The sequence below is a fragment of the Schistocerca cancellata genome, chromosome 12 (genome assembly GCF_023864275.1).
Source record: "Schistocerca cancellata isolate TAMUIC-IGC-003103 chromosome 12, iqSchCanc2.1, whole genome shotgun sequence".
NCBI lineage: Eukaryota > Metazoa > Arthropoda > Insecta > Orthoptera > Acrididae > Schistocerca > Schistocerca cancellata.
Window position 1 is genome coordinate 50,411,412 of NC_064637.1, and position 288,358 is coordinate 50,699,769.

The 288,358-nt window shown below is 44.5% G+C and overlaps 1 protein-coding gene across 1 annotated transcript; it reads right to left on the reverse strand.

Annotated features, from left to right (window-relative positions):
* Window positions 1-22,499: 22,499 nt before the first annotated feature.
* On the reverse strand, window positions 22,500-186,667 carry LOC126109628 (aminomethyltransferase, mitochondrial). Its single transcript, XM_049914672.1, has 6 exons — window positions 186,527-186,667; window positions 80,173-80,498; window positions 65,542-65,760; window positions 47,312-47,640; window positions 29,040-29,122; window positions 22,500-22,855 (listed from the first exon to the last, which is right to left on the reverse strand). Exons 2-6 carry the CDS (start codon window positions 80,485-80,487, stop codon window positions 22,500-22,502), a joined length of 1,302 nt encoding a protein of 433 aa, XP_049770629.1. The 5' UTR covers window positions 80,488-80,498; window positions 186,527-186,667.
* Window positions 186,668-288,358: the final 101,691 nt, after the last annotated feature.

Consider the following 288,358-nt stretch of genomic DNA (forward strand, 5'->3'; position numbering starts at 1 on the left):
GAACAATATTTTCATTTCTCCACATTATTTCCATCCCTCTCAACCGCCTTACGCCACCTTGGAACCAGCGCCTGTATACCCGCACGGTAAAATTCTGGACCAACCTGTTGGAGCCACTGTTTGGCAGCGTGCACAAGGGAGTCATCATCTTCAACCTTGCTCCACGAAGAGAGTCTTTTAGTTTCCCAAAGAGATGATAGTCACGTGGAGCCAGGTCAGGACTGTAAGGCGGGTGTTTCAGTGTTGTCCATCCGAGTTTTGTGATCGCTTCCGTGGTTTTTTGAGTGACATGTGGCCGTGTAACAACAAAACAACCTGCTTTTGCCGATGTGGTCGAACACGACTCAGTCGAGCATAAAGTTTCTTCAGTGTTGTCGCATATGCATCAGAATTTATGGCGGTTCCACTTGGCCTGATGTCCACAACCAAGAGTCCTTCGGAACCGAAAAACAACGTAGCCATAACTTTTCCAGCAGAAGCTGTGGTTTTGAATTTTTTTCTTGGGTGAATTTGCACGATGCCACTCCATTGATTGCCTCTTCGTCTCTGGTGAAATATGATGGAGCCATGTTTCATCACCTGTCACAATTCTTCGAAGAAATTCGTCTCCACCATTCTCGTACTGTTCCAAAAGTTCGCTGCATACCGTTTTTCTTGGTTTTTTTTTTGTGAGCCACTGTCAACATCATGGGAACCCACCTGGCACAAACCTTTTTTAACGCCACCGCTTACAGTATTCTGCAAACACTTCCTTCCCCTATCCCAACGTAGCGTGACAATTCGTTCACTGTGATGCGTCTGTCAGCAGTCACCAATTCGTTAACTCTCTGCACATTGTCTGGAGTGTGTGCAGTACGAGGCCTGCCGCTGCGAGGACAATCCTCAATATTGCCGTGCCCACCGACTAACTGTACTGCGATCGACAGCAGCATCTCCGTACACCTTTTTCAACCTCTTGTGGATATTTCCCACAGTCTCGTTTTGACAGCGCAGGAATTCTATGACAGCACGTTGCTTCTGACGAACGTCAAGTGTAGCAACAATCATGAAAACATACTGTGACGGCGCCACTCACGGTAACAGGCTGAACTAAGTTTCAAAACAAGCGGGAAGGATGTATCTACACGCTGTAAAACTTTCATACATGGAAATTGAAAACTGTACTTTTTACAAAAGTTGTGTGCATTTCTTTTGGAGTGACCCTCGTAAATGTACGTGGCCAGTAGCGTTCGGAAATTGCGTTTTTCGCGATAAAAAAGTTTGTTCAGCTCGAAATCTTTCAGTGATCCAGCGGGGTGGTGATAGGGATGGGGGGGGGGGGGGGGGAGCGACTGACTGCACAACCCCTCACAGTCCGGTTTTATCTTGCCACATCTACTTGACACGCTAGCTGTCAATCGCTATGAGGCTGTTAACAACGGCGTCGCAAGAAAGGGCGGGAGAAGAAAAGACGGCGTATTCGCGACGAAGAGGGATGGGTGGTGGGGGGGGGAGGGTTGAGGGGAGGAACGGCGACACATTTTCCGCACCTTGGGAACCAAATTGCGGTTCTCTTTTAGCCCCTCCCCCTCCGACACACACAGACCTGGCGCAGCCATAAATATTAATGTTAGGCCCTCCACCCCCGCCGCCCCCCACCCCGGCGCGTGTAGCCGCCATGAATTCATAAGCACCCTCTGGCAGCCTGCGAGGCTCCAAATTGAAGGAAGCACATGCGGACACATCCAGAGCCATGGTGTGGGGGGGGGGGGGGGGGAACACAACATTTCGTTTTAGATGCAAATCCGCCACGGCTTCCTTTCTGCGCCTTTTCCTCCGCCTTTCATGTGCCGACAGGCGCGGCGGGGGCGCTATTCGATTGAGTCCGCCGCCCCCGCGCTGCACCTCCCGCCTGGAGGCGGCAGCTGTCATCGTGCGTGCGAAGACGAGCGCCGGGGGCGAGGTACGGACAGCGCGAGCTCCGTGCCCTATCTGCCCTGCTTCTGCTTTCCTTGTCCTCTGATCCGCACTTCGCCCAGTTTCTGCCAGTGACGGCCTAATCTCTACTGTAGCCCTGAAGCACTTAAAAAGGAAAACCCCAGTCTGGACAGAAGGAGACATTGCAAATTCGAAAAACGTTGATATTTCCCACAGTGTACAAACTAGAATGAGATTTTCACTCTGCAGCGCAGTGTGCGCTGATATGAAACTTCCTGGCAGATTAAAACTGTGTGCCAGACCGAGACTCGAACTCGGTTCAAATGGTTCAAATGGCTATAAAATAAAAAAATATATTAATTATTGTATATGTATGTTAGTGATTGGTTGTAATCAATATTTGCTTATCTGGAACGTGGACGTTTAATTATTTGGTATCGGACGCTTGACAATGGCTTTTTCGTAAATGCAATGTTATTCGTAGATGACCGTGAAATAAGACTCAAATAATCGGACTTCGTATATAAATCGTTTCCAAAGACTGCTGCAGTAGGTGCGGACTCAAAATCTAAATCTCAATATTAGAATAATTTGCCAGCCATGTCCATACGTCGTACAGAGGTGACTGTCTACTAAACATAAAAAAGTTTACACAGTTAGTTAAATCAGATATATTCAACGAATAAGCCTACAGATAAATAATTCAACTTACTTTTGTAAATATAGAATCTTTACAGGGTCGAGTGCCTAGTGAGATTGCAACTCGCAGTGTTCTTATATAACATCAAATACGGCGGTATGCCAGTTAATAAAATATACGTGCTTCCCGCACCAGCTATTCTACCAGACCTACTTATTCTTAAAGAAACATAAGAGTGTCGTAATTGTATTTTGTTTTGTCAGCGGCATAGCGTTGCAGTTCTGTGCCATAGGCTTTATTTATTTGTCAGAGATTAATTATTAAGATTTCGCGTTTCCGAGGAAACTCACGCACGGCATGCAAATGTGCCTTCATATGGCTCTGAGCACTATGGGACTTATCATCTGAGGTCATCAGTCCCCTAGAACTTAGAACTACTTAAACCTAACTAACCTAAGGACACCACACACAGCCATGCCCGAGGCAGGATTCGAACCTGCGACCGTAGCAGCAGCGCGGTTCTAGACTGAAGCGCCTAGAACCGCTCGGTCACCACGGCTGGCCTCAAACTCGGGACCTTTGCCTTTCGTGGGCAAGTGCTCCACCATGGTAGAGCCCCAGGGAAGTGTGGTAGATCCGCTGGGTTTTTCTATCTACATAAATGATCTTTTGAATAGGGTGGATAGCAATGTGCGGCTGTTTGCTGATGATGCTGTGGTGTACGGGAAGGTGTCGTCGTTGAGTGACTGTAGGAGGATACGAGATGACTTGGTCAGGATTTGTGATAGGTGTAAATAATGGCAGCTAACTCTAAATATAGATAAATGTAAATTAATGCAGATGAATAGGAAAAAGAATCCTGTAATGTTTGTGTTGTGTACATAGTTCCCCGTAGTCAGCGCGTACACAACTTTCCCACTAGAGCGAGCCCAGCTAAGCACAACAGCGCAGGCGCAGCACTCGTCGATCTCCGCACTACGAGATGGCGCTGTCTTAGAGACGGACCAAATTCTGCTTCTGCCGATCCACGTATTGATATGTAATGCAGCCAATGAGATTGCTGCTAACGTAGAACCTTTTCTTCTTGGGGATCACACTCGCGCAGTGATACCTGAATGTTCGAGGTGTTTTAACGAGTGTACAGACCTCCGATCAGTCAGTCTGCATTAGTCTGTATGAGTTTCAGTCTGCACCTAATAAGATTACCATATTCCTGTACATAGCCATCAACAGAAATGTATAGACACTTTGTCAAGCATCAGAGATATGTGAGAATAAGATTAACATACCAAGACCAAAGGAACTTCAGATTGTCAATTGTAAATAGCATCCAGAATTACGTTACGTAGTGTCTATGCGTTTTATTATTTTAATAAATGTGTGTGAAAATTAATCAAGTTCTGTTTAAAGTTGGTCACCGTAAAACTGCTACTCTAAGCGTGCAAGTGGCATTTCTATCGTCTGACCTAACGGCAGAAGATAAACACGCCACGATAAGACCACGAGACATATTGCTGACACTCGCCTACTTCGTTAGAGCGACAAGTCAAATAATCTGATGGTGTGTGTACCGAAGGTCTTACAGTACGCACACCACAGTTTGAATACTCCATTAGTAGTGTAGCGCTTGACAGAGTCAAGTCGATTAAATATTTGGGCGTAACATTGCAGAGCGATTTGAAGTGGGACAAGCATGTAATGGCAGTTGTGGGGAAGGCGGATAGTCGTCTTTGGTTCATTGGTAGAATTTTGGGAAGATGTGGTTCATCTGTAAAGGAGACCGCTTATAAAACACTACTACGACCTATTCTTGAGTACTGCTCGAGCGTTTGGGATCTCTATCAGGTCGGATTGAGGGAGGACATAGAAGCAATTCAGAAGCGGGCTGCTAGATTTGTTACTGCTAGGTTTGATCATCACGCGAGTGTTACGGAAGTGCTTCAGGAACTCGGGTGGGAGTCTCTAGAGGAAAGGAGGCGTTCTTTTCGTGAATCGCTACTTAGGAAATTTAGAGAACCAGTATTTGAGGCTAACTGCAGTACAATTTTACTGCAGCCAACTTCTATTTCGGGGAAAGACCACAAAGATAAGTAAGGGAGATTAGGGCTCGTACAGAGGCATATAGGCAGTCATTTTTCCCTCGTTCTGTTTGGGAGTGGAACAGGGAGAGAAGATGCTAATTGTAGTACGAGGTACCGTCCGCCACGCACCATATGGTGGATTGCGGAGTATGTACGTAGATGTAGATGTAGATGAGGCAAAGGTCCCGAGTTCGATTCTCGGTCCGGAACACAGTTTTAATCTGCCAGGAAGTTTCATATCAGCGCACACTCCGCTGCAGAGTGAAAAGCTCATTCTGGAAACAACCCCCAGGCTGTGGCTAAGCCATGTCTCCGCAATTTCCTTTCTTTCAGGAGTGCTAGTCCTGCAAGTTTCGCAGGAGAGCTTCTGTAAAGTTTGGAAGGTAGGAGACGAGGTACTGGCAGAAGCTCTGAAGACGGGGCGTGAGTCGTGCTTGGGTAGCTCAGATGGTAGAACACTTGCTCGCGAAAGGCAAAGGTCCCGAGTTCGAGTCTCGGTCCGGCACACAGTTTTAATCTGCCAGGAAGTTTCAGTGTACTCTCAAGTGACCGATTATGATAGGATATGGAACAAAAATGTCTAATGAAGCCGGCGGTATGGTGGCCGAGCGGTTCTAGGCGCTTCAGTCTGGAACCGCGCGACCGCTACGGTCGCAGGTTCGAATCCTGCCTCGGGCATGGATGTGTGTGATGTCCTTAGGTTAGTTAGGTTTAAGTAGTTCTAAGTTCTAGGGGACTGATGACCTGAGATGTTAAGTCCCATAGCGCTCAGAGCCATTTGTCTAATGAACTTATGTCCTGAAATGCACGATTTCCATGCTAGAGACCATTCATTCCATCATTACAGCGTTCTAATGCGCGCTGTATCATGCAGTCACCCTTACATTATCCATGCTTTCCTCCTAGAGGGTAGTACTGTTCCTCATAACCCATCCCCTAGAGCCCTGTCCTGCCGTAGTCATTGGTAATGTTGTGCCCGGTTCACTTCTCTTGATGACTCACCTTGTAGTGGATATGATACAGCGTTGTACACAATGGTTGTATATTCGAATCGAGAGCTTGCCGACATGGTGTTTACTTACGGAGAGGCAAATGGCAACGGGCCGCGGGCAGCGAGGTTGTATCAGGAGGCCTATCCCCGCCAACAACAACCACAGCATTCAATGTTTGCAACAGTGTTTCGCCGTTTGAGACAGTGTTGTTTCAGGGAGTAGAAAATTATGAAGGACGTACTCGAAATGTAAGGATATTAGACTTGGATTAAAATGGGATTATCACTGTGCGGTGAACCTAACAGTGTTCCGAAAAGACAGGCTAAACACGGTTGGCGGTGGCGTGTTTGTTGCTGTCAGAAGTAGTTTAATTGTCGCGAAATTGAAGTAGATACATCCTGTGTGAGCCGTGGTAAAAGCTGCAGATTTGAAAAGCGCGCCGCAGCGCGTAGTGTGAAGCAGTCGCCCTCCGTGGCGCCGCTGTGGCAATCGCAGCTTTGGTGCCTCCCTCTGGTGGAAAAGGGGAAACGTTGCCTGTTCACGTGCATTTAAGGGGCGCGATGAGCTCGCCAGTCGGTCAGTCTGGGTCAGTCTCTCGTCCCCAGCTTGGTAGTCTGTCTCTCGTCCTCATTTGTTAGGCAGTTAGTGTCTGTCTATCGTTCGGAGTCCTAGTATGTCTGTCGTTCTGCTCAACCTTAAGCCGGCAAAATGAGAGTCTTTCCACTCCGCCAGTATGAGAACTCAGAGACTGGTCGCTTAGTTCCTGCATCTGAGTCTGCGAGTTAGGCCGCCAGTCTGCTCGAGTTTGCTCAGGCAACGCTCATTGACGGTTGGATCGATCGGTTGGTCGGTCGCGCACTGAGACACAAGATGACTTGTCCGCCTTGAGCGTCGGCGCATGGGAGGCCGCCACGTGAGTCCAGTGGGCCGCGCCGTATAGCGAGGGGTAGTGGCTTCGCGGTCGACACGAGGGCAACAGGAGTCAACCCACGACATCGGGCTGGCTGGTGGCTGCTGCGACGCCGAGACACGGGAGATCGGCACGCCTCCCTGCGTCCGTTGAAGCGGCTGGCAGCGGACGGTTCCGGAGAGCGATTTCGGGGTGCTGCGCCAGGTCTTCTCGAGAAATAGCAGTTTATTAGAAGTTAAGTGATTAGTGATATGTTGTCTCATTTACTTCTTAAATTCTACTTGTTTTCTTGGTGAGGTCACCAGCCTCTTGGTTTTGGGGTCGCCCCACCATTCTTCTCCTTTTGCCCACCCGTGGGAAGGTGGTTATTTATAAATTGGGTGGTCCGTTTTTCCCTTGTGGATTAGGGGCGGGTTAGAGCAACTTGCGGTTCGGGTTGTTCGGTAATCTCCCTATCAATCTACCGTAAGTTAGTAGCTGCCTCTGTAATGTTTGTCGGATTCGGTGTGTTAATGTATTTATTGCTTCAAATGTAACAGCCTAATTCCTGAAATATGTTTTTATCTTGCCTATCATCCTGGGAGGCGGTATATGTGTACTGCAGAGCATGTTTGGCCAGCCTTGTATAATTTTAAGTAAGATTGCATTTAATGGGCTTTTATTTAAATGGTCATTTTAGTATATAAAGACTTTTCCTAGAGGTTCAAATCAAGTTGCACCTTCGGTGGCAAGTTAATATTTTAGTTTTAGTGTTTTGTACAATTTCCATCCCTCCAACGGGGTGCATAGTTTGTATGCTTGTCTGAATTGTTGAATCTTTTACTTTAAAGTAAATTGGTGTGATGCAGATTTGCACCACTGTAGTCTTTCAGAGGCTGTTGTGAGCGGTGGTGACTACGGGCGTGTCAAAAGGGAGCGGCAAGGCTCTCAGCCCGAAAGCTCATACTGCCAAAAATTTGTTTCTTTCTGCCTCTGAATAAATTGCAACTTGATATTTAGAGGGTGTTTCCTGATTATAATTTTAAATCTGTTTCTTTAAAAAAAAACGCTTTTCGGAATAAAATTTCCATTTGTTAAAAGCAGTTTTGTTATGATATCATCAGGTACTCCCTGACAACTATTTCCACGCTCACAATGTGTGATGAAATGTGTTAATGTTCTTGATGAATCGCTAGTAATTAAAATAAAATTTTAAGGATATTCTTTGAAGAGAAATCCACGGTTCACCGATCGATGACAGGTTATGGAACAAAAATGTCTAACGAACTTATATCCGGTACTGCACGGTTGCCATGCTGGAGACCATTCATTCAATCATTACAGGACTGCGCTCTGATACGCGCTGTGCTATGCAGTCACAGTTACATTATCGAAGCTTTCCTCCTAGAGGGTGGTACTGTTCCTCATACGCCGGCCGGAGTGGTCGAGAGGTTCTAGGTTCTTCAGTCCGGAACCGCGCGACCGCTACGCTCGCAGGTTCGAATCCTGCCTCGGGCATAGATCTGTGTGATGTCCTTAGGTTAGTTAGGGGACTGATGACCTCAGAAGTTAAGTCTCATAGTGCTCAGAGCCATTTGTGCCATTTTGTTCCTCATACGCCATCTCCTAGCGCCCTGTCCTGCCGTAGTCATTGGTAACGTTGGGCCCGGTTCACTTCTCTTGATGACTCACCTTGTAGTGGATATGATACAGCGTTGTACAGAATGGTTGTATATTCGAATCAATATGGTGTTTACTTACGGAGAGGCAAATGGCAACGGGCGGCGGGCAGCGAGGTTGTATCAGGAGGCCTATCCCTGCCGACAACAACCACAGCATTCAATGTTTGCAACAGTGTTTCGCCGTTTGAGACAGTGTCGTTTCAGGAAGCAGAAAATTATGAAGAACGTACCCGAAACGTTCGGATACGAGACTTGGAGGAAAATGTGATTAACACTGTGGAAGGCGACCGCCGTGTCAGTACCATGCAGTTAGACCGTCAGTACAGGGCAAGCCAGACGACTATGTGGAACATTGGCTCAAATGGTTCAAATGGCTCTGAGCACTATGGGACTCGACTGCTGAGGTCATTAGTCCCCTAGAACTTAGAACTAGTTAAACCTAACTAACCTAAGGACATCACAAACATCCACGCCCGAGGCAGGATTCGAACCTGCGACCGTAGCGGTCTTGCGGTTCCAGGCTGCAGCGCCTTTAACCGCACGGCCACTTCGGCCGGCTATGTGGAACATTCTCCATGAAATTTTTTACTACCTTTATCATTTAGGGCGTGTGCAGGGTTACTAGCGACAGACTTCTCACATCGGGAGCAGTTTTGTCACTGGTTTCTTCACCAAGCAACAACGATTCCGGGATTCGTGTCATCCATCCTATTCAGAGACGAGGCCACCTTTATGCACTTTCGTAACAGTCATCTGAGTGATAGTATGCAGAACCCCGATCGTAAGATGACAGCGAATCATGAGCTTCGATTCTGCCAGAGTGTGCGGACCGCGATAATTGGCGGCGGTATTCCTTCAATGTCACCTAACAGGCCAGAACTACCTGTGTTCCTTGCGAGTGACTTTGCCTCGCCTGCTGGGAGAAGTGCTATTGATGACTGGAATGGTTATGTGGCTGCTACGTGACGGTGCTCCAGCCCACTTCGCCGTTAACGTCCGGGCGCATCTCACTCGTGTCTTCCCTGGTCGATGGATCGGACGAGGGGGGTCCAGTTGCAGTACACCGGATCTCAAACCCGTGAGATTTCTGGTTATGGGGCCATCTCAAAAGTATGGTGTATGCAGAACCCATTCCATATGTGGAGTCACTGGAGCAGCGTATTCAAGCTGCCTTTCAACTGTTCGGATGCAGCCCGGCCGATGTTCAAAATGGTTCAAATGGCTGAAAGCACTATGGGACTCAACATCTGAGGTCATCAGTCCCCTAGACTTAGAACTACTTAAACCTAAATTAACCTAAGGATATCACACACATCCATGCCCGAGGCAGGATTCGAACCAGCGGCCGTAGCAGCAGCGCGGTTCTGGACTGAGGCGCCTAGAACCGCTCGGTCACAGCGGCCGGCCTTGCTGATGTGAACGTGCGAGACAGAACATGCTACGGCGCGTACACGCGTGCTTTAGGCACGTAGTAACCGTTTTCAACACATACTATAACTGCGGCTGCACGATACAGCTCGTATTAGATTGCAGTCTCTGTAACAATGTATAATTGAATAAATGGTGTCTAGCATAAAAACATACATTTCTGGACGTAAGTTCATCACACCTTTTTTGTTCCGTATCCTCTCATCGATCAATCGCTAGAGTTTGCACACGGTGAGAAATATCACGCTGTATGTTTTCAAATGATGATGGTGGTGAGTTCCCATACTCCTTGACAGAGCGTATGGGACGCTACGGGACACCCGCACCGCCGTACTAGGCAAGATCCTAGTGGAGGTGGTTTGCCGTTGCCTTCCTCGGACCGTAATGGGGATGAACGACGATGATGATGATGATGACGACACCCAGTCGTCTCGAGGCAGGTGAAAATCCCTGTCCCCGCCGGGAGTCGAACCCGGGACCTCATGTTCGGGAAGCGAGAACGCTACCGCGAGACCATGAGTTGCGGACATGTTTTCAAATACTGCAGGAAAATTCAGATGCCGTTTTTATCTAATACGGGACGGATTCCGCAGTTCGGCGTTATTAATGGTTCTGACTGCATTGCCAATACCATCTCGTAGAGTCCGGTGTACAGACGGTGGTCCGTGTCTTTCCATCTCGCCAGACCGAATCCTCTCAGCCGACGGTCTAATTCAGGCCTCTCTCCTCACACTTTAACTGAATTTGTATGTCAGACTCTTGCTTCTCTTACTTTCTCATTCAATTTGTCAACTTTGCACGAAAATGGTTCAAATGGCTCTCAGCACTATGGGACTTAACATCTGAGGTCATCTGTCCCCTAGAACTTAGAACTACTTAAACCTAACTAACCTAAGGACATCACACACATCCATGCCCGAGGCAGGATTCGAACCTTCGACCGTAGCGGTCGCGCGGTTCCGGACTGAAGCTCCTAGAACCGCTCGGACACAGGAGCCGGCTAACTTTTCATGAGCATTGCGCGCTGATTACGGTTAATGGTAGCTTGTAGGAACTTTGGTTACCCTCCTCTCTGTACCTAACACTTCATTCCTTTAGTAGTTTTTTCCCATTAAATGCATTTGCTGTTGACGAGCAGAACTGCCTTAGGTCAGGTGAAAACAGCTTGTTACTAATCCTTAGGTGGAGGCTTCAGCTGTCCACTTGCCGCATCCTGCTCTGTACATGGTCTCTAGACATGCTTTCTCAAGCAAAGTAAATAGACACTCGTGCGTCTGCAAATTTCCAATCCTTGGCGTGGAAAAGCTGAGCGAAGCCCAACAAAGTTATCAGAATCTCCGACAAACAGGTCTGTACATGGGAACGTGGTGAAACTCATCTACATGGATACTCTGCAAATCGCATTTAAGTGCCCGGCAGAGGGTTCATCGAACCACCTTCACAATTCTCTATTATTCCAATCTCGTATAGCACGTGAAAAGAATGAACACCTGCATCTTCCCGTACGAGCTCTGATTTCCCTTATTTTATCTAGGTGATCGTTCCTCCCTATGTAAGTCGGTGTCAACAAAATTTTTCACATTCGCAGGAGAAAGATGGTGATTGGAATTTCGTGAGAAGATTCCGTCGCAACGAAAAACGCCTTTCTTTTAATGATGTCCAGCCCAAAACCTGTATGATTTCTGTGACACTCTCTTCCATATTTCGCGAGAATACAAAACGTGCTCCCATTCTTCGAACTTTTGCGATGTACTCCGTCAGTCCTATCTGGGAAGGATCCCACACCGCGCAACAGTATTCTAAAAGAGGACGGACAAGCGTAGGGTAGGCCGCCTCCTTAGTAGGTCTGTTACATTTTCTAAGTGTCCTGCCAAATAAACGAAGTCTTTGGTTAGCCTTCCCCACAACATTTTCTATGTGTTCCTTCCAATTTAGTTGTTCGTAATTGTAATACCTAGATATTTCGTTGATTTTACGGCTTTTAGATTAGACTGACTTATTGCGTAACCGATGTTTAACGAGTTCCTTTTAGCACTCATGTGGATGACCTGACACTTTTCGTTATTTAGGGTCAGCTGCCACTTTTCCCACCATTCAGATATCTTTTCTAAATCGTTTTGCAGTTTGTTTTGATCTTGTGATGACTTCATTAGTCGATAAACGACAGCGTCATCTGCAAAAAACCGAAGACAGCTGCTCAGATTGTCTCCAATATCCTTAATTTAGGTAAGGAACAGCAAAGGGCATATAACACTACCTTGGGGAACGCCAGAAATCACTTTTGTTTTACTCGGTGACTTACCGTCAATTACTACGAACTGTGACCTCTCTGACAGGAAATCACAGATCACGTCACATAACTGAGACGATATTCCATAAGAACGCAATTTCACCAGGAGCCGCTTGTGTGGTACAGTGTCAAAAGCCTTCCGGAAATCCAAAAATAAGGAATCGATTTAAAATTCCTTGTCAGTAACACTCACCAGCTCATGTGAATAAAGAGCTAGTTGTATTTCACAAGATGTTTTTTAAACCGATGTTGACTGTGTCAATAGACCGTTTTCTTCGAGGTAAATCATTATGTTCGAACACAATATTTGTTCTAAAATCGTGCTGCATATCGACGTTAACGATATGGGCCTGTAATTTAGAGGATTAGTCCTACCTTTCTTGGTGTGACCTGTACAACTTTCCAGTCTTTGGGTACGGATCTTTCGTCGAGAGAACGGTTGTATATGACTGTTAAGTGTGGACCTAATGCATCAGCATACTCCGAAAGGAACCTAATTGGTATATAGTCTGGAGTAGAAATGGTTCAAATGGCTCTGAGCACTATGCGACTTAACTTCTAAGGTCATCAGTCGCCTAGAACTTAGAACTACTTAAACCTAACTAACCTAAGGACATCACACACATCCAGGCCCGAGGCAGGATCCGAACCTGCGACCGTAGCGGTCGCTCGGTTACAGACTGTAGCACCTAGAACCGCACGGCCACTCCAGCCGGCTATGGAGTAGAAGCCTTGCTTTTATTAAGTGATTTAAGTTGCTTCACTACTCCGAGGATATTTACCTCTACATTACTTATGTAGGCAACTATTCTCGATTCGAATTCTGGAATATTTGCTTCGCCTTCTTTTGTGAAGGCATTTCGGAAGGCTGTGCTTAGTAACTCGTTTCTCATTCTCATTGCCTTACACACGTATCTCAATGACAGACACATATTCAACTTTACGGTGGAAGCCAACGAACGGACTTCCAGTCCGCTAATTGGAATGGTACTTAGGCCCTTTCTGGGATTGGCTAGAGCTGCGCGGTGTGGCCGTGCTGTTTGAGACGCCATGTCACGGATTGCGCGGCCCCTCCTGCCAGAGGTTCGAGTCCTGGGTGTGTCTGTCATGTTCTTAGCATAAGTTAGTTTAAGTAGTGTGTAAGTCTAGAGCCGATGACCTCAGCAGTTTGGTCCCTTAGGAATTCACACACATTTGAACATTTTGGATTGGCTAGAAAGACTGTGCGGCGTGCCTTTCTGAGGTGTGAAGGAAGGCTACTAGAAATAGAGAGCCCGCATCTCGTGGTCGTGCGGTAGCGTTCTCGCTTCCCACGCCCGGGTTCCCGGGTTCGATTCCCGGCGGGGTCAGGGATTTTCTCTGCCTCGTGATGGCTGGGTGTGGTGTGCTGTCCTTAGGTTAGTTAGGTTTAAGTAGTTCTAAGTTCTAGGGGACTTATGACGACAGCAGTTGAGTCCCATAGTGCTCAGAGCCATTTGAACCATTTTTTTAGAAATAGAGAGAGGTATTCATAGTCGTGTTGGGATTCGCATGGCTATTCTGACTGGAACTTCTGCTTGGTGAGGCTACTCTAGATTCTGCGCTCGTACGTGTCTTTCTTGACTTCGGTCCTCTGCTGAGTCTGCGATGTCTCCCTTTGAACTCACACACGTTCGCAGCGAGTAATCAGGAGGATGATGAGATCCGCGATTCGCAGTCACAGAGTGGCGAAACAAGCGCTGTATCATTTGAGAGACACGGGGGCGAGCGAGTGTAGCGGGAATTACCTCAGATTACTGCTATTTGAAGATAACGCGCCGCCGCCAGCTGTAACCGAACGGTTCTAGGCCCTTCAGTCCGGAACCGCGCGACTGCTACGGTCGCAGGTTCGAATCCTGCCTCGGGCATGGATGTGTGTGATGTCTTTAGGTTAGTTAGGCTTAAGTAGTTCTAAGTCTAGGGAACTGATGACCTCAGATGTTATGTCCCATAGTGCAGCACTCCTGCCAAGTAAGCAGGGATACCCGAGTTGATGTTATGACCGTGGATCAAATTTCAATTCATCCCTTCCGCTTCCATCGTTACACTACAGACTGATCCCCCATGGTACACAAAACAGGTGCGAACGCTGTTGCAGAGGCAACGGAAAAAGCATGCGAAGTTCAGAAGAACGCGAAATCCCGAAGATTGGCTAAAATTTACAGACGCGCGAAATTTGACACGGACTTCAATGCGAGATGCCTTTAATAGGTTCCACAACGAAACATTGTCTCGAAATTTGGTAGAAAATCCGAAGAAATTCCGGTCGTATGTAAAGTACACAAGCGGCAAGACGCAGTCAATACCTTCGCTGCGCAGTGCCGATGGTACTGTCACCGACGACTGTGCCGCTGAAGCGGAGTTATTGAACGCAGTTTTCCGATATTCCTTTACCAGGGAAGACGAATGGAATATTCCAGAATTTGAAACACGAACAGCTGCTAGCATGAGTTTCTTAGAAGTAAATACCTTAGGGGTTGCGAAGCAACTCAAATCGCTTGATACAGGCGTCTTCAGGTCCAGATTGTATACCGATTAGGTTCCTTTCAGATTACGCTGATACAATAGCACCCTACTTAGCAATCATACGCAACCGCTCGCTCACCGATAGATCTGTACTTACAGATTGGAAAATTGCGCAGGTCGCACCAGTGTTTAAGAAGGGTAGTAGGAGTAATCCATCGAAATAGAGACCTATATCATTGACGTCGGTTTGCAGTAGGGTTTTGGAGCATATACAGTATTCAAACATTATGAATCACCTCGAAGGGAACGATCCATTGATACGTAATCAGCATGGTTTCAGAAAACATCTTTCTTGTGCAACGCAGCTAGCTCTTTATTCGCACGAAGTAATGGCCGCTATCGACAGAGGATATCAGGTTGATTCCGTATTTCTAGATTTCCGGAAAGCTTTTGACACCGTTCCTCACAAGCGACTGCTAATCAAGCTGCGGGCCTATGGGGTATCGTCTCAGTTGTGCGACTGCATTCGTGATTCCCTGTCAGGAAGATCGCAGTTCGTAGTAATAGACGGCAAATCATCGAGTAAAACTGAAGTGATATCAGGTGTTCCCCAGGGAAGCGTCCTGGGACCTCTGCTGTTCCTGATCTATATAAATGATCTGGGTGACAATCTGAGCAGTTCTCTTAGGTTGTTCGCAGATGATGCTGTAATTTAGCGTCTAGTAAGGTCATCCGAAGACCAGTATCAGTTGCAAAGCGATTTAGAAAAGATTGCTGTATGGTGTGGCAGGTGGCAGTTGACGCTAAATACGGAAAAGTGTGGGGTGATCCACATGAGTTCCAAAATAAATCCGTTGGAATTCGATTACTCGATAAACAGTACAATTCTCAAGGCTGGGTGTTAAAATTACGAACAACTTCAGTTGGAAAGACCACATAGATAATATTGTGTGGAAGGCGAGCCAAAGGTTGCGTTTAATTGGCAGGACACTTAGAAGATGCAACAAGTCCACTAAAGAGACAGCTTACACTACACTCGTTCGTCCTCTGTTAGAATATTGCTGCGCGGTGTGGGATCCTTACCAGGTGGGATTGACGGAGGACATCAAAAGGGTGCAAAAAAGGGCAACTCGTTTCGTATTATCATGTAATAGGGGAGAGAGTGTGGCAGATATGATAGGCGAGTTGGGATGGAAGTCATTAAAGCAAAGACGTTTTTCGTCGCGGCGAGATCTATTTACGAAATATCAGTCACCAACTTTCTCTTCCGAATGCGAAAACATTTTGTTGAGCCCAACCTACATAGGTAGGAATGATCATCAAAATAAAATAAGAGAAATCAGAGCTCGAACAGAAAGGTTTAGGTGTTCGTTTTTCCCACGCGCTGTTCGGGACTGGAATGGTAGGGAGGTAGTATGATTGTGGTTCGATGAACCCTCTGCCAAGCACTTAAATTTGAATTGCAGAGTAATCATGTAGATGTAGATGTAGATAACGAACGTCTACATCGTGACGACAGTGTCGGGGGCGCGCCCGATATGGAACGCCAAGAGACAACCACCACCATGGAACATAACAGCAGTGGGCTCGGGCAGAAGAGAGAATGCTCGCAGATGAATACGACCGCACGAAGCAGACACTGTGGGCGTGGACAGCATAGTCAAGACTACACGCTACACAGGCATAAGTATGGGATATGATCAGTAAAGTGACCAGTCTCAGGAAGTACCTTATGAAGACGCCAAGTTACGACATTGAAATATAGTCTGCGGGAGATGTGGACCACCAGCAGTTCTCCCGATTGTATGGGATGACAACGAACTGCTGGGGCAGTCTAAGAAATTAACTGGCGTTGTTTTTATTAAAGAACAACAGTTCAGAGTGACTGTACCTACTAATTTCTATGTAGCTTTATTTCCTTTCATTTAACATGGTGCCGGCTCCATTTGCTTTCCTGGATAATTTCTACACTCATGCTCATAAATTAAGGATAATGCTGATACATGGTGAAAGAACGCTCTGTTGGACGGTTTGAGGGTTTAAATCACCTCGAGGTTATGACCATGCGGTGCATTTGACCTGCGGTCGTCGCACGGTGGCGCTGGCAGCAGTCCACATACGCAGAGGTGTGTTGGTGCGTGTCAGAGTACGGTGCAGGGAATAAGTGTGCAGACGTTTTCAGACCTGCTAATGGTGACTGTGTGTTGCAAATGGCTCAAAGAACACACATTGATGACGTTATGAGGGATAGAATACTAAGGCGACTGGAGGCTGGTCAAACACAGCAGGTCGTAGCATGGGCCCTCCGTGTGCCACAAAGTGTGATCTCAAGATTATGGCAACGATTCCAGCAGACAAGAAACGCGTCCAGGCGCTACAGTACGGGACGTCCACAGTGTACAACACCACAAGAAGACCGATATCTCACCATCAGTGCCCGCAGACGGCCACGGAGTACTGCAGGTAGCCTCGCTCGGGACCTTACCGCAGCCACTGGAACAGTTGTCACCAGACACACAGTCTATGAACAGACATGGTTTATTCGACCGGAGACCTGCAAGGTGCATTCCACTGACCCCTGGTCCCAGGAGAGCCCTTAAAGCCTGGTTTCAAGTACACAGTACATGGTCTGTAGAACATTGGTGCCAGGTTATGTTCACAGACGAGTCCAGGAATAGTATGAACAGTGATTCTCGCCGGGTGTTCATCTGGCGTGAACCAAGAACCAGATACCAACCCCTTAATGTCCTTGAAAGGGACCTATATGGAGGTCGTGGTTTGATGGTGTGGGGTGGGATTATGATTGGTGCACGTACACCCCTGCATGTCTTTGACAGAGGAACTGTAACAGGTGAGGTGTATCGGGACGTCATTTTGCACTAGTAAGTCCGCCTTTTCAGGGGTTCAGTGGGTCCCACCTTCCTCCTGATGGATGCTAACGCACGGCCCCACCGAACTACCTTGAAACAGTGATAAGCAGAACTGTTATACGGCAGATGTCATTAATTTCCTACTGCCGCGCGGGATTAGCCGAGCGGTCTCAGGCGCTGCAGTCATGGACTGTGCGGCTGGTCCCGGCGGAGGTTCGAGTCCTCCCTAAGGCATGGTTGTGTGTATGTGTTTATCCTAAGGATAATTTACGTTGAGTAGTGTGTAGGCTTAGGGACTGATGACCTTAGCAGTTAAGTTCCATAAGACTTCACACACATTTGAATTTCGTACCCTCATATTTATATGAACTTAAAATGTTTTGAACATCCAGAATGAATACCCACGAGCCAGCAGTGTATTACCCGTCACTTTCTGTAAAGTGTGCTGTAGTACACCTTAAAATACACTTGATATACACTTTATTACGCGGGATTTTGAAGATGGCTTAGTAAAATATCGAATCTGGTAGTAAAAATTAAATAAAGTGACATCTGAAGTGCACCGCTGTTGGCTAATTTCATTATTAAAGATTGTTTCTACTGTCATCACAAAAACAATCACGATTGGATTGAACTGATGGTTTCGTGTGCGAGGATTTTTAAGAACCTGCATAACAAAATTATGTGTTTGTGAATTTTGACTGTTAATACCAGGACCGTTATCAGCAAGTGCGCCTGAATAAAGTTTCTCTCAGGAACTCAGTCTTACTCGCACAAAAGAAATCCCTCTCACTGTCAGCATTTTGTGTAGTGTATTATGCACCACTATTACTTTTCCTCCCAAAGCGGTAAGTTTCCCCCCTAGATTGACAGACTAAATTTTATTTTGTTATGTTACGAGTAAGTAGAACATGTGATCAGAAAACGTAACAGCGGTTTAGTTACAAGGCTAGTGCTGTATGTCCTGTAGTGATACCAAACCAGCATCATGTGTCGCGTTTAACTGAAATTACCTAGCGCTTTGGTTTGGTGCAGACGAAAATATGATGTATTCTTAAGATTCAGTACGTATAATTTCTTCACCCAAATTCAATAACAATAATGTTTCCTGCATGTTGAAAATTCAGTAACCTCGCCAGGAAATGCGTTTTCATAAACTTTTCTTGTATCATCTTACTGGTCAATACGCAGATAAAACTAAAATGAAAAGAAAAAGCAGCTCACCCAAAAGACAGTGTTGCCAGCTTAAACACAGTACATGGAACAGTTTGTGCATTTCAGCGAGCGAAATGAAGTGTGAGGACACGTGTGTGTTGTGTAAGGGGCATGGCGACATTGCTTTGCGCCTCCATGTGTTCCGACCAAAGTGTCAATCAAAGAGGAATTTAAAACACACTACATTGCAGTGCAGTCTGTTAAATATTTAACTGTTTTAAAAAAATTCGTTTTCCACTATTTACATAATAATTACATTTGGATGCTTACGTCATTTAATAAAATGACTTTAAATGATCAACGGCGTAGCAACTGAAAGGCGAGTGTTCATAATCCTCTGCATTGGTTGTAGAGGCTAAGAGCATAAAGGTGACCAGTTGAGGTGAAGGGCGACGTTGTCAAGGTGGAGACGAGCCGGAAATGAAGGAAGTGAAGAAGGAAAGGGAGAAAGTGGAACTGAATGTAACAATGGGCAGAAGTCGCTAAATACGGGTACAAAACTGCTGTTGTGTTTGACTTCTATTATGCTGCTACCTTTATTTCTTTTTGAGCAAAATTACAATGATATAAAAAATAGAATTCTGGCAAATAACACAGAGTAAATATCAGTCATCATACATTTTTCGTGACGTATCGTTTTCAAATTGTCCCATTAACATTGTCCTGTTTTGAGATACCGTCTGCAAATTCTTCCAGATGCACCTTTCCATGTGTGATATCTAATTGTGACAAGCACATGCAATATTGGGTCTCGCAACTCATTAGGATTCCCTTTATCTTCCAACATTCACAGAGTAGTACAGTCATACGACATCACAGAAAATATGGTGCTTTTGAAACTGTAAACGAGCAGTTGTGACTGCAGAGTTCTGTAATTTCAATGATTCAAAGTCACCAGCAGAAAACCCAGATGAACTTATGAAAAAAATTCAGTCACTGTGAGTAACAGCGAATAATGTAAAATAGCTCTATCTTTCCTTGAAGTATTTAATCACACACATTTCGAGATAAATAGCTATATTTATGTAAAGGTACAAAAGGTTTGTTGCTTGGTTTCGTTAAGGCGTGTCATGCTTGTAAATCTCTGACTGAAATAGGGAGCAGACGGAAAGACTAATAATATTTTATAAGACGGTGTATGTGATCTCAGTAAAAGGAATGATATTGCAGCGAAATTATGACAGTTGCGTTAGCAACGGAAGAGAGACTTAAAGAACTCAACCCTGTAAATAAAACATATGCAACTTCGAAAGCAACAGAGAGGAAACACTGCTAGAAAATGAAATGTGGTAATAATATGTGCACACAGACAAAAAGACAAAATAGTGCAAAGGACAGGTGCTTATATTACGCCTACCATTGAAGACCTGTTGTGGATTGGGTATGGAGATGGAGTTGTAACAGTAATGTAGAAGTATGAAGGTAGCAATTATGGTGATGACACCCTGGAAGAAAGGGAAGGAGATGTAGGAGAACTGGAACGCAGTAAGTGCAGCTTAAGGAAAATAGTCAGCCCAAAGCTTAGCTTAAAAGAAACTACAATGATGAGTAGATGAAGATCTGCACTGCAAAAGACAACAAGAGAAGTGAAATCATCTAGTTAGAACGTCTATATAGCTTGATATAAAGATGAAGGTGATTATAAAGAGAAATATTACAAATGATAAATATCTTGTTAAATATTTTCTTGGTTTCATATACTGAAAGTGTAACACCGTTAGCACAGATATATGGCCAGCAAATAACGAGGGAAAGAAGGAAATCAGTAGTCAGAGACATGGAGCCAGACAAAGATATTTTGAATTAGTTACAGAGTCGAAGTATGAAATAGTGCAGTTAAAGATGACACTGAAATAAAAAATAATGAAGAAACAAGAAAGGCTGGGGAGACACGCAGTTTTTGATTAAAGATTTGTACTGGTATCGAAATAGCTCAATTAGATTAGTACAGTACCCTAAGTGAGAACTCAGTTTGAATTCCATTTCAGTGATACTTGCACTGTGATATATATAAGCATTATTATGGGTGAATTGCTCCTCCACTTCATTGATGTTTCATGAGATGATGCTATAGTAACATCTTCGGATTGATGAACTGATAGATGTAGAGACATCGTCAGCTGCAGTGGTAGAATTCAGTACCAAGTTTCATCAAAAGATGCACCTGGTCAATAACTAGGGTTGGGAGAAGCTGGTGACTAAGGTAAAACTCGTTGAGAAACCATCAATACATTCGACTAATAGTAATGTTTGAAATGATGCTTCAGGAAACATCGTTAGCTGTAGCTACTGGTAATTGCTGAGGTTATGCTTGACAAAGCAGTGGGAGATTCGTTAACTGAAGATGTCTGAGCTGATGGATGTAGAGTCACAATCGGTTCAGGAGTCAGAAAACAGCTGTATCGTAGCTGTTTGAGATGCACTCGTCTAGAAGCTGGTCAAAATGTTGACCAATGCAGTTACTGGTGACTCCTAAGGTGATGTGTGTCAAAACAGTGAGCAATTCATTGGCTGATGATGACTTAGTAGGTGGATGTAGAAACATCTTCAGCCCTGGTACCAGAATAGAGATGTAGAGACATGGTCAGCCCCACTGGTAGAATTCAGCACCAAGTTTCATCAAACGACATACCTGGGCAATATGTGGGGTTGCGAGAAGCTGGTGTCTTAGATAAAACTCACTGAAAAAACATTGATACATTTAACGAATACTAATGGTTGAGGTGATGCTTCAGAAAAGATCGTTAGTTGTAGCTATTGGTGATTACTGAGTCAATGCTTGTCAAAGCAGTGGGAGGTTCATTAACTGATGGATGTAGGATCACCATCCGTCTAGGAGTCAGAAAGCAACTGATGTTCAAGCTGCTTGAGACACATTGGTCCACAAGCTGACCGATGTTGACCGATGCAGTTACTGGAGACTGCTAAGGTGATGTGTGTCAAAACAGTGAGCGATACATTGGCTGATGATGATTTAGTAGGTGGACGTAGAAACGTCTTCACCTGTGGTGCCAGAATATAGCAGCTTGGGATGCCAGGCAGCTAGAATAGAGTTCAACTGTTGAACAGTGGATTTACTGGTGACTGCTTAGATGATGTGTGTCAAAACAGTGAGCGATACATTGGCTGATGATGATTTAGCGGGTGGACGTAGAAACGTCTTCAGCTGTGGTGCCAGAATATAGCAGCTTGAGATGCCAGGCAGCTAGAATAGAGTTCGGCTGTTGAACAGTGGATTTACTGGTGAATGCTTAGATGATGTGTGTCAGAACAGTGAGCGATACATTGGCTGATGATGATTTAGCAGGTGGATGTAGAAACTTCAACCCTGGCGCCAGAATGTAGCTGATGGTGATGCCTGGCAGCCATAAGAGCGCTTAACTGTTGACCACGGCATTTACTGGTCATTGCTGAGGTGCTAATTGTCAAACGACTGGGAGGTTTACTGACTGATGATGGCTGAAAGATACATAAACGTCTTTGCACCAGGTATTGTAGTTGGTTGAGACACCAGGCAGCCAGAGCAGCGTCCTGGTGTTGAGCAATGAAGTTATTGGGTGATTACTGAGTTGCTGCTTGTTAAAAGACTAAGAGATTCATTGGGTGATCATGTCTTAGCAGGTGGATGTAGAAACTTCTTCAGCTGTGGTGCCAGAATATAGCAGCTTGAGATGCCAGGCAGCCAGAAGAGAGTTCAGCTGTTGAACAGTGGATTTACTGGTGACTGCTTAGGTGGTACTTGTCAAAACACTGGGATTGATTGATGTTGGCCGAGGTGATGGGTACAGTAATGTCTTCAGTCCCACTGCCAGAAGGACATTGTAGCTGGCTGGGACGTCTGGCAACCAGAGGGGGTGCCTGGTGTTGACCATAGCAGTTATTGGATGATTGCACATCCAAAGATTGAGAGATTCGTTGGCTGATGGTGACTGAGGCAATGGATCTAGAAATGTCTTGAGGGTTGGTGTCAAGAAAGCGTAGCTGTTTGTGACTCCAGGTTGTGGGTACACTCTACTGCTGGTCCTTCTTGTAGAAGCGGTGTGGCACGAATGGCAGCCGGCACACCTCTACGGGCACGTCGCGGCCGCGCACCTGGACAGCCAGTGAGGTGCCGGGCCTCGAGTACTGCGAGTCCACATAGGCGAGGGCGACGCTGCCGCCCAGCGAGGGCGACGGGCAGCCGCTGGTGACGCGGCCCACCTGCGCCGGGGCGGCGTCGCTGAGGGCGGCCACCACCGCCGCCCCCGCGCGCGCTGGCGGTCCAGCCTCCCAACGCAGCCCCACACGCCTCCTCGGGGGCCCAGAGCGCAGCTGCTCCAGGATCACGCCGGCGCCGGGGAAGTCCGCCGAAGCTCGCCGTCTCTTAGCTGTAAGGACAAAACGCACTCTCCCAGCTGCTGCACACATCTACAGAAAACTAGACGTTTCCATATATATATATCCTTGAAAAATCACAGTGTGCCCTATATGGGGCACAAACATGGATGCAGAGACGAGAGTATGAAAAAAGGTTAGAAGCATTTGAGATGTGGATGTGGAGGAGAATGGAGAGAATGAGCTGGATGGAAAGAGTGACTGATGAAAGAGTATTGGAAAGGGTTGGTGAGAGAAGATGTCTGCTGAAGTTTGTAAGACAAAGGCAAAAGAACTGGTTGAGACATTCATTGAGAAGGGAATGCTTGCTAGCAGATGCTTTGGAAGGATTGGTTTGTGGGAGAAGACTGGGAGGAAGAAGGAGATACAAGATGATAGACGACATAAAGGGAAGAGGAAATATGCAGACCTGAAGAGGATGGCCGAAGACCAGACAGCCTGGAGAACTACCATGTGAAAACCTGCCTTTTGGCAGAACACTGATGATGATGATAATGAACAAATCTCAGTCTGGGTTTCAGAAGGGTTGCTCTACTGAGAATGACATTTACATACTCACACACCAGCTATTACATGCATTACAAAACAAAATAGCACTGACAGGTATTTTCTGTGACCTACGCAAGGCATTTGATTGTGTTAATCATAGTATACTCCTAGATAAATTGCAGGTTTACAGGACTGGTAGTATAGCCAACCAATGGATGATGTGATACCTAACGAAAAGAATGCAGAAAGTTGTAGTTAGCAGTAATTCAACCAACAAAATCCAGGGACATATTTCTGACTGGGGAGAAATCACGTATGGGGTTCCCCAAGGCTCAATCTAAGGTCCACTACTGTTTCTCATATACGTAAATGATCTACCATGTAATGTACAACAAGAAGAATTATTTCTTTTTGGAGATGACACCAGTATTGCAATCACTCCCAGTATACACTCAGAAATGGAAGAAATGGTAAACAAAGTTCTCAAAAGTATCATTGATTGGTTTTCTGTGAATGGTCTCACCCTGAATTTCACAAAGACACATCATATTCAGCTCTGCACCTGTGGTGGTACTGCCCCAGTGATAAGTGTAACACATGGTGATGAAGTAATACATAGGGCGGAAGCTTCAAAATTGTTAGGTGTCCATATTGATGAGAATTTAAACTGGAAAAACACGTTTTGGAACTCCTAAAACAACTTAGTTCAGCCATATTACTAGATGTTCTGGAAAACAACTGCAGATACACAAAATAAATGGAAATCGTGCTTTACTTGTACCTCATGTAGTTTTGCGATGGGTTCATATAAGCGATAAGCGAAATTGCTAAATTTCAAGTAAAATCTTTTGTTAGCCGTATCTCCATAACTAAATATTTGTGGACCTATGTTTACATGAACTTTTTTTTTTAGTTTTACTTGTAGAGTGGCATATTAAAATATTTGCATATCCTCGTGAATCACCCTGTATATACATACGTTTACAGACGGTGGTGCCTGTAACTTCGACGCTCTGTAGCATCGTCAGATGACGTCTCTGGTCATGGGTTCCTATGTACAACTTGATCTGCTAAATCCCAACCACACCTCTAGAAGCGTGAAACATGAACTGTGAAACAGGCTGTGTAAGGAGATGTTAGTCAGAGTGGTTATTAATCAGAAATTGCATTCGAACGTAGTTGGCCAAAAGAAGCTCATGTGATGCATATAAGACATATAAACATATAGGGGACACCTGCCTTAAGTGTGCCAACTATTAAGTTTTTTATTGATTATAGTACAAGCAGTAAGTTAAACAACTATTTGAATGACTTCATCCTCAACAGCCGACTACTGCTCATGGTTTCTGATTTAAAGAATGGAAAGTCAGAGAAGAATAAGCTGACTACACTTAAATTTCTAAACATCTGCAAGTGGTACAAAGTCGGAATCTGGTTTCCTAATTTGTACCAGGGGCTTCATAAGTTGTACCACGCTTATACATTATGCCCCTGAGCTCGAAGATATATATTAGTCAAAGTTTAAGAAAATGTTCCATATTTTAGTTATTACGTAACGTTTTGACTTCTTCTATCCATCCCATACTTTGCTGGATCCACGTTTTGCACGTCATACAGCTGGTACTTTTTTGCATCCAGTCTTCCTCCTGCAACTCGCAATACCATTCCCCTGTTTTAGAAATGAGTACCTGGGGTTACTTCCTTGTAGAGTGTCTTAAACACCTCCTTTTGCCAAGTTTAGCTGTAGTTTTAGATCTCGCGTTCTTTAATTCGGTTAACTTATTTTTTATTTTAGCAGTTCGTCAGCTCAGAGTCCCCCTGGCCATACCTTGATGCCTTCCTTTAAGCTTTCATAATTTCCCTCGGATTCGGCGCTTTTTCTCGGACAGACACCTTCGGCCTTTTGCTCACCATGGCTTTCTCTGCTCTGAAATTATGGGGCAATCCGTTGGTTCTGAACTCTCAAAGCAACTTTTCTTACACCCGATATGCTTGAATCGAAAATCACCTCTCCAAATGTCAGAATGTGACGTTCCAATTAATTTTCACCTTCGCTGGAAAACACTTTAAAGCGGTCATAAAATATTATATCTGAATCTGAATTTTCCTTTTTATTTTCATCATGCCTGTTAATTGTTGGTTAAGGGATATTTTGTAGACATGCAGATTCATTCAATCCATGACAGCAAATTTCGGTATAGTGTTGGACCTAAATGCAATTCATTTCTGCTTCGCTTCCAATAATGCCTTTCTGTGCTATACGTGATACTGCAATGCAAAATAATTATTTAATAAATAATTTAGGGTAAACAATGTGTTAGAAACTTCACCATTCTGTTTGTAAACGTAACAGTGCACAAATAATGGCAAACGAATTTCTTATAGCTCAGTTTACAAGCAATTTCGGAAACTTATAGTGGTTTAAATGAATTTTATCCATAGTGGATGCTGTCGAACTCCGTGACTGTTCCTTTATTAGGTGTAGAAAAATATCTAATACCAGTCACAATAAAAGGTTATTTATTTGTCACACGACCCGTTCGGGCTTGCGCCCATCCTCAGGTGTTTATATATATATGTACATGTTTATACTGCTGGAGATCAATCGAGATGAAGCATCATTATTATAGTTACCCTGTGGTGACAGTTTTGCCACTTAGTTACACACTTATTATCATTTGCACTGAAAATTATCCTACAATGGTATTACAACCAATAAATATTCATGACTGTCTTAGATCTAGGTTTATCGTACGTACGGGTTACCAATTATTGAACTAAATGCAAAATAAACATAAATTAGTTACAAACTATTGCGTGCACACCGTTTATTCAACAGGTAAACAACACTACAGATATTCGGATTTAGGTCATGACATGTTCGATATGCCTGCCATCATTGGCGATGATGTGGCGCAGACGAATAGCGAAATTCTGCATGACCCGCTGATGACCTCCCGAATGGCTGTTTTCAGCTCAGCGTGGTTTTGGAGTTACTGCTGTACACCTTGTCTGTAATATAGACCCACAAAAAGGAGTCGCATGTGTTCAAATCCGCCGGCCGGGGGGCCGAGCGGTTCTAGGCGCTACAGTCTGGAACCGCGTGACCGCTACGGTCGCAGGTTCGAATCCTGCTTCGGGCATGGCTGTGTGTGATGTCCTTAGGTTAGATAGGTTTAAGTAGTTCTGAGTGCTAGGGGGCTGATGACCTCAGAAGTTGAGTCCCATAGTGCTCAGAGCCATTTGAACCATTTGTGTTCAAATCCGGAGGATGTGGCAGCAGTCGAGGCCCAGGCCAGTAGCCTCTGGGTACCCTATCGCCAGAATGCGGTCCCCAGTGCTGCTCCAGGACATCAAACACTCTCCTGCTTCGATAGGGTCGAGCTCCATATTGCATGAACCACATATTGTCAAAAATGGGGTCACTTTGGATAATGGGGATTAAATCATCACCCAAAACCTTCACATACCGTTCGCCAATCACCGTACCATCGAGGAATATCGCCCCGATTATTCCGTGCCTGGGCACTGCACACCACACAGTCACCCATTGAGCATCAAGGAGACATCTCGATCGCCAAATGCGGATTCTCAGTCCCCTAAACGCGTCAGTTTTGCTTTTGACGAACCCACTCAAATGAAATAGGCTTCGTCGCTAAACCGAACCGTACAGCGTGTCCAGAATGAGATTTTCACTCTGCAGCGGAGTGTGCGTTGATATGAAACTTGGGCAGATTAAAATTGTGTGCCGGATGTAGTGGGACGCGAAATTGAAGCGTCACCCATCCACCAGTGTCAGCCCAGTTTGCAGGTGAATATAAATTTAATTTAGTGGTTTGTTTATGTATTTTTGTAATCTTTGTAATTGTTGTGTATTATCTAAAGTTTTGTATTTATTTTTTATGTTTCATGTACGGAGAGGGCGGCGCAACGAACGGAGACAGCATCTTCACTGCCTGGACCAGAGAGAAAATTGCTGGCCACTATACGTCGCGGGTCGACAGCCAAGGGATCCTGAAATCGAGTTGTTGCGTCGTGCTTCTAAAAACTGGAAAAATAAGAATTTGTAATGTTTCTACAACAATGATGTCATAGAAAGTTTAATCATGTTGTAAATACTCAGTCCTATCTTGTCAAGGCTCAGGTTCACGTCTATATGTAGGATGATAATAAACTAGTGGATGCTACCAAAGTTTAAACACGTGTTCCGAGAATTTATTTATGAAGAATTATGTTAATGAATTACTAATTTATTTGACAAGATTATTAATTGTGCCAACGTTCATCGCGAGTTTGAATCTGGAAAGTTTATTCAATGTGGTTCTAATATTTATTAAAGCAGATAACTTGCTTTAATATAATTTCTGAGAAGAAACAAACGACAACCAAATTGAAAAAAGTTTGAGAAAACCAATTGGACTGAGTGACGTAATTCTGCGCATACGACTCAAATGATGATGTTTTAATTACAGTTTCGTTCAAGAACCATTCAGAGACAATTTAAAAAGAATTTAAATAATTTTGAAGTGTGTTGTAACTGATGTAGGTGACGAAGTCTGCACATGGTCATACGTCAAAAGAAACTCATTTATACAAAGCGTACGTCGTTACACTACACGGACCGAGACTCGAACTCGGGACCTTTGCATTTCGCGGGCAAGTGCTCTACCAACTGTGCTACCCAAGCACGACTCACGCCCTTCCCCACAGCTTTACTTCTGCCAGTATCACGTCTCCTACCTTCCAAACTTTACAGAAGCTCTCCTGCGAACCTCGCAGAACTAGCACTCCTGAAAGAAAGGCGGAACATGGCTTAGCCACAGCCCAGGGGATGTTTCCAGAATGAGATTTCCACTCTTCAGCGGAGCGTGCGCTGTATGAAACTTCCTGGCAGATCAAAACTGTGTGCCGGACCGAGACTCGGTCTGGCACACAGTTTTAATCTGCCAGGAAGTTTCATACAGCGCATACTAATTCCCATAATGCCCCGCGGCCCACCGTGCAGTTTGAAAGTCCTAACGCAAACCGTCCAGAAGGTATGGTGATTTTATTTCATATTGGTCAATAATTGTCACCCTGTACATACACTGTAACAGAAAAAAGAGCCGACGAATCTCGAAGCAACCACCTGAATGGGGCGGAAACAGGCAGATGTGATGTACATGAGCAGAAAACCAAATTGTTATAATTTCAGAGAAAAAGGATTATTTGTTCAAGAGGAAGAGCTTCACAGACTGAGGACGTAAATAACCCGTTGGTGCACCTCCTGGCACTTATAGAACCAGTTATTCGGCTTGGCATTGATTGATAAGAGTTGCTGGACGTCTTTCTGAGAGATATCGTGCTCGATTCTGTCCAACTGGCGCGATAGATCATGGAAGTCTGTAGCTCGTTGGAGGGCCTTGCCCATAAAGCTCGAAAAATTCTGAATTGGAGACAGATTTGGTGGCCTCGGTGGTCAAGGTAGAATTTGGCGAACACAAAGAAAAGCAGTAGACACTCTAGTAGAATTTGTGCATTACATCGTCGTCTATATGTCCGTGGCATTTCGAAATTTTCCGCTCCTGATACCAAAGTTTTATTTTACACGTTTTTTCCACAACTATAACGAGAACGTGAAGAGAATTTTCTCATTTGAACCGGCTGCAGCGGTTCCATTGGGTAATCCCATTCCCAGAATTCACTCACCAATCAGCCATGAGAGTCCAGCTTCCACAGGCGTAGTCGTCTCATCCAGGTCGGACCCGTACAGGCAGAGTCCAGCTTCCAGTCTGGAACACACAGTAAGCAGGCGTTAGCCCATTACATGACAGCAGTTACGTAGCAGATGTATACCCTACGTCCTTAGGTCATTCATCTAGCTGCAAGTACGTTTTTTTCTCAGGAATTTTCAGCACGCTGTCGACGTGTAGTGAGTACCTCCCCTTATGAACTACGAGGTGCATTCAAGTTCTAAGGCCTCCGATTTCTTTTCTCCGGACTGGAAAGAGATAGAAACATGCGCATTGTTTTAAAATGAGGCCGCGTTCATTGTCAATACGTCCCAGAGATGGCAGCACCGTATGGCAGATGGAATTTTACCGCCAGCGGCAAGAATGAGAACTGGTTTAAATACTTAAAATGGCGACGTGCAATCTTTCGTTTTCGGAATTTGCGTGGTGTGAAACCAAATGAAATTCATCGACAGTTGAAGGAGACATGTGGTGATGGAGTTATGGATGTGTCGAAAGTGCGTTCGTGGGTGCGACAGTTTAATGAAGGCAGAACATCATGTGACAACAAACCGAAACAACCTCGCGCTCGCACAAGCCGGTCTGACGGCATGATCGAGAAAGTGGAGAGAATTGTTTTGGGGGATCGCCGAATGACTGTTGAACAGATCGCCTCCAGAGTTGGCATTTCTATGGGTTCTATGCACACAATCCTACATGACGACCTGAAAATGCGAAAAGTGTCATCCAGGTGGGTGCCACGAATGCTGACGGACGACCACACGGCTGACCGTGTGGCATGTTGCCCAGCAATGTTGACGCGCAACGACAGCACGAATGGGACTTTCTTTTCGTCGGTTGTGACAATGGATGAGATGTGGATGCCATTTTTCAATCCAGAAACAAAGCGCCAGTCAGCTCAATGGAAGCACACAGATTCACCGCCACCAAAAAAATTTCGGGTAACTGCCAGTGCTGAAAAAATGATGGTGTCCATGTTCTGGGACAGCGAGGGCGTAATCCTTACCCATTGCGTTCCAAAGGGCACTACGGTAACAGGTGCATCCTACGAAAATGTTTTGAAGAACAAATTCCTTCCTGCACTGCAACAAAAACGTCCGGGAAGGGCTGCATGTGTGCTGTTTCACCAAGACAACGCACCCGCACATCGAGCTAACGTTACGCAACAGTTTCTTCGTGACAACAGCTTTGAAGTGATTCCTCATGCTCCCTACTCACCTGACCTGGCTCCTAGTGACTTTTGGCTTTTTCCAACAATGACAGACACTCTCCGTGGCCGCACATTCACCAGCCGTGCTGCTATTGCCTCAGCGATTTTCCAGTGGTCAAAACAGACTCCTAAAGAACCCTTCGCGGCTGCCATGGAATCATGGCGTCAGCGTTGTGAAAAATATGTACGTCTGCAGGGCGATTATGTCGAGAAGTAACGCCAGTTTCATCGATTTCGGGTGAGTAGGTAATTAGAAAAAAAAAATCGGAGGCCTTAGAACTTGAATGCACCTCGTATTGTCGACAACTCATGTGATACCAGGACATCGCAGAAAAGAGCTTACTCGTAACGTGTTTACTAATTACCAAAGAGCATTACTGTGGCAAGTGTTTCATTGTAAAGTTATCCAGTACTAAGGGATATAAATCAAGCATCTTTCTCTGTTTGTCGCATATTTCGGACATCACTAAGCGATTCGGTTGATAATCTTCAGGAGCAGGATTACATACTTGCATTTTTCATTCGTGCAACGCACAGACGTGTTTTGACAGCAGCAAAGCATGTGAGACAGTAGTTATCTTCCATCTTATTCTGGGTATGGTAATCTGTGTCTGTTTTCTTATTTTTTTCAGGAACGGCTGTATTATAATTAAAAACGAAAAATACTCAAGATTAGTGTGTAGTCTCAGTAAAGTTGAATCTAGTACACGCCACACACTGCTAGTTGTTGCATGTGCTCCCCACTGGGCATGAAATGATATACTGCATATTTTTCTATTTTATACACAGGCCGAAGTATCAGTTTAATAAGTCACAGCAAAATACTAACGCGAATTCTTTACAGACGAATGGAAAAACTGATAGAAGCCGACCTCGGGGAATATCACTTTGCATTCCGTAGAAATGTTGGAACACGTGAGGCAATACTGACCCTACGACTTATCTTAGAAGAAAAATTAAGGACAGGCAAATCTACGTTTCTAGCATTTGTAGACTTAGAGAAAGCTTTTGACAGTGTTGATTGGATTACTCTCTTTCAAATTCTGAAGGTGGCAGGGGTAAAATGCAGGGAGCGAAAGGCTATTTACAATTTGTACAGAAACCGGATGGTAGTTATAAGAGTCGAGGGGTATGAAAGGGAAGCAGTGGTTGGGAATGGAGTGAGACAGGGTTGTAGCCTCTCCCCGATGTTATTCAATCTGTATATTGAGCAAGCAATAAAGGAAACAAAAGAAAAGTTCGGATTATGTATTAAAATCCATGGAGAAGAAATAAAGACTTTGAGGTTCGCCGATGACATTGTAATACTGTCAGACACAGCAAAGGACTTGGAAGAGCAGCTGAACGGAATGGACAGTGTCTCGAATGGAGGGTATAAGATGAACATCAACAAAAGGAAAACGAGGATAATGGAATGTAGTCGAATTAAGTCGAGTGATGCTGAGGGAATTAGATTAGGAAATGAGACACTTAAAAAGTAGTAAAGGAGTTTGGCTATTTGGGGTTCAAATTAACTGATGGTCGAAGTAGAGAGGATATAAAATGTATAATGGCAATGTCAAGGAAAGCGTTTCTAAACAAGAAAAATTTGTTAACATCGAGTATAGATTTAAGTGTCAGGAAGTCGTTTCTGAAAGTATTTGTATGGAGTGTAGCCATGTATGGAAGTGAAACGTGGACGATAAATAGTTTAGACAAGAAGAGAATAGAAACTTTCGAAATGTGGTGCTACAGAAGAATGCTGAAGTTTAGATGGGTAGATCACATAACTGATGAGGAGGTATTGAATAGAATTGGGGAGAAGAGGAGCTTGTGGCACAACTTGACTAGAAGAAGGGATCGGTTGGTAGGACATGTTCTGAGACATCGAAGGATCACCAATTTATTATTGGAGGCAACGTGGAAGGTAAAAATCGTAGAGGGAGGCCAAGAGATGAATACACTACGCAGATTCAGAAGGATATGAGTTGCAGTAGGTACTGAGAGATGAAGAAGTTTGCACAGGATAGAGTAGCATGGAGAGCTGCATCAAACCAGTCTCAGGACTGAAGACCACAACGACAACAACAACAACAACACAGGCGGATAAACTACAGCACCCCAAGGACAAGGTCATTATACTGACAAGTGATGCAGGTCGTCAATGTAAGAGTATATGATAATGAATCGGACCAAACGAAACACACGTCACACTAAAGGGTGCCCGAACGGTCGCATCATTACACATTCGTACCCATATATGGCGGAAACGCAGGCGTGTTTTCTCGCACGGAATCGATCATAAAGGTGCTGAATGGCCTTCTGCGATTCGTTGTGCCGCGAATCTTGCGCCATTTGTTGCCATTCAGCAATGGTTCTTTCTGGCTCTACACAACCAGCCATTTCACGCTTCATCACGTTCCGCTCATGTTTAGTTGGCGAGAGATGCGGTTTTCCTACTGGCCGGGGCAGTTGTGGTAGACCATGAAGAGCACGTTGCTTTGCAGCCGTACGTGAACGTGCATTGTCGTGCTGGAAAAAGTACATTACCGTACTGTCAAAGTAATGGCAGTCGCACAGGGATAACATTGTGTGAAATGTAGTGGGCACTTTACCCTGCAGAGGCACAAGATGTGAGCGCCAGTAGAAACCGAGCGAGGTGGCGACGTGGATAGCACACTGGACTCACATTCGGGAGGACGGCAGTCCAAGTCCAAGTCCGGCCACCCTGAATTAGGTTTTCCGTGATTTCCCAAAAAATCGCTTCAGTCAGATGCCAGGATGGTTCCTTCGATAGGGCATGGCCAATTTCCTTCCCCATTCTTCCCTAATCCAATGGGTCCCCTCCCCCAACCAACCAACCAGTAGCTTATACCCTCTTTCCTCCCCAACCGTGAAGCCTAGGATGGGAACTGTGTGCATTGGGCGAATACAGCCTGGAATAGGCACCTCACCTAGTCCACGCCATATGAGTACACGTGCACGTCCATCACTTGCATATAGTCCGGTCCTGCTCTCACCACTGAAGACACCAGATGGCATTCTATCATGAATACCACATCAGTTATGATTGGTGGTACTGTGGTTTCACTGTTAGCCTGGCCAGATTCGGATGGGTTCTTAGTCCTGGACCAAGCAGACCTTCCCCAATGGTCCCAACTGACACAGCAGGGGCAACGTGAGCCTGGATTTCGTCTCTGGGTGATGCCTGGCCAGGAACCGCCGTTCACACAATGCGTCCATCTTGACCTGCGAACGTATTACGCAGGTACATGGAAACCCACAGACAACTGCAGATAGCAGACATACGACATCGATGTAGCGTGTCAAACACGTGTAGAAGTCCATTGATACGTACATCCAGTTTCCCCGCTGGCCTACAGTGCGGCCGGGTTCAGATGACTGAAACAGTTCAGTGGGAGTATCTACTCGTCGGTTCGGCATAGTTGTACTTTGCAAACACTGTTCAGCTCTAAACTCAGCACAGTTGCTGCCTGAGCGCCATCTGATCGTCGATGGTTCCATAAATGAATCATGAACACTACAACCAGTCAGTGTGCACACATACTCTGGTGCCATTCAACACAGTCCTTGAAGGTTTTGTTCCTGGCAGTGGTGGTATAGATATTACAAATGTGTGCATATTTACTTAGTTTAGAAGGTTAATGGATAGGTGAAACTGCTACAAATGGGCTGTTTTATGTACTTCACAACAGAATATCCATATTCTAAGCCCGTATACACATGGCCTGACAGAAACAGAAAAGTAAAGTGCCCAGAAGGAGAGGAGGAAACGAAATGAAACTTCATATCTTGAGATGGTATGTGATGCTATTGCTGTGAAATGAAACTTCACATCTTGAGATGGTATGTGATGTTATTGCTGTGATAACAAACTAGAACCACATTTACAAAGAACTTGGCAGTATGAGCCCAATTATCAGTTGCACACCCCCTCTGTCTTGGATGCAAGCAGTGGTTCAGTTGGGAAGGGAGTGATAAAGTTGTCATATCCTCTCTTGAGATAAGCTGGCCCAAAGGTATTGCAACTGGTCATCGATACCGTGGGTACGGCGAATGACACAGAGTCGACGTCTGAGCCAATCCTACCTGCGTTCCATTGGGAACAGATCTGGCAATCTTTCTGGCCACAGGAATACCTCAACATCACACCGATGGTTCATGGATCCACATGCCATGTATGGATGTATGGATGAGCATTGTCCTGTTGAAAAATGGAACAACGATACACATGACAATGCAGGATGTCCTGAGGCACTGTTGTGTCTTCACAGTTCCCTCAGTCCTGCTAACTCTGGACCCTAACCATAAACCATGGCTCTGCATAGCATGACATCAGGAGCAACATCGCTTGGCCGCTCCAAACCACTGGATGGACGGGACATCTTTCCTCGTACCAGATTTTATGTTTCCACGCAGGTAACGCGTATTTTCCGATATTAAGTTCAATTTATTTATGGTGGACTTATTTTAGTTTGTACTCTGTGTCGTGGTATGCACTAGAGCTATTTTCACGATACTCGATTCGGTTTCTACCTGACAAATGGTAAATGTGCTGCTTGTCAAACGCTTCTCAGCTTTCTAGTAGGAGCTAAATATTAAAGTTTTTAACATGGCTGTCAATCAGCGACTGTTGTATAATACAAAATTTTGAAAAACACAGCCCTCAGTCGCGAACACAATTAATTTGTTATATCTCGTCGAGCAGCGGCTTTATACCATTGAAATAACTTCTTCCGCGCAACTGCACCTGATCGTTGAGACAAAAGTCCGTCATTCGAAAGTAAGTGCTTGAAAATTTCCAGCTCCTCCAAAAAATGGCACTTGTGGGGTTCATTGGTAGAATTTTGGGAAGATGTGGTTCATCCGTGTAGAAGACCGCTTATAAAACACTAATACGACCTATTCTTGAGTACTGCTCGAGCGTTTGGGATCCCTATCAGGTCGGTTTGAGGGAGGACATAGAAGCAATTCAGATGTGGGCTGCTAGTATTGTTACTGGTAGGTTTGGTCATCACGCGAGTGTTACGGAAATGCTTCAGGAACTCGAGTGGGGGTCTGTAGAGGAAAGGAGGCGTTCTTTTCGTGAATCGCTACTGAGGAAATTTAGACAAGCAGCATTTGAGGCTGACTGCAGTACAATTTCACTGCTGCTAACTTATATTTCGCGGAAAGACCACAAAGATAAGGTAAGAGAGATTAGGGCTCGTACAGAGGCGTATAGGCAGTCATTTTTCCCTCGTTCTGTTTGGGGTGGAACAGGGAGAGAAGATGCTAGTTGTGGTACGAGGTACTCTCCGCCACGCACCGTATGGTGGATTGCGGAGTATATATGTAGATGTAGATGAATATCAAGTTTACGCCCTTTTTTTCCCACTAACACTTTGATGTACCAACTACTTCTTGTAGATTCTACTTTTTTACGGGTCATATACCTAAATAAAAAATTAAAAAATTAAAAAAACTTTTTGGTTTTTATAGCTATCTACTATATTAAGCAGTAATGTCATTTAGTGGATTAGTTCGTATATGTCTTCTTTATGCATTTATTCTGGAATTTTTGTACTACACCCAGTCATTCATTAGTTGTATTTTATATCATGCGGTATCCCGCTTTTGTAATTACTTCATGTACAACGTTCAGGTGTTTGATTATTTCCCTCTCTGCAGTTACGAGAGATGTTTACAAAATAGCTTGTTTTACCAATTAGCCACCTAGATGGCAGTATTGTCTTGAAGTTGCCGTGGCGCACAAGTCACATGGTGTTTCAGTTTTGTGTTGACTGTAGCAGAGGACACATGGCAGCCCCTTGTGGCTTGCACCTCTGTTGCATTTTATTTTAATTCTATCTGACGCTGTCAGGTACGACGGGAGCTTTCGTATTTTTTGGTACGTTAAGCTGTAACATTTAGTTTTAATTTTGTCCGAAGAAGGTATCCCTTGTGACACCGAAACATAGGTTACAAATTAGCTGTGTTTTTCAAAATTTTGGAGGCAAATATGTTGGTCACAGTGTCCTCTTAAGCCATATACTGGGTGACAATTATTGAATTATATGAAATAAAATCGTCATAACTTCTGAACTGTTTGCATTACGACGTTCAAACTCCACGGTTGACCAGGGGGCACGATCGGAATTAGCATGGTTTTATTTAGCGTTGAAGCCCGCTTTCATATGGATGGGCGCTTTGGGGGACAGAGAATCCGCCTTTCGCGAGCGATAAGTCTCTTCACCCTCAACAGGTGACTGTGTGGTCTGCCATGTCCAGTCACGGAATAATGGGTGCTACATTCCTTGACGGCACGATGACTACCGAATGGCACGTAAAGGTTTTGGAAGATGATTTCATCCCAATTATCAAAGTGACCTTGATTTCGACAAGATGTGGTTCATGCAAAATGGAACTCGACCCCATCTAAGTAGGAGAGGTTTAATGTCCTGGAGGAGCACTTTGGGACCACATCCTGGTTCTTGGGTAACCAGAGATGTTTACAAAATAGCTTGGCCTCGATTGGCCGCCATATTCTCCGGATCTGAAAATATGCGACTCCCTTTTGTGGGGCTATATTAAAGACAAGGTGTACAGCAATAATCCCAGCTGAACTGAAAACATCCTTTCAGGAGGTCGTCGACAGCATCTGTGTTCCAATATTTAAGCAGGTCATGCAGAATTTCGCTATTCGTCTGCGTCCAATGATGGCATGCATGTGGTGTCACCGCCAGACACGACACTTGCTAGGTGGTAGCCTTTAAATCGGCCGCGGTCCGTTAGTATACGTCGGACCCGCGTGTCGCCACTATCAGTGATTGCAGACCGAGCGCCGCCACACGGCAGGTCTAGTCTAGAGAGACTCCCTAGCACTCGCCCCATTCGTACAGCCGACTTTGCTAGCGATGGTTCACTGTCTACAGACGCTCTCACGTGCAGAGACGACAGTTTAGCACAGCCTTCAGCTACGTCATTTGCAACGACCTAGCAAGGCGCCATATTCAGTTACTATGCCTTCTGAACAGATAATATTGTGACTCACGTACCGTCAAGAGCGACGTTCATCATTAATGGATTAAAGTTATCAAACTAATTACGTCCGCTTTCTGAATTCTAATTCCTTGTCATGTTCCAGACCTCACGTCAGTATAGTTCTTCCCTCTTCACGCCAGCCTGCGTGAGCTAAAACGTGTGCATTTCGGCCTCCATTCATAACACGGTGTTGGCTCTTCTGCCAACACAACAATGCATATCGAACATGTCATAATCTAAATCCGAATATCTGTAAGATTTTTGAAGACATAGTCAGCGATCTTAAAAGTAAATAAATTAAAATTTAAAACAGTCTTGATCGCAATCTTGTTACAATATTTTTTTATTGGAGTGAGTGACCGGTTTCGACTCTATGAAAGAGTCATCTTCAGACTCCAGAGCGGTGGATGGACACTGCCAGATGAGTCTGAAGATGACACTTTCATAGAGTCGAAACCGGTCACTCACTCCAATAAACGAATATCTGTAGTGACGTTTACATGTTGAATAAAGTATGTGCACGCCGTTGTTTGCAACTAATTTACCTTTTTTTCGTGTAGTTCAATAACTGTCACCCTCTAGTGTAGTTCCCGACACTGCTACGATAATTTACAATAAATACCTTTTCATACTTCATACTGCACGTCGTGATCTCCATTACATTTGTAGCTATTTGTTTTTACTATAGTCGAATCATTTTATTTACAATAAATGTTTCCTAATTAATATGAGATTGATCATGATAGTTCTAATCGGAAGTACTTTTTACCATTGGGGTAAATTCTAGAAATCAAAAGATCACCACTGATGTGACGTTACAGTCGCCATGTTGTTTATGGGCCGCCCGGTGTGGCCGAGCGGTTCTAGGCGCTACAGTCTGGAACCGCGCTGCTGCTACGGTCGCAGGTTCGAATCCTGCCTCGGACATGGATGTGTGTGATGTTCTTAGGTTAGTTAGGTTTAAGTAGTTCTAAGTTCTAGGGGACTGATGACCTTAGCAGTTGAGTCCCATAGTGCTCAGAGCCATTTTTTGTTGTTGTTTATGACGGTTGGTGCATGCACAGTGTGTCACGCATTCCTCTTTCTCGAGGCCCACAAGTACCAATGTAGGGCCCACAACTGTTTGCACTACGCACATAGAAATTTTGAACAACGCAAAAATACTATGAACGGATCAAAAAATGTTCAAATGTGTGTGAAATCTTGTGGGACTTAACTGCTAAGGTCATCAGTCCCTAAGCTTACACACTACTTAACCTAAATTATCCTAAGGACAAACAAACACCCATGCCCGAGGGAGGACTCGAACCTCCACCGGGACCAGCCGCACAGTCCATGACCGCAGTGCCTAAGACCGCTCAGCTAATCCCGCGCGGCGATGAACGAATCATTAACACTACAGTGGAGTGATATGTTTTCTGTGAACGTGGAACAGCTCAGTATTAACCAGTGAACGCATTGTAACAGGTCAAAATGATTAGTTTCTTCTGTGTGCGTGTGTGTGTGTGAATGCGTATGAGGGAGTGAGGGAGGGAGAGAGAGAGAGAGAGAGAGACAGAGAGAGAGAGAGAGAGAGATAGAGATAGAAAGAGAGAGATAGAAAGAGAAAGAAAGACAGAGAGAAAGACAGCCAGACAGATAGAAACAGATTTTCGAATTCAGCACTGATGACAGCACAGAAAGTCCTGATTATTCGTAACACAAATTTTCTGGAACAGTTTTATCAGTCGTACTACTTGCTAATAGTATCATCCTTTATGGGTGGAATAATGATTAACCAGTGCGTTACAAGAGTTTGGCAGAGCGCCAGATTTACCATTTATATAACATGTGAGAGGTTCTGACGAAGCAAATTGAGTAAAGCTGTGGAAGATAATGAACGAAAGAGGTATACCTTTCAACATAACACAGTTGATAGAAATCTATTTCATCGATCAGAAATCTTCATTGAAAGAAATGGAAAATATAAGACCAGAACAAATTTGGCAGCAAGACAAGAATGCAGTTTGTCTCCGATTCCTTTTCTTTTTTAGCATTTGTGTTGACGACATGCTGAGGCAGTGCAGAAATAAATTAAGTTTTATTATTCTAACTTCAACGAAAGGAATTGTTCTATGGGATTAGTCTTTACTGATGATGAAATTGCGATTGCAGATAACGATAACAGACCTCAAACAATTTCTCATATTTTATCCACAAAAGTTAAGTTATGACATTTGTTAGCATCTTTGAGGAAGACAAACGTCATGGCTTTCAGGGACCAGGAGTTAATTTCCAGGAAAATAATAATGTTGGGTCAGTAAAGAGAAAGAGTAAACTTGTTAGGAGATAGTAACTCATTAATGACAGAAATATGAAAAAATGGTAAAATGTGTGTGAAATCTTATGGGACTTAACTGCTAAGGTCATCAGTACCTAAGCTTACACACTACTTAACGGAAATATACATACAAAAGAAAGTAGGGTGACTGAATTACAGTAACAGGACAATCTATGGAAACCTCAGGCTTAAGTAAGAAAGGAAACTAGACTTCAGTTATCCTAAACAATGTCAGTACCAGCCATAACATATGTGAGTCGTGGACAGAAACAAAAAGAAATGAGCAGAGAGTATATTCATCAGAAGTGATCTCTACAATGGCCGACTACCGAGTATATGACATGAGGAGCAATGTTGAATATAGAGACTAACTGGGAGTGGAACGTCTGAATGAGCAATGAAGGATTACAGGAACAGTTGGAAAGACTACGTGACAAGAACGGAAGACGAGAGAATAACAAAATTTATGATGAATTGTTACCCAGTAGGCAGAAGAGCTGTATGGAGACCGATCAAAACGCGGAAAGATGAATATTTTCACCCAAGAGGGCGTAATAGGCGAAGGCGTAATACGGGAGTTGGGCGAAAACATGGGAACACAAAACAAACAACACATTCCCAAGCTTAATGTGGCGTAGAAAAGCCGTTGGCGCTACAAAACAGCTTCCAATCATCTCGGAAAGGATAAATGCAGGTTCTGAATGGTTTTCAAGGAAATTTTATTTCTTCCTGCAAAATAGTGCAAATTTCAGGTAAAGATGATGGAGGTAGATAGCGATCGTGGATCCTTCTCTCCAAAGTAGACTGCAAAGGCTCAATAATATTGAGACTTGGTCACTGTGATGTCCAGGGGAGATGCAACAATTCATTCTCGTGCTCAGAAATCCAGTCCTGGACCATGCAAGTTGTGTGAAGAGGGGCCCTGTCGTATTGGAACACAACAACCCCAATGGGGAACAAACATTGTACCATGGGATGGACCTCAGCCAAAATTGTCAAGAATCCATGAGCCGTGCGGGGTAGGTGTGCGGTGTGGGCGCTTTGTCACGGTTTACGCGGCTCCCCGCGACAGAGGTTCGAGTCCTCCCTCGGGCACAGGGGTGTGTATTGTCCTTAGTGTAAGTTAGATTGAGTAGTATGAAAGCCTAGGGACCGATGAACTCAGCAGGTTGGTCCCATACGAACTTACCACAATTTTCCAATTTAGACCTATTGACGGTAATCTGAACTTGCACAGAAAACACAGTGCCCATGGAATACCAGGATTTGACTGCCCAAAGTCATTGCGAAACCCTTACATCTCGCCTTGGGACCCAAACTCAACCATACGTTGGAAACAATCTGAAAGAAGACTCATTTACATTTACATTTATATTTATACTCCGAAAGCCACCCAACGGTGTGTGGCGGAGGGCACTTTACTTGCCACTGTCACTACCTCCCTTTCGTGTTCCAGTCGCGTATGGTCCGCGGGAAGAACGACTGCCGGAAAGCCTCCGCGCGCTAGAATCTCTCTAATTTTACATTCGTGATCTCCTCGGGAGGTATAAGTAGGAGGAAGCAATATATTCGATACCTCATCCAGAAACGCACCCTCTCGAAACCTGGACAGCAAGCTACACCGCGATTCATAGCGCCTCTCTTGCAGGGTCTGCCACTTGAGTTTGCTAAACATCTCCGTAACGCTATCACGCGTACCAACTAACCCTGTGACGAAACGCGCCGCTCTTCTTTGGATCTTTTCTATCTCCTGTGTCAACCCGACCTGGTACGGACCCCACACTGATGAGCAATACTCAAGTATAGGTCGAACGAGTGTTTTGTAAGCCACCGCCTTTGTTGATGGACTACATTTTCGAAGGACTCTCCCAATGAATCTCAACCTGGCACCAACCTCACCTTACCAACAATTAATTTTATATGATCATTCCACTTCAAATCGTTTCGTACGCATACTCCCAGACATTTTACAGAAGTAACTGCTACCAGTGTTTGTTCCGCTATCATATAATCATACAATAAAGGATCCTTCTTTCTATGTATTCGCAAAACATTACATTTGTCTATGTTAAGGGTCAGTTGCCACTCCCTGCACCAAGTGCCTATCCGCAGCAGATCTTCCTGCATTTCGCTGCAATTTTCTAATGCTGCAACTTCTCTGCATACTACAGCATCATCCGCGAAAAGCCGCATGGAACTTCCGACACTATCTACTAGGTCATTTATATATATTGTTAAAAGCAATGGTCCCATAACACTCCCCTGTGGCATGCCAGAGGTTACTTTAACGTCTGTAGACGTCTCTCCATTGAGAACAACATGCTGTGTTCTGTTTGCTAAAAGCTCTTCAATCCAGCCACACAGCTGGTCTGATATTCCGTAGGCTCTTACTTTGTTTATCAGGCGACAGTGCGGAACTGTATCGAACGCCTTGCGGAAGTCAAGGAAAATGGCATCTACCTGGAAACCTGTATCTAATATTTTCTGGGACCAAATAACTTTCTTCCATTTCTCCACAGTTAAAGTTCTATGCCTATGGCACCGTTCATCACTGATGAGTGGTTTTGGAATTACAGCTCAGTTCCCTGTTTGTGGAGCTCCCTTCTTCTTGTTTTTGTGCTGACATGGTTCGCAAGGGCGGCACTGAGCGGTGCAGTGCCTTTAGCAGCTGTTGTCCTTTTCACCAGAATCGTCTTGAGTGATCGTCCATAATGATAATTCGCTCATTCCTCTTTTCCTTGTGCGGTGTAGTTGAAATGGTGAAACACCAAATGCTTCTCCTATCTTCTTGGAAAGTAGGAGACGAGATACATGCAGAAGTAAAACTGTGAGGATGTGGCGTGAGTCGTGTCCGGTTAGCTCAGATGGTAGAGCACCTGCCCGCGAAAGGCAAAGGTCCCGAGTTCGAGTCTCGGTCCGGTACACAGTTTTCATCTGCCAGGATGTTTCTCCTATCCTGGTTATGGATGGATCCTCCATATGACCGCCAACAACTTACCCAAGTTGTTATACATTTCGCTCCGACATGTTGTTGTTGTCTTCAGTCCTGAGACTGGTTTGATGCAGCTCTCCATGCTACTCTATCCTGTGCAAGTTTCTTCATCTACCAGTAACTACTGCAACCTACATCCTTCTGAATCTGCTTAGTGTATTCATCTCTTGGTCTCCCTCTACGATTTTTACCCACCACGCTGCCCTCCAGTGCTAAATTTGTGATCCCTCGATGCCTCAGAACATGTCCTACCAACCCGTACCTTCTTCTAGTCAAGTTGTGTCATAAACTCCTCTTCTTCCCAATTCCATTCAATACCTCCTCATTAGTTATGTGATCTACACATCCAACATTCAGCATTCTTCTGTAGCACCACATTTCGAAAGCTTCCATTCTCTTCTTGTCTAAACTATTTATCGTCCATGTTTCACTTACATACATGGCTACACTCCATACAAATACTTTCAGAAACGACTTCCTGACACTTAAATCTATACTCGATGTTAACAAATTTCTCTTCTTCAGAAACGCTTTCCTTGCCATTGCCAGCCTACATTTTATATCCTCTCTACTTCGACCATCATCAGTTATTTTGCTCCCCAACTACGAAAACTCCTTTACTACTTTAAGTGTCTCATTTCCTAATCTAATTCCCTCTGCATCACCTGATTTAATTCGACTACATTCCATTACCCGCGTTATGCTTTTGTTGATGTTCATCTTATATCCTCCTTTCAAGACACCGTCCATTCCGTTTAACTGCTGTTCCAAGTCCTTTGCTGTCTCTGACAGAATTACAATGTCATCGGCGAACCTCAACATTTTTATTTCGTCTCCATGGATTTTAATACCTACTCCGAATTTTTCTTTTGTTTCCTTTACTGCTTGCTCAATATACAGATTGAATAGCATCAGGGACACGCTACAACCTTGTCTCACTCCCTTCCCAACCACTGCTTCCCTTTCATGTCCCTCGACTGTTATAACTGCCATCTGGTTTCTGTACAAACTGTAAATAACCTTTCGCTCTCTGTATTTTTCCCCTGCCATCTTGAGAATTTGAAAGAGAGTATTCCAGTCAACATTGTCGAAAGCTTTCTCTAAGTCTACCAATACTAGAAACGTAGGTTTGCCTTTCCTTAATCTATTTTCTAAGATAAGTCGTAGGGTCAGTATTGCCTCACGTGTTCCAACATTTCTGCGGAATCCAAACTGATCTTCCCCGAGGTCTGCTTCTACCAGTTTTTCCATTCGACTGTAAAGAATTCGCGTTAGTATTTTGCAGCAGTGACTTATTAAACTGATAGTTCGGTAATTTTCACAGCTGTCAACACCTGCTTTCTTTGGGATTGGAATTATTATATTCTTCTTGATGTCTGAGGGTATTTCGCCTGTCTCGTAGATCTTGCTCACCAGACGGTAGAGCTTTGTCAGGACTGGCTCTCCCAAGGCTATCAGTAGTTCTAATGGAATGTTGTCTACTCCGACATAATGCACTCATAAATGAGCCGTGGCGCGGCTGGCGCCAGTGTTCTCGCACTTAGAATGGCATCGATGCGATCGATTACAGGGTCACCATCTTTGCCTTCCGTAATTCAGGCCGGTGGTCGGGTGGTTAAGGGAGAGAGAAGAGAGACAGCGGAGTAGATATTCGCAGGGTCGGAGGTGGCTTGTTGACGTTTACCGTGAGGCCTGTGGTACGACACCTGTACGCTATGGGCAGGGTCAGCGAGAGATCCCGGCAGTGGCTTGATGAGACCTCGGGTTTGGTATCGCAGTAATGCACTGTTGTGTTTTGGAGTGTTTCTGCTGCGAGGGTGTGTATAGGTTCTTGTTACTGGCCACTGAAATTGAAATGTGTCTGTGGCGTGAAGGAGGAAATGTATGACGCTCGCCGCTGTTGCATGTGAAAACGCTTCGTCTGCCTTGTGTCTGTGCAGGAAATTACGTAAATAGCTGATACCACGTCGACGTCTTGCTCTCGCGCGTTGTTGAATACATTTCCGAATTACTGAATGTTGACGATATCCTACGAGTAAAGCAAATGAAGCCATTTGCGCCATACTAAGGTAGTGTTTTATTCTGCTTAAATCTGTGTCAGTTATACGTGCATTTATATGCCCTTCTTTAGTTGCAGAACTTATGGAAATGTGTAGAGAGCTGTGTGGAAAGGGATGGAAAGTTGAAACCCTTCTAATAAGTGAATACACTCGAACTCTGTATTACTAAAGGTGCATTTCGATACCAGCACCAACCTTGGGTAATAAGTGTTATTCGGAGGTTGTCATGGTACTGTAAGTAATTATTATACACACAATTGTTTATTCTCATGATACTAAATTGGAAATGTAAGATCGGTTGTGTGCCGCTGTAAATTACAATTGTCTCCTCCGTGTGGCAGCCCTGCACTGTCAGTGGCATCAGTCATTATTCCTGTCATATTTCGAGTTTTGTATCCGCGGGTTTGCTTAAGCTGACACTGTTGAGTTGTAAGACCTATAAACAAGCAAGTCAAACTGAGTATTGTATGAGCTCAAGACGATATTCTATTACGTGGTACCTTAGTTTGTTATATGTTAGAAGTATTTTACGTGTTATTAATATTCTGCTGTTTGCTTTGTCTAAAGAGGAGCTAGTTGTGTGAAGTAGTCGTTTATATTTTATTAGTGTGTTACGCGTTGTGCCTTGTGATGTTAATTGTTTTAAGAAGCTACAAATGACTCTGCGTATGTTGCAGGTAGCTGAAACTGACGTGTTCACGGGGGTCGCGTCCTGACGGGGTTGATGCTGCCCCTTTTTACTACAGCACATCCGGCTATCCTCCTTCAGTACGTTTGTCTCGCTTCTATCGTAACTACGTTTGTCGAGTGGAATTAGGTCTCACTGTAATCACCTTATTTGTTGAAGTTAATAATCTCCCTTGCCAGGGCGGGAACCTTCGTGGATATAGTCGTATTCTCATCTGTAGAGATTGATAGTGTTGTTCATTTGTTCTCGTCATATGTACGATTATTTATCTTCTTATATTTAATGTCAGTAAAATTGGAACGTTGTATTCTCCTCTTGTGGAAATAAATTTAAGTGATTTTATTCCTTTTTTAAGTAGCTTTTAGATGTGTATATTTTACCTGCATGTTAGGTGTTTTTATGGCTTCCACGTTAATTAAAATTACAATAAAGGTAAATTGGGCAACGAAGGGTTTCGTATATTTATTAGCTGCTAAGTAAATCCTAAGTTAACACTGTTCTGACAAGGGAACCTCCCCATCGCACCCCCCTCAGAGTTAGTTATAAGTTGGCACAGTGGATAGGCCTTGAAAAACTGAACACAGATCAATCGAGAAAAAAATCGTTCGAGTGGATCTGAGCACTATGGGACTTAACTTCTGAGGTCATCAGTCCCCTAGAACTTAGAACTACTTAAATCTAACTAACCTAAGGACATCAGACACATCCATGCCCGAGGCAGGATTTGAACCTGCGATCGTAGCGGTCACGCGGTTCCAGACTGTAGCGCCTAGAACCGTTCGGCCATCAATCGAGAAAACAGAAGAAGTTCTGAGGAACAATGAAAAAAATAAGCAAAATATACAAACTGAGTAGTCCATGCGCACGATAGGCAACATCAAGGACATGTGTAAGCTCAGGAGCGCCGTGGTCCCGTGGTTAGCGGGAGCAACTGCTAATGAGAGGTCCTTGGTTCAAATCTTCCCTCGAGTGAAAAGTTTACTTTTTTTTATTTTAGCAGAGTTATGATCTGCCCGTTCGTTCATTGACGTCTCTGTTCACTGTAATAAGTTTAGTGTCTCTGTTTTGCGACCGCACCGCAAAACCGTGCGATCAGTAGACAAAAGGACGTGCCTCTCCAATGGGAACCGAAAACATTTGATCGCAAGGTCATAGGTCAACCGAATCCTTAAGAGAAAAACACGTCTGATATATTCTATACGACACTGGTGACGGCATCTGCGTCACATGACAGGAATATGTTGTCGACCCACCTAACTTGTACACTTGGCGAATGGGTAAAAAGATTCATCTACCTTGCCCGATTTAGGTTTTCGATGTTTGTTTAGGTGTAACGTCCCCATACTATGGCGCAGTTACCTCTCATCGGACGGACGGACGGACAGAAAATAATTGTCTGAAAATAAAACTTAAACTTTTCACTAGTGGGAAGACTTGAACCAAGGAGCTCTGCTTCCGCAGCTGCTCATGCTAACCACGGGACCAGGACAGATAATAATTGTATGAAAAAAAAATTAAACTTATCCCCCGAGGGAAGACTTGAACCAAGGACCTCTGGTCCCGCACGGACTACTCAGTTTGTATATTTTGCTTTTTTTTTTCATAGTTCCACACAACTTCTTCCTGTTTTCTCGATTGATCTGTGTTCAGTTTTTCAAGGCCTATCCACTGTGCCACCTTATAACTAAATCTGAGGGGGATGCGATGGGGAGGTTCTCTTGTGAGCACGACTGACACTTGCAATGCATTGAGGGCGTTGTACAGTATTATTCGTGGCCAAATGCAAACCTGCTGGTTTGGTTAACACTGCATTTATTTTCGATTACGCATTTCTGACGGTGTTTTCATATTTTTGTGCAACCCCGGCACGTTTAGAAAGAAGAAGAAGAAGATGATGATGATGAAGTAGTGAGTTGACAGTGCGCGAATAAGTACCTGAGCGAGTCCCTGGCGCCGAGCCCCGCCAGCCTGACGGGGACCTTCCTGGACGCGAGCAGCTTCTGGGCCACCTGGGTGGCAGAGGCGGAGGGCACGGAGAGCTCGAAGCCGTCCTCCCCGGTGTAGCCGCAGCGAGTCACCCTGACCCGGGGCACGCCACACACCGTGGCCAGCGTGGAGCGCATGAACCCCAGCGCCGACAGGTCCACGTCCACGCACGGCTGCAGCGCCGCCGCCGACTCCGGGCCCTGCAGCGCCAGCAGCGACATCTCCGAGGGTTCCAGGAAGCGCACTTCCACGTCGAGACCAGCCGCGCGCAGCTCCGCCTGCAACCCCGTACCTCCCTCACTCACACGTGTCACATGTCTGCAACTGCAGGAGGTAAAATGTACTACAGGGAGCCAAAACGGCAGGTGACCCACAAGGGTTAGTACTCGGACCAAAACTACTGGATGATGTGGAACATTGGGAGAACTAGTGGGACACAACCATTCAGATGATAAGGAACAATTGGGTCTCATATACGGGGTGGTCCATTGATCATGGCTGGGCCCAATACCTCACAAATAAGCGTCAAACAGAAAAACTACAAAGAAAGAAACTCGTCTAGCTTGTAGGGGGAAACCAGATGGCCCTGTGGTTGGCCCGCTAGATGGTGCTGCCATAGTTCAAACGGATATCAACTGCGTTTTTGTAAATAGGAACCCTCATTTTTATTACATATTCGTGTAGTACGTAAAGAAATGTGAATGTTTTAGTTGGACCACTCTTTTCGCTTTGTGATAGATGGCGCTGTAATACCCACAAACGTTTAAGTACATGGTATCAGGTAATGTTCCGCCAGTGCGGACGGTATTTGCTTTGTCATACATGAGCCGTGTTAAAATGGACCATTTACCAATTGCGGAAAAAGTCGATATTGTGTTGATGTATGACTATTGTGATCAAATTGACCAGCGGGCGTGTGGTATGTATGCTGCTCAGTATCCCGGACGACATCATCCAAGTGTCCGGACCGTTTGCCAGATAGTTACGTTATTTAAGCCAGCAGTGACATCTCCGAGGGTTCCAGCAAGCGCACTCCCATGTCGAGACCAGCCGCGCGCAGCTCCACCTGCAACCCCGTACCTCCCTCAGTCACACGTGTCGCATGTCTGCAACTGCAGGAGGTAAAATGTACTACAGGGAGCCAAAACGGAAGGTGACCCACAAGGGTTAGTACTCGGACCAAAACTACTGGGTGATGTGGAACATTGGGAGAACTAGTGGCATACAATCATTCAGATGATAAGGAACAATTGGGTCTTATATAGAGGGTGGTCCATTGATCGTGGCCAGGCCAAATATCTCACGTAATAAGCATCAAACTACAAAACTACAAAGAAAGAAACTCATCTAACTTGAAGGGGGAAACCAGATGGCCCTATGGTTGGCCCGCTAGATGGCGCTGCCATAGGTCAAACGGAAATCAACTGCGTTTTTGTAAATAAGACCCCCCCCACCCATTTTTTATTTCATACTCGTGTAGTACGTAAAGAAATATGAATGTTTCATTGATTGGCGACTCCATAGCGTGTTGTGTATACCACGACCAAATAGTGGATAGAATTGGAAGGAAAATCAGCATTGGCCATATTTTTTGTTGTTTTATTGTCAGCAAAATCGATTTTCGGTCACTTAGTGACCATCCTCAGTGCTAGAAGTTAAAAATTTTCACATAACGATCAGAGAGTATAAAACCGAAAATCACATCTACACCTGCGTATGAACATAACAGTTGGTAGGAACATACCTGTAATATACGATTAAAATTGTTAGGCACTGGTATCAAGCTATGACCACAAACTTAGAGCGATCACATAAACTGAGGCCGCTGTTTACATGCACCTGTACAGCAGACCACGGTGTGACAGGGCTTGGAACGCCCTCTATGTGACATGTGTCACGTGAAGACTTAATATTACTGGTTTTGCAAGATATTAACACAAAATACCTCTTGTGCATTTGTGACTCATGAGATAATACAAATTTAAAATGTACGTAAAAAACATAGCAGACAAATGGGGAAGGAAACATCTAAAATACACTGGAGTATTGCTTTTCAAAAAACTAACTTACAAAACATAAAACAGATCGATAATAGGTTGTCACAGTGCAGAACAATTAAAAGAGAAAAAGAAAAGGAAAAAGAATAATATGAGTAACATGAAATGAGGTATAACACAGTTTTTTTAAAAAAACATAGTACCCACCATCTGGTGTATGAAGTTAGAAGTATAACGTTCGTTATAAAACAACGAAACAATAATTTTCCTTCCAATTCTATGAATGTTTCAGTTGGACCACATTTTTCGCTTTGTGGTAGATGCCGCTGTAATAGTCACAAACCTATAAGTACATAGTATCACGTAACATTCCGCAAGTCCGGACGGTATTTGCTTCGAGATTCATTACCCGTGTTAAAATGGACCGTTTACCAATTGCGGAGAAGGTCGATATCGTGTTGATGTATGGCTGTTGTGATCAAAATGGCCAACGGGCGTGTGCTATGTATGCTGTTCGGTATCCTGGGCATCATCCAAGTGTCCGGACCGTTCGCCGGATAGCTACGTTATTTAAGGAAACAGGAAGTGTTCAGCCACATGTGAAACGTCAACCACGATCTGCAACAAATGATGACGCCTAATTAGGTGTTTTAGCTGCTGTCGCGGCTAATCCGCATAGTAGTAGCAGACAAATTGCGCTAGAATCGGGAACCTCAAAAACGTCGGTGTTGAGAATGCTACATCAACATCGATTGCACCCGTACCATATTTCTATGCACCAGGAATTGTATGGCGACGACTTTGAACGTTGTGTACAGTTCTGGCAATGGGAACAAGAGAAATGACAGATTTTTAGCACGTGTTGTATTTAGCGCTAACGTAAACCGGCATAATATGCACTATTGGGCAACGGAAAATCAACGATGGCTGAGACAAGTGGAACATCAGCGACCTTGGCGGGTTAGTGCATGGTGCGGCATCATAGGAGGAAGGATAATTGGCCCCATTTTATCGATGGTAATCTAAATGGTGAAATATATGCTGATTTCCTACGTAATGTTTTAGCGATGTTAATACAAGATGTTTCACTGCATGACAGAATGGGGGGGTACTTCCAACATGATGGATGTCTGGCACATAGCTCGCGTGCGGTTGAAGCGGTACTAAATAGCATGTTTCATGACAGGTGGATTGGTCGTCGAAGCACCATACCATGGCCCGCACGTTCACCGGATCTGACGTCCCCGGATTTCTTTCTGTGGGGAATGTTAAAGGATATTTGCTATCGTGATTCACCGACAACGCCTGACAACATGCGTCAACGCATTGTCAATGCATGTGCGAACATTATGGAAGGCGAACTACTCGCTGTTGAGAGGAATGTCGTTACACGTATTGCCAAATGCGTCGAGGTTGGCGGACACCACTTTGAGCATTTGTTGCATTAATATGTATCACATTGGAACAGCCGAAATAAAATGTTCAAACGTAGCTAAGTTCTGTATTTTAATTTGAAAAACCTACCTGTTACCAACTGTTCGTCTAAAATTGTGAGCTATATGTTTGTGACTATTACAGCGCCATCTACCATAAAGTGAAAAATGTGGTCCAACTAAAACATTCATATTTCACTACACGAATATGTAATAAAAATGGGGGTTCCTATTTTAAAAACCGCAGTTCATACCCGTTTGACCTACGGCTGGCATCTATCGGGCTAATCATAGCGCCATCTGGTTTTCCCCTTCAAGCTAGACGCTTTTCGTTCTCAGTAGGTTTTTCGTTTCGCGCTTATTTCGTGAGATATTTGGCCCAGTCGCGATCAATGGACCAACATATATATATGCACCCTGGAGTGCCAGCAGCGATGCCTCCTAGGAGCCCAGGAAGCAGACCTGCACATCCAGGCCCACCGTCGCATCTCTGTCTGCAACTGCAGGCCTCTCTCACTCACACATGTCACCTGTCTGCAACAGTAGGAGGTAAAATGAACCACAGGGCCACACAAAAGCTGCTGACCCACAGGGACTAGCTCTTGCACCAACTCTACTTTCACACTCACACGTGTCACATGTTTGCAACAGTAGGAGGTAAAATGAACCACAGAGCCACACAAAAGCAGCTGACAAACAGGGATTAGTTCTTGCATCAAATCTACTTTTACACTCACATGTGTCACATGTTTGCAACAGTAGGAGGTAAAATGAACCACAGGGCCACACAAAAGCTGCTGACCCACAGGGATTAGTTCTTGCACCAAATCTACTTTCACACTCACATGTGTCACGTGTTTGCAACAGTAGGAGGTAAAATGAACCACAGAGCCACAAAAAAGCAGCTGACCTACAGGGATTAGTTCTTGCACCAAATCTACTTTCACACTCACACGTGTCACATGTTTGCAAGAGTAGGAGGTAAAATGAACCATAGGGCCACACAAAAGCAGCCGACCAACAGGGATTAATTCTTGCACCAAATCTACTTTCACACTCATACATGTCACATGTTTGCAACAGTAGGAGGTAAAATGAACCACAGAGCCACAAAAAAGCAGCTGACCCACAGGGATTAGTTCTTGCACCAAATCTACTTTCACACTCATACATGTCACATGTTTGCAACAGTAGGAGGTAAAATGAACCACAGAGCCACAAAAAAGCAGCTGACCCACAGGGATTAGTTCTTGCACCAAATCTACTTTCACATTCACACGTGTCACATGTTTGCAACAGTAGGAGGTAAAATGAACCACAGGGCCACACCAAAGCAGCTGACCTACAGGGATTAGTTCTTGCACCAAATCTACTTTTGCACTCACACGTGTCACATGTTTGCAACAGTAGGAGGTAAAATGAACCACAGGGCCACACAAAAGCAGCTGACACACAGGGATTAGTTCATGCACCAAATCTACTTTCACACTCACATGTGTCACATGTTTGCAACAGTAGGAGGTAAAATGAACCACAGAGCCACACAAAAGCAGCTGACTCACAGGTATTAGTTCTTGCACCAAATCTACTTTCACACTCACATGTGTCACATGTTTGCAACAGTAGGAGGTAAAATGAACCACAGGGCCACACAAAAGCAGCTGACACACAGGGATTAGTTCTTGCACCAACTCTACTTTCACACTCACACGTGTCACATGTTTGCAACAGTAGGAGGTAAAATGAACCACAGAGCCACACAAAAGCAGCTGACAAACAGGGATTAGTTCTTGCACCAAATCTACTTTCACACTCACATGTGTCACATGTTTGCAACAGTAGGAGGTAAAATGAACCACAGGGCCACACAATAGCAGCTGACACACAGGGATTAATTCTTGCATCAAATCTACGTTCACATTCACATGTGTCACATGTTTGCAACAGTAGGAGGTAAAATGAACCACAGGGCCACACAAAAGCAGCTGACCCACAGGGATTAGTTCTTCCACCAAATCTACTTTCACACTCACATGTGTCACATGTTTGCAACAGTAGGAGGTAAAATGATCCACAGGGCCACACAAAAGCAGGTGACCTACAGGGGTTAGTTCTTGCACCTAATCTACTTTCGCACTCACACGTGTCACATGTTTGCAACAGTAGGAGGTAAAATGAACCACAGGGCCACACAAAAGCAGCTGACACACAGGGATTAATTCTTGCATCAAATCTACGTTCACATTCACACGTGTCACATGTTTGCAACAGTAGGAGGTAAAATGAACCACAGGGCCACACAAAATCAGCTGACCTACAGGGATTAGTTCTTGCACCAAATCTACTTTCACACTCACACGTGTCACATGTTTGCAAGAGTAGGAGGTAAAATGAACCACAGGGCCACACAAAAGCAGCTGACCTACAGGGATTAGTTCATGCACCAAATCTACTTTCACACTCACATGTGTCACATGTTTGCAACAGTAGGAGGTAAAATGAACCACAGAGCCACACAAAAGCAGCTGACTTACAGGTATTAGTTCTTGCACCAAATCTACTTTCACACTCACATGTGTCACATGTTTGCAACAGTAGGAGGTAAAATGAACCACAGGGCCACACAAAAGCAGCTGACACACAGGGATTAGTTCTTGCACCAAATCTACTTTCACACTCACACGTGTCACATGTTTGCAACAGTAGGAGGTAAAATGAACCACAGGGCCACACAAAAGCAGCTGACCCACAGGGATTAGTTCTTGCACCAACTCTACTTTCACACTCACACGTGTCACATGTTTGCAACAGTAGGAGGTAAAATGAACCACAGAGCCACACAAAAGCAGCTGACAAACAGGGATTAGTTCTTGCACCAAATCTACTTTCACACTCACATGTGTCACATGTTTGCAACAGTAGGAGGTAAAATGAACCACAGGGCCACACAAAAGCAGCTGACACACAGGGATTAATTCTTGCATCAAATCTACGTTCACATTCACACGTGTCACATGTTTGCAACAGTAGGAGGTAAAATGAACCACAGGGCCACACAAAAGCAGCTGACCCACAGGGATTAGTTCTTCCACCAAATCTACTTTCACACTCACATGTGTCACATGTTTGCAACAGTAGGAGGTAAAATGATCCACAGGGCCACACAAAAGCAGCTGACCTACAGGGGTTAGTTCTTGCACCAAATCTACTTTCGCACTCACACGTGTCACATGTTTGCAACAGTAGGAGGTAAAATGAACCACATGTCCACACAAAAGCAGCTGACCTACAGGGATTAGGTCTTGTACCAAATCTACTTTCACACTCACACGTGTCACATGTTTGCAACAGTAGGAGGTAAAATGAACCACAGGTCCACACAAAAGCAGCTGACCTACAGGGATTAGGTCTTGTACCAAATCTACTTTCACACTCACACGTGTCACATGTTTGCAACAGTAGGAGGTAAAATGAACCACAGGGGCACACCAAAGCAGCTGACCTACAGGGATTAGTTCTTGCACCAAATCTACTTTCGCACTCACACATGTCACATGTTTGCAACAGTAGGAGGTAAAATGAACCACAGGGCCACACAAAATCAGCTGACCTACAGGGATTAGTTCTTGCACCAAATCTACTTTCACACTCACATGTGTCACATGTTTGCAACAGTAGAAGGTAAAATGAACCACAGGGCCACACAAAAGCAGCTGACCCACAAGGATTAGTTCTTGCACCAAATCTACTTTCACATTCACATGTGTCACATGTTTGCAACAGTAGAAGGTAAAATGAACCACAGGGCCACACAAAAGCAGCTGACCCACAAGGATTAGTTCTTGCACCAAATCTACTTTCACACTCACATGTGTCACATGTTTGCAACAGTAGGAGGTAAAATGAACCACAGGACCACACAAAAGCAGCTGACCCACAGGGATTACTTCTTGCACCAAATCTACTTTCACAACATATTGGACAACATCAAATACTGGGGAGAAATGATATGCGACAATTATTTATATGATAAGAAATGAATTAGGTCTTATATACACTGTAGTGCCAGCAGGGACAACTGCGAGGGCTCCAGGAAGTGCATCTCTGTGTCCAGGATCGCTGCACACAGCTCTGCCTGCCACTGCACGCCTCTCTCACTCACACATGCTCACATATCTGCATTAATAGAGGGAAAAATGTACCACAGGAAGATGTAACAGCAGCTGACCCTCTGGGGTTAGCACTAGGACCAAAATTATTTCGCTAAGTACTGGGTGACGTTAAACATTGGGGAGATCTTTTAAAAGACAGACAATAAGGAAGGAATGGGTCATATATGCTGGGCCCTCATGCACCAGCAACGGCACCTCAGAGGGGTCCAGGAAATGCTCCTTAAGATCCACAATTGCTCTGTGGAACTCAACCATATGATTATGTCAGCCAGCCATTGCACATGTCTGCAGTTCTAGATGTCAAAATGTGCTACACAGAGACAATAACATCAAATCACCCACATGGATTAGTACAGTGACCAAAGCTACATTGACTGGGGAAAAAATTGTAATATCAACAAGGAGTTGTGCAACGTAAACAGAAGTTGGAAGGTGAGTTTCTACATCTGAAAGATTCAGGCACAAATTTCAATTCATTACTTCAGCTTCTGTACTTGTCGTAGATAAATGTTGAGACCCATATGTCTCCAGAAAAATATAGTTTCATAAGACCAATAAATCATCTCTTTGTTAGCTATCCAACAAGCGGGTGTGCTGAAAGTTTTGCACATCCAAGCAAGCAGTAAACTGCCCACCAGTTTGACGTATTTCGCTGTTAACTGCGTCACAGATTTAATGGTCAGCGGCGTACTTCCTTCGTTTGGACCCTCTGTAAAGCCCTCCCTTAATTAGGCAACGGCCCAACAGCAATTAATGTTTGCAGGCTCTGTAGCTACCCATATAAGCTGCCACTTTTTTTTTTCTTTTGGAGACAGTGACGTGGTGCGATTTCTCTATTCACGGCGCTCTCCATCGGGAAGGGCAGAACTAGGAGGTGGGTGGACGCGTTACGCAGGCCGCACGGTAATCTCGCGCGGAGAATTATGGGGCCTTTTGTGGCCGTCAGCTTCCACCGTTTGTCTGTCCGGGAGGAGAGAGAGGGGAGAGGAGAGGATACGGCAGCCAATGGAGAGCGCAGGTGTTAACCCAGGCGGGGGCCTAAATCTCCCGCGCAGATAAATTTGTCGGCGAGTCCGCCGCTTTAATGAAGGCGAAATTTATTCCCCGCAGTGCGATAGCCGAGCGCATCTGCCCCGAAAAAAAGAATAAAAAATGGCAAAAAAAAGCCACTCTGTAACGTTCATGAAGTGGGCGTTGACGTGGCAATATCATCGAGCGCATACTCACCTCCACACCCATATAGTACACACACACACACACACACACACACACACACACAAATTTCGTCCTAACAGGTGCTCGAATCATAAAGCCCTTATCAAAATTTAAATCGGAAAACATTTGTCATGATCGCAGAAATACGAGTATTTATATGTCCGTCCTTTTGACTCGAGGTCTTTGGGACCATGGCCATTCACTATTGCGAGAAAATGAAACGCCTACAGCCGTCTAGTCCACTCAAATAGCAGATATACCTAGCAAAAGGTGGGGTAGAAGAGTTTATTTTTTCAACTCGTTCATATGGTTGGAAGGATTAGAAAACCAAGTTTTGCCAACAAAATTTCTCTTGGGAAAACTTTCTGCAGTCAAAAAACTTCAAAAATTTCGGCCTTTTTCCAGTTTTTTCAAAATATCTCAGTTTTTTTGTTCCTATCGCTTTAACGTCTATTCTCTTTTTTAAAGAGCACAAAATTCTCTACAAATTGGATTCTTACCATTTTTTTCTACTCCCAATAACAAAGGCGCTACAGCGCGTCAAAAAATACAAATTTTTCAAATTTCGAGCATAGTGACAAGATACCTTATTTTTGAACACTATTTTTTCAGTCTCTCTTTGTGTAGTATAAATACATTATACATCATGTTATATGTTGGAATTTACCACCTCACTTTCAGATATTCAATTTCTCTGCTTGCAACATGACGATTGCTTGGCACGCAACTATTCCGATTCTTACATCACTACCTGAAGTTCACTATGGGGCACCTCTGCCCTGGTATTTGTAAAACTATAAATATAAAAATACACCATTAAGGGACATAGACAAACACACACACACACACACACACACATACACGCGCACACAAAATAAATTGTCTCAGGAAACTGAACTATTATTAGCTGCAATAGGCAACCTACTTAGGTAGGTAATTATTCTTGTGTACAAAAGCCACACAGTTGACATTAAAAATAAGTAGCTTTATTACGATTAATATGGATTGTCAGTTACTAAAAATGTTGACAGTTCTGGGTGTGTAATACTTGTGAATATCGCACATTAGCGCACTTGAGTCAGATATGAGCATCACTTCCAACGTTTTGATGGGCCAGGTTCCTCAGTGTCACCAGAAATACCTTGAGTTACGGATTCAGGGTCTGTACCTAGAGTTGACCCCAGACTGACCTCTTCTTTAAACAGCGAATCAGCCTCAGCAAGTTCGTTGATTTCGTCAGCGGGTTCCTCAACATCCTCCATAACATCTTCTTCACTGTCTTCATATAAAAATTTTGGCACGTTTTCACAGTTGATCCCAACAAATTTCTTGCAAATTGAAGAACATTTCAAACCCGCTTTTCTGCAGGAGCACGCTCCGCCACAGTTCAGCTTGCATGAGCACGAAACAATGTGAAGAAGTGCTTCAGGTGCTGGATCTTGGCTCATTTTAACGGGTATTGGACCGTGGTCACTGTGATTCCAGCCCCATTTCTCAGGAGGTTCCCAGTTTCCCATCCAACTTTGGACTTGTTGGTAAGTCCGCAACGAATGATGCTGTGCAGCATCTTGTGTAGGTGGCAACCGTGCAAGACTCAGTTTGCTTTTTGTGGTAGACTTGGCGAATAGCTGGTACCGCAAATGGTCTAGTGTGTGGGAACTGCTGACACCTCCACTATACAATGCGATAGTAACCTGTTCTCCTGCTGTTCTTATTTCTTCACGGGTAGCATGTGGTTTATTGAACGTGCAAAGCGCTGAGGTTATGTCTTCATTTTTCGCAACAATATTGCAGCACTTAATTTTTCCCTGACCAGAAAAAGCGGATGTTGTATCACATCCGCTAAAGGCGTGAGAGAACAGAATATGTTCACTGTCGAACTTGTAAGATGCAGTGGAAAACCACTTGTCTTCTGCATTTCCTCCTCCTGGCTTTAAGAAAAATAAGTTTTCTATGCCTTGCCCCAAAACGGTCATGAGCACAAGCAGGTCAACATCTTCTCCTACAATGACAACACTTCCAAAATCTTTGGTTCTTGAAATGGCAGATGTTACAATCATAACGTCAGCATCTTCTTGTGCCTGGTGCACTTCAATGCTACACTCCAGAAATTCCTTTTTAAGAAGTGTAATCAAACGCATCTTGTTTCGTTCGTTGTACAAGAACTTGTCCTAAGGGAATTGGTTCACCATCTCTGATTCAACCACAGCGTCAACCGAAGAATGTTTTTTGGACCTACGAATCCTCTCAGCACTCTTTGTGCTACATTTGTCTCCCTCACATCGATACCCATCATATACAATAGCAAATTGAGATCCAAAATTACGCTGCAAGTAAGAAACATAGCTTTGGGCTATTGACTTGAAGCAAACATTTCGAGTCCAAGTCACTTCGTGAACAAGGTACCCTCCATCAATGACAAAAAATTTACTCGGTCCACCTGACTTCATATCTTCCACTGGAACGAAGGCATTGTGGAATGAAGATTTTGTTCCTTTTCGCATGCCTTTTTCTGAGAATAGGGACTTTGGGTAAGGAGCAAGTTCATATTTCAGAAAGGCTTTTAACTCTTCTTCACTTTGTTTCATTAAACAAATCCTTTGGAAAAGAGTTAAAGGATCAACAGGAGTAATTTTAGTGCTCCCAGCTTTTACAGAGTTGAACGCAGAAAGGAGAGTCACAACTTTATCTTTTATACGGAACTTTACATCGTGGAAATTGTCACCAACTATTTTTTTCATGCCTTTTCCCGCTCTTCGTGACACATATGACAATTAACATCCACCACAGCTGATAGACATTATAAAATCACTTTCAGCGAAGGGAGGGTGCACTGAAAACCAATCATACAGCTTACGCAAGTCTATGCCATCTCATTCGATGCGACAACTTCTTGCATCTACACGCTGTTCTGATGTTACTAATTAGGTTGCCTATTGCAACTAATAATAGTTCAGTTGCCTGAGACAATTTATTTTGTGTGTGTGTGTGTGTGTGTGTGTGTGTGTGTGTGTGTCTATGTCTCTTAATGACGTATTTTTATATTTATAGTTTTACAAATACCAGGGCTGAGGTGGCCCATAGTGAACTTCAGGTAGTGGTGTAAGAATCACAATAGTTGGGTGCCCAGCAATCCTCATGTTGCATACAGAGAAATTCAGTACCTGAAAGTGAGGTGGTAAATTCCAACATATAACGTGATGTATAATGTATTTATACTACACAAACAGAAACTGAAAAAATAGTGTTCAAAAATAAGGTATCTTGCCACTATGCTCAAAATTTGAAAAACTGGTATATTTTGACGCGCTGTAGCGCCTTAGATACTGGGAGTAGAAAAAAAATGGTAAGAATCAAATTTGTAGAGAATTTTGTGCTCTTTAAAAAAGGAAATAGGAGTCAACGCGAAAGGAGAAAATTAAACTGAGATATTTTGAAAAAAAACTGAAAAAAGTCCGAAATTTTCGAAGTTTTTTGACTACAGAAAGTTTTCCCAAGAAAAATGTTGTTGGCAAAACTTGGTTTTCTAACCTTTCAAACAATATGAACGAGTTAAAAAAATTAAGTCTTCTACCCCACCTTTTGCAAGGTACAGCCTTTTTTTCTGACAGTTTCACTGGACTAGCCCTTATGATCTGCTTTATTGTGTAGCTACGAATTCCGGCACTGCAGTGCGACATCTTCAGGCCGTAGTTGATGCTGAAGGGGGTATCATGATCCATACATACATTGCATCAGTGGCCAACATAACTGCTTCACGCAGTATGTCTGTAAGTGTGCTGCCACGGCTCCAACCACCAACTTCCGCTGTTGATAGTTGTCGAGCTGACACCATAGTTACAGATAGTCTGTGTGAAACAGTTACGCAAACATGCATGCATTGTGTTGTTCAAGTACTGGACGTCAGTTTGTGGAATGGAGTTCCACGCCTGTTGCACTTCGTTGGGCGGTACAGATCTACATCTACATCTACATGATTACTCTGCAATTCACATTTAAGTGCTTGGCAGAGGGTTCATCGAACCACAATCATACTATCTCTCCACCATTCCACTCCCGAACAGCGCGCGGGAATAACGAACACCTAAACCTTTCTGTTCGAACTCTGATTTCTCTTATTTTATTTTTATGATTATCCCTACCTATGTAGGTTGGGCTCAACAAAATATTTTCGCATTCGGAAGAGAAAGTTGGTGACTGAAATTTCGTAAATAGATCTCGCCGCGACGAAAAACGTCTTTGCTTTAATGACTTCCATCCCAACTCGCGTATCATATCTGCCACACTCTCTCCCCTATTACGTGATAATAAAAAACGAGTTGCCCTTTTTTGCACCCTTTCGATGTCCTCCGTCAATCCCACCTGGTAAGGATCCCACACCGCGCAGCAATACTCTAACAGAGGACGAACGAGTTTAGTGTAAGCTGTCTCTTTAGTGGACTTGTTGCATCTTCTAAGTGTCCTGCCAATTAAACGCAACCTTTGGCTCGCCTTCCCCGCAATATTATCTATGTGGTCTTTCCAACTGAAATTGTTCGTAATTTTAACACCCAGGTACTTAGTTGAATTGACAGCCTTGAGAATTGTACTATTTATCGAGTAATCGAATTCCAACGGATTTCTTTTGGAACTCATGTGGATCACCTCACACTTATCGTTATTTAGCGTCAACTGCCACCTGCCACACCATATAGCAATCTTTTCTAAATCGCTTTGCAACTGATACTGGTCTTCGGATGACCTTACTAGACGGTAAATTACAGCATCATCTGCGAACAACCTAAGAGAACTGCTCAGATTATCACCCAGGTCATTTATATAGATCAGGAACAGCAGAGGTCCCAGGACGCTTCCCTGGGGAACAAATGATATCACTTCAGTTTTACTCGATGATTTGCCATCTATTACTACGAACTGCGACCTTCCTGACAGGAAATCACGAATCCAGTCGCACAACTGAGACGATACCCCATAGGCCCGCAGCTTGATTAGAAGTCACTTGTGAGGAACGGTGTCAAAAGCTTTCCGGAAATCTAGAAATACGGAATCAACTTGCGGTTAATGCTGTTTGTCGTCCATTAATGTCCCCAGTGTGCTCGATCGAGACAGATATGGTGATCAACGAGGTCAAGGCAACATGTCCCCACACTCTGTAGAGCATGTTGGGTAACAAGAGTGCTATGCGGGCAAGTGTTCGTCTGTTGGAAAACAGCCTTTGGATGCTATTTATAAATGGCAGCAAAACAGATTGAATCACCAGAGTGATATACAAATTAGCAGTCAGGGTTCATGGGATAACCACGACAGTTCTCCAGACATCATAAATGAAAAGAGGAAAGGCAGCTGGACCTGATGGGATACTAGTTATTTTTTTTACAGAGTACGCGTAGGTACTTGCCCCCCTTCTTGCAGCGGTGGACAGTAGGTCTCTAGAAGAGCGTAGCGTTCCAAAAGATTGAAAAAGGGCACAGGTCATCACCGTTTTCAAGAAGGGACGTCGAACAGATGTGCAGAACGATAGACCTGTATCTCTAACGTTGATCAGTCGTAGGATTTTGGAACACGTATTATGTTCGAGTATAATGACTTTTGTGGAGACTAGAAATCTACTCCGTAGGAATCAGCATGGGTTTCGGAAAAGACAAGCGTTTGAAACCCAGCTCGCGCTATTCATCCACGACACTCAGAGGGCCATAGACACGGGTTTCCAGGTAGATGCCGTGTTTCTTGACTTCCGCAAGGAGTTCGATACAGTTCCCTACAGTCGTATAATGAACAAAGTAAGAGCATATGGACTATCAGACCAATTGTGTGATTGGATTGAAGAGTGCCTAGATAACACAACGCAGCATGTCATTCTCAATGGAGAGAAGTCTTCCGAAGTAAGAGTGATTTCAGGTGTGCCGCAGGGGAGTGTCGTAGGACTGTTGCTATTCACAATATATATAAATGACCTTGTGGATAACATCGGAAGTTCACTGAGGCTTTTTGCGGATGATGCTGTAGTATATCGAGAGGTTGTAACAATGGAAAATTGTACTGAAATGCACAAGGATCTGCAACGAATTGACGCATGGCGCAGGGAATGGCAATTGAATCTCAATATAGACAGGTGTAATATGCTGAGAATGCATAGAAAGAAAGATCGTTTATCATTTAGCTAGAATATAGCAGGTCAGCAACTGGAAGCAGTTAATTCCATAAATTATCTGGGAGTAGGCATTAGGAGTGATTTAAAATGGAATGACGATAATCGTCGGTAAAGCAGATGACAGACTGAGATTCATTGGAAGAATCCTAAGGAAATGCAGTCCGAAAACAAAGGAAGTAGGTTACAGAACACTTGTTCGCCCATTGCTTGAATACTGCTCACCGGTGTGGGATCCGTACCAGATACGGTTGATAGAAGAGAGAGAGAAGATCCAATGGAGAGCAGCGCGCTTCGTTACCGGATCATTTAGTAATCGCGAAAGCGTTACGGAGATGATAGATGAACTCCAGTGGAAGACTCTGCAGGAGAGACGCTCAGTAGCTCGGTACGGGCTTTTGTTGAATTTTCGAGAACACCTTCACCGAGGCGTCAAGCAGTATATTGCTCCCTGCTACGTCTATGTCGCGAAGAGGCCATGAGGATAAAATCAGAGAGATTAGATCCCACACATAGGCATACCGACAATCTTTCTTTCCACGAACAATACGAGACTGCAATAGAAGGGAGAACCGATAGAGGTACTCAAGGTACACTTGGTGTTGTTCTTCCGCTTATGAATGCCAATTTTCGGTTTTTTTCCCACATTCCACAGCACTATGGGCTGAACGTTTGTTTCAATGCAATGTTTTTCACTTTTGCATTGAAACAAGCGTTCAGTTCATAGTGCTGTGGAATGTGGGAAACAAACCGCAAATTGGCATTCATAAGAAGAAGAACAACACCAAAAATGCAACAGGTGCGTAATATGTAAGAAATTGTCCATGCAACCTGCCACTGATGATGCCTTGCATTAAATAAAGGCAAAACGCGTATGGCACTAAAATTGTGTTTTATTCAGTTGCTGTCAGACGGTCCGTAAGTAAAAATTATCAATATACCGTAATATTGCAGGGCAGTGCTCAATCACGTAGAGTGCAGGCTGTTACTGATTTGTTTGACTGATGGGGCTGCTAAGTGCTATACCACCTACTGCACTCCCCTGACTTAAGCCCTCGTGAGTTGAACTCGATTTCTAAACTGAAGGAAACACTTCACGGCATTCGCTTCAGAACTACTACAACTTCCCCGGGCAATAGACCGCGCCGCTCGAACTGTCAACACAACTGGCACTGCTAAGAGTATCCTATGACTCCCATATCGCTGGCAACGGGTGATACACAGTGCTGGTGACTGCTTTGAAGGTCACTAAAACTTTGAGACACGTATCTTGAAAAGGTCCTGTAGCCACCTTTCATTAGTCCGGTAGCCCAATTTCACTATCATTTCTCTTTCTTTTCCTTGTTTCTCTTTTCTCATAACTCTCATGGTGGTGTGACTGAATGAATGTGGTTGTGTGTCACGTTGCTAGACGGTGGCGTAGTCTGCTTCGAAAGTCTGCGATAGTCATACAGATTCAGCAGCAGTTGTACAGAATAGCCAACTCGCGTAGTGGTCAAGTAGGCAAAGAGGTTTTCGCTACTTGTGAGAAATCGACCTGCGTTAGGTTGGTGGCGGAAATGGCATCTTCGGGTTTTCCGGGCCACGCGGAGCGTGGAAGAGGCTGGAGAAGCGGGAGGCAGTCTGCCGCCGGTACGGGAAGCGTCCACAGCTGTGCTCCAGTCGAAGACGGGTGAGTTAGACTGACCGCGTGGCGCGCTGTTACATGGCGAGGGGAGAGCTGTTAGCTTTTGGTCTCGCTTTTCAACTCTGGAAGATTGCTTTGCCTTGTCGCAGCAAGGAATGCAAAACTTTGGCAGATTTTTCTTTTAGTGAATTCCTATAGCAGACTTGGATCCACCGGAAGAGCGACACACAAAGGTGTCGATAAGAAGTCAGCACTCGCTTCTGTATGAATGTCTGTTTGCCTTCAGCTGTGCCTGTATAAGCTTTCATTTTTCTAAATATTAATAGCTTTGCCTTCTCGTAAATTTTCCTTGCTTTATATATCTTTCGTCCGTGGGGAGCCGATCACGTGGTTGAACATTTAAGTTTGTTGGGCTACCGTCATCACTAACTGTCCGGTCTCATGTTTGTTTTAAAGAAAGTTAACTGTTCATGATTGTGTGATGTGGTATTGTTGCGTCTCCACAAACCACATGGGCACGCAGGTGTACGAAACATGTACTGTTTCACGAGTTATTGCGATCAGTTATCAGGCAACAGCAGTTGTATGAATGATTCACACCCATGATTTAAGTGTAGATTATAACGGTGTATGTATCGATGCTTTTCTTTAATGTTGTAGGAATTAATGTTATCGGGAATTGTGTACATGCCTCACATCCATATTTTAGGAATAAATGGTTTTCTACACAATTTTCTCTTGCATTCTGAGGTTACGTTTTTGCACCTAAGCAACTCACCTCGTATCTTTTCTGTTAGCACATCCAACGCGTTTCCTTACGCACAGGTCCAGTGATTAGTTTCCCCTGTCATTTTAAAACGAGTGCTTTAGATTAAGTCTTATTTTCAGGTGTGTTGCTCGGAGCTGATCTTCTTCACAGTGTTCATGCAGGTGCTATTTTATTTTAAATCGTTGATTCTCGTGAACAGTGCACGGGAAATGCTATTAATTGCATCACATCCCCAATGAGCGATATCACGACGTACTTATTTTTATGAGTTTTTGGTCTGCGATCAAATTAATTTGTTTTCCGACTCGGCCAAACCACTGATTAGTTGTATGGTTAGAGTCGGTGGCGACCCTAATCTTCTCACGTTAATTTCACAATCAATGAGTATTTCCATTCCCACTCTTAACGTAACAACCCGTAGAAACAGGTTAGTTAAAATCTATTTTGTACGTGCTGTAAATAAATAGTTGCCACTATTACAGTTCCAACCCTCATATTAATGTGAATAACAAGTTGTTTCTCAAGTACAGCTCTTCACCAGGAATGCTTTGTGGGTGACAACAACAACACTTGGACAGTTGTGTTTTTTGTTATGGTGGCTGATTGGTTCAAATGGCTCTGAGCACTATGGGACTCAACATCTTAGGTCATAAGTCCCCTAGAACTTAGAACTACTTAAACCTAACTACCCTAAGGACATCACACACACCCATGCCCGAGGCAGGATCCGAACCTGCGACCGTAGCAGTCCCGCGGTTCCGGACTGCAGCGCCAGAACCGCACGGCCACCGCGGCCGGCTATGGTGGCTGATGTTTACCTCTGCATCCCTGAGCAGTTGCTGGTCATGGTGGCGGCGCGCGGCGTTGGAGACGAGGTGCAGGTAGCCCAGGGCCGTCTTGGTGACGACCAGGTCGTCCAGCACGCCCCCCGTGTGTGGGTGGGTGAAGACGGACAGCGCGGCTGCGTTGTCGGGCAGCGACTGCACGTCGGCCGGAGTCAGGCGCTCCACCAAAGCCACGCGGTCCCTACCGCGCACCTGCAGGCACACATGTAAACAAACCACATCACAAATCAGTGCCGTACGCTACACACAGCTGCCAGACATCACCTGTCAGTTCGATATCTGAAGATGAGAGACCAGCTTACTAACTGTCCGCTAAGAACAAATAGGAAGTGAGCAACTGTGTACGCAACAAGTGATTCGTATTGTCCATTCCAGACTGACTGCTGACACGGAGGGTTCAAACATGGTTCAAATAGCTCTGAGCACTATGGGACTTAACTGTGGACCTACTTGATTGAGAAGTAGCGGCTCATATCTCGTAAACTGACATACGGCCGGGAGAGCGGTGTGCTGACCACATGTCCCTCCATACTCGCATCCGGTGACGCATGTGGGTTGAGGATGGCACGGCGGTCGGTCGGTACTGTTGGGCCTTCCAAGACCTGTTCGGGTGCACTTTAATTTAGTTAATTACATCAGACTACACCGTCAGTACACCAAAATGTTTCTAATTCATGATTCATCCAGTAGCCAGCCTTTTATAGGAAGTGCCCAATTGTGTACCCATCAAGTGATTCGTGTAGTCCCTTCCAGCCTGACTGCTGACACGGAGGGTTCAAAAATGGTAAAAATGGCTCTGAGCACTATGGGACTAAAATGAGGAGCAACTTGATTGAGAAGTAGCGGCTCAGGTCTCGTAAACTGACACGGCCAGGAGAGCGGTGTGCTGACCACATGTCCCTCCATATTCGCATCCTGTGACGCATGTGGGTTGAGGATGAACCGGCGGTCGGTCGGTCCGTTGGGCCTTCCAAGACCTGTTCGGGCGGACTTTAATTTAGTTAATTTACATGCGACTACACTGTCAGTACACCAAAATGTTTCTAATTCCTGATTCATCCAGTAGCCAGCCTTTTATAGGAAGTGACCAATTGTGTACCCAACAAGTGATTCGTATAGTCCCTTCCAGCCTGACTGCTGACACGGAGGGTTCAAAAATGGTACAAATGGCTCTGAGCACTATGGGACTAAAATGAGGAGCAACTTGATTGAGAAGTAGCGGCTCAGGTCTCGTAAACTGACACGGCCAGGAGAGCGGTGTGCTGACCACATGTCCCTCCATATTCGCATCCTGTGACGCATGTGGGTTGAGGATGAACCGGCGGTCGGTCGGTCCGTTGGGCCTTCCTAGACCTGTTCGGGCGGACTTTAATTTAGTTAATTTACATGCGACTACACTGTCAGTACACCAAAATGTTTCTAATTCCTGATTCATCCAGTAGCCAGCCTTTTATAGGAAGTGACCAATTGTGTACCCAACAAGTGATTCGTATAGTCCCTTCCAGCCTGACTGCTGACACGGAGGGTTCAAAAATGGTACAAATGGCTCTGAGCACTATGGGACTAAAATGAGGAGCAACTTGATTGAGAAGTAGCGGCTCAGGTCTCGTAAACTGACACGGCCAGGAGAGCGGTGTGCTGACCACATGTCCCTCCATATTCGCATCCGGTGACGCATGTGGGTTGAGGATGACACGGCGGTCGGTCGGTCCGTTGGGCCTTCCAAGACCTGTTCGGGCGGACTTTAATTTGGTTAATTTACATGCGACTACATTGTCAGTACACCAAAATGTTTCTAATTCCTGATTCATCCAGTAGCCAGCCTTTTATAGGAAGTGACCAATTGTGTACCAAACAAGTAGTTCGTATTGTGCCTTCCAGCCCGACTGCTGACACGGAGGGTTCAAAAATGGTTCAAATGGCTCTGAGCAGTATGCGACTTAACTGAGGAGCTACTTGATTGAGAAGTAACGCCTCAGGTTCTAAAAACCCTACCACAACAAGGGTTAAAAATTAATAATGATTGTAGTGGTGCTCAAGCTGCTAAATATTGCACTTTCGGGCAACAACAAAGTTATATTATGTGGCAGGTGTCATTAGAGCACAGTTAATAAAGTCATTTCATGAAATAATGGATAAACTAGGCACTCATCTTTTGGTGTTTCCCACGCTGGTCTCGTTGTGAACTCATGGCTCAATCGTCGAAAATCTAGGTAGTGACGATTCCAAGCTCGGACGCAAAGAGGCCTAGGTGATATTCTGCGATATTCAAAAGTTTCTTAAATGTGTTTCATAAACCATTCTTGAAGATTAAACTTTTGCAAGTTAGAACAATGGTGATGTAAAAAGTAATCAGCACTCCAAATTTAAGTTACACTTCTTTTTTATTACTTTCGTTGCAACATCACTTCACAATATAAAATACTTGAAAATATCTACCTCACTGTTAATGTTCACATTTCATAAACTGACTACAATTTGCGGCTTTTCAACATGACGGCCAAGACTTGACTCTCCAATAAGCGCTTATGCGCCCAAAATTCAGAGTTACAAGTACATCAAAGATCATAGCGACAAAAGGAAGAATGCACGTAAGAATAATATCATTGCAATATAAACATATCGATGTATCAAAGTACCTCTACATTAATGAAATCAAATCTGAATGTTGTCACAGAAATATGTTAACTATTTTACAGAAACACAGTAGAATATTGCTGGTATCGAGAGGTTGAGGTGAGGTGCAGTAATGGTTACGTATTTTAAGTACCATTACAAGGTCTCATACACTGACATACGGCCGGGAGACCAGTGTGCCTACCTCATGTCTCTCCATATTCGCATCCGGTGACGCGTGTGGGTTAAGGATAACCTGGCGGTCGGTCGGCCACGTTGAGCCTTCCAAGGCCTGTTCGGGCGGACTTTAGTTTAGTTTACATGCGACTACATTGTCAGAACACCAAAATGTTTCTAATTCCTGATTCATCCAGTAGCCAGCCTTTTGTCCCCAATGCTACTCTCATATTTTCACTGGAGTGACAAAAGCCATTAGATAGTTCTCTAACATCGTGTCGGGCCTGCTGCCTGGACAGCGTGGAAACTCGACATGTCATGGACCGCACAAGTCGTTGGGAGTGCCCTGCAAAAATACGGAGCCATAGGTCCAAATCCGGCCGGGATGGCCGACCGGTTCTAGGCGCTACCGTCTGGAACTGCGCGACCGCTACGGTCGTAGGTTCGAATCCTGCCTCGGGAATGGATGTGTGTGATGTCCTTAGGTTAGTTAGGTTTAAGTAGTTCTAAGTTCTAGGGGACTGATGACCTCAGAAGTTAAGTCCCATAGTGCTCAGAGCCATTTGAACCATAGGTCCATAACTGCAGTGCATGATTTTGAGCACAAACAGGCTTCTCGATTTTGTCCCATAAATGTACGATGGGATCCCTGTCGGACGATATGGGTTGCCAGATTATTCCCCCGAATCGACCAGCAAGTTCTTCAGAAAAATCACGAACAGTTGTGGCCTGATGACATGGCGTCCCCTAGAACTTAGAACTACTTAAACCTAACTAACCTAAGGACATCACACGCATCCATGCCCGAGGCAGGAATCGAACCTGCAACCATAGCGGTTGTGCGGTTCCAGACTGTAGCGCCTAGAACCGCTCGGCCACCCCGGGCGGCGACATGGTGGGAAGCTAAGACATACGTGGGTGTTATACCATGCTCACAGTAAGATCCTGCGGAAGGCGATTCTGCAGCGAGAATGTGACTTTGCGCTACCACATCCAAAATGACTGCCACTGCCTGTGAGGGGTTAGGATGACACGGCGGTCGGTCGTTACCGTTGGGTCATCACAGCTTGTTCGTACAGTATTTCTTTTTTTTTTTCTTTTTTCTCTTTTGGAAGGTAGCAGTAATCACAAAACTGATAAATAAAATATTTAAGATTTTGAAAATAGTCAAAGAGATATATTCTGAAATTAGTACAGATCAAAGTACTCTTAACTGGGCAGTCTTCACTGGCATGAAAAAAAACCGTTCGCAGAACGACATATAGAGGAAGCATTGACCTATAGCTATATAAGTTTAAGTCGAGAACAGTTGAAGACAGAGTACTGAACCACGAGAACTGGCAATAAAGGGGAGGTGGAGGGTGCAGACTTTGGTGAAGCTTACAGCACGGCTGGCGCTGCTACTCTCCACGTGGTATTGCCAAATATTCGCTGTTATGTATACTGCGCGCAAAATGCCTTGGTCAGTAGATGTGCAGTCGGCTGGGGAATCATGGGGAGAGCAGCAGTGGTGGGGGTTCGCACAGAGCGCTGGAGGGGAAATGCGGAGTGCTGGAGGAGAAGTGCCTTTCTCAACTGAAGCCTACACTCACGTTTTCTGTAAATATTACAGGGGGCCCATCCAAGACCACACTTGGATGGTGACCATTCAAAAATATCTGTTGTCACCTCTGCTTTCGTTACTATCTAAACAGAATTAAGCTAAAAATGGAGTAATTTAAGCTGAGGGAATTACATTAGGAAATGAGACACTTAAAGTAGTAAAAGAGTTTGCTATTTGGAGAGCAACATAAATGATGACGCTCGAAGTAGAAAGGATATAAAATGTAGACTAGCAATGGCAAGGAAAGCGTTTCTGAAGAAGAGAAATTTGTTAACATCGAGTATAGATTTAAACGTCAGGAAGACGTTTCTGAAAGTATATGTATGGAGTGTAGCCATGTATGGAAGTGAAATATGGACGATTAATAGTTTGGACAAGAAGAGAATAGAAGCTTTCGAAATGTTGTGCTACAGAAGAATGCTGAAGATTAGATGGGTAGATCACATAACTAATGAGGAGGTATTGAACAGAATTGCGGAGTAGAGGAGTTTGTGGCACAACTTGACAAGAAGAAGCGACCGGTTGGTAGGACGCGTTCTAAGGCTCAAGGGATCACAAATATAGCATTGGAGGGCAGCGTGGAGGGTAAAAATCGTAGAGGGAGACCAAGAGATGAATACACTAAGCAAATTCAGAAGGATGTATGGTGCAGTAAGTACTGGTAGATGAAGAAGCTTGCAGAGGATAGAGTAGCATGGAGAGCTGCATCAAGCCAGTCTCAGAACTGAAGACCACAACAACAACAACAACAGCTTATTAACCATTTGCAACTTTCAGAGAAGCGTCATGAGTAGCGAATTTTCAGTAAAACCTACACTATTCTCTGGTTTACATGTCAAAATTTGCTTCTGTTGCCAAAATACAGAGGATTTTACACTGTATCACCTCATTAACGTGTTGTGCAGACACAATTGTGAGACAATTCTGAAACAGTGGTTTATTACTTTATTTAGTGAGGAGCTGAGGAAAAGCAAAGTGAGTAGCATATGAAAAAGCACATCCTCGGCACAGAAAAACTTGTCATCACGTATGTAGTTCCAAAACCCATAGAGTTTCTCGAAAAAGCTGTAATTATTGGAATAACATGGTAGGTAACGAAATTTTACATAAATACGATATGGTAAAACCTCACTTCAGTATCTGAAACCGTTCACTAAATACAAGGAGTGTTATGAATATTTCACTCTGGGTTTATTGCTGGCGCGGCGTGACCGCAAATGAGTGTGCTACATCAGATAAATTTTCTCAAGGTTGGTGACAGGTAGATACGGTAAGTAGGCTGTTTAGGTTTTTATGTTGGCAACGTCACGTAGCGCTCTGTGTGAAAATCACTGGCTGTGCTGTGTGCAGTCTGTGGCTGGTTGGCATTTTTGGAATATTCGCTGTTGTAGTGTTGGGCAGTTGGATGCGAACAGCGCGTAGCGTTGCGCATTTGGAGGTGAGCCGCCAGCAGTGGTGGATGTGGGGAGAGAGATGGCGGAGTTTTGAGAGCGGACGATCTGGACGTGTCTACTTCAGAGAGAGGAAATTTGTAAGACCGGATGTCATGAACTGATATATTTATGACGACTTTTGAACATTATTAAGGTAAATACATTGTTTGTTCTCTATCAAAATCTTTCATTTGCTAACTATGCCCATCAGTAGTCAGTGCCTTCAGTAGTTAGAATCTTTTATTTAGCTGTCAGTATTGGCTCTCGCTGAATTGCAGCACTTCGTGTAACGAAGATTTTTGTGAAGTAAGTGATTCATGAATGGTATAGTTTATTGTTGCGCTAAAAATATTGTGTGTCAGTTCAGTGATGATCAGAGTAAGTAAAGAGAGAAATGTCTGAGTACGTTCAGTTTTGCTCAGCTGTTTGAAAATCAAATAATGTAAGGGGTTTACCAGTACAGTAATTCATTAATTTTTCTAAGGAGACGTTTCATAATACATCCACCCATGTAATATGCGCCACAAACAAAATCATAGCGACCTCAGCTTTTCATTGCAGACTTTTTCGAATTTCAAAAAAAAAATGGCTCAGAGCACTATGCGACTTAACTTCTGAGGTCATTAGTCGCCTAAAATTTAGAACAAATTAAACCTAACTAACCTAAGGACATCACACACATCCATGCCCGAGGCAGGATTCGAACCTGCGACAGTAGCGGTCGCTCGGCTTCAGACTGTAGCGCCTAGAACCGCACGGCCATCCCCGGCCGGCTTTTCGAAATTCGTATAATGTCTTACTTTCACGTAAATATCAATACCTATGACCATTAAAGAAATGATAGGTGCATCATCATGAACCTGACATATAAAGCTGTAACTAAAGCAAAAATTAAATTTTTTTACCGAATAGTTTTTGTAAAATCGTTTTCGAAAGACTGCAGGTTGCGCGCCTCGATTCTATCATCGCTGACCGGCCGAAAGATGCTCAACACATGTCGGCCTCCCTTCCAAACAAACGAATGAACTCGCCCAGGGCTTTGGACGAAAACTGGTGAGTGCGCATCGGCCACCGCATCCTGCACGAGATATACACTACGTTCGCCTACAACTATTGGCAACCCTTCACACATTGCTGCATCACAGTGTTACATACGTACAAGGCGTTGCCTTCGAGGACTGCGTCGATCACGGTGACTGCAGACAGCAGGAGAAGCTCCTCCGTGTCAAGGACTTATTTCCTCCACCGTGCCTAGTGTGGGGTACTGGAACGGCTCGAATTCCTCCGCGCCCTCGCTATATAGGGCGTTGCAAGCTGTGGCGGTAATTTTTAAGTTGACTGAAAGACGCGCTCTCTGACCGCTAGATGGGGATACGATCTGTGACAACGATGAAAGATAGCTAGGCCAGGGATGATTATTACTGAGAAATCAGGCGCGCACTAATTAGTTAGTAGCTGTCTGTCTGTCTGTGTTCACATCTTAAAGAGACTAGACACATGTCTACGCCCACCAAGTTCAAAAAATGGCTCTGAGCACTATGGGACTAAACATCTGTGGTCATCAGTCCCCTAGAACTTAGAACTACTTAAAGCTAACTAACTTAAGGACATCACACACATCCATGCCCGAGGCAGGATTCGAACCTGCGACCATAGCAGTCGCGCGGTTCCGGACTGAGCGCCTAGAACCGCTAGACCACCGCGGCCGGCACGCCCACCAAGTATTATTAACTTGTGAATGTAGCACATAAACGTTGTGTGTGAAAATTTATTCAGGACAGCTTTAAACATTTGCTTGAATATTAATTTACTAGTCATTAAAAGTACATTGTTGTGTTTGGGATCTGCAAGGCCACCAGCAATAATGGTTGGAAACACCAAAGTCCCACTGGAGCGCTGGAGAGGTATAATTAAATTATTTCAAGAACAGACATAAAAACATTTTATATTTTTATATTGACATATTCTTATCGAAATCTTATTGTTCTATTTTTTCTTCATCATCTACAGTGACTGGATAGCCAAAACCCCTCCTTTGTCCGATAATATAGTCCGGAATAATCTTAAAAAAATAATTTACCCCGTTTAAACAATATTTCCCTGATCCTTTGCAAATCCTTTTCCCCACAATAAATTACCCTACAAATGGCGACCATGACAGAACCTGCAAGGACACCAGAAATATCGGAGGGAAACACCAAAGTATCACTGCAGTGCTGAAGAAGAATAAAAAAGAAAATTATTTCAAAAAGGGAGATAAGAACATTTTAATTTCTTATATCTGTGTATTCTCATCGAAATCTTATTGGTCAATTTTTTCTTCATTAGCTACAGTGACTGGATTGCCGAAACCCCTCCTTTGCCCAAAAATATATTCCAGAATTTTAAACAATAGTTTAACCCTTTGAAATAATATTTCCCCGATCATTTCCGAATCTTTTTCCCACAAATAATTACCCTACAAAGCCAACACGTCGGCATTTCGCTACACCAAAGCTCTGGGCCAGTTCGTGTGCCAGCTCTTAGCAGCTCAACAGTCAGAACTCGGTCGGAAGCCACCGCAGCGGTTTGGATCGCTACCTGGAATGTCTGCGCGCGCTTACAGCGACTTTGCTAATCTCTGGACTTTGCTTCTGGCTAGCCAGTATTCATCGAACAAAGGGACTGTCTGTTTGTTCTGTCAGTCTCAGCATCAATGTCAGCATGAGTGTTCGTAAACTGTGTTCTACCTACGCCGAGCAGGAGGAATATACAGAACACACAACAGTTTAGTGAGACCTTTGATGAACACAGGAAACGTACATTAAAAAAAGTATCATTACTCTCTTGTTGCCACCTTGTTATGTAAAACCGCCATAAATACTCTTGCTCTCTGAGACCCCAATAAACAAATAGATTAAACTAAACTAACCAACTAACCCTGCCCGAACAGGCCACGAAGGCCCAACGGACCGACCGACCGCCATGTCATCCTCAGCCTACAGGTATCACTGGATACGGATACGAAGGGTCATGTGGTCAGCACACCGCTCTCCTGACCGTACGTCAGTTTCCGAGGCTGGAGATGCTACTTCTCAGTCCGGTAGCTTCTCAGTTTGCCAACAGAGCTCGGCAGACCAGATGGTCACTCATCCCAGTGCTAGCACAGCCCGACAGCGCTTAACTTCCGTGATCTGACAGGAACCGGTGTTACCATTGCCGCAAGGCCGTTGGCGTAAACAAAATAAAGTTTTTTACATGTGAAATTTCATCATTTTCTAACTTACTATTGGTGTGGCATAACACTATTACCACTCCCCAACCATAGCTTGAATGCTGGTTTTTGAGGCAACTGATTCTTTGAGGAAAGTGTGCGAAGTGATTTTGCTATAAGTTGACAACCTGCAGTACACGTTCCCTCAGACGCTGTTGTTGTTGTTGTTGTTGTCTTCAGTCCTGAGACTAGTTTGATGCAGCTCTCCATGCCACTCTATCCTGTGCAAGCTTCTTCATCTACCAGTACTTACTGCAACCTACATCCTTCAGAATCTGCTTAGTGTATTCATCTCTTGGTCTCCCTCTACGATTTTTACCCTCCACGCTGCCCTCAAATGCTAAATTTGTGATCCCTTGATGCCTTAGAACGTGTCCTACCAACCGGTCGCTTCTTCTTGTCAAGTTGTGCCACAAACTCCTCTTCTCCGCAATTCTGTTCAATACCTCCTCATTAGTTATGTGATCTACCCACCTAGTCTTCAGCGTTCTTCTGTAGCACCACATTTCGAAAGCTTCTATTCTCTTCTTGTCCAAACTATTTACCGTCCATGTTTCACTTCCATACATGGCTACACTCCATACAAATACTTTCAGAAATGACTTCCTGACACTTAAATCTATACTCGATGTCAACAAATTCCTCTTCTTGAGAAACGCTTTCCTTGCCATTGCCAGTCTACATTTTATATCCTCTCTACTTCGACAATCATCAGTTATTTTGCTCCCCAAATAGCAAAACTCCTTTACTACTTTAAGTGTCTCATTTCCTAATCTATTTCCCTCAGCATCACCCGACTTAATTCGACTACATTCCATTATCCTCGTTTTGCTTTTGTTGATGTTCATCTTATACCCTCCTTTCAAGTCACTGTCCATTCCGTTCAACTGCTCTTCCAAGTCCTTTGCTGTCTCTGACAGAATTACAATGTCATCGGCGAACCTCAACGTTTTTATTTCTTCTCCATGGATTTTAATACCTACTCCCAATTTTTCTTTTGTTTCCTTTACTGCTTGCTCAATATACAGACTGAATAACATCGGGGAAAGGCTACACTCCCTTCCCAACCTCAGGAGTACAAAACCTAAGGACACAGGGCACATCAGACAAGTGAGAATGAGGCAGTTTTTTGCCTTAACGCTCAAGAGGGCAGTGAGTTGTAGCACCACCATGCAGCACACAGTCAAAGTCATGTCTTGCAGCAGGAGACACAGAGTCACGAGGAGGAAGTGCAGATGTACCTCGGCTGTAAGGCTTTTGGGAAGGATCACCAGTCCCACAAGGCAATTATCAATAATCCCCACCCACGCTGATGCTGACCTGGTGTTGACTGTTCGCTGCCACCACACTGCAGTGATTCTTCATAATCCATAGATGAGTGTTGTGTACCCTGGTGATACCGCTTCTCACAAAGGTAGCCTCATCTGTGGATACAACGGATAAGAGAAATCCCAGCACCGTGGTGGCCTGTGCGACGAACCAGCGACAAAACTGTTGCTGACAAGAAAAGTCCGTAGCTAATAAGGCCTGCATTCACTTTGAGCGACACGAATAGTAGCAGCTGTCAAGGGGAACGTTCCCCACACTCGTCTGGCTTACCCCGTGCTGATGCGCTACCTGCCTGGTGCTGATGGCAGGGTCACCATCGAAGACCTTTTACCTCCATCTTCAAGTGGGAGCATCTTCCTCGAAATGCATTTCCAGCCATATGTCCATATTCACCTTTTCTGCTTCTTATCCTCTCAGTTATAGTTTCCTGCAGTTTGTGTTAGGAAGTAGAGATGAATCGCTATTAATTCTAGCGACGACATGGACTAAAAATGGGAAAATTAGCTGACATAAGCTACTCTGACTGAGGGCACATTGCTGTGCCCTGAACGAGCACCTCGAAAATGGCGAAGCTGGTAGGCTGAAAATAAATGCCGTGTGGTGAGGACCTCCTGGCAGGGAGACCTGGTCGCCTTTTGAGGTGACGCCACTTCGGTGACTTGCGCGTCGATGAGGATAAAATGAGGATGATGACGAAACAAACACCCAGTCCCTGAGTGGTGAAAAACTCCAATCCAGCCCGGAATCGAATCCAGGCCCTCTGGCATGACAAGTCGGCCCGCTGCTCACTCAACCACTGTGGCAGGCGCTGGTAGACTGTTTGCATGCTACTGTCGTGAGAATATGTGGAAAGCAGTTGAAGGACGCTAAAATAACGAGTAGGGGAGAAGATTATACAAGGCTTCGTCACATAAGGTGAGGTCGTAGGCTTGCCCATTCTGTGAGTCATGAAACGATCTGTGGTACACACACTATATGATCAAAAGTATCCTGACACCTGGCTTTCACGACTCACCTCGGTCTGCGTGGGAGATGTCAGACAGTGTGCAGTGGCACCTCACGTGCAAGTGGCGGCAGGGTCTAGGTGGTCACGGTATGAGCATCAGTGTAAACAGACAAGACACAAAGTAGCATTCAGTGACTCACCTAGGTCAGCATCATGTGGCGGACGCCAAACAGCGAGCAAAGGTGCCCGGTGTGCAGGGTCTGAGCGAGTGTGGTACGAGCATCAGTGTAAACAGACAGTGCACACTGTGGTGTTCCGTGACTCACCTTGGTCTGAATCATGTGGGAGATCTCGAACAGTAAGCTGTGCCAGTGGGCGGGCATGTCCATGTGGTTGCGGTACGAGCATCATTGTAAACAGACAAGACACAAAGTAGCATTCAGTGACTCACCTCAGTCTGCATCATGTGGGAGACGCTGAACAGCGAGCAAAGGCGCCAGGTGTGCAGGGTCTGAGCGAGTGTGGTACGAGCATCAGTGTAAACAGACAAGACACACAGCAGCATAGTGTGATTCAGTCTGCATTATGTGGGAGTCATTGAACAGCGAGCAATGGCGACTGGTGTGCATGTCGACGGTGAGGTTCCGATGGTCACAGCAAGAAAATTAGCATAAACAGACAAGACAAACAGTGGCGTTTCACGATTCACCTCAGTCTGCATCATGTGGGAGATGTCAAACAGTGTGCCTTGGTGCCTCATGTGCAAGTGGAGGTGGGGTCAAGGTAGTCACAGTACGAGCATCAGTGTAAACAGACAAGACACGCAGCAGCGTTCTGTGACTCACCTCGGTCTGCATCATGTGGAAAACGTCAAGTGAGCAATGGTGCCTGGTGTGCAGGTGGATGGTGAAGTTCAGATTGTCACAGCAAGTACAACAGTATAAACAGACAAGACAAACAGTGGCGTTTCACGATTCACCTCAGTCTGCATCGTGTGGTAGATGTCAAACAGTGTGCAGTGGTGCCTCATGTGCAGGTGGCAGTGGGGTCCAGGTGGTCACAGTACGGTCATCAGTGTAAACAGACAAGTCACAAAGTAGCATTCTGCTATTCACCTCAGTCTGCATCATATGGAAGGCGGCAAACAGGGAGCAGCGGCCCCTGGTCTGCAGATTGGCAGGGGTATGTGTGGCTATGGTACGAGTATCAGTGCAATCAACTAGACACACAGTCGCATTCTGTGACTCACCTATGGATGCATCATGTGGGAGACGAACAGCGAGCAATGGCGCCCGGTGTGCAGAGTCTGGGTGATTGTGGTACGAGCATCCGTGTAAACAGACAATGCACACTGTGGTGTTCTGTGACTCACTTCTGTCTGCATCATGTGTGTGTTGAACCATGGAGGGGTGACGAGCTGACTCTCAGAACCACCGATGATGCCTCTACATGGCTCCTGGGACACCAGTGGCGAGAAGGGAATGTCGGAGGGCAGAAATACCAGTACATGGACAGGAATTGGCCGAGATCCTGGGAAACTGGTGATCGACAGCATATGGTGCCTAACCAGCCTGGGGGCTACAGGTTGTTAACCTGAGCACCTCCGTAATTACGATTATGCTGTATGTGGATGCTATACTGCTGATGAAAAGGGTCGCCATCAGCAGTGGCGGCGCTGCCTCCACGTGGTTCCCCGTGGGCACCCAAAAGGGTGGCAAAAGGCGCTCTTCAGATGGCAGGTTTATTCCCCCACAAAGGGGGTAGTTTTTCCGAGCTGGTTTCCTTCGTTGTGGCGGAGTTGGGTAGTGGATGCATGGGTTGGACTTGAAGGGAGTCTGAGCAGAGGCTCGGGGCTCCCTGATGATAATCCACCTCTGACCAGGGGAAACCCAAACCAGAGCAGCCATGTACAGTATTGTCTGCATCATGTGTGAGCTCGGACAGTAAGATGTGCCAGTGGGCAGGGTGGGGGGTGGGTCCGTGTGGTTGTGGTACGAGCATCAGTGTAAACAGACAATGCAGGCTGTGGTCTTCCATGACTCACTTTGGTCTCCATCATGTGGGAGATGTCGAACAGTAAGCCGTGCCAGTGGGCGGGCGGGCGTGAGGGAGGGGGTCCAGGTGGTCACGGTACGAGCATCAGTGTAAACAGACAAGACACAAAGTAGCATTCTGTAACTCACCTCGGTCTGCATCATATGGAAGACGGCAAACAGCGAGCAGCGGCCCCTGGTCTGCAGATTGGCAGGGGTATGTGTGGCTATGGTACGAGTATCAGTGCAATCAACTAGACACACAGTCGCAATCTGTGACTCACCTATGGATACATCATGTGGGAGACGAACAGCAAGCAATGGCGCCCGGTGTGCAGAGTCTTGGCGATTGTGGTACGAGCATCCGTGTAAACAGACAATGCACACTGTGGTGTTCTGTGACTCACTTCTGTCTGCATCATGTAGGAGATCTCGGACAGTAAGCTGTGCCAGTGGGCGGGGAGGGGGGGTGTCCGTGTGGTTGTGGTACGAGCATCAGTGTAAACAGACAATGCACGCTGTGGTCTTCCATGACTCACTTTGGTCTCTATCATGTGGGAGATGTCGAACAGTAAGCTGTGCCAGTGGGCGGCGGGCGCGGGGGGGGTTCAGGTGGTCGCGGTACGAGCACCAGTGTAAACAGACAAGGCACAAAGTAGCATTTCTGCAACTCACCTTGGTCTGCATCATGTGGGAGACGTCAAACAGCGAACAGCGGCCCCTGGTCTGCAGATTGGCAGGGGTATGTGTGGCTATGGTACGAGTATCAGTGCAATCAACTAGACACACAGTCGCATTCTGTGACTCACCTATGGATGCATCATGTGGGAGACGAACAGCGAGCAATGGCGCCCGGTGTGCAGAGTCTGGGTGATTGTGGTACGAGCATCCGTGTAAACAGACAATGCACACTGTGGTGTTCTGCGACTCACTTCTGTCTGCATCATGTGGGAGATCTCGGACAGTAAGCTGTGCCAGTGGGCGGGGAGGGGGGGGGGTCCGTGTGGTCGCGGTACGAGCACCAGTGTAAACAGACAAGACACAAAGTAGCATTTCTGCAACTCACCTCGGTCTGCATCATGTGGGAGATGTCGATCAGTAAGCTGTGCCAGTGGGGCGGGCAGGCGGGGGGGGGGGGGGGGGGTGTCCAGGTGGTGGCGGTACGAGCACCAGTGTAAACAGACAAGACACAAAGTAGCATTTCTGCAACTCACCTCGGTCTGCATCATGTGGGAGACGTCAAACAGCGAACAGTGGCGCCTGGTGTGCAGGTGGGCGGCGGGGTCCGGATGGTCGCGGTACGAGACGGGCAGCAGGAAGCCCGCGAAGTCGACGAGGCGCGCTCCCAGCGAGCGGTGCAGATCCAGGAGCGCCGTGGGCCGCGGGGGCGGCGGTGCTCGCGGCAGGGGCGGCGTCGGCGTGATGATGCAGAAGCGCCTCCTGGCGGGGGCGGCGCCGGAGGCGGCGGCGGGGGCGGACAGCGCCGACACCTGCCGGTGGAGCAGCGCCCAGCGCACGGCGCTAGGCATGGTCGGGCAGTCTGCAACACCGAGGAGGTCCGTCACTGTACTCTCCCGCACTCAACAGCCCAAGATAAACTGATCATGCAATGTTTTGACGACAGATGTCATTGCTCCAGGTACGTCTTCCACGATTTATGGTCGAGGTCCATGAACCTTTTTTTGTACCTGAAATTTTGTCCTGAGCTGCCCTCGATATTTTCAGAAATTAAACAACACTGGTGCGGTAGCGTTCTCGCTTCCCGCGCCCGGCTTCGATTCCCGGCGGGGTCCGAAATTTTCTCTGCCTCGTGATGACTGGGTGTTGTGTGATGTCCTTAGGTTAGTTAGGTTTAAGTAGTTCTAAGTTCTAGGGGACTGATGACCAAAGATGTTAAGTCCCATAGTGCTCAGAGCCATTTGAACCATTTTTTTGGAGCTTCGCTATTTGGGGAGCAAAATAATTTATAATGGTCGAAGTAGAGAGGATATAAAATACAGACTGGCAATGGTAAGGAAAGCGTTTCTGAAGAAGAGAAATTTAACATCGAGTATAGATTTAAGTGTCAGGAAGTTGTTTCTGAAAGCATTTGTATGGATTGTAGCCATGTATTGAAGTGAAACGTGGACGATAAATAGTTTAGACAAGAAGAGAATAGAAGCTTTTGAAATGTGGTGCTACAGAAGAATGCTGAAGATTAAATGGGTAGATCACATAAATAATGAGGAGGTATTGAATAGGATTGGGGAGAAGAGGAGTTTGTGGCACAACTTGACTAGAAGAAGGGATCAGTTGGTAGAACGTGTTCTGAGGCATCAAGGGATGACCAATTTAGTATTGGAGGGCAGCGTGGAGGGTAAAAATCGTAGAGGGAGACCAAGAGATGAATACACTAAGCAGATTCAGAAGGATGTAGGTGGCAGTAGGTACTGGGAGATGAAGAAGCTTCCACAGGATAGAGTAGCATGGACAACTGCATCAAACCAGTCCCAGGACTGAAGACCACAACAACAAAAACAACAACAACAAAAAGGAGTCTTGATTGCATAAACACATTTATTGAAAAATCGTGACCGGTTTCAATCTGTTTTAGACCATCATCAGACCATACTCCGCAGGTGGCAGATGCAGACAATGGCACGGAGCAGACACGAGATATCTTTGTCTTATATATGTGGCTCCTGCTTGTGTCAGACATCTATGTCTTTTACGTACAGTTACTTCTCCGTGTCACCTGCCATCTTTGAATTATAGGCTGATGGTGGTCTAAAACAGATTGAACTGGGATTTAAATGAATGTGTTTATGTGATCAAGGCTGCTTTGAAATTTTTATTACTTATTGCCTTTCCAATTATATTTACAATAATCTTCACAGACATTTCTGGTTCCCATGGGTCTCGCTGCTTGACAGGCGAAGGTATGCAGTAGACATTTACATGTGGTCAGGCGAGATAATACCAGTCAGAGCTAAACTACTGCACTGCCGTTTGTCAAAGGTAAACTTTGTCTATCGATTCTGTAGAGCAGCTGTCCATATATGTCTAAGTTTGTTGGCTTCTCCTTTTGTGTTATCAAAAAATGGGTCCAAATGGCTCTGAGCACTATGGGACTTAACACCTGAGGTCATGAGTCCCCTAGAACTTAGAACTACTTAAACCTAGCTAACCTAAGGACATCCCACACATCCACGCCCGAGGCAGGATTCGAACCTGCGACTGTAGCGGTCGCGCGGTTCCAGACTGTAGCGCCTAGAACCGTTAGGCTACACTGGCCGGCTTAAGCTTATCCCCATGCTTATAAAGCAGTGCGGCTGATACCCATTTGGGGGATATGGGGTCGGTCCCAGTCTAGACAGGGCAATTACCTCGGTGTGAGGGGTGGTAGGGGGTGCACTCAACCCTATTGGGGCCAACTGAGGAGCTCCTCAACTGATCGATGCTGCATCCGAGACCACCACTGGCAGAGGACGACACAGGAATTTTTCGAGCCCGGCAGGCCCATCTAGAGCCAGAACGCCGAACTTTACCAGCCTAGCAAGAGAAATGATCAGGTTTATTACAGGAACGCTCAGTCGAAGTAAAAAGTTCTGTCGAACATGGGTCGTAAAATGCTTACCTTACAAGGCATCTATAAGTGTACTGCTTCACCTTCAACACCGTGAGACAAGCTCTTTAATATTTTCGGAGGAATAGTACGGACCAAAACTTTAAAAAAAGCTATTCGTAAAAATGGGCTCCAAAATGGGATTTAACATTACTTTTTTCTGTAGAGGAAATATGCTACACAGCACTGAATATAAACAACTGCTTATAGCTTTAAAGGTTGCACTTCAGAATGCAAGATAACTAGACACTTTTTTCTTATTGTGGTCCTCTCAAAGTACAGAAAACAAATAGTTTCCAGCAAGATTTGTTTCACAGTACTGAAGTGAAGAAGAGCTCCTGGGTCTTGTTGTTGTTGTTGTTGTTGTTGTTGTGGTGGTGGTGGTCTTTAGTCCGAGACTGGTTTGATACTGCTCTCTACGCTACTTTACTCTGTGCGAGATTCTTCATCTCCAAGTAACTACTGCAGCCTACACCCTTCTGAATCTGTTTAGAGTATTCTTGCCTTTATCGCCCTCTACGACTTTTACCTACCGCCCTTCCCTCCAATACTAGATGATCCTTTGTTGCCTCAGAATGTGTCTTAGCAACCGATCCCTTCTACGAGTCAAGTTGTGCCTCAAATTCCTCTTCTCCTCACTTCTAATCAGTATCTTCTCATTACTTACGTGATGTACCCATCTAATCTTCAGCATTCTTCTGTAGCACCACATTTCGCAAGATTCTATTCTCTTCTTGTCTAAACTATTTATCGTCCGTGTTTCACTTACGTACATGGCTACACTCCATATAAATACTTTCAGAAAGGACATATAAATACTTTCAGAAAAGACTTCCTGACGCTTAAATCTATACTCGATGTTAACAAATTGCTCTTCTTTAGAAACGCTTTCCTTGCTATCGCCAGTCTGTATTTTATTTCCTCTCTACCTCGACCATCATCAGTTATTTTGCTGCCCAAACAGCCAAACTGATCTACTAGTTTAAGTGTCTCATTTCCTAATCTTATTCCCTCAGCATCACCTGATTTAATTCGAATACATTTCATTACCCTCGTTTTGCTTTTGTTGATGTTCATCTTATATCCTGTTTTCAAGACACTGTCTATTCCGTTCAACTGTTCTTCCACGTCCTTCGCTGTCTCTGATAGAATTACAATGTCGTCAGCAAACCTCAAAGTTGTTATTTCTCCTCCATGGATTTTAATTCCTACTACAAATTTTACTTTAGTTTCCTTTACTGCTTGCTCAGTATACAGATTGAATAACATCGGGGATAGGCTACAATCCTGTCTCACTCCCTTCTCAACCACTGCTTCCCTTTCGTGCCCATCCTAGGTCTTAAGGTATGCATTTCTGAATGATCGTTCCTACTACACCCCTCAATATTCACCTTTGCTCCTCGGACACACTTTAAACTTCAATGGCTTCTCTATGTAGCCGTGGATAACAGTTCGTCATAAATTATGGTGTCAGACAACTACACTTCACAATTTCCTAAATGAAGAACAAGTTCTCCATAGCTGACACTACTACTTTCCCTAGCCGCCAAAGACTTTTACATTCCTTCAGCGGTGAATTCGCGATTCTCTTTTTACGTACACGTTCTGAAAAATAGTGCCTCCAAACTTTTACGTGAAAACTTTTAAATGTCTTTAAACGTTATTAACAGTGTTCATATTGTGTATATTAATGACTTGTCATCTGTTACATTTCCAGATGCCAAGTTTGCAGATGATACAAACATTGCAATAAACAGTAAATTTAGAAAGGGCAGCTAATCAAATTTTTACTGACATTAATAAGTGATTCATGGCCAATTCACTGTCACTAAACTTTGAAAAGACCCACTATAAGCAGTTCAGAACTTCCAAGAGATTACCTTCTGGTATGTGTATAAAATATGATGACATTGAAATAGGAGAAGTTGAGACTGTAAATTTGTTGGGATTACAAATTGATAATAAATTCAGTTGGAAGCAACATACTAACGAAATGCTAAAGCGCCTAAACAAGGCTGTATATGCAATGTGAATGATGTCAGACATAGGAGATATAAATATAAAAAAACTGGCATACTTTGCTTATTTTCACTCCATTATGTCATATGGCATCATATTTTGTGGTAACTTTACAAACAGAGAAAATATTTTTAGAGTGCAGAAGCATATAATAAGAGTAATGAGTTGTGTAAATCCAAGAACATCCTGTCGAAACCTATTGAAAGAATTAGGCATATTAACCACAGCTTCTCAGTATATTTATTCCTTAATGAATTTTGTTGTAAATAATACATCTCTTTTTCCAACTAACTGCTTAGTACACAGTATCAATACTAGGAATAAGAACAATATAGATTAAGATTTAAAATTAGTTACTCTTGCCCAGGGAGTCCAGTATTCAGCAACGCATATTTTCAATAAGTTATCAGTAACCATTAAGAGTTTAGTTTCAGACAAGGCACAATTTAAACATAATTTAAAGGAATTTTTGGTGTTCAATCCCTTCTATTCCATCCATGAGCTTCTCAACAAGTGCAGTAGACCATTTTAATGAAAATTTATTATGCTTTAATTTTTGACAATACTTGGTTGTAACAGCCAAGTAACTACCTACTGTGTGAATGATGGATGTATGGAAAGCAGATATAAGTCTTAAGTCCGTAAACAGTGGAAGTTTAATTTTAAATCTTGTACATAGTCTGACTGTTCTTAACTGAGGACGACTGAAATGAATAATTTACTTCAATTTTTGAGAATACTTGGTTGTAATAGCCAAGAAACTAGCAAATGTCTGAATGATGGATTTACTGAAAGTAGATGTAAGCATTAAAGGGGGTAGGACGTCGAATGGGCCGAATTGGAGCAGGAGAGGCACCACAGGACATTTTAATTTCCACTGTCTATACTTTTACAAATAAATTCATAAACCTTTGTCAGCATGACCAGGACTATGACTGGAAACATGTTGCCTGGTGGGACGAGTCCCGTTTCAAATTGTATGGAGGAGAGGGATGGGTACGGGTATGGAGACATCACGAATCCGTGGACCCTGTAGGTCAGAGGCGGATTGTTCAAGCTGGTGGAGACTCTGTAATGGTGCGGAGCGTGTGCATTTGGAGTGATATGGGACCGCTGATACGTGTAGATATGACTCTGACAGCATTCTGTCTCATCGCCTGCAACCATTCATGTCCATTGTGCATTTTGACGGACTTGAGCAACTCCAGCAGGACAATGCAATACCCTACAATTCCAGAACTGGTACAGAGTGGTTCCAGGTATATTCGTCTGAGTTCAAAAACTTCCGCTGTCCACCAAACTCCCCAGCCATGAACATTATTGAGCATATCTGGGATGCCTTGCAATGTGCTGCTGAGAAGAGATCTCCAGCCCCTGGTACTCTTTCGGATTTATGGACAGTCTTGCAGTATTCATGCTGTCTCTTCCCTCCAGCACTACTTCAATTTTTTTTTCTTGGTGCAATAATTTACGAACAGCCGTATGTATCATAGAAATTTATTTTATTTCGCCGGCCGAAGTGGTCGTGCGGTTCTGGGCGCTGCAGTCTGGAACAGCGAGACCGCTATGGTCGCAGGTTAGAATCCTGCCTCGGGCATGGAAGTGGGTGATGTCCTTAGGTTAGTTAGGTTAACTAGTTCTAAGTTCTAGGGGACTAATGACCTCAGTAGTTGAGTCCCATAGTGCTCAGAGCCATTTGAATCAACCTGCCTCGGGCATGGATGTGTGTGATGTCCTTAGGTTCGTTAGGTTTATGTAGTTGTAAGTTCTAGGGGACTGATGACCAAAGTAGTTAAGTCCCATAGTGCTCAGAGCCATCTGAACCATTTTATTTTATTTCATGAACTTCTATGTGCTACCAGTTTCGGCATTACATTGATGCCATCTTCAGGCCCCAATCGTCACAGTTGTGAAATCGCTATACACGGAAGGAGCCATATAACCGGTAGCACATAGCAGTTCATAAAATAAAATAAATTTCAACAATGCATACGGCTGTTGTTAAATTATTGCACCAAGAATTTCATGCCAGCCGTCGTCCCACGATCCATAATGGATCAACGAAGACTTCAAATACAGGGTGGCGCAGGGGAACGGGAAATTTTGAACGTTACAGTTGGCAGCACTGTAGCGCCGGCAGATGTTCGAAACTTTGCACAACTGATGTGAACGCATTGCCATTTAGTAATCATGGAGAATTGGACTGATGCGGAACGTGCAGTAGCTGTGAGAGCGTTTTACAAAAATGGTGATAGTGCGACTGCCACGCAGAGAGCATTTCGACAGCATTACCAGCTTGGACGTCATGGACGTGTCCCATCTGCGCATGCGATTACAACGTGGGCGCGTAATTTTGAAGAAACAGCATCTGCCTTGAAAAAGAAACCTCCAGGTGGCATTCCAACGGTACGTACCCCAGAGAACATTGCAGCTGCTAGAGCTGCCATCGAGAGAAGTCCTCGCCGCTCCGTTCGACAGCGTGCATCTTCGCTAGGGATTAAGCGCCGAAACTTACAAAGAATAATGCACGAATTAGACTTCCATCCCTATAAGTTGCAGATTGTGCAAGACTTACATGAACGAGACCCAGCGTCACGTATGGAGTTTAGTAGCCAGATATCGGCTGAAATCAACGAGGACGCGAATTTCCTTGGTAACTTATGGATATCAAATGGTTCAAATGGCTCTGAGCACTATGGGACTTAACTTCTAAGGTCATCAGTCCCCTAGAACTTAGAACTACTTAAACCTAAGTAACCTAAGGACATCACACACATCCATGCCCGAGGCAGGATTCGAACCTGCGACCGTAGCGGCCGCGCGGTTCCAGACTCTAGCGCCTTTAACCGCTTGGCCACCACGGCCGGCTAACTTATGGATATCAGACGAAGCCCATTTGCACCTGAACGGATTCGTGAACAAACAGAATTTTCTTTATTGGGCACAAGACAATCCTTGTGAGTTTCACCAGCGACCACTACATAGCGCCAAGGTCACAATATGGTGTGCTGTATCATGTCACGGTGTTATCGGCCCTTATTTTTTTTTTTTTTTTTTTTTGAACGTTAGGGTGGTAGTACAGTGCCAGTAAGATTCGCTCGATATGTTGAAATGCTTCAAACATTCTTTACACCGAGACTGTACGAGCTTAATCTTAACGTCTAAAACATGTGGTTTCAGCAGGACGGAGCCACGTCACACACTGCTCGACAATCGATGGCAGCAGTTCGTCAAATTGTTTGGAAGACGCATTATTTCACGTAACGGTGGCAATGCATGGCCTGCGAGATCCCCCGATCTCAGTGCGTGCGACTTCTTCCTGTGGGGATATCTTAAAGGCAAGGTGTACCGTACACGTCCTGCAACAATCCATGAACTGTAGGAGAACATTGAAAACGAAATCACTGCCATTCCCCAAGATTTGCTACACCGCGCATTCCAGAGTTTTCATAACAGGCTGTTAGAGTGTGAACGCTGAATGGGAGTACATCTTTCCGGTGTCATCTTTAAAAAGTACAAGGCTATTATAAATGATTGAAGCGATTTCATAAATTCACTGTAGCTCCATTCATTGACATATGGTCACGACACACTACAGATACGTAGAAAAACTCATAAAGTTTTGTTCGGCTGAAGCCGCACTTCAGGTTTCTGCCGTCAGAGCGCTCGAGAGCGCAGTGAGACAAAATAGCGACAGTAGCCCAGAAAGCGTATGTCGTGCTTGAAATGCACTCACATCAGTCAGTCATAACAGTGCAACGACACTTCAGGACGAAGTTCAACAAAGATCCAACAACTGCTAAATCCATTCGGCGATGGTATGCGCAGTTTAAAGCTTCTGGATGCCTCTGTAAGGGGAAATCAACGGGTCGGCCTGCAGTGAGCGAAGAAACGGTTGAACGTGTGCGAGCAAGTTTCACGCGTAGCCCGCGGAAGTCGACGAATAAAGCAAGCAGGGAGCTAAACGTACCACAGCCGACGGTTTGGAAAATCTTACGGAAAAGGCTAAAGCAGAAGCCTTACCGTTTACAATTGCTACAAGCCCTGACACCCGATGACAAAGTCAAACGCTTTGAATTTTCGGCGGGGTTGCAACAGCTCATGGAAGAGGATGCGTTCAGTGCGAAACTTGTTTTCAGTGATGAAACAACATTTTTTCTTAATGGTGAAGTGAACAGACACAGTGTGCGAATCTGGGCGGTAGAGAATCCTCACGCATTCATGCAGCAAATTTGCAATTCACCAAAAGTTAACGTGTTTTTTGCAATCTCACGGTTTAAAGTTTACGGCCCCTTTTTCTTCTGCGAGAAAAACGTTACAGGACACGTGTATCTGGACATGCTGGAAAATTGGCTCATGCCACAACTGGAGACCGACAGCGCCGACTTCATCTTTCAACAGGATGGTGCTCCACCGCACTTCCATCATAATGTTCGGCATTTCTTAAACAGGAGATTGGAAAACCGATGGATCGGTCGTGGTGGAGATCACGATCAGCAATTCATGTCATGGCCTCCACGCTCTCCCGACTTAACCCCATGCGATTTCTTTCTGTGGGGTTATGTGAAAGATTCAGTGTTTAAACCTCCTCTACCAAGAAATGTGCCAGAAATGCGAGCTCGCATCAACGATGCTTTCGAACTCATTGATGGGGACGTGCTGCGCCGAGTGTGGGAGGAACTTGATTATCGGCTTGATGTCTGCCGAATCACTAAAGGGGCACATATCGAACATTTGTGAATGCCTAAAAAAAACTTTTTGAGTTTTTGTATGTGTGTGCAAAGCATTGTGAAAATATGTCAAATAATAAAGTTATTGTAGAGCTGTGAAATCGCTTCAATCATTTGTAATAACCCTGTAAAGAGTCACTTTTGCACATTTTGATTGTAAAGACATACTGAATAATGGCATACTGAATACATTCACTTTCGTTAATAAATTACTAGTTTTATTAATTTATTCATGGAAATTACGTCATTTCGAAATTTCCCGTTTCCCTGCGCCACCCTGTATTAGTCGAGTCCATGACACGTGGTGCTGCGGCAGTTCCGCGTGCTCGCGGGGGCCCTACACGATATTAGCCAGGTGTACCAGCTTCTCTGGCTCTTCAGTGGGTGCTGTTTTCATAATGCCGAAGAAAGAGTAAGTAACATTTAGCTATGAAAAGAAACGTTCCATTTACGTATTACTCTAGAAGGCCATATAGGGCCATAGACGCGGGTTCACAGGTAGATGCCGTGTTTCTTGACTTCCGCAAGGCGTTCGATACAGTTCCCCACAGTCGTTTAATGAACAAAGTAAGAGCATATGGACTATCAGACCAATTGTGTGATTGGATTGAGGAGTTCCTAGATAACAGGACGCAGCATGTCATTCTCAATGGAGAGAAGTCCTCCGAAGTAAGAGTGATTTCAGGTGTGCCGCAGGGGAGTGTCATGGGACCGTTGCTATTCACAATATACATAAATGACCTGGTGGATGACATCGGAAGTTCACTGAGGCTTTTTGCAGATGATGCTGTGGTGTATCGAGAGGTTGTAACAATGGAAAATTGTACTGAAATGCAGGAGGATCTGCAGCGAATTGACGCATGGTGCAGGGAATGGCAATTGAATCTCTATATAGACAAGTGTAATGTGCTGCGAATACATAGAAAGAAAGATCCTTTATCATTTAGCTACAAAATAGCAGGTCAGCAACTGGAGGCAGTTAATACCATAAATTATCTGGGAGTACGCATTAGGAGTGATTTAAAATGGAATGATCATATAATGTTGAGCGTCGGTAAAGCAGATGCCAGACTGAGATTCATTGGAAGAATCCTAAGGAAATGCAATCCGAAAACAAAGGAAGTAGGTTGCAGTACGCTTGTTCGCCCACTGCTTGAATACTGCTCAGCAGTGTGGGATCCGTACCAGATAGGGTTGATAGAAGATATAGAGAAGATCCAACGGAGAGCAGCGCGCTTCGTTACAGGATCATTCAGTAATCGCGAAAGCGTTACGGAGATGATAGATAAACTCCAGTGGAAGACTCTGCAGGAGAGACGCTCAGCAGCTCGGTACGGGCTTTTGTCAAAGTTTCGAGAACATACCTTCACCGAAGAGTCAAGCAGTATATTGCTCCCTCCTACGTATATCTCGCGAAGAGACCATGAGGATAAAATCAGAGAGATTAGAGCCCACACAGAGGCATACCGACAATCCTTCTTTCCACGAACAATACGAGACTGGAGTAGAAGGGAGAACCGATAGAGGTACTCAAGGTACCCTCCGCCACACACCGTCAGGTGGCTTGCGGAGTATGGATGTAGATGTAGATGTAGAAGCTGCAGGGAGGGAACTCAGCTTTTGTATGACAAAGCGAGCGTCGCCTGCAGTGGTTTCGGTCACGTCGCCACTGAGTGCAGAACTTTCCGCGTCTCTGAGCTTTCCGGCGCGGCAGCAGCGGACAGGAGAGCCCCTGCCACCCCCATCCCCCTCCCCCCAACAGCCCGCTACAGTGTGACGCAGACCCTTTCCAGCTGGAGGCCTGGCCTGGAGACACGCTCCCGGACTGTAAATTCCAGCGCGGCGCCACGGTGGTGGTGGAGGGGGGAGCCTTAATGGATCGTTAATGGGCTGGGAGGCGGCGGCCGGCTGGCAAACACACAGTGGGAAGCCGAACCTGTGTCTGGGCCCGCACCAGTAGCTGGCTGCCGGCTCCCAGCTGAGAGAGCGCTGTTTGCTGTTTCTGCCGCTGCCCGCAACAGCGGGACAGCGGAACGTCGTCCACTCTAGCTCGCTTCTGCAGAAATGTGCGCGCCAAGGTACACTGAAGAGCCACAGAATCTGGCACACCTGCCTAATATGGTGTAGGGTCTCAGTGAGCGCGCAAAAGGGCCGCAACACGACCTGTCTTGGACTCGACTAATGTCTGAAGTACTGCTGGAGGGAAACGACACTATGAATCCTGCAGGGCTGTTCATGAATCCGTAAGCGTATTATTGGGCGTTCTCTTCTGAACACCTCGTTGCAAGACATCCTAGGTATGCTCAATAACGTTATCTATGGCGAGTTTGATGGTCAGCGGAAGTGTTTAAACTAAGAAGGCGGTTCCTGGAGCCTCTCTGTGGCAATTATGGGAGTGTGTGGTGTCGCATTGTCATGCTGGAATTCCCAACTCAGAAGACTGTTTCTGGAGCCACTCTGTGGCAATTCTGGACGTGTGTGGGGTCCATTAGTCATGCTGGAATTGTCAACTCAGAAGACCGTTCCTGGACCCACTCTGTGGCAATTCTGGAGGTGTGTGGGGTCCTTTAGTCCTGCTGGAATTGCCAACTCAGAAGACTGTTCCTGGACCCACTCTGCCGCAATTGTGGACGTCTGGGGTGTCGCATTGTCCTGCTGGAATTGCCAACTCAGAAGACTGTTCCTGGAGCCACTCTGTGGCAATAATGGAAGTGTGTGGTGTCGCATTGTCATGCTGGAATTGCCAACTCAGAAGACTGTTCCTGGAGCCACTCTGTGGCAATTCTGGAGGTGTGTGGGGTCCATTAGTCCTGCTGGAATTGCCAACTCAGAAGACTTTTCCTGGACCCACTCTGTGGCAATTGTGGACGTCTGGGGTGTCGCATTGTCCTGCTGGAATTGCCAACCCAGAAGACTGTTCCTGGAGTCACTCTGTGGCAATTCTGGACGTGATGGATGTCGCATTGTCCTGCTGGAATTGCCAAGGTTCGTCGAAATGCACAATGGACATGACTGGATGCAGGTGACGAGATAGGATGCTTACGTACATGTCACCTGTCAGAGTCATATCTAGACGTATCAGGGGTGTCACATCACTCCAACAGCACACGTGCCACACCATCGCAGAGCCTTCACCAGCTTTAACAGTCCACTGCCGACATGCAAGGTCCATGGATTCACGACGTTGTCTCCATACCCGTACACTTCCATCCGCTCGATACAACGAGACTTGTACGACCAGGAAACATGTTTCCAGCCACCAACAATCCAGTGTCGGTGTTGACGGATCCAGACGAGGCATAAAGCTTTGTGTCGTGCAGTTGTCAAGGGCACACGAGTGGGCCTTCGGCTCCGAAAGTCCACCATGGTACTTCGTCGAATGGTTCGACGCCCAGAATTGAAATCTGCAGCAATTCGCGGAAGGGTTGCACTCCTCTCACGATGAACAATTCTCTTCAGTCGTCGTTGCTCCAGTTCTTGCACGACCTTTTTCGGCCGCAGCTAAGGCGGATATTTAATGTTTTACCGGATTCCAGATATTCACCGTACATTCGTGAAATAGTTGTACTGGAAAATCCCCAGTTCGTCGCTACCTCGGAGATCGTGGTCAAATCGCTCGTGCACCGACTATAACACACGCCTCAAACTCACGTATTATATGGTAGATACAATATGTTATTATGTTGATTCAAACCTAAAAAACAAGAGAAAAACACGACAAAATGTAACATAGCAACACGTTCTATTTCCCACATAATACGCTTACTGTATGTATCAAAAGAAACATGTCTTACAGTCCACTGAAGGCGCTTCCCAAATACAAGAAGAAAAACGAGTATGGCAATAAACAAACTGCCCTCAGTTAGTTGCATAGACGGTACATACCACCACGACATCAATACTTGTTCCATAGATCAATGAACACGACATTTCATGACGAAGTGGATTGCGTCAATTTAACGCAACTTTTCATTACATTATATGTTTCACAGTTACTGCTTCATATAGAAATTCTTCAAATTTGTTTTTAAATGTTGGTTGCCTATCTGTCAGACTTTTAATGCTATTTGGCAAAGATATTTGTGGCGGCGATTGTGTGCGAAAGTCAGATTTAACCCAGAATAGTGTAGATCATTCTTTCTTCTAGGATTATTTTTGTATTGGGATGGGTTATTAATGACAAATTTCGTAAGTGGATATACGTATTGCGATGGTACTGTGCATATGCCGAGTTACTTAAATAAATGTCTGCAAGGTGATCTTGGGTAGGCTCCAGCTACTATTCTGAGTACACCCATTTGCGCAATACTTTTGCTCTTAATGTTGGATTACCCCAAAATCTTACGTCATATGAAAGCAGTGAATGAAAAAATGCGTAGTAGGCTAATTTGCTGATCTGTGTATCACCACAATTTGCAGTAGCCCTAATAGCATGAATATCTCAAACTAACCGTTTAAGGACATCATCAATGCATTTCTTCCAATTCTATTTCACATCAATGCACACATTTGTTGTGTCGCATGATCTGCGAATAAAACACAGTCCTTCCTTCGCCTTCCCCCACAACATTTTCCGTGTGACGGTTCCAGTTTCACTCCTTCGTAATCGTCTTGCCTAGGAATTTAGATTAACTGAAATCTTTTAAATTTTGTGTAAGTTACCTACTTTGTAATCGAAATTTAAGGCAATTTTTAAGTACTCTTGTGGAGTACATCACATGTTCTATTGTTCAGGGTAAACTGCAGCATGGAGATGTCTTGAGTAAATCTTTTATAATCGGAATCGACCTTTTGAAGGGTTTATTCGTCGGTAAATCTATCTAAGAAGGCTACTCGAACTGTTCCTAAATCGTTTTTACAGATCAGTAACAGCACAGGGTCTTTAACACATCCTTGGAGAATCGCAGATATTCTCCTGTTTCAGTCTATCTGTAGCCTGTAGCGAATTGTAATTTATTATCCTCTCTATTATGAGTTTCAGGGGAGTGTATGTCACTCATGAGGAGAATTTATGTATTGTACGTATGATTTGTGGGTAACGGTGTGATTCTACATTTATTTTGTTACGGAAGTAAGTTACAGGTTAAAATGCAATACACTTTTTTTTAGGGGTGACGTAGTGCGACTGCATTAGAGATTTCGTTTTAGAAACATCACAGTTCGTAGCAACTGATGGAAAGTGATCGAATAAAACAGAAGTAATATCTGGCGTTCCCCGAGGAAGTGTTATAGGCTTTCTGGTCTTCCTGATCTACACAGACGATTTAGTAGACAATGTGGGTAGCACTCTTAGATTGTTTGCAGATGATTCTGTCATTTATCGTCTTATAAAGTCGTTAGATGATCGAAACCAAATGAAAAATATTTAGACAAAGGTATCTGTATGGTGGGGAAAATTGCCTCTGAATCAGGACACGTGTGAAATCATCAATATGAGTTCAAAAAGAGATCCGTCAAATTTCGATTACGCGATAACTCACACAAATTTAAAGGCTGTCAATTCGACTGAATACCTAGGTATTACAATTACGAACAAGTTAAGCTGTAACGATGGCATAGGTATATGATGTGCGAATTTAGGGTGGCACTCAATAATACAAAGACGTTTTACGTTGAGGCAGAATCTTCTCATGAAACTTCCATCACCAACTTCCTCCTCAAAGTGTGAAAACATTTTGTTGGTAACAGCCTACGTGGGGTGAAATGATCATTATAATAAAAGAGGAGAAATGACTCATACACAGAAGGCTTTATACGTTTGTTTCTACCACGCGCTGTTCCACAACGGAACGTTAGAGAAATAGCTTGTAAATGGTTCGATAAACTGTCTCCCAGGCACTTAATTGCGAATGGCAGAGTAATCACGTAGATATAGATGGAGATGTGGTGTCAGTTGCCTAATTACTACACATATTTACATCACCAGTTGAAGCAACTTATTGCCATCTTCAGACATGATAAGTATCCACAAACAGTTACGCCATGATATATAAACTCTACTTATATATATTGAATATCATGAAAATCGTGTAGAACATGCGGGAGCATACAGTAGGCAAGGAATTTAATAATTTTTCAAAATGGTTGATGTTCACTGACGTAAAAGAAGATATTCAGTTCCCTAGTGCACCCTCCCAGGCACCGTCATTTTTTTTCAACAATGTAGAATAACCCTTGTCTTTTCTCAGGGTTCGAGCTTTCTCGATACAGAAATTCATCGAAATCAATTCAGCGGTTTAATTGTGGAAACATAACAGACTTACTTTTGCATTTATAGTATTATCGTGGAAGTATGGGTGGAATACGACGATGACTGTATAAGCATTTTATTCATTAAGTGGCATCGTATCACGTAGAACATATCAAACAATAAAGACATTTTCACAAATACGGTAAAATTCAAAATGCAAATAATATTTAGTCGAGAATGTGCTGTGGTTGAAAGTATGATCTATGTTTGTGCCAGTGGGACACCATGACGGACGATCTAACAGCATCTTTGGTTTTGTTCAACGACTTTGTTTGAGTTATCCATCTGGTTTTTTTCCTGAGTTTTTCGTTCCCTGATATTTACATCTGTTATAGTAATAAAGTGTACAATACTTACGCCGCATTGATTGAACTGTGGAACGTAGTGCCTTTTAAAAGAGTAAATACGTATTTTTCCGTAAATCGCGTTAGAGTATTGAAATCAATAAACATCCTGCGTTAAACAGTTTCTAAAATAGTCTATTTGTTTCTCAGCTGTCTCCACATCCAAATGTCATCGAAATTAGTTCACAGGTACAGCAGTTTGGCTTTAGATGGAATACGGGCACCAGAGATGCAATAGGGCTCCTACGAATCTTGGGAGAAAGGTTTATTGAAAAAGGAAGAGACCTATATTTGTGCTTCATCGATTTAGAAAAGGCATTTGACAATGTGGTTTGGGACAAGCTGGCGACTATTATGAGGGAGAAGAGAGTGGACTGGAAAACCAGAAGACTTATAAACTCATTATACCTTAATGAAAAAGTTTCAGTAAAAGTGAGAGGAGAAAGTACAAACTGGATCAGACTAGGGAAAGGAGTAAGACAAGGATGCTGTTTATCACCTACTCTTTTCAACCTCTACTTGGAAAATATGATTGACCAATGCTCATTAGATGACAAAGGAGTAGAAATTGGAGGAAGAAGAGTAGGGTGCTTGAGATTTGCTGATGACATGGTCCTTCTAGCCACAGGGAAAAAAAAATTACAGGATTTGGTGGACACCATTGCAACTAACGGAAAAAATATGGAATGAAAATTAACACAAATAAAACAAAAGTATTGGCAGTAGGAGGAAATAAGGAAATAAAAATTGTGCTGAATGGAGAAACACTTGAACAGGTGCAAAATTTTAAGTATCTTGGAAGCAGGATAGACACCGACTGGAAGTGCACCACAGAAATTAAAACAAGGATAGCAACGGCAAAAGAGGCGTTTTATAAGAAAAGGAGAATCTTCTGCAGCGGTCTGGACAGAGAACTCAGAAAGAGACTCATAAAATGTCTTGTATGGAGTGTTCTTCTATATGGCGCTGAAACATGGACTATGAGGAAAAAAGACAGAGAAAGGCTGGAGGCTTTTGAGATCTGGACATGGCGGAAGATGGAAAGAATAAGTTGGATGGACAGAGTAAAAAACGAAGAGGTACTGAGAAGAGTGGGAGAGAAAAGACAGTTACTAGATGTAATAAAGAGAAGAAAAAGAAATTGGATTGGGCATATATTAAGAAAGAATGACGGACTGATAAAAACAGTTTTAGAAGGTTGTGTAGAAGGGAAAAGGAAGCGAGGAAGGAAGAGATTCCAGATACTGGATGACATGATGGACGGTACAACATACAGCAGCCTTAAGAAGGAAGCAATGGATCGCAGAAAATGGAGAGGCAAAGGACCTGCTAATATAGCAGATAACTGATGATGATGACAGCAGTGAAGACGTATCAGAGTTACTTCGGCAACCGTATTATTACGTATGGAAGTATGAATTATCGTCTGTGTATGAATTTTCATTTGTTACAGAACGGGACAGCAACACTCTTAATAATCAATGTTAGTTGACGGTTTGGAGTAGGCTGTTAGTTGCTAGATGATGTAGAGACACAATTTGCCTTTGGGGCTTAATATTACGTAGGCAGTTAGTATTTTTATACGATAAAAAGAGACCTGTCTAGTGTGTAAGCTTCAAATATTGATAGCTCTGGAATCTTCTTTTCTTGGCTTACTGCATTCGCCTGTCATCCTGAACGTTACCTGTTCTCGTCCTAGACAGTATCTGTTTCGACGTACATCATTATGTAACTTATCTTGGATAACGGGAAACAGTTTGAATCAGACGTATTGTATCGTATTTCCATATTTTCTAACACCAATGTTACAATTCTGACAATCCATATTTTGAAATTGTCGGTTAGTTTTGTTTCATGATCAGAATTAGCCGACTAGGACGTGATCTATTTAGCCGCCATTACGGCTATCTTACCGATAGTAAGTAATTATACAGAAACTGCTTGTTTTTATAATCTCTAAGTCCAACGCACCAGAGAGAACAAGATTGTCGCAGTTGAGATATTTAAAATTCACGGTCGCGGGACAAGTAACCATGCTAACCACTTCTGAAACACAATATTTCGTTCTTCATCCGTGTGGTCGTATTGTCCGTAGGTGCTTTACAATTCCTGAGCGTATTGTCGTTTTGTCGTTTCAACTACGAGGAAATGCGTGCATTTTTTTCGCCGGATAAGTTTGGCTTTATTGAAGTAATGCATCTTCAGTGGTCTGTAATTAAAGGTATTTATAATCTGATTTATTATTAAGATCGCCAAACAGTTCGTTAACCATCTGTTGCTTTTTACTTACGGCGCTTTCCGCTTGGTTCCTCCTCTACATCGGAAAATGACGTCTATCATATTTTTGGAATTTTTGTATAAAATATTCTCGGTATTCTTGCCGCGTCAGTTCTAGATAAAATCTCGAGCTTTCGACGATTACCTCCATCGTCATCGTCAGGAGCTGACTGTCTCTACTGCTGCTATGGTAGCCTCTATATAGCCCGAAGACGGCTTCTGATTGGTCGGCGATTACGTGCTGCTGTCTCAGACGGTGTCACTGTGTGCGCCGGTGGTGCCACCGCTTCCGTTTGAACGTAAACCTTGGAAGGAACGTCTCTGCTGCTTCTCTGCATCAAGCGCTCGTTTCCACGCACAGCTCAGATGGTATCCGCTATCGCGGTTAAAGTTCTTTTGGCTCATTCTGATTTCAACAGCCTCCTTAATAACAGAATCCCAGTACGTGGAGGCATGGGACAGAATTTTAGTTTCATCGAACAATATTTTGTGTTTGTTCGTGAGGCTGTGCTCCGCAATTGCCGATTTCTCAAGCTCTCTATTTTTAATGTGGCGTTGGTGTTCTGCACAGCGGTCGGAAACGGTACGAATAGTCTGACCTATATAATTGCTTCCACACTCACAGGGTATATTATAAACACCGGGGACCCTGAGGTCGAGATTGTCCTTAACAGGGCGCATCATCTCCTTAATTTTCTTAGGAGGACGAAAAATCGGTCTAATACCACGTCTACGCAGGACTCTTCCTATTTTGCTGGAAATTGCGCCACAAAAAGGAAGAACCGCAATCGGTGTTTCATCCTGTGAGGTTGCAGCATTATCACGTTTCCTTCTTTTGGAGAACGCTGCCTTTATATCGCGTGCACTATAGCCGTTCTTTCGGAACACGTTCTTTAGGTGATTAATCTCGAACCTTAAGTGGTCCTCGTCAGAAACAGTTTTGGCTCTATATACCAACGTGTTCAAAACGGCTCTCTTCTGAGCAGGGTGATGGAAACTCTGTGCGTTCAGGTATAAATCGGTATGCGTCGGCTTACGGTATAGAGTGGCCAAGACGCCCGTCCGTCTGTCGTTGTACTAAAACGTCTAAGAAAGGCAGTCTCCCTTCCTTCTCCATCTCGACAGTGAACTGGATGTTCGAATGGATGCTGTTCATGTGTTCAGACGGACGGGCGTCTTGGCCACTCTGTATACCGCAAGCCGACGCATACCGATTTATACTGAACGCACAGAGTTTCCATCACCCTGCTCAGAAGACAGCCGTTTTGAACACGTTGGTATATAGAGCCAAAACTGTTTCTGACGAGGACCACTTAAGGTTCGAGATTAATCACCTAAAGAACGTGTTCCGAAAGAACGGCTATAGTGCACGCGATATAAAGGCAGCGTTCTCCAAAAGAAGGAAACGTGATAATGCTGCAACCTCACAGGATGAAACACCGATTGCGGTTCTTCCTTTTTGTGGCGCAATTTCCAGCAAAATAGGAAGAGTCCTGCGTAGACGTGGTATTAGACCGATTTTTCGTCCTCCTAAGAAAATTAAGGAGATGATGCGCCCTGTTAAGGACAATCTCGACCTCAGGGTCCCCGGTGTTTATAATATACCCTGTGAGTGTGGAAGCAATTATATAGGTCAGACTATTCGTACCGTTTCCGACCGCTGTGCAGAACACCAACGCCACATTAAAAATAGAGAGCTTGAGAAATCGGCAATTGCGGAGCACAGCCTCACGAACAAACACAAAATATTGTTCGATGAAACTAAAATTCTGTCCCATGCCTCCACGTACTGGGATTCTGTTATTAAGGAGGCTGTTGAAATCAGAATGAGCCAAAAGAACTTTAACCGCGATAGCGGATACCATCTGAGCTGTGCGTGGAAACGAGCGCTTGATGCAGAGAAGCAGCAGAGACGTTCCTTCCAAGGTTTACGTTTAAACGGAAGCGGTGGCGCCACCGGCGCACACAGTGACACCGTCTGAGACAGCATTACGTAATCGCCGACCAATCAGAAGCCGTCTTCGGGCTATATAGAGGCTACCATAGCAGCAGTAGAGACAGTCAGCTCCTGACGATGACGATGGAGGTAATCGTCGAAAGCTCGAGATTTTATCTAGAACTGACGCGGCAAGAATACCGAGAATATTTTATACATAAGTGCCGCCGCGAAAAACTTCGTTCTTTTGGAATTTTTCTTGGTTAAACACTCATACTTGTAATTTATGCGGCAGAATTATGCATTTCTCACGTTCCACATAGCACTTTTTCTCGCACACCACTGTTTTCTGTTTATTTTTATACTTCTACGTATGTACTGTGGTTTTTGATATGCAGTGCTGCCAACATAACATTGCCACTTGTTTGCTATTACTATACTCCCCGTTTTTAATTTTAGTTAATTGTGTGTGTGTAATTCTATTTAAATATGTTGCTGTGTATTTATATACAGTATAAGAGTAGTAATGGAGTAGCTATTTTCGTTTTTGAGGGAGTGAGAAGCCATGATGAGTGGACATAAGTGTATAGTAGTGTGATGGAGTGTGAGTTGCAGGACAAGGTGAGAAGCAAGAAAATGAAGGAGAGAAACCATACGGAAATCACCGTACGTAAAAAGCAACATACTGTTAAAGAACTCCTTTTCGATCTTAAACACAGATAAAAATATAAATATCCGTAATTACAGACCACTGGTGATATTTTACCTCAATAAAGGGAAACGCATGAGATGGAAAAAGAAAGACGATTCTCTTGTAGCTGCAAACACATCACGACAATATTTCATGATTTTCTTGTAATACTTGATCTGAGCCGTCCATTTTGTGACCTTCAGTCCAGAGACTGATTTGATGCAACTCTCCAAGCTACTATAGCCTGTGCCAGCCTCTTCATCTACGACTACCTACTGCAACCTACATCCTTCTGAATCTACTTACTTTCAATACTAAATTCCTGATCCGTTTACGCCTCAGAACGTGTCCTACCAATTGATCTCTTCTTCTACTCAAGTTGTGTCACAAATTACTTTTCTTTCCAGGTCTGTTCAGGACCTTCTCATTAGTTCGTGATCTACACATCCAGTCTTCATCATCCGTCTGTAGCACCAAATTTCTAAAGCTCTATTATCCCCTTGTCTAAACTATTTATCGACCATGCTTCACTTACATACATGTTTACATTGCATACAAATACATACAGAAAAGACTTTCTGACACTTAAATCTGTACTCGATGTTAACAAATTTCTCTTCTTCAGAATTTTTTTTTCGCCATTTAACATCTTCTCTACTTCGACAATCATCAGTTATTTTGCTCTCCAAATAGCAAAACTCATCTACTACTTTAATTGTTTCATATCCTAATTCCCTCAGCGTCACCTGATTAAATTCGACTACATTCCATTAACCTCGTTTTGCGTTTGTTGATGGTCATCTTATATTCGCCTTTCAACACACTCTCCATTCACTTCAGCTCCTCTACCAGGTCCTTTGCTGTCTCTTACAGAATTACAATGCCATCGGCTAGCTTCGAAGTTTTTATTTCTTCTCCCTAGATTGTAATTCCTACTCGAAATATTTCTTTAGTTTCCTTTACTGCTTGCTCAATATACAAATTGAATGAAATCGGCCATAGGCTACAACGCTGTCTCACTCACTTCTCAACCACTACTTCCCTTTAGTGCCCCTCAATTCTTACAACTGCCACCTGGATTCTGTACAAATTATAAACAGCGTTTCGCTCTCTGTATTTTACTTCTACCACCTTCAGGATTTGAAAGAGGGTATTCCAGTCAACACTGTCAAAAGCTTTCTCTAAGTCTACAAATGCTATAAACGTAGGTTTGCCTTTCCTTAAACTGGCTTTTAAGATAAGTCGTAGGGTCGGTATTGCCTTGCGTGTTCTTGCACTTCTACTGAATCCAAACTGATCTTCCCGAGGTCGGTTTCTACCAATTTTTCCATTCTTCTGTAAGGAATTCGCGTTAGTACACTACTGGCCATTAAAATTGTTACACCACGAAAATGACGTGCTACAGACGCTAAATTTAACCGACACGAAGAAGATGCTGTGATATGCAAATGATTAGCTTTTCAGAGCATTCACACAAGGTTGGCACCACAACGTGCGAACATGAGGAAAGTTTCAAACCGATATCTCATACACAAACAGCAGTTGACCGGCGTTGCCTGGTGAAACGTTGTTGTGATGCCTCGTGTAAGGAGGAGAAATGCGTACTGGTTACACGTCTCGGTCACCTCTTGTTCGCATTGACGGTACTTTGAACAGTGGACATTACATTTCAGATGTGTTACGACCCGTGGCTCTATCCTTCATTCGATCTCTGCGAAACCCTACATTTCAGCAGGATAATGCACGACCGCATGTTGCAGGTCCTGTACGGGCCTTTGTGGATAGAGAAAATGTTCGACCGCTGCCCTGGCCAGCACATCCTCCCGATCTCTCACCAATGGAAAACGTCTGGTCAATGGTGTCCGAGCAACTGGCTCGTCACAATACGCCGGTCACTACTCTTGATGAACTGTGGTATCGTGTTGAAGCTGCGTGGGTAGCTGTACCTGTACACGCCATCCAATCTCTGTTTGACTCAATGCCAAGGCGTATCAAGGCCGTTATTACGACCAGAGGTGGTTGTTCTGGGTACTGATATCTCAGAATCTACGCACCCAAATTGCGTGAAAATGTAATCACATGTCAGTTCTGGTATAATATATTTGTCCAATGAATACCCGTTTATCATCTGCATTTCTTCTAGGTGTAGCAATTTTAATGGCTAGTAGTGTATTAAACTGATGATTTGGTAATTTTCACACCTGTCAACACGTGCTTTCTTTGAGATTAGAATTATTAAAATCGTATTCGCATGACGTTATAATGTATGTTACCGCGGTCCGTAGTAATACGCGACTGGGGTCGCATGCGTCCCACGGGGCTCAGTTTGACGACCGCTGATCCGTGGTGTGAGAGTCGAGTGAAGAAGACGGTCTGAAAGCGCCGAGGTACAAGTGTGTGTGTGTGTGTGTGTGTGCCAGAGGTTCCACCCAAGATGTCGAGACGAGCTCTGCCCGCGCCTGCGCAGTTTCTTTTTAATATGGCGCCCCAGGTGGTGGGGGGGGGGGCGGGAGGTGACAGGCACACCTCTCAGCCATTCCTCTCAGGTTCGGCAAGTGATGAAAAAAGTTTTCCCGCCGCCCACGCAGCCGGGACCTGCGTCGCGGCTGCTCCGCAATGCGGTGGGTTTTGGCCCGCGCGACCAGACGAGAACCGCAGCAGAGCGCGCGCCTCATGAATTATTCGAGGACCCACCTCTGCCCCGACGACACTTTGCGTCCTCGTTACCCGCAAAACGTCTTTAGCGGCGAGAGCGCTGGAGCAGCCAAAGCTGACTAGGGGATCACGGGGGGGGCGAACCGACGCCGGGTTGACGGAGCGCGGAAGGAGAAAAATAGTTCCCGAAAAAATATAAAAGGGCGGCTGTGGGGCGTCTCAGAGCGAGAGAGGCGCTGACGGAGCATTAATTTCTTACTCCACGACGGAGCGATGGCTGCGCGAATGGAATGTAGGTGCTGGGACTCCGCCATTACGCTGTTATGCTGCGACGCCTCTCACCAGGCGTTCCCCAAGGAGTTACTCTACTGTACCTCAGCTGCACTACTGGCCATTAAAACTGCTACACCAGAAGAAGTGCAGCGATAAACGGGTATTCATTGCACAAATATATTACACTAGATCTGACATGTGATTACATTTGCACGCAATTTGGGTGCATAGATCCTGAGAAATCAGTACCCAGAACAACCACCTCTGGCCGTAATAACGGCCTTGATACGCCTGGGCATTGAGTCAAACAGAGCATGGATGGCGTGTACAGGTAACAGCTGCCCAGGAAGCTTCAACACGATACCACAGTTCATCAAGAGTAGTGACTGGCATATTGTGACCAGCCAGTTCCTCGGCCACCATTGACCAGCCGTTTTCAATTGGTGAGAGATCGGGAGGATGTGCTGGCCAGGGCAGCGGTCGAACATTTTCTGTATCCACAAAGGCCCGTACAGGACCTGCAACATGCGGTCGTGCATTATCCTGCTGAAATGTAGGGTTTCGCAGAGATCGAATGAAGGATAGAGCCACGGGTCGTAACAAATCTGAAATGTAACGTCCACTGTCCAAAGTGCTGTCAGTGCGAACAAGAGGAGACCGAGACGTGTAACCAATGGCACCCCATACCATCACGCCGGATCATACGCCAGTATGGCGAAGACGAATACACGCTTCCAATGTGCGTTCACCGCGATGTCGCCAAACACAGATGCGACCATCATGATGCTGTAAACAGAACCTGGATTCATTCGAGAAAATAACGTTTTGCCACTCGTGCACCCACATTCGTCGTTGAGAACACCATTGCAGGCGCTCTTGTCTGTGATGCAGCGTCAAGGGTAACCGCAGCCACGGCCTTCGAGCTGATAGTCCGTGCTGCTGCAAACGTCATCGAACTATTCGTGCAGATGGTTGTTGTCTTGCAAACGTCCCCATCTGTTGACTCAGGGATCGAGACGTGGCTGCACGATCCGTTACAGCCATGCGGATAAGATGCCTGCCATCTCGACTCCTAGTGATACGAGGCCGTTGAGATCCAGCACGGCGTCCGTATTACCCTCCTGAACCCACCGATTCCATATTCTGCTAACAGTCAGTGGATCTCGACCAACGCGAGCAGCAATGTCACGATACGATAAACCGCAATCGCGATAGGCTACGATCCCACCTTTATCAAAGCCGGAAACCTGATGGTACACATTTCTCCTTCTTACACGAGGCATCACAACGTTTCACCAGGCAACGCCGGTCAACTGCTGTTTGTGTATGAGAAATCGGTTGGGAACTTTCCTCATGTCAGCACGTTGTAGGTGTCGCCACCGGCGCCAACCTTGTGCGAATGCTCTGAAAAGCTAATTATTTGCATATCACAGTATCTTCGTCCTGTCGGTTAAATTTCGCGTCTGTAGCACGTCATCTTCGTGGTGTAGCAATTGTAATTTTCAGTGGTGTATATTAACGACATAGGCGACACTCTGAGTAGCCGTCTTAGATTGTTCGCAGACGATTCTATCATTTACCGTCTTGTAAAGTCATCAGATGACCAAAACGAATTACAAAATGCTTTAGACTAGATATCTCCATGGCGCGAAAGGGGTAATTGCCCCTGAATGAAGAAAAGTGTGAAGTTATTCACACGAGTACTAAACGAATTCCACTAAATGTCGTAAAGGCAAGGCCTCTGGTCCAGATTGTATACCAGTCAGGTTCCTTTCAGAGTATGCAGATGCAATAGCTCCATATTTAGCAATTACATACAACCGCACGCTCATACTAAGATCAGTACTTAAAGACTGTAAAATTGCTCATATCACACCAGTACTCAAATAGGGAAATAGGAGTAATCCGCTGAATTACAGGCCCGTATCACCAACGTAGATTTGCAGTAGGTTTTTCGAACATACGAATATAATGTGTTCGAACATTGTGAATTACCTCGAAGAGAACAAGTTATTGAAACATAGTCAACATGGATTCAGAAAATACCGTTCTTGTGAAAAATGTTCAAATGTGTGTGAAATCTTATGGGACTTAACTGCTAAGGTCATCAGTACCTAAGCTTACACACTACTTAACCTAAATTATGCTACGGACGAACACACACACCCATGCCCGAGGGAGGACTCGAACTTCCGCCGGGACCAGCCGCACAGTCAATGACTGCAGCGCCCCAGACCGCTCGGCTAATCCCGCGCGGCGTTCTTGTGAAACACAAGTAGCCCTTTATACTCATGAAGTAATGAGTGGTATCGAACGGGTGATGTCAATTCCATATTTTTAGATTTCCAGAAGGCTTTCGACTCCGCTCCTCATAAGCGTCCTCTAACCGAACTGCGTACCTATGGAATATCGCCTCAGTTGTGCGACTGGATTCGCAATTTCCTGTCAGAAAGGTCACACTTCGTAGTAAAAGACTTAAGTCATCGAGTGAAACAGAAGTAATATCCGGCGTTCCCCAAGGAAATGTACAGGCCCTCTATTGTTCCTGATCTACATTAACGACATAGGAGACAATCTACATCTACATCTACATTTATACTCCGCAAGCCACCCAACGGTGTGTGGCGGAGGGCACTTTACGTGCCACTGTTATTACCTCCCTTTCCTGTTCGAGTCACGTATAGTTCGCGGTAAGAACGACTGTCTGAAAGCCTCCGTGCGCGCTCTAATCTCTCTAATTTTACATTCGTGATCTCCTCGGGAGGTATAAGTAGGGGGAAGCAATATATTCGATACCTCATCCAGAAACGCACCCTCTCGAAACCTGGCGAGCAAGCTACACCGCGATGCAGAGCGCCTCTCTTGCAGAGTCTGCCACTTGAGTTTGTTAAACATCTCCGTAACGCTATCACGCGTACCAAATAACCCTGTGACGAAACGCGCCGCTCTTCTTTGGATCTTCTCTATCTCCTCTGTCAACCCGGATTGGTACGGATCCCACACTGATGAGCAATACTCAAGTATAGGTCGAACGAGTGTTTTATAAGCCAGCTCCTTTGTTGATGGACTACATTTTTTAAGGACTCTCCCAATGAATCTCAACCTGATACCTGCCTTACCAACAATTAATTTTATATGATCGTTCCACTTCAAATCGTTCCGTATGCATACTCCCAGATATTTTACAGAAGTAACTGCTACCAGTGTTTGTTCCGCTATTGTATAATCATACAATAAAGGATCCTTCTTTCTATGTATTCGCAATACATTACATTTGTCTATGTTAAGGGTCAGTTGCCACTCCCTGCACCAAGTGCCTATCTGCTGCAGATCTTCCTGCATTTCGCTACAATTTTCTAATGCTACAACTTCTCTGTATACTACAGCATCATCCGCGAAAAGCCGCATGGAACTTCCGACACTATCTACTAGGTCATTTATATATATTGTGAAAAGCAATGGTCCCATAACACTCCCCTGTGGGACGCCAGAGGTTACTTTAACGTCTGTAGACGTCTCTCGGTAGCCGTCTTAGATTGTTTGCAGATGACGCTGTCATTTACCGTCTTGTAAAGTCATCAGATGACCAAAACGAATTGCAAAATGATTTAGATAAGATATCAGTGTGGACCGAAAAGTGGCAGTTGACTGAATTACAAAAAGTGTGAAGTTATTCACATGAGTACTAAAAAAATCCACTAAATGTCGATTAGGCGATAAGACACAAATCTGAAGGCTGTAAATTCAACTAAATACTTGGGGATTACAATTACAAATACCGTAAATTGGAACGATCACGTAGATACTGTTGTGGGTAGAGTAAAACAAAACCTGCGATTGACTGGCAGAAGGTGCAACAGGTCTACTAAAGAGACTGCTTACACCACGCTTCGCCGCCCGATTCTGGAGTATTGCTGTGCGGCGTTACATCCGCATAAGGTGGGACTGACGGATAACATTGAAAAAGTTCAAAGAAGGGTAGCACGTTTTGTATTATCGCGAAATAAGGGAGATAGCGCCACAGACGTGATACGTGAATGGGAGTGGCAATCATTAAAACAGAGGCGTTTCTCGTTGCGACGGGATCTTCTCATGAAATTTCAGCCACCATTCTCCTCCGATTGCGAAAACATTCTGTTGCCATCCTCCTACATAGGGAGAAATGACGATCACGGTAAACTATATAAAACAGGACTCGCACAGAAAAATTTAAGTGCCCGTTTTTCTCGCGCGCCATTCGAGAGTGGGACGGAAGAGAGACAACTTGGAGGCGGTTCACTGAATCCTCTGACAAGCACTTTATTGTGAATAGTAGAGTAATCATGCAGATGTAGATGTAGATCGATGGCGTTGTCGGAAGGAGTCAGCGTATTCTGTGGAACTGTGCTCGTCTGCATTCTGCATCTACAGGATGAGGCAGAAGTCACCACCGAAAAGAGTTCAATTAACATACACAAAGAAGTAAGAAAAGTCATGCCATACCCCGTAACATCGTGTCAGAACTCTTTTTACACGAAGTAGTGAAGCATCACGACGTGGTATGGACTAGAGTGCTGCAACGCTCCTTGTTTGACCGGTCACTAGTGATGGGGAGCTCGTGAATGAGTCGTTCAAATGAACGCTTCACTCCAGTGACGTGTGAACTAACCACTCAGTTTCAATGAACTGGCACTTCAAACTCTTCACAGATAGCACACTCCACATTTTTTTTCTAGTTCACTCACTCTCTTCTCCTCTCCCTCTACCACTACATCGGCGCTACGTCACTCATTCTCCCTTCACTTCAGTCCTCCCTCTGCTGCCTGTTGACGAATCTCGCGGGGTTTGTGGGGAAATATAGGTTTACGAGGGGTTGGTGAGGTGAGGGGTGAGGGGAAGGCAGCGTCAGCTGCTACGTGCAGTGCTGACATTACTCGTGACTATTTGTGTATTTATACTTCGCGTCTACGGGTAGCCTACCGTTGGCAGCGCTTGCAGACAAATGAATATTAAAGATACGAGTATAAACGAAGGGGCTGGCTGTGTGAGCACGCACAGCCAACATGAAAATAAAAGGTTTGTTAATAACACTGAAAGAGGGAAATCGTACCAATGACTACAGGTGACAGTTTACGTTTTGAATCTGGAGGGTTATTATTCTCAACAAAAATAAAATCTACAGGAAAACTTGTGAATAATTACTTAACGTAGTTATATAGACTGTGACAGTGGTAAACATACTCATTCTATTTTGGATTAAATTTTACAAGGAACATAAAATTGGACTGCATTTCGTTGGTAGCCCTATTTTTCAGTTCATGAATACAACAAATAATATTTCATTTGGCAGATAAAGCCTTTTTTGGACGCTTCATGAGAAAATTTCGAGCAAGATTAAATTGTAATACCTTCTTTATATGTGACAGGCTTCTCTGTTTATCTTTCCTTTGTCCCCTTCGACCACGCTCTATTTAAGTTAACTCAGACGCTGTAAGAGCGTAAAACGTTACTACACAGTTCGGCCATCTGCTGGTAATATTATGAAGTATTACGAAGCTTCATTGTACGAGCGAGGCGAAGCGAGCGTAGCCGCGGCTGAGCGGCGAACTGGGCAACTTCGCCAGGCTTCCGTACTTCACGAATGAACTACTTCATTTGAACGCTTCACGGCAAAGAGTGAAATGAATGAAGTAGTTCACGGGAATGAACGAGTTCGACCCATCTCTACCGGTCACGGCTCGCCTGTTGACGGGGGGACCGAGCAGCTCGTGTCCGGCCCCATACGACTCGGCTCGGTCACGTACTCGCCCCACGTCTGTTGTCCGGATTCCGGACACGCGGATAACCAAGCATGACCGGTCACCGCTGACGTCTTACCTCACCTCGCTGCACTGTACTTTACTGTACAAATCCAACGCCTCTCTCTCTCTCTCTCTCTCTCTTTTAATACAAAAGTAACATTTCCAAGAACGGGTACGTGACACAGCTAAACTCATAAAGCATCAGGAAAGTAAAATGATATTTCAATACAATCGCGGACAGAAGACGAGTCTCATTTCCAAACAAAAGATATATTTTTCCTTTCATTTATAGGAAACATTCAATAAGTGCTTTCCCTGTAATCTAGAAGACAACCATCTTCATAAAGAAAGCATACAAAGAACATTAAACACTTACAGACGTAAGTAACTTGTCATACTTTTCAAATGTTTGCAACATAAACAAAATTATAGTTATTGTTGATCAGCAGGAAATCACTAACGCGTTCCGGATTTAATTGGCTGCAGCAATTTGTCAGTAACATGCCGGCTTTACTAAAGTATCTTTCACTAGGTGCGCTTGTTGCTGGGATACATAAATACGTCTTGCATCTGCAGCCAAACCTGGCAGATCTGTTTCGTGTCTGCTCCACCACTTTAAGATGTCATCATCATCTCCGGAGTGCATTAAAATGTACAGATCTACTTCATCTGCTGCGGATGATCTGCTGTTCCTCCGTTCCTTGAAACGAGCTCTCTTTCTGGGTGGTGATGACACAGTACCTGAAGGATCTGTGATAATAAACAAAAGAGACAAGTAATACAGAACTGATATGGAAATCGTCGAAACGTTCCCGTAAAAGACCGAAGACCTCGCTTTTTGGTCTCTCCCCTAAACAACCCGACCCCCGTTCCCATAAAAACGAGATGTTTTACGTTAATGAAATATTATACGAGTCACAACATTCCCGTTTTTCTATAATACACTTTCCACTAACTATGCAAAAACGATTATGTTAATGATTGCATGTTGTACCTGCGTACGTAGCACACATTTGTCGCACATTGCTAAGAATTTCTTGCTTTTCACTTATTTCAAGCATATTAAGATCACGGAAGGGCGGCCAAAGAAACGATCTTTGTGAGGTTTCTTGCAACTGCGTTTCTTTAAATGAGTGGTTCCCGACTGGAAAAACAATAAAGTGGAGCAGTTTATGCACGACACGTACCCGGTAGACGCAATGTTTTCGTCTACAACCAACAGAAATGTACTCCATGAAGTGTCGGCAGAATTGCCAACACTGTTTTTAGAGGAGGCCGAAATGCACGCTATAAGCTCACGCAGGCTGGCGTGAGGTCTGAAACAGGATACGTAATGAATGCTACAAAGAAAAGTACGTAGCTTCTGGAATACTTAACTTTAATTAACATTTGTAGAACATCGCTCTTGATGATACATAAATATTATAGCAATTGAATACGGCGCCTCGCTAGGTCGTAGCAACTGTAGCTGAAGGCTATGCTAACTATCGTCTCGGCAAATGAGAGCGTAATTCTCAGTGAACGTCGGCTGTACAACTGGGGCGAGTGCTAGTATCTGTCTCTATACCTGCCGTGTGGCGGCGCTCGGTCTGCAATTACTGACAGTGGCGACACGCGAGTCCGACGTATACTAGCGGACCGCGGCCGATTTAAAAGCTACCACCTAGCAAGTGTGGTGTCTGGCGGTGACACCACACTCCATACTTGGCTTTTTAGACCTTCCCGTTTCTTTAATGTGTAAACATTGGTTTTAATCTTACGTCTTACTACACTGGCTTCCTCGCGCTGCTTGATTACAGAGAGAGAGACACCACCAGTGAGAAACCCGTACTGGCTGCAGTGTCTCACGGATAATAACACGTGTAATGTGTTTGAAGTTATGTGCTACGTATTCGGTCACGGCTTCTACACTCCTGGAAATGGAAAAAAGAACACATTGACACCGGTGTGTCAGACCCACCATACTTGCTCCGGACACTGCGAGAGGGCTGTACAAGCAATGATCACACGCACGGCACAGCGGACACACCAGGAACCGCAGTGTTGGCCGTCGAATGGCTCTAGCTGCGCAGCATTTGTGCACCGCCGCCGTCAGTGTCAGCCAGTTTGCCGTGGCATACGGAGCTCCATCGCAGTCTTTAACACTGGTAGCATGCCGCGACAGCGTGGACGTGAACCGTATGTGCAGTTGACGGACTTTGGGCGAGGGCGTATAGTGGGCATGCGGGAGGCCGGGTGGACGTACCGCCGAATTGCTCAACACGTGGGGCGTGAGGTCTCCACAGTACATCGATGTTGTCGCCAGTGGTCGGCGGAAGGTGTACGTGCCCGTCGACCTGGGACCGGACCGCAGCGACGCACCGATGCACGCCAAGACCGTAGGATCCTACGCAGTGCCGTAGGGGACCGCACCGCCACTTCCCAGCAAATTAGGGACACTGTTGCTCCTGGGGTATCGGCGAGGACCATTCGCAACCGTCTCCATGAAGCTGGGCTACGGTCCCGCACACCGTTAGGCCGTCTTCCGCTCACGCCCCAACATCGTGCAGCCCGCCTCCAGTGGTGTCGCGACAGGCGTGAATGGAGGGACGAATGGAGACGTGTCGTCGTCAGCGATGAGAGTCGCTTCTGCCTTGGTGCCAATGATGGTCGTATGCGTGTTTGGCGCCGTGCAGGTGAGCGCCACAATCAGGACTGCATACGACCGAGGCACACAGGGCCAACACCCGGCATCATGGTGTGGGGAGCGATCTCCTACACTGGCCGTACACCACTGGTGATCGTCGAGGGGACACTGAAGAGTGCACGGTACATCCAAACCGTCATCGAACCCATCGTTCTACCATTCCTAGACCGGCAAGGGAACTTGCTGTTCCAACAGGACAATGCACGTCCGCATGTATCCCGTGCCACCCAACGTGCTCTAGAAGGTGTAAGTCAACTACCCTGGCCAGCAAGATCTCCGGATCTGTCCCCCATTGAGCATGTTTGGGACTGGATGAAGCGTCGTCTCACGCGGTCTGCACGTCCAGCACGAACGCTGGTCCAACTGAGGCGCCAGGTGGAAATGGCATGGCAAGCCGTTCCACAGGACTACATCCAGCATCTCTACGATCGTCTCCATGGGAGAATAGCAGCCTGCATTGCTGCGAAAGGTGGATATACACTGTACTAGTGCCGACATTGTGCATGCTCTGTTGCCTGTGTCTATGTGCCTGTGGTTCTGTCAGTGTGATCATGTGATGTATCTGACCCCAGGAATGTGTCAATAAAGTTTCCCCTTCCTGGGACAATGAATTCACGGTGTTCTTATTTCAATTTCCAGGAGTGTATGATCCGTCACCAGAACTAGTGCGGGCAGCCTATCTAGTTAGGGTGTGCTCGCCTCACCTCGTATTTTGTGCTCGCTTACTCGGTCATGCAGCACTCTCGTATGGACTCAACAAGTCGTTGGAATTCCCCTGCAGAAATGTTGAGCCAAGCAGTCTCTATAGCCGTCCATCCTTGCGACAGCGTTGGTGGTGCAGGATTTTGTTGCACGAACTGACCCTCTCAATTATGTCCCACAAATGTTCGATGTGATTCATGTCGAGCCATCTGGGTGGCCAAATCATTCGCTCGAGTTGTACAGAATGTTCTCCGAAACAATAGTGAAAAACTGTGGCCCAGTGACATAGCACCTCGTCAGCCATAAAAATTTCGTAGTTGTTTGGGAACATAAAGCCCATGTATGGCTGCAAATGGTCTACAAGTAGCCCAACGTAACCGTTTCCAGACAACGATCGGTTCAGTTGGACCAGAGGACCCAGATCGTTCCTGTAACCGCAGGCCGCACCATTTTGGAGCCACCAGTTTGCAATGCCCTTTGGTCCATGGCATCGACCCCACCAACACCTCATACCAACAGAAATCGGGACTCATCTGACCAGGCCACAGATTTCGACTCGTCTAGAGCCAAATCGTATGGTCAAGAGCCCAGCAGAGGCGCTGCAAGCGATTTTGTGCTCTCACCAAAGGCACTTGCGACGGTCGTATGCTGCCACAGCCCATTACCGACCAATTTCGCCGCACTGTCCTAACGATACATTCGTCGCACGCCCCACTTTGATTTCTGCAGTTATTTCACAAAGTGTTACTTGTCTGTTACCATCGACAACCGCAAACGGCGCTGCTCTCGGCTGTTAAGTGAAGGCTGTCGACCTTGTCTGTGGTGACAATATACAGGGTGTTTCAAAAATGACCGGTATATTTGAAACGGCAATAAAAACTAAACGAGCAGCGATAGAAATACACCGTTTGTTGCAATATGCTTGGGACAACAGTACATTTTCAGGCGGACAAACCTTCGAAATTACAGTAGTTACAATTTTCAACAACAGATGGCGCTGCAAGTGATGTGAACGATATAGAAGACAACGCAGTCTGTGGGTGCTCCATTCTGTACGTCGTCTTTCTGCTGTAAGCGTGTGCTGTTCACAACGTGCAAGTGTGCTGTAGACAACATGGTTTATTCCTTAGAACAGAGGATTTTTCTGGTGTTGGAATTCCACCGCCTAGAACACAGTGTTGTTGCAACAAGACGAAGTTTTCAACGGAGGTTTAATGTAACCAAAGGACCGAAAAGCGATACAATAAAGGATCTGTTTGAAAAGTTTCAACGGACTGGGAACGTGACGGATGAACGTGCTGGAAAGGTAGGGCGACCGCGTACGGCAACCACAGAGGGCAACGCGCAGCTAGTGCAGCAGGTGATCCGACAGCGGCCTCGGGTTTCCGTTCGCCGTGTTGCAGCTGCGGTCCAAATGACGCCAACGTCCACGTATCGTCTCATGCGCCAGAGTTTACACTTCTATCCATACAAAATTCAAACGCGGCAACCCCTCAGCGCCGCTACCATTGCTGCACGAGAGGCATTCGCTAACGATATAGTGCACAGGATTGATGACGGCGATATGCATGTGGGCAGCATTTGGTTTACTGACGAAGCTTATTTTTACCTGGACGGCTTCGTCAATAAACAGAACTGGCGCATATGGGGAACCGTAAAGCCCCATGTTGCAGTCCCATCGTCCCTGCATCCTCAAAAAGTACTGGTCTGGGCCGCCATTTCTTCCAAAGGAATCATTGGCCCGTTGTTCAGATCCGAAACGATTACTGCATCACGCTATCTGGACATTCTTCGTGAATTTGTGGCGGTACAAACTGCCTTAGTCGACACTGCGAACACCTCGTGGATTATGCAAGATGGTGCCCGGCCACATCGCACGGCCGACGTCTTTAATTTCCTGAATGAATATTTCGATGATCGTGTGATTGCTTTGGGCTATCCGAAACATACAGGAGGCGGCGTGGATTGGCCTCCCTATTCGCCAGACATGAACCCCTGTGACTTCTTTCTGTGGGGACACTTGAAAGACCAGGTGTACCGCCAGAATCCAGAAACAATTGAACAGCTGAAGCAGTACATCTCATCTGCACGTGAAGCCATTCCGCCAGACACGTTGTCAAAGGTTTCGAGTAATTTTATTCAGAGACTACGCCATATTATTGCTACGCATGGTGGATATGTGGAAAATATCGTACTACAGAGTTTCCCAGACCGCAGCGCCATCTGTTGTTGAAAATTGTAACTACTGTAATTTCGAAAGTTTGTCTGCCTGAAAATGTACTGTTGTCCCAAGCATATTGCAACAAACGGTGTATTTCTATCGCTGCTCGTTTAGTTTTTATTGCCGTTTCAAATATACCGGTCATTTTTGAAACACCCTGTAACACCAGAGGAGGTCATCTGCAGAAACCGGCAGGGTTTTACGAAACAGCGGTCATGCGAGACACAGCTGGCCCTCTTTGTGCATGATATACAACAGGCTCTAGATACCGGCTCCCAGGTTGATGTCATATTTCTCGACTGTCGAAAGGCGTTCGACTCAGTTCCGCATTGTCGCTTGCTACAAAACGTGCGCACTTACGGTCTATCCAATGACATATGCGGTTGGATAGACAGTTTTCTAACAGACAGCGAGCAGTATGTCGCCCTGGATGGGGTGACTTCACAGAAACAAGCGCAACTTCAGGTGTGCCCCAGGGCAGCGTAGTAGGTCCGCTGCTTTTTACGATTTACATAAACGATCTGGTTGAAGGTATTGACAGCCGCCTTAGACTGTTTGCCGATGATGCTGTAGTCTACAGGAAAGTAGTATCACACGAAAGTTGTAAACAAATCAATGAGCATTTGCAGAAAATAAATGCGTGGTGTAATGACTGACGCAGGCCGGACTGGCGGAGCGGTTCTAGGCGCTACAGTCTGGAGCCGCGCGACCGCTACGGTCGCAGGTTCGAATCCTGCCTCGGACATGGATGTGTCTTGTCCTTACGTTAGTTAGGTTTAAGTAGTTCTAAGTTCTAGGGGACTGATGACCTCAGCAGTTAAGTCCCACAGTGCTCAGAGTAATTTTGTAATGACTGGCATCTCTCAATATTAGTAAGTTTAACCTACTGCGTATAAGAAGGCGAAAATCCTCATTAATGTACGAGTACAAAATGTCTTTGGAAGCGGTAACATCAGTCAAGTATCTGGGTGTGACTATTCGAAATGATCTCAAATGGAATGATCAGATTGCACACGTAACGGGTAAGGCGAACTCTAGATTGCGGTTTGTTGGTAGAATCCTGAAGCGATGCAGTCCTCCTTCAAAGGAAATAGCTTCAATACGTTAGTTGGTCCAGTATTAAGAGTATTGTTCGTCTGTATGGGGCCCTTACCAGTTAGGTCTGGTTCAAGAGACTGAGAAGGTCCAAAGAAGAGCGGCAAGATTCGCGACTGGTACATTCAGACACCGCGAGAGAGTTACAATTCTAATAGAATGTTTGAAGTGGGGCACACTTGCAGATAGACGACGCGCTAAACAGAAGGGGCTGCTCACTAAATTCCGAAATCCAATATTCACCGAGGATGTAGAGCATATATTATTACCATCTTCAAATCGCGTAATGATCATCATTCAAAGATAAGGGAATAAGAGCTCGTACTGAGGCGTTCAGACGGTCGTTTTTCCCTCGCGCGATCCGCGAGTGGCACAGAGGGGGGGAAATATGACTTTGGCGCGAATTGTGCCCTCCGCCACCCACTGCTTGGTGGCTAGCGGAGTATATATACACTCCTGGAAATGGAAAAAAGAACACATTGACACCGGTGTGTCAGACGCGCCATACTTGCTCCGGACACTGCGAGAGGGCTGTACAAGCAATGATCACACGCACGGCACAGCGGACACACCAGGAACCGCGGTGTTGGCCGTCGAATGGCGCTAGCTGCGCAGCATTTGTGCACCGCCGCCGTCAGTGTCAGCCAGTTTGCCGTGGCATACGGAGCTCCATCGCAGTCTTTAACACTGGTAGCATGCCGCGACAGCGTGGACGTGAACCGTATGTGCAGTTGACGGACTTTGAGCGAGGGCGTATAGTGGGCATGCGGGAGGCCGGGTGGACGTACCGTCGAATTGCTCAACACGTGGGGCTTGAGGTCTCCACAGTACATCGATGTTGTCGCCAGTGGTCGGCGGAAGGTGCACGTGCCCGTCGACCTGGGACCGGACCGCAGCGACGCACGGATGCACGCCAAGACCCTAGGATCCCACGCAGTGCCGTAGGGGACCGCACCGCCACTTCCCAGCAAATTAGGGACACTGTTGCTCCTGGGGTATCGGCGAGGACCATTCGCAACCGTCTCCATGAAGCTGGGCTACGGTCCCGCACACCGTTAGGCCGTCTTCCGCTCACGCCCCAACATCGTGCAGCCCGCCTCCAGTGGTGTCGCGACAGGCGTGAATGGAGGGACGAATGGAGACGTGTCGTCTTCAGCGATGAGAGTCGCTTCTGCCTTGGTGCCAATGATGGTCGTATGCATGTTTGGCGCCGTGCAGGTGAGCGCCACAGTCAGGACTGCATACGACCGAGGCACACAGGGCCAACACCCGGCATCATGGTGTGGGGAGCGATCTCCTACACTGGCCGTACACCACTGGTGATCGTCGAGGGGACACTGAATAGTGCACGGTACATCCAAACCGTCATCGAACCCATCGTTCTACCATTCCTAGACCGGCAAGGGAACTTGCTGTTCCAACAGGACAATGCACGTCCGCATGTATCCCGTGCCACCCAACGTGCTCTAGAAGGTGTAAGTCAACTACCCTGGCCAGCAAGATCTCCGGATCTGTCCCCCATTGAGCATGTTTGGGACTGGATGAAGCGTCGTCTCACGCGGTCTGCACGTCCAGCACGAACGCTGGTCCAACTGAGGCGCCAAGTGGAAATGGCATGGCAAGCCGTTCCACAGGACTACATCCAGCATCTCTACGATCGTCTCCATGGGAGAATAGCAGCCTGCATTGCTGCGAAAGGTGGATATACACTGTACTAGTGCCGACATTGTGCACGCTCTGTTGGCTGTGTCTATGTGCCTGTGGTTCTGTCAGTGTGATCATGTGATGTATCTGACCCCAGGAATGTGTCAATAAAGTTTCCCCTTCCTGGGACAATGAATTCACGGTGTTCTTATTTCAATTTCCAGGAGTGTATGTAGATGTAGATGTAGAAATTTGGTATTCTCGGCACACTCATGACAACTTGCATCTCTAAATATTAAATTCCCTAACGATTTCCGAAATGGAAAGAATATCCCATGCGTCTATCTCCTACTACCATGTCCACAGCTCGTGGTCTAGTGGCTAGCGTTGCTGCCTCTGGATCACTGGGTCCCGGGTTCGATCCCCGGCCGGATTGGGGACTTTCTATGCCCAGTAACTGGGTGATTGTGTTGTTCTCATAATTTCATATCATCAGCATTCGTGACAGTGGCTATATGGGAATGTGTAAGAATTGGGAGTTCGTACGGGTGCTGATGACCGCGTACTTGATAGCCCCACAAACCAAACAACTACTATTCCGCGTTCAACTTCTGTTAATATACGTCGTGTGGCTATAATCACGTCGGAAACTTTTTCACAGGAATCACCTGAATCCAAATGACAGATCTTCCAATATATTGCCCTTTTATACCTTGTGTACACGATACTACGCGATCATATCACTACATATCGCTGTCCGCAGTGTTAAGTATTAACAGCTTGTTCTTACCGTACCAGCTGGACCTAAGCAACCTACACTACTGGCCATTAAAATTGCTACACCACGAAGATGATGTGCTACAGATGCGAAATTTTAACCGACAGGAAGAAGATACTGTGATGTGCAAATGATTAGCTTTTCAGAGCATTCACACAAGGTTGGCGCCGGTGGCGACACCTACAACGTGCTGACATGAGAAAAGTTTCCAACCGATTCCTCATACACAAACAGCAGATGACCGCCGTTACCTGGTGAAACGTTGTTGGGAAGCCTCGTGTGAGGAGGAGAAATGCGTACCATCACGTTTCCGACTTTGATAAAGGTCGGAGTGTAACCTATCGCGATTGCGGTGTATCGTATCGCGACATTGCTGCTCGCGTTGGTCGAGATCCAATGACTGTTAGCAGAATATGGAATCTGTGGCTTCAGGAAGGTAATACGGACCATCCGTGCTGGATCCCAACGACCTCGTATCACTAGAAGTCGAGACGACAGGCATCTTATCCGGCTGTAACGGATCGTGAAGCCTTGTTTGGATCCCTGTGTCAACAGATGCGGACGTTTGCAAGACGACAACCATCTGCACGAACAGTTCGACGACGTTTGCAGCAGCATGGACTATCAGCTCGGAGACCATGGCTGCGGTTACCCTTGACGCTGCATCACAGACAGGAGCGCCTGCGATGGTGTACTCGACGACGAACCTGGGTGCACGAATGGCAAAACGTTATTTTCTCGAATGAATCCAGGTTCTGTTTACAGCATCATGATGGTCGCATCTGTGTTTGGCGACATCGCGGTGAACGCACATTGAAAGCGTGTACTGGTCATCGCCATACAAGCGTATCACCCGACGTGATGGTATGGCGTGCCATTGGTTACACGTCTCGGTCACTTCTTGTTCGCATTGACGGCATTTTGAACAGTGGACGTTACATTTCAGAAGTGTTACGACCCGTGGCTCTACCCTTCATTCGATGCCTGCGAAACCCTACATTTCAACAGGACAATGCACGACCGCATGTTGCAGGTCCCGTACGGGCCTTTCTGAATACAGAAAATGTTCGACTGCTTCCCTGGCCAGCACATTCTCCAGATCTCTCACCAATTGAAAAGGTCTGTTCAATGGTGGCTGTGTAACTGGCTCGTCAGAATACGCCAGTCACTACTCTTGATGAACTGTGGTATCGTGTTCAAGCTGCATGGACAGCTGTACCTGTACACGCCATCCAAGCTCTGTTTGACTCATTGCCCAGGCGTATCAAGGACTCATTGCCCAGGCGTATCAAGGCCGTTATTACGGCCGGAGGTGGTTGTTCTGGGTACTGATTTCTCAGGATCTATGCACCCAAATTGCGTGAAAATGTAATCACATGTCAGTTCTAGTGTAATATATTTGTGCAATGAATACCCATTTATCACCTACATTTCTTCTTGGTGTAGCAATTTTAATGGCCAGTAGTGTAAAAACATACGACTTGGTATAATTACGAGTCTGCTAATGACATAAATACTCACGCTGTAGAGTACACCGTCCTCAAGTCAGCAACAGAAATACGTGGACTCACATTTGTTACACGCTGTGTATGTCCCAGGCGGCCCCACGTAGGCGATAGCTGCCCTTCCCATCAGGCATGCGCATTAATCCGGCCGCTGACAGGGCGCTCCATCAATATGCATGACGTAATGGCCTGTGTTTGCGCCTCCGCCTCCGCCTCTTCAATTAGCCCCGGCGACCCGACAGGGTTGGACTTCCGAAACCCGTCGCCCGCTTCCTGGCTCTCTACGCCTTCCATAGCGGAGGTCTACGCCTCGGACACAGAATGCGCGCACCGTGGAATGCTTTCACTTGAAACTTTGAACATAGCTGCTAAGGTTCAGTGACCGAGTCAGAATTATATTGTAACAAATAAGCCCTCGGTCACAAATATTAAGTCTAAATTGATCTGGTTTCGACGCTACCATGAGCGTCGTCTTCAAAATTAGACTAACTGTACTAAAACATTAGGTATACAGGGTGAGTCATCTGACGTTACCGCTGGATACATTTCGTAAACCACATCAAATACTGACGAATCGATTCCACAGACCGAACGTGACGAGAGGGGCTAGTGTAATTGGTTAATACAAACCATTAAAAAATGCACGGAAGTATTTTTTTTAACACAAACCTACGTTTTTGTAAATGGAACCCCGTTATTTTGTTAGCACATCTGAACATATAAACAATTACGTAATCAGCGCCATTTGTTTCATTGTAAAATGTTAATTACATCCGGGGATATTGTAACCTAACGTTGACGCTTGGGTACCACTTCTCCGCTGTTCGATCGTGTGTATCGCAGAGCACCGAATTACGTAGGGATCCAAAGGGAACGGTGATTGACCTTAGGTACAGAAGAGACTGGGACAGCACATTACGTCCACATGCTAACACCTTATTATTGGTCTTTTTCACTGACGCACATGTACATTACCATGAGGGGCGAGGTACACGTACACACGTGGTTTCCGTTTTCAATTACGGAGTGGAATAGAGTGTGTCCCGACATGTCAGCCCAATAGATGTTCAATGTGGTGGCCATCATTTGCTGCACACAATTGCAATCTCTGGCGTAATGAATGTCGTACACGCCGCAGTACATCTGGTGTAATGTCGCCGCAGGCTGCCACAATACGTTGTTTCATCTCCTCTGGGGTTGTAGGCACATCAACGTACACATTCTCCTTTAACGTACACCACAGAAAGAAGTCCAGAGGTGTAAGATCAGGAGAACGGGCTGGCCAATTTATGCGTCCTCCACGTCCTATGAAACGCCCGTCGAACATCCTGTCAAGGGTCAGCCTAGTGTTAATTGCGGAATGTGCAGGTGCACCATCATGCTGATACCACATACGTCGACGAGTTTCCAGTGGGACAATTTCGAGCAACGTTAGCAGATCATTCTGCAGAAACGCGATGTATGTTGCAGCTGTTTGTTACAACACGCAACTTAACGTCGGAGGTTTCAAGCGTCAACTTTAGGTTACAATATCTCCGGATGTAATTAACATTTTACAATGCAACAAACGGCACTGGTTACGTATTTGTTTATATGTTCAGATGTGCTAACAAAACTAACGTGGTTCCATTTAAAAAAACATAGGTTTGTGTTAAAAAACATACTTCCGTGCATTTTTTTATGGTTTGTATTAACCAATTACACTAGCCCCTCTCCTCACGTTCGGTCTGTGGAATCGATTCGTCAGTATTTGATGTGGTTTACGAAATATATCCAGCGGTAATGTTACGTGACTCACCCTGTATAGTACATTAACAAAATTTGTACTGACTCGAAAAGATGCAGTACTTACAAGTCACATATTAAAAAAGATCTCAGTCGGAAAGGCGACGTCATGAACACTTGTCAGATGGCGAGCCGCTAAGGGCTGCTCGTACTGTACCTAATGTTTTAGTACAGTTAGTCTAATTCTGAAGACGACGCTCATAGTAGCGTCGAAACCAGGTCAATTTTGACTTAATATTTGTGACCAAGGGCTTATTTGTTACAATATAGCTTTCACTTGAATCTGTTGGGAGTTGCCCAGAGTTCAGTGAATGCGTGGAGCAGGAAATGTCGAGACACGGGAGTTTCTTCGGGGGAAGGAAGATTGTACGCATCCCCACGCGATGCCGAGCATGTTATTGTAGAAGGAAACGAGGATGCCGGCCGGAGTGGCCGAGCGGTTCTAGGCGCTACAGTCTGGAACCACGCGACCGCTACTGTCGCAGGTTCGAATCCTGCCTCGGGCATGGATGTGTGTGACGTCCTTAAGTTAGTTAGGTTTAAGTAGTTCTAAGTTCTAGGGAACTGATGACCTCAGATGTTAAGTCCCATAGTGCTCAGAACCATTTGAAACGAGGATGATACTAACGACTAGAACGTGCCAAGTGCCATTCCCAACAAACTTCGCTCAGTGAAAGAGAAGTCAAAAGAACCGTACACGTGTCTCAACTGGAGACTTGACCGTTTCTAAAAGATCGACGGTCAAAGTTTTCGAGGTATTTTACGGGTACGTCGTCAGACAAAAACTTTGGTTAGGGTCGGGCTTCATAATTTTTCGCCTTGTTTTCGAAACCCGATTATTACTTACAGTTTTTCATTTATAGACTGAAGAGCCAAAGAAACTGGTACACCTGCCTAATATCGTGTATGGCCTCCGCGAGCACGGAGAAGTAAGTGCCGCAACACGACGCGGCATGGACTCGACAGATGTCTGAAGTACTGCTGGAAGGAACTGACACCACGAAACCTACAGCGCTGTCCATAAATCCGTAAGGTGATGGAGATTTCTTCTGAACAGCACGTTGCAAGGCAACCCAGATATGCTCAATAATGTTCATGTCTGGAGCGTTTGGTGGGCAGTGGAGGTGTTTAAACTCACGAGGAGTGTTCCTTGGGCCATTCTGTAGCAGTTCAGGAAGTGGGGGGGGGGGGGATGTCGCATTGTTCTGCTGATATTCCTCAAGTCCATTTTAATCAACAATGGACAGTCGGGAATCGCGCGACCGCTACGGTCGCAGGTTCGAATCCTGCCTCCGGCATGGATGTGTGTCATGTTCTTAGGTTGGTTAGGTTTAAGTAGTTCTAAGTTCTAGGGGACTGATGACCTCAGCTGTTAAGTCCCATAGTGCTCAGAGCCATTTATTGAACAATGGACATGAATGGATGCAGCTAATCAGACAGGATGCTTACGTTCGTGTTATCTATCACAGTCGTATCCAGACTTATCAGGCAGATCTGATTTCTTACCGGATTCCTGATATTCACGATACACTCGTGAAATGGTAGTCGAGAAAATCCCCATTTCATCGCTACGACGAATAAGCTGCGTCCCATCCCTCGTGCGCCGACTTAAATCTTGATAACCTGCCATTGTAGCAGCAGTAACCGACCTAACAACTGCACCATACACTTACTGTCCTACATAGGCGATGCCAAAAGCAGCGCCGCATTCTGCCTGTTTACATATCTCTGTATTTGAATACGCGTGCCAATATCAGTTTCTTTGGCGCTTCAGTGCATATCACGTCTGTCGAAGATTACGAGACGAATGTTTTCAAGTGTATGCTGAGATAACGTTGTCCTTATTTGTCTAATTGTATGGCAGATGAATGAATTTTTGTAAGTAATGAGAAAATTACTTGAAACTCTTTTCTTTGAATTTCATACAGTGTACTTCGATTCGCAGGGAGAAAAAGGTGATACGCAACTTGTGGGACTCCCACGCTGTAGATGGGGACCTAGAAGTCGCTGCTGCTTCGGTATCTCTCGTCGTGATGCTAAAAATATCGGGCGCCTGGCTGTTTCCCAGCTGACGCTTAATAGCAAATACTTCTGTTGATTGCATGCACGGGTCAAGGGCCGACAGATTACGCGCAGCGGACTTTGCCCGAACATCGGCCGTGCGTTGCGAAATGACAGCGGTCACTCCACTCCGCGGAGGTCGTATGGGGACTCGTAAGCAAGCTGCGCGTACGTGAATATTGACGTGGGTCGGTGCATAAGCTCGCGTCGTTCCTACAGTGCTAGTAACGCAACTTTAACAGGTGTTTCATTTTCAATAGCGACAGCGATTCGGTCGGCAGCTGTGGCCGAGCGGTTCTAGGCGCTTCAGTCCGGAACTGCGCAGCTGCTACGGTCGCAGGTTCGAATCCTGCCTCGGGCCTGGATGTGTGTGATGTCCTTAGGCTAGTTAGGTTTAAGTAGTTCTAAGTCTAGGGACTGATGACCTCAGATGTTAAAGTCCCATAGTTCTTACAGCCATTTGAATCATTTTTGAGTGCGATTCGCCTCTGTTCTGCATACGAAGCATCTTCCATCGTTCCAATTTTTGGTGGTAATTCGTGATGAAGCATGCCAATATGGTCCCACCAAACGCAGGTGTACAGATCGGTGTACAGCATGCGCTATTTCACATGTTACGAAACGCGCGCATAGAAACGGAATGTTTCCGATGACGATGATGTTTGGTTTGTGGGGTGCTCAACTGCGCGGTCATCAGCGCCCGTAAAAAGTCATTTTGTCACACTCCACTCGCGAATGATGATGATGATGATGATGATGATGATGAAATGATGAGGACAACACAAACACCCAGTCCCTGGGCAGAGAAAAATCTCCAACATAGCCGGGAATCGAATCCGGCACCACGTGATCCAGAGGCAGGAATGCTAGCCACTAGGGGACGGGGTCCTTCCAAGTGCATAAGTCACATTCTGTTTGTGACAGAAAGGTAGGATCTATGTTCGGACTAGGGATCAATTGTACACCCAACAGGAAGATCAGCGTACTGTCACAGTACACGGTCAGGGTACGAATATTACACACGTCCTCGCGCTAAGGAAACTGGAGAAAATCGATTGGTTGCTTTGCATTCTATGCGGTCTACGGTGGCGTTAAGGGGCTGGTTCAAATTGCTCTGAGCACTATGGGACTTAACATCTGAGGTCATCAGTCCCCTAGAACTTAGAACTACTTAAACCTAACCAACCTAAGGACATCACACACACCCATGCCCAAGGCAGGACAAGAACCTGCGACCGCAGCGGTCGCACGCTTCCGGACTGTAGCGTCTAGAACCGCTCGGTCATAAACGGGCTGGTGGAGAGAGAATGATTTCATGGGTGGTTCCTTACAAAAACCCAAGAAAACTATTTTTCCGTTCCAAAACCGAGCAGCAGGTTCCAAGACGGCTATGCACAGCAAATGGCTTTTTACTATCTTCTCCCAAGATCTTGATCTCGAAAAATCTTAAAAAATGTATTGATAAATTTATCCGTTTCCCGTCAACGCTCTTGTCGCATTGATAACACCGGCTCCGTCAGAAGTTAAGCGCTGTCGGGCTGGGCTAGCACTTGGATGGGTGACCATCCGGTCTGTCGAACGCTGTTGGCAAGCGAGGTGCCCTCAGCCCTTGTGAGGCAAACTGAGGAGCTACTTGATTGAGATACAGAGGCTCCGGTCTCGGAAATACGGCCGGGAGAGCGGTGTGGTGACCACATCGCCCTCCATATCCATATCCAGTGACGCCTATGGGCTGAGGATGACACGGCGGCCGGTCGGTAGCATTGGGTCTTCATGGCCTGTTCGGGAGGAGTTTAGTTTTTAGTTTTATCCGCTTTCGAGGTAGGTTCAAGTTACCCTACTTCTGTACAAAAAGTACAAACCCTGCTGGGTTGGAGATTTTCTCTGCCCGGGGACTGGGTGTTTGTGTTGTCCTCATCGTTTCATCATTATCATCATCATTCGCGATAGTGGCTAGATTGGACTGTTTAAAAAATTGGAGTGTGACAAAATTGGGACTTTTTACGGGCGCTGATGACCGCCCCACAAACCAAACATCATCATCATCGGAAGGATCCCGTTTCTAGCAAAAACGTTGTTTATAAAATGAAAAATTTGTTCTGTCTCCTTTATCATCAGAAGGGCTCTGCGTACCCCGTGTTGTTGTACTTAAGCACAAGCGGAGATTTCGTGCTTGTAAAATACGATCTGAAAGGGTAAAATTCGTTTTCGTTTATTTCAATTGCACGTAAGTGAAGTACCTTAGTTTTACTGACCTGGACGTTCTTTTTATATGAGTGAGAGAAAAGGAAGGAACGACAGCAAAACTGATCCTACTGCAGCACAAATAATCTCCTGTTTAAAAGTCTCTTATTGAAAAGTGAGATACTGGCTGTCTCATTCCACTTTGGTTCAAATGGCTCTGAGCACTATGCGACTTAACTTCTGAGGTCATCAGTCGCCTAGAACTTAGAACTAATTAAACCTAACTAACCTAAGAACATCACACACATCCATGCCCGAGGCAGGATTCGAACCTGCAACCGTAGCGGTCGCTCGGATCCAGACTGTAGCGCCTAGAACCGCACGGTCACTCCGGCCGGCTTCAGAATCTTTAAAAATTTTCCCAAAAGTTTTGGTATGCTAATCTGTTCGCGCTTTTCTATGCTGAGAGAAATATGGACACAGCAGCAATGGGATGGGATGGAAAACTAATAAATATTGGAGGACAGCTGACAGTGGTTGTGGTGTGTAAAGAACAACAGACAACGACAGAGAGAGAAAGAAAGGGATACAGTGGCAGTGGAATACAATTGTCAATAGCACATCAGTGCTAAGAAAAGAGTGAAGGAGGCAGGATTCGAACCTGCGACTGTAGCAGCAGCGCGGTTCCGGACGAAGTTATCTGGCTGGTCGACACTTACGATGTTCCACGGCGATTGCTGCGGTGTAGTCTTAATGTCGTCACACTTAAGGTTGTGTAAAATTCTGGTCCGCAGACTGGAATCAAGACACAGACACTAAAGACTGGCTCCTCATTAGCTGGTTACACATTAAAGACAGAGTTTCGTGTTCACGGCTCGGATAGCATTTAGCAACACACGTCTGTTCCACGCAACGACCCGGCGACACGTGTACTCGACCTGACAAAGCAGTTACATCCGGCTGACGCGTGTTGTACTGCCGTCTGCGTCCGGAATAGCCCGTGTCGCAGCTGCCATTTACACACAAAGCGCCAGGCGTCTACTGTGTCCCAGGCTACGTCACACCTGTCTAAGCGACCTGCCGTTCACCCTACAGCCTGTAGGCGGCGGTGTGCAAGACACTTTGCGTTATGCGAGTCGTGAGCACAGCGGACAAAAAAACTGGCCGTGGCCTGCTGACATTACGCCAAAAAAAAATTGTTCAAATGGCTCTGAGCACTATGCGACTTAATTTCTGAGGTCATCAGTCGCCTAGAACTTACAAGGGAACCTCCCCATCGCACCCCCCATCAGATTTAGTTATAAGTTGGCACAGTGGATAGGCCTTGAAAAACTGAACACAGATCAATCGAGAAAACAGGATTGTGTGGAACTATGAAAAAAATAAGCAAAATATACACACTGAGTAGTCCATGTGTAAGATACGCAACATCAAGTGTTATATGAGCTCAGGAGCGTCGTGGTCCCATTGTTAGCTTGACCAGCTGCGGAACGAGAGGTCCGTGGTTCAAATGTTCCCTCGAGTGAAAAGTTTTTGAAGTGTCGGCAGAACTGCCAACACTGTTTTTTTTTAGGAGACCGAAATGCACGCTATAAGCTCACGCAGGCTGGCGTGAGGTCTGAAACAGGATACGTAATGAATGCTATAAAGAAAAGTACGTAGCTTCTGGAATACTTAACTTTAATCCACATTTGTAGAACATCTCTCGTTACTGTACAGGCTTTATAATCACAATATCTATACTGGTAACGGCGCCTTGCTAGGTCGTAGCAAAAGTAGCTGAAGGCTATGCTAACTATCGTCTCGGCAAATGAGAGCGTAATTCTCAGTGAACCATGGCTAGCAACGTCGGCTGTACAACTGGGGCGAGTGCTAGTACGTCTCTCTAGACCTGCCGTGTCGTGGCGCTCGGTCTGCAATTACTGACAGTGGCGACACGCGGGTCCGTCGTATACTAGCGGACCGCGGCCGATTTAAAAGCTACCACCTAGCAAGTTTGGTGTCTGGCGGTGACACCACAGTTTTATTTCTTTATTTTCGCAAAGTTATGATCCATCCGTTCGTTCATTGACGTCTCTGTTCACTATAATAAGTTTAGTGTCTGTGTTTTGCTACCGCACCGCAAAACCGTGCGATTAGTAGACGAAAGGACGTGCCTCTCCCAATGGGAACCGGAAGCATTTGATCGCAAGGTCATAGGTCAACCGATTCCTCCACAGGAAAATACGTCTGATATATTCTATACGACACTGGTGACGGCATGTGGGTCTCATGACAGGAATATGTTGTCGACCCACCAAACTTATACACTTGGCGAATGGGTAAAAAGATTCTTAAACTTGCCCGATTTAGGTTTTCTTGTGGATGTGATAATCACTCCCCAAAAAGTGTTTGTCACATAAACTGAAAATAAAAAATTAAACTTTTCAGTCGAGGGAAGACTTGAACTAAGTACCCCTCGCTGCGCAGCTGCTCACGCTAACCACGAGACCACGGCGCTCCGGAGCTAATGCTGTCCTTGCTGTTGCCTATCTTGCACATGGACTACTCAGTTTGTATATTTTGCTTATTTTTTTCATAGTTCCACACAACTTCTTCCTGTTTTCTCGATTGATCTGTGTTCAGTTTTTTAAGGCCTATCCACTGTGCCAACTTATAACTAAATCTGAGGGGGGTGCGATGGGGAGGTTCCCTTGTTAAACTAATTAAACCTAACTAACCTAAGTTCATCACACACATCCATGCGCGAGGCAGGATTTGAACCTGCGACTGTAGCGGTCGCTCGGTTCCAGACTGTAGCACCTAGAACCGCACGGCCACTCCGGCCGGCGGGTGACATCACGCCAATCTACCTATACATCTACATCTACGTGATTTTTCTACAATTAACAATTAAATGCCTTTGCAAAAACAGACATAATGTCTGATAGGCTAACCGCAATCAGTGATTTTACAATGTAACTTTTAATCCGTCTTGATTGCACAATGTTTATTCATATAACCGGTTTCGGTTCCTTTAGAACCATCTTCAGATCTGATATTTCGGTTACAGGAGTAACCCGTCCAAATACAGCAACTTTCACATGCTGCGTCACCTACTCCTGTAACCGAAATATCAGATCTGAAGATGGTTCTAAAGGAGCCGAAACTGGTCATATGAATAAACATTTTGCAATCAAGAAGGATTAAAAGTTAAATTAAGTGCCTGGCAGGGGGTTCATCGAACAATCTTCAAGCCACTTCTCTACCACTCTCGAACAACTCGCAGGAGAAACAGACAGTTCAATCTTCCTGTGCTTACTCTAATTTTTATTTTATTATGACGATAATTTCTCTCTATGTAGTTGGGACGCCAACAAAATACTTTGGAGAAAGTTTACGGCTGAAATTTATGGTGTACGCGTACGTGGCGAGAAACGCGTTTTCAAAAATGGTTCAAATGGCTCTGAGCACTATGGGACTTAACAGCTGTGGTCATCAGTCCCCTAGAACTTAGAACTACTTAAACCTAAGTAATCTAAGGACATGACACACATCCATGCCCGAGGCAGGATTCGAACCTGCGACCGTAGACCTTTGTTTTAATGACAGCCACATCGTGTATCATATCCGTGGTAATCTCTCCCTTATATACGCCGGCCGGAGTGGCCGAGCGGTTCTAGGCGCTACAGTCTGGAACCGCGCGACCGCTAAGGTCGCAGGTTCGAATCCTGCCTCGGGCATGGATGTGTGTGATGTCCTTAGGTTAGTTAGGTTTAAGTAGTTCTAAGTTCTAGGGGACTGATGACCTTAGAAGTTAAGTCCCATAGTGCTCAGAGCCATTTGAACCTTATTTCAGCATAATCCAAAACGAGCTACCGTTATTCGAACTTCCTCGATGTCCTCCGTCAATCCTATCTGGCATGGGTCCCACACTGCACAGCAATACTCCACAGGAGGGCGGACAAGTGTAGTGTAAAAAGTCTCTTTAATAGACCTGTCGCATTTTCTAAGAGTTCTGCCAATAAATCTCAGCCTTGTCATTGCTTTGCCCACAGAACTACTTACTCGACCAATCTAATTTATGTTACTGGTACGTGTTATACTTACGTATTCACTTGAGTTTACAGCTTTTAGACTTGTGTCGACAAGGGATCTCAGATCGATTCCATGTCCGTAGATTTCCAGAAGGCTTTTGATACCGTTCCTCACAAGCGATTATTACCCAATTGCGTGCATATGGAGTATCATCTCAGTTGTGTGACTGGGTTCCTGATTTGCTCTCAGAGAGGTCACAGTTCATAGTGATAGATGGTAAATCATCAAGCAGAACAGAAGTGATATATTGCGTTCCGCAAGGTAGTATCATAGGCCCTATGCTGTTCCTGATTTACGTAAATGATCTAGGTGATAATCTGAGCAGCCCCTTTAGGTTGTTTGCAGATGACGCTGTAATTTACCGTCTAGTAAAATCATCAGACGATCAATTCCAATTACAAAATGATCTAGAGAGAATTTCTGTGTGGTGCGAAAAGTGGCAATTGGCACTAAACAAAGAAAAGTGCGAGGTCATCCACATGGGTACTAAAATAAATCCGATAATTTTGGGTATACGATAAATCGCACAAATCTCAGGTCTGTCAATTCGACGAAATACCTAGTAATTACAATTACGAGCAGTTTAAATTGGAAAGACCACATAGTTAACATTGTGGGGAAGGCGAAAAAAAGACTTCGCTTTGTTGGCAGAACATTTAGAAGAAGCGACAAACCCATTAAAGAGACAGCCTACAGTACAGTTGTCCGTTCTCTGCTGGAATATTGCTCCGCGGTATGGGATCCTTACCAGGTAGGACTGACAGAGGACATCGAAAAAGTGGAAAGAAGGGAAGCTCGTTTCGTGTTATCGCACAATAGGGGTAATAGTGTCACGCGAATGGAAAATATTTTGTTGACACCCACCTATGTAGGGGGAAATGATCATCGTAATAAAATAAGAGAAATCAGAACTCGAACGGAAAGATTTAGGTGTTCCTTTTTTCCCACGCGCCATTCGAGACTTGAATATATGAGTAGTGTGAAAATGGTTCGATGAACTCTCTGCCAGGCACTGAGGTGTGAATTGCAGAGTAGCCATGTTGATATAGATGTAGATTTAAAGTGTAACCCAAATTTAGTGGATTTTTTTTTAGTACTCACGCTGATGACCCCATACTTAAGAGTTAATTGCCACTTTTTGCAGCATACAGATATCTTGTCCAAACCATTTTGCAATTCGTTTTCATCTTCTTATGATTTAACATGACGGTAAATGGTATCATCTTCAGTAAACAGTTTAAGAGGGCTGCTCACATCGTATCCTAAATCGTTTATATAGATCAGGAATAGCTTAGGGCCTATACCACTGCCTTGGAGAACGCCAGATATCACTTCTAATTTGTTGCCCTGGTCTTCAGTCCTGAGACTGGTTTGATGCAGCTCTCCATGCTACTCTATCCTGTGCAAGCTTCTTCAGCTCCCAGTACTTACTGGAACCTACATCCTTCTGAATCTGCTTAGTGTATTCATCTCTTGGTCTCCCTCTACCATTTTTACCCTCCACGCTGCCTTCCAATACTAAATTGGTGATCCCTTGATGCCTCAGAACATGTCCTACCATCGATTCCTTCTTCTAGTCAAGTTGTACCACAAACTCCTTTTCTCTCCAATTCTATTCAATATCTCCACATTAGTTATGTGATCTACCCATCTAATCTTCTGCATTCTTCTGTAGCACCACATTTCGAAAGCTTCTATTCTCTTCTTGTCCAAACTATTTATCGTGCATGTTTCACTTCCATACATGGCTACACTCCATACAAATACTTTCAGAAACGACCTCTGACAATCTATACTTGACATTAACAAATTTCTCTTCTTCAGAAACGCTTTCCTTGCCATCGCCAGTCCACATTTTATATCCTCTCTACTTCGACCATCATCAGTTATTTTGCTCCCCAAATAGCAAAACTCCTTTACTACTTTAAGTGTCTCATTTCCTAATCTAATCCCCTCAGCATCACCCGACTTAATTAGACTACATTCCATTATCCTCGTTTTGCTTTTGCTGATGTTCATCTTATACCCTCCTTTCAGGACACTGTCCATTCCGTTCAAGTGCTCTTCCAAGTCCTTTGCTGTCTCTGACAGAATTACAATGTCATCGGCGAACCTCAAAGTTTTTATTTCTTCTCCATGGATTTTAATACCTACTCCGAAGTTTTGTTTTCTTTCCTTTACTGCTTGCTCAATATACAGGTTGAATATCATCGGGGAGAGGCTACAACTCTGTCTCACTCCCTTCCCAACCACTGCTTCCCTTTCATGCGCCTCGACTCTTATAACTTGTAATTTACTCGATGATTTTCCGTCAATTATAATTGCGAATCCAGTCAAAGAATTGAGACGCTTCACCATTGGCGCGCAATATAACTTCTCTTCCCGATGACCTACATGGGTGCATTTTGGATGGCACGATGATGAAAAGCGTACTGTAGATAAATTCACTGAAGATTTTGACAGAATAACGATGTGTTTACACCTGCCCCCCCCCCCACCTCCCCCGTAGAATGTCACGTTTATTCACAGCGGTGGGAGTAGCCAAAGTGCTGCTCTTGGTGGAAAACAAGTGACGTGTGTGCAAACATATGAAGAGCGCAAACGATCGGGGATGCCCTGTTCTCAGATGGAGACGTCGCGTGTTGGTACCTCTAGCGTTTCCCATAAACAACGAACAACGCCAGAAAGTGGTGTGGGCGCAGCGCGTTAGCGTCCGTTAACAGATTATGCATACAAGCTCTCACCTCACAATCGACCAGGGCCTACCTACCTGCGATAAACCGTGCCTTCGCAGAATGCTAAGCGTCGACTCTCAAGCTCACTACCCACTTGTCTTACTCTGCCGTTTGTATTATATTCAGATCATATACAGGGAGTTACAAAAAGGTACGGCCAAACTTTCAGGAAACGTTCCTCACACACAAAGAAAGAAAATATGTTATGTGGACATGTGTCCGGAAACGCGTACTTTCCATGTTAGAGCTCCTTTTATTGCTTCTCTTCAAATCACATTAATCATGGAATGGAAACACACAGCAACAGAACGTACCAGCGTGACTTCAAACACTTTGTTACATGAAATGTTCAAAATGTCCTCCGTTAGCGAGGATACATGCATCCACCCTCCGTCGCACGGAATCCCTGATGCGCTGGTGCAGCCCTGGAGAATGGCGTATTGTATCACAGCCGTCCACAATACGAGCACGAAGAGTCTCTACATTTGGTACCGGGGTTGCGTAGACAAGAGCTTTCAAATGCGCCCATAAATGAAAGTCAAGAGGGTTGAGGTCAGGAGAGCGTGGAGGCCATGGAACTGGTCCGCCTCTATCAATCCATCGGTCACCGAATCTGTTGCTGAGAAGCATGAACCACATGTTGTGTCGTACTTGTAAAGGCACATGTTCTAGCAGCTCAGGTAGAGTATCCTGTATGAAATCATGATAACGTGCTCCATTGAGCGTAGGTGGAAGAACATGGGGCCCAATCGAGACATCACCAACAATGCCTGCCCAAACGTTCACAGAAAGTCTGTGATGATGGCGTGATTGCACAATTGCGTGCGGATTCTCGTCAGCCCACACATGTTGATTGTGAAACTTTACAATTTGATCACGTTGGAATGAAGCCTCATCCTTAAAGAGAACATTTGCACTAAAATGAGGATTGACACATTGTCGGATGAACCATTCGCAGAAGTGTACCCGTGGAGGCCAATCAGCTGCCGATACTGCCTGCACACGCTGTACACGGTACGGAAACAACTGGTTCTCCCGTAGCACTCTCCATACAGTGACGTGGTCAACGTTACCTTGTACAGCAGCAACTTCTCTGACGCTGACATTAGGGTTATCGTCAACTGCGCGAAGAATTGCCTCGCCCATTGCAGCTGTCCTCGTCGTTCTAGGTCTTCCTCAGTCGCGAGTCATAGGCTGGAATGAACACTAACCTGTTGATGCTACGTACTGATATGCTTGATGCTAGTACTGCACAGCAATGAGTCGCATGTCAACACAAGCACCGAAGTAAACATTACCTTCCTTCAATCGGGCCAACTGGCGGTGAATCGAGGAAGTACAGTACATACTGACGAAACTAAAAGGAGCTCTAACATGGAAATTAAGAGTTTCCGGACACATATCCACATAACATATTTTCTTTCTTTGTGTGTGAGGAATGATTCCTGAAAGTATGGCCGTACCTTTTTGTAACACCCTGTATTAGTAATAGCTGACGATCTAGTTAAATTGAAAAGAAACTGGAAGGGACAGAAGAGAGAGCACAGTAACCTTGAGAAACTGAAGGACAAAGGCAATTGTGAAAAATTAGAGAATGCATATTATGAAATCATGATGAAAGGACAGGAAACGGAATGCACAGAAGTAAGATGGGATTGTTTTAAAAATGGGATCAAAAAGACAGCTAAGGAAACGCTTGGAGTCATGGAGAGGAAAAAAGTGAGGAAATAATGGGTAACACCAGATAAGATAACCAAGATGGATGAAACAGGAAATGGAAAACTGTGAACACAGAAGAAGGGAAGCGCAACTACAGGATGTTAAACAATGAATTAAGAAGGGAAACAAAAAAAGCAAAGGAGAAATGGCTGACAGAAAAGTGAGACGATAGAGAAATTAGAGAAAGAAGGAAAATATGATTGGATGTACAAAGAAGCAATGGATTTGACATTCGGGGAAAAGAGGAACAACAATGGACTAAAGGAAGTAGAGGCAGCATGCGGTAAAATGGTGAGTGAACCCCAAGAAATAATGAGAAGTTGCGAAGAATATATAGAATGGCTATACGTATAGACATCCAACCAAGTGAAGAAGACCCAGGGATAGAAGAAGAAGATAAGGTTGCAGATGATGACAAAGGAATTGCAATACTAACTAGTGAGATTGAAGAATCTATGAAGGAGATGAAAAATGGAAAGGATGATGAGATTGCTGCGGAACTGTCGAAGTCATTGGAGAAAGAAGCGAAAAGGGAGTTAACTGAATTGTATAACCAAATATACATGACAGGAAAGGATGTTTCATAAATAATATTCTTACGGCTTATTGCAATTTTTTCATCAAAACTGCAGAGTTATGAGATCCCAAATAAATCGTTCTTGTAAAATCACGAGATCGCTGTTGAAACTGTCCTCCAAACAACGTTAAGCATCAGTACAGGGACGTAGACCTGAGCTCCCTTATCAAGAAATATGGCAACATCCCTTGGGTACAACACTTGAAGCACTTAGGCAAAATTATAGGGAACACTGGAACCGACAATCGTAATATTTCTGGCTTTACAGTTAGAAGCGCTAGCTAAAAGAATAAGGGGTCCAGTATCAGTGCGACTGATGACGCCCCACACCATTACAGAGCCTCTACCACCTTCAACAGTCCCCTGCTCACAAGCTGGGTTTGTGGATTCATGAGCTTGTCTCCATACCAGTACACGTCCATCCACTCGATGCATTTTATAACGAGACTCATCCGACCAGGCAACATGTTTCCAGTCATCAACAGTCCAGTGTCGGTGTTGACGGACTGAGACGAGGCGTAAAACTTTGTGTCGTGCAATTATCAAAGGTACACGAGTGTGCCTTCTGCTCCGAAAGCCCATATCGATGATGTTTCGCACGCTGACACTTGCTGGTGGCCCATCACTGAAATCTGCAGCAATTTGTGGAAGGGTTACACTTCTGTCACGTTAAATGATTCTCTTCAGTCGTCGTCGGTCCCATACTTGCAGGATCTTTTTCCGGCCGCAGCGATGTCGGTGATTTCATGTTTTACCTGATTCCTGATATTCACGGTACACTCTAGAAATGGTCGTACGGGAAAATCCCCATTTCATCGCTACCTCGTGGACTGCGTCCCATCGCTCGTGCGCCGACTGTAAGAACACGTCAAAACTCACTTCAATCTTGATAACCTACCGCTGTAGCAGCAGTAACCGATCTAACATCTGCGCCAGCTACTTGTTGCCTTATGTAGGCGTTGCCGACCGCAGCGGCTATTCTGCCTGTTTCAATCCGTTAGAACTACTTATAGTCTTGCGAGAGCCAGCCCCGACAAACCTCTGCCATCTGGTCAGCAAGATGTATGAGACAGGCGAAATACCCTCAGACTTCAAGAAGAATATAATAATTCCAATCCCAAAGAAAGCATCTGCTGACAGATGTGAAAAGTACCGAACTATCAGTTTTATACGGCACGGCTGCAAAATACTAACACGAATTCTCTACAGACGAATGGAAAAACTGGTAGAAGCCGACTTCGGGGAAGATCAGTTGGGATTCCGTAGAAATTTTGGAACACGTGAGGCAATACTGACCCTACGACTTATCTTGGAAGCTAGATTAAGGAAAGGCAAACCTACGTTTCTAGCATTTGTAGACTTAGAGGAAGCTTTTGACAATGCTGACTGGAATACTCTCTTTCAGATTCTGAAGGTGGCAGGGGTAAAATACAGGGAGCGAAAGGCTATTTGCAATTTGTGCAGAAACCAGATGGCAGTTATAAGAGTCGAGGGGCACGAAAGGGAAGCAGTGGTCGGGAAGGGAGTGAGACAGGGTTGTAGCCTCTCCCCGATGTTATTCAATCTGTATATTGAGCAAGCAGTAAAAAAGAAAAATTCAGAGTAGGAATTAAAATCCACGGAGAAGAAATAAAAACTTTGAGGTTGGCCGATGACATTGTAATTCTTTCAGAGACAGCAAAGGACCTGGAAGAGCAGTTGAACGGAATGGACAGTGTCTTGAAAGGAGGATATAAGATGAACATCAACAAAAGCAAAACGACGATAATAGAATGTAGTCGAATTAAGTCGGGTGATGCTGCGGGGATTAGATTAGGAAATGAGACGCTTAAAGCAGTAAACGAGTTTTGCTATTTGGGGAGCAAAATAACTGATGATGGTCGAAGTAGAGAGGATATAAAATGTAGACTGACAATGGCAAGGAAAGCGTTTCTGAAGAAGAGAAATTTGTTAACATCGGGTATAGATTTAAGTGTAAGGAACTCGTTTCTGAAGGTATTTGTACGGAGTGTAGCCATGTATGGAAGCGAAACGTGGACGATAAATAGTTTGGACAAAAAGAGAATAGAAGCTTTCGAAATGTGGTGCAACAGAAGAATGCTGAAGATCAGATGGGTAGATCACGTAACTAATGAGGAGGTATTGAATAGAATTGGGGAGAAGAGGATCTTGTGGCACAACTTGACTAGAAAAAGGGATCGGATGGTAGGACATGTTCTGAGGCTTCAAGGGGTCATCAATTTAGTATTGGAGGGCAGCGTGGAGGGTAAAAATCGTAGAGGGAGACCAAGAGATAAATACACTAAGCAGATTCAGAAGGATGTAGGTTGCAGTAAGTACTGGGAGATGAAGAAGCTCGCACAGGATAGAGTAGTATGGAGAGCTCCATCAAACCAGTCTCAGGACTGAAAACCACAACAAAACATATCTCAGTATTTGAGTACGCATGAATGCACCAGTTTTTCCGGTGCTTCCCACACTTGACTAAAACTCTCTTCAAGAAGCACATCTATTCGTTATGCTTAACAGAGCAGAACTGAAAACGCAATGAACACTGATCCATGGCGACAGACAGTAAAGTATATTTGCAGACTACATAATTACTAGACGCTTCCACAAACAGGACCTGGGCCATCGTTTCGCACTCTTGAAAACCTTGGCTTGCGTATGCGAATAATCCAGTTTATCGCCGTTAACGAGGGTGCTTCGCCTGAAAGCTAATCAATCTGATGACTGTTGCCGCGGACGGTTTCCGAAGTGAACGGGCCGCCGTTTTTGGTCGCCACGCGCCATCGCGTTTCACGATAACCAGAAGCGATTTTCGGCTAATGGGACAACGCGGTTCGCGCGCGATTAGATCACTCTGCAGCCAGCGGGGCGATGGGCGCTAAATGGCTTCCACAGCCGGGGAACAGTGATTCAGATGAGGGTACACGCTGTCTGTCCGATGCCGTTCACCTAATTGCTAAGCACCCTCTGCCACTCACCGAGCCGCGAATTGCGATGTACGAGGATTGCCCAGAAAGTAATGCACCGCATTTTTTTTTCTTCAACAATTCTTTATTGCTGTTGATAATTCTTCCGGGTTATATGGCCGGGGTCCATGTAATTCTTCTATTCATAACGTTTCGTCAAATACTACGTTGGACATCCTCAGAGGTATGGCTGGTCCTGCTGAAGTCCTGCCACAGGACTCAACAGGACCTGCCATACCTCTGAGGATGTCCAACGTAGTATCTACATCTACATCTACATCTACACCCATACTCCGCAAGCCACCTGACGGTGTGTGGCGGAGGGTACCTTGAGTACCTCTATCGGTTCTCCCTTCTATTCCAGTCTCGTATTGTTCGTGGAAAGAAGGATTGTCGGTATGCCTCTGTGTGGGCTCTAATCTCTCTGATTTTATCCTCATGGTCTCTTCGCGAGATATACGGAGGAGGGAGCAATATACTGCTTGACTCTTCGGTGAAGGTATGTTCTCGAAACTTCGACAAAAGCACGCACCGAGCTACTGAGCGTGTCTCCTGCAGAGTCTTCCACTGGAGTTTATCTATCATCTCCGTAACGCTTTCGCGATTACTGAATGATCCTGTAACGAAGCGCGCTGCTCTCCGTTGGTTCTTCTCTATATCTTCTATCAACCCTATCTGGTACGGATCCCACACTGCTGAGCAGTATTCAAGCAGTGGGCGAACAAGCGTACTGTAACCTACTTCCTTTGTTTTCGCATTGCATTTCCTTAGGATTCTTCCAATGAATCTCAGTCTGGCATCTGCTTTACCGACGATCAACATTATATGATCATTCCATTTTAAATCACTCCTAATGCGTACTCCCAGATAATTTATGGTATTAACTGCTTCCAGTTGCTGACCTGCTATTTTGTAGCTAAATGATAAAGGATCTATCTTTCTATGTATTCGCAGCACGTTACACTTGTCTACATTGAGATTCAATTGCCATTCCCTGCACCATGCGTCAATTCGTTGCAGATCCTCCTGCATTTCAGTACAATTTTCCATTGTTACAACCTCTCGATACACCACAGCATCGTCTGCAAAAAGCCTCAGTGAACTTCCGATGTCATCCACCAGGTCATTTATGTATATTGTGAATAGCAACGGTCCTATGACACTCCCCTGCGGCACACCTGAAATCACTCTTACTTCGGAGGACTTCTCTCCATTGAGAATGACATGCTGCGTCCTGTTATCTAGGAACTCCTCAATCCAATCATACAATTGGTCTGATAGTCCATATGCTCTTACTTTGTTCGTTAAACGACTGTGGGGAACTGTATCGAACGCCTTGCGGAAGTCAAGAAACACGGCATCTACCTGTGAACCCGTGTCTATGGCCCTCTGAGTCTCGTGGACGAATAGCGCGAGCTGGGTTTCACATGACCGTCTTTTTCGGAACCCATGCTGATTCCTACAGAGTAGATTTCTAGTCTCCAGAAAAGTCATTATATTCGAACACAATACGTATTGGACGAAACGTTAGGAACAGAAGAATTACATGGACCACGGCCATATAACCCGGAAGAATTATCAACAACAGTACCATCCGGTCGTGAAGGCTTTCATTGTATAATTCTTTATTGAACATAATGAGAATTACACACACGAAAGGGTGATGTTTTATCTATGAGTCGTGTTGCCCCTGGCTTATGCTTTGGTTTAAACCTTGACTGTTACTCTGCCTTTGGTTTCCCGCGGTTATTGCGGTTCTACCTCTTTCTACGTGTGGCAGCAGCGGCGTGTATTGATATTCGCACCTTGTACTGTCTTTGGTATGGTGCTTATAGTTTCCGGCCAGCCGGTGTGCGGCAGTCGGTCGGTTGGTGTGGATCAGCCGGGAAATCTCCACGCGGCGCAGTGGGCGGGGCCCGCTGGCGGACTCTACGCAGTGTCGGAGTGTGTGGGAGCTGTTCCGATTGCTACCAGGTTCGTGGCTCACCGACCCAGGGCATCAAAGTGGAGTGGCGATTTAATTACCGAAGCCAGATTGTTCACACTGTGCCGTTTGTTTTCATGGTTGCCTGTTGGGGGCTATTTCCGTGAGCAACAGCGATTGTTCGAGTTGGCGAAAGTTTGGCCACCATCCCGTGGAGTTTAACTGTATTTTGGTTATTTCAAGTCCAAGTGCACCAGCGGAATGTTCTGCCTTGTGACCGTTAGCTTTCCGGTTACCTGCCCTGGCCGCTGACGTAAAATTCAGGCAGTGTCCTTTCCTCACTGTGTTGTCGCGGTCCAACACGTGTGTGTAATTTTGACAGCTTATGCATGCTTGGTTGTGGGCGGTTACGCCTTTTATGTTTTAGCTTTGAAGTTCCTTAGGTACTGGTCGGGTGGAAAGGAAGTCGTCTCGTCGGTGGGTCCGTTGACTGTCTCTTGGTTGGGTTGCCGGCGGATCGCATATAGTTGGGCTGACTGCCTGTCTCTCCTAAGCGAACGCTAATATTTTATAAATTTATTGTAGTTCCGTTTTTCAGTCATGGGTCTTCAGCCGTTTAAAAAATTAAAGAGGTTGTGTCCTTAAGCCATAAGATTGTGTGACAAACCTCGGAAATTTGCGCTGTAATGTTCGGGAAACTAAATGTAAATGTAAATGTCGTGTGACTAGGGTCTCCCATCGGGTAGACCGTTCGCCGGGTGCAAGTCTTTCGATTTGACGCCACTTCGGCGACTTGCGCGTCGACGGGGATGAAACGATGATGATTAGGACAACAAAACACCCAGTCCCTGCGCGGAGAAAATCTCCGAACCAGCCGGGAATCGAACCCGGGCCCTCAGAGTTGACATTCTGTCGCACTGACAACTCAGCTACAGGGGGGCGGACGGGCAACTAAATAAAGTTATATGTGTTCGAATGTAACTGACTGCCGCTCATTTTTGGCCCCTTTCCACAATTCCACAATTCCAGCTACCTGTTCTGTCCTGCGGATTTAACCAGGCGTTTCAATCTATACACCATATTTTTCCACGTAATCACCATTCCGTTCTACGGCCTTCCTCCAGCGCGAAACAAGGGTGTGCATGCCCCGTCGGTACCAATCCTTGTCCTGGTGGTGGAGCCAGTGCTTCACTGTCTGTGTGGTGTCACCGCCAGACACCACACTTGCTAGGTGGTAGCCTTTAAATCGGCCGCGGTCCGGTAGTATACGTCGGACCCGCGTGTCGCCTATGTCAGTGATTGCAGACCGAGCGCCGCCACACGGCAGGTCTAGAGAGTCGTCCTAGCACTCGCCCCAGTTGTACAGCCGACTTTGCTAGCGAAGCTACACTGACAAATACGCTCTCGTTTGCCGAGACGATAGTTAGCATAGCCTTCAGCTACGTCATTTGCTACGACCTAGCAACGCACCATTACCACTTTATATTGAGATTGTAATTATGTATCATCAAGAGCGATGTTCTCCAATTATGGATTAAAGTTAAGTATTCCAGAAGCTATGTACTATTTTTGGCTACTATAATTCCTTGTCATTTTCCAGACCTCACGCCAGCCCGCGTGAGCTTAAACGCCTGCCTTTCAGCTTCCTCCAAACTCCGTGAATTGGCTCCTGCCAATTCACAACAGTCTGAATCATCTCCTCATCGTCCTCAAAATGTCTTCAACGAATGGCTTCTTTTAATGGCCTCACCAGATTTAAGTCGGGGGGGGGGGGGGGGGGGGGAGGACGACTACCAGGTCGGGGCTGTAAGGTGGATGGGGTAACACTGTCCATTACTGTTTTGCGATGGGTTCAGCAGTCCTCAGACTTGTGTAGGGTCGAGCGTTATCGTGTTGAAGGAAAACATCTCCTGCGTTGATGTGGCGCCGAAGTCGCCGGAAGCGCGTCTCGAGTTTTTTTAATGTGTTTACGTATGCTTCTGAATTAATGGTACCGCCTCTTGGCATCACATCAACGAGCATCACACATTCACAGTCCCACAACACGGTGATCACGACCTTACCAGCGGAAGCAGTTGCTTTGGATTTTTTCTTCTGTGGGGAGTGGGAATGGCGCCATTCCATCGACTGTAGTTTTGTTTCGGGCACAATCCGGGACAAGAAGGCCTCTCCCTTAGCTTCAAAACGTTGCGATAAATCGAGACTAATGTTTTTTCTGCGCGATTTGTGATCCACCGTTAGACACCGCGGGACCCATGTTGCACGCACTTTTGAATACCTGAGAGTGCAGACAATTGCATCCACACTTCCTTTGCTGATAGAGATGCGGCGCCAACTGCCGAGTCGTAATGCGTGTGTCTTTCCGAACCACATCAGCTCGCTGCAACATGTCAGAATGTGACAGCCTGGATGGTCTCCCCGACCGCTGCAAATCGTGGAGCTCCGCCGAACCGACTTCTCATGACCTCACCCTCCGTGCCCAGCGACTAACTGTACTTCTTTCGACCGCAGTTGCTCCATAGACTTTGCTCTAGCGTTTGTGAATATTCCCCACAGTTTCTTTCTCTGCAGTGAGAAATTCAGTAACGGAACGCAGCTTGTAACGTATGTAGCCTTCAAACTGAAACTTCCTAGCAGATTAAAACTGTGTGCCGGACCGAGACTCAACTCGGGACATTTGCTTTTCCCCATGTTTGGAAGGTGGGAGACGAGGTACTGGTGGAAGTAAAGCTGTGAGGACGGGGCGTGAGTCGTGCTTGGGTAGCTCAGATGGTAGAGCACTTGCCCGCGAAAGGCAAAGGTCCCGAGTCTCGGTCCGACACACAGTTTTAATCTGCCAGGAAGTTTCATATCAGCGCACACTCCGCTGCAGAGTTAAAATCTCATTCTAGAAACCTTCAAACTGTCCAGCAGCTACGCTATCTGTCGGAAGTGACGGAAACTTGGCGAGCTCACTCAAGCGACTTCAAATAATACTTACGTAGCGTTTCGCATTCTTAGCATTGTTTTCGGCTGAGAAAAAAAAAGATGGTGTATTACTTTCTGGGGAACCATCGTAACTGTTAACGAAGGTACAAGTGTATGGAAAAGATTCCCAGATACGTCAGAATCTCAAAGATCAGGCACGGATCTAGGTGGGTGGAGATGGGGGGTGGGAGGCGAACCAGCGTATCTGCCCCGAGCGGCAATTTCAGGTGGCGCCAAATTCATTATTGAAGGAAAAACCTTGTTTCACAAAACGCCTAGCATCCAGCGCACGTTTGTCTATCGATTACTCATATAATTTTGAAACGCATACCTGTTGGTTTTTGATCAGTTCTCAACCCATTATAAGTTGATACCTGGACGAAACATAAGTTGATGCGTGCATAGTGTACGTGATGTCTCTGCCAGGGGAATCCCCGTCGCTTCAGGAAATAAAAAACTTTCCCGCAGACAAAAGAACCAATTGCTGAAACTTCCTGGCAGATATATCTTCCTCAGTCAAATGCTAAGAAAAGACTTGAAAATAGTATTTATAAAGAAGAGACATTTAAAAACTGAATAATAAGTGGACACTAGCCGCTCAGGCGAACATGTATTTTTCTTATGTATCCATATTATAATAATTTCTCTGTGTAAGTTTCGAGGGCAAAGAAATATAAAAATGCACTCGAAACAAAATGGTCTGAAGAGACGAAGACGACAAGATGCGCTCTTTAGTCAATTTTTTAGTCTTCTTCACTTCTTCTCTTGTCTTGGTTGCGTGTAGACTGACATCTTGCGAGTGTTGGCAAATGTAAGCATATTTGCACTAATTAAGCAGATAATATATTGATTTAATATTATTGTTCACTTTTCATTTGTAAGAGGTGACCCCGATTTCATGTCCGTCTTCCTTGAATTATCCTGCATTCGAATAATTCACAGTGCAACAATCGCAGCGGCCGATGCAGCCAACGACGCCATTACGTGGCGATATTAACTTATAAAAATGAGCGGAAGCGAAAAACTCGCCCGCTGTTAACATAATATACATTTTTCTCCACAGCCTCCCGACGCTGCAGAAAATGTGTAGCTGTAAGATTCTTATTTTCAGTACCACAGACGAGCCAGAGCCAGGACTCCGACTACAATGCAATGGTTAACGGAGGTAAGAAGAATCGTGTGTGGGCCGCAATTCTAATTAACAACCAAAGATTTTTTGCTTTAAAGTGAACTAACTAGCAGATTTTTTTGCTTTAAAGTGAACTAACTAGCCGGGGAAATTAATATGAAAAGTTTATTCCATTGTTCAACTTCTATGCTCATGTTTTAAGATTCAGCGAGTCTTACGTCATTAACGTAATAAATAATTACCATTGAAGATTAATATTGTTAAAAAAGAGAGAACTTCACAAAAGCATTTAATTGCAAATCAAAATTGGATGAAATATTTTGATTAAGGCCTACCACGTAAGTCGGCAACAATCACCATTACTAATCAATTTCTGTAGTGAATAATAAATTAAATTACAACGGCCGAGGGACGCGTGAAAAATTAAAATGTGTGCCGGACCGAGATTTGTTGATTGGATCTGCAAATGATAAGTGTTGCTATAATTACTAGCGAAATCCATAAATTCAGACTACCAGAGTGGAAATAAACGACAAACAGCAATAACAGGTAAGAAAGATTACATACTATCTTGTCTGTGTAGCCAAGAAATTGAAATATTGACAGAAAATTTTTGCCAGATCGCTACACTACTAAGAGCCAGATGTACAGTTCCCTGTTAGCAGCGGCTTAAGTTCTATTCTCAGAATAGCGCGGAAAACGTAATAACGCCTAACCAGAGAATAAACGCGGGATAACCAAATTGGTGATTCTGGTAGGGCTAGTGAAGTCAACTGTAGAATACGTTTTGACAATGGCAGGTATAGTTACAGAATTAGTGATGATAATACTACTTCCTGGCAGATTAAAACTGTGTGCCGGACTGAGACTCGAACTCGGGACCTTTGCCTTTCGCGGGCAAGTGCTCTACCAACTGAGCTACCCAAGCACAACTCACGCCCCGTCCTCACAGCTTTACTTCTGCCAGTACCTCGTCTCCTACCTTCCAAACTTTACAGAAGCTCTCCTGCGAACCTTGCAGAACTAGCACTCCTGAAAGAAAGGATATTAGGGAGACAAAGCTTAGCCACAGCCTGGGGGATGTTACCAGAATGAGATTTTCACTCTCCAGCGGAGTGTGCGCTGATATGAAGCTTCCTATCAGATTAAAACTGTGTGCCGGACTGAGACTCGAACTCGGGACTTTTGCCATTCGCGGGAAAGTGCTCTAGCAGGAAGTTTCATATCAGCGCACACTCCACTGCAGAGTGAAAATCTCATTCTGGAAACATCCCCCCAGACTGTGTCTAAGCCATATCTCCGCAATATCCTTTCTTTCAGGAGTGATAGTCCTGCAAGGTTCGCAGGAGAGCTTCTGTAAAGTTTGGAAGGTAGGAGATGAGGTACTGGTGGAAGTAAAGCTGTGAGGACGGGGCGTGAGTCGTGCTTGGGTAGCTCAGATGGTAGAGCACTTGCCCGAGAAAGGTAAAGGTCCCGAGTCCGAGTCTCGGTCCGGCACACAGTTTTAATCTGCCAGGAAGTTTCATATCAGCGCACACTCCGCTGCAGAGTGAAAATCTCATTCTGGAAACCTTCAAACTGTCCAGCAGTTACGTTATCTGTCGGAAGTGACGGAAACTTGGCGAGCTCACTCAAGCGACTTCAAATAATACTTACGTAGCGTTTCGCATTCTTAGCATTGTTTTCGGCTGAGAAAAAAAAAAGATGGTGTATTACTTTCTGGGGAACCCTCGTAACTGTTAACGAAGGTACAAATGTATGGAAAAGATTCCCAGATACGTCAGAGTCTCAAAGATCAGGCCCGGATCTAGGTGGGGGGAGGGGGGGGGGGATGGTAGGCGAACCAGCGTATCTGCCCCGAACGGCAATTTCAGGTGGCGCCAAATTCATTATTGAAGGAAAAACCTTGTTTCACAAAACGCCTAGCATCCAGCGCACGTTGGTCTATCGATTATTCATATAATTTTGAAACGCATACCTGTTGGTTTTTGATCAGTTCTCAACACATTATAAGTTGATGCCTGGACGAAACATAAGTTGATGCGTGCATGTGTACGTGAATGTCTCTGCCAGGGGAATCCCCGTCGCTTCAGGAAATAAAAAACTTCCCCGCAGACAAAAGAGGACTGTGCTATACGAGCCGAGCCGAATAAAACCGAACCAATTGCTGAAACTTCCTGGCAGATATACCGTCCTCAGTGAAATGCTAGGAAAAGACTTAAAATAGTATTTATAAAGAAGAGACATTTAAAAACTGAATAATACGTGGACACTAGCCGCTCAGGCGAACACGTATTTTTCTTATGTATCCATATTATAATAATTTCTCTGTGTAAGTTTCGAGCGCAAAGAAATATAAAAATGCACTAGAAATAAAATGGTCTGAAGAGACGAAGACAACAAGATGCGCTCTTTAGTCAATTTTTTAGTCTTCTTCACTTCTTCTCTTGTCTTGGTTGCGTGTAGACTGACATCTTGCGAGTGTTGGCAAATGTAAGCATATTTGCACTAATTAAGCAGATAATATATTGATTTAACATTATTGTTCACTTTTCATTTGTAAGAGGTGACCCCGATTTCATGTCCGTCTTCCTTGAATTAACCTGCATTCGAATAATTCACAGTGCAACAATCGCAGCGGCCGATGCAGTCAACGACGCCATTACGTGGCGATATTAACTTATAAAAATTAGCGGAAGCGAAAAACTCGCCGGCTATTAACATAATATACATTTTTCTCCACAGCCGCCCGACGCTGCAGAAAATGTGTAGCTTTAAGATTCTTATTTTCAGTACCACAGACGAGCCAGAGCCAGGACTCAGACTACAATGCAATGGTTAACGGAGGTAAGAAGAAATACTCTCGCGCGTGTGTGGGCCGCAATTCTAATTAACAACTAAAGATTTTTTGCTTTAAAGTGAACTAATTAGCCGGGGAAATTAATATGAAAAGCGGCACGGCAGAGTTTTCGAGCCGCTCACACGTGGTCCTTATTTCTGGCCGGCGTAGCTTCGTCTACGTTCGCCTTAATGGTTTTAATTTTGACAACCATAATCTTATGATTATGCGTCTTTATTGTTTTAATTTTTAATCTGTGACATGGCCAGTGTTTGGCTCTCAAAATAATTTAATTTTTTGTTCTGAAGAAGATTCCCTTACTGGAATCGAAACCTAGGCAAACGAGTAAAAATTACCTTGCAACTGAAGACTGAAAAAATTGTTTATTTTCTATACATATACGGTTGCTGACGCGCTGCATTATGTTAAAGATTTGTAAATTACGACGGCCGACGGACGCGAGAGAGATTACAACTGTGTGCCGGACTGAGATTGGTTGATCGGGTCTGCGAATGATAAGCGTTGCTATAATTACTAGCGAAATCCACAAATTCAAACTACCAGAGCGGAAATAAGCGACAAACAGCAATAACAGGTAAGAAAGATTACATATTACCTTGTCGGTGTATCCAACTGAAATTTTGACAGAAAATTTTTGCCAGATCGCTACACTACTAAGGTCCAGTTGTACAGTTCCCTGTTAGCAGCGGCTTAAGTTCTATTCTCTGAATAGCGCGGAAAAGGCGTTGCACCAACACTTAATAGCGCCTAGCCAGAGAATAAACGCGGGATAACTAAACTAGTGATTCTGGTAGGGCTAGTCAAGTCAACTGGAGAATAAGTTTTGACAATGGCAGCTATAGTTACAGAATTAGTTATGACAATATTGTTTGTTAGAACGAGGAAGGAGAAGAAACTGGGACTGCACACAAATTATATGGAAGAATATGACCATTACAAATTTAGATAAAAATTTCGTGGTACTATTTTTCGATCTCATGCTGCAGAAACTGGAGCGTATGAATGAAATGTGAAACTATTTCCCAACACAAAACTTTTTGCTTGTAGTAGGCCTAACAGGCGTTTCATATTGGTACTCCGTGAATTATATTCTGTCATTTATGTAAATGAGGTAAATAAAAATGACCATATGTGCCAAAACAATCTCGCTTATTTGGGGAGTGTTACAATTGGTGCTTTATTAGAAAGGCCAATTTCGTTTTATCTAGCAGACAGTGACAAAATAGGCGTAATCAAATCGAGAAACGGCACCACACATTGGTATTAACAGCTTCTTGAGTGTCAGACAAGAAGCACTATCGAGTTTTCCTCAAACCCGCTGTACGCACAGTGGCTGGCGTTTGACCAGATGTGGTCATCGGTTTGCCAGATTGTCAGTCCTCATCTGGGTCTGGCGCTCGCCCAGCGGTCGTTACAGGCACGTGCACGCGCATGGCTGGGTGGATAGACCGCCAGTCGGCGATTTGTCCACCCGCTGGGCAGAACGCTGTTAAGCTATGTTCTCCTAGGTGCGCAAAATTTATCGCAACACGCTACGGAAACCGCTTGCGTCTTGTTGTGCTATGAGGTCCGCACCGAGCTACTGAAAACGTTTCCCTAGGCGTTAAGCGTGACAACGTAGAAAACAGAAATGGTAATTTTTATACTTCGGCAGTTGTACACGATTGAGTGACACAACAACAGTCTTCTGACGTCTGCTTTTCTTTTTAATTAAATAGAAATTTTATGCTACTGAAATAGAGAAATGTTTAAGCTTTTCAGAAAAGTTAATTTTTCAGGCTACTCAATATTTTGTGTTAGGTGAAGAGCCAACACCGTGTTACGAGTGGAGGCCAAAATGCACGCGTTTTAGCTCACGCAGGCTGGCGTGAGGAGAGAAGAACTATACTGACGTGAGGTCTGGAACATGACAAAGAATTAGAATTCAGAAAGCGGACGTAGCTAGTGTGATACTTAACTTTAATCTATTAATGATGAACGTCGCTCTTGACGGTACATGAGTCACAATATTATCTGTTCAGAAGACATAGTAATTAAATATGGCGCCTTGCTAGGTCGTAGCAAATGACGTAGCTGAAGGCTGTGCTAAACTGTCGTCTCTGCAAATGAGAGCGTATGTAGACAGCGAACCATCGCTAGCAAGGTCGGCTGTACAACTGGGACGAGAGCTAGGGAGTCTCTCTAGACTAGACCTGCCGTGTGGCGGCGCTCGGTCTGCAATCACTGATAGTGGCGACACGCGGGTCCGACGTATACTAACGGGCCGCGGCCGATTTAAAGGCTACCACCTAGCAAGTGTGGTGGCTGGCGGTGACACTACACAATATTTATCGCGCTGCATCTACTAAACTACACTGAGGAGCTAAAGAAACTGGTACACTTGCCTAATATCGCGTAGGGTCCCCGCGAGCACGCAGAAGTGCCGCAACAGGACGTGGCATGGACTCCACTACAGTCTGAAGTAGTGCTGAAGGGAACTGACACCATGAGTGCTGCAGCGCTGCCCATTAATCCGTAAGAGTACCAGGATGGAGGGTAGATGTCTTGTGAACAGCACGTTGGAAAGCATCCCAGATATGCTCAATAATGTACATGTTTGGTGCCCAGTGAAAGTTTTTAAACTTAGAAGAGTGTGCCTGGAGCCACTCTGTAGCAATTCTGAACGTGTTGGATGTCGCATTGTCCTGCTGGGACTGCCCAAGTCAGTCGGAATGCACAATGGGCATGTATGGACGTAGGTGACCAGACGGGATGCTTACGTACGTGTCACAGTCGAATCTAGTCGTATTAGGGGTTCGATATCACACCAGCTGCACACGCCCCGCATCTTTACAGAGACTCCATCAGCGTGAGCAGTCCGTTGATGACTTGCAGGGTCCACGGATTCATGAGGTTGGTTGTCTTCATACCCCTACATGTCTATCCTATTAATACGAGGTGCATTCAAGTTCTAAGGCCTCCGATTTTTTTTCTCCAGGACTGTAAAGAGATAGAAACATGCGCATTGTTTTAAAATCAGGCCGCGTTCATTGTCAATACGTCCAAGAGATGGCAGCACCGTACGGCAGGTGGAATTTTACCGCCAGCGGCGAGAATGAGAACTGTTTTAAATACTTAAAACGGCGACGTTTTCCTTACTTGAATAGCGTGCAATCATTCGTTTTCTGAATTTGCGTGGTGTGAAACCAATTGAAATTCATCGACAGTTGAAGGAGACATGTGGTGATGGAGTTATGGATGTGTCGAAAGTGCGTTCGTGGGTGCGACGGTTAAATGAAGGCAGAACATCGTGTGACAACAAACCGAAACAACCTCGGGCTCGCACAAACCGGTCTTACGACATGATCGAGAAAGTGAAGAGAATTGTTTTGGGGGATCGCCGAATGACTGTTGAACAGATCGCCTACAGAGTTGGCATTTCTGAGGGTTCTGTGCACACAATCTTGCATGACGACCTGAAAATGTGAAAAGTGTCATCCAGGTGGGTGCCACGAATGCTGACGGACGACCACACGGCTGCCCGTGTGGCATGTTGCCGAGCAATGTTGACGCAGCATGAATGGGACTTTCCTTTCGTCGGTTGTGACAATGGATGAGACGTGGATGCCATTTTTCAATCCGGAAACAAAGCGCCAGTCAGCTCAATGGAAGCACACAGATTCACCGCCACCAAAAAATTTCGGGTAACCGCCAGTGCTGAAAAAATGATGGTGTCCATGTTCTGGGACAGCGAGGGCGTAATCCTTACCCATTGCGTTCCAAAGGGCACTACGGTAACAGGTTGTTGTTGTGTTGTTGTGGTCTTCAGTCCTGAGACTGGTTTGATGCAGCTCTCCATGCTACTCTATCCTGTGCAAGCTTCTTCATCTCCCAGTATCTACTGCAACCTACATCCTTCTGAATCTGCTTAGTGTATTCATCTCTTGGTCTCCCTCTACGATTTTTACCCTCCACACTGCCCTCCAATGCTAAATTTGTGATCCCTTGATGCCTCAAAACATGTCCTACCAACCGATCCCTTCTTCTAGTCAAGTTGTGCCACAAACTTCTCTTCTCCCCAATCCTATTCAATACCTCCTCATTAGTTACGTGATCTACCCACCTTATCTTCAGCATTCTTCTGTAGCACCACATTTCGAAAGCTTCTATTCTCTTCTTGTCCAAACTAGTTATCGTCCACGTTTCACTTCCATACATGGCTACACTCCATACCAATACTTTCAGAAACGACTTCCTGACACTTAAATCTATACTCGATGTTAACAAATTCCTCTTCTTGAGAAACGCTTTCCTTGCCATAGCCAGTCTACATTTTATATCCTCTCTACTTCAACCATCATCGGTTATTTTACTCCCTAAATAGCAAAACTCCTTTACTACTTTAAGTGTCTCATTTTCTAATCTAATTCCCTCAGCATCACCCGACTTAATTTGACTACATTCCATTATCCTCGTTTTGCTTTTGTTGATGTTCATCTTATATCCTCCCTTCAAGACACCATCCATTCCATTCAACTGCTCTTCCAAGTCCTTTGCTGTCTCTGACAGACTTACAATGTCATCGGCGAACCTCAACGTTTTTATTTCTTCTCCATGGATTTTAATACCTTCACCGAATTTTTCTTTTGTTTCCTTTACTGCTTGCTCAATATACAGATTGAATAACATCGGGGAGAGGCTACAACCCTGTCTTACTCCTTTCCCAACCACTGCTTCCCTTTCATGCCCCTCGACTCTTATAACTGCCATCTGGTTTCTGTACAAACTGTAAATAGCCTTTCGCTCCCTGTATTTTACCCCTGCCACCTTCAGAATTTGAAAGAGAGTATTCCAGTTAACATTGTCAAAAGCTTTCTCTAAGTCTACAAATGCTAGAAACGTAGGTTTGCCTTTTCTTAATCTTTCTTCTAAGATAAGTCGTAAGGTCAGTATTGCCTCACGTGTTCCAACATTTCTACGGAATCCAAACTGATCTTCCCCGAGGTTGGCTTCTACCAGTTTTTCCATTCGTCTGTAAAGAATTCGCGTTAGTATTTTGCAGCTGTGACTTATTAAACTGATAGTTCGGTAATTTTCACATCTGTCAACACCTGCTTTCTTTGGGATTGGAATTATTATATTCTTCTTGAAGTCTGAGGGTATTTCGCCTGTCTCATACATCGTGCTCACCAGATGGCAGAGTTTTGTCAGAACTGGCTCTCCCGAGGTCATCAGTAGTTCAAATGGAATGTTGTCTACTCCCGGGGCCTTGTTTCGACTCAGGTCTTTCAGTGCTCTGTCAAACTCTTCACGCAGTATCTTATCTCCCATTTCGTCTTCATCTACATCCTCTTCCATTTCCATAATATTGTCCTCAATTACATCGCCCTTGTATAAACCCTCTATATACTCCTTCCACCTTTCTGCCTTCCCTTCGTTGCTTAGAACTGGGTTGCCATCTGAGCTCTTGATATTCATACAAGTGGTTCTCTTCTCTCCAAAGGTCTCTTTAATTTTCCTGTAGGCAGTATCTATCTTACCCCTAGTGAGACAAGCCTCTACATCCTTACATTTGTCCTCTAGCCATCCCTGCTTAGCCATTTTGCACTTCCTGTCGATATCATTTTTGAGACGTTTGTATTCCTTTTTGCCTGCTTCATTTACTGCATTTTTATATTTTCTCCTTTCATCAATTAAATTCAATATTTCTTCTGTTACCCAAGGATTTCTATTAGCCCTCGTCTTTTTACCTACTTGATCCTCTGCTGCCTTCACTACTTCATCCCTCAGAGCTACCCATTCTTCTTCTACTGTATTTCTTTCCCCCACTCCTGTCAATTGTTCCCTTATGCTCTCCCTGAAACTCTCTACAACCTCTGGTTCTTTCAGTTTATCCAGGTCCCATCTCCTTAAATTCCCACCTTTTTGTAGTTTCTTCAGTTTCAATCTGCAGTTCATAACCAATAGATTGTGGTCAGAATCCACATCTGCCCCAGGAAATGTCTTACAATTCAAAACCTGGTTCCTAAATCTCTGTCTTACCATTATATAATCTATCTGATACCTTTTAGTATCTCCAGGATTCTTCCAGGTATACAACCTTCTTTTATGATTCTTGAACCAAGTGTTGGCTATGATTAAGTTATGCTCTGTGCAAAATTCTACAAGGCGGCTTCCTCTTTCATTCCTTCCCCCCAATCCATATTCACCTACTATGTTTCCTTCTCTCCCTTTTCCTACTGACGAATTCCAGTCACCCATGACTATTAAATTTTCGTCTCCCTTCACTACCTGAATAATTTCTTTTATCTCGTCATACATTTCATCTATTTCTTCATCATCTGCAGAGGTAGTTGGCATATAAACTTGTACTACTGTAGTAGGCATGGGCTTTGTGTCTATCTTGGCCACAATAATGCGTTCACTATGCTGTTTGTAGTAGCTAACCCGCACTCCTATTTTTTTATTCATTATCAAACCTACTCCTACATTACCCCTATTTAATTTTGTATTTATAACCCTGTAATCACCTGACCAAAAGTCTTGTTCCTCCTGCCACCGAACTTCACTAATTCCCACTATATCTAACTTTAACCTATACATTTCCCTTTTTAAATTTTCTAACCTACCTGTCCGATTAAGGGATCTGACATTCCACGCTCCGATCCGTAGAACGCCAGTTTTCTTTCTCCTGATAACGACGTCCTCCTGAATAGTCCCCGCCCGGAGATCCGAATGGGGGACTATTTTACCTCCGGAATATTTTACCCAAGAGGACGCCATCACCATTTAATCATACAGTAGAGCTGCATGTCCTCGGGAAAAATTACGGCTGTAGTTTCCCCTTGCTTTCAGCCGTTCGCAGTACCAGCATAGCAAGGCCGTTTTGGTTAATGTTACAAGGCCAGATCAGTCAATCATCCAGACTGTTGCCCCTGCAACTACTGAAAAGGCTGCTGCCCCTCTTCAGGAACCACATGTTTGTCTGGCCTCTCAACAGATACCCCTCCGTTGTGGTTGCACCTACGGTACGGCCATCCTACGAAAATGTTTTGAACAACAAATTCCTTCCTGCGGGAAGGGCTGCGCGTGTGCTGTTTCACCAAGACAACGCACCCGCACATCGAGCTAACGTTACGCAACAGTTTCTTCGTGATGACAACTTTTAAGTGATTCCTCATGCTCCCTACTCACCTGACCTGGCTCCTGGTGACTTTTGGCTTTTTCCAACAATGAAAGACACTCTCCGTGGCCGCACATTAACCAGCCGTGCTGCTATTGCCTCAGCGATTTTCCAGTGGTCAAAACAGACTCCTAAAGAAGCCTTCGCCGCTGCCACGGAATCATGGCGTCAGCGTTGTGAAAAATGTGTACGTCTGCAGGGCGATTACGTCGAGAAGTAACGCCAGTTTCATCGATTTCGGGTGAGTAGTTAATTAGAAAAAAAAATCGGAGGCCTTAGATCTTGAATGCACCTCGTACAATTTGAAACGAGACTCGTCCGACCAGGCAACATGTGTCCTGTCATCAACAATCCAATGTCGGTGTTGATGGGCCTTGGCGAGGCATATTAAGCTTTCTGTAGTGCACTTATCGAGGGTACACGAGTGGGCCTTCTGCTCCGAGAACCCATATAGATGAAAGTGCAGCACTGAAATCTGCAGCAATTTAGGAAGGGTGTGATGATGTTTGGTTTGTGGGGCGTTCGACTGCGCGGTTATCAGCGCCCGTACAAATTCCCTACTTTTGCTCAGTCCAATCTTGCCACGTGCATGAACGATGATGGAATTATGAGGACAACACTAACAGCCAGTCATCTCGATCCAGGTGAAAATCTCAGACCCCGCCGGGAATCGAACCCGGGACCCCGTGCTCGGGAAGCGAGAACGCGGCCACGAGACCACGAGCTGCGGACTCGGAAGGATTGCACTTCTGTCACGGTGAATGATTCTGTTCGGTCATCGTTGGTCCCGTTCTTGCAGGATCTTTTTCCGGCAGCAGCGATGTCGGAGATTTGATGTTTTACTTGATTCCTGATATTCACAGCACTCTTTGGAAACGGTCTTACGGGAAAATCCCCACTCTGTAGCTACCTCGGAGATACTGTGTCCCATCGCTCGTGCGCCGACTATATCATCACGGTCATACACACTTCAATCTTGACAACCTGCCATTGTAGCAGCATCTAACAACTGCGACAGACACTTACTGTCTTGTATAGGCGCTGCCGACCGTAGCGCCGTATTCTGCCTGTTTACATATCTCTATTTGAATACACACGCCTATACCAGTTTCTTTGGCGCTTGAGTGCATTTTCAGCAGTTGTTTGGACTCTGCTACTCACTCCAATTGCCATCTAGTAGCAGCTTCAAACTGGGCAGGTCAGACTGTCCAGTATAGTCTGTTCCCTATCGAAAGAATTTGCAACCTATGTACAGAAGTGGATCTCCCAGGTCTTTTGTGCGCGCAGGTAGGATTAGCCGTTGTAACCGTGGAGGTAAGAATAGAGGGAGACGCCGTGACGTCACAGCTGTGAAGCTATGTGAAGCCGAGGGTAGCCATCTCAATCCGACCAAAACATTGCTGCTGTAAGCTTGTGTGCATAGGCTTGTCGCTCGCTTTTGGAAGGAATTTTGCGCTATTATGGTGACTTGTGTGGTGTTCGGATGTACGAATCGTTCTGATTGTGATGCGAAATCGAAGGGAATAACATTTCATGTGTAAGGTGTCTCGTTAAGTGTGATTTTACAACTTCATTGTGAATGAACGTGTGCAACATAGGTACTTGTACTATAGCGTGTTTTTCTTCTGTATGATTTTAGATTTCCTAAAAATGAAAGTCGGAAAGCTCTGTGGGAGAATGCCGTCAGGAGGAAGAATTGGCGTGCGTCTAAATGGAGCACTATATGTTCTCAGCATTTCTGAGAAGAGGACATAGACCGAACTTCCCTTTCACAGTAAGGCTCCGAGAAAATGCTATGCCATCAGTTTTCCCTACACACCCAAAACATTTGCAAAATGTATGTTAATTCAAAGAATTAAATTCTTAGTTTTCAAGTTCACGTTTCAGTATAATACGTACGTATCGTCGATAATCGAAGTGTTGAGTAACTCACTTTGTCTTCATCATGTACCAAATTAAAAGCTAACACTGGCGTAAAGTATAGGCCTAAACAGGACACTGTGTAGATTTGCCATTCTATGTACCGCATTTCAGTAAATATTGGTGGTAACGAACAGTGTTTCCCAGTAGTGTAACGTAACTGAAATGTCCCAGTACATATTACAAACAAGATATATTTATGGGGCTTTGGAGAGAGGGTATGGCTAACTTAGTTTTCAGTTTCTACTATTTAGTTTGTGATACACGTTTATTACTGAATTAACAAAATTGTACCGTTTACATTGAAGGCTAGCTATTCGTAATATTACATTAAAAACTATTTTTAATCAGAAGAAACGTGGAATTTCGCCTTTACGAGATTTTATTTTAAAGAAAAACTTTGAAACAACCAATCTGATGACGTTACATGCGTATATGGTGCAATTAGCGACTGTAATACACGCAGCGCTATAGCACACTGGCAATGTTTTGGTCAGAGTGTCATGGCAGCGAGCCACGCCCCCATGGCTTCAAAACGTAGTACGGCTGGGATACGTAGCGCCATCTCCCCTTATTCTTACCTCCATGGTTGTAACGGCCGAAAAGGTAGCTGCGAGACCCCGTAGCGGACGGGCGTGTATGTCTTCCAGCTAAGCCAGGAGCCGCAGTTGGCACGCTGCCTGTGCAAGTTGTAAAGTTTAATGTAATAAACACTTACACCAGACAACTTGTTCCGTCTAGTTAATGAGAGTGGAAACAGGGGGAGGGCAGTAAGTCCTCTCGCACTATACATTGACACTCCAATGTGCCACCACGGGAGGAAGAGCCCGCGTGCACAACAGTTCTACGCAATTTTTTTTAAATTTTGAATGGCTGCGGGCTGGCCCACACAATCGAGTACAAAGTTCACAAAGACGAGACAAAATTCCTTTGCACTTACGAGGGGCGCCTGAAAAGTTCGTGCAAAAATAAAAACTACTCACGTGTTTGGGGTAAACCTTTTTATTTTTCAACATAGTCTCCTTTTAGACCTGTACACTTCTTCCCAGGGCTTTTCTGCTTTGTTGATCCTGTCCAAATAATAGGAACTGTCCAAGTCTGCAAATTAGCTATTAGTTGAGCGAGCCAAGTCTGGAGAAAAGGGGGGATGTGAAACGAAGTGGGATCCTATTTCCAAATAGTTCTGCGACCACAACTGCTTAAGTGTATGCTGGTGCATTGTCGTGATGGAAAATGACTTTTTTCTGGTCCAATCGCCGGCGCTTTTCTTACAGCTCGGTTTTCAAACGGTCCAATAACGACGAATAACATGCACCTGTAATAGTTTTACCCTTTTCCAGATAGTCGATGAGCATTATCCCTTGCGAATCCATAAGACAGTCGCCACAACCTTTCCGGCAGAAGGACTGGTCTTCGCCTTTTTTGGTGCAGATTCTCCCTTGGTAACTCATTGTTTAGATTGTTCTTTGGTCTCAGGAGTGTAGTAATGTACCCATGTTTCATCCAGAGAGACGAAAAGATGCTTAAAGTCCTGCAGATTCTTCCTGAACAGCTGCAAGCCATCCTTGCAACACTTCACACGATTCCGATTTTGGTCAAGCGTGAGCAATCGCAGAACGCATCTTGCGGATAGCTTTCTCACGTCCAAATGTTTATGGAAAATATTATGTACCCGTTCATTCGACATGCACACAGCACTAGCAATCTCATGCACCTCAACTCCTCTGTCGTCCGTCACCATATCGTGGATTTTATCAATGATTTCTGGAGTCGTAACCTCCACAGGGCGTCCAGAAAGTTCAGCATCACTTGTGCCCATATAGCCACTCCGAAAACTTTGAAACCACTTATAAACTGTTCTAATCGAAGGTGCAGAGTCACCGTAATATTTATCAAGCTTCTATTTAGTATCCTGAGGCGTTTTGCCTTTCATAAAGTAATGTTTAACCACCACACGAAATTCTGTTTCGTCCATTTTTTGACAATCACTCGACTTCCTTCATTCACACAAATACCAAACACAAATAGACCAATATGGCTGAAACTTGGTATGCGTTGTTTCCAAAGATGCTACTAACGAAACATGACCTCGATACGCGCCGGTGGTGCCATCTCTCGGATTTTTCTAACGCTCCTCGTACTTTATACGCAGCATATGAACATCCTAAAATTTCTGCAGTTGTAAGAATCGAACGTCACTAGCCAGTCCCCCATATTTCTGATACTGTACCCTGAGTAAGCAGTAAGGGAAACCCAAGCAGGAATTAGGGACGGGAAATGAAGATCAGGGGCCGGCCGCGGTGATCTAGCGGTTCTAGGCGCTCAGTCAGGAACCGCGCGACTGCTACGGTCGCAGGTTCGAATCCTGCCTCGGGCATGGATGTGTGTGATGTCCTTAGGTTATTTAGGTTTAAGTAGTTCTAAGTTCTAGGGGACTTATGACCACAGATGTTGAGTCCCATAGTGCTCAGAGCCATTTTTGAAGATCAGGGAGAATAAATAATAACTTTGAGGTATGCCGATGAAACTGTAGTTCTGTCATAGACGGCAAACGACTTGGCAGCGCAGTACAGTAGGCGGCAAGTGACGCGTGCGTTGGGTCCCCTACCGCTGCCGACGTGTTTATGGACTGATACCACGGCGGCGATAACGGAGACCCTACCTACTGACCCGCGACCAGCTGCCGACTTCTCCGCAGGACGGCAGCGAATAAATTCGTCAACGTCCTTCTCTGCCTGCCCGTTACCTCACTACGCAGCTGGAGATTAAAACTCGACCACAATGAAAACGGCGTGCAACGGCTGTTAGATGTGCCCAGAGTCTTGCACGAGATCTGTTCAAAAAATTCCGGATCTTTTTCCACAAATTTTTTCTGCGCCTACTTTTTCCTTACTGTTATTCATTTACACTACTGGCCATTGAAATTGCTACACCAAGAAGAAATGCAGATGATAAACGGGTATTCATTGGACGAATATAATATACTAGAACTGACATGTGATTACACTTTCACGCAATTTGGGTGCATAGATCCTGAGAAATCAGTACCCAGAACGCCGGCCGGAGTGGCCGAGCGGTTAAAGGCGCTACAGTCTGGAACCGCACGACCTCTACGGTCGCAGGTTCGAATCCTGCCTCGGGCATGGATGTGTGTGATGTCCTTAGGTTAGTTAGGTTTAAGTAGTTCTAAGTTCTAGGGGACTTATGACCACAGCAGTTGAGTCCCATAGTGCTCAGAGCCTCAGTACCCAGAACAACAACCTCTGGCCGTAATAACGGCCTTGATACGCCTGGGCATTGAGTCAAACAGAGCTTGGATGGCGTGTACAGGTACAGCTGCCCATGCAGCTCCAACACGATACCACAGTTCATAAAGAGCAGTGACTGGCGTATTGTGACGAGCCAGTTGCGCGGCCACCATTGACCAGACGTTGTCAATTGGTGAGAGATCTGGAGAATGTGCTGGCCAGGGAAGCAGTCGAACATTTTTCTGTATCCAGAAAGGCCCGTACAGGACCTGCATCATGCTGTCGTGCATTATCCTGCTGAAATGTAGGGTTTCGCAGGGATCGAATGAAGTGTAGAGCCACGGGTCGTAACAAATCTGAAATGTAACGTCCACTGTCCAAAGTGCTGTCAATGCGAACAAGAGGTGACCGAGACGTGTAACCGATGGCACGCCATACCATCACGCCGGGTGATACGCCAGTATGGCGATGACGAATAAACGCTTCCAGTATGCGTTCATCGCAATGTCGCCAAACACGGGTGAGACCATCGTGATGCTGTAAACAGAACCTGGATTCATCCGAAAAAAAGACGTTTTGCCATTGGTGCACCCAGATTCGTCGTTGAGTACACCACCGCAGGCGCTACTGTCTGTGATGCAGCGTCAAGGGTAACCGCAGCCACGGCCTTCGAGCTGATAGTCCAAGCTGCTGCAAACGTCGTCGAACTGTTGGTGCAGATGGTTGTTGTCTTGCAAACGTCCCCGTCTCTTGACTCAGGGATCGAGACGTGGCTGCACGATCCGTTACAGCCATGCGGATAAGATGCCTGTCATCTCGACTGCTAGTGATACGAGGCCGTTGGGATCCAGCACGGCGTTCCGTATTACCCTCCTGAACCTACCGATTCCATATTCTGCTAACGGTCATTGGATCTCGACCAACGCGAGCAGCAATGTCGCGATACGATAAACCGCAATCGTGATAGGCTACAATCCGACGTTTATCGAAGTCGGAAACGTGATGGTTCGCATTTCTCCTCCTTACACGAGGCATCACAACAACGTTTCACGAGGCAACGCCGGTCAACTGCTGTTTCCGTATGAGAAATCGGTTGGAAACTTTCCTCATGTCAGCACGTTGTAGGTGTCTCCACCGGCGCCAACCTTGTGTGAATGCTCTGAAAAGCTAATCATTAGCATATCACAGCATCTTCTTCCTGTCGATTAAATTTGGCGTCTGTAGCTCGTCAACTTCGTGGTGTAGCAATTTTAATGGCCAGTAGTGTAGTTAAACCTAACTAATCTAAAGACATCACACACATCCATGCCCGAGGCAGGATTCGAACCGGCGACGGTAGCGGTCGCGCGGTTCCATACTGTAGCGCCTAGAACTGCTTGACCACTCCGGCCGGCTAGCAAACTGTGCAACACAGCGTTCTTCTCAACACAGCACTGAAAATAACTAACACACATACAACAATGAAAGTTCCGCAAGTTACACATTAAACACAGGCGTGTGCAGGGATGCCAACAGCGTTTCGCTCCAACATACGACTGGCGTGAAATTACGAATGATTCTTAAGTCTTTGAACAGGCCTCATACGTGCTGGGATATTTTTCTTCACGTAATTTAATTTGCCGTCATTTACATGTTACGTTTCCCCTATGTACTAACGACATGTCGTGTTTTCACAGAAGTAAATGGCGCATGTCCGTAAAATTAACTCTTTTAAATACAAACGGTATAGGTTAGGCTGTACCATGGCTGCTGTTGATATCGAATGAAACAAGTTTACTGTTACCGGCCACTGTTTATTTACATCCACAACGAGTTTCTAAGATTTAAACTTCCATCGACAGGTGGATTTATATGTGTTAGTATCAGATATGTGTGCACTGTGTTATGATTTTGGGTCAAAAAATGACAGATTTACACTTCCATCGTCATGTGGATTTGTATGTCTTAGTATGAGATATGTAATATTTTTGTTTCATAATTGGTGGGCAGGGGCACAGTCATAATATATTAACATATTTCTTTAAAGTCAGTACCGCCATTAGTTTGTTTTTTATTTGCAGTGTTGCATTTACACGATCATGATTTCGGCTTCAGAGTGCTATTATCAATTCTTGCAAGTGTTACACAGCGCCTAAGATGGCATACAGTCGTATATAAAACACACTATTGGACACATTGTCTAAGGGTCGATATTTCTGGTAAGGCCTACTGCTTTGTTTTATCACTGAGTGTAGCATCTTGACTGAATGACAGGCTTTACAAGAAATATCGACCATTAGACAATGTGTCTAATAGTGTATCTTAAATACGACATTATACCATCTTAGGCGCTGTATAACACTTACAACACTTGATAATATCGCTCTGAAGACGAAATCATGATCGTGTAAATTCAACACTGCAAATAAAAAACCGTCTAATGGTGGTACTGACTTTAGAGAAATATGAGATATGTGTGCACTGTGTTATGATTTTGGGTCAAAAAATGACAGTTTACTTGTGATATGTTACGACAGAGAAAGGAGGCTGCGACCGCTGGAAACAGTCAGAGCTGCAAAGTACCCCAGAATCGCAACACAACGCACACGTATCTCATACTAATACACGTAAATCCAACTGTTAATGAAGATCTAAATCTTCTAAACGCGTTGTGAACGGAAAAAATTAGTGGCTGGTAAGAGTAAATTTGTTGTTTCATTCCAAAATGAAGCCTATTTGGCTTCTTCGTGTTTTAACAAAGTCTCAGCTGTATATACCTGGGCCGTTCGAAAATGATTGGCGCTATAATTTGACTGTGATCACAGGAGACAATTACGGAACAAAAGAATGAAGATAGGCCCTTTGCTGTTCGTTATCTATATAAACGATTTGGGAGACAATCTGCGCCGCCGTCTTCGGTTTTTTGCGCATGACGCTGTCGTTTATCGACTAATAAAGGCATCAGAAGACCAAAAGAAACTGCAAAACGATTTCGAAGAAACATGGGAATGATGCGAAAAGTGGCAGTTGACTTTAAATAACGAAAAGTGTGAGGTCATCCACATGAGTGCTAAAAGGAACTCGTTAAACTTCGGTTACAAGATGAATTAGTCTAATCTAAAAACCGTAAATTCAACTAAATACCTAGATATTACAATTACGAACAACTGAAATTGGAAGTAAATGTTGTGGGGAAGGCTGGGCACTTAGAAAATGTAACAGACCTACTAAGGAGATTGGCTAGACTACGCTTGTCCGTCCTCTTTTAGAATACTGCTGCGCGGTGTGGGACCCTTACCAGATAGAACTGACTGAGTACATCGTAAAAGTTCAAAGAAAGAGAGCACATTTTGTATTTTCGCGAAATATGGGAGAGAGTGTCACAGAAATGATACAGGATTTGGGATGGACATCATTAAAAGAAAGGCGCTTTTCGTTGCGACGGTATCTTCTCACGAAATTCCAATCTCCAACTTTTCCCCCGAATGCGAATATATATTCTTGACAATATTTTAAATAGGGCTGAATGATCACCACGATAAAAAAAGGGAAATAAGAGCTTGTACGGAAAGATGTAGGTGTTCATTCTTTCCGCGTGCTATACGAGATTGGAATAATACAGAATTGTGAAGGTGGTTCGATGAACCCTCTGCCACGCACTAAAATGTGATTTGTAGAGTATCGATGTAGATGTAGATAATACAGCTATTCCCACGAATGTCTATGCGATTTCGCCATCGTTGTGTGAGCTCCTGTGATAACGTCGCTAACCATTCTTTGGGCGTCTTCCAATGCCGCTGTTGGATAACTGCATGAAGTTCGTCATCAGTGTTTAACTCACACCACACGACGTTTTTCATTGCAACGAACAGGTCATAGACGCTGGGAGCCAGATGTGGCAAATACGGACGCTGTGGCACCACAATAAACCATATATACGACTCTGAAAGGTGACACGTACATAAGCATCCTGTCTGATCACCTGCATCCAATCATGTCCATTGTGCATTCCGACGGAGTTGGACAATTCCAGCTGGACAATGCGATGCCCCACACGTCCAGAATTGCTACAGAGCGGCTCTAGGAATACTCATCTGAGTTTAGACAGAATGGTCTCAAAACTAAACCGGACATGAACATTATTGAGCACATCTGGGATGCCTTGCAACATGCTGTTCAGAAGAGATCTCCACCCTCTCAGACTCCTACGAATTTATGGAGAGCCCTGCAGGATACGTGGTGTCGGTTCCCTCCAGCACTACTTCAGACATTAGTCGAGTCCATGTCCACGTCGTGTTGCGCCTCTTCTGCGTGCTCGCAGGCGCCCTACAAGACATTAGGTAAGAGTACCAGATTCTTTGGCCCTTCAGTGTACGTTTGATAGACAGATTGGTCCTCATGCTATAAACCAGGCGAAATATTCTGACCCGGGCAACATCGGGTATTGTGGCTAGTAAATAAATGAAATTTTCGTATTTAATGCTACCGACACCTTTCTTCCGACGCACCATTGGCAAACTGGAAGGCGGGAAACGATAGCATCTCGCCGGTTACCCAAGCAATCTCCCCAGCGCGCCGTAATACGGCCTGTTGGAGAGAGCGGCTGTAGATGCGCACTTCCTTAACACACCCGGTAGCAGAAATATTTGTTTTGTGAATAAAAACAGCCCCGCCTTTCCTTGCTGCACTGTATTTTGTTTCTCCCAGGCGCGTTTCGTCTTTTCGCCCTAAGGCATCTTCAGTGTGACAGTTCTTTGCGCTTATCGCCTTTTTCACTTTGTAAAGTCCTTTAATTAATCTTCATTGTATTATGTTGAATGAAAGTGTAACGTTATTTTAAATTTTATACCGGAACAAAACATGGTTCAAATGGCTCTGAGCACTATGGGACTTAACATCTTAGGTCATCAGTCCCCTAGAACTTAGAACTACTTAAACCTAACTAACCTAAGGACATCACACAACACCCAGCCATCACGAGGCAGAGAAAATCCCTGACCCCGCCGGGAATCGAACCCGGGAACCCGGGCGTGGGAAGCGAGAACGCTACCGCACGACCACGAGATGCGGGCATACCGGAACAAATTGAATGAATGTATCACTGTGGAATGGATACATAATTGAAGTTATTGTGTTGCGTGTTGTAAATGCAACTTGTGTGCTTATTTTGTGTTATTGTTAGCAGAAACTTACACGAACTGATTGGACAATGTAACTCACAATACCAATACAGAAATTCATTCACTGTAAATTCATTCAGTCCCTTAGGCACTGAATCCTCTGGCCCTGTTCAAAACTGATCTTTGGTCCCTGTGCCAATAACAAAGGAATTGAATTGCCTTACCTCTAAAGTAGCAACGGTGGAACGCGATATATTCCGGTCTTCCATAAAAAATAAAAATATCCTAGCTGCAGGCTCAGCGGTGTGCAATGCTGGCCGTAATACTTTGGAATGTATATGAAATTCTTTTGGCTGATAAATGAAAACATTTCAGAAAAAAGTCGATGTCTTTGAAAAACATGTGACCTGGACAGGGATGTAGTACTGATTTGGGTGAACTACTAACACTGACCTTTTCAATAGCGAAATTGTCTTCGAAGATAAGTTCGACTTTCCAAAACATCTGACAATTGAAATTATATTACTCAGATTTTACTAATTGATTAACAAACAATGAGATTTATACAGCAAGTATTGTCTAACCTCACTAAAAAAGCATAAATACAAATCATCAACTTACATAGACATGAGTTAACAAATCTTACCAACGTTACAAAAGGGAAACACTTAACTAGCAGCCGGCCGGTGTGGCCGAGCGGTTCTAGGCGCTTCAGTCTGGAACCGCACGACCGCTACGGTCGCAGGTTCGAATCCTGCCTCGGGCATGGATGTGTGTGATGTCCTTAGGTTAGCTAGGTTTAAGTAGTTCTAAGTTCTAGGGGACTGATGACCTCCGATGTTAAGTCCCATAGTGCTCAGAGCCATTTGAACCATATGCGAGAAGACTTCTGCTTCCATGTTCTTGTAATTCCTACATTGATCTAACATTTGGGGCTTCACAGAGCATACCACAAAACCTGCCTACTCCATCGTCTTTCTCTCACAGACAACTACTTGCTACTGTGCTCCAAGCAATCTCTAACATTAGAATCTCACACCAGACGCAGTATCTTTGGCTCTGCGGTCGTGCATTGTCAGCTATTCGCATTATAAAGGCTATCGGAGACTTAATTCGTTTACAATACAGGAAAGTCCCTTTACAACTTCAAAATTTTATTACAACGGCAGTTATTGAAATGTTTTAACAAATTTCTTTTCTTGTAATCACTGCTTACTAAACGTTTAATTGTTGTTGTTGTTGTTGTGGTGGTCTTCAGTCCTGGGACTGGTTTGATGCAGCTCTCCATGCTACTCTATCCTGTGCAAGCTTCATCATTTCCCAGTACCTACTGCAATCTACACCCTTCGGAATCTCCTTAGTGTATTCATCTCTTGGTCTCCCTCTACGATTTTTACCCTCCACGGTGCCCTCCCATACCAAATTGATGATCCCTTGATGCCTCGGAACATGTCCTACCAAGCGATCCCTTCTTCTAGTCAAGTTTTGCCACAAACTCCTCTTCTCCCCGATTCCAATCAATATACCCTCATTAGTTATGTGATCCACCCATCTAATCTTCAGCATTCTTCTGTAGCACCACATTCCTTCTTGTCTAAAGTATTTATCGTCCATGTTTCATTTCCACACATGGCTACACTCCATACAAATACTTTCAGAAACGACTTCCTGACACTTAAATCGAAACTCGATGTTAACAAATTTCTCTTTTTCAGAAACGCTTTCTTTGTCGTTGCCAGTCTACATTTTACGTCCTCTCTACTTCGACCATCACCAGTTATTTTGCTCCCCAAATAGCAAAACTCCTTTACTACTTTAAGTGTCTCATTTCCTAATCTAAGCATCACCCGACTTAATTCGACTACATTCCATTATCCTCGTTTTGCTTTTGTTGATGTTCATCTTATATCCTCCTTTCAAGACACTGTCCATTCCGTTCAGCTGCTCTTCCAGTTCCTTTGCTGTCTCTGACAGAATTACAATGTCATCCGCGAACCTCAAAGTCTTTATTTCTTCTCCATGGATTTTAATACCTACCCTGAATTTTTATTTTGTCTCCTTTACTGCTTGCTCAATATACAGATTGAATAACATCGGGGAGAGGCTACAGCCCTCTCTCACTCCCTTCCCAACCACTGCCTCCCTTTCATTTCCCTCGACTCTTATAACTGCCACCTGGTTTCTGTACAAATGGTAAATAGCCGTTCGCTCCCTATATTTTACCCCTGCCATCTTCAGAATTTGAAAGAGCGTATTCCAGTCAACATTGTCAAAAGCTTTCTCTAAGTCTACAAATGCTAGAAACGTAGGTTTGCCTTTCCTTAATCTAAGATAAGTTGTAGGGGCAGTTTTAATATATACTAAATTTTTGTGTTCCAGATTATTGATTGAAGAAACTGAACCTCTATAAAATGGCAACACCTCAAGAGAAGCCACAATGTGTGTGCTGGTTTATTGAGGCGAAATCGGATGTTCAAACTCAACGAAACTTCAGAACGAAGTGTGGTAAGAGATCCACCATCGCGCCCTTGAATCCGTGCACGGCACAAAAAATTTATGTAGACAGGGACAGTGTCGGATAAAGGGACGAGCGGGCGACGAAGAACATCCGAGGAAAACATCGATCACGTTTTAAACGTCTCCACTCGTTCACCTACGAAGTCCATCCGAACTGCTGCGAGACAGTTTCAACTACCCCGTTCAACTGTGCATAAGGTCCTCCACAAGAACTCACGGTTGTACGCTTCAAAGTGCAACTGTTACGGACACTTGAGCCAAATGACAAGCCAAAACGGATAGAGTTTGCACTCAACATGCTGAAACGCCTTTTGGAGGATGAAACATTCCTCAAGTGAGTTTGTTTGTGGCGAGGCAACTTTTCATGTTTCTGGGACATTAAACAGACACAGTGCGAGAATCTGGCGATCTGAACACCCGTATGTGACTATGGAGCTTCACCGGGATAGTCCAAAAGTGGATGTGTGGTGTGGCATCATGTGCAACCGAATACTCCAACGAATCAACAATTACTGCAGATGTTTACTTCGGCCTCCTGCACGAATATGTAGTACCACAATTGATTGACTTAACAACCATCTATCATTTTCCAGCAAGATGGTGCACCACAACATTGGGGACTGCATGTTCGTCGGTTCCTCAATGAAACATTTCCAGGCAGATGGATTGGGAGAGATGGGCCTATTTCTTGACCTCCGCGTTCGCCAGGTATCACTCCCATGGACGTTTTTTTATGGGGGTATGTGAAAGATGTTGTGTATCAAACACACATATGACTTGAAACAAAGGATTCGTAATGCTATTGTCACCACTGATGACGCTCTGCTACAGCGGACATGGCAAGAAATCTACATCTACATGAGTAGTCTCCAATTCACACTTAAGTGCCTGGCAGAGGGTTCATCGAACCATTTTCATACTACTTCTCTACCATTCCACTCTCGAATGGCGCGTGGGAGGAAAGAACACCTAAATCTTTCCGTTCGAGCTCTGATTTCTATTATTTTATTATGATGATCATTTCTCCCTACGTAGGAGGGTGTCAACAAAATATTTTCGCATTCGGAAGAGAAAGTTGGTGATTGAAATTTCGTAAATAGATCTCGCCGCGAAGAGAATCGCCTTTGTTCCAGTGACTGCCACCCTAACTCGCGTATCATATCAGTGACACTCTCACACCTATTGCGCGATAATACGAAACGAGCTGCCCTTTTTTGCACTTTTTCGATGTCTTCCGTCAATCCTACCTGATAAGGATGCCATGCTGCGTAGCAATATTCCAGCAGAGAACGGACAAGTGTAATGTAGGCTGTCGCTTTAGTGGGTTTGTCGCATCTCCTAAGTGTTCTGCCAACAAAGTGCAGTCTTTGTTTTGTCTTCCCCGCAATATTATCTATGTGGTCCTTCCAATTGCTCGGCATTGTAATTCCTAGGTATTTAGTCGAATTGACAGCCCTTAAATTTGTCCGATTTATCGTATACCCAAAATTTATCGGAATTCTTTTAGTGCACCTTTCTTTGTTTAGTGCCAATTGCCACTTTTCGCACCATACGGAAATTCACTCTAGATCATTTTGTAATCGGAATTGATCGTCTGATGATTTTACTAGACGGTAAATTACAGCTTCATCTGCAAACCATCTAAGGGGGCTACTCAGAGTATCACCTAGATCATTATTGTAAATGAGGAACAGGAGAGGGCCTATGACACTACCTTGCGGAACGCAAGATATCACTTCTGTTCCACTCGATGATTTACCGCCTATCACTGCGAACTGTGACCTCTCTGAGAGAAAATCGCGAATCTTGTCACACAACTCAGACGATACTTCATATGCACGCAATTTGATTAATTGTGGGGAACGGTATCAAAAGCCTTCTGGAAATCTAGGAATATGGAATCGATCTGAGACCCCTTGCCGACAGCAGTCATTACTTCATAGGAATAAAGATCTAGCTGTGTTGCACAAGAACGATATTTTCTGCATCCGTGTTGGTTATATATCAATAAGTCATTTTATTCAAGGTGATTCATAATGTTAGAGTGCAGTACATGCTGCAAAATCCTACTGCAAATTGAGGTCAGTGATATGGGTCTGTAATTCAATGGCCTACTCCTATTTCCTTTCTTAAATACTGGTGTGACCTGTGCTACTTTCCAGTCTTTAGGAACAGACCTCTCGTCAAGTGAGCGGTTGTATGTGATTGCTAAGAAAGGAGTACCGGCTTGATGTGCTTTCTAGCAACTAAAGGCGCCAAAATAGAGGTCTATTAAACACTGTCAAAAAAACACTGATTACAATAAAAGAAATGTTGTTCAAATATTTCAGCAACTGCCGTTGTAATAAAATTTTTATGTTGTAAAGGGACTTCATGGACACCCTGTATAATAGTTTGATTTTAGTTTACATTAATATTATTATCACATTCAGGTGCCACGTACAAGTGTACCGAGCAGACTCCTTTCAACTTTAAGGCAGAAGATACCTTAAGGAAGATAAGGCAAAACGCGTCTGGGAGAAATAATGCACAGTGCAGCCAAAAAGACGGCTTTCCTTTACACAATAAATATTTCCGTGCTTGCTGCAGAGGATGGCCACGGGAACAAACTTGCTACATAGGGCAGCAGACTTAACGTCTGACAACGCTGCTCTGCCTTTATTGACTGTTAGTGGCCGCTGTTTAGGCAGCGCAGGACTTCGGTCTGATACGGCTTACGGCTGTGAGTCACTCGCAGCGGGAAACAATGAGATGCCTGCTCAGATAGACTGTTTACGCGGCCCGGTGAAAGCTGGTGTTTAGACTGGCGTGACGTCACGCGCCGAGATTCCAGCGGCGGGGATCCATGAGATGGAAGAGGGTTCTCATGCCTGGCTCTCCCAAGGCTATCAGTACTTCTAATCGTCTCCCTAATGTTCCTATAGGCGGTATCTATCTTATTTCTAGTGATGATTCTAAATCCTTTGATTTGTCCTCTAGCCATCCCTGCTTAGCGATTTTGCGCTTCCTGTCGATCTCATTTTGGAAACGTTTGTATTCCTTTTTGCCTTCTTCATTTTTCCTATCATCAGTTAAATTCAGTATCCCTTGTGTTACCCAAGGATACCTACTAGCCCTCGTCTTTTTACCTACTTCATCCTCTGCTGCCTTCACTATTTCATCTCTCAAAGCTACCCATTTTTCTTCCATATTCATTTCACCTGTTCTTGTCAATCGTTCCCTAATGCTCCTCCTGAAACCCTCTAGTTTTTTCAGTTTATCCAGATCCCATCTTAATTTCCTACCTTCTTGCAGTTTCGTGAGTTTTAATCTCTAGTCCATAACGAATAAACTGTGGTCAGAGTCCAGTCGGTCCCTGGAAATGTATTATAACTTAAAATCTAGTTTTGAAATCACTGTCTTCCACTATATAATCAATCTGAAACCTTCCGGTGTCTCCAGGTCTCTTGCAGGTATAAAATGTTCTTGCGTAATTCTTAAACCAACTATCATGAAATTATGCTCTGTGTAAAATTCTACCAGGCCGCTTCCTCCTTCACTCCTTTCCCCAATCCACATTCACCTACTTTTCCGTCTCTTTCTTTTCGTACTATCGAATTCCAGTCCCCCATGATTATTAAATTTTCGTCTCCCTAAACTACCTGAATAATTTCTTTTATCTCATCACATATTTCTTCAATGTATTTATCACATGTGTAGCTAGCTGGCATATAGACATTCTATTGTGGTGGGTGTGGGCTTTATGTCTAAGCACAGTGAGCGTATTATTGTAGCCAAGATAGACACGAAGACCACACCAATCATAGTAAGGAAAGACGGTATTATGGAAGTTCAAAAACATAACGAAATGATTTTTTTTACATGTGAAATTTTATCATTTTTTCAGTTTTGGTTGCGTTTCTCGCTGTAGGTACACTTTTCTTCATAAATAATAGAGATTCTTTGACGAACTTTTTCACAGCATCAAACCATACTTACAAGTGTATGAAACAAGAATTTTCCAATTATATTAAAGACTGTGGCAAAAATTGAAATAATTAACTATAAAGTTTGAGCATTTTGTAAATATGAAGTTTAAAATGTAACAGGCTCATTCATTTTTTCATAAATTAAATAAATACTACAGTTTCATACACCTGTAAGTATGGTTTGTACGCTGTGCAAAATTCATCGAAGAATCTCTCTTACTTTTGAAGAAAAGTGAACCTTTAGCAACAAATGCAGCCAATAGTAAGCGAAAAAATGAAATTTCACGTTTAAAAAAGGTTTATTTTGCTCTGTTTTTGAACTTTCACTGCTGTGAGTGTGAATCCTGAATCCCTTCTGGTCATGTTGACAGTTTTATGAATTTATTTGTAAAAGTATAGACAGTGGAATTTAAAATGTTCTGTAGTGCCTCTCGTGCTCCAACTTGGCCCGTTTGACGTCCTCCCCCCCTCAATATGCCTGTCTTCCTCCAAGTACCGGGCCTAAAAGCAGTAAATACAGACGCCCAGATATATGCCGTGCTCCTTGATTTGCGCAAGGCATTCGATGCAGTTCCGCGTTGCCGCCAAACGAACAAAACATGAGTGTACGGAATGTTCGACCGGGTGTGTGACTGTACCGAAGAGTTTCTAGCAAACAGGACATAGCCTGTCATCCCGAGTGGTGACGTAAAAGTAACTTCGCGCGGGCCCTAGGTGAGTGTTAGAGAAGCGTTACTTTTCACGATGCATATAAATGACCCAGACCCAGAAAATTGCAGCGAAATACAGGAAGACCTGCACTGATTAATCGATTGGTACACGTTGTGACTCAAATGGCTCTGAGAGCCATGGGACTCAACATCTGAGGTCATAAGTCCCCTAGAACTTAGAACTACTTAAACCTAACTAAGGACATCACACACATCCATTGCCCGAGGCAGGGTTCGAAACTGCGACCGTAGCGGTCGCGCGGTTCCAGACTGCAGCGCCTAGAACCGCTCGCCCACAGCGGCCGGCGGTACAGGTTGTGAAATTGACCCTCAACATATATAAAGTGAAGTGATGCGGTTACATAGACAGGAAGAACATTTACTATATGGTCACAAAATTGCAGAACAATCACTGGAAGCAGTTACTTCCATGAAATAGCTAGGAATATGGGTACAGCGCGACATAAAGAGGAACGATCTCGTAAATTTCTCAAGGCAGATTTTAAATTTCATGAACTTCTCAACATCCAAACAATACACTTTCCTATCTCTCAAATCCAACAACTTTCAGTTCAATAACCAAGTTAGTTCGATGACGCAGGAATAGTAAAAAAAAGTAATATCATTATTATCTTTACCTAATATTCCACTAGACTTCCACCTTCACAAAAAATACATTGATAAATTGAGATTTTAAATTTCCAATAGAATACTGCCATTGCTTCCTCACTCTAACATAGGTTAACATTGTCAACTTCCCCACTCTAACCCCGCTTAACCTTATCTGCTCAGAGATATTCGCTTAACTTCTGCGATACAGCTTCCAACATCGCTGCTCGCTCACAATCGATTCAGATACCAAAATTACTATCAAACTATTGTTAACAAATTTCTCTTTTTTAGAAACTCTTTACCACTATCACTAGTCTGACGTTCATATTCCCTCCACTTCGAACATCTTCAGTTACAGCAAAACTCGACCATTACTTTTAGTATTTAATTTCTAATTCAATTCCCTCATCATCGGCTGTATTTCATTCGACTACATTCGATTACCGTTTTACTTTGTTGTCAGGGATAATACAGAGCATGCGAAAACCATTTACAGACTGCAGAGAGTCGAACGACATGAAAGCTGATGAGCAGGAAGTGAGGCAGTGTTGTAGCCAATCCCCCATACTGTCCATACTGTACAGAGTGGGCAATAAAGGAAGCTCAGGAAAAATGTAATTTCAGAGAGACTTTTAAGGTTTGACAACGACGTAATTCCGGCAGAGTTGGCAAAAGACTTCGAAGATGGTTCATATGGCTCTAAGCACTATTGGACTTAACGTCTTAGGTCATCAGTCCCCTAGACTTAGAACTACTTAAACCTAACTAACCCAAATATATCACACACATCCATGACCGAGGTAGGGTTCGAACCTGCTACCGTAGCAGCAGCGCGGTTCCGGACTGAAGCGCCTAGAACCGACTTCGAAGTAATCGAGTGAAATGGATATTGTCGTGAAAGGAGGTTATAAGATGAAATCTCCAAAACTAAAACAAGGGTTTCACAAGCTGCGACATGATCGCGAATCGAACAGTGATAATGTAGAATAATTTCTTTGTTCCACGTCTATGATCAAAAATATTGCAGGTCCTCAGACTACAGGTTTCGGTTAGCAATGACCTCCTCAGAAATACGGCAAAAACACAAATAGAACTAGTGCATGTCTACAGTTTAAAACAGTAAAATAGGCGTTAAAGAAAAAGTATTACTGACATGCACGTGAAAATCATGTTTCAGCCTCATAATTTTCCCATGTATGTCAGCAATATTTTTCTCCGTAGCTTATTTTATTGTTTTAAGCTGTAGACACCCACTAGTTGTATTTATGTTTTTGTTGCTGATCTGAAGGTGGTCATTGCCGGCAGAAACGGTTAGTCTGAGGACCTACAGTATTTGTGATCATAAACGTGAAACAAAGAAATTTATAATAATATGGTGGTGGTAAGTTCCTATGGCACCAAACTGCTAAACTCACCAGTCCTTAGGCTTACCTCCGACAGGGGGAGCCAAGCGAACCGTGGCAAGGCACCTTGGACCACGCGGCTACCCCGCGCGCCAAAGTAAGTTATAAAACATGGGTAATGGAATGTAATCGAATTATAAGATGTCAGATCATACCGAGGGAATTAGATTAGGAAATGAGACAGTTAAAGTAGTAAATGTGTTTTGCTATTTGGGCACCAAAATAACTGACGAGAAAAAGTAAAAAACGACTGGCAACAGGAAGAAAAAGTTTTCTAAAAAGGAGAAACGTATTAAGAAACGGTGTTAGTACGTGTCAGAAAACTATTGCCTCCGGTACAGCGTTGTGTGGTAGAAAAAAAGTGAACAACAAGCAGCGGTGACAAGAGTACATATATTAGCCGCCTTACAAGTATGGTTTTTCAGAGTAGTACTAAATATCGAGTAACTGTAGACATTGAGTCGAATTGGGCAAAAAACAACTTTATGGCAGAATTTGACTTGAAGGGGATATAATTTAGGAGGACACATCGTCAGGCATTAGCATTACAGGAAAGTTTGGGATCTTAAAATTTGAGAGGAATACGAGGACACGCCTAAAATAAGCAGGTGCAATGGGATGTGGCCTGCAGAGGTACAGCAGAGATGAGATTAAGGTGCTTGCGAAGGATGGAGCAGCGTGGAGAGATGCTCTAAAACACAATATTTACTGGTAACACATTACTTGCTTAACCGAAAGTCTTTGTCCTTGCTTGAAGACACTTTGCGTGAATCAGATATTTGATTTGTCGTAAGAACTACGATTCGTTCATGTGGGCTAGACATCGACAGATAGTGTGCAATTCAGCTCTGTGCAAAACGCGTGTCTCCATAAAAATTTCCATGCCCCAGACAACGACAAGACATCTGTCGCTAGAGCATACTTAAGTCGGATCATCTTGTTTACATTCGTGTCGGCCACATTAGCCTTTTTACCTAAAGACATCTTTCGTCGACGCTAACAGCAGAAATAGCGGGTGATCAAAAAGTCAGTATAAATTTGAAAACTGAATAAATCACGAAATAATGTAGATGGAGAAGTACAAATTGACACACATGCTTGGAATGACTTGGGGTTTTATTAGAACCAAAAAAATACAAACGTTCAAAAAATGTCCGACAGATGGCGCTTCATCTGATCAGAATAGCAATAATTAGCATAACAAAGTAAGACTAAGCAGAGATGATGTTCATTACAGGAAATATTCAATATATCCACCATCATTCCTCAACAATAGCTGCAGTCGAGGAATAATGTTGTGAACAGCACTGTAAAGCATGTCCGGAGTTATGGTGAGGCATTTGCGTCGGATGTTGTCTTTCAGCATCCCTAGAGATGTCGGTCGATCACGATACACTTGCAACTTCACGTAACCCCAAAGCCAATAATCGCACGGACTGAGGTTGGGGACCTGGGAGGCCAAGCATGACGAAAGTGGCGACTGAGCACACGATCATCACCAAACGACGCGCGCAAGAGATCTTTCACGCGTCTAGCAATATGGGGTGGAGCGCCATACTGCATAAACATCGTACGTCCCAGCAGGTGTTTATGAGCCAGGCTGGGGATGATGCGATTCTGTAACATATCGGCGTACCTATCACCCGTCACGGCAGCGGTTTTGCTGTCCAGCGCCAACTGTCTGACATTTTGTGAACTTTATTTTTTTTTTGGTTCTAATAAAACCCCATGTCATTCCAAGCATGTGTGTCAATTTTTACCTCTCTATCTACATTGTTCCGTGGCTTATTAAGTTTTCAGATTTATACTGACTTTTTGATCACCCAGTATTTTCGCGCTGCTCAGTTACAGTCAGGTAGAAGAAAACAAGTCGATGCCGAGCGGGGACGGGCAGCGCATGCACAGAACAGACCAAGGTCGGCCGGTTCTCGATGCTGCTACGTTACGTGTGGGAGGGGGTCTGGTCAACAGCTTCGTTACGTGACGTGTGTTTACCAACACACTGCTCTGTGCCAAGAGCAGCTGACGCAGGAAGACAAAGTAGTATCCTCCACATTTTTACACCTCGCCCTCCCCCCTCCCACCTAAAACTTCATCACGGTGTGTAGCTGAGGGTGCTTTCTACACACCAGTCACCTTCCCCCCCCCCTCCCTTTTCGTATTCCAGTCATGAATACTTTGCATAAAGAACGTCACATAGAATGCCTCTTTCCTTCGTGGTATTCCTGCGAGATACTAGATGTGGCGGTTATAACATGTCACACTCTTAGAGAAACTCAGGTTTTGTACAATTGAAGGCTATAAATGCAGCTGGTTTGAATCATACTTAACGAACAGAAAGCAACAAAGTTGTGCTGAATAACACAAATAATGTTGGGAGGGTGGTAAATTCTAGTGAATGGGAAGTCCCACAGGGTTCAATTTTGGGTCCTCTGCTATTCCTTATTCATGATAATGACCTCTGACTTAACGTCCAGCAAGCAAAATGGTTCAAATGGCTCTGAGCACTATGGGACTTAACATATGGTCATCAGTCCCCTAGAACTTTACGGGAACCCGGGCGTGGGAAGCGAGAACGCTACCGCACGACCACGAGCTGCGGACTCCAGCAAGCAGAACTGTTTCTTTTTGCAGATGACGCGAATGTTATAATAAATGCATCTCCAGAAAAAGCAGCTGAAGTTATTGTTAAGGATGTCTTTCAAAGAATTATTAAGAAAATGGACTCTCCCTTCATTCTGAAAAAACTCACTATATCCACTTCTGTACACCGAATAGAGTCATATCGGCAATTTATGTAGCATTTGAACAGGGCTCAGTTAACAGCGTAGATTTCTCCAGATTTTTGGGTGTTCACATTGATTACGACCTGAACTGGAAGAAGCATATTGCTGAGCTTCTCAAACAATTAAGTTCAGCTTCTTACGCTCTTCATAAGGTCGGTAGTCTTGGTAATAAAGAGATCAGCCTCCTAATATACTTCGCATATTTCCACTCGTTAATGTCTTATGGAATAGTTTTCTGGGGTAACTCACCACTTAGATATAAAGTATTAATTGCATTAAAGAGCCGGCCGATATGACCGAGCGGTTCTAGGCGCTTCAGTCTGGAACCGCACGACCGCTACGGTCGCAGGTTCGAATCCTACCTCGGGCATGGATGGGTGTGATGTCCTTAGGTTAGTTAGGTTTAAGTAGTTCTAAGTTCTAGGGGGCTGATGACCTCAGATGTTAAGTCCCATAGTCCTCAGAGCCATTTTTCTATTGCATGGTCGAGTTTCTGTTTCAGAACTGGTAAAAAAATGTGCCTTTAAATGTAGTTTCAAGTGTAGAACTAAAAATTTCAGTAATATTAATACTAGCGCTATTCGTGTGTGTGTATATATGTCTTGTAATCTGACTTTTTCCACACCATATCGATAAAATAATCGTGAAAATAATCAATGGAACATGATATCACTAAACTAAACTAAACTAAGGGTTCTGATCCTGTCGCAGAGTAAGTACGCATGCACCATAGACGAATGACCAGTAGCTGTTGCCTGTAGATAATCCGTGCGGTTATGGCCTTCATTTCTGTACGAGCTGTTCCTCCGGAAAAATGATAAGTGTAATAATAGAGCAGTGAATTGTCGTGAAGTTTCACATGAAACTGCTACTGAACCCCGTTGTTGTTGTGGTCTTCAGTCCAGAGACTGGTTGATGCAGCTCTCCATGCTACTCTATCCTGTACAAGGTTCATCTCCGAGTAACTACTACAACCTACATTCTTCTGAATTTGCTTACTGAATTCATCTCTTGGTATCCCTCTACGACTTTTACCCTCAGCGCGTTCCTGCACTACTGAATTGGTGATCCCTTGATACCTCAGAACGTGTCCTGCCAACCGATCCCTTCTTTTAGTCAGGTTGTCATACAAATTTCAGTACCTCCTCATTAGTTACGTGATCTACCCATCTAATCTTCAGCATTCTTCCGTAGCAACAAATTCTTCTGATGTCAACAGATTTCTCTTCTTCAGAAACGCTTTCCTTGCCAGTCTACATTTTATATCGTCTCTACTTCGAACCATCATCAGTTATTTTGCTCCCGATAGCAAAACTCATCTACTACATTGTTTCATTTCCTAATCTAATTCCCTCAGTATCACCTGATTTAATTCGACTATATTCCACCATCCTCGTTTTGCTTTTGTTGATGTTCATCTTGTATCCTCCTTTCAAGACACTGTCCACTCCGTTCAATTGCTCTTCCAGGTCCTCTGCTATCTCTAACAGAATTACAATGCCATCGGCAAACCTCAAAGTTTGTATTTCTTCCGCCATGGATTTTAGTTCCTACTCCATATTTTTTGTTTGTTTGCTTTACTGCTTGCTCAAAATACAGATTGAATGACATCGGGGCTGTAGCCATACTCCTTGGTATTTCATCGACGTAACTGCTTTCATTTTCGTTCAACAATTTTGAGATCATGTAATAAGGAGTCTTTCTGTCTATGGATTCGCATCACGTTACATTAGTTTACGTTGAGGGTGATTTGTCGCACCCTACACAAAGCGTCGCTTCCTGTATTTCGCTGCAATTTTCTAGCGTCGGGACGCCTCTGTATGCAACAGAATCATCCGCTAGAAGCCTGCTGGAACTCGCGACATTATCTGCTGGGTAATTTATATGCTTCGTGAAAGGTAACGCTCCTCTAATACCAGGAGCACGCGCGAAACTACTATTACATCCCCATTCAGAACGACTTGCTGTATTCGGTTTGGTAGATACTCTTCAGTCCAGTCACACAGCTCATCTAACATTCCATACACTCGTATTTTCTCGTTTGGCGGCAACGCGGAACTGCATCGGATGCCTTCCGGAAATCAAGGAGGACGTGATATATCTGGGCGCCTGTATCTACTGCTTTTTGGCCCGGTAGGGGGGTAGGACGTCAAACGAGCCGACTTGGAGCGGGAGAAGCACCAAAGGACATTTTAAACTGCACTGTCCATATTTTTACAAATAAATTCGTAAAACTTTGTCAGCATGACCAGGAAAGATTCAGGATTCACACTCATAGCAGTGAAGTTCAAAAACATAGCAAAATAAATCTTTGTTACATGTGAAATTTCATCATTTTTTTCAGTTACTACTGGCTGCGTTTGTTGCTATAGGTACGCTTTTCTTCATAAGTAAGAGAGATTCTTAGATGAATTTTGCAGAACATACAAACCATACTCACAGGTGTATGAAATTCTAGAATTTATTTAATTTATGAAAAACTGAATGAGGTCTTACATTTTAAACCTCATGTTTAGAAAGAAACTCAAATTTTATGAAAGACATATTTACGCCAGTGACTGTAACACTTTCTTTATTTCACGATTGCACTTTCGTCCTTGGGCCATTATCAATTGAAGATGTGGCTACTAGGCCATGGCACCCTAAAATGAGCTGACACATTTATACAAAAAAGTCAAATTTTATGGTTAATTATCTCCGTTTTACCACAGTTTTTAACAGATTTGGAAAATTCTAAAGTATCATACACTTGTAAGTATGGTTTGTTATGCTGCGCAAAATTCATCGAAGAATCTGTCTTACTTCCGAAGAAAAGTGTACCTATAGCAATAAATGCAGCCAATAGCAAGTGAAAAAAATGATGAAATTTCACATGTAAAAAAAATTATTTTTTAATTTTTTTGAACTTGCATAGGCTATGAGAATGAATCCTGAATCCTTCCTTGTCATACTGACACAGTTTTATGAATTTATTTGTAAAAGTATAGACAGTGCAAATTAAAATGTCCTGTGATGCCTCTCCTGCTCCACGTCGGCCCGTTTGACGTCCTACCCTACCCTCAGAAACTCAAATACAAAGGTATTATGTGTTGTATGCCTTCGTTTCCTACAATGTTTGGTGTGGGCTTCCACCATGTATGAGACAGTCGAAATACAATGAGGCTTCAAGAAGAATACGATAATTCCCATTCCAAAGAAAGTAGGTGCTGACAAGTATAAGACTTACCGAACTATAAGTTTAATAAGTCACGGCTGGAAAATACTAACACGAATTCTTCACAGACGAGTGGAAAAACTGGTAGCAGCCGACCTCGCGGCAAGATCAGTTTGGATTCCATAGAAAAATATGAAAACGTGAACCAATACTGACCCCACGGCTTCTCAAAGAAGATAAATTACGGAATGGCAACCGTATTTTTATAGTATTTTTAGACTTAAAGAAAGCTTTGGCAACAATAATACACTCCCTACGCTGAGGCAAGAAGTCCACACTCACCACAGCAGTGCAAGTTTATGTGCTAGCTAGCTCTGCAGATGATGAACACACTGAACAAATATATGATAAAATAAAAGAAATTCATCAGATAGTTAAGGGGACAAAAATTTAATAGTGGTGGGGGAGTGGAATTCGATAGTAGGGAAAGGAAGAGAAGAAAAAGTAGTAGGTGAATATGGACTGGGTGAAAGGAATGAAAGAGGAATCCGCCTGGTCATAGAAGTTTGCACACAGCATAATTTCATGATAGCTAACACTTCGTTTATGAATCATAAGAGCAAGTTGTATACGTGCAAGATACCTGGAAACACCGGAAGGTTTCAGATTGATTATACGTATAGCGTTAAGACCGAGATTTCAGAACTATATTTAAACGTGTAAGGCATTTCCAGCGACAGGTTGGACTCTGACCACAACTTATTGGTTATGAACTGTGGGTTAAAACTGACTAAACCACAAAAAGACAGGAAATTAGCGAGGTGCGTCCAGGATAAACTGATAGTACTAGAGATTGTAGAGGGTATCAGGGGGGGGGGGTGCAGGGGGGGAGCATTAAGGAAAGATTGACAAAAACAGGGGAATGGAAAACAGTAGAAGAAGAATGGGTAGTTTTGAGAGATGAAATAGTGAAGGCAGCAGAGAATGAAGTAGGTAAAAAGACGAGGCCTAGTAGACATGCTTGGGTAACACAAGATATATAGAATTTAATTGATGAAAGGAGAAAATATAAAAATGCAGTAAATGGAGTAGGCAAAAAGGAATATAAACATCTCCAAAATGAGATTGACAGGAAGCGCAAAATGGCTAAGCAGAGATGAGTAGAGGACAAATGTAAGGATGTAGAGGTATATATATATCACTGCGGGTAAGATAGATACTGCCTACACGAAAATTAAAGAGACCTTTGGAGAAAAGAGAACCACCTGTGTGAATATCAAGAGCTCAGATGGAAGACCAGTCCTAAGCAAAGAAGGGGAAGCAGAAAGATGGAAGAAGTATATAGAGGGTCTGTAAAAGAGCGATGTACTCGAGAGTAATGTTATGAAAATGGAAGGCGACGTAGGTGAAGATCAAATGGGAAATATGATACTGCGTGAAGAATTTGACAGAGCACTGAAACACCTAAGTCGAAACAAGGCCCCGGGAGTAGACAACATTCGGCTAGAGCTACAGATAGCCTTCGGAGAGACAGTCATGGCAAAACTCTTCCATCTGATGAACAAGATGAATGAGACAGGCGAAATACAATCAGGCTTCAAGAAGAGAATGGTAATTCCCACTCCAAAGAAAGCAGGTGCTGACAAGTATAAAACTTACCGAACTATAAGTTTAACAAGTCACAGTTGCAAAATACTAACACCAACTCTTTACAGACGAGTGGAAAAACTGATAGCAGCCGATCTTGCGGAAGATCAGTTTGGATTCCATAGAAAAACACAACACGCGAAGCCGGCCGGTGTGGCCGAGCGGTTCTAGGTGCTTCAGTCTGGAACCTGCCTCGGGCATGGGTAGGTGTGGTGTCCTTAGGTTAGTTAGGTTTAAGTAGTTCCAATTCTACGGGACTGATGACCTCATGTTAAGTCCCATGCTGCTCAGAGCCATTTGAACCAGTTTTGAACATGCGGAGCAATACTGACCCTGCGACTTATCATAGAAGATAGGTTAAGGAAAGGCAACCCTACTTTTATAGTATTTTTAAACTTAGAGAAAGCTTTGGACAATGTTGACTGGAATACTCTATTTCAAATTGTAAATGTGGCAGGGGTCAAACACAGGGAGCGAAAGGCTATTTACAATTTGCACAAAAACCAGATGGCAGTTATAAGAGTCGATGGGCATGAAAGGGAAGCGGTGGTTGAGAAGGTAGTGAAACAGTGTTGTAACCTCTCCCCGACGTTATTCAGTCTGTATGTTGAGCAATCTGTAAAGGAAAAAAAGAATTGGAGCATGAATTTAGGTCCAGGCAGAGGAAATAAAAACTTTGAGGTTTGCCGATGACATCGTAATTCTGTCGGAGATAGGATAGGACATGGAAGAGCAGTTGAACGGAATGGACAGAGTCTCGGAAGGAGTGTATGAGATGAACATCAGCAAAAGCAAAACGAGGGTAACGGAATGTAGTCGAATTAAGTCGGTTGATGCTGAGGAAATTAGATTAGTAGTAAATGAATTTTGCTATTTGGGGAGCAAAACAACTACTGATCGTCGAAGTAGAGAGGATATAAGATGTGGGCTGGCTATGGCAAGGAAAGTGTTTCTGAAGAAGAGAAATTTGTTAACATCCAGTGTCGGGAGGTCTTTTCTGAAAGTATTCGCGTGGCGTGTAGCCATATAAGGAAGTGAGACATGGACTATAAATAGTTTAGACAAGAAGGGAATAGAAGCTTTCGAAATGTGGTGCTACAGAAGAATGCTGCAGATTAGATGGGCAGATAGCGTAAATCAGGAGGTACTGTATAGAATTGGGAAGGAAAGAAATTTGTGGCACAATCTGACTAGAAGAAGGGATCGGTTGGTAGGACACATTCTGAAACATCGAGGGATCAACAATTTAGTACTGGAGGGAAGCGTGGAGGAAGACCAAGAGATGAATACACTAAACAGATTCAGAAGGCTGTAGATTGCAGTGGTTATTCGGAGGTGAAGAGGCTCGAACGCGATAGAGTAGAATGGAGATCTGCATCAAACCAGTCTTCGGACTGAAGACCACAGCGACAACAACTCAGAAATTTAGTAGGGTTCATTCGAAACCTTCTTCGAAATGTAGTAATGGTGCAATAACGATATTATATAAATGATGGTAACCTAGTGCACGCTACATCTCCGCTTACGATATGTCATTGGAAACGTTGCCGACATCGTGAATACCAATTCAAATTGAATAGATTTCTTTTATTTACTTTGACTTTCTTTCCAAAACTCGTTAGGCAAACACGGAAAAACGGAAAACTTTTCAAGTAACAAGATTGAACAGATTGTACTAAACCTGATTATTCCGAAACAGAAACGTTATTAACGCTGTTTGGAGAAGATTAATGGATGTCGACAGTGATCACAGTATCTGGATAAAGACGAGAGTTTGGACTAAACAGACCTATGGCTTTAGGGTCATTAGGACCGAGTCAATTACTCCATCGCACAAGCGTAAGAAAGGAATAGCATTCCAGCCTTATCTTAGTTCAGACCCTTCAGATATCAGATAAGCAAGAGACAAAAGCGCAGTCCTCCCTCATACATCAGTAAGGGAAGTGAAATCCACGCGTGACTCAAGAGATCAAGTCGGCCTGAATTCTTTGCTACAGTTTCCGTCTAGATCGCAATTGCAACCACTTATATGTTTCGCGAAATCAGCACAGCCTCTCTTAGATACAGTAAACAAAATAAAGTACCATTTTCGACTTCGGAGGAGCGTCGTCCAGACATCCTGATACAGTTTTTTTAGAGATTTCTCTGAAGAAAAAGTGGATAGTGGCGCTATATTTCTTTAATAGATGCTACGGACACTTCCTCTTACATCAACATAAGCGAAGGTGGAGGGTATTCGTTACATGTGTTAAGGTTTCTTCCCCTTCCTTCCACTTATGAAGAGTTCGAAGCTCAGCCCGTGTGTCAGCATCTGCAGTGAGTCTGAGAAGTTTTCGTGATACCTGCTTATTTTTTCAAAGTAAGTCTTTACAAAACTACACGCATTGTACTAAACACAGATAGGAATCGATTAAAAGAAATAATTGTTAACCAGGGTGTTAGACACAGGCGTGGACTATCACCTAACATTTTTAATATTTACACTGACTTCGTTCTTCACAAATAGAAATGTAACGCAAAGAAAGAAACTAGGACAACGAATGCGATATTCCTGTATGTACTTCTGTCTGCAGATGATATCGTTGTTATTCTAAACAATGAAGATGACTTCCAAACATAAGTATACCAAATTAACGAAATATGCACAAATACTTGAGAATTTCTAGCAATAAAAAAAAAAATAATGTCATTCCGAGAAAAATATCCAATCAAAAATTATTTTCGATAACTGTGTTTTTGAGCAACTCTCCCAAATACTGTAAGTTTCGATTTTGTCTCTAACGGTGAATATGAACTACGCAAAATCCAAGCTCTCTGTGAAACCATTAGCGGAACACTGGGCTACAAAGTACAAAAAAATTCTATAAAGTGATAGTGGTTCCTGCTTTATCCTAGGAAGCGAAAGCTGGGTTAGGACAAAAAAAACTGGCCAGTTCTGTAAAAACTTAGTTATGTGCACAGATATTCATACATTCCGAGAATCGAGGATTTTTTCCTGGTATCGACACTGATACTGCCAACATATCGGTCACTGGGATCAGAGGACTTTGAAGAATTCTTTAATTTCAGGTTTCAAGTCTGATAACAAATGAGAAAATAAATATTTTCTCGTGTGATATCCTTAGAAATTAACAATTCCGGGTTTTCGATTTACTTGGACGCTGAAACCTCGGGTCTTGCAAAATTTCATGTCTGTATTCGACTATCAAAATGTCCAACATAACAGGCCCTATCTTTTGAATGCATTGACATAGAAGCTCAAAATTTGTACACCCATAATGGACCATCGACCTTAGTATGCGACATAAATTTGAACAGGATATGCGAAACTGTTCCACAGAAAAAGTGTCTCAGCTAACGGAAAAACAAAGAGAGAGACGGATAAATAATAACAAAAAATGTTTTGCGTGTTATATAATTACAGTTTGAGAATTTTCGAGATTTTTTCCTTTACTTGTAGAGTGACACCTTGCTTCTTGCCAAATTTTATGATTCTAGGCCCACTACGCAAGAGGTGTTTGGTGAGCGAGTTCTCGCGTATCAGAATGCGTGAAATAAATGACCACATCATTTGATTTCATTGACTTGGAGGCTTAAAAGTTTTTCACCACCATGGGACCGTATACCTCAATATGCGACATTAATTTGAACTTGATACTTTAATCGTTTCTGAGAAAAATGATTCTTACCAGTCGGACACACACGCAATAAAGCGATTCTATACAGTGATTCACAAAGATACGCAAACATTTTAATACATTATCCTGCAAGCAAAACTGAACAAAAAAGTTTGTATAAACATAGGTCCGCAAATGTTTAGTTACGGAGTTACGGCTAATTAAAGATTTTGCCTAAAATTTAGCAACTTCGCTAATATGAAGTCATCGCAAAACTGTACGAGGTTAAAGTAAAGCACGATTTCCATTTATTTTGTTGATATTGATCTGGTGAATCTACTAAAACATGTCCCAGACGTGTAACTGCAGTAGTTTTCCAGTACATCCAGAGACGCAAATATTATTACACAAGTAAATTTGTTTACTTTCCATTAACAATGTAGAAACGTTTATGTCATTGTTGGCAACCGTTAGTGAGCTGTTTCAGTCGTTTCCAAGCCTCGAAAGGAGTTAGTTTTCTGCATTGTTCAATGAAAGAACATAATAACAACAGTGTATTTAAGTGGAACCACATAGTAACTGTCGTAGTTTGTAGATTATTTATTAAATAGGGATGCCTTTTAAATTTACGACAGAGGAGTATGCAGATATGGTGTTTATTAGATCATTTTTTCCAAAATTAAATGCTCTACAACTTCTGTTGATAACTTTGTGCAGTCGCCTAGAACTTAAAAAAAAAGGGTCATGTAGTTAGTAAATAAAAAATTTTACGCAATTACTTCTTTGCTTCTGTGGACGTTCTGGAAAACTACTGCAGATCCAGGTCTGGGACATGTTTTAGTAGATTCACCAGATCAATAACAACAAAATAAATGGAAATCGCGCTTCACTTTCACCTCGTACAGTTTTGCGATGGCTTCATATTAGCGAAGTTGCTAAACTCCAGGCAAAATCTCTTACTAGCCGCAACTACGCAACTAAAGATTTGTGGACCTATGTTTATACGAACTTTTTTATTTGGTTTTATATGCAGAATAATATATTAAAATATTTGCGTATCTTCATGAATCACCCTGTATTGGGGTTCCTTTTTTCGACGTGGGGCACGGCATACAAAAATAAGAAATAACAAAATTCAAGTGGGAGAGATGTGGTTTCTAAGATAGACGAAATGCTGCATAGAAAGCGACGCGATTAGAAATCAAGGTATTATAACAGTATTAATTATTTTAAATATGAACGAAAAAGTTCGAAAATACTGTGAAGACTGGAGACAACGCCTCGTGAGAATGCCAGGTCACAGAATTCCCCATAAGATCCTGAAATAGAAGCCGAATGGGAAAAGAGTTCGTGAAAGACCTCGAAGAAGATGGGTGTTTTTGTGAGTTCAGAACAGGGACGGTCTCATCCGTGAAAAGATGATGATGTTATAGCTCCCTCTGCCTCGCACTGCGCAGCGATTGCGGAGTACACGGATGGATACTCTGTTGCTGAGCAGGGAGCTTAAGCCGTGTAGGTACAGCCAGTGCTTAGCTTGCTTACCTTTGGCGGCCTGGTCTTCACAAGACGAGCAGCAGGTGTTCCAGTGGATTCTTAGATGGCGCGGATCGCCGGTCTGTAGCGAGGGCCCTGCGCTACTGTGTGTGCATACGAGACACGCTCTTCCCAGACTGGTCCGCCCAGCTATCAGCTGAGGAGCAGCTATGCACGGCACTGATTGGACGGCGAGGTCAGGCGCCGATGCTTCCTTCTCGGGCCACCAGAAGTCGCCAGCGAGCTAACCGGTCTCCGTGTGTACGAGCGGCCACCACATGGCAACGCCGCGCGCTGCCCTAGGCTAGACGCGGTTACGTACAGTAGTACACACTCTGGCACTGCTGCCGGTAGTAGCTGCCTATCACCGTGAGTCATCACAGCCGCTTGGCGGTCAGGTACAAGGGGCGCGGACGTTCTTCCGACATCCGCATAGAGATGGTGGTCCTAAACTACACTGAAGGGCCAAGAAAACTGGTACAGTCAGGTTGTTGTTGTAGTCTTCAGTCCTGAGACTGGTTTGATGCAGCTCTCCATGCTACCCTATCCTCTGCAAGCTCCTTCATCTCCCAGTACCTACTGCAACCTACATCCTTCTGAATCTGCTTGGTGTATTCATCTCTTGGTCTCCCTCTACGATTTTTACCCTCCACGCTGCCCTCCAATACTAAATTGGTGATCTCTTGATGCCTCAGAACATGTCCTATCAACCGATCCCTTCTTCTAGTCAAGTTGTGCCACAAACTTCTCCTCTCCCCAATCCTATTCAACACCTCCTCATTAGTTATGTGATCTACCCATCTAATCTTCAGCATTCTTCTGTAGCACCACATTTCGAAAGATTCTATTCTCTTCTTATCTAAACTAATTATCGTCCATGTTTCACTTCCATACATGGCTACACTCCATACAAATACTTTCAGAAACGACTTCCTGACACTTAAATCTATACTCGATGTTAACAAATTTCTCTTCTTCAGAAACGCTTTCCTTCCTATTGCCAGTCTACATTTTATATCCTCTCTACTTAGACAATCATCATTTTGCTCCCCAAATACCAAAACTACCTCAAAACCACCCGACTTAATTCGCCTACATTCCATTATCCTCGTTTTGCTTTTGTTGATGTTCGTCTTATATCCTCCCTTCAAGACACTATCCATTCCGTTCAACTGCTCTTCCAAGTCCTATGCTGTCTCTAACAGATTTACAATGTCATCGGCGAAACTCAAAGTTTTTATTTCTTCTCCATGGATTTTAACACCTACTCCGAATTTTTCTTTTGTTTCCTTCACTGCTTCCTCAATATACAGATTGAATAACATCGGGGAGAGGCTACAATCCTGTGTCACTCCCTCCCCAACCACTGCTTCCCTTTCATGGCCCTCAACTCTTATAACTGTCATTTGGTTTCTATACAAATTGTAGATAGCCTTTCACTCCATATATTTTACCCCTGCCACCTTCAAAATTTGAAAGAGAGTATTCCAGTCAACATTGTCAAAAGCTTTCTCTAAGTCTACAAATGCTAGAAACGTAGGTTTGCCTTTCCTTAATCTAGCTTCTAAGATAAGCTGTAGGGTCAGTATTGCCTGACGTGGTACAGGCATAAGTATCCAAATACACAGATATGTAAACAGGCAGAATACGGCGCTGAGCTCGAAAACGCCTCTATAGGGTGGTCCATTGGTCGTGACCGGGCGAAATATGTCACGAAATAAGCATCAAACGAAAAAACTACGGAGAACGAAACTTGTCTAGCTTGAAGGGGGAAACCAGATGGAGCTATGGTTGGCCCGCTATATGGCGCTGCCATAGGACAAACGGATATCAACTGCGTTTTTTAAAATAGGAGCCCCCATTTTTTATTACATCTTCGAGTAGTACGTAAAGAAATATGAATGTTTTAGTTGGACCACTTTTGCCAAGCGGTCTAAGGCGCTGCAGTCATGCACTATGCCGCAGGCCCCGGCGGACGTTCGAGTCCTCCCTCGGGCATGTGTGTGTGTGTGTGTGTGTGTGTGTGTGTGTGTGTGTGTGTGTGTGTGTGTGTGTTTGTCCTTAGAATAATTTAGGTTAAGCAGTGTCTAAGCTTAGGGACTAATTACCTTAGTAGTTAAGTCCCATAAAATTTCACGCACATTTGAACATTTGGACCACTTTTTTCGCTTTGTGATAGATGGCGCTGTAATAGTCACAAACATATGGCTCACAATTTTAGACGAAAAGTTGGTAACAGGTAGGGTTTTTAAATTAAAATACGGAACGTAGGTACGTTTAAACATTTTATTTCGGTTGCTCCAATGTGATACATGTACCTTTGTGAACGTATCATTTCTGAGAACGCATGCTGTTACAGCGTGATTACCTGTAAATACCACATTAATGCAATAAATGCTCAAAATGATGTCCCTCAACCTCAGTGCATTTGGCAATACGTGTAACGACATTCCTCTCAACAGCGAGTAGTGCGCCTTCCGTAATGTTCGCACACGCATTGACAATGCGCTGACGCATGTTGTCAGGCGTTGTCGGTGGATCACGATAGGAAATATCCTTCAACTTTCCCCACAGAAAGAAATCCGGGGACGACAGATCCGGTGAACGTGCGGGCCATGGTAGGGTGCTTCGACGACCAATCCACCTGTCATGAAATATGCTATGCAGTACTGCTTCTACTGCACGCGAGCTATGTGCCGGACATCCATCATGTTGGAAGTACATCGCCATTCTGTCATGCAGTGAAACATCTTGTAGTAACATCGGTAGAACTTTATGTAGGAAATCAGCATACATTGCAGCATTTAGATTGCCATCGATAAAATGGGGGCCAATTATCCTTCCTCCCATAATGCCGCACCGCACATTAACCCGCCAAGGTCGCTGATGTTCCACTCGTCACAGCCATCGTGGATTTTCCGTTGCCCAATAGTGCATATTATGCCGGTTTACGTAACTGCTGTTGGTGAATGACGCTTCGTCGCTAAATAGAACGCGTGCAAAAAAATCTGTCATCGTCCCGTAATTTCTCTTGTGCCCAGTGGCAGAACTGTAAACGACGTTCAAAGTCGTCGCCATGCAATTCCCAATGCATAGAAATATGGTACGCGTGCAATCGATGTTGATGCAGCATTCTCAACACCGACGTTTTTGAGATTCCCGATTCGCGCGCAATTTGTCTCCTACTGATGTGATGATTAGCCGCGACAGCAGCTAAAACACCTACTTGGGCATCACCATTTGTTGCAGGTCGTTGTTGACGTTTCGCATGTGGCTGAACACTTCCTGTTTTCTTAAATAACGTATCTGTTCGTCGATCGGTCCGGACACTTGGATGATGTCGTCCAGGATGCCGAGCAGTATAGACAGCACACGCCCGTTGGGCATTTTGATCACAATAGCCACACGTCAACACGATATCGAACTTTTCCGCAATTGGTAAACGGTCCATTTGAACACGGGTAATGTATCACGAAGCAAATAGTGTCCTCTCTGGCGGAATGTTACGTGATACCACGTACGTATACGTTTGTGACAATTACAGCGCCATCTATCACAAAGTGAATAAAGTAGTCCAACTAAAACATTCATATTTCTTTACGTACTACACGAATATCTAATAAAAATGGGGGTGCCTATTTAAAAAACGCAGTTGACATCCGTTTGACCTAAGGCAGCGCCATCTAGCGGGCCAACCATAGCGCCATCTGGTTTCCCCGTTCAAGCTAGACGAGTTTCGTTCTTTGAAGTTTTTTCATTTGATGCTTATTTCGTGAGATATTTTGCCCGGTCACTATCAGTGGACCACACGTGTCTGGCGCAGTTGTTAGATCCGTTTCTGCTGATACAATAGCACGTTGTCAACACTTAAGTGAGTTTGAACGTGGTGTTATAGTTGGCGCACAAGCAATGCGAGACAGCATCTCCGAGGTAGCGATGAAGTGAGGATTTTCCTTTACGACCATTTCAGCAGTGTACCAGGCATATCATAAATCCGGTGAAGCATTATGTTTCCGACACCGCTGCGGCCGGAAGAAGATTCTGCAACAACAGGACCAACGACGACTGAAGATTATCTTTCCACGTGGCAGAAGTGCAATCCTGCCGCAGTTTGCTGCAGATTTCAATGCTCGACCATCAATAGGTGTCAGCGTGCGAACCATTCAAAAAAACGTCATCGATATGGGCTTTCAGACCGTTGATGACTGCACGACACAAAGCCTTACGCCTCGCCTGGGCCAGTCAACACCAACATTGCACTGTTGATCACTGGAAACATGTTGCCTGGTTGGCGACTCTTGTTTCAAATTGTATCGAGCGGATGGACATATATGGGTATGGAGACAACTTCGTGAACTGGTGGACCCTGCATGTCAGCAGCGGACTGTTGAAGCTGGTGGAGGCTCTGTAATGGTGTAAGGCGTGCGCAGTTTGAGTGATATGGGACCCCTGATACGTCTAGATACGACTCTTGACAGGTGACACGTACGTAAGCATCCTGCCTCATCGCCTGCATCCATTCATGTCCATTGTACACTCAGACGGGCAATTCCAGCATGACAATGCGACATCCCATACGTCCAGAACTGCTCCAGGAACACTCACTTCCGCTGGCCACCAAACTCCCCATTATTGAGCGTATCTGGGATGCCTTGCAACGTCCTGTTAAGGAGAGATCCCCACCCGCTCATACTCTCACGCATTTAAGGACAGCCCTGTAAGTTTGATGGTGTCAGTTCCCTCCAGTTCCATTCATACTTTAGTCGAGAGCATTCCGCGTCGTGTTGCGCCACTTCTGCAAGCTCGCGGGTACCCTACAGGATATTACGCAGGTGTCCCAGTTTCTTTGGCTCTTCAGTGTATCTGTCAAAAATGAAGCAGTAGATAGAGGGGATTGAAATAAGCATATGTCGTGTAGGAATGTGTATGTGGTAAGGTTGCCTTGAGCCGGTAGAGCGTGCTGATGACTGCGGTGTATAAAGGCTCTTCGCTGGCTGGATTCATTTCCGGCACGGATCTCTAGCAGCATCGTTTCACCAATGCGCAGCTGGCCAACATGCATTTGATGTATGGGGCTGCACAAACAAATGGATTAGTTGCTCAGAGAATGTACAGGGATTGAGTCCTGGTTATGAATCTGCCGGATCGCCGAACATTCGAGCGTCTTCATCGGGAGTCAAGCACGAGTGGCTCGTTTTGTGGTTCCAGGCGTGGAACTGGCATTGGAAAATATCGCAGAACTCCTGCATTAGAAGAAAGAAGTAAAGAAGTAAATACAGTAGAGAATAAGCGCTCGACAAGCCCGAGAACTGTAGGACACGCGTTGGGTGTGAGCCATCAAAGTGTTTTGAGGCTGGAGTGCATCCGTATCAGTCCAGAGAGTGCAAACAATGACCTCTTACGATGGTCCTCCACATCGCAACTTCGCTTTTTGGGACCTACAGAAGAATGGAGCCAATGAAACCTTCCCTGCAGATGTTTTATTTGCTGATGAGGCTACTTTACCGCAGTCAAGTATGTTGAACATCTATAATTCTTACGTGTGGGCTGATGATAGCCCACATGACATAATAGCACACTCCCACCAAGAAAGGTTTTCCTTTAATGTTTGGGCAGGAGTGGTGCACAATAACTTGGTATACTCCGTTCATCACAAGAATAAATCTAGCGTTGTTACGCTCTTGAAATTAGGTCCTACTTGTGGTTTGGTACCGGGTGATCAAAAAGTCAGTATAAATTTGAAAACTTAATAAACCACAGAATATTGTTGATAGAGAGGTAAAAATTGACACACATGCTTGGAATGACATGGGGTTTTATTAGAACCAGGCGCTCCATCCCATATTGCCAGACGCGTGAAAGATCTATTGTGCGCGTCGTTTGGTGATGATCGTGTGTTCAGCCGCCACTTTCGTCATGCTTGGCCTCCCAGGTCCCCAGACCTCAGTCCGTGCGATTATTGGCTTTGGGGTTACCTGAAGTCGCAAGTGTATCGCGATCGACCGACATCTCTTGGGATGCTGAAAGACAACATCCGACGCCAATGCCTCACCATAACTCCGGACATGCTTTACAGTGCTGTTCACAACATTATTCCTCGACTACAGCTATTGTTGAGGAATGATGGTGGACATATTGAGCATTTCCTTTGCTTTTTCTTACTTTGCTATGCCAATTATTGCTATTCTGATCAGATGAAGCGCCATCTGTCGGACATTTTTTGAACTTTTGTATTTTTTTATGGTTCTAATTAAACCCCATGTCCAGAATGAGATTTTCACTCTGCAGGGGAGTGTGCGCTGATATGAAACTTCCTGGCAGATTAAAACTGTGTGCCCGACCGAGACTCGAACTCGGGACCTTTGCCTTTCGCGGGCAAGTGCTCTACCATTTGAGCTACCGAAGCACGACTCACGCCCGGTACTCACAGCTTGCACTTGCACTTGCCCGGGAAAGACAAAGGTCCCGAGTTCGAGTCTCGGTCGGGCACACAGTTTCAATCTGCCAGGAAGTTTCAAAACCCCATGTCATTCCAAGCGTGTGTCACTTTGTAACTCTCTATCTACATTATTCCGTGATTTATTCAGTTTTCAAATTTATACTGACTTTTTGTGCACCCGGTGTATTATCACTAAGTTAAATGAAACTTTAAGATATTCAAATGGATTAATCACGCTTTAGCTACGTAGTTTTTATTTAAAAAAATCCTGTAGAGTCCCAGCGACTGTATTGTTGTGCTCCGATTGTCGCGCTGTTAATACTAGAGATGGGCAAACTGAAACACGTAACTGTTTCGCAACAAATGAAACAGTACAATGTAATGTTTCGATACGCTGTTTCGAAACAGTGAAACAGTTTGTGTTTTGTAATTTAATAAACCTACACATTTTATCATCTTGAATGTCTGCTGTATAAGTATGTCCATATAAACAAAATTGTGATGCGAGAGCGCTAATCATATCGAAGAAAGTGTGAAACTATCACTTAGGCGTCTTGGCAGTTTCGTATTTCATGCAGCAAATGCACTGCTTTCGTGTCGTGTCACTTTCATACTTTTCAATTGGCTGAGGACAGCCATAGCTGAAGACAGATGCATGACCACCACGAACGGAACTGGAGGTGGGAGCAAACTGCAGAAACTACGGATAGGCTACTGAGATTCCCACATTCCGTTAGTATGGGTAATATACCCATCCTGATAATTTCCATGCACACAAAGGGAATCATTGTGGATAATAGGCACAGTGACTATAGACTCACAAATAATGCCAAATAATTCGAATAAATAACAAAATATAACAGAAAAAATTTTGTCTTTCAAGGTGTTTTCAACCGTTACTATAAATTCACCATGCTTCCCAGCCCTTCCCGTTCACCATTACACTATCAGTGATACGTCAAAACAGATTGCTTGCAATTATACCTACATCAACTTTGTATATATGTCTAATAACTGTCACTCTACGCCTTTTCTTATTCAAAATGTTGTAGGCTTACTTGCGTTTCTTAATACGATTACTGTACATGAACAGAGAAGCATATGTTACAAAAAATTGTAATTTAACTGAATGATTTTCACATATTTATTATTTTGAATGTGAATAGTATGCGTTGTTTTATTGTTTGGTTAGTGTTTATAAAGCAGATGTTACGCCATTTCGGAATAGGACAGTCAGCTAGAAATGAAGCTTTATTTTCGGATATCTTAAGCTTCATGGTATTGCTTGTCAAAAAGATTTCGACACTCTTGAAAATGTTTCACGAAGTGGTATGTTGTGTTTGAGTACCTGTGCCGAGCCCGAATCACGTCCGACACAGAGCGGAATGAAACATCACTGTTTCGATACAATTAGTCCGTTCCAAGCACAGGTGGACTGAAACAGCCTTTATTTTGACACAACGATACAGTTTCTGTGTCTGGCTCGAGATCGAATCTGGTCCGGTTATCCGAGACAGGGGTGGAATGAAACACCACTGTTTCGAAACAGTGAACCACAGCCGTTCCGAAACACTGAAACAGTTCCACGTATCGATACACTGTATCGAAACATAGAAACAGTGGCGAAGTCTAGTTAATACGCTGTATGAAAATGGCTGAGGCTGCTTCCTGCTCCGTAGTGGAACGCGGTTAAAACGTGCCGAGAAGTAGGTTGTTCTTAAACTTTTTCATAAATTTACTGAGATAATCGGCCTTGAAGCTCTCCGAGGGAGCTATATTACATACAGTTGACTCATAGTATCACATCAGATTTGTAGCGGAATCAATAGCGTAACAGATTTATGGCGAAGTGCAGATCGCTGGTTCAAACGTCAACTATGCCTTTCGTTTCCTCGTTCAATGTGAAATATCTACATCTCAAATGGTTCAAATGGCTCTGAGCACTATGGGACTCAACTTCTGAGGTCATTAGTCCCCTAGAACTTAGAACTAGTTAAACCTAACTAACCTAAGGACATCACAAACCTCCATGCCCGAGGCAGGATTCGAACCTGCGACCGTAGCGGTCTTGCGGTTCCAGACTGCAGCGCCTTTAACCGCACGGCCACTTCGGCCGGCTATCTACATCTCATAATTGTAAAATTCATCATGCTTTTATGAACAATGCACATCTTCCTCTTTCTAATTACATGCTGCACGCGAAATTCCTGATTTCATTTCAAATACAAATGCTTAATTACCAATATTTTATGAAACTGTTGATAAAAATTGCTTAACTTAAGGAAAAATAACAATTTAATTTTGAAGGCAAAAATGAAAAACGAAATACTCTTTATTTGGACTATGTCCATCGTTTTATACCACAGATAAACGAATATCGCAGAGACATGAAAAACAATCATTTTCACAGTGTCGACCACACCACACAAATGCTGCATTTTCACATTTTCCACTGCACCATTGCAATATGAATCCAGAAGAAGTGATCTGTAGGCAGGTTACGGGATTTGGTCGGAGAAATAGCAAGTCTGTTAAGCTGCCAGATGTAATGGAACTAACGCCCGCAGCTTTTTTCACACGTAACTGCCTAAAGTTGGCGGGATATAGAACGGCTCGCATGAAAAGGAAAGTTGCCACAACTGAAGCCAACAAAAGTGCGACAGGCTGGAATTGTCTGACCGGACACGACCGTAAAAAGCTGAACATGTCCGGCTGAAGTCTGACACCTGGCAACCCTATCTATAATTAGCTCCAGACGCTCACTTTTTACTGCTGAATAATATTGTCTCAGTATATTACGCGGAAGTGCAAGGCCAAGGACGGCACAATATTTGTGACCGGGACGCGTCAGTATGAGTAGGTGGGCTCTCGACGTTGTAGAACTCGTATGTAACACGACTGAGTAGCTTGTCTTGCAGAACACGAGCAGAACTTATGCAGAACAGGCGAAGTAAGTGGAATGTTTCGAGTGAACATCCCAGTGGACCAGCGGCTCATTCACTATAGCATAGATCCGTCCACCACAACTACTAATTACAAATCGAACAAAGGATCACTATAATTTATCTAGTACACGTGCTGCTTTCTATGTATTTCTCTACTGTAAACAACCGTCGCAAAAGAAATAAAACAGTGATTTGCTGATTACTGATTGAAAGCTTTCACGATCTTATGTGAGTGGCGCCACAACTGTTGAAATAAAATAAAAACGTTTCAGGAATTGCTGCAACCGATCACCGTTTCTTCTTCAATTTCTATTTATTCATGACCGGTTTCGAATCGCCTGGCGATTCATCATCAGATGATACAATTTAGCTTCGAGTATTGTGGGGTTCGTGCATCTGTGACAAATATAGAGACGAAAAAGTGAGCTCTGAATGTGGGAAGAATATTAAGACTGTAACATTAATTTGATGGTATTACTCACTGTAATTATTCTTGTTGCAAGCACTGCTCTGGAACACGTAATGTACGCTTCCCAGAATCGTTAAATATCAAGTGAAACAGGTACTTTTCCACAGATGGCGACTCCCACACACTTTACGAAATATAAACAAACCAAAGAGTGTGGCTGTTGTTGTCTCCAAAGAGTTTTGTGGAGGCAGAGATTTTCTCTGCTCATTTTTCATTTTGTGTGGCACTCTTAATAAAATATATATTTATTACATTACTTTCTTTATAAAAAGTAGTATTACATTTTTACATTGCACACACACAGAATCTCTCTCTCTCTCTGCCTCATTCCCTCCCACCCTTCCCCAACCCAATCCTCCCCCTCCTTCCCCCTACCGCTCTCCGTAAGTATACTATCCTCTTTATTGAGCTGTGAGAAACATGCCAAACATAACTTCACTACCAGAAACATTGTCTTACACACTTTGTTGTAGATTTTGTAAACAGTATAAAAATTTGCAAAGTAAAAACATAATAACAGTTTTTATAAAGAAAGTAATGAAATAAATATGTGTTTTATTACGAATGCCATACAAAACGAATAATGAGCAAAGAAAATCTGTGCCTCCACAAAACTCTTTGGAGACAACAGCCACACACTTTGGTTTGTTTACATTTTGTAAAGTATGTGCTTATTTTTTACAAGGTCTTTGAGTATGTGGGAGTCGCCAACGGTGGAAAAGTGCCTGTTTCAATTGATATTTAAAGATACTGGTAAGCATACATTACGTGTTCCATAACAGTGCTTGCAACAAGAATAAAAACAGTGAGTAATACCATCAAATTAATCTTCCAGTCTTAATATTCTTTCCACATACTGTGCTCACTATTTCGTCTCTATATTTGCCACAGATGCATGACCCCCACGATACTCCAAGCCAAATTGTATCATCTATGATGAATCGCCAGGCGATTCGAAATCGGTCATGAATAAATAAAAATTGAAGAAATAACGGCGGTCGGTTCCAGTAATTACTGAAACCTTTACAAGACAGCCACAGTGTTCCAAATCCAGAATGGATAAAAGTTTTAAAGAAAAACGTTATGCTCACTGAGCGACACTGCCAGCCCTTACCTAAATAATCGCCGATAATGTTAACCTTATGTGAAAGATTTAGCCCGACTCTACCTAATGACAAGGAATCGGATTAAAATTTCGTAATCGCGAAGTAAATGAAACGGTAACAACGGCAATGGAAACGGGTTGTGAGCTGACGTGCTGCAAATACGAAAGTAAATTGTAATTATATACACATGCTATCGCCAAGCTAATTAGGCAATGTGGTATCATGTTTTATGGCAAAGCGGAAATAAACTTCACCTAAGAAAACTAACCTCACTTAATACACTAACTAATCTCTTCTAACCCAGTTATTCTGCGTATTATATCTTGCCCTAGCAAACAACACAACAGTTAACCGTTGTGCAGAAGGCAGACTGGCCAATAGATATTGCAATCAATACCCACTGTCTCACAATAACGGTTGCTATTGGTAAAAAGTACTACGTAGTTCAAAAATGGCTCTGAGCACTATGTAACTTAACTTCTGAGGTCATCAGTCCCCTAGAACTTAGAACTACTTAAACTTAACTAATGTAAGGACATCACACACATCCATGCCCGAGGTAGGATTCGAACCTGCGACCGCAGCAGTCACGAAGTTACAGACTGTAGCGCCTAGAACCGCACGGCCACCCCGGCAGGCTACTATGTAGTATAATGAACAAATGCAGAAGGGCGTAAGGAAGTACTAAAAATGGCAGTGAGCTGAACTACTATTATTTTAATTAACTAACATGAAGACAAGATTATGATATGAAACAGCAATGATTACTACGGGTTTCAAAAATTTACACGTAAAGTTACTGTACACAAATGGACAGACCAGTTGCTATACTTCCCCAGAAGGTGTCTTTACTTTCTTTTATGGCACAAGTTGTTTATGGGGTCACTTAAACTCGCATGATTCGGAGAACCACAATAAATTGTAAATAGTAACGCACAAAATTAAGAAAATGGCAAATACATTTAGTAAAAACTTTAAGTATAATGAATAACGCAAAATTAATTCAACAGTTACGAAGGAGACTTAGCAACTAACCTGTCACTGAACTAAAAGTCAAACTGGCCTTGTAAGTGGCTGCACAACTTGAAAAACTACTGTAAAACAGCATATACAAAGACAAAAACAGTTAAAAGTTTACAAACCTGTTCAAAGTGAAATAATACTGCTGCCTTTCTATAACTTTTACTTACAGACAGCTGTTGTTGTTGTTGCGATCTTCAGTTCAGGCACTGGTTTGATGCAGCTTTCAATGCTACTCTGCCTGTGCAAATCTCTTCATCTCCCAGTACCTACAGCAACCTACATCCTCCTGAATTTGCTTAGTTCATTCATCTCTTGGTCTCCCTCTACGATTTTTACCCTCCACTCTTCCCTCCAATACTAAATTGGTGATATCTTGATGCTTCAGAACATGTCCTACCAACTGATCCTTTCTCCTAGTCAAGTTGTGCCACAATTTTCTCTTCTCCCCAATTCTATTCAATACCTCCTCACTAGGTACGTGATCTACCCACTAATCTTCACCATTCTTCTGTAGCACACCATTTCGAAAGCTTTTATCCAAACTATTTATCGTCCATGTTTCACTTCCATACATGGCTAGGCTCCATATAAATACTTTCAGAAACGACTTCCTAACACTTAAAAATCTATACTCGAAGTTAACAAACTTCTCTTCTTCAGAAACGCATTCTTTGTCATTGCCAGTCTACATTTTATATCCTCTCTACTTCGACCATCATAAGTTATTTTGCTTTCAAAATAGCAAAATTTATTTATTACCTAATGTAATTTCCTCATCGTCACCCGACTTAATTTGACTACATTCCATTATCTTCGTTTTGCTTTTGTTGAAGTTCATCTTATATCCACCTTTCAAGACACTATCAATTCCGTTCAACTGCTCTGCCAGGCAGTTTGCTGTCTCTGACAGAATTACAATGTCATCGGCGAACCCCAAAGTTTTTATTTCCTCTCCCTGTACCTTAATTCCTGCTCGTAATTTTTCTTTTGTTTCCTTTACTGTTTGCCCAATATACAGATTGAATAACATTGGGGAGAGGCTACAACCCTGTGTCACTCCCTTCCCAACCACTGCTTCCCTTTCATGCCCCTTGGCTCTTATAACTGCCATCTGGTTTCTGTAGAAACTGTAAATAGCCTTTCGCTCCCTACATGTTACCCCTGCCACCTTCAGAATATGAAAGAGAGTATTCCAGTCAACACTGTCAAAAGCTTTCTCTAAGTCTACAAATGCTAGAAACGTAGGTTTGCCTTTCCTCAACCTACACTCCTGGAAATTGAAATAAGAACACCGTGAATTCATTGTCCCAGGAAGGGGAAACTTTATTGACACATTCCTGGGGTCAGATACATCACATGATCACACTGACAGAACCACAGGCACATAGACACAGGCAACAGAGCATGCACAATGTCGGCACTAGTACAGTATCCACCTTTCGCAGCAATGCAGGCTGCTATTCTCCCATGGAGACGATCGTAGAGATGCTGGGTGTAGTCCTGTGGAACGGCTTGCCATGCCATTTCCACCTGGCGCCTCAGTTGGACCAGCGTTCGTGCTGGACGTGCAGACCGCGTGAGACGACGCTTCATCCAGTCCCAAACATGCTCAATGGGGGACAGATCCGGAGATCTTGCTGGCCAGGGTAGTTGACGTACACCTTCTAGAGCACGTTGGGTGGCACGGGATACATGCGGACGTGCATTGTCCTGTTGGAACAGCAAGTTCCCTTGCCGGTCTAGGAATGGTAGAACGATGGGTTCGATGACGGTTTGGATGTACCGTGCACTATTCAGTGTCCCCTCGACGATCACCAGTGGTGTACGGCCAGTGTAGGAGATCGCTCCCCACACCATGATGCCGGGTGTTGGCCCTGTGTGCCTCGGTCGTATGCAGTCCTGATTGTGGCGCTCACCTGCACGGCGCCAAACACGCATACGACCATAATTGGCACCAAGGCAGAAGCGACTCTCATCGCTGAAGACGACACGTCTCCATTCGTCCCTCAATTCACGCCTGTCGCGACACCACTGGAGGCGGGCTGCACGATGTTGGGGCGTGAGCGGAAGACGGCCTAACGGTGTGCGGGACCGTAGCCCAGCTTCATGGAGACGGTTGCGAATGGTCCTCGCCGATACCCCAGGAGCAACAGTGTCCCTAATTTGCTGGGAAGTGGCGGTGCGGTCCTCTACGGCACTGCGTAGGATCCTACGGTCTTGGCGTGCATCCGTGCGTCGCTGCGGTCCGGTCCCAGGGCGACGGGCACGTGCACCTTCCGCCGACCACTGGCGGCAACATCGATGTACTGTGGAGACCTCACGCCCCACGTGTTGAGCAATTCGGCGGTACGTCCACCCGGCCTCCCGCATGCCCACTATACGCCCTCGCTCAAAGTCCGTCAACTGCACATACAGTTCACGTCCACGCTGTCGCGGCATGCTACCAGTGTTAAAGACTGCGATGGAGCTCCGCATGCCACGGCAAACTGGCTGACACTGACGGCGGCGGTGCACAAATGCTGCGCAGCTAGCGCCATTCGATGGCCAACACCGCGGTACCTGGTGTGTCCGCTGTGCCGTGCGTGTGATCATTGCTTGTACAGCCCTCTCGCAGTATCCGGAGCAAGTATGGTGGGTCTGACACACCGGTGTCAATGTGTTCTTTTTTGCATTTCCAGGAGTGTATCTTCTGTGATATGTCGTAGGATCAGTATTGCCTCAGGTGCTCCAGTATTTCTACGGAATCCTAATTGATCCTCCCCGAAGTCAGCTTCTACAAGTTTTTCCATTAGTCGGTAAAGAATTCGTTTTAATATTTTGCAACCGTGACTTATTAAACTGATAGTTCGGTAATTTTCGCATCTGTCAACACCTGCTTTTCTTATGATTGGAATTATTATATTACTCTTCAAGTCTGAGGGTATTTCGCCTGTCTCATACACCTTCCTCACCAGATGGTAGAGTTTTGTCAGGGCTGGCTCTCCGAAGGCTATCAGTAGTTCTAATGGAATGTTGTCTACTCCCGGGGCCTAGTTTCGACTTAGGTCTTTCAGTGTTCTGTGAAACTCTTCACGCAGTATTATATCTTCAATTTCATCTTCATCTACATCCTCTTCCATGTACAGGGTTATTACAAATGATTGAAGAGATTTCACAGCTCTACAATAACTTTATTATTTGAGATATGTTCACAATGCTTTGCACACACATAGAAAAACTCAAAAAGGTTTTTAGGCATTCACAAATGTTCGATATGTGCCCCTTTAGTGATTCGGCAGTCATCAAGCCGATAATCAAGTTCCTCCCACACTCGGCGCAGCATGTCCCCATCAATGAGTTCGAAAGCATCGTTGATGCGAGGTCGCAGTTCTGGCACGTTTCTTGGTAGAGGAGGTTTAAACACTGAATCTTTCACATAACCCCACAGAAAGAAATCGCATGGAGTTAAGTCGGGAGAGCGTGGAGGCCATGACATGATCTCCACCACGACCGATCCATCGGTTTTCCAATCTCCTGTTTAAGAAATGCCGAACATGATGATGGAAGTGTAGCAATTGTATATGGTAACGCTTCTGCTTTAGCCTTTTCCGTAAGATTTTCCAAACCGTCGGCTGTGGTACGTTTAGCTCCCTGCTTGCTTTATTCGTCGACTTTCGCGGGCTACGCGTGAAACTTGCCCGCTCGCGTTCAACCGTTTCTTCGCTCACTGCAGGCCGACCCGTTGATTTCCCCTTACAGAGGCATCCAGAAGCTTTAAACTGCGCAGACCATCGCCGAATGGAGTTAGCAGTTGGTGGATCTTTGTTGAACTTCGTCCCGAAGTGTCGTTGCACTGTTATGACTGACTGATGTGAGTGCATTTCAAGCACGACATACGCTTTCTCGGCGCCTGTCGCCATTTTGTCTCACTGCGCTCTCGAGCGCTCTGACGGCAGAAACCTGAAGTGCGGCTTCAGCCGAAAAAAACTTTATGAGTTTTTCAAAAATGGCTCTGAGCACTATGGGACTTAACAGCGGAGGTCATCAGTCCCCTAGAACTTAGAACTACTTAAACCTAACTAACCTAAGGACATCACACACACCCATGCCCGAGGCAGGATTCGAACCAGCGACCGCAGCAGTCGCGCGGTTCCGGACTGAAGCGCCTAGAACCGCTCGGCCACAGCGGCCGGCTTATGAGTTTTTCTACGTATCTGTAGTGTGTCGTGACCATATGTCAATGAATGGAGCTACAGTGACTTTATGAAATCGGTTCAATCATTTGTAATAGCCCTGTACTTAAGTACATCGCCCTTGTGTAGACCCTCTATATACTGCTTCCACCTTTCTGCTTTCCCTTCTTTGCTTAGAACTGAGTTTCCATCTGAGCTCTTGTTATTCATACAAGTGGTTCTCTTTTCTCCACAGGTCTTTTTAATTTTCCTGTGGGCAGTATCTATCTTACCCATTAGTGATATATGCCTGTACACCTTCACGTTTGTCCTCTTTAGCCATTTTGTACTTTCTGTCGATCTCATTTTTGAGACGTTTGTATTCCTTTTTGCCTGCTTCAGCTACAAGCAGTTAATATTTTTATGATTGATAACTTTAACGGCAGCTTCTTATTCAATGAAAAAATTTTGTTTATGAACACACTTTAGCAAACTTTAAGATGAAAAATTATGTGGTGTAAATCATTTACTACCTACAGAAAATTAAGCAAACTTTATATTTCACAAAGTTAATAAAAACTGCAAAATGTTTTACTGCCAAAATCGTCAGTTTAATATAAAAAGGATAGCCGGAAATAATTCACTTAGTAAGTACCCTGTCTCGAAATATGACTGTGGATAACCGCGGATGTGCACACAAATTTATTATTCAATACATAATACCTGGTTCATTGGATGTACGTATTTAGATGTTCTGCTGAAGGTGGTAGCACTTGTGAGAAATTACAGTGGCTATAAAATTGGCGGTAAAGCAACCATGGTTCTGGAAGGTTGCCACGACATGATGTGAGTCTTCTTGATGTCGTAAATGTAACCAAACAGGGCCAATAATGATACCATGATCGACAGAACACTTAACATTCCATCCCAGGCTAATTTACATACTAGCAAGCTCTTCTTGCCTCAATTTATATAGCCAAATAAACCACAGTAGCTGAGCAAGGTTTCCGCTGACCATTCATTATCACAGTCAGAACTCGACTATACCAGACGCAACAAAGGAAGCAAGCGCTTTGAGCACCAGGTCCACGTTTTGCAGTCCGGCCAGACTACTTCCTTAGCGGCGGGGCTGTACTACAAGTTTTACATTTAGCTTCCCTGCTTATGGACCAGTAAAATATACAGAGGTTTTTTTACAAATTATTACTTTCCCGGAGAACTACATATGAAACCAGAGGTACAGGTACAAAAGAATGTATTAAAACGCCAAAATAAATGACATAATTATTATATATTTACACAACAAAAGTAGTTGAGTACACAGATACACAGGCGTATATAACATCCACGAGATAAATTTTAGCTACAGTGCGACGAGAGGAAATTATGCCTCTAACAGTTATAAACATTATCTATCCGACATACGGAAAAACAGTGAAATAAAACGATGATAAATATTAATTATTTATATAATATATTTTAATGATGTAATTAGACATATCGATGTCTATCATACAAAGACAATGATGGCTTTTGTAGGTTGCGGATGCAAGACGCATATCAAACTGAGCTGTGTTAAGAAATTGTAGCCGCGCGGGATTAGCCGAGCGGTCTAGGGCGCGGGAGTCATGGTCGTTGCGGCTGGTCCCGGCGGAGGTTCGAGTCCTCCATCGGGCATTGGTGTGTGTGTTTGTCCTTAGGATAATTTAGGTTAAGTAGTGTGTGAGCTTAATGACTGATGACCTTAGCAGGTAAGTCCCATAATATTTTTGAAGAAACTGTAATTATTTGTTAATTAGTACTTGAGAATAGAGTTCATTATTAATATAAATATGAGTGCGTAATTATTTGTAACTTTAATTCCTCTCCCAATAAGCATTATCTGTGTTAATTATTCCTTCCCGCTGCAAGAAGTGCAGCCATTGATGTTAGCGATTTGTAGCGCATTTTTGTCTGTGTTTCTTACGAAAGTATGAAAGGTTTGCTTGATGCAAATTAGTCTAAATAGTGCACAATAAAAAAGTGCAAATTAATCGGCATTAATTCAAATACTTAACCTGTTAAAAAGAAATTTGCTCTAACACTAGAAAGTCTCTGTCAGTTGTCTGCCGCCATCGTAGCAATTATTTGTCTCAGCAGCAAATTCAAAGCACGCAGCTCTGCAGACATAAATGCCGAAGGCAATAAAAATGTGTAAACATAAATGTGCACCGGTGGTCCCGAACTCATTTTAATGAAATAATTCGAATCAGATTGGTTCTTTAAAAACAGTGCTCATAGCACAATCCACATAACAAACTTTTTCTTGCTGATGTATGGAGCCGAACTTAACTACGCACGAGTTGCGAAGAACATTGTTTCAGGCAACATACGTCAGTGTTGCGCGCGGCTGATATTCGGTGGTTTTAATGATCATTTTGCTATAAATAACTGTTTCCATCATAATCAATAGTTGTACAGAATCTGTTGTATGAACTGTGACTTATACAACTTACAGGTAACACTTTAACACAACGTTAAATTGGATTTTTTTAGCAACTTGACCAAATCTTTAGCCGGGAGTAAAAATTATTTTTTAATTACTCACTGTAATGAAATAACATTATCATTTTCATTAAAAAATTAGTTAAGTAGCAAACCACTGAATAACACAGCGAACGCCACACGTACAACGTCAGCAGACAACTTATACGGAACATGCATAAATCTATCGATTATGATCTATGATCTTATTTGCCAGTTTCGAAAACTGCTACGAGTAAAATAAACATTTCTGATGATAGTCATGATACTATGAAATTCAGTTTGCTATTGTGGATAACGAGGTATGGTTCAAAAATGGTTCAAATAGCTCTGAGCACTATGGGACTTAACATCTGAGGTCCTCAGTCCCCTAGAACTTAGAATTGCTTAAACCTAACTAACCTAAGGACATCACACACATCCATGCCCGAGGCAGGATTCGAACCTGCGACCGTAGCGGTCGCGCGGTTCCAGATTGAAGCGCCTAGAACCGCTTGGCAACACCGGCCGGTATAACGAGGTATCTTCCGTTTGCTAATCGCTGATGAATTCCATTTCTCAAAGTACTGTACGTTGCTTTCGCATACGTCCTCAATCACCCTCCCTGGTCTTTCGTGCTTTCCTTTTTTTTCAGCGGTCTGCGGAAATTCTTTGGGAGCGAAATGAATTTCCCTCGGTCTCGGCGGGAACTGCTGTTTATTGTCCGATACTACCTTAACACGGTACAATACACTTAGTTGACAAAATTCATAGGATACTTCCCATTATCGTGTCGGATCTTCATTTGCCTGGCGTAGTGTAGCAATAAGTCGTTGGAAGTTCCCTGAAGAAATACTGAGCCACGGTGCACTTTTTTTTTTTTTTTGCTTGTGCCTGGTTCCTGCAATGACGCAGTGGCGGCATGGTTAATCGGATTTTGGCAAGGTTAATTCAAGGGGTAGCCGGATGCCGTTCCTGCCGCCACTCCGTACCCCCCCCCCCCCCAGGACTGAATTAGTGTACCCCAACTGTCTGCATATAGTGTAATCAATGGAATAGTGCGAATGTGTTCATTCAGATGTCTCCGAGCCGTGTAACTGAGGCAGAACGTGGGGACCAGCCCGGTATTCACCTAGTGGGATGTGGAAAACCGCCTAAAAGCCGCATCCAGGCTGACTGGCACACAGGCCTCCGTCGTTAAACCGGCGGGTGGATTCGATCCGGGGCCGGCGCGCCTACCCGAGTAGCGCTCTCTGCTAACCTGCTGTATCTACTGCCGCCCATAACTGCAAAAGCGTTGAAAGTGCAGTATTTTGCGCACGAACTGACCTTTCGATTTTGTTCCATAAATGTTCGATGGGATTCATGTTGGGGACCTGGACTGACAAATCATTCGCTGGAACCGTTTACAAACATTTGGGGTCTGGTGACATGGCACATTGTCATCCACCGTCGTTTGGGAGCACGAAATCCATAAAAATGTCGTGTGACTATGGCCTCCCGACGGGTAGACAGTTCGCCAGGTGCAGGTCTTTCGGTTTGACGCCACATCGGCGACTTGCACGTCGATGTGGATGAAATGATTATGATTAGGCCAACACAACACCCAGTCCCTGAGCGGAGAAAATCTCCGACACAGCCGGGAATCGAGCCCGGGACCGTAGGATTGACATTCGGTCGCGTTGACCACTCATCTACCGGGGGCGGACACGAGGTCCATGAATGGCTGCAAATGGTCTTCAAGCAGGGTACATAACCACTTCCAGTCAATGACTGGTTAAGTTGGACCAGAGGACACAGTCCATTCCATGTAAACACAGCCCACACCATAATGGAACCACCACCAGATTGCACAGCGCCTCGTTGACAACTCGGGTGCATTGCTTTGTCGGGTCTACGCCACTCTCGTCAAATAGGGACTCATCCGAACAGGTTACGGATTTGCTGTTGTTCAAAGTAGCCTGTTTGTGTGTTGGCAGCGCTGTAGGTTGTGCTAATATCGCTGACAGCGCTCTGCGCCCTCGGCAAGAGATTCTGTGGTTGGACGGCTTAGCAGTTAGTGAGTGGATAGGGAAGTGTATGGACATGTTTTTTTTCTCAGCAGAGACTCTGTGTTGATAGGACACGCAACGTAAAGTGAGATGAAATTTCTTGTAGGAAAATATGCAAGGAAAGGTATGATAATGGATGTATCGTTGATAATCCACTACTGGCCATTAAAATTGCTACACCAAGAAGCAATGCAGATGATAAACTGGTATTCATTGGACAAATATATTATACTAGAACCGACATGTGATTACATTTTCACGCAATTTGCGTGCATAGATCCTGAGAAATCAGTACCCAGAACAACCACCTCGGGCTGTAATAACGGCCTTGATACGCCTGGGCATTGAGTCAAACAGAGCTTGGATGGCGTGTACAGGTACAACTGCCCATGCAGCTTCAACACGATACCACAGTTCATCAAGAGTAGTGACGTATTGTGACGAGCCAATTGTTCGGCCACCGTTGAGCAGATGTTTTTAATTGGTGAGAGATCTGGAGAATGTGCTGGCCAGGGCAGCAGTCGAACATTTTCTGTCGTTGAGTACACCATAGCATTCGCTCCTGTCTGTGATGCAGCGTCAAGGGCAACCGCAGCCATGGTCTCCGAGCTGATAGTCCATGCTGCTGCAAAGGTCGTCGAACTGTTCGTGCAGATGGTTGTTGTCTTGCAAACGTCCCCGTTTGTTGACTCAGGGATCGAGACGTGACTGCACGATCCGTTACAGCCATGCGGATAAGATGCCTGTCATCTCGACTGCTAGTGACACGAGGCCGTTGGGATCCAGCATGGCGTTCCGTATTACCCTCCTGAACCCACCGATTCCATATTCTGCTAACATTGGATCTCGACCAACGAGAGCAGCAATGTCGCGATACGATAAACCGCAGTCGCGATAGGCTACAATCCGACCTTTATCAAAGTCGGAAACGTGATGCTACGCATTTCTCCTCCTTACAGGAGGCATCACAACAGCGTTTCACCAGGCAACGCTGGTCAACTGCTGTTTGTGTATGAGAAATCGGTTGGAAACTTTCCTCATGTCAGCACGTTGTTTGTGTCGCGACCGACGCCAACCTTGTGTGAATGCTCTGAAAAGCAAATCATTTTTATATCACAGCATCTTCTTCCTGTCGGTTAAATTTCGCGTCTGTAGCACGTCATCTTCGTGGTGTAGCACTTTTAATGGCCAGTAGTGTATTTGGGCAGTGGAACTGGATGTACAATGGATAAAATAAAATTTTCTAAGTACATTGCTTGCTCTACAACAAAATCTTTCTTTGGCTAACCATATGCCTCCTGGTATAGTAGTTAAACTCTTTTTCTTTAGCTGGCCGTTGTTATTTGCAACAAATGGTCTACTTCGTGGTATGAAGATTTTCAGTGAGGTAAGCGAGTTATAAAAAAGAATGTGAGTTTCCACTATCGGGATTCGCGATTGAAATGAGTTTAGGCAATTAAGAAAGTGTCATATTTCTATAATTTCATATTTTTTTGATTTGTATTATTGCTAGGATTTCTTGCAATTCAGGGCCATTCTTTTGTATTAATTATTGGAAGTCATGTTGTCACTGTCACTTTGGGTTGGGATTGTATATTGTGCCTAATAAATGAATAGGTTGAGCTTGAGTTGTCTTTGTCAGGGAAAGTTCTGTAGGTCAGTGTTTAAATGATAAAAATAATTAAAGGGTTAGTTTCACTGTCTAGAGTCAACCAATATGGTCACGAGTCGAAGAGAAGCGCTGCAAGCGATGTTGTGCTGTTTACACTCTTGTCGGTCGTCTGCTGCCATAGCCCATAAACGCCAAATTTCGCCGCAGTGTCATAACGGATACGTTCGTCATCCTTCCCGTAGTGATATCTGCGTGTACTGCACGCAGTGTTGATTGTCTATTTGCACTGACAACTCTACGCAAACACCGCTGGTCTCGGACGTTAAGTGAAGGCCGTCGGCCATTTCGTTCTCTGTGGTGAGAAAAACTAAAACTTTGTGTTCTGCCTTACGGCAGGTCTTGTCATGGGGGAAGCCTCGTCAGAGAGGTCCACCGCATGAGCTTCTAGGGAAGTGATTCCAGTGGTGGTTTCCCGTTGCCTTCCACTGATGATGATGAAATGATCATTAGGACAACACAACACCCAGTCCCTGAGCGGAGAAAATCACCGAACCAGCCGGGAATCGTACCTGGGCGTGACTACTCAGCTATCGGGGCATCTACATCTACATCTACATCTACATCCATACTCCGCAAGCGACCTGACGGCGTGTGGCGCAGGGTACTCTGAGTACCTCTATCGGTTCTCTGTCGGTATGCCTCTGTGTGGGCTCTAATCTCTCTGATTTTATCCTCATGGTCTCTTCGCGAGGGAGCAATATACTGCTTGACTCCTCGGTGAAGGTATGTTGTCCAAACTTCAACAAAAGCCCGTAACAAGCTACTGAGCGTCTATCCTGCAGAGTCCTCCACTGGAGTAACTCTATCATCTCCGAAACGCTTTCGCGATTACTAAATGACCCTGTAACGAAGCGCGCTGCTCTCCGTTGGATCTTCTCGATCTCATCTATCAACCCTATCTCGTACGGATCCCACACTGCTGAGCAGTATTCAAGCAGCGGGCGAACAAGCGTACTGTAACCTACTTCCTTTGTTTTCGGATTGGATTTCCTTAGGAATCTTCCAATGAATCTCAGTCTGGCATCCGCTTTACCGAAGATCACCTTTATATGATGATTCCATTTTAAATCACTCTTAATGCCTACTCCCAGATAATTTATGAAATTAACTACTTCCAGTTGCTGACCTGCTATATTGTAGCTAAATGATAAGGGATCTATCTTTCTATGTATTCGCAGCACAATGCACTTGTCTACATTGAGATTCAATTGCCGTTCCCTGCACCATGCGTCAATTCGTTGCAGATCCTCCTGCATTACAGTACAATTTTCCATTGTTACAACCTCTCGATATACTACAGCATCATCCGCAAAAAGCCTCAGTGAACTTCCGATGTCATCCACAAAGTCATTTATGCATATTGTGAATAGCAACGCTCCTGCGACACTCCCCTGAGGCACACCTGATATCACTCTTACTTCGGAAGACTTCTCTCCATTGAGAATGACATGCTGCGTTCTGTTATCTAGGATCTCTTCAATACAATCACACAATTGGTCTGATAGCCCATATGCTCTTACTTTGTTCATTAAACGACTGTGGGGAGGCCGGCCGGTGTGGCCGTGTAGTTCTAGACGCTTCAGTCTGGAACCGCGTCACCGCTACGGTCGCAGGTTCGTTCGAATCCTGCATCGGGCATGGATGTGTGTGATGTCCTTAGGTTAGTTAGGTTTAAGTAGTTCTAAGTTCTAGGGCACTGATTACCAGAGAAGTTAAGTCCCATAGTGCTCAGAGTCATTTGAACAATTTTGAACTGTGGAGAACTGTATCGAACGCCTGTCGGGAGTCAAGAAACACGGGATGTACCTGGGAATCTGTGTCTATGGCCCTCTGAGTCTCGTGGACGAATAGCGCGAGCTGGGTTTCACACGATCGTCTTTTTCGAAACCCGTTCTGATACCTACAGAGTAGATTTCTAGTCTCCAGAAAAGACATTATACTCGAACATAATATGTGTTCCAAAATTCTACTACTGATCGACGTTAGAGATATAGGTCTATAGCTCTGCAGTCTCTTTCAGTACAGTGTGCAAACCGTCAATGCCCCTTTCAGACAGTCAATATTATTGCGCAATATTGTGCAATAAATTCTGAGCGTCTAAGGGAGACTTGATAGTGTCCTCATGGTCCCTACAGGTGCAGTTGGAAGCGGGTTGAACAATATATTCAGATTCCTCACTAAGTGTGGTGTGCGTACTGTAAGACCTTTGGTACCCACACCATCAGATTATTTGACTTGTCACTATACCGAAGTAGGCGAGTGTCAGCAATATATCTCGAGGTCTTATCGTGGCGAGTTTATCTTCTGCCGTTAGGTCAGACGACAGAAATGCCACTTGCACGCTTAGAGTAGCAGATTGACGGTGACCAACTTTAAACAGAACTTGATTAATTTTCACACACATTTATTAAAATAATAAAAAGTATAGACATTACGTAACTTGATTCTGGATGCTGTTTACAATTGTCAATCTGAAGTTCAGTTGGTCTTGGTACGTTAATCTTATTCTCATATATCTCTGATACTTGACAAAGTGTCTATACATTTATCTTCATGGCTATGTACAGGAATGTGGTAATCTTCTTAGGTGCAGACTGAAACTTGACAATAGACTGATACAGACTAATGCATACTGGTACAGACTGGCGCAGACAAATGCAGACTGACTAATAGGAGGTCTGTACACTCGTTATAATACGTCGCACGTTCAGATATCACTGCGTAAGTGTGATCCACGAGGAGAAAAGGTTCTACATTAGCAGCAATCTCATTGGCTGCGTTACATATTAATACGCGGATCGGCAGAAGCAGAATTTGGTCCGTCTCTAAGGCAGCGCCATCTTGTAGTGCGGAGACGGACGAGTGCTGCGCCTGCGCTGTTGTGCTTAGCGGGGCGCTCTAGTGGGAAAGTTGTGTACGCGCTGACTACGAGGAACTATGTACACAACGCTAAGTACTGTTTCTTGAAAGTGTGTAAGGTGGCTTACATGGAACTGGCGCCTTTCTTCGAATGCTCGGTGTTTAAGTTCCCCTCCCCCCTCTTTCCTCCATCATTCGTTCACTGTCTGTTGTACCTTCTTGATAAGCACTCCAAACACTGAACACTACAGCTTGTCGTTCTTATCTGTTAATCACTTAGAATACTGGAACGACACACTCCCACTGCAGATGCACCGCACTTATTCAGAAGCCTTCTAACGAATACCAACCTCCGATTTTATTCTATTTATTTCCCTTTATTGCTTTCAGGCAATGCCCAGTTCACCAGATACCAAGATGCCAGGTAATATTACCAATAGGTCATTTGTCTAGCTTCATTACAAAATGTGAAACACGTATATTTCACAACATTTGTGCGAGATATTTAGCACATGAAGGCAAGTCCTCCACTCACCTTCTCAGATTCTGAATGTACCGGCCCATCCCAATTCAAATAGCTTCTTAATGTTGAAGGGTCTCAATACGAGCTCCTTCGTAATGTTTCGATAAATTTGACCTCATGTTACATGTCCTTTAGCATCTTACACTGTGCTGCATTCAGTAAATATGGCCGAAAAAAGAACCAGCAGATGAGTATGTTCCAGTCGGCCTCAAGTATCTGCGCTGAATTCATGTTTAAGAAATATGCTCAAAAAATACGGTTAATGGATTTTTAGCGCCAACGACATTATGTAGTTTGTCCCACAGCCTGATCCTTTCAGACAGGAAGCGTGAAGCTGGAACTCGTTCTGACTAGCCAATCAGCGTCCAGAGACAGTAGAGTGAAGTTGTGTTTACCCTGTCCGTCACGCACCATGGATTCCCAGCAACGCGTGAACATTAAGTCCTCGGTGGTCTAGCGGTTCTGGCGCTGCAGTCCGGAACCGCGGGACTGCTACGGTCGCAGGTTCGAATCCTGCCTCGGGCATGGGTGTGTGTGATGTCCTTAGGTTAGTTAGGTTTAAGTAGTTCTAAGTTTTAGGGGACTTATGACCTAAGATGTTGAGTCCATAGTGCTCAGAGCCATTTGAGCCATTAAGTACTGCGTCAAGTTGCAAAAACTGCCAAAGAAACTCATGGGACGTTGAAATTTGTGCATGACGTTTAAGATGTAACTGTGAAGAGTGTTCGAAAGTGGTATGAGTGATTTAGAAGCGGGAATGAGTCGGTAGAAGAAGAGCAAGGCTTAGGACGTCCACTAGCGTCAAAACCAGAAGAAAGCGCGCAAAAAGTGGCAAAAACTGTTCGTTCAAACGGGCGAATAACTTTTAGAGAGCTTACCGAAGAACGTAGCATCCTGTACGGGACCATGCAAAGCATCTGAACCCACAATTTGCAAATGGAACGAGAGAGTGCAAAATTTGTTCTCAGACTTTTGAGTGACGAAAAGAAGGAAAATCGTGTGTCAGTTTGCACAGAGCTGAAGGATAGTCGTCATTCATACATCTACATCTACATCTGCATCTACATCTACATGATTACTCTGCAATTCACATTTAAGTGCTTGGCAGAGGGTTCATCGTACCACAATCATACTATCTTTCTACCATTCCACTCCCGAACAGCGCGCGGGAAAAACGAACACCTAAACCTTTCTGTTCGAGCTCTGATTTCTCTTATTTTATTTTGACGATCATTCCTACCTATGTAGGTTGGGGCTCAACAAAATATTTTCGCATTCGGAAGAGAAAGTTGGTGACTGACATTTCGTAAATAGATCTCGCCGCGACGAAAAACGTCTATGCTTTAATGACTTCCATCCCAACCTGCGTATCATATCTGTCACACTCTCTCCCCTATTACGTGATTATACAAAACGAGCTGCCCTTTTTTGCACCCTTTCAATGTCCCATCTGGTAAGGATCCCACACCGCGCAGCAATATTCTAACAGAGGACGAACGAGTGTAGTGTAAGCTGTCTCTTTAGTGGACTTGTTGCATCTTCTAAGTGTCCTGCCGATGAAACGCAGCCTTTGGCTCGCCTTCCCCACAATATTATCTATGTGGTCTTTCCAACTGAAGTTGTACGTAGTTTTAACACCCAGGTACTTAGTTGAAGTGACAGCCTTGAGAATTGTACTATTTATCGAGTAATCGAATTTCAACGGATTTCTTTTGGAACTCATGTGGATCACTTCACACTTTTCGTTATTTAGCGTCAACTGCCACCTGCCATACCATACAGCAATCTTTTCTAAATCGCTTTGCAACTGATACTGGTCTTCGGATGACCTTACTAGACGGTAAATTACAGCATCATCTGCGAACAGCCTAAGAGAACCTGGACTTCATGCCCAAAACTGTAACTGGAGATGAAACTTGGGCCTATAGGTGTGATCCTGAGACAAAAATTAATAGTTTCCAATGGAAATTTAGTGAATCTCCTCTCCCTAAAAAGACACATCAGACTTTTTTTTTTATATTTGGGGCATAGTGCAATCAGAGTTCGTTTCAAGAGGAACAATTGTAAAGGCCGAGTTTAACGAGGGCGTACTGCAATGTTTGCGGAATGATGTACGGAGAAACACACCAGAAAAATTTACCAATAGCTTCCTTCTTCATCATGACAAGGCGCCATGTGGCTTTTAATTAAGGAGTTTTCGGCCTGAAGAACTCTTCCTGCCTCTCCACGTCCGCATTACGAGATTTACGACTTATGGGTCTGGGTCTTCCTAGAAAGAAAAACGGTGCTTAAAGGAAAACGCTTCGGCACCATTCCTGACACTGAGACGGATCAAGACAAAGCAGCTGAACGTCTTTCGAAAAGAGGCCTTCCTCAAGTGCTTCCAGCTATGGATTCAACGTTGGGGCAAGTGAATTGCTAGAAAAGGACAGTAATTTGAAGACGGTTAAATCAAATTCCACCTAAGCTTATGATTTTGTTTCTAATAAAATTATTGACCGTATTTTGTTGATCAGACCACGTATTCTGTGACTATTTACTACCGATATATTGATTTACTGTATATGTGTACTTCTTATAACTTCCCCACACTTATTTATAGTACAAATACACTGAAAAGCCAAGGAAGGAGGTACACCTGCTGTGGGGTGCGTACTGTAAGACCTTCCGTACACACACCATCAGATTATTTGACTTGTCGCTCTAACGAAGTAGGCGAGTGTCAGCAATATGTCTCGTGGTCTTACCGTGGCGTGTTTATCTTCTGCCGTTAGACGATAGAAATGCCACTTGCACGCTTAGAGTAGCAGATTGATGCTGACCAACTTGAAACAGAACTTGATTAATTTTCACACACATTTATTAAAATAATAACAAGCATAAACATTACGTAACTTGATTCTGGATGCTATTTACAATTAACAATCTGAAGTTCCTTTGGTCTTGATACGTGAATCTTATTCTCACATATCTCTGATACTTGAGAAAGTGTCTATACATTTATCTTCATGGCTATGTACAGGAATATGATAATCTTATTAGGCGCAGACTGAAACTTGACTATAGACTGGTACAGACAGATGCAGACAAATGCAGACTAACTAATCGGAGGTCTGTACACTCGTTATAATACGACGCACATTCAGGTATCACTGCGCGAGTGTGATCCGGGAGGAGAAAAGGTTCTACGTTGGCAGCAGTCTCATTGGCTGCATTACATATTAATACGCGGATAGGCGGAAGCAGAATGTGTTTTATACTGTCAGAGTGATTTATTATGTGTAATTAATCAGTGTGATTTGCATGAAACAGTTTCAAATTCGTTGGGACAAGTATGATTTTTCCTAGTGCTACACGAAAGTCAGTAAATTCGTAATGTTACTAATGAATGATGAGAGAGCGTGGGAGAGAATGAAGAAGCGAAAGATTCCTTACCAATGCAGAAAGTGCACTGTAGCAATAGCCAGAAACATTATGAGACCATAGAATAGTAAAATGCTTATGTTATGTCATGTCCATTGGGTGGAGAATCTCTTGTTTAACTATTGTGTTTAAGCGTAAAGCAAGAAACTTTGCAACATTAGCGTGAAAGAATTCAATGTAATAAAAGAGGAGATATGTGAGACATATAGTGGTCTTGATTACTGAGTTGTGTGTAGCCATTTTGTTGAGGTATTTTTCCCTAACCTCCATTTTCTTGCTGGGATGTCTAAGCTTTGGATAAAATATATACGACAGGCACGAAATGTGACCTTGCCAGGGTGGAGTGAGTCCATCAGAAAAGTTAGTCAGATGCGTTATCCATTCCGTTGCATTAAAAAGTAAAGACGAGAATAAATTATAGCTTAACTGATAGGCACTAGTGCTCATATTTCAAGCATAGTTGCAGAGGGTACGATAATCATGAAAATATTTCTGATGTACGAATAATAAAAGCACTCGCTTCGCAAGCCACTCATCTAGTAGGCCTGACTACTAAATGCCACAGAATGTGGTAGGAACCTCCCAATGGTAGCTTAATTTTGTCTAAGTACCACTTCAGTTGAAGTCTTAACCTATTTCTCTCGCAGCCTTAGGCGTTATTAACCGTGCAGTGTTTTTCCGGTCTACGGAACGATAGTTTCTGTACTATATCAGTTTCATAAATAGTGGGTTTCTGCATTCAGAACTTAGAAGTTTGAGAGTACAGTGTGAGTACGTCCAATTACAATTAGGGTTCGTGTTTATCCGTGTGAATGTGTTCGCGTCTGTTAGCGTTTCTTGTATTGTTTTATTCTTCTGTTCGTTAACCCTCATATGCGTGCAGCACTTCCTATAGTGTAGTTTGTGTGTGTGTGTTTGTGTGTGTGTGTGTGTGTGTGTGTGTGTGTGTGTTTGTGTGTGTGTCTTTGTTTATGCGGTTCCATCGTGTTCAGTAATTGTTTTGAGAGCCGTTAGTTCTCTCTATCACGTACAGCTTGCAACAGTTTAGTAATAATTTACTTCAGAGTGTAGGTCTTTTCGTATACTAACAGAGTTTTCGGAATTTCGTTCTGTTCTGTTTTGATCAGTGTTAGCTACATCCGTAGTCCTGTAAGTAACTGAACCTCGACTGCCGACCCGAACTACATTTTACATCGTACCTTCCATTTATTTCCACACATGATTTTTATGGGTGACGTTAGGCCATTCCAACAACGTATGCCGCCTCCGTGCATGTTCTAGGGCATGCAGTATATAATTTATTTTCTTCCTTCTGCGTCGTGTTGGTGTAGATGTGGAGGACGTGTGTGTTTCCTTTAGTACGCTATTCCCCTTCCTTACTCATATTCAGTGGTTTTCAAGCCTTTCAGGCGAGAAACATAATTAACTTTTGTGATTACTTAACCCTCCAAACCAGGCACTAGCAGCCTTAACGTTTCATGTAAATGTGTTATATCTGCTTTTAATTTCATTACGTAAAATAAACGTTCGCTCCAGCTTAAATTAAATTTCATTGTTAATGTTTCATCCCACATACCCCAACCTCTGTTTCATAGCTTACATGCTACAGCGTTTGTCACTTGTGGAATTCATGCAGGCTTATTTATTTAATTCTTTGTTAAGTAAAAATTTCTATGATCAGATTGACTGTGTGATTGAGAACAGAATGCACACTCCCGTTTGTTTAGACAAACTTATCCTCTGTGTAATAAATCAAAATCGTCATTTTCTCTGTTTTCCGTATTTACCTTAGTTCCTCTAAAATCGTGGTGGTATGTACCGTCTACGGTAACGGCCTTGCCGCAATGGATACACTGGTTCCCGAGAGATCACCGAAGTTAAGCGCTGTCGGGCGTGGCCGGCGCTTGGATGGGTGACCGTCCAGTCACCCTGCGCTGTTGCCATTTTTCGGGGTGCACTCAGCCTCGTGATGCCTATTGAGGAGCTACTCGACCGAATAGTAGCGGCTTCGGTCAAGAATACCATCGCAACGACCGGGAGAGCGGTTTGCTGACCCCACGCCCCTCCTATCCGCATCCTCCTTGAGGATGACACGGCGGTCGGATGGTCCCCGTAGGCCACTCGTGGCCTGAAGACGGAGTGCTTATGTATGTACCGACTATGCAACTAACTGAAGGCAGTTTGTTTATTGCCATACGCGTTTCGCTTCTTTTATCGGGGAAGCATGGTCAGTGGCGATTTCCAGTGCTGTTGACTCATGTGCGTGGTCCTGGAGATGCATTCGTTAGTTTCCACACTCCAGCTGGCCGATATCTGGCGTTCTTTCACCCACACTTATCACACAGCATATACCACTTACACTTTTCATTTTGTGATCAACATATTTTGCTAGAAATCGGACGGCTGGCGTGTGGAAACTAACGAATACATCTCCAACTAACGAATGCAGGACCACGCACATGAGTTAACAGCACTGGAAATTTCCACTGATGATGCTTCCCAAATAAAAGAAGCGAAACGCGTATGACAATAAGCCGACTCCCTTCAATTATTTGCATAACGCTACATACCTCCACGATAAACTAGAATCATTTGTTCTTGAATTAGTTAACTTATTATTATTTTAAACGACTGATCAGTCGATTATGCAATTAACCTTATACATGACGACGACGATCAGCTTTTAATGGAGACCCAACTGCTTGCTAAGAGAGGCGAAATCTGATTGTACAAGTAACCAGAAGGAATCATTATAATTTGCGTCTCAATACTTATACGATGTTTATGAAATGATATCTACGGTTTCAGTCCGTTTTTACTAATAGTTATTGACACGAGGGTTTTTCGTTAAAATACTGAAAATTAGCCCTGTACAATGCGTTGCGGGCCGGTGTGGCCGAGCGGTTCTAGGGAGGATTCAATACAGCGTCACCGGTGGATTACGGTGTTACTGTCTTGGTGGATGGAAAAACTGTTCCATTCGATAATGACGTCATTCCAAAGACATCACTGGAGTCCACGCTGAAGGCGTGGCGTTGATACTTGAAGTCCCATACGATCCTCCGACGGTGGAAGTTTAGGTTGCAGGCAAGAGCTAACACAACTACTAAGTACAGCTATCGACATTGATGGTTTACGATGGTTGACACTCATTGAGTTGTCAAAACCAGTCTGGCGCGGCGCTTATATCCTCTTCGCATATAGGCCGCTGCTGTCGTGTTGTCATCCTGATGAGGGAACGGTCAGCGTGCAATTGGCTCACTTCTTCTTCACAGCCTCTCTGCCCTCTTCTTCCCGACTGGCGTCCCAGCGCATGAGTTTACGCCGGAACATTATTTGCACTCTTGCTGGGAAAAAGGAGTACGTTAAGTTTGTTGTGCGAGTTGGATGCTTACTTATTACATTTCGATTTATGAATAGCAATGCCTTGAAAATACAGAGTCCGCCAGAAAAATGTGTACACTCTTTGTCAGGCTCTATCGAGATATCGATATCGTCGTTCGATCTGTTACGACTGTATTGTAGTATGGTCTTTGGCTCAGCAGATGTTCGTACTTTCATCTCGGTATTGAGGAAACAAGATGGCTCGAGCACGCTTGACATTCGAGCACCGAAAATGTATTGTGAAGTGGTTTTTCAAGTTTGATATTGCCGTTGAAGTGCAACGTCAGTGGAGGCGAGGGGTTTAAAACAGAACCGCCAACCCGCCTAACAATTAAACGCACCATTGACCCATTTGAATTGCACAGATCTATTTGTGATATTCACGAAGGAAGATCACAAAGATAGCGTATAGCTACAAGTCCAGCTTCGTCGGCTCTCGTGTTGGAAACATTTGTTGATTCTCCACAGAAGTCTGCTACGCAATGCGCACGTGAAGTGGGGGTTAGCAGTGCAAGTGTACGAAAAATTCTGAAAGCTTCAAAGTGGAAAGTTTACATTCCACGATTACTGCACGCGATTGATGATGATGATCCTGATCTCCGAATGCAATTTTGCGAATGGTATCAGCAAATGGTAACCGATGACACTGTACCACACAAGCGGCTCGTAGCGAAACTGCGTGCTTATGGAATATCGTCTCAGTTATGTGACTGGATCTGTGATTTCCTGTCAGAGAGGTCACAGTTCGATGTAATTGACGGAAAGTCATCGAGTAAAACAGAAGTGATTTCTGGCGTTCCCCAAGGTAGTGTTATAGGCCCTTTGCTGTTCCTTATCTATATAAACTATTTTGGAGACAATCTGAGCAGCCGTCTTCGGTTGTTTGTAGATGACGCTGTCGTTTATCGACTAATAAAGTCATGGTGCTATAGACGAATGTTGAAAATTAGGTTGACTGATAAGGTAAGGAATGAGGAGGTACTACGAAGAATCGGAGAGGAAAGGAATATGTGGAAAACACTGGTAAGGAGAAGGGACAGGATGATAGGACATCTGATAAGACATGAGGGAATGACTTCCATGGTACCAGAGGGAGCTGTAGAGGGCAAAAACTTTAGAGGAAGACAGAGATTGGAATACGTCAAGCAAATAATTGAGGACGTAGGTTACAAGTGCTACTCTGAGATGAAGAGGTTAGCACAGGAAAGGAATTCGTGGCGGGCCGCATCAAACAAACCAGTCAGTAGACTGATGACCAAAAAAAAAAAAAAGAGAAAAGTCATCAGAAGATCAAAACTAACTGCAAAACTATTTAGAAGAAATATCGGAGTAGTGCGAAAAGTGGCAGTTGACATTAAATAACGAAAAGTGTGCGGTCATCCACATCTGAAAGAAACTCGTTAAACTTCGGTTACACGATAAATCAGTTTAATCTCATAGCCGTAAATTCAAGTAAATACCTAGGTATTACAATTACGAACAATTTAAATTAGAAGGAACACATACAAAATGTTGTGGGGAAGGGTAACCAAAGACTGCTTTTTATTGGCAGGACACTTAGAAAATGTAACAGACCTATTAAGGAGACTGCCTACACTACGCTTGTCCGTCCACTTTTAGAATACTGGTGTGCGGTGTGGGATCCTTACCAGATAGGACTGACTGAGTACATCGAAAAAGTTAAAAGAAATGCAGCACGGTTTGTATTATCTCGAAATATGGGAGAGAGTGTCACAGAAATGATACATGATTTGGGATGGACATCACTAAAAGAAAGCCGTTTTTCGTTGCGACAGAATCTTCTCACGAAATTACAATTTTAAGTAGGCTGTTTATGTTTTCTTTATGCAAGTAGGCTGTTTATGTTTTCTTATTGGCAACGTTACGTAGCGCTCTGTATGAAAATCACTGGCTGTGCTGTGTGCAGCCTGTGGCTAGTTTGCATTGTTGTCTGCCATTGTAGTGTTAGGCAGCGGCAGCTGGATGTGAACAGCGCGTAGCGTTGCGCAGTTAAGAGGTGAGCCGCCAGCAGTGGTGGATGTGTGGAAGGAAATGGCGGAGTTTTGAAATTACATATATTATGACTTTTGATGATATTAAGGTAAATACAGTGTTTGTTCTCTATTAAAATCTTTCATTTGCTAACTATCCCTATCAGTAGTTAGTGCCTTCAGTAGTGTGAATCTTTTATTTAGCTGGCAGTAGTGGCGCTCGCTGTATTGCAGTAGTTCCAGTAACGAAGATTTTTGTGAGGTAAGTGATTTGTGAAAGGTATAGGTTAATGTTAGTCAGGGCCATTCTTTTGTAGGGATTTTTGAAAGTCAGATTGCGTTGCGCTAAATAATATTGTGTGTCAGGTTAAGCACAGTCGTGTACAATTGTTCTAAGGGGACGTTTCACAATCACCAACTTTCTCCTCCGAATGCGAAAATATTTTGTTGACACCGACTTACATAGGGAGGAACGATCACCAAGATAAGGGAAATCAGAGCTCGTACGGAAAGATACGGGTGTTCATTCTCCCCGCGCCCTAATGAGATTGGAATAACAGAGAATTGTGAAGGTGGTTCGATGAACCCTCAGCCAGGCACTTAAATGTGATGATGTGACGTAGCATGTGAAAGTTGCTGGATTTGGACGGGTTACTCCTGTAACTGAAATATCAGATCTGAAGATGGTTCTGAATGAACCGAAACCGGTCATATGAATAATAAAAAAAAAATTGCAATCAAGACGGATTTTAAGTAACAATATGCTCAAACACACAAGGTGCAATACTCATCATGCTTACCTTGATCCAACAGTATTTTGCGAGCTCTTCTTATCGCAGTAAGTGTTTCTCGGGAGAGGTAGTGGAACGTTGTTGTGTTTAACTCTAAAAATTAGTAAAAATGGCGACTGGCAAACGTTGTTATTTAAACTACCCCCATAACTTTTGCTATGTGAGTGGGAAATTCACCCGACAATCTGAAAGAAAAAATCCCTGACTTTATTAAGGAGACGTGTAAATTGTATTTTGATTGTCCCGTCGGTGATCGAAATGAAAATTTTGCACCTCATATTGCCTGCATTTCCTATACTACCACTTTAACGGAATGGTTGAGGCGAAACCACCGAACAGTGCCTATCACTGTTTCCAATGCTGTGGTGTGAGCGTAAAGACCACTTGATCAGAGTGTTTCTTCTGCCTCACAAAAACTGCACGGCCATCAAGCCAAACTAGACATAAAATTCTAAAATGTAGCTTCATTTACAACCTTTGATACCAAACTCACAAATACCGAATTAGCTGGTTGATCTAACTTTTCCAGTTAATTGAGCATCCCAAAATTCGGTAAATACACCCATTTACGAACCAGATACAGAAAAAAAAATTGAACTTTTCCAGTTGTGCTATTTGCAGATCGACATTTGCGTTTTTGGTGGCTTCACTAAGTCGAATTTCTGTGGAAGCCACTTGGTGACTTAGTAAAGGCGATTTCGTTCCTTCTCCCTGCCTAGTCCGGGCTGGTGCTCCATTTCTAATGACCTCGATCGGCGACGTTCCATCCGAACCCGCTGCCTCTCTTCCTGGAACGAGTGACGCAATCGAAAATGGGGTGGCTCGTTAAGACGGGTTTGCGCAGCGCGAGTAGCGAATCATATCTGTGACGCAGTCTCTCTGCTCCTTCTCCTCTATCTGCCTGCCCGTCTGTCTCTGCCGCCAGTCCTGAACTTTGAGCCGTCTGCGGCGGGGCCCTCGCACCGGAAACTTCTCATTTCCGTCAGGCTGTCGCCTCTTGTGCGAAACTTGCCGGGCGGGGACGATATTCTGATTTCCGTCACCGCCGTCACCGCCCCCGCAAATTGGCTGTTCTACCTCTCTCTACCTCCCCAACCCCCTCTCCCTGTACTGTAGGCGGTAAGGAGAGGGAGATTTTGGGGGAGGGGGGCGAGAGGGGGTGAAGGTCTTTACGTGGACCTGAGGAACTCGAGAGCGGGTGCCCGCTGAAACCACCCTCCGCCAATAGCTCATTTATTACCCGGCTGGCGTGTCGTGAAGTGCATTCCGTTTAGCCGACTCTCCAGGACCAAGTTGCCAGCGGGCCAGACTTTTTAACCTCATTAAAAGTTCTCCTTACACCCCCACCCGCACCCCGTAGCCCTACCACGTTATAGCCAACCGGTGAGCGCTCGAACGGGCTGTGGCGCACCCACCCTCCGCCACCCACCACACTGTTACGGCAGAGCCGGCCTTCGCTGCAGCAGCAGACCAGTCCAGAGGAAAACTGCTGTGTAATTAGGATGGCGCCGCAGAGAACAGCTTCGAAAAAAAAGAAAAACGAGAGCGCACAGTGAACTGCCGAGCACAAGGGGGGGAGAGCGAATGGGGGAAGAGGAGGGGAGGGGAGGGGAAGGCGAGAAATAATAAACGTAACAATAACAGAGAAAACAGGCGACTGGAGCGAACAGGAGTAGGGCGTGCGCTTAGTTTTTCGCCGAAAGCGTGTTGGCGGCTTCTGCGCTCTAGTGGCCCAGTACAGGGATGCGGCTTCTGTCGGCGGTGTGCTGGAACGAGATGGGGAGGGTGAGTGTAGCGGAGCGGACGGGGTGTAGGGGGTAGAAAAACTGTTTTGACTGCGGCGCGGAGGAGGAGCAGGAAAAATGTCGGCACAGAAATAAGTTTACTTACCGCGGGCTCCTGGCTATTGTGTGAAGCGCCGCGAAGCGACTGTAGCTACTGCTCACAGGCGGAGTAATTCGCCGCATGGCGGGCGGTGACCCAGTTTCCGAAAGCGTTAGGGCACTTCCCGCCCCAGTCGACGCACGCGCGACTTCAGCACTCTTTCTCCATCCCTTAGCGATCCCCGTAGCTTGTCACGGCGGAGTAAAATACACTACTGGACATTAAAATTGCTACACCAAGAAGAAATGCAGACGATAAACGGGTATTCATTGGACAAATATATTATACTAGAACTGACATGTGATTACATTTTCACGCCGTTTGGGTGCAAAGGCCGTGAGAAACCAGTACCCAGAACAACCACCTCTGGCCGTAATAACGGCCTTGATACACCTGGGCATTGAGCCAAACAGAGCTTGGATGGAGTGTACAGGTACAGCGGCCCATGCAGCTTCAACACGATACCACGGCTCGTCAAGAGTAGTGACTGTCGTATTGTGACGAGCCAGTTGCTCGGCCACCATTGACCAGACGTTTTCAATTGGTGAGCGATCTGGAGAATGTGCTGGCCAGGGCAGCAGCCGAACATATTCTGTTTCCAGAAAGGCCCGTACAGGACCTGCAACATGCGGTCGTGCATTATCCTGCTGAAATGTAGGGTTTTGCAGGGATCGAATGAAGGGTAGAGCCACTGGCCGTAACACATCTGAAATGTAACGTCCACTGTTCAAAGTGCCGACAATGCGAACAAGAGGCGACCGAGGCGTGTAACCAATGGCAACCCATACCATCACGCCGGATGGTACGCCAGTATGGCGATGACGAATACACGCTTCCAATGTGCGTTCACCACGATGTCCCCAAACGCGGATGCGACCGTCATGATACTGTAAACAGAACCTCGATTCATCCGAAAAACTGACGTTTTGCCATTCGTGCACCCAAGTTCGTCCTACAGTACACCATCGCAGGCGCTCCTGTCTATGATGCAGCGTCAAGGATAACCGCAGCCATGGTCTCCGAGCTGATAGTTCATGCTGCTGCAAACGTCGTCCAACTGTTCGCGCAGGTTGTTGTCTTGCAAACATCCCCATCTGTTGACGTTTTGCCATTCGTGCACCCAGGTTCGTCGTCGAGTACACCATCGCAGGCGCTCCCGTCTGTGATGCAGCGTCAAGGGTAACCGCAGCCACGGCCTCCAAGCTGATAGTCCATGCTGCTGCAAACGTCTTCACACTGTTCGTGCAGATGGTTGTTGTATTGCAAACGTCCCCATCTGTTGACTCAGGGATCGAGACGTGGCTGCACGATCCGTTACAGCCATGTGGATAAGATGCCTGTCATCTCGACTGCTAGTGATACGTGGCCATTGGGATCCAGCACGGCGTTCGGTATTACCCTCTTGAACCCACCGATTCCATATTCTGCACGACCTTTATCAAAGTCGGAAACGTGATGGTACGCATTTCTCCTCCTTACACGAGGCATCACAACAACGTTTCACCAGGCAACGCCGATCAACTGCTGTTTGTGTATGAGAAATCGGTTGGAAACTTTTCTCATGTCAGCACGTTGTAGGTGTCGCCACCGGCGCCAACCTTGTGTGAATGCTCTGAAAAGCTAATCATTTGCATATCACAGCATCTTCTTCCTGTCGGTTAAATTTCTTGTCTGTAGCACGTAATTTTCGTAGTGTAGCAATTTTAATGGCCAGTAGTGTAATTGTCACGTCATCATCATCTGACATAAGAGGGCTGTTCAAAAATTGCCGGATTATTCGTAATTTCGCGCGAACTGTGCGAACGAAATGGCATTCCGGCACAAGCCTGTGTTTACTGTGTAACTGCCACAAGTTTCATTGTTGTATGTCTGAACTATTGTTCAGGTAGAAGATTGCAGTTTGCGAATTTCGATATGGCAGAGGTAGAAAAGCAACGCATCTGCATTACATTTTGCCATAAACTCAAGAAAACCGTTAGAGATACATACCAAATGATACAGGAAGCCTACGATGATGAGTTCATAAGCCGTACTCGGAGTTACGAATGGTTCACACGGTTCAAAAATGGCCGGACGGAAGTTAAAGATGACTTTCATTAAGGACGCATGTCGACGTCTTCCGATGACTGTCATGTCAGGAAAGTCAATGAATCTGTGCGTGCCAATCGAAAAGAGACTGTCCGAGGGATTGCTGAGGTTCTAAAAACAGATAGTCAGTCATAAAATAATGTTTGGCGAAATAAAATTACAAAAATTACAAAAAAGAAGATTACCACACCATAACACACACACACACACACACACACACACACACACACACACACAGACACACACACACATACACAGCACAAAAAAATATATATCACACCAAAACACACACACACACACACACACAAGCGCGCGCGCACACACACAAATGAATACACGAACAGATCACAGATATTTCAATAATTACACTCGAAAGTTTGGCAATAACATTCGATCTTTGGCAAAAAGATTTGACAGTCAGCAACAGAAACCAGAACATTGCATTGAAACAAGCGTTCAGTTCATAGTGCTGTGGAATGTGGGGATAAAACCGCAAATTGGCGTTCATCAGAAGAAGAACAACACCAAAAATGCAACAGGAGCGTAATATGTAAGAAATTGTCCACGCAACCTTTAAGTACAGTTCAAAACATTACCACTTAATAGGAAATACCAACCACCAGAACTGTTTATAACCTATAAGCGCAGTGACGAAAATATAAATTAAATAGCTAACATATGCACATATTCCAGGCCACTGATGATGCCTTGCAGAAAATAAAGGCGAAACGCGTATGGCACTAAAACTGTGTTTTATTCAGTTGCTGTCAGACGGTCCATAAGCAAAAATTATCAATATACTGCACAAAGTGAAGATACAATATTTCCTGAAGGTCTTAACAATTTTAAAAATGAAGGACAGACGAGTGAATATTCTAAAGCACATCGTCAAGAGGCTCAAAGAAATGTTTGTCTTTGAATTCAAGTTGCTCATTTAAAACAGGTAACGGTTTACTTTTGTGAAGTGAATAGACTTCAATTTCTTGTAAAGTATTTAGCAGTACTCCTTTTGGCACAGTATGTAATATTTTGAAATTGTTACAGTTCAGATGCACTTGATTTCTGGTAGTTTTCGGTATGATACGGCACTTTATAGTATTACATAGCCTGACTTACATTTTTGCAGTGATAGTCTTCCAAAACGACTTATCAGACCGCTAGTACTTTTGTAAGTGTCCGAAAAACACCGAATTTGCCACACATTAGCGATTACATCCCTGCAAATTCGTCCTTTTTTCTGCTATTCCTGCGTATTTACTTTCTCGTTTTTGCGACCTAGAGCACAATTTTTCTGGTGACACTTTGAAGTATTTATTTAACGCATTTTACATACTTGCTCCCAGTTTATTAAATAAATAGTAGACTGAGTGATCTATACATAATCGACAAGTCACTGATAAATGCATGAAGGATAGTATTTGCTGAAACAACTAACCATTCCCTTTACTTTTCCATTAGCAAAGTTACGAGTGGAAGCGATTGTTTGTAAGCTTTTGTACGAGCCGTAATATCTATTATATAGTCATAAAATCGTAGAAAAAGAGGTCTATAGAATCAAGCCTTAGTTATAATGCGTCTGGAAATTTTTAAACATATACAGTGTCTCTTACTAATATGATAACTGTAATTAGAGCTACATGGTATGTACGCATGAAAAGTTACTATCCCTCCTTTCACATATTTTTCTTTGCATCCGTAGCAACAATAGTAATTCACCATCGCTATTACACTATCAACAAACGGTGAAACACAACAAAAACTCTTGACATTATAAACTTCAAACGCTGCAGGAAGCACACACGCGCAAATGGTCCAAATGGCTCTGAGAACTATGGGACTCAACTGCTGTGGTCACAATTCCCCTAGAACTACTTAAACCTAACTAACCTAAGGACAGCACACAACACCCAGCCATCACGAGGCAGAGAAAATCGCTGACCCCGCCGGGAATCGAACCCGGGAACCCGGGCGTGGGAAGCGAGAACGCCACACACGCACAGCAAAGTAAAATATGGAGTTTCAGTCTTCGATCGCTATTCTGACTGACTGACTGAAACTCCATATTTTACTTAATGAACGATCGCGGAATTCCCAGTGAGACAACTATGTCTAGTTTTGATGCACAGCAAAGTCCCGAGAACACGTGACAATCCTGGTTTAATGTTGACAACATGCGCAGAACGCAATGCTCACTCGAGAGATATTTACTCTATGGCGGTGTCGGAGGACGACTGCAACCTGAGCCCCCGCACTGCCGTCTTTGTAGGACCATAGTGCTGTGGCACCAACAGCAGCGCTCGGAGATTGCAGGCTTTCCGCCTAGTGGCTGTCGTCTGCCTCCGTGCCTTCTGGAGGGCTGACAAAATTGTCGGACCGCGATACTAGATTCCCCCCTCCCTCCCCCCTGTCCGAAACGGGGGCGTAAGACCTGAAGTGCCCTGGACGATGTTTTGGGAGGAGAACGTGCAGTGGGTAGAAGGACTTGGGCGCTGCACTGGGAACGACCGCAGAGCAGACGGAGGCTGTGGTGACGTCTTCTCCATATGCCTGACACGCCAGCTGCCGACTGTGTCCTTGATCGCAAATGGTTCCCGTGAGGTTGGGGACTCCAACTGCTGGAGGTGTAGGCTGGAGGCGGGGACGTAACTACCGTATTTACTCGAATCTAAGCCGCACTCGAATCTAAGCCGCACCTGAAAAATGAGACTCGAAATCAAGGAAAAAAAAATTTCCCGAATCTAAGCCGCACCTGAAATTTGAGGCTCGAAGTTCAAGGGGAGAGAAAAGTTTTAGGGCGCACCTCCAAATCGAAACTAAGTTGGTCCATTGTAATGTTGTTGTTGTTGTTGTGGTCTTCAGTCCTGAGACTGGTTTGATGCAGCTCTCCATGCTACTCTATCCTGTGCAAGCTTCTTCATCTCCCAGTACCTACTGCAACCTACATCCATCTGAGTCTGCTTGGTGTATTCCTCTCTTGGTCTCCCTCTACGATTTTTACCCTCTACGCTGCCCTCCAATACTAAATTGGTGATCCCTTGATGCCTCAGAACATGTCCTACCAACCGATCCCTTCTTCTCTTCAAGTTGTGCCACAAACTTCTCTTCTCCCCAATCCTATTCAATACTTCCTCATTAGTTATGTGATCTACCCATCTAATCTTCAGCATTCTTCTGTAGCACCACACTTCGAAAGCTTCTATTCTCTTCTTGTCCAAACTATTTACCATCCATGTTTCACTTCCACACATGGCTACATTCTATACAAATACTTTCAGAAATGACTTCCTGACACTTACATCTATACTCGATGTTAACAAATTTCTCTTCTTCAGAAACGCTTTCCTTGCCATTGCGTCTACATTTTATATCCTCTCTACTTCGACCATCATCAGTTATTTTGCTACCCAAATAGCAAAACTCCTTTACTACTTTAAGTGTCTCATTTCCTAATCTAATACCCTCAACATCACCCGACTTAATTCGACTACATTCCATTATCCTCGTTTTGCTTTTGTTGATGTTCATCTTATATCCTCCCTTCAAGACAGCATCCATTCCGTTCAACTGCTCTTCCAAGTCCTTTGCTGTCTCTGCCAGAATTACAATGTCATCGGCGAACCTCAACGTTTTTATTTCTTCTCCATGGATTTTAATACCTACTCCGATTTTTTCTTTTGTTTCCTTTACTGCTAGCTCAATATACAGATTGAATAACATCGGGGAGATGCTACAACCCTGTCTTACTCCCTTCCCAACCACTGCTTCCCTTTCATGTCCCTCGACTCTTATAACTGCCATCTGGTTTCTGTACAAATTGTAAATAGCCTTTCGCTCCCTGTATTTTACCCCTGCCACGTTTAGAATTTGAAAGAGAGTATTCCAGTCAACATTGTCAAAAGCTTTCTCTAAGTCTACAAATGCTAGAAACGTAGGTATGCCTTTCCTTAATCTTTCTTCTAAGATAAGTCGTAAGGTCAGTATTGCCTCACGTGTTACAGTATTTCTACGGAATCCAAACCATTGTAATATGAGACACAATTTAGGTCGAATGAATGACGATACAGTTACAGTAGTTTGGTTCGAGTCGTAAGCTTAGCAGGTAAGCTTTACCAGGTAGCCATTGCTATGCGTCAGGTGCTCCGTCCGTGTTTATACGGGTGCCCTTCCTTTTTCACGTGCTTCGTCTGGTTTGAATCGATTGCTTATTTTTCTTTGATCTGATAAGTGCCGTGTAGGTGTTTACGTTACTCTAAGCTGAAAATGCATTATTGTACTGTGTCGTGCATTGTTTGTCACATTCTGATAGTGACTCTTTACGGCCTGTCGCCGCTCGCGGCATGGCTTGTTTTTGTGCGCGCTACCGCCGCTTACAATAAAAAAAGAGGAATTGTCTCATTAACGAATCAATGGCAAGAGACTATCTGTTGTTACTTAAACTGCTGCTTTCTTTGATAGTAGTCAACAGGAACCAAGTAATAGACTGCGAATGATAGAAGATGTTCTGAACGAAGTTTAGCTAAAATTTTTCTCCGTTTGAAAATCTTTGCATACGCCTCTTTTGTATATTTCATTCTGCACAGAAATTAGTCATCTTAGATTTAAAAACCTAGTCTACTGCCGTGCTTCATTTCTGACAGTATCACCATTAGGCATAAGAATAATACGAATATAAACATGACGTGATTTGTTTATTCTTCCGCGTTTGCTGTTGTCTCTTACAGTTTCGTAGTTTATTAGGCAGACAGGGTTTAAATGAGATAGCAGCAAACACGAAAGAATACATGGCAAAATGTTCATATTCGCATTATTCTTATGGTGAAGAGAATACAGCATGTGATTCACAATTCATAAAAGTTCCTGTTAGTAACCATCTCTTCTCACAGGTAGGAAAAAATTCAGAATTGGCCACATTGATAAACATCCCAAACAGTCTTACCAGTCGGATTTTCGTAGTACATTGAATTACTGCTATATTCGAAGATTAACGATACGGAATTTTTATTTACTTCGTTGGATAATGTATGAAAATTCAGTGGTCGAAACTCGGGGCAGAGAAAAAACTCGACTTCGACCTTTTATTTACTGACGCAGAGGTTTTGGCGCCAGTATTTATCTTTGTGCCTGCAAAGCATGCCTGTGTAGCGCTACATATGTTCGACGACAGAAGTTGGCTGTGGCGGCACCTACCAACATTTATTAGAACTTCCACTTACTTTGCCCTCGATTCTAAGCCGCAAGCACTTTTTTGGATTACAAAAACCAGAAAAAACTGCGGATTAGATTCGAGTAAATACGGTAAACCTTCAAAAACTAGTAGCTCTGACCTACCAGTCAGGAATAACTTCTGAGCAAGGAGGTTAACTTCTGTGTTGGCTGTTGAGGAGGTTAACTTCTGTGTTGGCTGTTGACAAGGAAGTTTCTCAATACCTCGCGCTTGATAAGTAGCACAATGAGTGTCGAACTGAGCGTAGCGCTCATTCCATTTCCCCTTGTTGTTCATCGAAAACTCATAATGGTGCGATGCATGGAGGTGTGCTGTGGATGCCACCGGCTGTTGTGGTGGATTTGATGCAGCAGTGACTTGTGCATTGACGAGCTGCTGGACTACCGTCATCAACTGCGACGTTTGATGGAAACTGCATCAGATCACAGCCAGCAGCAACCAGAGGCATAGGCGCATGTGGTACAGGAGGCAAGTTCGAGGCCACTTTAATGAGAGGAGAGCCGCAACGAAGTTACACAAACAGTTTACACTACTGGCCATTAAAACTGCTACACCAAGAAGAAATGCAGACGATAAACGGGTGTTCATTGGACAAATACATTATACTAGAGCTGACATGTGATTACATTTTCGGCCGCCCGGTGTGGCCGAGCGGTTCTAGGCGCTACAGTCTGGACCCGCGCGACCGCTACGGTCGCAGGTTCGAATCCTGCCTCGGGCATGGATGTATGTGATGTCCTTAGGTTTAAGTAGTTCCAAGTTCTAGGGTACTGATGACATCAGAAGTTAAGTCCCATAGTGCTCAGAGCCATTTGAACCATTATTGATTACATTTTCACGCAGTTTGGGTGCATAGATCCTGAGAAATCAGTATCCAGAACAACCACCTCTGGCCGTAATAACGGCCTTGATACGCCTTGGCATTGAGTGAAACAGAGCTTGGATGGCGTGAACAGGTACAGCTGCCCATGCAGCTTCAACACGATACCACAGTTTACGGCGTCGGCCGGCGCGCGCTGGTCTCGCTCGATTCCGGTAACTAGAGTTTCCGCCCTCACTATGACGAGGATCAGCCACAGGTTGCTGCAGCTCGTTACATGTTCTTTCGATTGCCGAAAAAGCCAGAACAGACATACTATCAGTGGGTCACTGAACTGAGGGGTTCTCGATGTAGCTGTGGACAGTACTGCAGTGATCCAAGTACGTGCAACGTGTCAGACAGTAGGATTCGTGATCAAATTTTCCAACATTCTCATCCTACTCTGAACAGGTATTACAAGTTACTAAAGATCAGGACTCGTGTGATAGTTGTAACATGCCCTTACAAACGACGAATAATAAACAATAACGTAAACCTTTTCTAACAAACATTCACAAAACGTTAACAACCATTGTCCCCCTATATTTATTATGTATATTATTTATCAAAAATTATTGTTTCTAATTAATGTAATCATCAATGAATAAATGCACGTTAAAAAAGACGTATCTTAGTGTGGTGTGCGTACTGTAAGACCTTCGGTACACACACCATCAGATTATTTGACTTGTCGCTCTAACGAAATAGGCGAGTGTCAGCAATATGTCTCGTGGTCTTATCGTGGCATGTTTATCTTCTGCCGTTAGGTCAGACGATAGAAATGCCACTTGCACGCTTAGAGTAGCAGATTGACGGTGACCAACTGTAAACAGAACTTGATTAATATTCACACATATTTATTAAAATAATAACAAGCATAAAATTACTTAACTTGATTCTGGATGCTATTTACAATTGACAATCTGAAGTTCCTTTGGTCTTGGTATGTTAATCTTATGCAGACTGAAACTTGACTATAGACTGGTACAGACTAATGCAGACTGGTACAGACTGGTGCAGACTAATGCAGACTGACTAATCGGAGGTCTGTACGCTCATTATAATACCTCGCGCATTCAGGTATCACTAAGAGAGTGTGATCTGCGAGGAGAAAAGGTTCTACGTTAGCAGCAATCTCATTGGCTGTGTGACATATTAATACGCGGTTCGCGGAAGCAGAATTTGGTCCGTCTCTAAGACAGCGCCATCTCATAGTGCGGAGATGGACGAGCGCTGCGCCTGCACTGTTGTGCTTAGTGGGGCGCGCTCTAGTGGGAAAGTTGTGTACACGCTGACTACGTGGAACTATGTACACAACACTTAGAATTACATTATAATACACATATCAAAAAAAGTTTTGCATTACCCCAGTTCCCAGAACTCGGGAAGATAGACGTTGACTGTGGATGTTGTATCACAATCACAGTCCCTTCCACTGTTCACAGATGTCACTAAACCCGCTCAAGTAGGTAAACAACCAAGGATAACAGCGCCTGTTAGACGCAGGGGCGGGGGGGGGGGGGGGGCGACAGCCGATCAGTTCCAGTCATTCCACCAGGAAGGAGGTACACGGCTCGTGTTGCCTGTAGTTCAAACATACCGCGGTTCGATCGGGTCCGCATTGTTACTTTGTGCCAGGAAGGGCTCTCAACAAGTGTCCAGGCGTCTCGGAGTGTACCAAAGCGATGTTGTTCGTACATGGAAGAGATACAGAGAGACAGGAACTGTCGATGACATGCTTCGCTCAGGCCGCCCAATGGCTACTACAAGCAGTGGATGACCGATACCTACGGATTATGACTCAGAGGAACCCTGACAGCAACGCCACCATGTTGAATAATGCTTTTCGTCCAGCCAAAGGACGTCGTGTTACGCCTCAAACAGTGCGCAATAGGCTCCATGATGCGCTACTTCACTCCTGACGTCCATGGTGAGGTTTATATTTCTAACCACGGCACCATACAGCGTGGTACAGATGGGCCCAGCGACATGCCGAATGGACCGCTAAGGACTGACATCACGTTCTCGTCACCGATGAGTGTCACATATGCCTTCATCCAGACAATCGTCTGAGACTTGTTTGCTGGCAACCCGGTCAGGCTGAACGCCTTAGACACACTGTCTAGCGAGTGCAGCAAGGTGTGGGTTCTCTGCTGTTTTTGGGTGGCATGATGTGGGGCCGACCTACGCCGCTGGTGTTCTTGGAAGACGCCCTAACGACTGTACGATACGTGAATGCCGTCCTCCGACCGATAGTGAAAACCATATCGGCCATATATTGGCAAGGCATTCGGCTTCATGGACGACAATTCACGCCCCCGTCGTGAACATCTTGTGAATGTCTTCCTTCAGGATAGCGACATCGCGCGAGTAGAGTGGTCAGCATGTTCTCCAGGCATGAACCCTATCCCTTTCAGACCCCCACCCAAACGTGAAATGAAAATTTTGAAATAAATGCATTTCTCTAACTAAAAAAAAATAGAATCGTGGACCAATTGCTTAGAAAATTTTATTTTTCAATTTTGATACAAACTTTGAACCCACACGATTGTGTGGGTTGGGATTATGTTACGTATTTATGTCATTTCTTGCAGTGATATTCACGAAAGCAATTACTGTCTTTTGACAAACACAAATAAATATCACACTTCGGACATCTTGTTCTCGTCCTCTTCTTGCAATTTTTTGCCCGCAGCAACGAGCTGAAGGCAAATCATCAACAGTTGGCCAGTGATGATATCCGCTAGCCGCTTCTCATCACATGGTGTGTTTGCTGGTTTGCCAACATCTGGCAGAGGAGTTGATTTACCTTGATAAAATTCAAAATCAAGTACTAGACCTTTCGTTGTTGCCAAAACAAAGTTTTTAATTCCGAAAGGGCGCGGTTTGTTTGGAACATACTGAGACAATGTGCAGCATCCAGTAAATGGTACCATTTGCTCATCAATGGAATAATCATTTTCAGAGGGGCGTGGAAGTCTCAAAGAAGCACTGCGTACAACATTAATTGCAGGTTGTACTTTCCACAATCTGTTAGTTTCTGATTCACGTGAAATGTTTTTAGTGTCCACAACATGCAATGCTGTTCTGAGAGTGAAGAACCTGTCTCTAGGCATAAAATACGCAATAGTTGGCATACGCAGTGACTTCTGCCAGTACATACATGTACGAGGATATCTAATGCATCCCGTAAGTACATACATGCCATACACTTTTTTATCTCTTGAGGATTTGTATGAAGCAACTTCCCTTTCTTCTAAAAGTAGTAACTGTTAGTGCAGTCAGATGCTAACTGAAAAAAATCTTCTGGGTAGTACTCGCTGAAATAGCTCATTGGAGTTTTAATTTCCTGTCCTACCTCACTCTCTGACTGCGCAAAAATTTTGTAGGTGTATGGTCTTTTTCTCCGAGTGGACAAACGATGATGTGTTTCCACTGTTTTTTTTTATTCTTTCTACTGTGTTGACTGGGAAAATTGTCCTGAACTTCTGGAGCAACTGGTAGTACTGTTGCAGAAGCATTGTTACAATTTTCCTCCTCGTCAGAAGATTCAGAGCTTTCTCCACCTCTAGGTTTGATTGTTGGAAGAGTCCAAGTTGTATCTAACAATTCGTCATCACTACTGAAGAATTCCACTTCAGAGTCATCTAATACGGCTAGAATTTCCTCGTCAGTAAGCCCTAAAACGAAACAAACAAACGAACTGTGAAATAAATGCGTAAATACAACAGTAAAATGACTTATCTATTCCGTAATCTGTTCCGAATCGTAACCACAAACATCGACCGAAAACGACCATATGCCGGTAAAATAGTCCCAACACGCACAATTGTGCGGATGTTACAGTCATTGTAGCTATGAAAGTATTCAAATAATTGTGGCGGACATATTTTTGTTTACTTCTGTACACCTTTCGGAATCTCAAACACATTTTTCCAAATGTCAAAACGCAATAAATAACGCACAATAAACATTTGCCTCGACAGACATACTTCCGACCCACCATCTTGAAAATTACCAAAGATTAAGACACAATATCTCGCGTCTGTAACGAAATATCGATGTAAATCGAGCTGTATACGAAACAGCGATTCCTGCACACTCGTGTGACTTGGGACTCAACTCCATAGCGGAATAATATGATGCTGGAACGCAAATAAATCGCACCCACACAATTGTGCGTATCGGGTCTGAAAGGGCTATCGAATATGCCTGAGATAGGGCTGTTTATGGACGACATGACCCACCAACCACTCTGAGGGAACTACACTTTGATGAACTTATGGATAGTATGCCACAACGAATACAGAGATGCATCAGTGCAAGAGGACGTGCTACTGGGTATTAGAGGTACCGGTGTGTACAGCAATCTGGACCACCATCACTGAGGATCTGACTGTATGCTGGTACAACAAGACACGTGTGGTTTTCACGAGCAATAAAAAGACCGGAAATGCTGTTTATGTTGATCTCTATTCCAATTTTCTGTACAGGATCCGGACTCTCGGAACCGAGGTGATACAAAACTTTCTTTGATGTGTGTGGTATCGGAAGCTATGTTAATTTTTCAATCTTAAAAGTGTGGCATTACAGATTTTTCTCTCTATTCTGTTTGCTATCCTTGTCAGTGTTCGAACTGTATCTGTCTGAGTATTCAGTTTTGTGTGTGTGTGTGTGTGTGTGTGTGTGTGTGTGTGTGTGTAAATCCGTTAAATATTTCAATATATGATTATAGAGCTGTAGCTGGAATTATTTAAGTACTGTAAATACCCTTCGGTGTCAAATACATTAAGATTTTTCCGCATTTAAAATTTTTACCTGTTCGAGCATCAGCTCTGGCGAGATGAAGCCGCTGCCATCATGAGCAAACATCAATTTCAACCAACCGGGTAAAAAGTGCACGATCTCTAGCGATTTAAATTAAGTTGATTCACTTTCTGAACATCAGAGAAGCTGAACTGTACAATTTCTCAACATAGTCTTATTGAATTTTGACTTAGAGAGCAACTTAAGACTTGGCCTGGACTAACGTAGGCACTTACACTATATGATCAAAAGTATCCGGACACCTGGCTGAAAATGACTTACAAGTTCGTGGCGCCCTCCATCGGTAATGCTGGAATTCAGTACGGTGTTGGCCCACCCTTAGCCTTGATGACTGCTTCCACTCTCACAAGCATACGTTCAGTCAAGTGCTGGAAGGTTTCTTGGGGAATGGCAGCCCATTCTTCACGGAGTGCTGCACTGACGAGAGGTACCGATGTCTGTCGGTGAGGCCTGGCACGAAGTCGGCGTTCCAAAACATCCCTAAGGTGTTCTATAGTATCCAGGTCACGACTCGGTGTAGACCAGTCAGTTACAGGGATGTTATTGTCGTGTAACCACAGACCGTGCATTATGAACAGGTGCTCGATCGGGTTGGAAGATGCAATCGTCATCCCTGAATTGCTCTTCAACAGTGGGAAGCAAGAAGGTGCTTAAGCCGGCCAGAGTGGCCGTGCGTTTCTAGGCGCTACAGTCTGGAGCCGAGCGACCACTACGGTCGCAGGTTCGAATCCTGCCTCGGGCATAGATGTGTGTGATGTCCTTAGGTTAGTTAGGTTTAATTAGTTCTAAGTTCTAGGCGACTGATGACCTCAGAAGTCGCATAGTGCTCAGAGCCATTTTTTTGAAGGTGCTTAAAACATCAGTGTAGCCCTGTGCTCTGATAGTGCCACGGAAAAGAACAAGGGTTGCAAGCCCCCTCCATGAAAAAGACCACCGCCTCCGAATTTTACTGTTGCCACTACACGCGCTGGCAGATGACCTTCGCTGGGCATTCGTCATATCCACACCCTGCTATCGGATCGCCACATTGTGTACCGTGATTCGTCCAGTGTTTAGGCTCCTTACACCAAGCGAGGTGTCGTTTGGCATTTACCGGCGTGATGTGTGGCTTATGAGCAGCCGCTCGACCATGAAATCCAAGTTTTCTCACCTCCCGCCTAACTGTCATAGTACTTGCAGTGGACCCTGATGCTGGAATTACAATGTGATCGTCTGGATACCTGTCTGCCTATTACCCATTACGACTCTCTTCAACTGTCGGCGGTTTCGGTAAGTCGACAGACGAGGTCGGTCTGTACGCTTTTGTGCTATAGGAGTCCCTTCACGATTCCACTTCACTGTCACATCGAAAACAATGGACCTGGGGATATACAGGGCTATTACAAATGATTGAAGCGATTTCATAAATTCACTGTAGCTCCATTCATTGACATATGGTCACGACACACTACAGATACGTAGAAAAACTCATAAAGTTTTGTTCGGCTGACGCCGCACTTCAGGTTTCTGCCGCCAGAGCGGTCGAGAGCGCAGTGAGACAAAATGGCGACAGGAGCCGAGAAAGCGTATGTCGTGCTTGAAATGCACTCACATCAGTCAGTCATAAGAGTGCAACGACACTTCAGGACGAAGTTCAACAAAGATCTACCAACTGCTAACTCCATTCGGCGATGGTAGGCACAGTTTAAAGCTTCTGGATGCCTCTGTAAGGGGAAATCAACGGGTCGGCCTGCAGTGAGCGAAGAAACGGTTGAACGCGTGCGGGCAAGATTCACGCGTAGCCCGCGGAAGTCGACGAATAAAGCAAGCAGGGAGCTAAACGTACCATAGGATGGTGCTCCACCGCACTCCCATCATGATGTTCGGCATTTCTTAAACAGGAGATTGGAAAACCGATGGATCGGTCTTGGTGGAGATCATGATCAGCAATTCATGTCATGGCCTCCACGCTCTCCCGACTTAACCCCATGCGATTTCTTTCTGTGGGATTATGTGAAAGATTCAGTGTTTAAACCTCCTCTACCAAGAAACGTGCCAGAACTGCGAGCTCGCATCAACGATGCTTTCGAACTCATTGATGGGGACATGCTGCGCCGAGGGTGGGAGGAACTTGATTATCGGCTTGATGTCTGCCGAATCACTAAAGGGGCACATATCGAACATTTGTGAATGCCTAAAAAAACTTTTTGAGTTTTTATATGTGTGTGCAAAGCATTGTGAAAATATCTCAAATAATAAAGTTATTGTAGAGCTGTGAAATCGCTTCAATCATTTGTAATAACCCTGTATAGGAGTGTGGAAATCTCGCGTACAGACGTATGACACAACTGACACCCAATCACCTGATCACGTTCGAAGACCGTGAGTTCCGCGTGGCGCCCCATTCTGCTCTCTCACGATGTCTAATGACTACTGAGGTCGCTGATGTTGAGTACCTGGCAGTAGGTGGCAGCACAATGCATCCAATACGAAAAACGTATGTTTTTGGGAGTGTACAGAGATTTTGTACAACATTTTTGTGAACAGTAGAGAGTTATAATATATAAAGTCAATGAAACCATTAACAAATATAACAGTAAAGTATCTCTCTCGTAGTCATTGTTACTACAGATGCTAAATAAATGTTCGCAACACCAAATATTCTAACCGCAATATAACTTAGCTTAGCCGGCAAATAATACTATTCCAGAATGAAATTTTCACGCTGCAGCGAAGTGTGCGCTGATATGAAACTTTCTGGCAGATTAAGACTGTGTGCCCCACCTTAAGACTGTGTGCCGGACCTTTTCCTTTCACTGGCAAGCGCGCTACCCACTTTTTCTCTTTCTTTTGCGCCTTGTTCGGTTTTGTTCCTTGTATTTGGTTCCAGCGGACTTCCAATGACACCCGTTGAAGTTCGTTGTTGATCCTTTCACAATTTTTTTTACTACAGAGACCAGCTAGCTCTCTGTCAGAGCACGCTACCGGTCTTGCGGCGACGTAGCTTTTGCCACATTCTTGGGGATGTTTCCAGAACGAAGTCTTCACTCTGCAGCGGAGTGTGCGCCGACATGTTCTGCAAGGAAGTTTCATATGAGCTCACTCTGCGCAGCAGGCTGAAACTTTCGTTCTGAAAGTAATGAGTGTATATCGACAGGGGATGTGAAACTGATTCCATATTTTTAGATTTCCATAAGTCTTTCGACACCGTTTCTCACAAACGTCTTCTAACCAAACTGCATGCCTAAGGAATATCGCCTCAATCGTGTGACTGGATTCGTAATTTCCTATCAGAAAGATCACAGTTCGTAGTAATAGACGGAAAGTAATCGAATGAAACAGAAGTAATATACGGCGTTCCACAAAGAAGCGTTACAGGCCTTCTATCGTTCCTGATCTATGTTAAAGACATAGAAGACAATCTGAGTAGCCGTTTGTAGATGATGCCGTCATTTACCGTCTTGTAAAGTCATCAGATGACCAAAACGAATTGCAAAATGATTTAGATAAGATATGTGTATGGCGCGAAAAGTGGCAATTGACCCTGAATAAAGAAAAGTGTGAGGTTATTCACATGAGTACAAAAAGAAATCAGCTAAATTTCGATTACGCGATAAGTCACACAAATCTGAACGCTATAAATTCAAGTAAATACATAGGGATTACAATTACAAATAACCTACAATGGGACGATCACATAGACAATGTTGTGGGTAGAGCAAACCAAAGACTGCGATTCATTGGCGGAACACTTAGAAGGTGCAACAGGTCTACCAAAGAGACTGCTTGCACCACGCTTGTCCGCCCTATTCTGGAGTATTGCTGTGCGGCGCAGCATCCGCATCAGGTGGGAGTGACGGGTGACGTCGAAAAAGTACAAAGAAGGGCAGCTCCTTTTGTATTATCGCGAAATAGGGGAGATAGTGCCACAGACACGATACGTGAATGGGAGTGGCAACTGTTAAAATAAACGCAATTTTCGTTGCGACGGGATCTTTTCATGAAATTTCAATAATCAGTTTTTTCTCCGATTGTGAAAACATTCTTTTGGCACCCACCCACATAGGGAGAAATGACCATCACGATAAAATAAGAGAAATCAGGACTCGCATAGAAAAATTTAAGTGCTCGTTTTTCCCGCGTGCCGTTCGAGAGTGGAACGGTACAGAGACAACTTGAATGTGGTTCATTGAACCCTCTGCCAGGCACTTTATTGTGAATAGCAGAGTAATCACGTAGACCCGCAGGCTGTGGTTAAGCCATGTCTCCGCCATATCCTTTCTTCAAGGAGTGCAAATTCTGCACGTTTCGCAGGAGAGCTTCTGTGAAGTTTGGAAGTTTGGAGAAAGTAAAGCTGTGAGGACGGGTCGTGAGTCGTGCTTGGGTAGCTCAGATGGCTGCCGACACGGCAGCACAGCGTGTTCGGTCAGAGGGTTAGCTGTCCTCTGTAATAAAAAAAATAAAAAAACGGGTCTCATCGGACGTCTGCCCAGAACAAATTCAACGAACAATATAGAACAAACTAAGATAAAAAAAAAAGTTGGCAGAATGTTTGCCAGGTACACAGTTTTAAAGTGCCAGAAAGTTCCAATTACGATTTAAAAGACAATCTGCAACAATGAACAGTTTTCAAATCTCACTTTACACAAAAAGTACACTACTAGCTATTAAAATTGCTACACCACGAAGATGACGTGCTACAGACGCGAAATTTAACTGGCAGGTAGAAGATGCTGTGATATGCGAATGATCATCTTTTCAGAGCATTCACACAAGGTTGGCTCCGGTGGTGACACCTACAACGTGCTGACGTGAGGAAAGTTTCCAACCGATTTCTCACGCACAAACAGCAGTTGACCGCCGTCGCCTTGTGAAACGTTGTTGTGATGCCTCGAGTAAGGAGGAGAAATGCGTACCATCACGTTTCCGACTTTGATAAAGGTCGGATTGTAGCCTATCGCGATTGCGGTTTATCGTATCGCGACATTGCTGCTCGCGTCGGTCGAGATCCAATGACTGTTAGCAGAATATGAAATCGGTGGGTTTAGGAGGGTAATACTGAACGCCGTGCTGTATCCGAACAGCCTCGTGTCACTAGCAGTCGAGATGACAGGCATCTTACCCGCATGACTGTAACGGATCGTGCAACCACGTCTCGATCCCTGAGTCAACAGATGGGGACGTTTGCAAGACAACAACCATCTGCACGAACAGTTCGACGACTTTGCAGCAGCATGGACTATCAGCTCGGAGACCGTGGCTGCGGTTACCCTTGACGGTAAATCACAGACTGTCTGCGATGGTGTACTCGACAATGAACCTGGGTGCACGAATGGCAAAACGTTTTTTTTCCCGGATGAATCCAGGTTCTGTTTACAGCGTCATGATGGTCGCATTCGTGTTTGGCGACATCGCGGTGAACACACATTGGAAGCGTCTATTCATCACCCGGCGCGATGGTATGGGCTGCCATTGGTTTCACGTCTCGGTCACCTCTTGTCCGCATTGGAGGCACTTTGAACAGTGGACGTTACATTTCAGATATGTTACGACCCATGACTCTACACTTCATTCGATCCCTGCGAAACCCTACATTTCAGCAGGATAATTCCCGACCTCATGTTGCAGGTCCTGTACGGGCCTTTCTGGATACAGAAAATGTTCGACTGGTGACCTGGCCAGCACATTTTCCAGATCGCTCACCAATTGAAAGCGTCTGGTCAATGGTAGCCGAGCAACTGGCTCGTCACAATACGCCAGTCACTACGCTCGATGAACTGTGGTATCGTGTTGAAGCTGCATGGGCAGCTGTACCTGTACACGCCATCCAAGCTCTGTTTGACTCGATGCCCAGGCGTATCAAGGCCGTCATTACGGCCAGAGGTGGTTGTTCTGGGTACTGATTTCTCAGGATCTAGGCACCCAAATTGCGTGAAAATGTAAACACATGTCAGTTCTAGTTTAATATATTTTTCCAATGAATACCCGTATATCATCTGCATTTCTTCTTGGTGTAGCAATTTTAATGGCCAGTAGAGAGAGACGACATATGATGCCGTGGAAAATTTTGAGGTAGTTCACGTCTGCCGTGTAACACAAAGTGACAAACAGGTACGGCCTTGCGACCGACCACCTTGCGCAAACCGTAGTCAGAGTAAACAAGTGTCAATGCGTGTGTCTGCTGTGAAATCATGTCCCTTCTAATTTTCCACGAATAACATTGCCCTTCTTCGAACGCCGCTTGCTTTCCTTGTGGAAATGCTGGTCGTGTACAGTCCGGGTGATGGCAACAGAAAAAGAACTCTACTCGCTTTCGCTCTTGTAAGCGTGGAGCACCTTCTCATTCAGTGAACGTAGTTTTTTCTAAACTGGCTACCAGAACTAGTAATGACCAGATTCAGGGTCTGCCTGCACCCAGTCCTGTGCAACGACAGTCAGACCAAGTGTTTGCGAACTTAGTCACTGCCGGACACGACTTACGAAACCAGATCTCAGTGGCGCTTCCGTTACATTGCTTCATCGTTCCACTTATGAACAGCTGGGCTCGCCGGAGTTGACAAAATCTTGCACGCAACCTACCGCGTATAACGGTCAGGACATTCAACTGCTTAGTACGTGTAGTTTTCCAGCCACATTCCAGTCTCACACCAGAACAGAGACATTTACCATTTTGCGATCGTGCGACTGTGAAAATATTGTTGGGTTAGAATCTTTTGATTTGTTTGGTCCTCGTATTTAACCCAAAAGAGAGTGCTACTCATTTCATTCAGGAGTTTGCTGATTTATTTTCTGAAGGACTTGGCACAACAAATAATGTTGTTCTACGCATTACAAAGAGGACAAAGCACAACCTAAGTGTTTTGGGGCCTCTACTTTCCCTCATGCACTTAAAAACAAAGTTGCAAGTGAATTTAAAAGAATGACAAGATAATGGTGTTATTGTTCCTATCTAGTTTAGTCAATAGCTTTTCCCTGTAATGCCGCTTCCTCGGACGAGAAATGAAAATCCAAAATTAGCTCCAAAATTACCAAAGATTTCCCCAAAACAAGTTCCAAATTGCATGAAAAATGAACAAGGAAACAAATTTCCAGTTAACAATATTATTTGGATATTAACCAGTAATTGAATGAGGAATCTAATACTTAATAATTTATTAACATACGAAAGACAGATAGGATTCCAGTAAAATCAAACTCAAAATTCAAAATCATAGTCAATTGCAAAATCATTATAATTAAATTTCACAAAGTAGAACAAACATTCCCAAAGAATACTCCGTGTGAGTACTCTTTGAGATTCGTGAGTAAGGGCTAAGGGTAATTCAATCCATTGTCACTACGTTACGAGAGTTAGCCAAAGCAGGTCATACTTTTGAATGCTCGTATATGTAGGCGCAATTACATTGTTTTTTTCAGAAATGATTATTCCGATCTACTATGACGCAGTGAAACGATAGTTTGACTTCAAATATTACGTTATTTAGAATTCAGATAGAGGACCTGCATATATTAGACAGAAGTGACTTTTTATTAGATAACCTGAAGTTGACACTATTTAGGAAGTGAACACGGGTACACAATTTCATTCGTAATTACTAATGAACTATGGAACTTGGCGATAGTTATGAAGCTTATAATTTATAATTCCCCCAACACCTGGGAAAGTTTCTTCCTCACAGCTCTGTTAGGAAGTGACTAATATTGTGTAATAAACCAGCATATCGTGTCAACTCACGCATTTATCATTCAAGTTTTACAATATTATTTATAGAGATAACGTGCTGCGATATTATTTGACTGAAGCACTCGGCGGTTATATAGAAACTCCTTGACGTTAGGAATTAATAACGCTGTTACGACTGATTATAGATTTGAGATTATAACCAGTCTATACGGAATATGGTGTCGCTGGGACTAATTTGAACTTATCATTAATATTTAAATATCAACTGATAAACCATCGATTATAAACGATTTAATTACGACATTTGGTGAAGTAAATGTATCGCACAAGTCGCGAGTTTAGTTCATCAATGTTCTGTTTGTAACGTCCATAGCGATACATAAGAAATAACAATCTCATTGCTCTACCGCTGAATGTTAGCCAAGACCGAAGATCCGAAGGACGTGCCCTTAGTCATCTTACCAAAGCCTTATGGAAGGGCCCCTCTCGCCAGAGGTTCGAGTCCTCCCTCGGGCATGGGTGTGTGTGTTGTTAGTTTAAGGTAGTTTAAGTAGTGTGTAAGTCTAGGGACCGATGACCTAAGCAGTTTGGTGCCTTAGGAATTCACACACATTTGAACATTTTTTGAACCGTATGGAAGACTTCCTGCCGGCCGCGGTGGTCTCGCGGTTCTAGGCGCGCAGTCCGGAACCGTGCGACTGCTACAGTCGCAGGTTCGAATCCTGTCTCGGGTATGGATGTGTGTGATGTCCTTAAGTTAGTTAGGTTTGAGTAGTTCTAAGTTCTAGGGGACTAATGACCACAGCAGTTGAGTCCCATAGTGCTCAGAGCCATTTGAGCCATTTGAAGACTTCCTGTTTGTGTTGACTTAAAATACACTGTGAATCCACAAACAATAATTGATTCTTAACCATAAGACTCGCCCTGAGGCGGTAATGGACTGGCTTGGTGCAGGCCGGTATCCTTCAAAAATTGACTTCCGCGTTGCGTATTTGCAAATTCCCCTAGATGAGAAGTCTCAGAAAGTGTGTTTTAGGGTTATTGAAATTTTTGTGCTTGCCCTTTTGCAGAACTTCCGTGCCTGCCATATTCAAAAGCTACATAGAACAGCTTAGAGCAGAAGTTCCATTCCGTTCAAATTACTTGTATGATACTGTGGTGTCAGGACGTACACTGGATGAACATATCAGTAACCTTCGCACCCCTTTTCAAGTACTTTCAGTAGCAGGTTTGAAATGTCTCCTGTAGAAATGTGCCTTTTAAAGGCCGAAATTCAGTACTTAGGCCATGTTATTAATAGCCAAGGTGTTCGTCCCCTTCAGTCATATTTGCTGGACATCCGGGATCTCCCTGCCCCGCGTAATGTAACGTAATTACATTATATTAGGTTTGAAAATTTTAAACATGGCTGAAGCAGCAACTGTTGAAAATCTTCACGGTAAATGATAACACCCGAACTGTTGCAGGATAAAGATTTATTGAAATCCTTGACCACGGCTTCGGTATATCTCAATACGCAGTTCAAAAATGGCTCTGAGCACTATGGGACTTCTGAGGTCATAAGTCCCCTACAACTCTGAACTACTTAAACCTAACTAACCTAAGGACGTCACAGACATCCATGCCCGAGGCAGGATTCGAACCTGCGACCGTAGCGGTGTCACGGTTCCAGACTGCAGCGCCTAGAACCGCTCGGCCACCCCGGCCGGCTAATACGCAGTTCATCGTGCTGTGAGAATACCTTTAGAACACGATTATTTAGAAAAAGAAATATCTTTAGTAAAATCGATAGCTACTAAAATGGATATGACCCTATGTTAATTGACCGAATTGTTAGAAAAAAAAACAGCTGTAAAATTTTGCACCTTAGCAGGTAACAGGGTGATAAAGAGTGAGGGTAATAACTTTATTTCTATTCCATTTTTGAGGAACGTAGCATAGAAGATAAGGAGACTTCTACAGAAACAATACGGTTACAGAGTTGCCTTTTCCGTAAACAATAGGTCGAAACAAAGAGTGATTCATACTGTTGGGGCACGGGAAGAACCTGGCATTAAATCCGGAGTTTACAAAATTACCTGTAATGACTGCCCCAACTATTACATTGGACAGAACATTAAAGTAAGATATAAAGAACACATGGAAGGTAAAAATATGGAAAATGTGTACAATTCCACGTTTGCTGAGCAATTGTTGCTCTTACAGCATACGCCACGAAAACTGGATGACGTGGAATTGCTACACGAAGTGAGTAAGGGTTACAGACTGGACTTGTTCGAGGAATTTTCAAACATCTATATCAAAAAGATGGATTTATTCTTAACAAACAGGTGCAACTTAGGAACAAAAATATTTTGATAGTTTCAAACCCCTTCTTGCTCCAACGTAATACAGTCTGGATGACTAGAAGTTAGTTTTCTTGTCTGTTGAAGGTGGTGAGATGCTCCTTTCCTGTCTGGTTGGGATTTTACGTATTTTTGATGATTGTTGTTCCCCGTTTTTTTATATTTATGTGACGTCTAAATGGTTGTGTTATGTTTTTTATCCATGACGGCAGATGGTTCAGATTTACTACAACATTTTGTTCGTTTTCACTAGTATGTAACCTAGACTTTAATTTGCTGCCACGGTCGCAGGTTCGAATCCTGCCCCTCGGGCATGGTCGTGCGTTTTGTCCTTAGGTTGGTTAGGTTTACGTAGTTCTAAGTCTGGGGGACTGATGGCCTCAGATGTTAAGTCCCGTTTTTTTGTTCGTTTTTTTTTCTTTATTGAATTTCAATTCCCCCCGATGGGGGCGGGCTGGCAGCAGCGTAGTACGCCGCTCTTCAGCCTACAGACTTTGTTTAAAAAAGATGAAGATAATAAATAATAAAAAGAGGCGATAAAATAGGAGACTTAAATGGTAAAATGGCGAAAAATTGTGGAACTTAAAACACAGAACAAAGGGTTGATGATGCTAATAAAATATGTATGAAGCAGACAGGTAAAATAATAGACTGACAATTACAAAACACGGCTACGGTGTGGTTTCTGTTCGCAAGAGATATAAAATTCACACCCAGCGACAGCATTATTTCTGTTCGCAACACTTTGGAAAGACAAATAACACTGAACATTCAGTTGAACACTGTACTAAAAAGTTGGCACAATGTTTTAATTTTATCTACTGATGACGCCTTTGGCACGATTGTTTTATGCCCATCCACTATAGGATGTGATTTTCGTAAGTGACTGAAAGTTTTTGAGCTTTTAATACTTTGATAATTTTCATGGTATTTAAAGCTAAAAGTGTTTGTATTTTTTTCATTTATCTCAGTTATGTTGCTAAGTTTTTTGGTAATAAAGGTGTCTTCCTGTTCAGGTGTATTTTTGCTTCTGTTGATGGTATATTTGGACATACCGAAACCGTGGTCAAGGATTTCAATAAATCTTTATGCTGCAACTGTTTGGCTGTTATCATTTAAAGCGAATATTATACACTCCTGGAAATGGACAAAAAACACAGACCCACCATACTTGCTCCGGACACTGCGAGAGGGCTGTACAAGCAATGATCACACGCACGGCACAGCGGACACACCAGGAACCGCGGTGTTGGCCGTCGAATGGCGCTAGCTGCGCAGCATTTGTGCACCGCCGCCGTCAGTGTCAGCCAGTTTGCCGTGGCATACGGAGCTCCATCGCAGTCTTTAACACTGGTAGCATGCCGCGACAGCGTGGACGTGAACCGTATGTGCAGTTGACGGACTTTGAGCGAGGGCGTATAGTGGGCATGCGGGAGGCCGGGTGGACGTACCGCCGAATTGCTCAACACGTGGGGCGTGAGATCTCCATAGTACATCGATGTTGTCGCCAGTGGTCGGCGGAAGGTGCACGTGCCCGTCGACCTGGGACCGGACCGCAGCGACGCACGGATGCACGCCAAGACCGTAGGATCCTACGCAGTGCCGTAGGGGACCGTACCGCCACTTCCCAGCAAATTAGGGACACTTGCTCCTGGGGTATCGGCGAGGACCATTGGCATGAATGGACCATTCTCCATGAAGCTGGGCTACGGTCCCGCACACCGTTAGGCCGTCTTCCGCTCACGCCCCAACATCGTGCAGCCCGCCTCCAGTGGTGTCGCGACAGGCGTGAATGGAGGGACGAATGGAGACGTGTCGTCTTCAGCGATGAGAATCGCTTCTGCCTTGGTGCCAATGATGTTCGTATGCGTGTTTGGCGCCGTGCAGGTGAGCGCCACAATCAGGACTGCATACGACCGAGGCACACAGGGCCAACACCCGGCATCATGGTGTGGGGAGCGATCTCTACACTGGCCGTACACCACTGGTGATCGTCGAGGGGACACTGAATAGTGCACGGTACATCCAAACCGTCATCGAACCCATCGTTCTACCATTCCTAGACCGGCAAGGGAACTTGCTGTTCCAACAGGACAATGCACGTCCGCATGTATCCCGTGCCACCCAACGTGCTCTAGAAGGTGTAAGTCAACTACCCTGGCCAGCAAGATCTCCGGATCTGTCCCCCATTGAGCATGTTTGGGACTGGATGAAGCGTCGTCTCACGCGGTCTGCACGTCCAGCACGATCGCTGGTCCAACTGAGGCGCCAGGTGGAAATGGCATGGCAAGCCGTTCCACAGGACTACATCCAGCATCTCTACGATTGTCTCCATGGGAGATTAGCAGCCTGCATTGCTGCGAAAGGTGGATATACACTGTACTAGTGCCGACATTGTGCATGCTCTGTTGCCTGTGTCTATGTGCCTGTGGTTCTGTCAGTGTGATCATGTGATGTATCTGACCCCAGGAATGTGTCAATAAAGTTTCCCCTTCCTGGGACAATGAATTCACGGTGTTCTTATTTCAGTTTCCAGGAGTGCATTTTGTTTACATCCAGCGCCGCCCAGAGCGCGGCTCCGTTGCATCCTTTGCGCTGGAAAAAATGTGCCTTTTGTTTGGACCAAATGTATTAAGTGGCTTAAAATGAGTGACAGATGCCCTGTTCATTTCTATCCCGCTAAGCCCGTGGTTTTGGCAGTGGAAGTTTCTTAGTACGGAATCATAGCTGTGCTCTCGGACAGATTCGGGTCACAGGACAGGCCAATTACTTTCGCTCCCAAGTCAGTGACCAAGACTCAGTGTAGGTATTCCCAAATCGAGAAGGAAACGCTCGCATTTACTTATGGCTTGACGAAGTTTCACCATTACCTGTTTGGTCGGAAGTTCTACCTAGTGATGGACCAGAAGCCACTTGAGTCTTAGTTTGAACCGTCCAAATCTATTCCTCCGCACACGGCTCATAAGCTGCAACGTTGGGCTTTGTTATTGTCGCAGTATCAGTACGTAATATTGTACCAGCCCATGTAGAAGCGTGCAAATGGTGACCCCTTTTCTCGCCTTCCTGTTGGCCCTCATTCCGAATTCGATGCTATTGCTGCATCTTGTTGTCAGGTCGCTGTGCAGGACACTGAACTTTTACAGATTTCTCCACTCCATTATAGGAAAATTGGACAGGCCACAGAAGTAGATCCTGACTTGAACCGTTGCTCTACATCCGTACTGTTTGGCCTCGTTCGGAGAAAAACATTCAGAATTATTTTGTGCGTCGATATTTTTCTCGTCGGCGTAGCTTCTCCTTCCAGCACGGCGTGATTTTATTGCAAAATACCTCTGGACAATCGCGTGTGCTTATTGCTGAAGTGTTGGAAAAAGATGTGTTGAGACTACTCCACCGAGGACATTGGGGAATTGTACGCACAAAACAGCTAGCACGTCGGCACTGTACTTGGACGGGCACGGACGCCCACATTGAACAGATGAAGTTACAGTGTCGTGCTTCTACTGAAAATCTATGCCCCCCCCCCCCCCGCAAACACTTTCAGCTTTACTAAAGCCATTCACCTTGCCAACAAGTGCATATTGATTTTGCTGGTTCCTTTTCGGAACACACCTTGATTAATTGTTGTGGAGTCTTTTAGCAAATATCCGTTTGCAGTGTCCACGAACTCGGCTACGTCTCGTTTTGTGCGTTATGTTTCAGTGTTCAGCATATCGAAATATGCAAATGCAGAAATCCAGAGGCGTTCATTTTCACATCCTCCGCTGTTTCACGTTCACAAATGATATGCTCGATACTAAAACTGTTTCATACAGTCATTAATTTTTCAGTTTATAACGACCTATGCCTTCAGAGGATCTTGCCGTTGCTTTTCTTAATACCATCCCATAACTAGCAAAGAGCACATCATAATGTTCAAGAGATTCATCGTTCATCAAGTACAGAATTTAGGAACTTCTACGCACCCATTCGCGCTCTAACTCAGTACTGTGGACTGGAACGAATTTCCAGTATGCTGGAAGACTTGTACGTCAGCAACTTCGGTCGGTAAGTACAACAAACAACCAGCCAAAATTGCAAATGTCATTCTTTTATCCACTCTACGACTAGTTTCGGGCCGGGACGCATTTTCAAATCAGAGAAACAGCTACAGTGCATACAGATAAGTACCTGTGCGCTGTAACTGTTTGTATGCACGTCTTTGACATGGATTTTGCATTTTCGGAAATACCTTTTTTACTATATTGCGATGATCTTTAAATGGGTCCCGGTCCAAAACAAGTTATCCAGTGAATAAAAAAAAACTGAAATTTGCAACTTGGCTGATTTCTCGTTGTAGTGACTGCTAAATGCCGTACAAAACTTTTTGTAGCTCAATAATATGTTTCGTCCAGCACAAATTTTCTCAGTAAGACACGAAAGAATTTGAAGGGTTTAACCATAATATAAAATTGTTCAGGATTTCGTGGCCAGTTGTTGAGAAACGGCCTATTTGCTTCTGTCTCGGGTTCTTCGGCACAAGGGACGGCGAAAACCTGGGACATAGCGTGTACCGAAAAGCGACACACACGGACCGATACCTGCAGAAACAATCAAACCACCACCCAAGCCAGAAAAGAGGCATGATTAGTACGCCCGTAACGAGAGCAGGACGAATATGTGAGCCGCAGCACCTCAAACGCGAAAGTGTTCTGAGGAGCAAAGGGTCTCCACAAATTATATTAGACGTGTAACAGAGCCAAACACTCGGCGAAGTAAGAAATCAGGAAAAGGAATGTCGGGTACGGCCTTTCTGCCAAACATTCCCAGAGTGACGGACAGAATCGGCCGTCTATTGCGCAAACATGGCATGAACAAGATTTTAAAACCGACAAGGGAGATCAGAGAATGTCTTAGATCGGCAAAGGATAAAAGGAACCCACTTGCAATGTCGGGAATATACCGCTTACCATGCACATGCGGAAAAGTTTGTGTCGGAATGACTGGACGATCAATCAACACCAGGATCAAAGAACATAAGCGACATTGCAGGTTGGGGCAGGTGGAGAAATCGGCCGTGGCAGGGCACGCACTGAATGAGACCGACCACGTAATAAAATTCGCCGACACGGAAGTTCTGGCTGTAGAGAAGCACTATCACACGCGCTTGTTCAGAGAAGCTGTAGAAATACAAAAACTCGCCAACAGTTCCAACAAGGAAAGCCTTAAGGTAAACGGATCCTGGCTTCCCGTACTGCAGCGAACGACCGTCGTAGGTTGCAAGAGGAGAACCGCACCGGAAATGACCGCGGAGAAGCCCTCGGACGTTGGCGCGCCAGGTACATATAGTCTGCGGCCGCGAGCTCGGCTCCAGTTCACCACCTGCAATGGAGGGTGAAGCTTTGACAATACCAGCCACTCGTGCTGGCGAAACGTCAGTAAAATCATCAGACGAACGTCGGCTGAAAAACCCGAGACAGGAGCCAATAGGCAGTTTGTACCGTATCCATTCATACATTTTCATGTGTCGCATTAATCGGAGAGGCATTCTATTTTTATTTTAGTGAAACGAATTCAATTACTTTCTCCGAAGGTGAGAATGGAAGTATATATGCAGAAAACCTCTTATTAATTACGTTCATCATGTAGATGAGAACAAACGGTATCTAACTTTCACAATTCAATGTTTCTTTTGTTTGTAACCAAGTATCTTTCACCTTTTTATACCAGGTACTGGTGTACAAAATAAATAAAACCTGAATTAGACTTTTTTTGCAATTTAAATAATTTTCTTTTTTGTAGACCACTGAGCATGCTTCGCACAAATAGGTGAGACACCTTTGATTAAGTGAAACAAATTTGATTAAAAATAAAATAAACGTGAGTTGTGAAAGATGGATAGCATTTGTTCTTAGCCAGCTGATGTGGCCGAGCGGTTCTAGGCGCTTCATTCCGGAACCGCGCGACCGACCACTACGGTCGCAGGTTCGAATTCTGCCTCGGGCATGGATGTGTGTGATGTCCTTAGGTTAGTTAGGTTTAAGTAGTTCTTAGTTCTAGGGAACTGATGGCCTCAGAAGTTAAGTCCCATAGTACTCAGAGCTATTTGAACCATTTTTTTGTTCTTATATACGTGACAAACATTAGACAGTAACAAGTCAGGAAGTTGTTGTTGTTGTTGTCGTCTTCAGTGCTGTGCCTGGTTTGATGCACCTCTTCAAGCCACCGTATTTTGTGCAAGCCTTTTCATTTCTGTGTAGCTATTGCAATTTATCTACGATAATGGTAGAACCTGAACAAAACAGATCGATATTATACCTTACATCCATTTGAAACTGCTTTCTGTATTCATGCTTAGGTGTCCCTCCCCCCCTTCCATCCACCCAACCCCCCCCCTTCCCGGTCCCCCACAAAGACACACTCCCCTCCATTACCAGACTGATCATTCTATGAGGCTTCAGGACTTGACCTACTAACTGATTCCTTCTTTTAGCGAAATTGCACCATTACATTCGTTTCTCCCCAGTTCCACTGAGGACCTTCACACTACTTGTTCGATGCATCAGTCTCGTGTTCAGCATTATTCTATTACGGAATATTTTGAAAGCTGCTATTCCCGTATTGTAATAACTGTTTGTCGTTCACTTTTCGCCTCTTTAAGAGGCAACGCTACACACAAACAACTTCAGAGAAGAACTTCTGACACTTAAATTTACATTATACGTTAACAAACCCCACTTTTTCAGAAGTGCTTTCCTTGCAATTGCCAGTCTCTATTTTAAAACTTCTCCATTTCCTCTGTCATCTGTTATTTTGCTGCCCAAATAGCTTAACTCGTCTTTTCATTGTCTCAAAAATGATCCAAATGGCTCTAAGCACTGTGGGACTTAACATCTGAGATCGCCAGTCTCCTAGACTTAGAACTAGTTAAACCTAACTAACCTAAGGACATCACACACATCCATGCCAGAGGCAGGATTCGAACCCGCGACCCTAACAGCAGCGCGCTTCCGGACTGAAGCGCCTAGAACTGCTCGGTCACAACGGCCGTCTTTATTGTCTCATTTACTAAATTAATCGCATTAATGAGGAAGAACGTCTGCAAATACGTACAATATTGTTTGTTTATTAATTGTTTGATAACTATAAGTTCATCTGTTGTTGTCTCTCTCTCTGATATGATTAACTGTCACATGTGTGTCGTAAAATACCAACACTGCTTAATGTACCAGGTGATCAGAAAGTCAGTATAAATTTGAAAACTTAATAAACCACGGAATGATGTAGATAGAGAGGTAAAAACTGACACACATGCTTGGAATGACATGGGTTTTTATTAGAACAAAAAAAAGACTTCATAAAATGTCCGACAGATGGCGCTGGACAGCAAAACGTCAGTGACGGCGCCTGACAATCGTGTATAAAAGGAGCTGTAATGAGAGAGAGAGAATCAGATGCACCAGCAGTCGCAGCATGTTGACGTTACCTGAAAAGGCGCCTTTAGTGAAGCTGTATTATCAGAATGGGGAATGTGCTACTTCAGAGTTACGATCCTATCGCCATAGGAAGAGTATTCGAACGGGTAAAGGTCCGTTGACAAATGCAGCTGTGGCAAGAATGATTTCGAAGTTGGAAGCCACGGGTTGTTTAGACGATAGACGCCGTAGTGGCCGACCGAGCACAAGGCGTAATGCTGCTGAGACAGGTCAGGAAGAAATGGAGGCTGTACCGGGTTGTCTATGCACGGGGAAGTCAGCGCTCGTGCAGTCACACGTCGCACCGGCATTCCATACACTACTGTTTGATAGGCGTACCCTACGATGCTATCCGTACAAAATCCATCGTCATCATGAACTGTTACCTGGCGATTTAGTGAGGGCATTTTCGGTGTGGGCGTTTCAAAAGATGGCGGAAGATGACGATTGGTTGAGTAACGTGTTGTGGACCGACGAAGCTCATTTCACGCTCCGAGGGTCTGTCAACGCCCACAACTGCAGAATGTGGGCTACCGAAAATCCTAGAACTGTCGTGGAAACTCCATTGCACGACGAGAAAGTCACGGTATGGGTTGGATTTACCACATCTACCGTTATCGGGCCTTTTTTCTTCGAGGAAATGCGTGATTCTGGTTTTGTAACAGCTACCGTGACGGGTGAGAGGTACGCCGATATGTTACAGAATCGCATCATCCCCAGCCTGGCTGATAAACACCAGCTGGAACGTACGATGTTTATGCAGGATGGCGCTCCACCCCATATTGCTACGCGTGAAAGATCTCTTGCGCGCGTCTTTTGCTGATGATCGTGTGCTCAGCCGCCACTTTCGTCATGCTTGGCCTCCCAGGTCCCCAGACCTCAGTCTGTGCGATTATTGGCTTTGGGGTGACCTGAAGTCGCAAGTGTGTCGTGATCGACCGACATCTCTAGGGATGCTGAAAGACAACATCCGACGCCAATGCCTCACCATAACTCCGGACATGCTTTACAGTGGTGTTCACAACATTATTCCTCGACTACAGCTATTGTCGAGGAATGATGGTGGACATATTGAATCCTGTAAAGAACCTCATCTTCGCTTTGTCTTACTTTGTTATGCTAATTATTCCTATTCTGATCAGACGAAGCGCCATCTGTCGGACATTTTGTGAACTTTTGTATTATTTTGGTTCTAATAAAACCCCATGTCATTCCAAGCATGTGTGTGAATTTGTACCTCTCTATCTACATTCTTCCGTGATTTATTCAGTTTTCAAATGTATACTGACTTTTGGATCACTCGGTATGTTAAGTGGAACGTGATTCGTAAGTGTAAAGAACAGTGGTGGACACAAAAGTGAAGCACTTGAGACGTTCTAAAACTCGGCGAGTTGTTCTAACTATCGGACACCAACGCTATTAAAATGTCTTCAAAATACAGAGCTTTTATAAGCCTTGCTGTTCGCGAAATTCCGTTCGCTCGAATGGCGGGAGGAAAGAAGTTTATAATGGCTTTGTAAAGGCCCGAAGTTCGTGGGCGACCTCTCGCGGTTAGCGGCATAAAAAAGAGAAAGAACTGGGGAACAACTTAGCCCGCATTACCATAGCTGACACGAGGCCCTGCGTAGAGAAAAAGTCAACTTGGAGTCTCCCAAAGCCCCGGCTCCCAAGTCAAACACACCGGACCGACGCCCAGCTGACGGGAAATTAATGAGGCTCCTTTACGTCGGCTCTACAAGAAAGCGATTTTGCTAACACGCTGTGGCCGGCAGTTTCTCACCGGGGCCGCAGAACCGCTACGTAACTATCTCTCTAAGTGTTCGTACAACTTTTTATTGGCCATCAGTACGTAAAGTGCGACACCACCAAAAGTGACATCTTATTATCACAAGCCAATCAAATAATCTGTCAAGGCGAGCATTTTAAGATTTTTAGATTTGAGCGTATTAGAGATGCTGTCCGAGAAAAATGAAATTCAGCATGTATGATGAATCGGATCCATTTACAATCCGGAATGTTGACAAACTTCTAGTTTATGATGTGTCGACCATGTCCTATTCCATTGTCACCACATTCAATTCTGACACATGAGAAAGTTTCACTGTACATCGCTAATTTCAGTATCTGAGAGTCGTCTCGTTTGGTGAGAAAAAGAAACTGGTACACCGGTGCAATATCCTGTAGGGCCCCCACGAACAGAAGTGCCACAACACGACATGGCATAGACTCTATGAAACGTCCCCTTAGAAAAATTTATGCAAGACTGTGCTTAAACTGCCACACAATATTTTTAGCGCCACGCAATCTGACTATCAAAGATATGGCTCTGAGCACTATGGGACTCAACTGCTGAGGTCATTAGTCCCCTAGAACTTAGAACTACTTAAACCTAACTAACCTAAGGACATCACAAACACCCATGCCCGAGGCAGGATTCGAACCTGCGATCGTAGTGGTCTTGTGGTTCCAGACTGCAGCGCCTTTAACCGCACGGCCACTTCGGCCGGCGACTATCAAAGATACCTGCAAAAGAATGGCCCTGAGTAACATTAAACTATACCTTTCAGAAATCACTTACCTCACAAAAATCTTCATTACTCGAACTACTGCAGTACAGCGAGCGCCACCACTGCCAGCTAAATAAAAGATTCAAACTACAGAAGGCACTAACTACTGATAGGGATAGTTAGAAAATGAAAGATATTAATAGAAAACAAACAATGTATTTACCTTAATAGTCATAATATACAGTATATATAGCAGTTCATGACAAATTACAAAACTCCGCCATCTCTCTCCCCACATCCACCACTGCTGGCGGCTCACCTCCAACTGCGCAACGCTACGCGCTGTTCACATCCAGCTGCCGCTGCCCAACACTACAATGGCAGACAACAATGCAAACTAGCCACAGACTGCACACAGCACAGCCAGTGATTTTCGTACAGAGCTCTACGTAACGTTGCCAATAAGAAAACATAAACAGCCTACTTACAACTCTACTGATGCCTGAAGTAATGATGGAGGGAACTGACACCATGAATCCTGCAGGGCTGACCATAAATCCGTATGAGTACGATAGGGGTGGAGATCTCTTGTGAACAGCACGTTGCAAGGTACCTCAGATATGCTCAATAATGTTCATGTCTCGGGAGGTTGGTAGCCAGGGGAAGTGTTTAAACTCAGAAGAGTGTCCCTCTGGCTCTGAGCACTATGCGACTTAACTTCTGAGGTCATCAGTCGCCTAGAACGTAGAACTAATTAAACCTAACTAACCCTGAGGACATCACACACATCCATGCCCGAGGCAGGATTCGAACCTGCGACGAAGAGTGTCCCTGAAGCTACGCTGTAACAATCATGGACGCGTGGGGTGTTGCGTTGCCTGGTGGAATTGTTCAAGTCTGTTGGAAGGGTAATCTGACAGGATACTTACGTACGTGACGTATCTAGAAGTATGAGGGTCACATATCACTCCAACTGCACACGCCCCACGCCATTACACAGCCTCCGCCAGCTTGACTAGTCCCCTGCTGATATGCAGGTTCCATGGATTCATGAGCTTGTCTCCATACCCATACTCGTTCATCCACTCGATACAATTTGAAACGACGACCAGGCAACATTTTTCCAGTCAACAGTCCAATGTCGGTGTTGAAGGGCACAGCCGAGGCGTAAAGCTTTGCGTCGTGCAGTCGTCAAGACTCCGAAAGCCCACATTGATGATGTTTCGTTGAATGATTCGCACGCTGACAGTTGTTGATGTCCCAGCATTGAAACCTGCGAAATGGTTGCCCTTCTGTCACGTGAATGATTCTCTTCAGTCGTCGTTAGTCCCGTTCTTGCAGGATTTTTTCCGACCTCAGTGATGTCCAGAGATTTGATCTTTTACCGGATTCCTGATATTCACGGTACACTCGTGAAATGGTCGCACGGAAAAATCCCCACTTCATCGCTACCTCGGAGACGATGTGCCCCATTGTTCGTGCGCCGACTATAACACCACGTTCAAACTCCCTTAAATCTTGATAACCTGCCATTGTAGCAGCAGTAACCAAGCTAACAATTGCGCCAGAGACTTCTTGTGTTATGCAGCCGTTACCGAGCACAGACCCGTATTCTGCTGTTTACACATCTTTGTGTTTGAGTACTCATCTCTTCGCCAGTTTCTGATATATTCTGTTTACACACACACACACACACACACACACACACACACACACACACATACATATATACATATACATATACATATACATATACATATATATATATATATATATATATATATATATATATATATATATATATAATTTCGGTTAGAAAGCTTTTTTTTAACCATCTTCTGACATTTTGAGCTAAAAATTAAAAATATTTATGGAAAATTTTAACAAAAAAGAGACTTTTAACTATCGTAGGCAAAAGGTCATCATGGATGCTCAGCTTCACACCTTAATTTTACGAATCTAAGTTATTAATCAAGAATAAGAAACTCCCTTTCATATTTTACTACTACATATACCACTTTATTTGTCTTAAAGTACTTGTTAACTGGATCATTTGTATACAGCATTGTCATAGATAATAACAGTGATCACTGCAGTAGCCTATGATTTGTGCCCGTCATACAGGTTGACTTCTTTAAACTAATAATTTTCCGAAACGACAAACGTCCTGTTGACGTCTTACGTTCATTAGATCCGTTTGCATTACCTGCGCACAAACTTGTATTATTGACAGTCACTATTGTCATATTGATAAGAAATCTAAATGATTAACAGGGCTCCATCACTGGAACACGCGTTGTTGTAACAAAATGAATTCACAATTATTGCTCAGCTGACTGACACCGGGTAAACCTAATAGTATGTGATCCAAGCATATATTTTCAACTGACAGGAAGGCAGTTTCCTATTAAACAAGTCGCAAAGACAAACGCTTCTATGAGCAGGACTGCGTTTACCAAGTCCCTTTTTTCTCATGTAGCCTTTTCAAGGGTCACAAGTCATCTAACTATTTTGTATTCTTTCAAGAAAGTGAAAAAAAAGTACAGAAGACTACATTCTTACGTTAGATATCGTTTACACCGAGTAACTGTCATGCTCTGTAAAGATTTCTGTTCAAAATTATGTAGATGGAGTTGTCTATACAAGGAAGTATGATATATTCATGATTATTATTTCACGTCGTTCGGTTCATGTTTCGTGTGTTTTCTGTTCATTCCCACTCATATCCTTATCCAATAATACTCTTATTCCAAATACTGTCATTATTTACAAACATAAAAGTTTCGCATGGATTTCCTGCTAAACTGATGAAAATTTCTTGCCGTGGTTACACTCAGAATTGGTCATAAAATTCAGTTATTGACTAACTCCATAACCCAGATAACCAGCGATGCTGTTTGAGCAGACGCTGAACAATGATCACTGTACTATCGAATTGGAGCTCTTTGAGCGTGCCGGCCAAAGATGCTCATATTTCGTGTGTTGCTTAATTACAACATGGCTGCCATGAAACGTCACGAGAACGCAACATGAAAATACTTTTCGATTCTGCGTATTACATTGCATACTGAAAGCCCAAAATAAGAAAACAATTATTTTATGACGTGCAGATCGATGGAGATTTTTTTTTTTTTTTTTTTTTTTTTTTTTTTTTTTTTTTTTTTTTTTTTACATGGCCAACTATACAGATGACAAGAATCTGCAGGCACGCCAAAGTTCTGTGATCAGAGTTCTACATCCAGGTAGTTCTCTGATCACTGACCCTGAACCACCAGACCACTGAATCGTCAGTTTCCGCGTCAGCAGCTACACTTGAAATATAATTTAACACGAATATACCACATAATTGTTTTTCACGTAAATAGACTGTGTACTTTTTCCTCATTTTACAATTTGTAGCTATTTTACAAGAGCCAAACATTAAACTATTGTTTTGTAGATTTAGGTAATCGAATTATTATAAAACCGAAGATGTGTACTTCTCAATCTTAGCACTTCTCAATAATTTCCAACTATTTATTGGAGATGTTTCGGAGCCTGCATTCCTGTACACTTTTTTCCCTCTACAGCTCTCCCTGGTGCTGTGGTAGTTAATCCCTGGTGACTTAACACACATCCTATGATCATCTCGCTTCTTCTTGTCAGCCACTTCTACATACCTACATACTTTTTTCTTCGTCGATTCCGTGGACAGCCCCCTCCTTTCTTATCATTCCTCCTAATTTTCAGCATCCTTTAGTATCATCACGTCTCAGACGCTTCGTTTCTCTTCTTTTCCAGGTTTCCCCGCAGACCACGATTTCCTTCTAAACAATATAGTGCTCCAGGCGTAGTTTCTAAGAAATGTCTCACTCAGACGAAGTTCTCTCAGCGAGAAATGTCCCCTTTGCTTGTAGAAGTTTGCCCCTTATAGCTTCTTTGCTACGATCGTTTTTCATTAATTTGTTTCCTATTCAGCAGAATTCCATCTCTTCATCTATCACACGGTCCTCTTTTTTGATACTACGTTTAACCAGAAAATTGTTTATCCAGTTCAATGGGCTTTGTATTTCATCCTCACTTTCTGCTCTCATCGAATCTTCTGATTAGTATCCATTGACGCTCAATTTTAATCACATTCCAAAACCTTTATGCTCCTTCCATCTTTCCTTCTTCGACATACAAGCTGAACAACAGCAGGGAAGAAGAGCAACCTTGCTTTACGCTATTTCTGTTCCGTTCTTAGTCTTCCATTCTTCCATTACATCTTGGTCCTCTCTACAGGTTATACCCCTTTCGCTGAGAATTTCGAGCCTTTTGCTCCATTTTACATTTCCAAGGCTTCTCCTAGGTCGACAAATCCTACGAATGTGGCTTGACATCAAAAGTACCTCTGTGGCGTCCCTGCGTTTTCTAAACGAAACTTATTTTCGTCTAACAGATGCTCATTTCTATTCTTGTAAGCATTAGTCTTGTCAAAACTTGGATGCTTGAGCTGTTAAGGAGATTTAGAACGAGAACATTTTTTTTCTCATTTCCAAATTTTTATTAAATTTTCAGTTTTCCAAATAAATCATTTTTTCGGAAAACTGAAAAAATTATACACACACACACACACACACACACACACACACACACACACACACACACATATATGTGTGTGTGTGTGTGTGTGTGTGTGTATATATATATATATATATATATATATATATATATATATATATATATATATAATTTTCAGTTTTCCGTATAAAATATATATATATATATAATATGAAAATTTTCTATACATATCAGTTTATTCGGAAAACTTGCAAAAAGATCAAGAGGATGATATACAGTATGGTGCAGGGTGCTTCTGTGTGACTACAAATAATAAAATTAACTGTCTTTTGAAACTTGAGAAGCCGTTACTGAAAATTTACATTTTTTTTTTTTTTGCATTTTTCCCTAAACCTCAGAAACCTCTTCTAGTGGAGTATTCAGATTTTCAGGGAGTAATAACATACATATCCTGAGTCTACTGAACTAAAAGAAGAACGTAAGGATTCGTATAATTAAAATTGTTTAGGACAACGTACAAAAAAGGTACACAAAATTTCAACTGTCTAATTAAAAAATTGTATTTCCGAAAGCAGTTAGATGAAATGCAATGTTGTAGTTCAATAGACTCAGAACATGCAGTTTAATGTCCTGTAAAACTTTCATGTCAATGGCTGCAGTCGTTCCTAAAATATCGGGAAGCCAAGTCACTAAATTTAACATGGTCGGGATAGGGCGTTTCAGCTCCCCTTAACCTGGTTGCGCGATATGCCAGGGTTGGGAAATGAAGTTCGGAGTGGGACGGCGTGTGTTTGCAGCACGACCCCATAGTGTTACAATGCCCCAGCCATACGGCCAGATGGCCAGCCATTCACGAGAAAAACGCTCAGAAACTTTCAGTCCTACAGTATATAATACCCATGTGTCCGCTCACTGAACCGAATGGCGCGATGGCCGATGCAATATTGGTAACAATTCGTGCTTCCTATTTTCAAAGAATCTGCACTACTGGCCATTAAAATTGCTACACCAAGTAGAAATGCAGATGATAAACGGGTATTCATTAGACAAATATATTATACTAGAACTGACATGTGATTACATTTTCACGCAATTTGGGTGCATAGATCCAGAGAAATCAGTACCCAGAACAACCACCTCTGACCGTAATAACGGCCTTGATACGCCTGAGCATTGAGTCAAACAGAGCTTGGATGGCGTTTACAGGTACAGCTGCCCATGCAGCTTCAACACGATACCACAGTTCATCAAGAGTAATGACTGGCATATTGTGATGAGCTAGTTCCTCGGCCACTATTGAGCAGACGTTTTCAATTGGTGAGAGATCTGGAGAATGTGCTGGCCGGGGTAGCAGTCAAACATTTTCTGTATCCTAAAAGGCCCGTACAGGGCTTGCAACATGCGGTCGTGCATTATCCTGCTGAAATGTAGGGTTTCGCAGGGATCGAATGAAGGGTTGAGCCACGGGTCGTAACACATCTGAAATGTAGCGTCCACTGTTCAAAGTGCCGTCAATGCGAATAGAGGTGACCGAGACGTGTAACCAATGGCACGCCGGGTGGTACACCAGTGTGGAGATGACGAATACACGCTTCCAATATGCGTTCACCGCGATGTCGCCAAACACGGATGCGACCATAGTGACGCTGTAAACAGAACCTGGATTCATCCGAAAAAATGAAGTTTTTCCATTCGTGCACCCAGGTTCGTCGTTGAGTACACCATCGCAGGAGCTCCTGTCTGTGATGCCGCGTCAAGGGTAACCGCAGCCACGGTCTTCGAGCTGATAGTCGATGCTCCTGCAAACGTCGTCGAGCTGTTCTTGCAGATTGATGTTGTCTCACAAACGTCCCCATCTGTTGACTCAGGGATCGAGACGTGGCTGCACGATCCGCTACAGCCATGCGGATAAGATGCCTGTCATCTCGACTGCTAGTGATACGAGGCCGTTGGGATCCAGCACGGCGTTCCGTATTACCCTCCTGAACCCACCGATTCCATATCCTGCTAACAGTCATTGGATTTCCACCAACGCGAGCAGCAATGTCGCGATACGATAAACCGCAATTGCGATAGGCTACAATCCGACCTTTATCAAAGTCGGAAACGTGATGGTACGCATTTCTCCTCCTTACACGTGGCGTCACAACAACGTTTCACCAGGCAACGCCGGTCAACTGCTGTTTGTGTTTCAGAAATCGGTTGGAAACTTTCCTCATATTAGCACATTGTACGTGTCGCCACCGGCGCTAGCCTTGTGTGAATGCTCTGAAAAGCTAATCATTTCCATATCACAGCATCTTCTTCCTGTCGGTTAAGTTCGCGTCTGTAGCTCGTCATCTTCGTGGTGTAGCAATTTTAATGGCCAGTGGTGTATTCGCTTTTTTCTTATTGAAAAAAAAAAAAGATACAGTGAGGTTCAAAGTGAGAACTTTTGTTCTTTCAACATTTTCAACTTTTCCAACCAAATTATTTCCTTCAAATATTCGTTCGTATTGTATACTGACAATATTTCATTTCTATCATGTATGTTATACAGTACATAACATCCGTCGAACGGGAGCGTACGTCTTGTATCCGACTAGTTCAGGTACACGATCGACTTCAATTTCATGAGACCGCTATAAACGAGGGTCCCCACAAAGGGGCATTTGACAAACTTGGAGAGCGAAGGGATAGCCGCACATCTGCGCTCCCTGCACTACAAACAGGAAAGAACATAGCAGTTGCTTTTGCGCGCTTGGAACGAGTACACCTGTGTGAAAGTTTTCCTGTTGGTAACGTTTTGTGGTTACAATGCTTGGAAGTGAACACTTCGCGAGTTCTGAGGGACTTGTAGAAGATATTACCTACGATTCTCAACACAGCGAGAAATCGAAGTTGCTGATTAAAGGTGCAATTACCCATTTCAATGCACTGCTGGTTGAAAACGATTTACTAGCTTCAGAAGGTTCGCCGTCAATTCCACAGGAAGCTATGCTGATGGCACAGAAGCTGTACAACACTGTGATAGATTTCTTGAGTGAAAATACTATCCTGGTTGATGAAGAGTTACTTCACGAGAATGAAGGTCGTGAAGATGTAGAATTCGAAGAGGTTATAATAGACGGTTCTTCGGACGAGGATGGACCCCCAGGGAAAAAATGCAAAGAGCCTACGTATATTCCGCTAGAATACAAAATACAATGCGTCAACATTGCGAAAGCACATCCTCGGTGGAGTCTGCAGGCGCTGAAAAGTAAAGGATGTCATCGTCTAAAAAGGGTGGATCTGTATTTGACAAATACACAGCGATAGATTCGTGGACTTAACGATCGTTTTGTCGAAGCTAGGAACAATTACCACTCGAAATCTGTAACAATGGGCCTTAGCAGCGGCCGCACAATATGGAAACTTTGAATTTAAAGCTTCTAGTCGATGGGTGGCGAAATTTCTACAACGGCACAGAATTCGTCAACGGAAAGTAACAAAATTCGTATCACGAAAGGAAACAGTGACATTGGAAGAAACCTTGGCTGTTGCAGAAACTTTCCGGCTACAATCTCGAAATTTAATACCCACTTTTGACAAGTACTATATTATCAAAACGGATCAAACTGCTACGTGACACAAAATGAAATCACATTCTATAAATGGTATTTCAAACAACGAATACCCATATGAGTAATTCTCTTATATAATCATGTAATTGTATAATCGTTTCAGTCATTAAATATCGTGCTGTTTCATTTGCTTCCAGGATGTCAGTAAGTCTACTTTCAACCGGACTCTCACCCACAAAGGAAGCGAGACCGTACTAGTGAAGAGAGTCGACCTGAAGAGAGTTACGCATTCATATACAGCACAATATGCTAGTACTTTTTCTGGACGTGTCCCGCCGAGTGTTTTCGTTTGCCCCTGCAGGAGACAACAGGTGCATTTGGACCCCGAGTCCAGAAGACGATCGATGAATTCGCCAAAACATACAAGAACGTCGTTATGACGTCATCAAAATCTGGAAAGCTGACTACAAACACGTACAACGAGTTTCTTCGATCATGTTTGAAGCTCTATGTTGGGAACAAAAGGTTCCTCTTCGTGTTCGACTCCTGGGGAGGGCAAGCACAACTGTATGACGAGGTTTTCCAGGACGACGCACAACGTCCCGCCTGTACCCTCAAAGTTATTCCACCGAAGTGTAAACCACTAGTGCAGCCCTGTGATGTTTATTTTTACAGACAGGAGCAAAATTTCATTAAATGCCAGCATAACTGCACCTCGTTAATTGAACAGGAACGAGAGATTGATTCACGAGAAGACTGTATTAAAATTCACTAGATCGTTCAGCATAAGTTATCATCTGCTGTCTTTCACAATATGATCCAATACGCATGGGTCGCGTCGAAACTAACCGCAGAAAGACACATCTTTAGAAATGTTAACGACGTCACATGTGACGTAGCAAGTGAAAGGTGCTGGATTTGGACGGGTTACTCCTGTAACTGAAATATCAGATCTTAAGATGGTTCTGAATGAACCGAAACCGGTCATATGAATAATAAAAAATTTTTTGCAATCAAGACGGATTTTAAGTAACATTATAAAATCACTGATTGCTGTTGTCCCATAAGACGTTATGTCTGTTTTTGCAACGCCTCCAGTGGTGTCGCGACAGGCGTGAATGGAGTGACGAATGGAGACGTGTCGTCTTCAGCGATGAGAGTCGCTTCTGCCTTGGTGCCAATGATGGTCGTATGCGTGTTTGGCGCCGTGCAGGTGAGCGCCACAATCAGGACTGCATACGACCGAGGCACACAGGGCCAACACCCGGCATCATGGTGTGGGGAGCGATCTCCTACACTGGCCGTACACCACTGGTGATCGTCGAGGGGACACTGAATAGTGCACGGTACATCCAAACCGTCATCGAACCCATCGTTCTACCATTCCTAGACCGGCAAGGGAACTTGCTGTTCCAACAGGACAATGCACGTCCGCATGTATCCCGTGCCACCCAACGTGCTCTAGAAGGTGTAAGTCAACTACCCCGGCCAGCAAGATCTCCGGATCTGTCCCCCATTGAGCATGTTTGGGACTGGATGAAGCGTCGTCTCACGCGGTCTGCACGTCCAGCACGAACGCTGGTCCAACTGAGGTGCCAGGTGGAAATGGCATGGCAAGCCGTTCCACAGGACTACATCCAGCATCTCTACGATCGTCTCCATGGGAGAATAGCAGCCTGCATTGCTGCGAAAGGTGGATATACACTGTACTAGTGCCGACATTGTGCATGCTCTGTTGCCTGTGTCTCTGTGCCTGTGGTTCTGTCAGTGTGATCATGTGATGTATCTGACCCCAGGAATGTGTCAATAAAGTTTCCCCTTCCTGGGACAATGAATGCACGGTGTTCTTATTTCAATTTCCAGGAGTGTACAATACGAAAGAATACTTGAAGGAAATAATTTGGTTGGAAAGGTTGAAAATGTTGAAAGAACAAAAGTTTTCAATTTGAACGTCACTAAATTTTTTTTTCATTAGGGAAAAGCAAATAGATACTTAGAAAATACGAAGCACGAATTGTTACCAATATTGCATCGGCCACTGTGCCATTCGGTTCAGTGAGCGGACACATGGGTATTATATACTGTAGGACTGAAAGTTTCGGAGCGTTTTTCTCTTGAATGGCTGGCCATCTGGCCGTATGGCTGGGGCATTGTAACTCTATGGGGTAGTGCTGCAAACACGAGCCGTCCCACTCCGAACTACATTTCCCAACCCTGCTGGCACTCCCCTTGTTAGTTTCTCATGCCATCCTCAGAACGCCATAGATGATATTCTTTCGAAAGTCCAGTGGTGTGTTTCTAGTCTCGTATATCTTACACATCAGCTTCAATAATCGTTTGGTAACCACTTTTCCCCACTAATATTTGACCGCTTAGTTCACTGCACTTAGTTTTCTGACGACCATGTTCGAAACCAATTAGGATATCGTAATCCGATATAGAAATACAGTGAAGGGGAACATAAATTTTAAAAAGCAACATGTGCTTTGCTACACAATTTTTATTTATTTTCGTTAATAATGTCAGTGGAGGAGAGCTGAGTTAGTTTAACAGGCTTAATGAGAGTACAGTGATCGTATGAAGTGATTTCTTAACAAATTTAATAAAATGAAACACCTACAGCCGTCCTTATGATGTCATTTATTGTATGTGTGCTGTGTCACTGCCAGACACCACACTTGCTAGGTGGTAGCTTTTAAATCGGCCGCGGTCCGCTAGTATACGACAGACCCGCATGTCGCCACTGTCAATGATTGCAGACCGAGTGCCGCCACACGACAGGTCTAGAGAGACTTCCTAGGACTCGCCCCAGTTGTACAACCGACTTTGCTAGCGATGGTTCACTGAGAGTTACGCTCTCATTTGCCGAGACGATAGTTAGCATAGCCTTCAGCTACGTCAATTGCTACGACCTAGCAAGGCGCCGTTTATCTTTTGCTGGTTATCTTGTAAAGCCTGTACCGTCAGACCTATGTTCTACAATTATGGATAAAGTTAGGTATTCTACCAGTTACCTCCTGTTTGCTAGTCTCATTTCTCTGACCTGTTGCAGACCTCACGACCATTTGCGTGAGCTTTAACAGCGTGCATTTCGGCCTCCTCAAGAAACACGGTGTTGGCACTTATGTCAACACCTCAGTATGGCTAACAGTTTCGGTGCTTAACTGCACCATCTTCAGGCCTTAGTAGATGCTGAGGGGGTTCATATCATCCATACACACGATGCATCTGTAACTGGTTTTTGCAGACTCAGCCACGATGTTTCTTCAACCACCAAGTATCACCATCCACATCCATTGATGCATCATGTATACGATTGGTGTTAACCTCGTGTAATATGACACCCTCCTCTAACATTACCTTCCTTTATAGACACAGATGATACAAGGAATATTTTCGAATCTTGTATAGGTTGAAATAATCTCAGCTGTTTCACTAAAAGAATTTACGATATATTATATTTCAGGCTAAAATCTAAAAAAAGAAATTAATTTGTTACAATCGATATGTACTAACTCTGTATGAACGGTTAAAATTACTCTTCTTTTAGAAATATTTGAAATTTCGAAATATCTGGCATTCTTAAAACTCCTACTATTTACGCACTCTGATGCTAACTATTAAATTTATTTCTGTATCCATTTACAAAATAACGGTATCACTTGGTGAAGATTGTTCTTTTGTTAAGAAATTTTGAAAACTCTTTGGAATGTTGTTACTACTACAGAATTAGTTAGGAGTAGTAAGTCTTTTTCTGATGGAGTCGAACGTGTTTTTAATTTTGGCAATAACAATGAAAATTTTTGGTTTTATGGAACGGGAGTTTGTAAAGACAGTACGACACAGAAGAATGGGATACAATAAAAAACCCATAGAAACAGAAATCCGTTATCATGTCAACTGGAACTCACAAAGTTAAAAATTTTCAGCCTCAAGAACTACCCCTAGACGTGACAAACTGCAGCCAACAACGAAAAAATGAAGATAAGTAAGAAAAATATTTGTTCATCTTGCTCCTCTCGGAGTGTTTGTACCAAAGCTATTAATCTTTTTTAAGAGACTGAAAAACTAATGGCGATGTGTGGGAGGGTATGGTTACACCCCTCAGCATCTGCTAAGGCCTAAGGATGGAGAACTGAAACACCGAAACTGGTAGGCACACAATAAATGACATCGTAAGTATGGCTCTAGGTGCTTTATTTTCTTATGTACACTATATGATCAAAAGTATCCGGACACCACCAAAACATACGTTTCTCATATTAGGTGCATTGTGCTGTCACTGCCAGGTACTCCATATCAGCGACCTCAGTAGTCATTAGACAGCCTGAGAAAGCAGAATGGGGTGCTACGCGGAACTCACGGACTTCGAACGTAGTCAGGTAATTGGGTGTCACTTGTGTCATACGTCTGTACGCGAGATTTCCACACTCCTTAACATCCCTAGGTTCACCGTTCCGATATGATAGTGAAGCGGAAACGTGAAAGGACACATACAGCACAAAAGCATACAGCCCGACCTCGTCTGTTGACTTACAGACATGGCCGACAGTTAAAGAGGGGTCTAAGGTGTAATAGGCAGACATCTATCCAGACTACCACACAATGACTTCCGAACTGCATCAGGATCCACTGCAAGTACTATGACACTTAGGCGGCACTTGAGAAAACTTGGATTTCATGGTCGAGCGGCTGCTCATAAGCCACACGTCACTTCGGTAAATGCCAAACGACGCCTCGTTGGCTCAAGGAGCGTAAACATTAGACGATTGAACAGTAGAAAAACGTTGTGTGGAGTGACGAATCACGGTACACAATGTGGCGATCCGATGGCAGTGTGTGGGTACGGCGAATGCCCGGTGAACGTTATCTGCCGGCGTGTGTAGTGCCAACAGTAAAATTCAGAGGCGGTGGTATTATGGTCTGGTAGTGTTTCTCATGGAGGGGTCTTGCACACCTTATTGTTTTTCGTGGCACTATCACAACACAGGCCTACATTGTTGTTTTAACCACCTTCTTGCTTCCCACAGTTGAAGAGCAATTCGGGGATGGCGATTGCATCTTTCTACACGATCGAGCACCTGTTCATAATGCACAGCCTGTGGCGGAGTGGTTACACGACAATAACATCCCTGTACTGGACTGGCCTGCACAGAGTCCTGACCTGAGTCATATAGAACATGACTGTGATGTTTTGGAACGCCGACTTCGTACCAGGTCTCACCAGCCGACATGCAAATCTCCCCTCAGTGCAGCACTCCGTGAAGAACGGGCTGACAGTCCCAAAGAAGCCTTCCAGCACCTGATTGAACGTATACCTGCGAGATTGGAAGCCGTGATCAAGGCTAAGGGTGTGCCGACACAATACTGAATTCCAGCATTACCGATGGAGGGCGCCACGAACTTGTAAGTCATTTTCCGCCAGGGGTCCGGATACCGCGGTGGTCTAGCGGTTCTTGCGCTGCAGTCCGGAACCGCGGGACTGCTACGGTCGCAGGTTCGAATCCTGCCTCGGGCATGGGTGTGTGTGATGTCCTTAGGTTAGTTAGGTTTAAGTAGTTCTAAGTTCTAGGGGACTTAGTTTTGTGGCGGCGTTCGTAGCGACAAACACTTCGCTGTAGAAACGGCTTACGAAGTCACCGCCACACTTTTAATAGCGGGCCGACCGGTCCGCTGGAACAGTGAACAGAAAGATGAAAACCCAAAACACTCTGATTAAATAAAAGTCGGTACTTATCTTTATTAACGAAGATACAGAAACACAGTAGTGAACTCTGTGTCTACAGAAATCTGTCCCGTTCGAGTCGGAGCGGCTAGGTCAGCGTCGGCTGACGACAAACAACAACTCTGCTGCGATGAACACACAACTGAGTAGCAAGTACACAAATCGGTGGCGAGTATACCACCGAGCGGCGAATACAGAACTGTCCTAGCGCTCGCGACTCCAGCGCTTAAGAAGCCAGAAGCCAGCGGTGGCGCGCGCAGACTTGCGGCGATTTCCTGTATCGCTGGCGCTGCTTATGCGGACGGCGTCCGGACTTTGATGCTGCCAACCACTTGGCAGCGGGCTCGGTTGGCATTACTGGCTAGGATATAACACTTATGACCTAAGATGTTGAGTCCCATAGTGCTCAGAGCCATTTGAATCATTTTTTTTTTTTTGGGTCCGGATGCTTCTGAAAAAATGGTTCAAATGGCTCTGAGCACTATGGGACTCAACTGCTGAGGTCATTAGTCCCCTAGAACTTAGAACTAATTAAACCTAACTAACCTAAGGACAACACAAACATCCATGCCCGAGGCAGGATTCGAACCTGCGACCGTAACGATCCTTCGGTTCCAGGCTGCAGCGCCTTTAACCGCGCGGCCACTTCGGCCGGCGATGCTTCTGATCCCAGACCTCCAATCACAACGATGGCTGTACAGAAACTACATTATTTTTTCTCTAATCTAGCATGGTAGTGGCTATATCAGTTAGCGTTTTTGGGAGAGCTTTGGAAGTGAAGAGCGCTGTGAATATGAGGTCTGTGACATGTTGTAAGGCAGAGCAAAGCGAACCCCCGGGAGCTCAGGGCGTGTGGGGCATCACATATCTTGTTTATGACTTCGTACACAACAGTACGGTGAGGTGGGCGACAGAGTAGTTGAACAAATTTTATTGAGGAAGGCTGGACAGGAACAGAAATGATCAGCGAACAAGTACTACAGCAAATAGAAGATTTACTGAACTTGCCTTTCTCAAATTTGTACACTATTGGCCATTGCAATTGCTACACCACGAAGATGATGTACTATAGATGCGAAATTTAACCGACAGGAGAAAGATTCTGTAATATGCAAATGATTAGCTTTTCAGAACATTCACTCAAGGTTGACGCCGGTGGCGACACCTACAACGTGCGTAGATGAGGGAAGTTTCCAACCGATTTGTCATAGACATACAGCAGTTGACCGGCATTGCCTGGTGAGACGTTGTTGTGATGCCTCGTGTAAGGAGGAGAAATGCGTACCATCACGTTTCCTTCGATAAACGTCGAATTCTAGCCTGTCGCGATTGCGGTTTATCGTTTGGCGACATTGCTGCTCGCGTTGGTCGAGATCCAATGACTGTTAGCAGAATATGGAATCGGTAGGTTCAGGAGGCTAATGCGGAACGCCCTGCTGGGTCCCAACGGCCTCGTATCGCTAGCAGTCGAGATGACAGGCATCTTATCCGCACGGCTGTAGCGGATCGTGCAGCCACGTCTCGATCCCTGAGTCAACAGATGGGTACGTTTGCAAGACAACAACCATCTGCACGAACAGTTTGACGACGTTTGCAGCAGCACCGACTATCAGCTCGGAGACCGTGGCTGCGGTTACCCTTGACGCTACATCAGAGACAGGAGCGTCTGCGATGGTGTACTGAAAGACGAAAGTGGGTGTATGAATGGCAAAACTTCATTTTTTTGGATGAATCGAGGTTCTGTTTACAGCATCATGATGGTCGCATCCGTGTTTGGCGACATCGCGGTGAACGCACCTTGGAAGCGTGTATTCGTCATCGCCATACTGATGTATCACCCGGCGTGATGGTATGGGGTGCTATTGGTTACACGTCTCGGTCACCTCTTGTTCGTATTGACGGCAGTTTGAACAGAAGACGTTACATTTCAGACGTGTTACGACCCGTGGTACTACCCTTCATTCGATCCCTGTGAAACCGTACATTTCAGCAGGATAATGCACGACCGCATGTTGCAGATCCTGTACGGGCCTTTCTGGATACACAAAATGTTCGACTGCTGCCCTGGCGAGCACATTCTCCAGATCTCTCACCAATTGAAAATGTCCGGTCAATGGTGGCCGAGCAACTGGCTCGTCACAATACGCGAGTCACTACTCTTGATGAACTGTGGTATCGTGTTGAAGCTGCATGGGCAGCTGTACCTGTAAACGCCATCCAAGCTCTGTTTGACTCAATGCCCACACATATCAAGGCCGCGTTATTACGGTCAGAGGTGGTTGTTCCGGGTACTGATTTCTCAGGATCTATGCACCCAATTTGCGTGAAAATGTAATCACATGTCAGTTCTAGTATGATATATTTGCCCAATGAATACCAGTTTATCATCTCCATTTCTTCTTGGTGTAGCAATTTTAATGGCCAGTAGTGTATGAAAACTCAATACGAAGAGAGCGATGAGAAACAGAGTCCAGCTATTTGAACAGCAACAAAGTCGGGGATGGAGCTATGGTGTCTGCATAGCTTCCTGTAGCGGTATGGACTGAGCAGGTTCCTCCGGCCCTCCTTTACTGCTGCGGCAGAGTGCGCTCCAAGTACAGATGTGCTGGAGAGGTGTGACTTGCTAGGCACACGCCACTGGATGCACCCGATCCCATATGACTGCTCTCGGTGTCGAACGGAAACTTGCAATCCCACTACCGACGCGTGTGGGATGGGACTGATAAGTGATGCCACAGATCAAATAGGAATATCTTCTGGTAAACCTTGCGGGATGTAAGGTCGTGCTCCAAGAAACTCTTCAGCTCCTAACGTTTCGTCCAGAGCTGCGCTGGACATCTTCAGAGGGGTGTTTCTCCTCCGGTGAGTCTTGCCGAGGAGGAGAAACACCCCTCTGAGGATGTCCAGCGCAGCTCTGGACGAAACGTTAGGAGCTGAAGAGTTTCATGGACCACGACCTTACATCCCGGAAGGCTTACCAGAAGCTAAAAGCGTTTGTTCCAAATGAGGATGTTTGGTTTGTGGATCACTCAAATGCGCGGTCATCAGCGCCCCAATTTTTTCAAAGTTATACATAGTCCAGTCTATCTACTGTCACGCTTGATGATGATGATGATGATGATGATGATGATGACAAAACAAACACCTAGTCCCCGGGCAGAGAAAATCCCCAACGCGGCTGGGAATCGAACCCTGGTCCCCGTCATGCAGAGGCGGCAATGCCAGTCTCTAGACCACGAGCTGCAGGCATTTCCAAATGGCAGAGCTCTGGCAGTATGGGCCATGCACTGATCATGTTGAAAGTGGCTAATTCCTTTTTCTTGTATGGTAATAGTTATATTTACTGCCATTTCTTCTGTGTGGCTATGTGAAGTTCAGCTCGTGATTAGAGAAACAGTTAACCTCGTATGAAATTCGTAAGTAATCTTGTAATTCTTGATCATGTTTAAAGTGGCTAATTCTTTTTGTTGTATGGTAATAGTTATATTGACTGCCATTTTTTCTGTGTGGCAATGTGAAGTTCAGCTCGTGATTAGAGAAACAGTTAAGCTCGTATGAAGTTCATAAGTAATCTTGTAATTCTTGATCATGTTGCAAGTGGCTAATTCCTTTTTGTTGTGTGGTAATAGTTATATTTACTGTCATTTTTTCTGTGTGGCAATGTGAAGTTCAGATCGTGATTAGAGCAAGAGTTAAGCTCGTATGACCTTCGTAAGTAAACTAGCAATTCTTGTTCATGTTGGAGATGGCTAAATCCTTCTTGTTGTATGATAATAGTTATATTTACTGCCAATTTTTTCTGTGTGGCTATGTGAAGTTCAGCTCGTGATTAGAGAAACAGTTAAGCTGGTATTAAGTAATTTTGTAATTCTTGAAAAGTGATCAGCGATGCAAAAGTTAATGAGAAATGCAACATTAAACTGGCATTTGGTTAGTTAAGCCGTCTTTATTCACGTCAAGTGAACATACATACAGAGATATATACCCACAAAGTGGGTTTACAAATGACATATACAATACAAACATTAGACGGACAGGAAGGGATGTGAAGAAAGATGGTGTTGTGCCTGTTGATAGACGCCAGGCAGCAGCGAAGAGACACACACATTTGGGCCATCACCCGACACAAGTCCGGGGCGTGGCAGCACCTTATGGCAGTCATAGGATTAAACCGCCGTGCCGCCATCACAGTTCCAATGAGTACCCACGTAGACACCGTCGCGAAGTGGTAGTTCTTGAACCCAAGCTGACGCAGGTCCTGTGCAGATGTGGGTGACCACACCCCACTCCATGAGATGATGGCTGAAGAGGTGGTGATGTTCTTGGCTGCTGGGGTCTGACTCCTATTGTAAACCGCGACCTTCTGCTGGTGACACTCATCGATATCAAGGTTGACACCAACCACCTGGGCATCGATTATATGGGCTGCATCGCCACGAACTGCCACGATGTCCGGCTTCTTCAATCCCTCGGATGTTCTGAGATGGGGCTCCAGATGGACGTCGAAGCCCCTGTGACGAAGTCCCTGCGCGATGTGCGTTGTGTCACTTCACTCGGGCGTCGTGACATCTGAAGCAGTGCTGGACAACGTGAGTTGCTGTTTCCTTAGCGATGCAGCCAGCCCGGCAGTTAGTGTCACCAGCGCGACCTCGCTGCAACCGTGCCCGGGTTGGAAGGCCACTGATCCTAGTACGGATGCAGGAGATGAAGTCGCGGCCTGTAATAGATAGTCGTGGATTGTCGACCCAGCTATGCTGCCCTGGTGTTCGGGCAGATTTCTTAAGGGTGGCGCCGTCCACCTACAGATGCAGCAGTTCAGCCCACATCCGGCCCATTTGGTTGGTCGTCCGCATAACCGTGTTGTTACCCCATAATTGCTGCTCAAGCCTCCCAATCTCACGCCCCGGAACGTCATCTGTTGTCCCGCCAGATAGGACACCCAATGCCCGCATCTTTGCGAGCCGGTTCCGCCGCAGAAGAGGCCCGAGCCAGCGAGCTGACGGCACTCCCATTCCCCCAGATGACACAGGGGCATGGAAGTAGCCAACAGGGACGTCCGCTGGCAGGTACAGCCAAGATCTAATTGCTGTGCGGATGGTGGTATCCATTGCTGACAGGGCTCCAAGGTGGGTCCTCGAAAGAGCCAAGCCATGGTGGATTCCTGGCAAGAGGACGGTTCTGAGGGCATGCAAACGCTGTTATGGCTTGAGTGGTGCCTTGGACAGGACGCTCAGCTGTCGCTCGACCTCCCGCCTCGGATGAAAGAGGCTCCGTCCACTCGTGGAGAACTCCAGGCCAAGATACCGGAAAGTGCTCTCGATCGCCAGGGCTTGGAGGATGCTATACCCAGCCCTGAAGGTCGCGGTGTCATTGACCTTTATCTTCTTCTCGCGGCCAGACGCCGTTAGGGCGAGAGTGAAGCACTTTCTGGGGTTGACTTGGAGACCGAGGTGCCAAAGGGCAGATGTTGCTGCATCTATGTCCTGGAGCCCTCCTGGAGTTTCGGCGAACAGCAGGAGGTCGTCAGCGAAAGCAGCAACGTTGAGACGTCGTCCCATCACATTGGCACCAATGCAGTCTGGGAGGCGAGCAAGCATCCAGGGAAAGGTTGAAAAGGATAGGAGAGAGTGGATCACCCTGCCTGACACCCCTTGAAGGCAGCACTGGACCCAGCGACTTCCCAGGACCAGAGATCATCGTCACCCCATCCTCATAGAATCCCAGGATGTATCCAATGAACTCGTCAGGCAGACCATGTGCCGTCAGGGCGGGCCTCTGGGCGCCATGGTCTAGAGAGTTGAATGCCTTGGACACATCCAGGGACGCGACATAGAGGGAGCGACAGTTCACCCTGGCCTGAGTAATCGCCAAGTCCAACAAGAACGTATTGTGCAGCATCCCATCCTGAGGAAGGAAAGCCCGCTGACGCCCGTCCAGCACACAGGTCCACATCAGACGGCCTGCCAGGATCTTACGGAAGACCCTAGCGAGGACTGAGCAAACCGTGATCGGACGAAAGTCAGTGGGGGATGCTGGGGCGGCCTTCTTGGGCAACAGGGATGTACGAGCTAGGAGAAGTCGGGATGGGAGGCGACGGGTCAAGAGGAAAAGGTTAAGTATTTTAAGGAGGACCTCACGGGGTATACGACGGAGCTGGGCCGGTGTCAGTCGGTCTGGGCCTGCAGGGGAGCGACGAGGGGGGAGCGCTGAAGCAACTTCCTCCATCGTAATAGGGGCCCACAGCTGTTCGAAGGGAACCTCGATCTAGGAAGGCAACAGCGGACCTTCCAAATGGTCCACCCGGCCCGATGGTCGCCGGGTGAAAAGGTCGTTCCAGAACTCCACCAACCCAGGAATAGCAGGTGGTGAGTGAAGGAGCGTTTCGTCAAGAAGGCCGCTGATGCAGCGAGCAGCACTCTTTGAGAAGGCCCGCTGACAGAGGGCATACTCCCTCCTCCGCAGGGCTCGCTTCGTCACTGGTGGCTCCGACATCCAGTGGGAGGCAACAGGATCGTGCGATGGCTCACTGCTGCCAATGGCATCGAGGGCAGCCGATAGCATGCCCGTAATGACAGAGGCCGATGTAGTTGGCCCAAGCGCCAGGATGTCATCGACTGCACGGAACTTAGGCCCAGATGACGGGAGGGCTGCGAGAACCGACCAGACTGCCCAGTCAACTGTATCGACAGCTGTAGACGGGGAGGGGGGTGCTGCACAGGAACCTGCAGGCTCCACGGCTGCAACTGATGGAGGTGGCCCCACCCCAACAGCAGAGAGGGCAGCAACAAACTCGGCGACCTGGTTCCTATAGGCTGTTCCACGACGCTGTCCTTTTATGGACTCGAGAGTGCGGTTTGGGAAAGCCTTTGCCAGCTCTCAGTTTAGGAACCGGGTGCCCTTGAGTGTAAGTGATGCTCAGGGTGGGCCAGGTGTAGCAGTTCTTCACTGGACCACCTGGCCTTGACCCTCTCGGTGGTCACCACTGCATTGGCTGCGGCAGGATGGGCACGGCGACGATGTACACCAAGACCTGTCTTGGTGGTGAAAGTCCGGTGGCACTCAGGACATGTGATGGCAGACACTGCGGCTTGACCCGGGCTGGCGGCGTCTGATGCTGACCCAACAACTGGCGTGGCGCCTCCTGCTTTCTACTTTTTGTTGGGGCCAGCTGAAACAGGGGCAGGGGGGCGGCAACCCCCAAGCCCCGAAATGTTCACCCCGTTCTGTCAGTCGAGGAACTTTGGAAGAGCTATACTCTGGCATAACCTTCCTAAGAACCTCTTACGACCCCTGCCACGAGAAGGCCAGAGCTAGGATTTCCCACCGAGGGGCTAAGCGAACAATCATCCACTCGACATCGCTAGGATGCTGAGGAGTGGATTGAGAGGATCTGTATATGACGCATCGTGTGAGCATTAAGAGAGTCATAGTTACTACTGCCAGTTGCTCGCCCCTTTTCCCACTATAACATATTCGTGGTTACTTTGGCCAGTCCCCTGGAAGCAATACGCGACGATTTGGCTACCTTAAGAGAGTCATAGCTACTCTCGCCAGTTGCTCCTCACGTTGGAAGATTTGTTTCGTCTGGTGACGTGACGAGATTTCAGTCTGTTCTGTTAAATTTAAGAAAACTGTCCTGTTTGCGCCGGCCGGAGTGGCCGAGCGGTTCTAGTAGGCGCTTCAGTCTGTAACAGCGCGAACCCTATGATCGCAGGTTCGAATCCTGCCTCGGGCATGGATGTGTGTGATGTCCTTAAGGTTTTAGTAGTTCTAAGTTCTAGGGGACTGATGACCTCCGCTGTTAAGTCCCATAGTGCTCAGAGCCATTTGAAGCATTTTTGTCCTGTTTACAATAATACAAACTACGAGAAACTTATGAAATATAAATGATGATGAAGTCCCATACTCTGTAACAGAGCGTAGGGGACGATGCGGGAGACCCGCACCGCCGTACTAGGCAAGGTCCTAATGGAGGTGGTTTGCCATTGCCTTCCTCCGACCGTAATGGGGATGAATGATGAAGATGACACAATAACACCCAGTCATCTCGAGGCAGATGAAAATTCCTGATCCCGCCGGGAATCGAACCCGGTACCCCGTGCTCGGGAAGCGAGAACGCTACCGCGAGACCACGATCTGCGGACAAAATACAAATACCAAAAATGCCCTTGTCGCGTCCACAGAGCGGTCTAGACGCCCAGTGACCTAAGGAAGGGGAGAACTTTCCGTCCAGTTAGCTACGTGGAGAAGGCTAACAGGATGTTCTGAAGAACTCGGTCAGAAATATACGAACAAATAGGCAATACTTGGAACACTAGTCTTTAATAGCTCTTTGGAGCAAAACTGAATAAGTGACCCCTATGAATGTACGCTATTCCTAATTATCCTACACTCATGGAGGGAGGTACGCAGCTATTTCACAGACGCAAACAGAGCCAGATCGAAACTACGCAATTCAACCCCGGGCCTGAGCTGCACAGAGGTATCTCCTTAAAAGCTTTCTGAATTGAACTCCGCCTCCGGGCAAGGCAAGGATCCTCCACGCCCACACCAACGTGGTGACGAAACCAAATGTTCTACTGCCACCTCCGTATAACATGTTAGTTTTCAAATCGTGAGTCACAAGATGCGGACTGTGATGTTGTCCATGCGTCTGGGCAGGATTACTCATTGACATGGTCCATCAGGAGACAGAAAGTGGACGAAAGCGATCGACCGAGCGAGGTGGCGCAGTGGTTAGACACTGGACTCGCATTCGGGAGGACGAAGATTAAATCCCGCGTCCGGCCATCCTGATTTAGTTTTTCCGTGATTTCCGTAAATCACTCCAGGCAAATGCCGGGATGGTTCTCTTAAAGGGCACGGCCGACTTCCTTCCCCATCCATCCCTAATCCGATGAGACCGATGACCTCGCTGTCTGGTCTCCTTCGCCAAAAACAACCCAAAGCGATCGAAGGGTGGCGGTTTGTAAGGGCAGAGGGAAAAAGTGACAAGGCAAGCGCCAAGGGAAAAACACCTCTGCGACAGTAGGACGGGTAGTAAGGGCTGTAGCGGTTTGCTAGTTGCGACAGTGCATGCAAGGTGTGGTTACGTTAGTGCGAGGTATCGTGCATCGTTACCTTTGTCGTTCTAGGGTTTGCTGCAGCTGCTGCGTCCCTGTAACAGTCAAGGTCGTCATATACGAGGGTTGTTTTTTAAGTAAGGGCCTTTTTTATTTTTAAAAAAAGATACAAATAGTTTTGTGAAAAAACTTTTATTTTCTGATTCTACACACTTTTACCTATTTTTCTACATAGTTGCCTTGCTTATTTAAGCACTTGTCATACCGTAAAACTAAGTTTTTAATTCCCTCTTCAAAGAATTCGGTCGCCTGCTCCGACAGCCCAGAGTTCACGGCCGTTTTCACCTCATCGTCGTCATTGAAGCGCTGCCCGCCAAGATGGTGTTTCAGGTACCAGAAAAGGTGAAAATCGCTAGGAGCAAGGTCGGGGCTGTATGGTGCACGGTCCAAAACGTCCCAGCCAAAAGAATCAATCAAATCCCGAGTCTTTTGAGAGGTGTGAGGCCTAGCGTTGTCGTGCAGGAGCAAAACTCCTTTTGTCTGCATGCCGCGCCTTTCGTTTTGAATTGCTCTGCATAGCTTCTTTAGAGTTGCACAGTAGGCATCTGAGTTGATTGTCGTTCCTCGTGGCATAAAGTCCACTAGCAAAACACCGCGCCGGTCCCAGAACACAGTTGCCATAATCTTGCGCTTTGACAGCGTCTGTTTGGCTTTGACCTTGACGGGTGAGGTTGTGTGTCGCCATTCCATCGATTGTCGCTTGCTTCCGGGAGTGATATGGGATACCCACGTTTCATCTCCAGTGACAATTTGACTCGACATGTCATCCCCTTCTTCCTCGTAACGAATCAAAAAGTCCAATGAAGTGGCAAATCTCTTCCCTTTGTGATCCTCTGTGAGGAGTCTGGGTACCCACCGAGAACACAGTTTCTTAAAGTTTAGGTTTTCAGAGACAATTTTGTACAAAACTGATCTTGAAACTTGTGGAAATTCCAAAGAAAGAGTGGAAATTCTGTCCTCACGAATCTTTGTTTCGACTGCAGCCACCAAATCAACAGTGATCACAGAGGGCCGGCCTGAGCGTTCTTCGTCATGGACGTTTTGACGGCCATTTCTTAACTCTCTAACCCACTGACGCACTTTACCTTCACTCATTGCATTCGAGCCATAAACTTCTGTTAACTGACGATGAATTTCAGCAGCTGATAGGCTTCTCGCGGTCAAAAAACGTATCACTGACCGTATCTCACACGCGGCGGGCGATTCAATAATCGTAAACATTATAAAGTAGCACAGCGATGCGTACACGTCAGCTACAGAGCTGCAACTTGCATCAGTGTGAACGGGAAGGATGCTGGCAAGTGGCGCGGTGGCTTGTTGCGGCGTCCGCGCGAACTACGGGACTATACGCGCGATCGTGCCTTACTTAAAAAACAACCCTCGTATTAGTGGGCGATCAGTCGTAGATCAGCTCACAGTGCAGGGGGTGTGTGTGGCTGGTACAGTACGGTTTCCCTTCGGTTGCCTGTTTTTCGGCGGGTCGAGCATCTGGGCTCACCAGTAGCAGCTGTGTTGCAGGGGCTCGCCAGTATTGTCGTGTTAGCGTGCTGTGGAAAAATGGTTCAAATGGCTCTCAGCACTATGGGACTTAAATTCTGAGGTCATCAGTCTCCTAGAACTTAGAACTACTTAAACCTAACTAACCTATGGACATCACAAACATCCGTGCCCGAGGAAGGATTGAAACCTTCGACCGTAGCGGTCGCGCGGTTCCAGACTGAAGCGCCTAGAACCGCTGGGCCACCGTCCGTGGACCATAATGTTTAGTTTCTAGCTAATGGTGTAGAAACTAAACATCTATGCCTCTGGCCGCCGCCGCTACAGCTTTTATAAGCAGCGTCGACCGCTTCCACGTTGGCTTCTGGCCACCACTCTTCCGGCCCTCTTATGTTACCATGTAAGGTAGCCGCCAACGCTTGAGTTGCGCCTCGCGCTTCGCCATGTGACCTCACGTGACACCCCGCTATTCTACTTTTCCGGCCAACGCCCATCGTGCGGCGTCGCCTTGTATTCTAAATAAAACTTACCCGCTGTGGCTTCTGTTCTGCCGCCTGTTAGACTGTGCACGTGCCATGTGTTGTTGTGGTCTCCAGTCCTGAGACTGGTTTGATGCAGCTCTCCATGCTACTCTATCCTGTGCAAGCTTCTTCATCTCCCAGTACCTACTGCAGCCTACATCCTTCTGAATCTGTTTAGTGTATTCATCTCTTGGTCTCCCTCTACGATTTTTACCCTCCACGCTGCCCTCCAATGCTAAATTTGTGATAGCCTGATTCCTCAGAACATGTCCTACCAACCGATCCCTTCTTCTTGTCAAGTTGTGCCACAAACTCCACTTATCCCCAATTCTATTCAGTACCTCCTCATTAGTTACGTGATCTACAACTCTGATCTTCAGCATTCTTCTGTAGCACCACATTTCGAAAGCTTATATTCTCTTCTTGTCCAAACTATTTATCGTCCATGTTTCACTTCCATACATGGCTACACTCCATACAAATACTTTCAGAAACGACTTCCGGACACTTAAATCTATACTGGATGTTTACAAATTTCTCTTTACTTGCCATTGCTAGTCTACATTTTATATCCTCCCTACTTCGACCATCATCAGTTATTTTGCTCCCCAAATACCAAAACTCCTTTACTACTTTAAGTGTCTCATTTCCTAATCTAATTCCCTCGGCATCACCCGACTTAATTCGACTACATTCCATTATTCTCCTTTTGCTTTTGTTGATGGCCATCTTATATCCTCCTTTCAAGACCCTGTCCATTCCGTTCAACTGCTCTTCCAAGTCCTTTGCTGTCTCTGACAGAATTATAATGTCATCGGCAAACCTCACAGTTTTTATTTCTTCTCCGTGGGTTTTAATACCTACACCAAATTTTTCTTTTGTATCCTTTACTGCTTGCTCAATATACAGATTGAATAACATTGAGGAGAGGCTACAACCCTGTCTCACTCCCTTCCCAACCACTGCTTCGCTTTCATGTCCCTCGACTCTTATAACTGCCACCTGGTTTCTGTACAAATTGTAAATAGCCTTTGACTCCCTGTATTTTACCCCTGCCACCTTTAGAATGTGAAAGAGAGTATTCCAGTCAACATTGTCAAAAGCTTTCTCTAAGTCTACAAATGCTAGAAACGTAGGTTTGCCTTTCCTTAATCTTTCTTCTAAGATAAGTCGTAAGGTCAGTACTGCCTCACGTGTTCCAACATTTCTACGGAATCCAAACTGATCTTCCCCGAGGTCGGCTTCTACTAGTTTTTCCATTCGTCTGTAAAGAATGCGTGTTAGTATTTTGCAGCTGTCACTTATTAAACTGATAGTTCGGTAATTTTCACATCTGTCAACACCTGCTTTCTTTGGGATTGGAATTATTATATTCTTCTTGAAGTCTGAGGGTATTTCGCCTGTCTCATACATATGCGATACCCTGTCTGAAAAGTACGTCACTGTTGAAATGTTAATTGTATTCCACATAAATATTAAATGGCCTACCTCTTTGCGCAATGAACAAATGCTGCGCGGGTGCTATGTCCAAACTAATGTAGCAGCTGCTGCTATGGTAGTTTACTAGAAATGCGATGTGGAATGAGTGCTTTGAACTACAGAAATATCGACAAAACTTCTAATAAATCTCAATCCTGCAATGATCATTATCAATTAAAGTTTTGTTACTGAGTAACTTGGGAAAGCCGGCCGCTGTGGCCGTGCGGTTCTACGCCCTTCAGTCTGGAACCGCGTGACCGCTACGGTCGCAGGTTCGAATCCTGCATCGGGCATGGATGTGTGTGATGTCCTTAGGTTGGTTAGGTTTAACTAGTTCTAAGTTCTAGGTGACTGATGACCACAGATGTTAAGTCCCATAGTGCTCAGAGCCATTTGAACCATTTTTAATTTGGGAAAACAAAATTAAATATGTGAAACTTGAAATGAAGACACGAACGCTGATTGATGAAAAAGGAATAAAGTAAGTGTATTGACAAAACTTTATATCATTAAGAAAAAAATATTTTAACATTTGAAATATTAAAATTTCACTTTACATTAATACTGGAGAAACCTGAACAAATTCTTTTCACTTTTTTTAGACACATATGCTATACATCTTTGAAGTAAAATCAGTACATCACATATTGTCCCCGTTTTCAAGAAGGGCTCAAATGGTTTAATGGCTCTGAGCACTATGGGACTTAACTTCTGAAGTCATCAGTCCCCTAGAACTTAGAACTACTTAAACCTAACTAACGTATGGACATCACACACATCCATGCCCAAGGCAGGATTCGAACCTGCGACCGTAGCGGTCGCGCGGTTCCAGACTATAGTGCCTAGAACCGTTCGGCCACCCTGGCCGGCTTCAAGAAGGGACGTCGAACAGATGTGCAGAATTATAGACCTATATCTCTAACATCGATCAGTTGTAGCATTTTGAAATACGTATTATGTTCGAGTATAATGACTTTTCTGAAGACTAGAAATCTACTCTGTAGGAACCAGCACGGGTTTCGAAAAAAACGATCGTGGGAAACCCAGTTCGCGCTATTCGTCCACGAGACTCAGAGGGCCGTAGACACTGGTTCTCGGGTAGATGCCTTGTTTCTTGACTTCCGCAAGGCGTTTGTTTATTAAACGACTGTGGGAAACTGTATCAGAGTAAGAGCATATGGACTATCAGAGCAATTGTGTGATTGGATTGAAGAGTTCCTAGATAACAGAACGCAGCATGTCATTCTCAATGGAGAGAAGTCTTCCGAAGTAAGAGTAATTTGAGGTGTGCGGCAGGGGAGTGTCGTAGGATCGTTGCTATTCACAATACATATAAATGAGCTTGTGGATAACATCGGAAGTTCACTGAGGTTTTTGCGGATGGTGCTGCAGTATATCGAGAGGTTGTAACAATGGAAAATTGTACTGAAGTGCAGGAGGATCTGCAACGAATTGACGCATGGTGCAGGGAATGGCAATTGAATCTCAATGTAGACAAGTGTAATGTGCTGCGAATACACAGAAAGAAAGATCCCTTATCATTTAGCGACAGTATAGCAGGTCAGCAACTGGAAAAAGTTAATTGCATAAATTATCTGGGAATACGCATTAGGAGTGATTTAAAATGGAATGTGTTTTGTTGGCAGAAGAGCCAACACCGTGTTACTAGAGGAGGCCGAAATGCACGCGTTTCTGCTCACGCAGGCTGGCGTGAGGAGGGAAGAGCTACTGACGTGAGGTCTGGAAGATGACAAGGAATGAGAATTCAGAAAGCGGACGAAATTAGTTTGGCCGTGCGGTTCTAGGCGCTGCAGTCTGGAACCGCGAGACCGCTACGGTCGCAGATTCGAATCCTGCCTCGGGCATGGATGTGTGTGATGTCCTTAGGTTAGTTAGGTTTGACTAGTTCTAAGTTCTAGGGGACTAATGACCTCAGAAGTTGAGTCCCATAGTGCTCAGAGCCATTTGAAACATTTTTGAAATATATCTGTAAAATAATCTATGAACGAACATATAAGATAAAGTAATTGATTAATGAACCATTTAAAAGGATAAAGCAATATTTTCAGTCAAAGGTCAGCACATGTTCCCTATAAATTTCTATAATTATGTAGGTGTCTTCTACTGGAGGCTTCTCCAGCAGTGCGAATGTTTACGCCGGGCAAAGCCTAACGCTTGTTGCGTGCTGCGATTAATAGCATTGGGCACGCAACTTACTTGCCAATACTGTCGCACATAGTAACAACATTAAAGAATTTTCTTTGGCTACGTAACGAATGCCCATTACTACGAATACTTTCATGTGTAACATGACGCAGCTGGGGATATGCCCACTAACTATATAATAACTCCCAACAGCTTCGACAAGCCATACAACATAATAATTGGAAGTAGGGAGCAGTGGGAGAAAACAGTTCGACACCGTACTGGCGACATCGTTTGGTTCACCAATGGGTCGAAAACAGATTAAGGCGTTGGGGCAGGGTTGTACAGGGCTCAGCCAAGACTGGAGAGCAGCATCTCTCTAGGGAAACTGGCCTCTGTATTCCAAGCCGAAATTACTGCAATCAGGGCACGTGTGGAGGAGAATATGAGTAGGTGCTACAATGGCCGTAGCATCTACATCTATTCAGACATCCAGGCAGCGCTGAAATCATTGGCAGCTCCTGCAACAAGATCTAAGATTGTTGCAGATTGCCGCAGGGCTCTGGTGGAGCTAGGGGGGAGCAATAGGGTGTACCCAGTGTGGGCCCTGGCCACTCGGGGATCTGTGGCCGATAGATCGGCTAGGATGGGGGCAACAACTCCATTCATTGAACCGGAACCTGTCTTGACAATCACCAAGGCTACGATCAGATTAGAACTGCGGAACTGGATTAGCAAACTGCACGTTAGATATTGGACCAAGGTCCATAAACAAAAACATGGTAAGGTAATGATGCCCAAACCATGTTTTAAAAGAAGCTCTGTAATCCTGGGATTGAGGAGGAAAGAGATCAGACTCATGATTGGACTGATGACCGGCCATGGGAACTTCAAAAAAGCCCTTCCCGGACGTTTTTGCTGCAGTGCAGGAAGGAATTTATTCTTCAAAACATTTGTTCTTCAAAACATTTTCGTAGGATGTACCTCTTACCGTAGTGCCCTTTGGAACGCAATGGGTAAGGTTTACGCCCTCGCTGACCCAGAACATAGACACCATCATATTTTCAGCACTGGTGGTTACCCGCAATTTTTTTGGTGGACACATCCATAACTCCATCACCACACGTCTCCTTCAACTGTCGATGAATTTCAATTGGTTTCACACCACGCAAATTCAGAAAACGAATGATTGCACGCTGTTCAAGTAAGGAAAACGTCGAAATTTTATTTAAAACAGTTCTCATTCTCGCCGCTGGCGGTAAAATTGCATCTGCCGTACGGTGCTGCCATCTCTGGGACGTATTGACAATGAACGCGGCCTCATTTTAAAACAATGCGCATGTTTGTATCTCTTTCCAGTCCGGAGAAAAAAAATCGGAGGTCTTAGAACTTGAATGCACCTCGTACATCAGAACATAAAGGCACATGACTATCGACACAAACATTAGGTCAAAGGATAGGGTATTCTGAATTATTATGCAAATAAGACGGCTCAAGAGCAAGGGGTTCCTACTCTCTGTGATGCAATAGCTTGACCATAATGACTGGAGGTCCTAATCAGTCAAATATCACTCTCTCGACTATATTACAGTATCGCGATTAGTAGTGAGAGCTCAAACGGTATTATATGGAGAAACGAGCAAGGTGGAATTGTGGCAAAGCGAGCACGCATGCTGCTGAAGGATTCATTATAAAATTGATGAGGTCCTACAATGCCGGAGGCGCAAAATACTTTACAAGTCCTGAAATCTGTAGCAGGTCATCGGTAGGCAGCTTTCTGACGATGTAGGCTCCGACTTCTGATGTATAGCAACTCTGTTTCAACCACTGGCCTCGAAGGCTGCCCGAGAAAACTGCGTCTAAGTCGCAAGACCATCTGACTCCAATGAAGATCATAACCTGAATCTCCTGTGCCCGTGCAACGCAAGAGCGAAGCCATCATTGCTCAACTCCCTCCTCGAAAACTGCGAATCAGCATTCAGTGCGGTTTCCAAAATTCCCCCACACTGTCTCAGAACATCATTCGCGCCTATAGCGACCATTCCCTTCAATTTCGAGCAGGACTTCATGACGTCAACTAGCCTTAGTTTAAGTTGACCAATCATGCCTCTGCTATTCGGCAGCGGGCACTAAACCTGCCGTTTGACCAACTACGAAAATAACATGCCTGCACCACGGGCAATCCGGCGCCAGACGGTCGCACCCAGCAGGGCACGGTCCACAAGTATTCTCAGAATGAAAAAGGACAATGCAGTCAGTGGGTGTCGGAACAGTAAACACATAAACTACGGCGACACTCAGATGTCTCGCAGGTCGTTTCGCCCTGCATACAACAGGCGAAACTCGACGGACATCAGTTGTTCCGCCAGGCGCTTAAGACCATTCTACGAACCCTTCAAAATTCGGGGAAGTACAACCCCAAACCGGAAATGCAGTGTGCCGCGTCCTCCGATACTCGCCTCGCACAGGCCAGCCAGGAAAGTACCCCAACAAGCATAGCAACCAAGTGATGCAAGTGGGTAGCTCAGTTGGTAGAGCACTTGCCCGCGAAAGGCAAAGGTCCCGAGTTCGAGTCTCGGTCCGGCACACAGTTTTAATCTGCCAGGAAAGATTCATATCAGCGCACACTCCGCTGCAGAGTGAAAATCTCATTCTGGAAACATCCCCCAGGCTGTGACTAAGCCATGTCTCCGCAATATCCTTTCTTTCAGGAGTGCTAGTCCTGCAAGGTTCGCAGGAGAGCTTCTGTAATGTTTGGAAGGTAGGGGACGAGGTACTGGCGGAAGTAAAGCTGTGACGACGGGGCGTGAGTCGTGCTTGGGTAGCTCAGTTGGTAGAGCACTTGCCCGCGAAAGGCAAAGGTCCCGAGTTCGAGTCTCGGTCCGGTACACAGTTTTAATCTGCCAGGAAAGTTTCATATCAGCGCACACTCCGCTGCAGAGTGAAAATCTCATTCAGGAAGTGATTTTTGAGCTCTCACAAGGGGAAGGTCTCAGACACTGCCAACCGATTCGGCTCAGATTTGGCAGGTCGCTTGTGTACAACTTAAAACGAAGGACTCTAAGATATTTTGGGGCAACACCCCCGA

Coding starts and splice junctions, on each gene's coding strand:
- LOC126109628 (XM_049914672.1), bottom strand. CDS start 80,487: ATGCCTAGCGCCGTGCGCTGGGCGCTGCTCCACCGGCAGGTGTCGGCG. Junction 29,123..47,311: donor GGCGCCAGGGACTCGCTCAG/GTACTTATTCGC, acceptor TGTGTGTTCCAG/ACTGGAAGCTGGACTCTGCC. Junction 22,856..29,039: donor TGGACTCTCATGGCTGATTG/GTGAGTGAATTC, acceptor TTGTCCTTACAG/CTAAGAGACGGCGAGCTTCG.